General features: G+C 37.4%; 1 protein-coding gene across 1 annotated transcript; it reads left to right on the top strand.

Annotated features, from left to right (window-relative positions):
• Positions 1–151,274: 151,274 nt before the first annotated feature.
• TTC29 (tetratricopeptide repeat domain 29) lies at positions 151,275–285,294 on the top strand. The gene is made up of 10 exons (XM_067297115.1): positions 151,275–151,366; positions 155,260–155,343; positions 170,733–170,956; positions 182,364–182,549; positions 201,413–201,625; positions 205,291–205,376; positions 221,523–221,614; positions 228,920–229,043; positions 232,779–233,010; positions 285,244–285,294. The coding sequence occupies exons 1-10, from the start codon at positions 151,275–151,277 to the stop codon at positions 285,279–285,281; spliced, it is 1,371 nt and encodes a 456-aa protein (XP_067153216.1). The 3' UTR covers positions 285,282–285,294.
• The last annotated feature ends 3,064 nt before the right edge of the window (positions 285,295–288,358 follow it).

Raw genomic sequence — 288,358 nt, 5'->3', positions numbered from 1 at the left:
TACAACATAACCCTGTTAAGTCAGATCGCAGGAGGCACAGCAGAATGGTATCATGCTCTCTAGCTCGAGTTCTCCATCATACTTACCAGCATTGCATAATGACACTAAGGAACTTAGCTGCAAGCCAAAACTTACAGCCTGGTAAGATTATATAATGGAAACAAAGACCAGTAATAGCATCGCTCCAGACCTCTTTTTAAATGGATCGTATTTTGGATTATTTTTCTTTAATAAAAGTATTTTACAATAACCTAACTGCTTTCCTATCTTCAGTGGCACTCTCTAAGCATAGCCACAATAAATGTCAGTCTTCTGCTGTGAAAAATTAGAATCGAAGATAGATAGGTGTTGTATAAGAAGTGGGTTTTTCCTTTTAAGTTGTTTACCATTGTCTCCGGGAAACACAATGTTATTATGGAGAGAGCTGCAGAGAAAGCTGACACCAGGGTAGCATTGATCACTGTCATATGTTTGGGAATACTCTGGGTAAAAGAGAACTGTTAGATGCTTGTCTAATGAGAAAGCAAGCCGCAGTGAGACTGGCCAAAGTGATATTTACAGTGCTCATGAAAATTGCAAAGGTAGATTAAAAGAGCAAGTCCCAAATATAGCCAGGTTGTGGGGCTCAGGCTGAAGAGGAGGTGGGAGGGCTGGGAACTGGAGCCTTCGCCAGCCGCAAGGAAGGCAGCCTTGGCTGGGTTCATACAGTATGCATGGCACATTGCTACACTGTAACTTTTTGACTTTTAATGACTCGAAACCACCTCATCAGTTGAGGAAGGAATGTGCTGGAGTTCGCCTTCACTCAGCTTGACAAGGTGATGGGAGGGATATATCCCCCTTACATGAAAACACTTGTCAGTTGTATCAAATTTGGTAAGACAAGCACCAATGTCACCTTGAGAAAAATGTAACTCAGCTGACATTCAATGCGTATGCGTACACTACATGCTGCAACACTGCCTAATTTCATGTGATATATGCAAATACACTCTATTTTGCCTTTTTCTATTTCCATGGTGCTCTCTCAGAGCTGCATCTCGACTGATTAAAAGCAAAGTGCAGTTTCTTCTGAGTTCCTGGTTTAAATAAGCAATGAAGGCGAATTCTGTGCAATGTTGTTGTACAACTTCTTCTGAATGTTGCCTGTTTAAGTAGGTAACTGGGGAGAATTCTCTGACATGTTGTTCAGGTTAGTTAAAAAACAACAACAAAACAAGAACTCTGAATGCTGTCAGCCACATATTTTTGTGATATTTTAGGATTTGGTTTATATTCTCACAGTCAGCCAGTCTTGATTCAAAGCATTGTAATTAAATATCAACAGATTATTTGTCTTCATGAGCACGTTGTAACAACCGCATCCCTGGTATCTAACTGCTCTTTGATAGTACCCCAGTAAGGAACTTGTTCCTTTTATGTTAAATATGATTTTGGTAATAGATTCATAGTATGTGAAAACTGACCTAACCAGTGCTAATAGCAACACCTTTCATCGGTGCAACAGAGCTTCAACAAGACTGATCCTTTAACCTGTGCAGACAACTCCTATTGCACTCCTGCTTAGAATTTCCTAGAAAAAGTGGATGCAAAATTCACTTACTTAAGAAATAAATGAGATGGATGAAATCAGTTCAGCTCAAAACTAGGCCCTTCCTGAGCAGTGAAGTTAAAATGCAGTGTTCACTTCATTTTATTGTGAGGATTTTCTTTAAAATATTTTTATTAATTTTATTATTTTTACTATACTGGGATTTAATTTTTAAATTAAAATTGTGGGGGGGGGGGTTTCTGTTACCACCACTTGTCTTTTTACTTTGGAGTTTTAACTCAAATTCCATTGTGGTAGCGATGTGCTTATCACTTGTAGCCCACAATGAAAGAAACTGCAGTTGTCAGGTGCCTGATACCTGCTTGATTCCTCTCTCAGTTTGAACAAGGAAGAGATGATCAGCTGCTGGGGTTCATGGGTTAAAACTCTTGGCAGGAAAAGTATGGCTAAGTTGCCAGCTTTACAAAGAACACACTGTTTTTCATACTTCCCTCCATCTGACTATTGCAGGCTGAGAGTAGCTGTCAAATGCTGCTCTTGGCCTCTTGTCTGAGAAATCTTTTGCTTCTTTCTTACTTTCCTAAGGGAGCTAGAGCTGTTACTACTTGTGAATTCACCACCTATGATCAGAATAATTTAATTGCTTCCTAGCAGCTTGAAAATGTGACTGACTAGAGATGCCCCTTATCTTTACCTGGCCTCTTTCTTCTGAAAGCCAGTCTGAGTATTTGTGGGATTTGCTGATAGTGACCCACCAACACTGCAAAGCTCTGCGTTCTGTTCAGCTATTAATGGCTATTCAAAGACTAGAGCATAAAAATTTCCATATTAAAATGCTACTGAGAAGTGAGCGTTAACAGAAGAATTCTGCTCTTCTTTAGTACTGCTGAATAGTAATAAATTCTATATTGGTTTGAGTCTGGGCAGGAAAGTTAGTGCATGGTGATCCAGGGCGTGAATTTACAGCACAATGTACACTGTCTGAATTTGCTGTCTGCATATTTGTATTCAGTGATTATAAAAATTAGATTACTGCAACCATTCCGAGACTGGAAAATTTTACTTGGTGAGAGAAACTAAAAATGTACTGTATTTAGAATGACTGTGACAAGTCACGTCCCTGTCTAATAAACTTTAATTTGAAAACCACCATCAACATTGCCATTTACATCCTGTGGTTGCACATCATGTGGTTATGACAGCAAAAGTCATTTTAATTGGGAGCCAGTTGATTAGGTTCATAGGTTTTTAGGGGTTAGGTGTTTATTTAATAAGTATGTTATGAGAAAGTCCTAAGGTAGGGGAGGCTGTTTTGTCATCTAGGAAAGATTTCAAAAGCTACAGGCTGCACCAGAGGTTGAAAGGTCTTTATTACACTGCTACTGTCTAGCCAAACTTGAAAACGAGACATATTTGCTCACAGGGCTGGAATTTATCATGCAAAAAGAGTAATTATATTTGAATTGTGTCAGCCAGCTACCTTAAAATGAAGGGAAGTCAATGAATGTTGCTCCGAGAAAGAGGGGAATGATTAGTTATAATTACACTCAGTGTCCAAGAGAAATGCTTCACCCTGCACAAATCTGTTGCAAAGGGAAGAAAAAAACAAAACAAAACAAAGTATCTTCAATACTTCTCATAATGTTTGAAATTTCTTGAGATCATGATTCCTTATAGAAATTAGAGGGAAACAGATACTTTTGTACCATACTATTCTAAGGGCCCTCAGGAACCGCAGCCTATCAGGCTCACTTGAAAATGCACTTGTAACAAACCTGCTGGTTTTAATTTAATTTAGAAACTGTTGAACAATAGAAGACCTGAAAAGATTTGCTTTGAAACTTTGGCTTGCAGTTAGTCTAGAAGTGCCTGCATGAACCATTTGCAGAATGTCATGCTACTCGCCACAAAACAAGATGGTCCTTTGCTGAGAAAACAAAAGATAGGATGTTTATTATTGTTAAAAATTCTGGTAGTTGAAGCTGGCTGAGGTGGCTGAAGTTAAAGCTACCTAACACATTCCTTCATGAGACCTTTCTTGTAGTAGCATATAACTTAAAAAATTTGGACTTAAATTTTCCATGACTAGCATCAGCCTTAGGCTGATTCTTTTGGGAAAGTTTCAGTATGAATGGTTAAGTAGTTTCAGAGAACAAGGTTAAGGAAAAAAATATTGTTTTGCAAATGGTAAAAAAAAAATCTTACAACCATGTTATTGAGAAGTTGTAATGCCTGGGGTCAGGAATCTGCTTAAATTTGGCTGTATCACAAGCCTCTGAAAATTGCGTATTATGGGAGTTTGGCAGCAACATTCCCTGAAGACTCAGTCTGTGCAGGGCATTGTCTAGAGCTCATGGTGTCTGAGCTGAACAGGAGTTTTCCTACTGTTTCATCTCCAGATTTACCAGCGGCTCCTCTGGTTTGTCTGTGCTCCTTTCCTAGAGAACATTCATTAATTCCTAGGAAAATTAGTTAGACTTGACTGCAAAGAGAAGAAAGATAACAAGGCAGGTTGAGGACAGAGGAAAATCAGGACTGAAAGCATCTGAGGGAGGATGATCGGAGTGAAAAGCAGAGGGACAAGCTACAGGAGGAGAGTGTAAAAAACCTCTAGAGCGATGTAGCATCTGGAACCAAAGCCAGGACTTCTGAATGTTTGCATATTTCTAGTGTCTAGTGCACAGCATGTTGAAAGAAAGAACTTATTAAATAATTAAATTCTCACTGGACTGAATTTTTGTAAGGTGTGAAGAAGTAATACATAGGAGGGGAGCTGTATGAGGAAAGAATTGTTGCCTTAAGGGTCATATTGAAGAGATTATCCAAGGCAACCACAACAGAGACAAGAGCCAGAGGAAAAGGTGCAGTCAGCGAAGGGATTCCTGAATGTGGGTGAAATAAGAAGTAAAAACAATGATCTTTGTGGCTCTATTCTATTTGTACTAGAGCATGCAGCACTGGTGCTAAGGAAATTAGACAAAAGGAATTTACGTCAATGAAGCTGAAAGATCATGATACTTTGGATAAAAAGTTTTACCTACATTGATACAGGTAGGAGATCTGGAGCTTTTTAGTGGGAGAAACATCAGGATTTTGAAATGGGGCAAAATTGGGATTTGAAGAAAAAAGAAAGAAAAAGGAAAAAATGACCTCAAAGATTAAAGACCAAAGTGACTTTTTAGTGACTCTGTGACAACAGTGAAGAGCAGGGGCTGCATTAAAGTTCTGTTGAGTCTGAAGGTACGATGTCACAACAGAGACTTCAGATAAGTGAGTGGAAGAGCACAAGTGGCCGGACACAAACTGTGAAAGAAGAAGCAGATTTCTGAGTCATCAGTGTCCATAGGGTGAAACTAAAGGCAGTGTCCTCAGTCCATCAGACTTCCAGCCCTACAGACGAGGTACTATGTTGGGTCCCACATTACAAAGATTGCTGTGAACTATAGAAGTGTTCTACTAGATAAAGCAAGCAGGTAGTAGACCTGTGAGACTGCTCGTCAAAAGATGTATACCTCTTCCTTCCACAAAATGGATTTAAGGGGAGACTGAACAGGTACTTGGAAGAGCAAGCTATTGGGGTAACTAATAAGATGATTGACAAGGGGCACAGAAAATGCCCTGAACTGCTTGTACTTGGAGGCTGAGAGGTTATACTGGGCTAGTTGGACTCTTGAGCTGAAATAGTATGGCCATTCACATATTCTAAGATGTCACAGATGCCTTTTTTTGGAATGCAGGATCATTTTTATCTTGCACAGTGTTTATGTCCAGGGCCTTTAGGAGGGTGGGGGATAAGACCATTTTAAAGTTTCTAGAGTGGACTTGTATTCAATACTGTAAATGCTTTTTGAACAAAATTTGATGTTATGCAACCCATGCTGCCAAAGCTCAGCTGAGATATTTAACAGAGATTTAAAGGTGTTCTAGGGAGCTGTTGTTTGCTGACTCTCGGGTTACCTTCCTGTACAGTCTAGCATCTCTCTGTTGTACACTTAAGTTTGCTGAATGTCGCTGGTTGGATTACCTGTTTATTCCAGCAAATAACCTTCAATATAGCATATAAATTGCTTTATGTTATGCTGTCTCAATACATGCCCCAAAAGATACATTAGCTTTTTTAACTTTATAAGGCGAGTTTTCTTTCTGAAAATTAAAATGTTTTTCCAGCCATTTAAAGGCTCAGAACAGAAAACTTATGCATTATTTAGAAATGACTAGTTGCAAATAAATTATGGAAGAATGGCACAATTTGTAGATTTGTTTTGTAAAAAGACTATTGTAATTTGAAGGCAAGTTAATGTTACATGGGAATGCTAATAATTAGTTTAGGAAATAATTTATACTTGTTCCATATTTCTTTGTGATAGTGTCTCACTTTTAAAGAAAATTTATTATCTTTATACTTTCTCATTATGAGTCACTTCTTGGAGTTGTGAAATGAGGAAAAAAGAGATCAACCGTAGGCCAATGATAGAAGATTCTCCCTCCAGCTCCCTTCTTTCTTTGCAAAGAAAAAGGCAGGTGGGCAAACAACTGACCTGGTCCTACGTATTGTAAAAGATGATATAGGAAAGAAGCTTGCCTGATAGTAAGTCCAGCAAAATATGAGTAAAGTTTAGTCAAAAGCAGATTGCTAACAGTCCCCTTTTCAATAAAACGTCTGCTTCCAAAGATGTAGAAGAAAGACAGAAAGTGTCCTGAGCAGGGGATGAGAGAGTTTTCAGGCACCCTGAGTGAAATCACTGAAATCAAAAATACTTTCCTAAATGTTAACATCACTCTGGACAAAAATCAATTAGACTTTTCAGAGGTTCTGGCAGAACTTTTCTCCCATGACCACAACAGGAATTCTATATACTATTCATCTCCCCAAATTAAGCCATTTTTATTTTTGCCTAAGGATGAAGCCTAATTTAACCAGATTAATTTGAGCTGTTAATTAAAATATATGTGGAAGACTGAAAAAAGGAATCCCTGAATGTAAACATTGTTAGAAATTATATTTAGATTTTGGAAATTATTCCATATGAAGAGAAAAAAAGTATTAAAATTGTCCACCCTAATTTATAATCATTCAATGCCTAGAAGAAATTTCCATGTCTCTTTCTTTATTATAATTCCTTTATATTATTTGTAAATTTAAAATTTTTTCCAGTAAAAAAAATACATCTTAACTGTTTGATTGTGTATCTTTACATTTTAAAATGCTACTTGATTTGGAGACATTAGGAAGGAAGAAATTATAAGGGATATATTCAATTAAACTTCTATTTATTTTTCTAAATTAAAATTATAAGCAGGAGATAGCCCTAGGAAATGCTTTATTCTGGATCATCTTTATTATATCATGGCTGTAAAGTACAGGTGAGCCAGCATCCATGCTGAATGATGTGACAAAGTATTCAAAAGTAGTTTAGTTATTTTCTCCAGCTTAACTGTTTTAGATTAAGTCTAAGAGAAATAAGTTCCTCAGTGGTAACTGGTCATGTGATTTTTATTCAAAATATACAAATGAGTAGGCTTTCTAGCCAAGCAGTATGAACACAGTGTTTTACAGCTTTCAGGTATTTCAAAAGTTTTTAACCCATTGGCTAAACTGCTTCTCCAAGCAAAGATTTTCCTAGAGGATAATTTCTCTAATCCTCCTCCACTCCCATTTTTCCCCCACAGAGAAACATTTCAGTTGCCACTAGAGTCTTTTTTGAGCTCCTGCCTGGCTGCTGGCGGTGTCTCAGCTGCAGTCACTGCGTTTGAGGGACATTGCTGGCACCTGCGTTCAGAGGGGGCACGGCAGAAACCCTTTTTCCCTTGCAGAGAACTGCAAGCAACATGGTGGATGCTGTTTCTTCAACCAACCAATTTTTCTCTGTGGTATGTAATTTATGTTTAGAAGTGATTTGATAATCTAGTAGTTGTGTCATGAACTCTACAGAGACTGCACAAGAGCACATCTTCCCTCCCTAGCCCCCCCCACAAATGTTTTGGAGTTTTTTTGTCATATTTTCACTATATTCCTGAATAATTTGGGTTTAATCCTCAATACTTTGATATCTTCAGCCTGTGTTTCTTTTGGTGAGCAACATATTTAAAAGGGAAAGTGTTGCAGTTTTACTGGATATTAAATGGCCTATTCAAGCCTCATTTTGTGCCTTCCAGAAAAAAATAAGTTCTGTCTGGTGTTTATCTATTTTCCATGATTCTACTGCTAGATTTTTGTTTGACAGTGCCTATGAAATTAGATACAGGAATGTTTTCTGGATGGTAGAAAGGAAGGGAATAAAATGTTCTGTATAGTTTCTTTACTTCAAATGGTGGCAATCTTCTGTTTGTTTGATGCTGAGATGTCAGAAGAAAACAGGATTACAGCGGATCTAATTTACACTAGCGTTGCCTGTTGGGGTATGACATCCTTTCAGATGACCAATTTGCAATTGAAAGGGAGAGAAAAGAAGCTGTATGGTCTGAGAGAGAAAGGGAATAGCATTAAAAAGCTAAATTTAGAGTGGGTCTTCTCTGAAGCACTGGAAAATAAAGCTAACTTTGTTGTGTGTTATAAATAGAGGAACATATTTCTGTTGGATGGTGATTGAGCGGTTTGTACAAATAGCACTTCAGCATTCACATTGGCCGTTGCATGTGTGCCACATTAATTGATAGTACAGGCACATTGGGGACAAAATATCAACTAGCCACTTCAGGGCTAGTTCTTATTTATACCGAGTATGGGGGGTTTGTGCATGCAAATGGACATACCCATATGTTTTTCATGTCAACTGTGGCCTTCATCATCTTAGAAATATGTTTCAAAATGTTACTAAATTTCATGCAATTAGAAAGAACAAAGCATTAAAGACAATAATTTCATGCTTTGTACAGTATAAACAAAAAAACAGAACTTTCCAGGCAAAGGAAGTGTGTCAAATTAATCTATAAAAGTCAGACAAAAGGACTTTGCTTGGAAAAGAAATATGGAATGGTTTTAATTAACATTTTGCTTCAGGTCATACCATGTTGTTTCAATCAGGACTTTGGTGTAAGCGAGACTGTTTCTTCTTAAGTGTCTTCACTCCTTTAAAGGGAAAATTTTGATTGTTTTCCAGAGGGGGGGTGTCATATCTTGTTTTGTCTTTAGTTCAGGGTAATACAGTTTGTGATTTTCTTCCAATTCTGAATATAGCTGAGAGCTGCCAGGAACAACCATGTTAAACACCATTCTTTACTCTTCATTTCTCTTTCAGTTTGATTCTCTTTCAGTTTTCTTCAGAATTTTTTTCCATTGCAGAGGTCGGGAATAATAATTTCCCTCAGTGCTTTAATCACTGTTTTCCTTTAAGTTTCAGTATATTTATTTGACAGTTTGTCTGCAGCATTGTGCTGGAATGGGAATAGTTTTCTGCATGTTAGTTTGTCTTTTAGTGTATATTTCAAAGTACCTGCATCTTAGACTTTTAGAGTTTGCAAACACATTGCTCTTTTCTCATTATTTTTAACAATAGTTTGCTTCCTCTGGGTATGTGTGCTCTGCAGTGGATCCCCTTTGCTTATAGGCTCCTTATTCTGGATGGAATGATGGTTTTATTTTTAAGAGGAAAGCATGTCATGCAGATCATGTGTTGAGCCTGAGGATGTTGTCAGGGAAGTGGATTCCCTTGCTCTAACAACTCCTTGACACCCCGAGTGCACTGCGGCATGCTGCCACTGCTGCCCCAGCAGCAGTGTGAGTCCAGCTCCTTAGCACACTTAGGGCCAGCTTTTTCTTTTGGGATGTTACCAGCATTTTTCTGTGGAATGCATGTGGCAGGGGAAATTGTTGTTTACAAAGGCACTTGCAAAGGACAAGTAGAAGGCACCATTTTTGGAGCTGACTGATGTTCCTAAAACAATTTCAAATGCTTAATGAAAATAATGTTGGACCTTCTCAGACAAAGGTCAGAGGAAGCTTTTAGGACCAAAAGACTTAGCCTAAATATAGAGCTTGTTATGAGATCCCAAAATAAGTGAGAAAAGAAATTAGTCTCAATAGTTTTATGCAAAAGAACATGCCTTTGAATACATTGGTTTGTGCTTTGGTGCTGGGTGTAAAGTTTGCTAAATACTCTACCTTATTAACAATGGAAAGTGGAAAAGGTTTGTTCTTGGCAGAAAAGACACTATACACAGAAATATAAACAGTGTTAGCTTTTGAGGTTTGTTAGGTCCAACTGTCAGAGCCTGATGTAATCTAATAGGTATGTCATAATATTTTATAGTATTATGTTTACAAACCAGCATATTTATAGCAAAATAGTATGATTTTTGAAAATACTGTCTATAGACATCTGCATTATCAACAGGTAGTATCTGTTTAATGGTTGTGAGCTCCCTAATAAAGCTTGCTGCCTTGTTCATAGCCTTCAGCTACCTTTACTGTATTTGAACAGCAGTAGACAGAGCAACTTCCTTGTCATTCTCTGAGTACATAGCAGTTTACTGCCATTTGCCATCTAGGTTGGATCCTATTTAATTTTTGCCAGTCAGCTATAGAATACTGTACTTAACTGCAGATAAGACTCAGGCATCAAATCAATTTGTTGAAAATATCTTTTTGGTGGCTATTAGGAAGTGCAATAGACTGTTGGTGACATGTCTGAGCTCCGCGACTGAGCAAGTATATTAAACTAATTCCAAGAAGGAAGATGGCTGCTAACAATGCTTATTAATCCTTGAAAAAGTGCATAGTTTTATAATTTCAAATCTCTATATATTCACTCACAATCTACATTCCCCTTCCAATCCAATTCATGCTTGAGTCAGCTGGTCTGCCTAAGCTTTATGAGAAGTGATTAGGTATTCAAAGGTTTGGTGAATTAAATGTACTTTTCTAAACAGGTTGGATACCTCTAGGCCAATGCATCTATATTGAAGAACCTGTAGGATCCCCTTTAACTTCTCTAGTAAGACATCCCAAAAGAGGTGCATCTGGAAGGTGACAATTGCCTAAGGGTTTCTCGTGTTAACATGGTTGGAAAATGAAGGAGGGGGAAGACAGAAGGACATGGTTAACCTTCCATCAGGAGTGGGGTGAAAATAGCTAAAGGGGTGCAATTCTGATGTACTGCAATAGCCTCAACATCCAGTCCACAGGCTGCAGAGTATAACTCACTGGAAAGAGGTCAGATCAGGCCCATCACTGAGAACTAGTACTCTCTTGAGAGCCTGGGGGAGAGATGGCAAGCACAGCTCAACCCAAACAAGTCGCAGTCCCAGCACTGGCAGAGCCCTGCCCTGCAGGGAAGCTAATCCCTGGAGATGCTGGTGTTGCATAAAACTCTTTGAACCAAAACCCATGTGGAACTCAGTACAGAGAATTTGCACTGCTCTAATTGAAACAGCCTTTTGTCGTAATGAAAAGAGAGCAGCAGAAGGGATGTTAAATGATGAATCCTTTCCTTTTATTTAGAGCCCACCATTGACTTGCTAGTGTTACGCAAAGAACATTCTGCACTCTCAATCCGTTTGAAATTTAGTCAAACATTGCAGCAAATGATGTAATTCACTTCTGGGAGCCTCTCCAGACCTCTGCTATTTCATGTGTTTATTAGAAAGGCATATTTCATAGTGCAACTTTTCTTCGTTACAGTTTCTACATTGCTTTTCTCAAGTATTTTTGACTTTGTGCTTTTGCTTACAGCATTTCTAATCAAATGATTGGTTTACTTAATATTCTTAAATCATGGATTTAGTCCTTTTTGATGTGTAATAATTCTCTACAGTCATTAACCACAGCTCTTCACCAGCTTTAATAATTGCTTCCAGGCTCTTTAAATAAATGCTGGACTCTTCCATTTGACACATTACTGTATCCTTCATCATAAGCTGCAATCCACAGTATTCTTTCTAGTCTTTTGCTTCTACCACTCTGAATAGCGTTTGATCTCAAGTTTTATGACGCAGTAAATTAACTGAAGGTTTTATGACACAGTAAATTAACTAAAAGGTACATTGAACTGAACTTTGACCTTAGGAAGGCATTCAGTCAAATCTGTTTACAAAGACTTTCAAAAGCATTTGTGGTTTTGAAAACAATTAGGGAACTCTTTTTTTTTTTTCCCCACTTCTTCAAGTTGTGTATGAACATTTGTATGCATATGTGTGTTTCTCCATGGGTAAGCTTACCAGTTTTATGGGCGAAAAGATAACACTTTGGAAAATCTGTTCCAAATTTCTCCTTTGCTGCTACAGTTTTCTACAATATAACTTTTGTCTGAACCACAACCACAGCTCTACTTCTCTGAAATTTAGAGGAGGACAGATTTAACTTGTCCTCTTCTCTACCAGTTACTTCTACATGCACAGCTCAGTCCACTCTGTGGACTCCAAAAGGGACTCTCTGCAGCCTATTGGCCTTTTTAAGAGATCTTTTGCTCTACTGAACATTTACACTAGTGCTCAAGTTCTAGCTCTGCTTTTGAGTGCTGTGTGAATATAAAAAGTAGTCAGGCTTTAAATGACTTCTGATCATGCTTTGTTTGTGTACAAGCTTGTCCCAGCAGCCAGACTTGCATAAACAAACTACTGCAAGAACCCTGTGTCTATCTCACCCAGTTTCCCAACTTCAGAGATTTTCCAGAAACTTGCTAACTCTTTTCAGTCTCTCTGTATCTCCTGAAGACACCAAACAAGAGATAGTGAGGCTGCAGCAAGCAAATGTGGAGATAAGAAGTCAGCTCTGGTGAGAGCTTCACTTGGGAGAAAGCCAGGGTTGTGGGAGAGTTACATTTCACAACACAACCTCACCACGTGAGAACTGAACTAGCACAGGTGGGGAGATAAAAGTCTTTGCAAAGAGCCCAGCCTGGCCCAGTGGAGCTTGGTACCATGCTGCTCAGTTTCTTAGAGATGGTGAATGAAAGTGCTTAGGGATAATATAAGGTCACACCGACTGAATTCTTGTTCTGCAAGAATGTTACAAGCTATTTTTTTCTGGGGATTGGTTATTTTAAAATCTGTTAATTTTGTTGCTCAAATCCATCCCTGGAGACATAGTTGATCCTTGTGTGTTAGTAATGATATATGCATCCAAATTTCTATGCCTCTGGTTAGTTTGTGATTCTGGAAACTACCCAATCCTTCTTGTTTGATTCAACAAGGCTGCGCATCTCAGGCAGGTGGGAACAAGGTATAGACCCAACTGCAAGTTGCATTTATGCAGCCGACATACATTAAAAACTATTTCCTGTGCAAAACAAATCTGTGTGACCTGAAGCCATGTTTTTTTTGGTTTTTGGTTTTTATATATATATCCATGCCTTTTGAAAATTTGCATCAGGATATGTTTTTATAAATTTTACAAAAATATTGTGAAATTAATTTCACATAAACTTCCTTGAACTTCAAATCAAGTTCTTGGGGAGATGTCAAATTAGAATTTGTATAAAATTCTGTTTTGCAAGTATTCCAATGGACTACTATAATCTTATTTGTTCTGTGTAAGAAAGAAGTTTATGCTGTGACTTTGAAATTTTTACTTAGGAATGTACCAATTTTAATCTTTTTTACCATTTTTGGTGATCTGGGGATTTAACTAGTATACTTTAGTCTGAGCACAGAAGCTCTCTTCTGGCATTGCACTTTTGTAGCTAGCTTTTATGACTTATTTTGGATTCATTTCAAATGTGTACTATGCAAAGATTAACAATTTGAAACAGCCTTGGACAGACCAAAGAATTCTGTTCTTGCTTCTTAATGAGAACAGAAAGCAAATAATAGGCAACACATTGTATAATTGTTTGTTTTGCACAGCACTTCTATAATGGTACTGTTTTGGAATAATGTAGTTTCATATATGAAACTAGCACCTCAACTGTACTGTACCTCTTATACAGCCTAAAAATAAGTTCTTGAACAATCTCTGCTAAATGAGAAGGGGGATATGGAACGGACAAAGGGGCTTTTTGTAATTCTTGCACTACTTCAGCATGTGTATAATCTGTGCAGCTGCTCAATCATGAGTTTCTGAGATTTTTTTATAGCTAATCCAACAGTTCTGCTGTGAAGATACAGTATCTTCCAGTGTATCTGAGATCTGCAAGGTGTTGGCATCCATGTAGGTCCTCTTGACCACCATAGAATATAGTCTAACTGTGACAAATTATCTTTTTCTTCAAGCTTCATGAATTCCATGACTCCCATGAGAGCTGCAGAAATGTTTCTTTAAGAAAAAATGATGCAATTTTCAGGAGTATCTTCACCTGCCATCTGAGTTCAGGTTTTAATGTCAAAGATGCTGTAACTAGAAAAGATAGACCAGTGTTTTTGTTCTTTTTTTTTTTTTTTAAATCGCTTGGTGAGAATTTTACAAAAAATACCTGAAACTCAGTTAAAGCTCTGAAAGGTAGACAGTTAAGCTGACCTGCATAAGATCAGCATTCAGGAGGATATGGTCATGTAAAAGATGAATTGTACCTGAACATGGTGGCTCTCACATGCAAGGAAGCCTTGTCTACATTATAATACCAAGCTTTTTTTAACAACATTTGAACTTGAATAGATTACATCCAGGAGTTAAATCCCAGTGCCTGGTTGACAAAAGTTGGAAAAGTGAATATAAAGTATTTTTACTAGAGATGCCTCCTGGTAGTGTGAGAATGCAGCACCTACATGTTTGCATACATGTATCTGTGTCTGAGTTCATATGCTTTTCCTTCAGTCTGAAAAGGGCTCTGATTTATATCAGATGTTATGTTGTTGCGACTGTTACTGCAAAAAGACACTTGTCAAGCTGGGCTGTAACAACAGGAGTATAGCATGCAAGACAGGAAAAGTACTACTGATCTACTAAGTGTGGTAACATCTCAGTTGGAATAGTATGTCAGGTTTTGTGTGTTGCACTTCAATTAAAGATGGGCCAACTGAAGAGATTCCAGAAGAGGGCAACAAAACTGATCAGAAGTCTAGAAAGCACAAGCTACAAAAAAAGGCAAAGGAGTTGAAACTGCTTTGAGTGTGCTAGAGTGTGCAGGGGACTGGAATGGAGCAATTGTCCATTAGCAAAAGGCTGCTGCAAAGATGGAGTGTGACTTTTCTCCACATCTGTGTGGAATAGGACAGTAAGTCCTACAGGCTGAAACTACAGCAAGGAAGATTCAGATGAGACTTTAGGAAACCTGATAGGATGATGAAAACTTCTTCTGAAACACTGCAGCAGACAGCCTTGTAGACTGTATATGTGGGAGACCTTCAAGAACAGGTTAAGCAACTATCTATCAGGAATGACATAAGTATAACTGATCTTGCCTCAGGGAAGAAGACAGTCCAGATGACTTCTAGAGGCCCTTTTCAATCCCATAGCCCCCCTGAGGACAAGATTTCATTAAAAGGAAGGTATTTTTCCAACGTGATGCAGATTGAACACTGGGCCCTATTGTTTGTGCACTAGGTACATTTTTGGAGCATCAGGTTTTTCAGGACAGTGCAGCTTAATATTGACTAGTAGCTGGCACTGCCTCCCTCCTGGTTAGTGAGAGTAATGTTTGCCGTCAATCACATGGAGCAGCAGGTTCTCTGATTCCTTGCTTGTGTGCAGCCATAACACTCAAAGCTCCATCAGGGGCGGGGGAGTTTGAGAGCTCTGTGTTCAGACATTAAATATTGCTGCTTAATAAAAATTGACTGCAAACACGTTTCAAAGAATCCAAACTCTTAGGTTGGAAAGAGTCGTTATTAAACCATCAGTTTGGTGCTTTCCCAGTTAATATATGTCTATTTTAGCTTATCTGAATTAAAGTCTTTTCAGGGAACACTGCTTCTCTCTCAACTTCTGTAGCCTTGCTGCTTTTTTCTCCCAAATAAGGAATCTTTAACCACAGTGTGTGCCTGCCAAACTTTAGCTTTTCAGAACTGCAAATATGAGGCAGGATGCTATCTGTTTTTGAGATCTTTCTGTTATTTCTATAATCCTCAGCCAGCCAAGAACCCCGCGTTTATCCTCCTGTTTTAATCCTGCTGTATAAACAAAGGGCAGACACAGTGTTGGTTCCAACTGAAATAAAAATCAAAACAACTTAATGTATAAACATAATTTATAAACAGACTTATTTTCCAGGAACACATGTATTTTATTTTAAAGAAATTGTATTACTGTCCTGTACTGTTTGAGAAACACCTGAAGAAATGTCTTTTTTTTCCCTTTTTTTTGTTGTTGTTTATTTTACAGAACAGCCCAGTGTCCTCACTGAGGATTAGGATTTCGTTATACTAGATGTTGAGCAGTGCCTATGCTGATGAATTCATTTACTTTAAAAGCAGATGAAAAGAGCTGTCTAAGAAACATGGATTGAAAACATGACAGTGAAAAGAATATGATATTTACATACACCCTTGAAATGGAATGGTCAAAGCTGTAAGATAAAAAAAACACGCACACACACAAAAGATCTTGCCATTACTAAACTTCTGATTTGTTTTTTGCAGAGTGCTCTAGTATAACAGGCACCCCAATGTTAACTCCTTCTGAGTAGCTGAGCATGTAGTCAGGGGACTAAATGCAAATCTTTTGTTATTTTCAAATGAAACCTCCTGAATACTATTTTGATGCTTTCCTTAATTTATCAGCTTGCTTAAATATGGAGGTTTTAAAATATGTTCAGTGACTCTGTTGTGCAAGTTATAAGGCCTTTAATTTCCTTAAGGTTGTCTTTTGTAAATAAAAAGTGTCCTTGGTTCTTCCCCAGACGCAGAAATACTAGGGTGAAAATCTGACCAACTAAAGTGAGAGATAAAATTTCCATGGACCTCCATCAGTATTCAAAGTTGCAAAAGTTACGATATTTCTGATGTTATTTAAGAAAATAGATTAATTGCAAAAAGGAAAGCCTTATTTGTGAAGTACCAAGAGAATTTCTAACAAAAAAATTGTGATGAGGCAGGTGATTATTTGTCTGTTCTAAGTTTTATAGGAAGTAAAGAAATATTTCTTATGTTCTGGTTATGGATAAATAGTGCACAGTTTTAAAGTAAAACATCTTTTTGTAGATATTTAATGTAGTATAGTGCAGTGTCTGCCATAGACCACCTGATCAGGAAGAAGTAGTGGAAAAGGCCTTTTTCAGATAGTTAGAAGAAGCTTCACATTTGCAGACCTTGCTCCTCATGGAGGAATTTAACCACCACGATACCTGCTGGAGGGATAAAACAGCAGGGCACAAACAATCCAGGAGTTTTCTGGAGTGCGTTGATGGCAACTTCCTAACACAGGTGATCGAGGAGCTGACAAGGAGACAAGGAGTGGTGCTCTGCTGGACCTCATCCTTACAAACAAGGAAGGTTGGGGATGTCAAGGTCGGGAGCAGCCTTGCCTGCAGTGACCATGAGATGGTGGAGTTCGGGATCCTGTGAGGGTGGAGCAGTGCAAAAAGCAGGATACAAACTCTGCACTTAAGGAGAACAGACTTTGGCCTGTTCAGAGACTGGCTTGGAAGAATCCCATGGGATACAGCCCTGGAGGAAGAGGAGTCTAAGAGAGCTGGTTGATATTCAAGGATCACCTCCTCCAAGCTCAAGAATGGTCCATCCCAACAAGCAGAAAATCTAGTAAAGGAGGCAGGAGGCCTGCATGGATAAGCATGGAGCTCCTGAGTAAACTCAAACATAAAAAAGAAGTATACAAGAGGTGGAACCAAGGACAAGTGACCCAGGAGGAAGATAAAGATGCTGTCCAAGCCCACAGAGATGGGGTTAGGAGAACTAAAGCCCACCTGGAGCTGAAACTGGAAAGGTATGTGAAAGGCAACAAGAAAGGCTTCTATAAGCACATAAGCAATAAATAGAAGACAAGGGAAAACATAGGCCTGCTACTAAATGGCACAGGGGCCTGGGTGACAAGGGACATGGAAAAGGCAGAGGTACAGAATGCCTTCTTCATCTAAGTCTTTACTGTTAAGGCCGGCCCTCAGGAATCCCAAGCCCCTGAGACTGGAGGGAAAGTCTGGAACAATGACAACTTGCCCTTGGTGGAGGAGGATCAGATTAGGGAACACTAAGGGGACAACCCTCACGGCAAAGAAGGCCAACAGCCTGCTGGGCTGCATTAGGAAGAGCGTTGCCAGCCGGTCAAGGGAGGTGATCCTTCCCCTCAACGTAGCCCTGGTGAGGCCAGTGAAGGGCCATGAAGATGATGAAGGGACGGGAGCATCTTTCATATGAGGGGAGGCTGAAAGAGCTGGGATTGTTAAGCCTGGAGAAAAGGCTCAGGGGGATCTTACCAATGTGTATTAATGTCTGATGGGGGATAGTAAAGAAGAAGGAGCCAGACTCTTCTCAGTGGTGCTCAGTGAGAAGATGAGCGGCCATGGGCACAAACTGAAACACAGGAAATTCCGCTTGAACCTCAGAAAACACTTCTTCACTTTGAGGGTGGTTGAACATTGGAACAGGTTGCTCAGAGAGGGTGTGGAGTCTCATCCTTGGAAATATTCAAAAGCCACCTGGTTAACAGTCCTGGGCAGCCTGCAGTAGGTGACCCTGCTTGAGTAGGGCGTTGGACCAGATGATCTCCAGAGGTCCCTTCCAACCCCAACTATTCTATGATTTGGTGATAAGGTGGTTGTTGGTTTTTTTTTGGTTTTTTTGTTTTTTTTTGCCTAGCTTTAATACATTTGTAACCTACTTACCCTAAGTCAATACAAGGGAGGTTCATACTGATTTAAGAACTTTGATATTGCAAAGCACCTTGATACTGTAAATCTGGACAGTAGGTAGTGTCATAGAATTAAACAGCAAGATTGCACCAAAAATGTAAAGCAATATAGTACTTGAAATAGGTCATAAAAGTAACTGAAAATGAGACTTGTTTCTTACATCAGCAAAAGACATTTTAAGATAAACAATATCTTCGTTCTTTCAAATCAAACTAGATATAGCACTGCATGGATTGTGAAAAAAATATATAATCTGTAAAATTATCCCAAATTAATGGAAATAATCAATATATGAGAAAGTTAGAAACATTTTATGACATGATATTTTTCAGTGGTCAGTATACCCATTTAATTCTTCATATTTGAAGAGGTTCCAGGAGCTGCACAATTTCCATAGTCTCTGAAAATTTAGGGACAAATATTTTCATTGGATCTGTTTTCTGTTCTTCAGCAAAACTCTTAAATGAGTAACAATTTAGATTTTAATACATTTATCTGTCACCCCTTCTTGTTAAAGGCGAAGAAACAGATTTTTCACTGAAACAAAACAACATTACTTTGTAACTATGTTGATGCTGTGTCAATGCTAGCAAAGCATTTCAAAATTCACAGACATTAAAATGCAACAAATAAAAATAGCTTAACAAAATTGTCGAACAAGAATGCTAGGGTGAGTTCCACAAAGCCAGTAAAAATTAATTTGGAGATAGTTTTCTACCAAGCTGCTTGTCTTCAGAATTAGCAGATAATACACAGATCATGGCATGGACCTACCTAATATGAACTCTTAAAAACAAAACAAAACAAAAAAACCCCAAAACTTAAAAAAAAAAAAAACAAAAAAAAACCCTACCAACAGCAAAATCCAAGGAAACTGTAGAATTGGAAAAGAGGCTGGTTAGATAAGGCCACTGACTAAATCATTAGTATAAGAACTTGGCTTTCAAGAGCTGGACTAATTGCATCCATTCCTCAAGCAAAAGGGAATCTGACTGTGAAAATGTGAGACTGACAAAATCAGAACAAAATGAATCCAAAATATCAATAAGCCTATTAAGACCCATGTGAGAAGCCAATCAATAGGGCAGGCAGTAGGTCACAGCTGCTGAACAGTCCACTTAATACCATCAATAGCCAGGGGGGAAAGCTCAGCCTTTTGATTTTGGGGTATGAAAAAAAAATTATCTATAAAATGAAAGAAAAAGAAACAAATTTGTTGTTTTCAGGGTGAAGCATGGTACTTGCAAAAATTTCCTTTGTTTCTGATTTAATAGAAACATCTGATGATGCTTGAAGAGAAATGTTTATCATCTGCATCGTAACTGAGAAGGAGATGATGGTGATCTTAAAGTAGATCATTCAGAAGTCAGTTGGCTGAACAGTGGTCCTGTTAAGTTTGACTGGCTAAAATCTAAAAAGTGCAGTCAAAGAATAAATGGATCAACACTCATCTCTGCAGAACTTCTTGCCCTTTTTTAAAAATACAATTGTCTTGTTGTAGCAACATTCTTTGTTTCATTGCTAGAGCATTCTTAACAAATTCCAAGGGATCAGAATGCGGAGCTGTGGATTTATTTTAAAACCTTTCCAGAAATGTTTTTGGAAACAAATGCATTGAGTGGAGCAGGGGGAAGTTGTCAAATAGTATTAAACTTTTCTTTGTGGTAGGAAATGAATGCTATAAGCACAACGTGCATATGTTTCAAATGTACCTCTCTATCCTGACAGTTTCTACCAATTCCAGAGGCTCTGGTCCAAATGTGTCCTTCATGTAGCTCCACCAGAGCGCAACCCAAACCTTCCTCCCAGCTATGAACATCTACATCTTAAAGAATGCTTATGTTGATTCTGCGTTTGCCATAGTTTGATTCCCTGCTGCCTCCTACATGGAGCTGACGTTTAAAAGTCACAGATGAGCTTGAATACATATGGATTGCATTTCAAAAAGATTGCTGTACTTATTGTATCCCCTCCATGTCACAAAACAGGTATGTGAATGGAATGGCAAACACATAAATCAGTATTTTGCATGGACTATACTTGGACATATGCTTTTATTCAAAAAGTACTGGTTTGAAGAGGTTTGTCAACAAAGACTTTGGCTTTCTCTGTTGTCAGTTCTAGTAATTTTGGAGCTCTTGCAGCTGTTCCAAGGTGCAAAGCCCACCTGTGCAAACCCTGTAGACCTGAGAGTTGCTATACATGCTTGCAGCTTTCTCTAATGCTATGTTGGTGGTCATTTAAGACCTGCTTTCAGCCTCATTAATTAGCTGTTACGATATAGTAAAGTGTGACACGTTTGAATTCCCATACCGGAGCCACTGTATGGAGACTGAAGTCAACTCCCTGAAAAAAACGGTTTGTGAAAGAAAGTCTGATTCATTGCTATATTTATTGCGGTCACGTGTTGTCAGCTTCCTCAAGATCTGATTAGTCATCTGTAATAAGAGGGTAAACTGTCTATGGATTGCAGTGAAAAGGGCTTTGCTCTTTTGTTCCTTAGAATGCTGTTTGTTTTCAATTTTTGTTTTTTTCCCCGCTAAGTCCCCCACCCTCCAACTATAGCTGCTCACCACGTCTCTGATACTCTTGGTCATATCGGCTAGTATGCGCTTGGGGTGTTGGATTCTGGCCTACCGTAGCTCTGCTGTATTCTTAGGCAAAATCCTGTGGTTGCTGATTCGGGTAGTTTAACTATGCTGTCATGAAAAATTTTTTTTTATTAGTTACCATTTTTCTCTCTTATTGAGGAAGTGTTTGAGACTAGACCCATTCTGCATTGCCTGTGCAACATGTAAATTCCTATGTATGTGCTCCCATCTTGTCTTGGCATTATTCTAACCTGAAACTCACCTAAGCTTCGCAGATCATGTATTTAATAATGTGCAAAAGTAGAACAGAAGCGTTATCATCATCAAAGTGCTGTCTTCCAAGTCAGTGGTTGATTCCTAGACATACGCTTTTTTTTGTCTTGCCTTTAACCTCTGGCATAATGATTCCTGTTGCTTGACTACTGTGTGTAACCCCGTATACAGTTTCATTTTCAGACTGATTTTTTTTCTCTCCAGAACTTTGAGGCCTGTCTTTATATTTTGATTTCTCCTCAGCAATTGTATTTTGATGGGGGGAGGGTTATGATTTCCCCATACTCCTTGTGAATTGTCTGTCTGCTGCATCTCTGGTTGACACCTGGATATGAGCCTTTCTGCTGGCTTTGTTTGTATGCCTTGCTCTTAAAAGTTAATGGAGGATTGAGGGTCTCTGAGGATATTGATTCCTGCGTCGTCATCTTTTCTCTCAGGCATGATTTAATTTTAAGAATTTGTTGATTCACTTTGAGCACCACTAATAGGACTGTTTAATTTATTCTGGATTTTTCTTTTAATATTAAGCTTTCTGAATCCATATATAAGTGGGCGTCAGTATACTCTGGCACCATGTTCTTTTTATTTTTTGTTTTTTAAGCATAAAAAGACTGATCATATTTTAGCACTCTGTTTATTGTTCCTTTGCTCTATATTGTTTTTTCTTATGCCCTTGAAAGGAGGAATTGCTAAGTTCTTATGCTCCTTTTGTATTTCCCATTACTGAGAAGCAGTTTATTTCAGCAGGCAGACTTTTTTTTGTCCTACAATATACATTTTTGCTTTAAACTCTAAAATGTGACAGAGGCAAAGGTCTCAAAAATTTTGGAACCAGAATCTGGAGGAAAAAGTTGTCAAGTCACTTGACACTCTTTTAATTTTTACCAGAATTTATTTTATTTTAATAAACATAAAATAAGCTTTGTTTCAAAATCAAAAAATTAATCTCACAAAAAATCAAAACAAGTCACTTTCAAAATTCATCTAGGTCATCATAAAAAGGGATAACATTTTTTTTTTAATTTTGCATAAGTAGAATTGAATTTTCTGACCAAAAATGATTTGAAATTTTCTGGTAGCTCATGTTTCTAATCTTCAGGAAAAATAACTGCAGCAATTTTTCAGCTTATATCGTAGTTCCTATTGTTTTTCCATTAAAGTTATTGACCTTGATAATAAGATGTCAATAGCTGACAAGTCCAAAGATATCACCACTTCTGAGTGCAAATTGCATTTAACTTTCAGATTATACCTCAGTTATGTTTTTCTTCCAGTTTGCAGCTTTAAATAAGATGTGTTCCATAGGAACATCTTAGGGTGTTTTTGTTTCAAATGACTTCTTTGTATTTCTTTGACTAGTAGTGCAGAATTTACTTTTATTTCTAGGACTGCCTCTCTGTAGAGGAAGCTAGTCTGTCTGCCTTTTGCCTTTTAAGCTTGGTTTCCAGGGTTCTTCATTCTGATAAACTTCATTTCCCACAACTCGGAAACTATAAATCCCACAAGACTTTATAACAACATCAGTAAAAGCATGGATGCAGTTTCTCATTACTGAAGGACTACAGTGAGATCCAAGGCTCTGAGCTCCCTCAAACGAATGCATTGCTTAATTTGGAGTAACTTTTTAACATCCCTCCCGCCTCCTCATTTACTGAAGTTACCTAGACTTGTGTGTGCTTCTAACATGAACAGTCTGTGCAAGACCAATTAATGGTTAAAGCATTTTGTGCTGACAGGACACCCAATGTGTCAAATGGCAGCTTGGTGGTTCCGATATACAGCCTGCTGGCAAAAGCTACTAAACATAGTTAGGCTTATCACAATGCTAGCAGTGGCGAGTGTGGCATTCCTGTGACAGGAAGCCAGCGCCAGGCACTTCACACATGCCATTCATCACTCTCTCTTACAGGGATTGAACTGGCGTTCCTATGGTTATCAGCCAAAATCAGTTCTCAAAAAGCGCTTGCCGCACAAAATCCTTGTAATCGTTTGGCCCGATAGCTGCTAAATTCATCATGTCCTAGTCAGTTAGATTATGACACCCTGCAAAGAAAGAGGCAAAACAGATAGAATAACGCAGATAATTCATAGAATTAGTTCGCATGAAGCTGGACAGCTCTAATACGGCGTGTCACCGTGACCTGTTTTCGCTTGGTGAAGTCAAAATTAACCTTGAAACAAAAGGTCCTGCCACATGTTAAAAATAACATGGAGCCAGAAGCCTTGAAGGATGATAATTGTCTCCATTTCCTATTTAGATCAAAATGGAATTTGGAGGCAACTTGAACTGTAACAGAATCAGCCTCTTCTTGGTGGTTGATTTGGGCTCTGCCAAATAGAAAACTTAGCTAATGTATCGGTATATAGTCCTCTAGCATTAGGAATCTTGGTCCCACCAGGAGTCAGTTTCTGCATCTTTGTTTCAGTTCATGCGGTGCTGAATTTGTACTTTTTAATACTATAGGCTGTGTAAATGGCAACGGTCACTGTTGCTTGGGTCACACACTCAGGCCCTACAAGAACCAGTAAAGACACGGGCAGTTTTAAGCATGTGAGTGGTTCAAACGCAAGTGACATTCACAAAACGTGTAGTGTGACTTGATGTAGGGCAGCATTACCTGGTTTTGTAAGGCAGTCAAGTAAGTACAGGCTTGTGATAGCAGTTTCACAAACAGGTCTGGGTATTTGTTTGAACAAGACCTATGCAAGTCAAACCTGACCTCCTTCAATTTTAATTTTGACAGGGAAAATTCTCCTGTGTAATTTTTTTTTTTTTTTTGAGGGTGCTTCCTGCTTTCCCTGGGATCATAAATAGCACAAGAGCAACCTAGCTGAAAAACAGAAACATGCATGTTTGAATACTTATTCAATGAAAACAGTGCATATCTCATAACAAATATTATTATAGTTGTATTTTAGGGGTTAAAATGTGGAGAAAGCTCTTTTTATCTTAACCACCTCATCCTCCTGAGAGAATCAATGCTCTGCAGAAATGAGATGTAGCTTGCGATAGAAGAAATAAGGAAAAAAGAGGATTAATCAATATCTAAATTTGACTTGACTTTGTTCAGCTGCTCAGAGTGGACAGGAACTGCTATGAGGAGGTGAATGTCCTCCCCTGGGAAAGGGACTTGGCTGCCTCTCAAGCAGAGGCTGGCTCCTCTCTAGCCACAGGAGAGGTCCTGGTGCCAGCTGCAGAGGTCACTGCTCGTTTGCCCTCTGACTTGAAATGGAAAAAAGGAAGCATAGCCAGAGAAGAAGAAAAAAATACACAAAGGAGAGGAGGCAGTGCAAGGCCAAAGGCAAAAATATGGATTGTTATGGGATTACTAGAGAGAAAATGACTGGAAAAGAAATCTGAGAAATGGGGAAATGGACTGCACATCCTGGAGCAGGATTGATAATACTTGCAACCAGTGTTGACAAGGTCCCTGCATACGGAAAAGATCAGAGAGGGCAGGGAGTGGGGAATGAGAGGAAATATAAGAGGAGTAAAAATCTTGTCCTTTGATGGTTATCCATTTATGGTATTGCAATATGAACAGTGTTGCCAGTGAGGAGATATAATGTTGTTTCTGGGTCTCATATACAATACAGAGTCCATATGCTGTTCCAGCTCCAACAAAAGAAGCTGAAACTAAGTTGAGAATGGTGTGGGTTTCTTGTTTGTTTTATTGTTTATTTAAAAAGAAGCCTAAATGTGTGTTTAGTATTTCATGAATCTCAAAAAATTGTTTTTGAGGGAATAAGATCAGGCAATGCTGTGGGCTATTGAAAAGCCATTAGTATGCCTTCTGATGCTTAGCTTTGAGACTGGAGGAAAAAGAGGTTGTTCTGGGGGAGCAAATAAGTGGATTAAGAAGTAATCAGAGAGAAGAGAGAATGTGAGTGTAACAAGACAGGCAGGTTATCAGGGGACTTGAACAGTCACCACTATCAAATTCTATTATCACAAATCAGTTCACTGCGAATTTCACTCTGAATATGGAGAATAAAAGCAGGGTCTCAAATGTATGCTGATGGACTGTGTGACTTGCATGGTGCCTGTGTTATTTGTCATCAGTAGCTATAATGTCCTTTAAAACAGTAATAGGTCATCTACACATCTATATTTATGGAGGCACTGGGATAAAAGAGAAGGTAGAGAAAGATTGTAACACAGAATGTCCCTACTGAAAATCTGAAGGTGCTAGTGACCAAGAGTCAGAAGGACAGAAAAGAACTGCAGAGTATCTCCTCTAGGAGGAATTTTTTTAGTGGTGTGAAAAGGAGTTTGTAGAGACAGTGGAGGAAGATATGCTTGCTTCAAATATTAAACAGAGTTCAGAAGCCTAGCTTCATGTTACTGTCTGCCCGTGTCCAGTCCCTGAAGCCCTCTGAGTGGGCAACCTTTACATCAGCTCTATAAGCGAAGTAAATTTATTAGTATGGGCTGGATATCTACTTTGGAATGAGATGGACTGTATGTTAGCAGCACCTGTTCCTCCTAGTGACTCCAAATGGGGTCAAGATGACCAGCTCAAATGTGAATGTCTTACGCTGGGGATGTCTCAAGATAAGCAGATGAATTTCACCTGTATGTCCCAAATCCCTTCTGTAGCCTACTTGACTGGATTCAAACAAATATTTAGGCATGCAGGCAAACCACTACATATGATTAGCAATATCTGTAGGTACCTGATAAAAATGCATGTGTATAACCAGCAGTGGCCAGAAAGAAGAGTAGATTTGGAGGGTAACTTTTTAGCCAGTCTTTGCTAACAGTTGGTAAAGTGCCTGCCCATTGCATAAAGACTCAAAAATGGACACCTTATAGCTAACATTCAGGGACTACTTCTCACTTAATTTAAGTCTCTAGAGAGACTTTTTTTTTTCTTCTTCCTGAGTGAGGAAAGACCTGTAGGGCAGGCAGAGGCAATAACTTTCTTTTTTGGATGGGTGGGGAGGGACACGACACAGAGTGTTGGCTATTTGGCAGTATTGAGAAGTCAGGAAAAAGACAAGGTTTGGGGTACATCTTTCTGAAATCAGTGAGATTCAAGCAAAGTGCAGGTGGGGAACAGCTATTCTCAGACTGACTTCAGAAGACAGGGTCCTTAATTACAATACTGACAGGTGATTATTAGTGGCTTTCTCCTCTCTCCTTATCATCCTGTCGGTTCTGCCAGTGCGGCTGTGCTGTGAACCAGTCCCTGAAGCCCTCTTAGTGGGCAACCTTTAGGGAACAAAACTCATTTTAAAGTAAGATTTGTGGGGACTGGGAAGAGGGGAAATATTATGTATTTTTTTTCAAGCCAGATCAGTTCTCCAGTCTGGCTTGTAAAATGGCCACCCAAATAGCTGTGTAATGGTGAGTGGTGGTTTGGGGAGATAACTGTGAGAAGGAGAAAGGGGAATGGACAGGGCAAGAACATCTTCAGCTGATATTGCTGGCTAGGGAGTGTCTCATGAGACTCAACCTCAACTCACATGCATTCCTTTAGAGACAAGAGTGGCTTAACAAGTACTTGAGCCCATCTGGTTCCCAGATATTGTTCCTACCCCCAGACTGCCCCTGGCATGGTACCAAGAATAGATGTTTGTACAGCCACACACTGAGCAGATGGGAACTGACTGACTGAAAAATGCCCTCTCTATAACAATGAAACAAACCGAGTTCTTGGCGCTGGAGAAAAGTAGGAGCTTCTTTGTGACAGAGCTCACATGGACACATCTGCACTATAGAGAACTAAAATTGGTAAGCTGAGCTCTACCTACCACGTCTCTCACCCAGCCTGGAGAGACATGCATGCACTGTGAATGAGGGATAGACAAGGAAGAACTGTAAAACACATAGAAGAAATGGAAAGAGAGGAGTTTGCCTTTCTTACAGAAATCTCCCCAAAGAAGTTAGGCAGTCCTTGTTACTTGAAGACAGAGATGATCTTTGAGGGAGACCTGGAGCTAAGAGAGACAATACAAGACATTTGAGACATGAGATCAGCAGGAACCCCTTTTCCTCCCTCTCCCCTATGCCTCTGGTATAAATGAGAGCCAGTGGCAGCATTGACTACAGAACTGTTATATAGCTAGAACGGCTCCAGGACTTGCTTTCTGTAGCAATTTACCACTGCCTCAGACCTCAGAAAGTGACTGCATCAAATTAAGCTGCAGGGTGAAACACTAATGAGAGCTAGACTGTGTGTTTTGAAATACTAAATGAGTCTGCCTTTAAAAATTAGATGAGTTTCTTAATCCAGTAAACATCATTAAAAGATTGAGAGGAAGTTTTCATCTTTGCTCTTCTGCACTGGTTTATGTTAATGATTATAAAACATTTGAAATGCAATCAAATCTGTATTTAAAGGGACTGCTCTTTAGACAAAAAAAAAAAAGAAAAAAAAAAGACTAAAAATCTGTGAAGGACTGAACAGTTGTACAGTTCCCCAGGCCTACAGCTACAGATTTAGCTGATTGTCAGTTATGATGCATTGTTTACCTACTGCTTTACCTAGCTTGTTGCTAATCAACTTTTGTATTTTGAAAGAAATGACCTCCATAACTTAGACCAGTATCAGCCACGCAAATGGACCAATATCAGTAATGTGAATGGGTGTGAATGCATCTTTTATGACAGGCTGCCTAGTGATCACAGAGCCTTGATGCTCCCCCTCTGTAGGGTGAAGGAAAGGAAGGGACCCTCTCTCTGGCTAGGAAACAAGTACTTTGTGTAACTAACTTCACTGTAAAAAGATGCCATTTGCTATTTAGTTTCCCTAGGACTCACTGTGTGATCTCAGAATCCAATAGTTTCTGCCTTATGAAGTAATCTATTGATTCCTCTGAATTACAAAAAAATGTTTTTTCTCTGGTTTCTCAAGCTGTAGAAAACTCTGAAAATGAGTGAGCGCAGTAGCTGTTTCTACAGGGGCTCCAGAACTACAACAAGGCTCTGAGCCTTCTTTACAAGTACATAGCTGAAATGCAGGACCTGAAAAATCTTTTGCCTTCCAGCATGACTAGAGTTGTTTTGCCTGGACATTCGCATTTTTCTATACCTACACAGTTTCAAACTGAGTTTGGTCACCATATTTTTGATCAAGATAACAAATGAACATGAGTTCCCATTGCTGCTCGTTAAATAAACTTCTCTGAATTTAAGCCCCTAAACTACCACAGTAGGAAGTAAATTGCTTACCGGTGCAGAAGAGCAAACTCTGTCTGTCCTCTGAGCTACCCAGAATGATGGGGATAAGTTAGCTCAGTACTGAGCCCTGACAAACAAGCCCTAAGGGCAGAATGAGATTACATCAACTTGTAGCAAGCTCTTGTCTGTCTGCAAAATACAGTGTTTCAAGACAGGGGAGCAGGAACAATGTTTTTCTTCTAAAATGTAGTTGTGAACTTGAGAAGTAAAACACTATGCTATATTTTTTTAATATACCCTCATGGCATTCTCCCATGACTTAAATGAAATTGCTGTGCTAGCAGTTAAATCTAGATTCTTCTGCCTGTTCAGACTTTCTTGGTTAATGAAAATAATCATGTCAAATTAAGTGTTTCCATGCAATATACTTTTAACATCCCAAACTATTAATTGAATACAAGTATCCAGAAAAAAATCTATTTGAGGATTTTCTATCAATATCTTTCCTGCAGGCATACCCCAGTGTTCTTTAAGTATTAGCTTGAAGATAAATATGAAAAGGTTGTATTATATCCTCTTGTGTGATTTCCCACCACCACCATCCCCTTCATGTACTAGATTGATAATAATTGACAAATGTGTAATGTAGGATATTGAGGATTCTTCATGCAGGCATTGAAGATTACTCTTTAATACTGTTGTAGAACAGCCTCAAAAAGAGAACAAATATTTGTGCTTCCATATATTTCATTTTAATCTCTAGAAATTTCAGGAATTTTATACTCATTTAAGAGGGAATTTGAAGCTTCTGCTCTGTAATGAGGCTGTCTAGCTGGCAACTCACAGTATTCACCTGGCAGATAAATATTTCTCTAGCATATCTTCTGAGTTCCACTTCTCCACTTTGCTTACTTCTGCTTAGGATAAGCGAACAGTATTTTCCCAGAGCCTATTGACTACTCATTTTCTGAGTGTGTATTTGCTTGTTACAATGAGTCAACAGTTACTCAATGAGATATATAATTTGGGGGAAAGTAAAATCATGTGCAGATGTTTTTAAAAGCCTCCTAAATGTTCACACCCTCATGTAGTTTCTTCTATTCCATAACTGGCATCATGTTGCTTAACTCCTGTGTGTCTGAGGCCATGGTAACAAATGATTTCTCTTGCTTTGCTAGAGGAGAACTGTATTCTCATATGAAGGCTGCCTTTTCGGGGGTGGTAGTTAAGTTGTGTGTCGGTGCTTCCATTCTGACAATGTTAGAGAAGACCTGACAATGCAATAAACTGTAAAATTTTATTAGGTATGTTTCAATATTTAAAATACTTCAAATAGCAAGTTAACAAGAAAGCACCCACACACATGTTCCCCAGTTGATAGTGAAAGGCCATATATATCCTAGCTTCATCAAAATTACGTTCTAGTATAATACTTTGATAAGTAAACTGAGCAGTATTTGGAAAGAACAACTTTCCAAATGAAAAGACTGTGTGAAAGTGTCTGTTCATACAGGGAAGTTTGAGATTTTGTATTTGAATTAAAGTCTGGTAAAGTTGGAGAATGAAATGTTTCATCTGGAAGATGAAGCAAAGCCTTTACAGGGTATGGCAGTATGTTACCAATAGCATTGTAGGTGAAGGGAACACAGTAAGGTATATAAGAGAATTTTTTTTTTTTTTTTTTTTACCTCTGTGTAGTTCTAAGCTTTTTAGATTTTGAAATGTCAGTGTGCAGCCTGAATGTAGATATCAAAAACATAAATAAAAAAATAAATTGTGGGTTCCCCCAGCCCTGGGAAACCATGCATATTTGAATGTCATGTCATAAATTACAGGTGATCTTTTAAGTCAGAAATTTTGAATTTCAATAATAATAAAAACTAGAAAAAGCCTTTGCTACTTACAACCATAGCATTCCCTCATAGGAAATAAGAAAGAGCGAAGTCTGAATCTTGGACCTTCCAGGCCTCAGTTTGAGTCCCTGCTGTTTGAATTTCATGTGAAGGTTCGTGAACTTTTCTCTTATATAATATTAAGAATGGAATGCACCCTGCTATGAATAGCCCTGTTACCTATTATAAATATCACCAGAGATGAAAGCAATGAAGAGAAGAGAACCTCTTCTGAAAAAATAAAATCTTAAAAATCTGAAAGTGGCCCGAAATCCATCAGGAAAGCCACCTAGATTCAGTGGCCTTGTCTATACAAGAAAACTCATGAGAAACGCTACGGTTTTAGAATAAAATTCTCTGTATCATTGGTTTTGGCTCCAATTTCCTGGTCTTGATATTCCTAATGTTCATATAAACTATCAAAGTAAATTGAAAGTAGAATTTGCTCTCAGCTGTGGAGGTTTACAGCTTACAGATCTATAGCAAGCATTAGGCCAAAGATGAGAAATAATTTCATGATTTCTGAAGACCACATTTCGTTGCTGCTTCCAGTCAGGAAAGTTTGAACTCCACCGCACTCCCAGTATTTCTGTTTTGAAAAGGCTGTAAGTTGGTAAAGATTGAGATCACTGTATCCTCCTCTAGCTTATTTAGAAACATGCAGCTTTTTGGACAAGGATATTAAAAATCAAAGATATTTTCTGGAAGTTATTTTATAACTCTCAGAAACAGGCTATGTTTTTCTGGGTTTTAGCAAAGGTGTCAAAATTCTCAGAAGGATTATTCCTGCCTGTATTAGAGGATGCTTCCTGTATGTTCCTCCTACTGCTAACATTGTACAGTAGTAAAAGTTCTAGTGACACATACTCCATAACTGTTTCCACAATAAAAGGTAACAATAGACTCCATTCACAACCCTAATTTCTTTGCTTTTTGTGTAAGCCCTAATTTTTTGAGCTGTGCTTGCATGTGGTGTTAGAGATGTGTTGTCTCCTTACTGTACACTTGCTCACCACCTTCCCAAAGGGTCACCCTCTGTGCACATTTACCAATGCTAATGTGAGCTCAGGTATGATACAGTACATTTCTACTATTCCTCATCCAAGCATAGGAAGTGCTACGTTACCTTTATCAGCTTTATGCTGACAGAGAATCCCTTCTACAGAAGAATCTCCCTTAAAAAAACCTTGCTGAGAATGCACTGAAGTTTACTTTGAACTTAGCAGACAGGAGAATGCAAGTCTTGAAGTCTTAATGAAACACTTACTTGAAGCATTTGCCTAACTCAAGCATGTGAGCTAAATCGTTTCACTTCAGAAGGATGCTCCCTTGCTTAAAGTTAGATGCTGGGCTTTAAGTATGCTTGCTGGGTTGTTTCTCTAGCAGCCCACGTTCCAGCTGTTGCCTGTTATTTATGAGCACATGCAGTTTGATAACATTCTTTTTCCTACTTTCCTACATGACTATTTCCAAATACTTACAAAACCGAAGTGAAATGTTTTTTAAATTCTGTCCATTAAAAAAAGGTTTAAAGTAGAATGTGTTTTTGGAAATAAGGTAGTATCGTCTGTTTTTTTCTGACATGGCTAAACACGAACATCAAAGCTTTATCAAGTTCATGAACGTGATACTCTGATTATACTAAGAGAATGCTTGCAATTAACCAAATTAATTAGTGCAGTCCCTCCATCAAATTGATATGATGCATCTCTGTGAACAAAACCACTGCACTACCTAACATCCTAGTGGTTCTGATGTACTACAGCATATGCTAAGGATATACTGTTATTACTATTTTATGATGATCAGTTAAAATTCTCATCTTTTTTCATTAATTGGAAGAAAAGTGAACTAAGTTGGTTCTATCAATTGTAATATTTAAACTTTGCACCGATTTTCTCTTTTGGGACATTTGTTTAGTTTTCTTCTTTATATTTTTAGAAGAAACACTTTTTCTGTGTTATAGAAGACAGGGCCAAGGGAAGATCTTAACTGCTGTCTTCAACTACCTAATAGGAGATTATAGAGAAGACAGAGCCAGGCTCTTACTAACATTCACAGTGAAAGAACAAGAGCTATTGACATAAGGTGCATCAAGGGAAATTACAGAATCACAGAATCACAGAATCACTGAGGTTGGAAGGGACCTCTGGAGATCATCTAGTCCAACCCCCCTGCTCAAGCAGGGTCACCTAGAGCACATTGCACAGGATTGCATCCAGGCGGCTTTTGAATATCTCCAGAGAAGGAGACTCCACCACCTCTCGGGGCAACCTGTTCCAGTGCTCTGTCACCCTCACAGTGAAAAAGTTTTTCCTCATGTTAAGATGGAAGTGTCTGTGTTTCAGTTTGTGCCCATTGCCTCGCGTCCTGTCGCTCGGCACCACTGAAAAGAGTCTGGCCCCATCCTCTCGACACCCTCCCTTCAGATACTTGTACACATTGATAAGATCTCCTCTCAGCCTTCTCTTCTCCAAGCTACACAGGCCCAGCTCTCTCAGCCTTTCCTCCTAAGAGAGATGCTCCAGTCCCCTAATCATCTTTGTGGCCCTTCGCTGGACTTGCTCCAGTAGTGCCACATCCCTCTTGTACTGGGGAGCCCAGAACTGGACGCAGTACTCCAGATGTGGCCTCACCAGGGCTGAGTAGAGGGGGAGAATCACTTCCCTCGACCTGCTGGCAACACTCTTTCTGATGCAGCCCAGGATACCATTGGCCTTCTTGGCCACAAGGGCACATTGCTGCCTCATACTTAACTTGGTGTCCACCAGCACTCCCAGGTCCTTCTCAGCAGAGCTGCTTTCCAGCAGGTCAACCCCCAACCTGTACTGGTGCATGGGGTTATTCCTCCCCAGGTGCAGGACCCTGCACTTCCCTTTGTTGAATTTCATGAGGTTCCTCTCTGCCCACCTCTCCAGCCTGTCCAAGTCTCTTTGAATGGCAGCACAGCCCTCTGGCATATCGGCCACTCCTCCCAGTTTTGTATCATCAGCAAACTTGCTGAGTGTGCACTCTGTGCCTTCATCCAGGTCATTGATGAAGAAGTTGAACAAGACTGGACCCAGTACTGACCCCTGGGGGACACCGCTAGCTACAGGCCTCCAACTAGACTCTGTACCACTGATCACAACTCTCTGAGCTCTGCCATTCAGCCAGGTCTCAATCCACCTCACTGTCCACTCATCTAACCCACACTTCCTGAGCTTGTCTATGAGGATGCTATGGGAGACAGTGTCAAAAGCCTTGCTGAAGTCTAGGTAGACAACATCCACTGCTCTCCCCTCATCTACCCAGCCAGATTCTCTGAATAAATATTAGGAAAATATTTTCACAGTGAAAGTTGTCATACATTGTACAGGTTTCCCAGAGAGGTTGTGGAATCTCCATCCTTGGAGGTATTCAAAATTTACCTGGATATGATCCTCAGCAACCTGATCTAGTTTTGAAGTGAGCCATGCTTTGGAGATGTGGGGTTGATCAGATGACCTCTGAAGTTCCCCTTCCAGCCTACATTATTCTGTGATTCTCTTGTATGTTCCTAGTAAGAATTCTAACCCTAGTCCAGGGCATTTCAGATCATTGAAGAAGATACTAGTATTGAAGGTAATATTTATCGTGCTGTTTAATTCTTCCCTGAAAGAATGTATTTTGGGGCATTGCCTGCTTCTTCTGTCTCCCATAGCTGGAGATTCTGGTTTTTGAATCTGATAGCCTAAAATGAACCCAGAGTCTCATATAGATTTAGTAAATCATTTCTTTCTCTGCCCTCATGACAGGTGGGAGAAGCATTGATAGCTGCTGTGGGGAAAGAGGCCATGCTTGTTCCTGAGTTATTTCAAGGATGATGCCATTGTGGGAAATATACTCTGCTGAAAAAAACCCTGTAAGCACACAGGCCAGTAGCCACAGGAAGCAGGGCACAAGGGGAGCATGATCTGGGGGCTCTGGATCGACCAAAAGAATTTAAAAGGATCTTTCTTCAGAAACTCTGTAAATCACTTTGAATTCCTTTTTCAACCCCTTGCATCTGCTTGATCCAACTATTCATGTTCACAAGGGATTTGTAGCCTTCTCATAGTAAAGTGTTTTCACATAATCTCATTTGGCATCCATTTCTGTCAAATGGCCACTTTGCTTCCAGGAGGGATTGTCATAAGGCCCTGTAACTATGCAGCTTGTAGTCTAGAAGTTATAAATCCGTGTTTGAACATCCCAGTTTAATTGTTATATATCAACAAAAGTCTAAATCTGCATCTTAATCCAAGCTATGTGACTAACACTGACTTTAAAAAAGTGCATGTCTAAAGAAAACCATAGTTAAATCCTGGCTGTCTTGTGCATGACTGATCAATTTTAAAGTTGTTTTCATCACTCTGAAAACTGGTCTGTTCTGTCGTGACATGAAGGAATAGAAGCAAACCAGCTCAGATTCAAAAGTTAAATAAGTTATTACACTGTCAGTGTGGGCAGTGTGGATTTGCCTCTGAATATAAACAAGCTTTTTCCTTATGGCTTAATGCTCTAAGGCCAGCGTGGTTGTTTTAAATGGGAACCATGTGTACAAGGTTAAGGAGGCAGCTTCTAATCTGACAGACTGATTTGTAGGTATGTGCTGTTGTCTGATGTCAAGCCAAAGTTGCATGTATATATTGCAGGGGGTGGTTATTTTTTGTTTTTGTTTTTCCCTGGGCATGAGAAGGCAGCTTGTGTTGTTGCTTGCTGTAGAAAGGTATGTTTGGGGAACAAAAATGCTTTTTTGTACCATTCCACCTATGTCCCGGAAAAAATGGAAAAATCTTGGCCTACCCTGCCTGATACTAGCAATAGACTTCTGTGAGGTTCTTTGGCATCTAGAAAATCAGAGTTATCGGTGTTGTCTCAGTACTCTGAGGATAAATTCCTGAAGTTGCATACCTAGACTTCCCTTTGGATTTGCCTTGATTAATAGACTATACATGGTACAAAACATAACTACTAAATTCTAACCAGTGCAAGAAGGTCTGAAACTGGCCTGTAATTTGATTCCAGTAAGTGCCTTATATTTATAACTTTAAAAATTCTTCCAGACAAGAACCAAATTAGGCTAGTGAGCTGGTGACTCACAGATTTAAGCATTGCTGCCCCCAAGGAAGGATCAGCAGAGCACTCTTTCATGTAAAGGACAAAATAGGAGGAGGAAGAGGTGGGTGTTTTTTCTTCCTTGTATTTTGAAGATGTTAAAAAAAAAAAAAAAAAAGTACAGCCAGCTTCCACTTGAAGTATAAATTTAAAGTATTTGTTTTCACTGGCTATTAACTCATTCTGACTGCCGTCTATGGAAGGCTGATTAACTTCACTGCAAAGTCTTTCAAGCAAGATGCTTGAACGGAAAACACAGTTCTTAAAGCCCTGACAACAGGGATGGGGCTTCTCTCCTCAAGTCCTTGGTGAAGAAAATATCAACAGTGGCTCAGAGCATTATTGTGGGACTTCAGTGTTCCCAGGAAGAATTTCTAGTAAGATGATGGCTGTAAGTTGCAAGGCAGCCAATGAGATTGACTAATAGTGCTCTATCGCACAGACACAATTTTACAGATTTATTCTATTTGCTACAAAAAGGCAGGTTAAGGGATGGGTTTCTAAAAGTTTGTGAGTTCACACAAATGTGTATGTAATGTTATCCCAAATTTGCATGTGCAGCTAATGTGCAAATAGGTTATCAGTTTACTAATGGCACTTAGATGTCTAACTGTACCTGCAGATAAACTGGAAAACCCAAATTACAACTCAGACTCCTGAAAATATAATTGCAGATTTTAGTGCTTTTTTAGCACAAGTTTTGGACTTGGAGGCTTTTAATAGTCATCCTTAAATAGCTACTTTTGTGTGTAGTAGGAAAAAAACAAAATCTCAGAAAAACGTAGTTGACTGCATATTGAAACTACAGGGTTTTTTGAACTCATGAATGGGTCAGCAGTGTTCATGATACTCCTCAAGAAATATTAATATTTCTAGTAAAAGAATGGTAGGTTATTCACCTCAGAAATGAGTCAGGCTTAAAAGGCCAACTGAATCCCTGCACTCTGAGGATTCTTTCTCTTTTCTTAATAAAAAGTATTGTCAGAGGACCAGTTGATGTAAATGATATGTTAACACTCAGGGAGCTATGAGTTGTATGAAGACCTCTTCCTTTCAGTTGTGTTCACTACACTCATTGGTTATTTATATTGTGATAAGGCCTGGAGATGGCTAGTTGTATTAGACACGTGGAAGTATGTCCTTGCCCTTAGGATTAGGAAGGAATGAGACGCAGCAGATGTCCAAGACAAATACATATGCCAGAATGCAGAATAATCTTGCCAGGATAAGAAAAATACTATGATACACAACTTTTTATTGTGTCAAGGCAAAACGGCACAGCTCACCTCTTGCAGTGTAATGATTTTAGTTAATTGTCTTCCTAATGGAAGGGACAAGATGGGGGTTGAAAAAAAAGATATGGTGGCATCCTTGCAGAGCTGGCTCCAGGAGGAGTGTCATGGGAAAAGATATGAACGTACTTTGTAAAGGAATATAGAATCCAGCAAATACTGGTGATGACCCTTTGGTGTCACAGCATGATTTGCTAACTGGGTCTTGAAGGATATTTACCATATATTGTCTTGGTCTAGACTGCATCTAGGAAAGAAAATCCACATAGGATAACCCAAACTGTCTTTTTAAAAATGTGTTTTATTAATAAAATTTCATAACCACTTCAACAGGATATCCACTGCACACAGCTCATCTTGACAGCTTAGTGTGGTACAGGTATACAGAAAGAGAGAAAACGGGCCAAAGGGTCATAATCAATTCTTGTGCTTCTTATGAAAGAGAAAAGTACAAAAGTATCATGAATACCTACACATCAAGATGAAGGAAAAAATGGTCTCTTCTTGGCAACTGGAGTTTTGATGTGTGGGGTTTTTGTTTCTTTTTCTTTTTTGCTTCCTGACAGAGTTAACAGATCTTTTCCTCTTGTAGTTAGGATAACCATCAAGAAATGTCACTTTCAAAGGAGCCTGGTTTTATTTCTTTTAAATTCAGGTTTTGTTCTGTTTAAATAGGCTACAAAAATCACACAATCCTTTTGTCCTTCTAGTATTTCCAGTCATATTATTGAACAAGGGAAAAATATTTGTATACATGAAAAGGAGTGCCAAAAATGAAAAGCAAGCTGAAAAGAGAAATAAATCCTAGTTTCCAAAGTTTCCTTTTCAGTGGCATTTGTTTCCAGAAGGACTTGACTTATGCTGCCTTTCTTTTTGCAATTATATTGAAATTGGAATAGTGCTATGGGGAAAATAACAAACTGAATACTGCAGAAGTAGAATACTTGCATATTTAATGCACTGACATTTCCCTCTGAGCTTCCTGATTAAGGCAAGTGACCTAATAGCTTCAATATGACTGGGCAGTCTGAAGGAAATGCGTCTGCAACTGTGTGGCAAAAGCAAAACTTTGTTTTATTTCATTCAGTCCTGTCCTCTAAAACAAATAAAGCATGGTGATATCTTATATTTTTACTTGTTCCTCTGACTAGATTTCTTTTTAAGAACAGTCTTTCACTTGTGAATAAGAATCTTTGATAGCAGACTTCATGGGATGTAAGATCAGCTACAAACAGGACTGAATTTAGGATGGCCAGAGAGAGGATAGAGCTGAGGGTTCTCCTTGCATATCAGATTAAGGTAACCAGTACACTGTGGTATAATGCTTCCCTGGCATCCATGCCTACAAAAAATGCGAGATGGTAGGTGCCCCACAGGCTTCTTATACTTTGACTTACCTTCAGCAGATGCTTTCTGGGAAGTGGGAGATAAGGGTCTGAGCCATTTTAGACTGAGAGCAGCTCTGGCTAGTCTGTTCTATATGTGATGATCACACATCAGCTTTGTGAAGGGCCAGATCATGTTGATGTATATTTAGATGTGCTCTGTGCACGATGAGTGAAACGGGCCCTTTGGGGATTAAAATGCCATTCTACCTAGTCTTTGCATTAGATCATTTCTGGAAAAGTACAGAAGCAGCTGAAAGGCATCCTACAAACTCCCAAAGAGAATAGCACCTGCTGAGTACAGGAAAATACTGAGCAGGACACTGGCTTTGGTATTCAATATTTGCCCAAGTTTGATGTCCCTGCACTATGCATTGTAACCATGATCATTCTTGTTAGCAATGATATTTAGAAAGACTTCATCCACTGTATGTAACTGTTATCCACTGTGTGCACTAGTTTGTTCCGTTGGACATCACTGGGATTATAGATACGTGTAATACATATGTCTGCTTATGTCAAACTTTAATGGTAAATATATGTTCTCCTTGTTTATGCTGCTGCAATTATAGTTACTTCAGTGAGGACATCAGGAGTAAACAAAGATCGAGTTTGGCCCTAAATATACAGTGCAAACTACTCAGGCAGACTGCTTGTGTATCTTATGAATTTAGTAGATTACTCAACAGTATTAACTGACTGTAATGCAGTTAGATTTTCATGTCCAATAACTGTCAAGTGATTAAGTGTTATTCATCAGTGTAAATGTTCCTTTTTTTGCATTTGTGTCAGAGAACCTCAAACTGCTTTGAGACAGTTCATGTAGTAGTTCAGCCTCTCACACAAATCGCTTATTCCCTTTTCCCGCCTCTCCAATATACTGGTAAATGAGAATACTTTAATGCAATTGCTCCATGCGCTTGCTCTGATTCAATCCATCAATAACTTTAATTTTTGAAAGGCCACAATTCTAAGCATTTTCCCTGTGATAAAACCCAAGAAGTGAGCCTCAAGGAACTAAGAAAATCAGGATTTTTCTGTTGAGTTGAAAGCTGCCCTACTGTTTTCTTAAAGTGGAATTTACCCATTTATATGAGCAGATGTTGGGGATGCAGTGAAGAAACATCACACAATTCTATTGTACATACTGTATTACATCTTACAGAGCTATCATGAGGCTTTCAGTTGATATAAACAATATATTTGCTTCAAAGCATTGTTTTCAGACACTGAACTGCATAGTATTTGTGATTATTGTTCCTGGCAAAATGCATATGCAATCATATGGGATGCTGCATCAGGAAGCAGGATGCTAGCATGTGACTGGTTTATGCAGTGGGTAGGAAAGTGAGGATTACAGTAAAAATACATGGTAAATTTAGTGTGTGCTTCAGATATATTTGTCAATATTAAGCCAGCAAACTAAAATGGAAGATCTTAGTAATGAACAGTCAAAGGAAGGTATTGCACTGATACAAAATATCTTTCAAAATATTAACAATTTTATTCAATCTTTCTAAGGTATAGCTGATCCCCAGAGTATTTAGGCGTGTTTCCTTGAGTTTTGCATCCTCTTCAGATGCTAGCCTTCACCAGAGAGAGATGTGGGCTTTGTGACATATATTTCAATAAGCTGTTCCACAGGGGCTGCACATGAAGATGTGGTGCTGATCCATGCCTTTGTGTCCAAGATTAATGTAATTGGGACACAAAGCAGTTACTTTGCTATACTATACCTTTTAAAAGAAAGACCAGCACTTTCAGAGACTCTGCAAACTCAGATAAAGTATGAATGGAGGGAAAGTGTTTTGTTAGGAGCAATACTGCAGAAAGGGTATGTGAACTAGGGAATGCCGCATAGCTCCATCAAGGCCAGAGCAAGTTAGACCCCCTAAATGACTTTCTCCAATAAGTAGGAATGTTTCTACCTTTAATTTCCACCACTCTGAGTTAATAGTTCACAGTAAATGTTCCAAATGCAATCCTACAGCCTCCTGCTGATATTAATGAAAACTTTCCTCTGAGCAGAAGTGCAAAAGCATGCCCTTGCTTACTGAATATTTATAGAAAAGTACTATTGAAAAATGAAGAAAGAAATAAAAACATTTCTGGTGAAATTTTCAGCAATGTGGTTTTGAAATCTGTGAAATTTGGCAACACTTTGGAAAACATACCATATGGGACCTCAGAGGGGATGCTCACAGGGGTAAAAATATTCATGTGGTGGCTGGGCTCTCAGCCCAGAGAAAAACATTCATTTCTTTTTGCTGTGCGTTGCCAGCAGGGAAAGTAAAGAGGCATAAGACTGAGGAAGAGAGAGCGTCATTAATGTGAAGCCTGGCCGACAGATTCGATGCTTCAAGTTAATGCCAGGTTGCGCTGGTACTTCTCTGCTGCTGAGCATTGGTCTTCACAGTGTTGCCTAAAGTTGCTGCTGGGCCTGTTCCTGTGGGTGCCCCCACTGGCCTTCTGCTGAACATCCACATCCTGGCAACTGTTTGGGCCTCCATTTTAGACACTATTTTTCTAGTGGTGCAAGTTAGTAGGGTGCATTCCTGCTTTGGCCTACACCAGAAATAAGGCAACTGCAGTCTGCTTAATGTTAGAGCTTCTATTTATTCCTATTTTTAAAAAAAAAAGCAAGGGGAGGGGGGCAAATACCTACTAATGCACCAGTTTGCAACTCTGCTACAGGCTACAGCTGAGTCTGAAAGACTAAAAGGGAATGACCCCATCCAAATGTGAAGAGGAGGTACACAATGAAAGAAGTGTTATTGACCTTACCCTTTGCTTTAAATGGGGACATCAGGTTTCCTTTCTGTGTTTATGCATGTATAAACAAGAATAGGTATATGTATTTTTTCACTAATGAGGATATAATTTGCTCATTGAAAATTTCAGCATAATTGTAAGTAGTAATTTATGAGCTGAACTTCATAGAATATAAAGGGACCTCATGAATTAGTGTTTGGTTAAGTCACAAATTTCTATATTTTGAACCAGCAGGGTATCTTCTTCACATCTCTTGGCAAAGGTTCATTAGCAGAGGGACCTAGCAAAAGGCCTCGTTAAGATGGTCTTTTTTTCCCCCCACAAAACATACCCGAGTGCACACATGAGAGCATTTCAAAGCACGCTCATAAATAAAATAATGCTTTTCAAAACAAACAAACAAAATACATTTAGTTAGATATTAGTCTGGCTTTTTCTAATGTATTTGCTCAATTAAGGGCTAATTTGCAAAATTCAGTGACTCACAATAGGTCTTTGCAGTTGCTGTGTCCAGTTTGTGTCCAGTTAAAGGGTTCTCAGAAGCAATGTATCTTTCAGAGTATTTCAGAAAAGGGACATGTTGTGCCATTGATTTTTAAGCTTAAAAATCAATTGCACAATATGGCCCAGGGCTTTCAAACATTAATTTTCATCAGGTCACTTTTTTTTTCTATCATTTCTTAAGTGATGGACCTTTCCTGCCACAAAGCAAGAGTAGAATATGATGCAAATATGGAAACACGCTTATATTGTAGGATGTGTGCATTAGTGGTTTTGGAAACAAAAAATGACTTTTGAGTGATTCTTTCACTCAAGTTGAATTTGCAAATTCTGCCCCTTGGCATGAGTAGTTCACTTCCTGTACTCCAATTCTCAGAGGGCACAAAGCTGGTTTTGGACTACTTTTTTTAAGTAGGCCATAATTAGAAAAACCTCACTCATAGCAATTTTTTTTTATTAGACACTTTTCAGTGAAGAAAATTGATACCATGTGATGTGAAGACATTTCAGCATGTTAGGTATACTCAGGTCTTTTAAGCAGAGAAGGATTGAGATCAACATTTGTTTCAGCTTCCCAGCTATGCCATTACTGCTGTGTAATAGCTAAAATTGTGCAATCTATCCCATTATGAAGTTGGTTCATTTCTTGACAAGAGGACAGTAAGTACAAGGCAAACTGGGGGAAGGGAGAATCAAAACTGTGTGAAATGCTTAACCTTCCAGCACAGTTCAACAAAGTTTAAGTTTTCTGGCAAACTGCCTAGATGTTGTAAAGCTACTCTTGTTTTTTAAGCCCCCAAAGATCACAGTTTCTGGCTCAAGACTGAAATCGCACGGAGCCAAAGCTGAAGAAAATTTTCAATTGTAAAGAGTAAACAGTTTAAGAAACAACTATCTGTCATGATGCTCTTAGGTGGTCTCTGTGGGCTGGCCACCATGTCCCAGACAAAAAGGAATAGTAATCATAAATACGTTGTTGGCTTCAAAACCCTTCCTGAAATCATGGTGAGGGTCATCAGTAAGTGGAATAGGGTGTTGGTTATTTCTGTGGAAACTGGAATGTACCGGAAAAAGGAGCAAAATGCTGAATTCAGTAACTGTACAGGAATGCTCCTCAAAACTCAGCCCCGGGAATCATGATGAGAAAACTGAGGAAAAGCCTCTCCCTCTAAGAAGATTTCTGATTCTAACATCAAAGAAATGCAAGTTCGTACTTAGGAGCCTATAAAATGTCACAGCTCAAAGAAAAATGCTTTGCTCTGCAAAACAGTGCAGTGATTTGGGATTACTGGTGAATTCAACATGGAGAATGGTTAAGTGTGCAATCAGTAGTCTTCTAAACAGTTTTTTTGCTGTCTAATAACCAGAGCCATTGTCCTGTCCCCATGAGGGTTCAGGCCAAGGTCAGCACTAGAGTTTCTTAGTGTAAGCTCCAGAAAAGCTGAGGTAAAGCTTTTGGGCACAAATAAGATCTTTAATTAGACCAACCAATATCACTGGAAAAAGAATTAAAAAGCTACTGGACATCAGTACCTGGAGTTCTGTGTATTTTTTGCAACTGTATTAGTTGTGTGAGTGAAAGATACTACCCTTCCCCTTGCTGATATCTTCAGACCATCACAGTTGCAATGGTACTACATTTTATCTGATTCATTTACAAAAAATATTCATGCAATATTTAGTGCTTGAGGGTAACCAGTGACAGTGAAGACTACTTGATATTGGACCATCAGATGAGTGCTGTATCTGTTTACGTAGATATCATGGAATGGTTGTCAACGGTTTTACAAGCCATAGTGACTAACCTCAGGCTCATGTCTGCAGCAGGACAAGTAGTTGCAAGCTTAGCATTGGAAATCGGTTGCTATTTTTCCCAGTGAGCAAAAAATTCAACCCCTTATAAGAACAGGAGTTGCCAGCTCTTTATTTTTTTAATGAAACCTGAAGTTAGCCCAGCATACTAAAATCTCCAGTCTTGGATCATAGCCCACTTTTAGTAGTATCCCTATCCTTGCTCTACTTTCAAGATGGAAATTTTTATAAATGGATACATCCTCTGCGCTTTGGAAATCACTGGAAATCTCTAAAGATGCAGCAGCTCTACAGCACACTCCTTAACTGGAAATATACCACCTTTTCCACATGGTAAGAACTTTATGTCATATAAAATCAAGAAGCGTGGGGATTTGTTAACTTTTCGAACTTTTTAAAAAGTTCATGCTTAGTTCATATTTCAGGATAATATTTGAGATGGCTCATGTTCAACCCAATCTTTTATGAAGCTAGAATATTACAGACCCATTCCTTTATATTTTGCACAGGGAATACAAGGGCATAACACTGAGGCAAATAATAATGAGCAAGAGGAGAAGGGGATGAGAGTATCCTGCTTAGAAATAAAGTGCCTATTTAAATGTTTTCATTACTATGCTGACTTTCTTTTTAATTTTACTGAGGGGTTAGATTTTTTGATAGATTTGCTGTGACTGGGAGTAAAACTGTGAGATTTGTTTCCCTATAGCAGTAGTGTAAGGTCTTTTGTTATACTGCCATGCACTTCAAATAATAATCTGACATGTTTAGGTTCAAACAGCCAGTTTACTCACATGACAAAGGGTATGAATGTGTAAAAGGAGGTTCTATCAGTTATACTTGGTTGAATACAGAAGAGAGAGTTTACATAAGTGAACTTTAAAAAAAACTTACAAAACTTGAAAATTTTCATCATATGGAAAGTATGCTGATTATACATATGTGCACATCCACATTATGTACACACACACACACACTATATATGCATACTGTATACACACACGCACACACACATATATGGAAGTGAGGTATTTGACCGAATAACGGCTACATATTTTGGGTACCGGAAGTATTTGGCCTTCAGACTTGCTCATCAAAATGCTCCTGAATCCTGCCGCTATAACATTGTAACTCATACCTTGTCATGTGCTGTTACTTACAATACATGTCACAGGACAAATGTTTGTTATTAGCAAAAGTTTCACAGACCAGTTTTACCAACCATTTTCTGGTCTGCTCCAATTTAACAACAATTTTATATTTTGCCTGCAGGCTAGAAAGCTAAGCTTGTGCTGGAGACATTTCTATTCTAGCTGTCATGGCCCAAAATGAACATTTTATTTTAAAAAGAACCTAGAAAAATTAATGCAAAAAGGAAAATGTAATTTTTTGACATTTTAAAAAATAACTCCAATAAATAAATAGCTGATTTATACTACTCAGTAAGTATTCAGTAAGTCTTCAGTTTCATAGCAAATAGCTGAAGATGAGCTCAACAAAGCATTGATTTTATAATAAGTTATTTTGGTGGTCACATCAGCATCAAAGTTCTCTGCTAGAAGTTAACCTTTCCATGGAGTGCAGTCCAAGTTTGTCTGTCCGTTTTCATGGATAATCTCTGCATCTGTTGCAACTGCGGGAAATAATTCTGACACCCAATGATTAGACATTATTGGAGAATGAGTATAAGATGACTAGTCGCACATAAAATATGTTGCCAAAGGTATCTACTGGTTCAGTCATTTTTACATGGTGTTTGCAGTTAGATAAAATATTTTGTCTGTAAATAAATATTGCAATGTTTCAGCTTCACATGTAAATAGTGACAAAACTGAACTTTGAGGTGTGCAACCTTTTCTGTCCTAAGTGGTATACATGAAAACTACTGATATATGTACTCAAAAGAGGTGTAGAGTTTATCATCATATATCAGTAAGTTTTGATTGCTAGTGATTTACATATGTACATGGTTAAAATTCAGGGCAGGTGCATGTAATTAATCTGTGTATGTTAATGTAGCTGATGCACATTGGGAGCCCTTTTAAACTCGCTCTGTTTTCATTCCCATAACAATCTCTTACACTTTTCAGAATTTCTCCTTTTGGGCTGAAGCTTCCTATTTCATTTGAACTCTTTTGGATGGAGGAAATGGAGCAGAGGGGAATGTAAGTGGGTTAGCAAATGTTTATGTTTCTCCCCCACACACCCTCTTTTTTGTGCATGTGTAGGACGAATGAAGAAAAAGCTATGATATCCATTACCTGCTACAGTTCTCATTTCCTTTCCCAATCTGGAGGCAGATAATAATAATAATAAAAAAAAATCAGCATTGTTTGTTGGGATTTTATGTTAAAATTTTAGAGTTTTTTTTTTCCAGAAAACAAGTCATGAAATATTGGCTCTGTAGGAAACATGCACCTAAATCCATCCTTACTCATCAAAGTCTTATGGAAGAATGTGTCTCTAACATTAGAAACAGGCTTAAACGTTTAGCTGAATGAGAATGTTTGCTGAATTGCAGTTTGTAAGAATTTTGATACAAACCTTGTTGTGTGTTAGGTCAGCCAGGCAGACAGTTTTATTTTCTTCTTGCTCTTCATTCACCTCAAGATACAAAATATTAAAAAGAAGTATTTACTGAAAAATAGGCTAGGAGGAGACCTTGTGAGATCACAGCCAAGGCAGGCAGTGCTATACCTGCATCATTCCTGGGGACATTTCTCTCATCTGTTCTTGAAGGCTTCCAATGTCAGAAACTCTACAGCTTTTTAGGCAGACTGTTTCAGAGCATTGCATATCATGCCATTAAGGGGGTTGGGGGGGGGGTTGGGGGGGGGAATAATGTCAGTGCAAGTCCGTAAGTCCACTATTGCTTGTCCTGTCTGCCATGGGCATGGTGAGCAAATTAGTCTTTTCTCCTTTGCAGCAGATCTTCTATTTTGTTGAAGATTGTTATCCTGTCCTTGCTCAGTCCTTTTTTTAAAATTTATTTTCTAAACCCTGTTTTTGTCATTGCTTGTCATCTGCGCAGGCCCCAGTTGGTACGCATCTGTACTGAAATGAGGCCTTAACGAGGCTGAGAGAGCAGGACCTCTACCAATGTCTTGCAGCCTTCACTCGTGCAGTTTGTATATTCCAATAGCAAGTCCACATGCTTGCAACAGCGCTACTCTGAGTAACTTTCAGCTCACAATTTGCTAAAAGGGCCAGCCAGCATTTTAGCAAAACTGCTCCTTAGGCAGTTGTTCCTCATGCTGTTTGTTTTGTGGTAATTATTTCTGCACTGCACCATCTCTGTTAAGTTTCATACCATTTTTTGGAACACTTTTCCAATTCAGCATGATCCTTTAAACTAAAAAAAGCCAAAGTCTGTCCTGTAATGCATAGGCACGCCTCTGAGCTGGTAGCCTTTTGAGGGCCAACACATACGTTCCTATCCAGGTAGGTAATAAAAGTACTAATATACTAAACCAAGACCTGCACTTGATATTCAAAAATTTTTCCAGGTAGTATTTTCAGTAGTCATCTCCAAAGTTTTAGGATCTCATCTTAACTTCTATCTTTGGTCCTTCAGGCAGGATGATGGCCTTCTTCCTAATAAATAAAAGCAGGAAATGGATCAAAAAGTGTTTGCAGTAGCAGAATAGAGCAGTCTGCAAAGGCATCTGCCATCCAAACACACGTGCCAGCCAGCCAGCTTTGATGGGAATGAGTTCCAGGTCCTAACCCTAGGAACAGAAATGCCAGCTGACCACTGGGAAGGCCTAAAAGTGCAAAAATAAGCTTTAGTTAACCTATGCCAGTTAAATAGAATTGCACTGTACACAAAACATTGTCATTCTTTTGCGACTGGAGTTACTTATCTTGGAAAATAAGTAAACCTTGTAATACCAAACTTAGTCAATTAAGCATGTTTTTTTTTCCTCCCATATAGTAAAGGGGACTCAAACATGTGAACTAATGCTAGGCATGAAATCCTTGACAAGGTTGCATTAGCAGGGTAGAGGCACATGCATGCAAGCTTGCAGGGCCAAAATGGCTATTTCCCATTGACTGTGTTTGAATGAATTTTTAGTATATAGTCTTAAATTCTTCGGAATAATAACCTTTCTTTTACTAATCTGGCGAGAGACTTGAGCAGATGTATAATTCCAATTTATGGCTAGACCAGCTGAAGTCAGTAGAACTATTTATGATCTATATACTGTAAAGGGAAAAATTATGGGTCTTTCAAGTTGCTTCTCTTAGGAAGAAAACATGAAAAAAGCCAGGACCTTCTTTAATACAGTTCCATATGTTCTTTATAAACAAAGATAAATGTTGTAGGAAACTGCTCTCAGTCTCAAGTCCTTTTCTAATGAAGCTTCAACCCCCTGAAAATCTTTCCTCTAGAACTGTGTGACCAGTGCTGTATTGCAGTCTTTGCTAACTCTCTTCCTGCTAGTCTTTCCTGTTTCTGACTCTGCCACACACACAATCAACAAACCCAGCTTCATCTTTTTCATTCAGCCACAAGGGAAAAACAAGACAGACTGTATCGTTTAACTCTTACCCACTTGCTAGCCTGGTTTGTGAGTACTACTTTCTGTTTCCATTATCTTTAAGCTCTGTGTGTATTTAGACATCAAATCTAATATTTTTAAATATGCAGGTCTGGATAACATCCATCTAAGAGTTTTAAAACCAGTGGCCAGTGGGCCGGCTGCTAGCAATGGTTTCTCAGCTGTGGGAGGGTTTCAACAGGCTGGAAGAGATTGTGTAGTGCCAATATTTATAAAAGAGCCAAGAGAATGACTTGCATAGTATGTTAGTCTGCTAGCTGTTCATCCTGGTGCTTGGGAACCATGCGAGGATAATATGAGTTCGAACTAATAAATCTTCATGGAATAAATATAGTTAAGGTCAATAGACATAGGTTCAGAGGAAATAGACCCCATCAAGAGTAACTTTGTGTCTTTCTCTGGTGAGATTACAGGTTGAGAGAGGCAATAATACCAATTGCAGTATTTGTCAATGTTCATTTTTTTCTGGGCCAGTTACAGAGACTACAGCTGACCAAGGAAAAACATTTAGGTGTATCCAGAGCTATCTTAGACCATTCTGTGCTGTGTTTCTATTACCAAGAAAACCATGAACATGATACAGAGACAGTTGTAAGGACCTGTACAGAGCAAGCTTGAATTTGCCATTGCCAGAACTCAAACAAGTATTAGAAGCCAACCGAAACTCATGCTGACTTCTGCAAAGGCATGAAAATTCCTCTTGGTCACTCTGGAGTCCAGGAGGAAAGCAGAGTTTCAGCTGGCCACAGTGGGAATGCCAAAAGAGCTCAGGGCCAGGGCTGCCTCCAGGGAAAAGGATCCTGTCCTAGCTCTGCTAGCTGCCTGCCCTGGGAGCACAGCCCAGAAATAACTCACTGCACTTGGCAGTCTCTACCCAGAGACAGTTCTGTGTCTCTTCCCTTCCTCCCCAGGAAATACATTATCCAGCCTTGTCTCTCATGAAGAGCCCCCCCACTGCCATATTATAATAGATAACAATGAGATAATTGATGGTACCTAGCCCTTCATAAGCCTTGGCAATGCATGATACTTGATGAGAAAGTATCATAAGAATAAGCAATGAGTAATACTGGCTATACTTCATGGTAAATGAGAAGCACTTGTAAGTCAAGAGTCTTTCTAGTGGGGCTCTGTAGGAACAGATTCTTGTTCCTCAGCTATTTAATATTTACCACTAACTAAAAGAAAACATTATTTCTTTCCCCTGCAATGGGTTTATCGGCACTTAAAAGTAAGGGAACAAGTGATGAACATTGATGAGGAAATGATCAGGGCTGTCCTCATCTAAGCAAAGTGAAAAGCATTTGAAGCAGGTAAGTCAGGCATTTAGGAGCTTTAGGAGCTAAGAGTGTTGGTCGGAGCTTGGGACAAGTGTGTATAATAAGAAGCAGAACTTCCTGCTGGAAGAGGTGATAAATATCCCCGTATTTGGTACTAGTGCAGTCACTAGTAGAACACTGTGCTGTGTTCTGGTATCCACATCTTCAGAAGGATTTCAATAAACTGGAAAGAGCTCAGGGAAAAAACACCAGTGTAATTTAAAGGATTCATAGCTTGAAGGAGAGGTTGGGATGTAACCGATCTACATGTCATGTCCCTGTGTGGACCAGGACTGGGCCGTGGGAGGTTCTTCAGCATAGCAGGGTACGGTTGCTTGTTGACAGAAATCACAATTCTTTCTCTACCTTTTTCCTCCTAATTTCTTATGTTAAAGTGTATCTCACTGGCTGCACCAGATTTGATCAAAGAAGGGGTTTTTGTTTCATTTTGTTTTTAAGGAATCCAGCTGGATGCTATCCTTCAAACAGTTCCCCCTTTTGTAAATGATTTCCAGTGGCCAAACATCCCCAAACTCACCTTTTAACACCAATCCTTAAGTTGTCATTTGATCTTGACTGTTTTGTTCTGCCTTTGTGCTCCTTTCTGAGAACTGAAATATATCCACAGAAAATTGTCAGCCTTCACTTACTTGCGCATATTCTTCACCTGACATAGTCATTTTATCCTTCCATTAACTCCCCAAGCTTCATCCAAAAAGTGGCTGGGGCTTTTTGCTTCACTTCATCATTGCTTTGATGATCAGGAAATTTCTTGTCATTTCCAGCCTATTTCTTCCAGAGTTTGTATCTGTTTGTTCTTGTACCATTTTGTTCCTTTAGCACTTTGACAACTTCTCTGTTTCTTTTATTTACTAGAGATAATGTATTGTCATAGTCTGTTTTGCAAGGTTAAAAAAATTAATTATTTTAATCTCCTTTGTTTGTTCTCACTTTGATAGCCTGGATGAAATGGAACTATTAGGCCAGCAATCAAAGACATACTTGCTGGGAAACACCCAGCTGCCACTTCATAGAACAAAGTACCAAATATATCTTTGGTGATATATTTCACACTGTGAAATCCAGTGTGTTCATGGAGAATAAGACTGACAAGCAGCTTGACGCTAGGGGAGAGATCCTCAAAAATGATAAATCCATATAACACATTTGACTTCCATGGAACTATACTGATTCATGCTCTCTGAGAAATTATTTTAGAGGGATTAACTATCAGTTAGAGAAAATAAACTAGCCTTAAAAAAAGCCATTTTTTAATAAATGGTAAATAGTTGCAGCTGCTAAGAAGTTCCTACTTACGAGGGGAAGGGGAGGAGAAAACAATGAAAAAAGTGATATTTCTCATTTAAATGTCTCTCCTTTCTGCTTAGATTCTTATGCTTATTGGGGAAAACCAGTGTTTCCAGGAATTTCTCCTTCATACTTTCCTCTTGTTTTTGGAAATGATGTTATATCAGCAGAAGTCACCAGTAACAATCCAATGCAATTCTTTCAATGTAATTTGAATTTTAAAAATGTTATTTTATCTTTGGAAATTATGTTATATGAGGGTCATAACTGATTAGGCAACTGGAAGAGGAAATGTTTCCATTACAAAATGCTAAAAGAAACTATGAAGTGAAAAATGAATTAGGATGTTCTTACAGTTGAAAACATTAAATCCATCTCACTTCAATAACAAGTCAGTCCAGCTGGAGAAGGAAATCTTCCAGGGAATGTAGTTCCATCGGCTGTGTTTCTTCATCCATTAAGCCACGGTTAACAATTATCTCTTCGTACATGAGCCCTTTCTTGGTAACATCCATGTTTGCTGGCACTGTGTCAGTTCCCGTGTGTGTATTTTAGAACTTGCAAATTTCAGTGTATCTGCAAAAGTGTGGGATCTTTTTATATGAGGGTGTAAAGCCTAGGGTAAACTATGATGTAGAAGGAGTGTTACTTGCCTCAAAGGAAAGCGTATCTGGTTAAAATTAAATTATTTCTGTAACATAAAGAAACTTAAAGAAAAATAAATCTTATGCTCTCCTCTTCCTCTTTATTGAGATGTAGATACAGCCTCATAAAGCATGTGAGGCAAATCTTCAGTTTGCTTCGATCAGCAATCTCTACAGCAATCAGTAGGAACTATGTTGATTTACTCTAGCTCAGTAACTGGCCCTTTATTTGTAATAAATAAAAATAAAAATGATTGTTTAACCTCAAAAATATCAAGAACATCAACTCATGACTTCTCTGTTTGTACTGGACATCCCTTTGGATGACTGGAAAAACTTGTTCAGAGTCAAAAAAGAATAACAGAGGGAGAAAGTCAAATTCCTGACAGAGGACCGTTTAAAACTGTTGAGGACAGAGGTTTAGAGTGTTCTTTGGGCCAGTATGGGGAAAAATACGATGCTGTGACCCATTCTGAAATTCTGTTGACATAGTTGTCTGTTCCGTTTGTGGACAAACAAAAAGCAGCAAAGCAGTTAACAACAATAGTGATATTTAAAATTTGTACATTTAGCCATGATGGTTAACCTGTGAGCAAACAGAAATTAAAAAAATGAAGCCATAGAAGCTGTATCTCTTTAAGCCAGATGAGAGAAAATCAGGGTGTTCGTAAAAGCTCTTTACCTGTACAAAGGAAGCCCCATGAGAATGTTCAAAATAATTTCCTTTTCAGATATTTTTTTAGGCCCTGCTATAGCATGGATGGGACAGGGAATGGGAAGAGTGGATGAGGAGTATGGCTTGAACAGAGAGTACCATGTGGGTAGTCCGCAGAGATTCCTGTATTTTAATTAGGTACTGAAACTGGGAATTTTCAGCCTCCAGAGCAGATTTAGGAGAGTACAAAGGGTGACTCCTGCAAGGGCAACAAGTTTTGTAATGCCCTTTGTTGATATGCAGTGCAATGTCAAATCCCATACCTTTCTTTTAATAGGTGCCAGGTATTTCTGGACTCCACTGAATCCTCTCTGAATGATGTAAAGGGGTGATTCATCAAATAATTGATGGCAGAGTAACTTAGGCATTATAGAACTAGGAAGAAGGCAGCAAGATACTTGTGTGAAAAAAGAGATTAAATGGTTCTCATTATAAAATTGATGATACATACACAGAGCAGAGGAAGGGATGTGTGGGTGGAGGTTTCAGGAGGTTTTCTAGCAGCCTAGAGGAGAATTGGCTTGAGTTCATCAAGAGGCACCTTGCAGAGTGCCAAAAATATTTGGCTGAAGTTACAGCAGCTGCAAAGAACCGTTGGGATGTCATGGTTTTCACAGAGGCTGGGAAATTGGGAGATTTAGAGCCAACAAGGATGAGAGTATTTAGAAAAGCTTCTCTGCTCCCAACAAATACTCTGGGGAGCAGCAGCTGTTGGGGAGTCAGTGAGTCATCTAGAGCTGAGTAGTCCCATTGGTGAGCTGAGTGCAGGCTGATAAAGTGATCCTGTCTGGCCTGCGGTGTCTGTATAGATTACAGGAGTGCTTAAGAAGCAAATGCGGAAACTGCCCTCCTGTATTGGGCTCTGCATGTATATAGGTTGTGGAAGCTGCATATGGTGCTAGGCAGGGCTGTCCTGATGTAACTCCTTAGTGATCAGTAACTATCCAGGCATTGGCCTGCACTTTACCTTCTTCTTCACATAGGAAGAAGTTGCCTGGAAAGTGCTACCTGGCCCAAGGTCAGACTGTAATGAATCATCATGTCAGTATTTAAAAAAAACAAAACAGTTATGCTTTGTTGACAGGGAAATGGTGACTCTGCTAGCTGGAGAGCCATCTGTGAATTACTGTTAACACAAGAAAGTATGGGTTAAAGGACAGGCCACAACTATATTTATCAAGAGAATGTATATGGATATATATGCAAATACCCATAGCCAGGAGGTGCCAAGACTCCTGCATACTAGTTTGGGAAGGGAAGGAGGATTTCCCAGTGAATGATCATCACTAATTTCTGGCCCATTTTCCCTAAAAGCGTGAAGTCCACCAGCCTCTAACTTGTAGATAACTACAGAGTACTGGTCCTTGGTTGCATCAACTATCCTGAATCCTTCCACCATGTCCTGAAAATTGCATCATTATGAAACTTTTCCTGCTGTTAGTCTTTCCATACTTATCTGAATCTACGTTCTCACTAAAAGTTCTAGGAAGGCACAGGCAGAATGGAAGTTTGAGTTTTCCTCAAAGAAATGGCTCTTTGATGAACACGTCATCTTCAAACTGAGACAAGGCACTTCCATACTATTGTTGAGTCCTGGGAGGCAAACAGCCCAGGTAAATATCTTACACCATAGGCAGTGAAATGCAGACTTTGCATTAGACTTGAAGAGCCAAGGAGACTCATTAACTTACCGATTTTACACACTGTGATGTAGTTAGCATATTTGTCCTTTAATTTGGCACTCCGGGTATTCCAAACCTTTCTTCATTTTTGTAGTTCTTGTGACATGGAGGTGCTCTTTAGAAACCTTAGTAAGAGTTTCCTGCTGACAATCCAGCACAAAATAGTTTTCCCACTAGGTGGTATTTGAATACCCAGAAGCATTTGCAGCTGTGGGAATGTTGTGGGTCTCCCTTGACTCAGTTGAACTCTAGGAAAAACACCTTGAAGGTGATTAATTTGTGTGACCTGAGACTATAGTTTAAAAAGGGTAAGACTATTCATAGCTGTGTAATTTTATTCTCTCTCACCTGTGCTCAGCAGAGTGCGTCTGGTCTGTACACCAAAGTGTATAAATAGATTTTTGTTATCACAAAGAGTGACAAACACTGCAATCATATCAGTACTGGTGTGCCCTACTCCTGAGTATGCTAGCTCAACTTGTTTTTATTATTAAACAGATATTGTCCTTAACCATTTCATTAGCAATCTTGCTTAGCACTCCTCTAAGGGACCATCTACACATTTTCATAGAAGTTTTCTAGCCTTTAATTCAGAGCTGCTGATAAATAAAGCTGTTCCCAAACTTAGAAATACTGAGAGCCAAGAATCACAGTTTATCAACTCTCTAAAATAAATAAGGCATGTTTCAAACTTGCCTATCCATTGGCGAGGGGGTGCATGAATACTAGCATCTGATTGCTGATAAGGGACTGTGAGCTTTGTGAAGTGTTGACTGATACAGCACTCATGGAATGAGTGCACACAATGGAAGAAAGAAAATTATGGAAGATACAAAAATCTGTCAGCTGATACCAGGTTTCTGTGAAGATATCCTTCTGAAGGATTGCAGGAAAGAAAAACTCTGACTTTTAGCAAAATCACAGTTTTAGGAGTTTATGCTAATAGTTTTATGGGCTTGCTGTGCGATGATGGGCAGTCTTTGTGAGTGAGGTTGTGTAAAACACCTACCAGGTTTGGGTGCCTTGGTTTGGATTTTTATAGTTACGGATGCTTTCACCTATGCAAACTTATACCCGTATTAGCTTAAATAGGACATCTAAGAGCTGATGCACCAGACTTGATAGATATTTTGGCCTTTGGCTTGCTCTTGCCTCCGTTGATTATCTGTACATGGGTATAACTGCATTCAAACTTGAGATTCTTCTCTTCTTGTTTTTGTATTGAGTATTTTTATATGCCTCTTAAGGCCTCTCTTTTCTTTTTCCTGCTTCCGCTCTAAGGATTGTACTTGTTCTCACAGGATTGTCAGCTGCTCACTCTGTTGCTAGTGAATCAGCTGGGAACATTTCCAGTAACAGAAGTGGTGTGTCACAATGCACCAGCATTGGTGTCCCACAGTTATAAATAAATTCTTGCGTGGACCTCAGAAGGGTAAGCAGTCATGCAGGAGAAGAATAACAACTCCAAAAGCTGATGCCAGGACCCAGTGTTCAGTTATTCAAAAGGGCTGGGTTTTTTTCTCTTGAAGGCTTGGCTTGTGTAATACTCTGGACATTTTGAAAAAATTTATTTAATTCATATTCCTCTGGCATGTGGACAAACTGCTGCTACCCAGCATGTGCTTTTTCGTTATTGCTGTTTTTTAAGAGGAGAGGGAAAGGTTTCACTACTATGGCTGTTTCTGGTTTTCATGTTGCTGTGTTCTTTTCACAGCATCAATCCCCACGTACGCATAGCTCTGTAATGTTGTGTATATAAGTCTTCCTGTATAAGAAATCTCCTCGTTGAGTCAAGTAGGAATCTTTTCAGTCAGAAGGACTCAGCAAATATTTGAAAATCTTTTGTTTGAGCCTCCTTGAGTGCAAATGCTTTTGGCAGTCTGTCAAGAACATGTGTGTTACTTTAAAAAAAAAACACAGTTGTGTAGTCAGAAAACTGTACTACTTGCTGTGAGCGATGTAGATGCTAAATCTGATTAAATAGTGTTAGCTGTGGACGGGCCTTGCAATATGTTCTGCAGTAGGTTTGGGGGGATGTTCAAATACATGTAGTAGTTTTCTAAAACTCTTCCCGCTCCACCACCTTCTGAAATGGAGCAATAAGGTGAGTGTCCATAAAAATCTCACTGTGTTTTGTTTTTGTTTTTGTTTTTGTTTTTTTTGACTTAGAGCTCTAACAGACAACTTCTGGTGAACCTTGATGTGGTACCTTAAGCTGTCTCCTTAAATTTCTTCAGCTGTCTGCACTGTGTCTCTGCTGCAGGTTACTGCGTCTGAAGCAGAGTAGAGGAAGGGCTTGAGTCTCAACTGTTGCAATGTGAGGCACAGCATTATAGCTTTAAACACTGATGAAAAAAATGTGCATTCCCTGCTCATAAATCAGATTTGGTTGCAATAGCTCTGGAAGGATGCAGAACAGGGCTAGCAGCAATGTGTGGTAATGGCTTATACCACCACAGCCAGATTAGCTTTTTACTAAAGCCTGAGATAGTATAAGCCTCCTAAACTTTGTTTTGGTAAAGAAAAGAAAAGAAAAGAAACAGAAGCCTTACTGTCTATGTGGATGGGAGATAAACACAGTGCTATTGTGCTCACAAAAGAGAGGTTTACTTTTAGCTACAGAAGTTTCCTGTGCAACACCTCCTGAGGACTTGATCTCATCTACTAATGGATGTATTGCACTGAATGAATTCTCAAAAGCTTCTTGGCATGCACATAGTATTTCATATTTTTTAAAGGTAGTTTAAATAGGACCACATTTTAGAGAAACATCCTTTCTTTTTACAATTTTTGGGTTAACTTAGGTGTAATAAAATGTCAGGGCTGCAAAATACAGCATATTTAATTTGGTATCCTTGTGGAGCCTGTGAAAGTTCTAGAGAGCCATAGTAAGAAGTGTCAGCATTGTCTGTGCGTGTTTGCTCCGCACTCCCACTTGTAAGGCTCTGTTTTCAACCAAGTATTATTTGCCAGGTTTTAACCATTTGGCCTTGGCATTTCCATGGCATTTTTCCATGGCAAGTGTCAGAATTAGGTTGAACAAAACTTTCCAGAAATAGAAAAAATGATTCAGATTTTTCTAAGATAGGAAGAGAAAAGTATGTTTTGCCCGTATGTCAAGAAAGTGTCTCATAGTCACTTCATTAAGAATCTCCAGTGCAGCCCTGATTTTTTTTTTTTTAACTGACGTGCGAGTTCTTGTGGTGTGGTGGGGTGGGTTTTTTTGATCTGGAAAAAAAATCAAGATTTACTTCTGCTGACAGGAGACTTGTTAGACTTTGTCATCTTAAATCAGGCATCCAGAGCCAAAATAGTGGATGCTTTAAGACCTGATGTCTCTGTATCTGAGTGTCCCCATCTCCCCTGAGATACACGAGACCACAAAAAAGGCAATCCTGACTAAGCATTCATTTGTCTAAAATATTCATCAATGGTATCTTCAAAGCAATTATGAAAAACCTGATTGTAAAATAACTTTTACTAAGAAATGTTTGCCTCCATTCATATTGTGCAATGAATTTTATATATACTAATTGTTCATTTCCAGTGTGTAAATGTGCTCAACATGCCCACTAGATGTCACTGTTGTTCTTCATCACCATCTTTTCCTTAAAGTTTTATATGCAACTACAAAGTAGAATAAAAGGAACTCTGAGCAGTCCTGGATAACTTACATCCCATTGAATACAAAAAAGGAACCACATGGTTACAAGGAATTTCAGTGCATGTAAGCATTCACATACAGAATTTTGAGGGAACAAGATATTTTAAGTAATACCAAAGGAGTAAAGGTCAAATGCATGCTACTTCCATGTCTGACAGAAAACCCACACATGCTTGTGGATTATCATCGAGATGGTAGGGTCCCAGAAGTGCTATTACAGTTAGTTTTGTCTGGATCTATAATGAAATAAGCATTTCAAAAATCCAGACATCAGCCCTGCAAATCATTTTGTCTGGAGGCAGAGTTCCTGCCTATGGATAAAACTACTAAAATTCCTGTCCTCCACTGGGTTCGGCATGCCTGAAGATCATGAATGGAAATCATGAATAAGCTTGATCCTATTCTTACTGAAATGAAGTATGACGATTTCAATGCCAGAAAAATAGCCTCTATAATTCACAAGTTAATCCTACATTTCCTTTTAGTCCAGTCCAAATCTTTGACAGAAAAACTTTGTGCTGCCATTGTCTCTAAAGTAACACGTCAGGTTACATCGTCTCTGAAACTGCAACAAAAAGGGTTGCATTTCTGTTTAACTGTGAATATTTTATAAACTTGGCCAGGTGTTTCACACTGGGCACCTAAAAAGTGAGGGACAGACAATCAGTGATCATTCCATTAGTTAAGAAGTTTTCTGTTCAGAGTCCTGTTTGTATTGCATAAAGACAGAGGCAGATATAGAATTTCATTCTTCAGGCACAATTCAACTGTCTTGATCCTAAGAGTATCTTTTTTTCTCCCTACAGTCATCTCATTAATTTGCCAGCCATCTTCTGAGTTGTTTAAAAAAAAAAACAAAGAAAGAAATGAGAGAAAGATTATAAGGACAATAGCTACCTTAACTGTGCAGCTGTGTTCACTGTAGAGCAATGTACATCATAAGGAATATGCACAAAAGGGAGTAAATTAAGAAGGCACAGGCATTTGTAATTATGTTATTTTTTGTTATCTTATGACCTTCTTTACTTGCAAGTGTAGCATTCTTTTTAATATTGTGTGTAATTCCCTAGGTTTTTAGAAAAGCAAACTGAAAACACCAACCTCTATTTTGTGGAATCATAACAACACCCACAGGGGTCATCAGCAAGATGGCAATCTTTGGATCCATCTGACAACCATCTGCTACTTGAGCTAACTGCATAATTGACAGCAGTAGCAGAGAGCTATCTTTTACATTGACTATCAGTAGAGAGGAGGAAGGGATATGCACTCACTGGATTCCATAATTCCTTGCTGGGAACAGAGAAATGTTCCCATTCCATCCAGGTTCATTCCATCCGGGTTCTGGGAAAGGAGTCTTGGTCAATTGACCAGTTCCTCAAAGGCTGAACCTTTCTGTCCATATCTGATTACTCTTCATTTCCCTGCTTCAGTAGTCCATCTCATTCTTCTCATCTGCACCATTTTCGTCCCAGTATTCTTCCTGTATTCCTTCATCTTGTCTCCTGTCATTGTTCGTAGCTATTTGTCTCAGCTTTCCTTCCGGTTTCCTAGCTCATTCTTGTCTCAGTTCTCCCTGGTTTGCTCTCTTCTGTTCCCAGTACTTTCTGGGGTTACATTAGATGAGCTGATACCACTTCAAAACCTGCAAGTTTCCTGTTACCTCCTGATTACTCTTGATATCAGACTCTTAGTTTGAATAATACCACTCTGTCCCTGTGCTCCCAGTCTTCATTTCCTCCACTTCCAGTCCTAATTTCACTCATCCCATCATGTATAGCAGGGTTCATTCTCAGTATTGGAATCCTGGACTCTAGGGACTTTTCCTAAACCTAATCCCCTGCAAGTCTTGTTCTTGTACTGCCTGTATTTAAACTAGGTAGGTTTTATCTTCGGATGGATTTTTTCCTCCTTTCTTCAGCATATTATATCCTGAAGAAGGCTCTTGGAGAAGATACCTGTGTAGCTGTGGAATGAGAAGAGAATGCAGTCAAGGACTGTCTTGCATTCCATCTCAAATTTTATAGTTACATCAGCTTCCTTGTATTACAAGGAGATAGAATGAAGACAGCTCATCTTCCAGCTCGTTCACCTCAGTAGTGGATGTCATAAAATCGTAGATTTTAAGACTAGACAGGGATGATCAGATCATCTTGTTTGAACTCTTACACATTGCAAGCCCTTATATTTCACCCCCTTAACATGTTTTGGATCTGATAGATTGAATTCTACACTGAGATGATCACAGATCCTAAACAAGGATTGGAAAGCCTGAGGAAAAACGCACGCATGCATGTACACACACACACACACGAGAAACAATGTGAATTACTGCCTTTTTCAAAATCACGATGAGCTGACATGATGGCAATATGTAATAGAATTATGAACTGAGTAAACAGGTGATGTTATAGTACACACATGATGCCTTCTGACACATTTCTTCCTGCACTATTTTCTTCCGCACTGTTCTCTTCCAGTCCATCAAGATGTAAGATATGAAAATCCTACTGCGACTTACAGCTGAGTAGTTTTCTTTTTACACCAGCAGAAATGAGGAGTAAACTTAATTCCCATTGAGCTGAATTTTATTTGACCCTGTCCATCAATATAGTTGAGTGTCATTTAAATGCTCCGTTATAAACCTACAGTAAGCAAGAAATGTTATTGAGGACATAATGTGAAGATACATGAAAGTCAAGGATTATATCATGCTATATCAAGCTTAATTGAGAACTGATTTCACTAGTGCCTCTGTTATTTGAATCTGTTAAGTACATTAGCATACACCATTAGTTCAGGAACTGGGCCGTCAAAGTATCTCGTCTTTGTAATATCCTATCGTCTATGAAATCTTTCAGTAACTTCTTCCATTATTAGAAATAATTTTCTGAAATAATTTTCAAAATAAGGAAGGAACACAGAACTTCATGTAAGTTTATAAAAATAATAAAAATTAATTCAAAATTCTATACAGGAGCAGTACTTTGGACATACAAAGTAAGGTGGTGACCGTGTTTGAATGAGTTATTATTGGTGCTCTTTTGTTGGAAGAGCACCTGGGGACCCCATTTGTGATCAGCTCCCCACTGTGTATTGTACGTACAAATAATAGCCTGTGGTTTGCAGGAAGTCAGACTAGAAGGTGTTCTAGTCCCGTCTGGCCTAAGCCTATGAATAATAGAAGACATTTCCTACCCAATGTTTACGGTGTAAATAGACCTGGCAGATGGTGAGGAAACATGGAGGTATTCTGAATTACCATTTTATAGCTGGATAACTGAGAGACTGATAGGCAACTTGCCCAGGGTCACAGAGGAAGCTGAGTTAGGACCAAGAACTAGACTGAGCACCAAACAAGTGGCTTGGCCACAAGCCTGACCTTTCTTTCACAGCCCCAAGTAGTTAACGAACTGGCCTGTGCAGGAGCTGGATACTGTTACCAGCTTCTCTTTGGCTGCTTTAGAGAAAGTGGTGCCAGCAGGCCAAAGCAGTTTGCTGTCTCTGCCTGAGAAGGATGTACCAACACCCAACCTCCGGGCAGACTGTAAACGTGCTGGGGCAGGACTTTGTGATTTCCTCCATATATGCTTACTGAGGGCAGAGAATAATCCATGCTAAGCAAATGTTTTCATTGTAAAGAAGATTCATTCTTAAGTGTATTTAGCAAGCCAAATGAGCGAGCTTAAGATTAAATAGCAGTGAAGTTTTAGGTCCAAATTCATATCAGAGGCTTATGCTTGGCCTAGGTGCCTACTGCCCTTTGGACTGCCCATGTCCAAATTTTAGATCTTCAGGAGTTGCTACTCAGCTGGACTCTGGAGTTTCCCAGTTTCTGTGTGTGCCTACATTTTTTTACATTGGAAGACCCTAGACAGCTAAAGCTCTGTTGTGGTCAGCTCCCCACTGTGAAGTGCCTCACGTGAGACAGTACTGGAGGGGCGCATCCCAAAGGAGTCTCAATAGTCATAAAATTGAGGTTTCTCTGCCTGGCCCTGTTGCCGTGCTCTGTCTTGTGGTGTTTCTAGAGTAGGCTCTGCAAAAAATGTGAGAGAGGGAAGTGATTGTGCCTGTGCTGCTTTCTTTTCAGCTGCTCAGGGGTTACAGTATTTGCCCAGGAAAGGTTGGGTTTGACTCCTTCCTCTGCTGGAATGGATTTAGGCCTACATCCCAGAAGACTGTTGTAGTCAGTAAGCTCTCTGTGCTGGGGCCATGCTCATTTCCTTTTATTTGACATAAAGTACAGTGGCTTTCCTGCTCATCATGCTGGGCTTATTTGAATCTCATTCCAAAGCATCTACATTTCTTTAGGTGTTGGCATAAGGAGCATTTCACAGGGATGACCGATTGCCACAGTGCCTACAATTGCAATGGCCTGGTCACTATTACTGTACTCCTATCAGTAACTTAACCTGCCCAGACTCCAAAAGCAGACTTCAAAGAGTTTGTGTCCACACATTAAGGTTTCTAATCTTCTTAAATTTGAGTGAAGTTCTTAAGCTGTGGCTAAAGACCAGAGTCCTGGACCAGAGTCTAGATCAGGGTCCCATCACTCTGCCTAGTCATGTGGATGGAGACACAGAACATGAGCACCAGCATTTCCTGCATCCAGAGTCCCTGAGAAGCCGCTGCCTGTCTTAAAGGGCAGCAAGAGAAATTTCTTTCAAGTAGCACAGCTTCGTACTGGCTGAATCCAAGTGGCAGAAACGAATGCCTCTTTCTTCTGCCTTTAACAGCCCGTTTGGAATACTTGTCAGCAGCTTTTGTGGAGGAAGTAAGGAAGAGAAAGGAAATGGGTTGCAAATAGTAAGGTGCAAGGTTTGGATGCAATTTGTGATGTCTGATCCTCATTCCCTAAAGGGATGTGCACAAATATATGGCCTTTGTACCCTTAATTCTTTGATTTTAATTTAGGTCAGCAAGTTTAGGTTAACTGATAAGCCAGAGCAGAGTCTTGTAACTTGAGTTAAAATGAAATGTGATTTGTCCTATTTTGGCTAAATGCAGGTAGCCAGTATTGCACAGCTTGCAGTAAAAGATGCATTTCTTTTGTACTTCCATCACTCCCTAAGTAATGAACTTTAATCTTTAAAGGTGAGATCCTGATTCCCCTTGGTTAATTTTATCTTGCAAATAGAAACCTTCGACAGCAAGCAGACTTCATATTGCTTACTCCAGAAAGGAAGTAGCAAGTGACCTCGGTAGTTCAACAAACCTTATTTTCTCCATTTCTTTGTGAGACACTGTAAAACTCAAAACCAGTGGCTTCACTTTTGCTGATTTTTCTGGAGTTTCTTATCTGAGCAGCAGATAACAGATCAGTGAGTGCTCTTAAAGAATTTCAAAGTTTAGAGAGAGAACATTAGGCGGAGTGCTGCTTCCCTGCTGGCTTCTGCAGAGAATTTGCCATGCCTGAGGTTCCTAAATGTTAACTGGAAACAACGCACTCTTACACAAGGGAAGGAGGAAAAGAGGAATATTTGTTATTCTTTGAAACATATGCAAATCCAGAAGAATCAGCTGGAGATATGAGTGCTGTTATAACAGCTACACTAAGCCCAAATGTTTTGGGTATTTCATATGCTGTTCCAATTGTGGAGGAAGAAGGCTTCTTCTCTTCCTCATTTTCAAATCCTAATCTTATGTGCTGCAGCTCAAATCCTTACCTTATAGCAAAGATTTCTGATGTAGTGAGAAGTGAAAATGATAGTCAAGTTTTCTGATGTTTAAAATCATTCCTCATTTGCTTTGTCTGGACATAGTGCATTTGTTGCTGCCTGAGTTGAGGGCAGTCCCTCCAGCTGTTTTTACTCCTGTGTACTTGTGATCTTTTTAACATTTATTTCTCAAATGCCCTGGCAATCCTGAAAAAGAGACTCAAGCTGAGAAGCAATTAGCAAGAGGTGCTTGAAGGCAAGAAGTGGGTGTTCAAATTCTGCGTGTCCCAGACCATAGAATTAACCAGGAAACTAGCCTCTTTCACAGGTTCTTTTAAAATATATGTTTTTTTTACATTTAAAATAAATCACAGAAAAAACACTCTGTCTCCATCACAGTAGCAATGGAGCTGCAGTCAGGAACCCAAATTAATAAATACCCAAATTACAGTTTTGGGTAATCTGTCTTTGGATTTTTTTTCCTGGTTTGCCCACAGCCTGAAGGTTGGATTTTTTTGCAAAGTTAGAGCAATCTCAAAGCTTTTCATCTGAGAAAAATGTGAAGAGGTTTTTTTGCACATACAAAAATGCCTTATTTTCTCAACTTGCGCATTCAACAGATACTGGTCTTAGTTGAGAATATATTTGGGAATTCATTATTTGTAAAGCAAATACTAATACTGAAAAAATAAAAATTCATGTGGAAACTCCCTTTCATTTTTCATTTACATGAAAAGTGATTAAACATTGCACTCAGCTACTTGTCATTTGATTCAGTGTTTTTTGCAATTGGCTTCAATGGAAACGAGTATCTAGAGGTTGCTTTATGCTGCTGTTACCATGAGAGTTTGCATATAAAAGTTTGTATATAAAGCTGATACTTGAGGATGTAGGCAAAAAACAGAATAGTATGAAGAAGACCCACAAAGATATAGATGCAGTAGACAAAGACTTCTTCCTCCAAGTAGCACTTAACTTACTTGGACTACATATTTTTGCTTTCTAAAAATTAGGATGCTATTCAGCACCAGACAGTGTGAGGGGTATTAATGGGAGGTTTTCAAGATTGCCTTGTTGTTCTTAAACTGTTTTGAAAAAAAGGCACAAAAACATTATTGAGCATGGATTCTGTTTCCAGGAGAGGAAGAAAAGAGGGAATCTATTATTTAAGAAAGAAATACAGCCAGCGTGATAAAAGTGCCTTCCCATGTCTTCTGGCCAGGTGCTACGTGCATATAAATGTTTCACGTTAAGCTTTAAGATCAAGGAAGAGTCTGTGGGGAACCTTGTTTCCTGGAGATCTGCTTGCTAGAGTAGCTCCCAAGTACTGACTTTCCATTTTTTATTTGGTTATTAAGGATGAAAGGCTACATCATTTTCTGGAACAGCAGTTCCTTGCATGCCATTATCTTTGTCCACAGCTATGAAACATGCATTTCCATAGATTCAGGTGGATATTTAGCCTAAATCAGTTCAGCCACTATCACTACTGCTTTATATACATTTAACTCAAAGGATCGCCTTTACGTTGTGTTGTAGAGTGAACAAAAGATATATGGTTTCATTAGTTGAGAAATTGTCTTTTTAGACACAGCTGAGCTTAATGGCTCTCCAGCTTATGTAATACAGTGTGCTGTATTGTATTGTATTGTATTGTAACTGAAAAGGAAACTTTGAATGTCTCATTTGCAGGAATCACTCACTCTGGGCTTTGTGTGTATGTATATGCAGCCTTGCATGTGCAAATCACTAGTCCGCAGTTTTGCACACTATCAAATGTATACAGAAACAGTAGAAAAAGCGTGATTGAAATCCATTTGTACTCAGTTTGCATCAGCAAATCAGAGGATTGAAAGTCAACACTTATTTATTTATCACAGCTACCTTGCATAAAATATTCCTTCCACAAAAGTCAAAGGCTTTTTTAAAAAGATTCTGGCATGATTAACATGGATGTTTGAAATATCTATGCAACAAGCTTAGCAAGGAGATTTTTTGGCTTGGAAAAGATCCTATTTTAACTACTGTATTTTGTAATTTAGCTAATTTTTATATTTCTGGTAAAATGCTACCAACACAAATGTTTCTGATGTTAGAACAAAGCACTTGCATTAAACTTTTCTTTTAAAAAATTCATATGTAGTAAACAATTTAAGCTGAAAAGTTATTGTAAAATGTTAAGTTGTTACCAATATAAATGACAGAAGTTATGCTCAATCAACTGTAACATGTAAGATGGTATATGGCAATAGCCTTTATACAGAGGTGTCGAGAAAACCACAATAGATGCAGCAATTTAGAATAAAAGAAAACCCTGCAAAACCAACCAAACCCTCATAATGTACAAAGGGGAAGAGTCAGTATAGGGTTTTTTTCTTTTATTAAGAATGAAAGATCCTGACCATCGATCTGGCTCTTCCTTTGACCTGCTTGCTTCTGTCTCACTCTTAAATGTGTTTGAAAGTACTTCTGATTCATTATGTTGCCTGAAAAGAGGTCTTGTGGAGTTGTTTGGGGAAAAGATAGTAATGGCAATCTATTGTCTGCAGAGTTTATGGTCGCACATTTTCTCTGACATGACACTCACATCAAATGTAAACTTAACAAGGACTGACCTGTATTCAGTACACTTCAGATGTTGTCATGGAATCTGTTTCCTCGAGAGTCTGGAGAAGAGAAACTGTGTTGCTCCAAACCAGGCATGTGGTTGGTATTGGGTGGAATAGGGAAGTATCTTTGTGCCTATATCCATGTTTTGTTGATGGCATCAAGTCCATATACATACATATATATATGCGTATGTTTATGTATGTGTATGTCTATATATAAAACCCATACTTCCTGAATATTCAGACATAGACACACAAGATGTATGAATGCCAGCATCTTTCTCTGAGAGGTACAAACTGATTTCTATTGTATGTGCCCCTTTTAACAGAATGTTTTAATGAAAGAAATGAACATTCAATTGCAAGTAATAGTAAATAGTAAAGCAGAAATAACATTTCCAATATTTTCCATTTTTACATTAAATTTACTTTAGCTTTGATTTTTTTTGTCTTATGTTTGCTGTTTCCAAACCTTCCTGTGACTGTTTTTTTTTTTTTTTTTTTTTATCACTAGCTTTTTGGAGAGGATAATATAAATGGAAGGTAACCTATTGCTCCATATAAATATGATTAAGAGGAGTTTCCATGCAGACATATGAAGGCAACAGGAAGAAAAGAAAGTCAGCACAGTTTTTTATAGCCATGACAAAACAAGAAAAAATAACAAGACTAAACCAGAAGGCTATGATAACTTGTCATCTGGTAGTGATATACATCATTTTGGAACACTTTTCTAAGATTTCCTACAAGAAGTTGTATACATCAGATAAAGATATCTGTTCAGACTTAATCTTGCTTTACCCTCAACATAATGGAATGTGTATGGAGAAAACGTTATCATCAGCTTTCAAAGCAAAATTAAGCATTTTTGTTTTCTTTTGTTTAAGTCGCTGTTTAAAATAAGTAACATCTGGAAATGATTCATTTTGATTCTAATTTCTGTGCTGGGAAATCTAAGGCTTAGCCAGGTAAACTGTATTAATAGTAACCTGCTTTACGAGAAGCGTTGTGTTTCTCCAGCTGCTCTTGTTTATGGCACTTTCACAGAAGAGAAAATGGGTTCCACAGGGAAGTTGTACAAGATGGAAACACAATGCAGGAAGTTTAAGTAGTAAAAGATAAAGACATGATTTAAATTTATTTAACTTAAAAGATAAACACAGCTAAAAGCAGAGTAAATAGGAGACTAATATCCTTGGCACATGAAGGAGACAGATGATCTGCTAGGTCAATTGCCCTAGCAGCTCTTCTCCTGGTACTTTGCAGGAGGTGCTGAAGTTCAAATACTGTTTTTTAAAATAGGACGGTTAAGGAGAATTACTGAAAACAGTCTAGGAGTAAGAGCTCGGAGAATCGAGACCTCTGCTCAGACAATTCTCAGTCTTGTAAGTAAATATGGTCTAGCTGATATTAACAAAAATGAACAGTGTTACTCTTATGCTTCTAATTCAGCAAAACATTTGATTATATTCTTAGATTTAGGGATGTTTTAACACTGCATTGAGGACAATATTTAAGCTTATGAATAGCATATTGGGAAGCACGTACATCCTACGAGCTGTGTTATCAAAGAAGTGTGAGTTGGAGTCTCTGTTATCCTCCACTTGCATAATCTTGTTGCCTTTGTATGGAACGTCAGGGGGTCAGAAAAGCTGGCAGCAGCAAACACTTCTCTTGCTTTCCTGTATAGCATGAAGGTACGGTTCCTGGGGTTTCTGAGAATTTTAACCTAAAAAAATCCCTCTTTTCTGGGCACCTAAGATACCTTGCTTTTTTTTGACATCACTTCTGACACATTCTATTGTTTGGATTTTTATACAGTAAATGTTTTGTTTACTTTCATGTTCTGTTAATGTTTTATGGTGTGACATTATGATCCGGATATTTGGTAGATAATTCTGATCTAAACTTGCATAACATGGCTGTCTGTGGTTATAGAGCAGTGAACTGATGACTAATGTGAAACTCTGTGTTCCTCGTTACTTAGCGTTTGTCTTTATACTTTTCATTCCCTCCACGTCTCGTTCAGGTATTCCAGTTTTCTTCAGTTTTTTCTTCAGGAAGCTTTTCTATTCACTATGGATTTTTAATATTTTCATTTTTTTTCTCAAAGCCTTCTGTTATTCTTAACAGATGCATCAAAGGGAAAGTAAACATTTTTATTTTTAGTACTTCCTCTTTGTTACTAATATTTTGTAAAATATGTTTTTCCTCTTTGGTTATTATACCCCTCTCCTCTTTTTCTTGTTTCTAATCTTTTGTTTTTGAATATTTTATCACCTGGTCTTTATTTTCCTTCCCCACTTCTCCTCCTCTTTCTTAATTTACCTTTAATTGTCTCCACAATACTTTTTTTCTCCAAAGTATGGAATAGTTCTATTTCACTCCTTCCAATTCAGTGAAGCCTGAAAAAGAATTGTTTTTCTTTTTCAGCCTCAGTAATTGTGCTCCACTGTCAGGACTGTAGAGGCATGAGGTGGAGCCCTGTACTTCTGAGAAAGGATATATAGTTGCTGTCCACCATGATGCACAAAAGCACCTGCACTCAAAAAACAAAGAAAAAAAACAACAAAAAAAGAAGAATCCTAGGGGAGCCCCTTGGAGAGTTCGAAACTGTCTTTCCTGGTACAAAAAATGTAATTTACACCGCTTTAAAAAGATTACTGTTACTCTAAGGTAAGCCTCATTTATTGATAATGCAAGTGGTTTGGTATGTTTATAAATATGAATTTCAAAGCTGTGTGCTAAAGGAAAGCTGAAGTTTTAAAAGTAGCATGCCTACCTAGAAAGTGTACTGTCACATACACTGGGCTTGTCTTCAGTCTGATATGTCCTCATGCTTTTCGTGCAGATTGAAGCTCTTGGTCATTAATACAGTGAGTCACAGTAACATGTTATGATCTGACCTGGCATTTGTAAGGAAATAGAGTGTCTAGCCTTGGTTGCCTCTCCTACAGGTCATTTGTCCTAGTGATAAAGAGAGTGGTTGCTCTCCAGAGGAAAGAAAGCCGCCCATTATGTCAGCTCACACCCTGGAAAAGGCTCCTGATTTCAGTGCTTCTGTTTGTACAGCATCTTCACTTGTGCCCTCAAAACGGGGTCAGTGTTATAACAGTGAGGAGAGAGCAGTTTCAGCCGTCAGTGAGTGCTCTGAGAACCTGGTAACTGTCAAAGACGAATATGAATTGTAGACAAGCTGGCTTGTTCGTTTTTTTTTTTTTTTTAAATACATATATAATGATTTATTTTCTGGATTATCGATTTAAATGTCAGACAGATGAAAAGCAAAATTTCTATGATGCCTTTATCGTTATTGTGACAAGGACTGCTCTTAAGTTAAAGACTGATAAAGAATGCCAACTTTTGACGATACTAGAACAGCCCTATCAGCTTTAATTTTCTTTTGTTTTCTTGTTGTCAAAGAAGGGCCATTAGAGATAAATTATGATCTCAAAGTGGTTAATCTAGCAATGTGCTTTTTTTTCCATAAATTGCCTTAGCTGGTTTGTAAAGCATTATATAATCTCATTGGGAAGTAGTCTGCAGAAAGTAAAATCTGCGAGTATCTGCCATCATCAGTCTTTATTCCAGTGGTTCTCAAACTACTGGAAGGCCACAGTGAGTTGAACTGTGGCATCATATTACACAATTAAATGTACAAACTTGTTTGTTCTGTTTGATTATACTTTTGTGTACAATTTTCCTGACGTGCTAGAGACCGCTAGAGTGTGCTCAATTCTAAGTTTGATAGGAAGCGTACATAGCTGTGCATTGCAAATGCTCGGGGTTGCTAAAAGTTTATTCTTTCCAGTAAATTAGGGAGCTAGTGCCCTTGTCATTGTAGATCAACGTTAATTGGCCTCATACCATTAGCATCAACATAGTTATAAGCACAGAGTTTACGCAGAAAGCTGGAGAGTTTTCAACTGGAAAGTTTCCTTTTGACCAGTCTGTCTGTGTGTGTATGTTGCGCTTCCACGCTTCAGGTGAGAGGGAACTGTGCAGATTCTGAAGACTGCATACAAAAGTCTGCTGCAGATCACACTCGGGCACTGATTCATTCTGTCAACCAGTCCTTGCTCCTTTCCCTCTTTCTACTCCTTTCCCTATTTTTCTTCTTCCTACCAAGTTACTAGTTTGATAAATGTTTAGCCACAGTGTTCTCAGTAAAACAAATGGACAGCTAATAATACTTGGCACCTCTTTAACCTGGCATAGCTGAGCTTTTCAAAGCTTTTATAAACATCAGCTGAATCAAGCAGCACCCAATCAAGTAGGCCACTGTTATTCATATATTTTGACAGACAGGTAAAATAAAAAAAACAAAATCAGACAGTTGCCTTACGACCACAGGAGTGTTTGTGTGAAAGCCAAGAAAAGAACGTATATCCTCTGACATCTCTTCCTATGCCTAACCATACAGTGATTTTTTTCCAGATATGTATATGATTATCATTATGATTAAAGGGAGTATGATTAACATTCTTTTGGGAATAGCTAATACGACTTCTTTATTTTTATTCTAGAAGCTTTCAAGTGTAATATATCATCCTGAGTATGTTATAATAGGGCTGACACAAACAGAGAGTACGCTAAAAAGCATCCACAGTGCAGCTCAGCAGGATGTTAGCACAGATATATAAGGTGATGTGTGAAGTGAATGAGAGAAACAAAGAATTGGAGAGAGAGGTGAGAAGATCCTGATAAAATCAGCAGAAAATACTGAGAACAATAAAAAATCAGAATAAGGAAAGACTGGGAAGAGAGAGGAGACAGGCTGGATTTATGCATCTGTACACTGAAATATTGTATATCTGAAATATTCTGTACGTTTCACTATCATGATATGATTTAAAGTGTAAATAGGATATTTAAAAATATCCTGACATATAATTATATAAATTCTGATGTATAATTATATATAATTATATCCATGATATATAGTAGCTTTCATTTCAGAATCTAAGACCCATTACTGAATTAATTAATCAAATCTCTTTAAAACAGACATTCTCACAGTTTAAATCCATAAGGAGCTATTGGAATTGTCTCATCTGATATAAACAGTGATTTTGTCCAGTATTTCAGCATCAGAAATCACCCAGTGATCTTGGGAGTTGAATTAAAACATACATTTTAGAAAGAACACAGCAAGGCCCCAGGATGTTCACACTAAAACAGCCAGGTACCTTAGAAGCCCTGGATTCCAGGTCCTCACTATAAATTTGAGAATATCTTGAGATCTAACCTCCATGATTTTGATCATTTATGTATGTATGTATGTGATTTTTCAGATCATGCAATGCACTCACCTGCAAATGTAAGTTGCTACAGAATTTTTAATAACAACCATTTGACTGCTATTTTGTATGAAAATTAAAATGCAACCTTACAGTTAAGGCAAGGAGCCAAGAAATAATAAGTTCAGAAAAAGTCAGTGACAGGACATATTGTGAGATGAATTCTTATGTTGTACTACCACAGAGAGGCACAAAACCTAGATCTGGCTAGAAAACAGGAATTCCATTTTGCTTCAGTTCTGCTGTAAGTAAAGCCAAGATCTTTACAAATAAGTATTTGTGGGAGGAAAAAAATGACTGGAAGAAAGAGATCACTAAGACTTTGAGTTCAGAACAGGTGATGGTCTACAGAAATCAACTGAGATGTATCAGTCCTATATATCACTTCCTGAACTGAGGTTCCTGATTAAGGGTCCCAGGTCTCATCCAGAAGCTCTATATTCCAGATAACTGGCAACTCTGGTTGCATTTCTTTCTGGCTTTGAGCCAAAATTTCTGGATTTGAGAAACCTTTCTGGTGAAAGCTTTACCAAAAATTAAAAACATCAATGCTGATGAACTAGCATTTTCCCATACAATTTTTCAAATATATTCTTGTGCTGCTATAATCTTATCAGAGCAAACGTTCTTATGCACTACAAACCAAAGGCTGGGCTTCTCTAACAAGCATGTTGGTTTGCCTTCTTTTTTGAAGAAATCTTTTTATTGATCCTCTTATGGTAAAGGTCTGGGGTGCTTCTCAGTAGTACTCTTGAAGTTAAATGTATGATTTATTTTACTAAGTAAATATGTTGCAGAATTGCATTGAATTATATAAAGGAGGCAACATGAGAGTCTGAGAAATGTCATTCATAAGTCTAATCCTGAATTTGTTGTTAAGGTAAAGCACAGAACATAATGAGGGTTTTCTCAAGATGTTACAAGATTGGCCCCTGTGTTCTACAGATGTATATAGCTGCTTGTATTCAGAAGAGCACATTAGGAAACTTTCAAAAGTCAGTAAGAACAAAATGTTACCCACAGTGTAAATTACACTTAATTATTAGACTTTTCCAAACAACAGTATAAAAGGATATGGATTGTGGATGAGGTAAAACGTAGAAACAAGTGCAAGAACTTTAATAATTCAGTTTAAGAGTTATCAGTTAGAATAAAATATTTGGAGAGAAACTCTTAATTTACCAGTGCATGGTAGCATTTCTGTAGGAGGACATAGAGCTCCAGAATAACAACATTTTCTAAATAAAATCACCTTTTCTCTTGGAGTGTATGTTTGCAGTATCCTCTTTCAAGACTTCTGTACCACAGAATAACTGTTAGTGTGTAGTCACTTTCTGCACCAGTTATTCTGTCTTCTGGGGATTCAATTGATTTTTCTCATCTCAGCATGTGAAGACCCAGACTCTGCCCTATTGCCTGTGAGTGTGTGGTGGCACCAGCAGCAAGGGAAGTCAAGGCAAATGCTTTTAGGACAAGTGCAACAGTGATGGAAATACCACAGAGAGCTTTAAGGTTCCATGGAGCTGCGGACATTTTCTCATCTGAGCGGTTCAAAGTATGACATGATGTGGATTTCATGTCAAGGGGCTTTGTCGTGTGGGATTGTGCCTTCTTATTAATGTTAAAAAAAATACTTTGGCTAGTTACTGCTCCTTAGTTGCAAGCAACATTTCTTTTCTTTTACATTTCGATTTGATCCTCAACTCTTTATGCATAAAATTAATTCATATTTTCTTCCTAATCCTGTTAAAAAGAAAAGATATTCCTGAGAAGAGCAGAAGGTTGAATACAGATGTGGGAGCAAGGGGATCGATGCTATGTTGGCTGAGATATCACTTTCTTAATGTGCTGTGCCATCAGGCAGTAATTGTATTATCTGCATTTAATTGCTGTCAGGGCACCTGAAACTTCTGCATAGGCTGAGAAGAGTAACAGACTCTCCCTGGGCACTTGTCTCTCGTTTGTACCTCTCTGATCTTAAAGTTTCCTGATATGAAATGGTAATAGAAAGATGCCAATGGGATTGTAGTGGCAAAATAGGTACGTAGAGGAGCACAGCCATGGCATACGAAGGCCTGTTGCAAGGCCTGTGGTTACCTTCTCTTTTTCTCCTTGTGATAAACCTACTTCCTGTGTTGCATCTATGATAAAGCATAAAGTTTGTAAACACTGCTTGCTTTTATATAGTATTCCTTTAAATCAACCCTCATTTGAAGCTCATGAGAATGTGACACAGATGTTGGTGAAGGTGGAATCGGGCCTTTTGACCTCTATATAGTGTGTCTATTTAAACCTTGGCCTTTTATTTCTGTTACTAAGATAAGCAAGTCAGGGTGTGGTGCTGTTGTGAAGATATGACAGTGTTTGGTCTCTGTGATGCATGCATGAATTAGGGTTTTTTCCTCAAAGAATGGACTCAGTTTAAATTAGAATAGCTTTCTAGGTTGAGGACTGACATGACTGGCAAAACAAGCTCTAAACTAGGAAGTTGGGGAAGAATGTTGGGAAAAAATCAGATATGCTTAAGGCTGCTACAAACAGAAAAAAGGAAAGAAGTGCAGTTGTATGAGGTTATCCAATTTTGTGAGTTTGTGGGGGGGAAAATAAGCAATAGAGAAATGTATATGCTCATGGGAGACTTTTGATCTCCTAGAATAAGACTGAAAAATAAATGTCCATTGAGAAACTGGACATTTGAATACTGACATTTTTTTTCCCAAAATTTATTTTCCAATAAAGTCAGGTCTCAGATATCCTTGGAAATGAATTTTGTTACCAAACAATGAATGAACCAGCAAAAAATGATGGTATTTATACTTAGTTTTAGTGAACAGCAAGATCTAAAAGGGCTGGACATAAAGCCTAAATTTATAGCTCGTTTGATTCTGTTCAGTTCTGTTTGTGGGAAAAGCAGAAGGTCAATCTGTACTTCTGAGACCTTAGAAAGGCAAACTGAGAAACTGAGGAGATGTAGGGAGTTGTGGGAAACTTAAACATTTGAATGTGGATGAGGCACTATATAACTTTGAATCAAGAAAACAAGTTTTATCAGCAAAAAGAGGACACTAGTACGGAGAAGTACACATCTCCTTTAAGGATAATCATCTTAAGCTGGATGTTAGAAGTAAGAAGAGAATTAATAAAGAATGCAAAAGGGATTGAATAGAAAGAAAAATTATGCCCTGAGGGTTAAAAAATATAGACTTAAAGCAAGAATGGCCAAAAGCTGTGATAAAAGAGGCTTTGATATTCATTTCAGTTGTGTGCAGAGTTCTTTAGCTTCACAAACATAAATGTTTGCAAATGGTTGCTAGTTTTAAACATAAATTTAGCAAGGAGGGAATATTCTTCTCCTGGATCTTTTCCATGGGGCATGCATACGCTAAGTGTGTGTATGTGTGTGTGTGTGTGTGGGGGGGTGATGGCATTAAACAACTGAAGAGGCAAAGCCACCTTATGCACCTGGGAGCACATTTCTTGTCCCTGAGAAGGGCTAAAAGAGCAGCTACAGTCCCAGTACTTCCTCCCTCTTCCCTCCTCCCCCCAAATCTTCACTTACGGTATATTTTGTAATGACCCCTGCTGGGGCTTGTTTTATTTGCTAGTAGACCATCAACAAACAAAGCTCAACATAAGCCCTCTGCCGAAGCTTGCCATTCACAGATTTCTCCGAGTATATCTTTCATTCCTTCATGGCCCTTCCATGCCAGAGAGGCAATTCAGGCTCGCACATGACCTGACTGAAGCTAACAAGAGTTGCCTGACCAGGACGTGTGCTAGTGTTTGCAGTTAGGAGGAGGCTAAATAGTTAGGATGCTAGTAAGAGATCTAGGTTAAATTAGAATACCATGTGGCACTACTTTTAGTACCATGGCCAAACTAAGGAGTGCTCTTGGAAAAAGGCAAGACAAAAGAACATTCTTATATATAGGATTCCTACCTCTTCTCTTGTCCCATTTGGAAAGTGTGTAATGAATAAGGGAGGAAGTTACAGGACAAGAAAAGATAGTGAATGGTCTCACGGTTAACAAAGGTGAACGTACTTCTAGAGAGTTCATTTCAATCTCACTTAGTGTTGTTAAGAAAATTAGCGGTCATTTGACATTTTGGCTTTAATCTTTCTGGCTTTTAGTTCTCTGTCCGTAAAATGGGAATAATAATATTATTTTATCCGCTGGTGAAGGTTGTGTGTGTACGTGACAAGAACATGAGTTCTTGCTGTAGAGCACCATAGAACTGGTGACACAGAAATCAATAATTTTATTCCCAGTGCAATAATGGGGATTATGTGAAAATAAATTTTGGAATGATCCACTGAATGAATATCATTTAATATGTAAATATTTGCAGAGTAAGGCACTGATTTTGTAGGAAAACTATGGGAGGCGATAATAACATTTAAGACTGTGCCATACTGTTGTTTCCTGGAGAAAATGAAGGTTGTATGAGCAGCCTTAAAACCAGTGTTTCCTTAGTTTTGTAAGTATTTTTGTAATTGATTGACTTTGCAAGCTTTATATATTTAAAAATTGTTTTTGTATCTCATATATATTATATAACATAGAACTAGAGAGCAAGAGAGAAAGTTTTATTGCATATGCATATGCCACTAAAATTTTACTGTCATTAGGACAGATACAGCCTTGTCTTACAGCCCATTACCCAAACAGGTATGGTTCAACAAAGGAGGTCTCTACTAGTGAAATAATTACAGTAAGCAATCAAAGAAACCATTTGTAGACTGAGATTAGCATCTTGCCCAAAGGAAGAAAATTATGTGTGAAACATCAAAAGTCATGAATGTTCTCTCAATGAATGCTATTAGGGTCAGCAAGTCACTGCCAGTTGAGGCTCTTGGATCCATATCCTGCCATGAAATACTGCTGGACCTCCAGCCACAGAGTTGCACACAGAGACAAGAACTGTGCCCTTCTGCGTGCACACACCTATGCTTGCCTGTTCATCCACAAACATGCTTGTGAGCGGATGTGGGAGGGAGGCCAACAGGCTGACTTCGTTGTTGACCATTAATAGCTTTTCACTTCTAAAATTCCTAATTGCTCTTTCAAGGAAAGGAGAAGTTTAGGACTGAAATGCCCTGTGTTTTATGTGATCAGTCTTGATGAAAGTACTATGTGTCAGCATGTGACAGTACGACTCCTTCCACTAAGGACAGGGGAACAACATACACTCAGAAGGCCCTCATGGATATGAACACCCCCAGCACCAAACTGTGCCATCTGGCTCTCCTAGGCATCACTTAGGCAATTGAGTCCAGCGAAAGTTTGAGTAAAGACTGACTACAGTTTGAGTGAGAGTCCATGGATTTGGCCAGAGAGAACTATTTTTGCAGTTACTCTTAAGAATCTAATAAAAACATTGCCAATAAAATTATTCATATAGAATTTTAATCTTTATTTTATACTACAGTATTCAAATAAGCTTGTTGTAATTCTAGTTGTGGGAAAACACTGAAGTTAATAGGCTACAGGATTTGATAAATGCTCTGAGCAAAATGAGAGGTTTCCACTATTTGTATAAAATATTATTTCTGTAAAGTTCTATAATGATACCTTCCTGTTTGCCTTATATATAAACTCTGCTGGGTGTATTACAGCAAGCTTACAGCTTCACAGTAAATTCTTTTAAAGAAGATGCAGTACTTCAGCAGCTCACTAGCTTGCTTTTGTGATATGAATGCAGTTTCTTCTGCATTGGTTCTTCTGTCTGTAATGTAGCTTTTGCTGCACATTGAAAAGAAATAAGGGATTACAGTGAACTCAACCTGTGAAACATGCATTGTAAGCAATGTTATTTCAGCAACGTTATTTCAGCAACATGGCTCATAATGTTAAAGCACAGAGCTAGTCTTTTTTTTTTTTTTACACAAATTATGAGCTTATGAAATATCGTGCAAATATCATAGATATTTCAATACACCTGCAGTCCAGACCTTTCCTACTTCTCATTCCTCTGTGGTTCATGTGAAATTTGACTGATTTTTTTCCCCTTTATTTTCTACCTTTAAATATTGTAAATCAAACAGTCAACACATCCAAAACATATCAGTTCTTTGAATCCTTCTGGAAGACTGCCTATTGTGCTCTCTGAATTTTTAAGCTTTTTAGCATCTCATGTGACAGCAAGTTTTCTTCCAGTGGACATGTGCAGTGTACAGCCTGCCAGCTTTTACCAACCTCTGTCACTCAGGAAGAACTTGAACATTCCTGTGTTAACTTATTTCTGATAGTTGGAAGTGATCAAGTCTTTCTCAATGAATCCTGTAACCATACCTCTTGCACTAGAAGAATAAATCCAAATTCTGGTAGCCCTTGTTTGGTCTTTCACATGTTCAGCTTTGCTTGCAGGCTGAAGTCACCAAGGCGGTATGTTTTTATTTCTCAGTATTGCTCTATGTGCTCCCTCTAGTGACCCAACCATGTATAAACATTTGTTTCCGAGGTAAGAGAACTGGAATTTCCCAGATGGCTCACAAAACGGTTAATGAAGTATGTAGCACAACCATTTCATTACAACATATTGTGTACTTTTACCTTTAATAACTGCATTCCTCATCCAAGAAGTCTCTATAGCTTTCAAAAATGAATTACAGAAGTATTATGTTTCTCAGAATATATTTTTCCATGACAAGAATATCACTTTCCTAAACTATTGTATTTATTAGCAACCTGTTACCCTCTGACATTACTGTCATTTTCATCAGCCTTGATAAAGTAAGTATCATTTAAAATCTCTTTAAAAATTATTAAACTGGTTTTATTTTATTTGTTTCCTTTTTTTTTTTTTAACTGTGCATGAAACAAGAGAATCAAAGAGACTGTAAAACATTAGAATTTTTATCCTGATTTGATGGCAGCCAGAAAATCAGGCAAGCCTCAGAGCGAGATCGTTTTCCTTAGTGGGACAGAGGGATTGTACTGTCCTGATGAAGAACAGGTTGATTTAGGAGGTGATGTTCTCCAACTCTAAGCCAAAGTATGAAGCTCCATGCTATTCCCAGGTAGCAACTGCTTCAGCAGAGCTGCTCTTTTTCCCGAAAGTTTGAAGGCACTGAATCTGTAGAATTAGAGGCCCATGCACATTTTCCTGCTTCTTTGCTGCTTGCATTAGCACATGCCTACTGTCCACTGTGTGATTTCTTTGTCCAGTTAGGATGTGAAGATATGTATCAAGACTGTTTGTAGACAGAGTGGAAGACATTGTACTTACTTTCTACATGACAGATGAATTTCACCCTGTGAGAATTCACCCATCCTATGATAATAGTATGAGGGAATTAATTACCTTGAAATACAAAAAAAAACATAATAAATACTGGCTTTTCCTATACCTTATAGTACTTCTGCTTAAATAACCATTCTTAATTTATTAAACAAGTTTTTGGCAACAGCACAGTTGCTGGTGGACAGAGCTGAGGAGTAGTTACCACTGGCACCTCTTAGCTAAGCTAAGAAATTAAGAGGCAAGGAGACTGATAGGCCTTTTGATCCAAAAGTCATCCTTCTGAAATATGCTCTTATATCTTTAGAGAAATCATGTGTGACCTAGTTGCTGTGGACAGGGATAGGATGCAAAATCCTTCCAAAGTGGTCAGTTCAGCATGGATGTTCAACCCCCTTTGATCCATGTCATTATGAAAGGCTTCATCCATTGTGTAATTCAAAGGTGTTACAAGAGTTGTGATTGAAATAATTTCATTTCTCATATATTTACATAAAACTGTTAGAACAAAGTATATTTTAAAAAACTGTAGCTTTATTTCCTGTGTCAGAATTCTGTCCTTGGAGCATTACAGAATTAGGTTTCATGTGTAACTCTTGACAGATATTTGAAAGAGAAACTTGGGCTGTATACACAGCAGTGGCAGCGGCTGCAGCTCAGCTTCTTTGTTTATAATGTGAACATCATCCTATTCATTAAGGCCAAATTCTGGCCTTCTTTGGACAAACTTCCCATGAACTTCAGCAGATGCTGGGGCTGAGTACAGCTGCACCTAATCATGTGCCAGTATCAGCATTTTAATAAGGATTTGTTTAGATACAAAGTATAAACAACATCCAGTTCTTCAGGTGTTGATCCAATGGGTACCAGACCGGACCCTTAATTTGCGAGCAACCTGGGCAATTAAATGAACTGTATGTCTTGGAGAATCAATAGCTGCTCCCAAGCCATTCTGCTCAATGTGCACAGTAACTTTGGTAGGTCCAAGACACGTTAAATCTAATGTGCTTGTGTGATTAATCCATGCATGCACAGTGAGTCCTCCTGGCCCAGACTAAAAAAGTCATATGTAATTACTTCATTAGCAACCAGAAATTCCATACTGAAAACCAATCTATAGTAAAAACAATCTGCAGTTATCCTGACAGCATCCTTTGTCCTTTGCTGTTGTATATTAATATCTTTATACTCCCTGCTAAAGTCTCTCTCATTTAATTCATTCCTGTAGTGGTGGGGGAGAGGGGGGAGGTTTCCAGGTCTACAGAAAAAATGTGAAGCTACTGAGTGGATTGTTAGCATCAGCTAGAGATGAATAGGCAAAAACTGCAGCAAGCTGCTGTTTCTCCTAACGCAGGGGTGGAGGTAACAGGGCTGAAAGACACTTCTGTAAACTTGTAAGAAAGATGACAATGTAGGTAGGATCTAAGATGTTAGCTTTTTCTAAACCTTTGCTTGGCAGCTTTCATTAAAAAAAAAAGGGGGGGGGGGTCAGGTTGCAGATACCAAATACATTTGGCCTAGCAAACAAGAAAACTGCAGTGCAGAAAACCATCTGAAGGTTGCGGAATTCACCAAGAGGGTGATGAAGGAGAGAAAACCTGATCCAGAAAGAGGGCTTACAAGCAGAACCCAAAGGCATCCAAGCCTAACTTGCCCTATTATCACAATACATCTATTCAAGGATTTTTTTTTTTAATGGACCTATATCTGTGTTCTTTCTGTCCCTGAATTATATTGGGCAACAGCTACTTTGTGTACATTGCTTGTTGAGCAGGGCAGCAGTTTGATATTTTTACTCTATTTTTAGTATCCTGAGTGCTTTGGTAAAAGTGGTTGCTGCTGTTCTACAAATCACAAGATAACACTGAATCTTCCCTCATTTGTGAGCTGAGTCCAGAGAAGTTTTAGTGGAAGCTGAATTTGTTGAGAATGCAAAGCCAATGCTGCCATGAATTTTAAAGTAAGATAAAGGCAAATTTCTGTTTTTATGTAAATGTTATCTTGCCTTCCCCACAAACACAAAAAAGAAAAAACAGGGAAGTACAATGCAATAGAGGGGTTGATCTTAAGAGTTACATCAGTCAAATGGGGCTCCAAAGCAAGGGAGCAGCTGAAATACAATTTTAGCACCTCTGGCTTTCAGAACTCAGTTGGATGTAATGTCTACATCAAGGAACTGACAGAATGAAGCTAACTGGTGTGAAAAAAACCCACTCCTTCTGAAGAAGCTTCTAAATACCGGTTGTCTAAATCTATTGATAAGCCTGGATGCATTATTAACGAAGCCTGCAGCCTGCCTGGTGCTGCTCAGATGGTTCAAGCATTTAGTAGGAAATATTTCTGTGAAGTGCTGCACAGAATAATGACAGTGTCTGTCTTAAATAGAACAAATGACTGTAGCAAGCTCTGGGGAGGCTCAGAGCAAGCAGATGCTTTCCAAGTGAAAGGCAGTGGGGTACCACCTGCTGTAGGAAGGCAGGCAGGCAGGAACAGTCCACTAAATATTGGCTTGTTAGTAATTCAAGACAACAGGAACCCCTAGCTCTTCAAGTGTGGCACTGCCCCTTCATCATGTGGCTTTTCATCACCCTAATGAGGTACTTGAAGAATCAGACACTGAAACGTCTTGCAGATATTCCCCAAAGACTGGGACTCAAGCTGCCACAATTCTGAATAAGAAGTTGTCGGCAGTACACAAAGTCAAGAAGGTTTAAAAAATGGCAGGATAAATGCTTTAACTAAATATTGCTGTTTGTTACACATTGCTGTGTAATGATTCCGTCTGCAGTTTGTAAGGCTACTGGAGTAGAAAGTATGTCTTATGACAATTCTCTGGCTAAAAATAATTGACATTCCAATTTATTACAGGCGTATTGATAGTTTTCTTTGCAACAAGAAAAAGAGCTCAGTGAAAATCTTTATGAGATTCCTTGCAGCTGGAATTCTCAACTAATATTTGCTTAAATGATCTTGGTTTTGTAATTAGTGTTTGACTGGAATCCTCCCCAAATCCCACCTTCGTCCTGCATGTTAAATCAATATTGGTACAATTGAAAATGAATAACCTTTCAAAAATTAGCAAAAGTTTCTGTGTAGACTTCTTTGACTTCTTGGTTTACTATCAGCACCAGAAGTTTGCCTTGCTTGAACACTGCAGCGTTATGAGGAACTGCAGGAGGTCCTATATTAGTAGCATATATCCTGGTGATTGTTGCTGTTGCTTCTCTTTTGAGATGCAATCTTAATAAAACTTTCACATTTGTTCACAACTTCTTTATTTAAGATATTTTCCTTCCTCAGACTTATCATTCCTCATTTATTAATGCTTAGCTAATATTCTCTTATGAGATGTTTCCTGCTTACATGACTTCCCCAGCTCTCGAACAGTTGAGATATCACAGTGAATTAACAAAGTCAGAACTCAATTTCTTTGCAGACTTCACAGGATATTTTGCTGCCCTTACTCAAGCTGACTATTGCTTTACCCTGTGAGCAGTTTTAGTAATTCTATCCTTTTTTATGATAAACCACTTGTGTCCTATCAAAATATTATTGTTAGAGGGTATCATTTCTTCTGCAGCTTAAAAGTCTCTTGATGTTGATTGCCAAAAAATAGCTCATCAGCATTTCCTCATAGCTTTTAATTTGATAGCTACAACAGCTTCGGGCCAGTTCTTAATGTTATTTGGTGGGGAAGTGCAAAGAGGTTGATGATTCTTGTTTATGCAATCTTTCCCACTCTGTAGTGGGTGGTTTTACTGCTTGCATAAAACCACAGTGAGGAGTTCAAGCATAAACACGATTGTACCTGTAGTATTGTTAGAGGAAGTTTCTCCTGGTAAATGAAGAGGGGCCTTAATGGCTGAACTAGGATGCTTATCTCACCTGAAGTTGTTCTTTCATACACTTTCCAAACTGTTAAGGAACAGAATTATATTTCATACTTCACTTGCACACAAATTAGTTCTGGGGAGGAATTAAAGTGCCAGAACATTAGCCTACCAGAGTGTCCCGCATGTTCCTTTCTCCTTTGGCTCAGTGGAGATTGCTGGTACTTCCAAAAATGGTGCATATTCCTCAGTATGACTTTAGATGAGATAAAAAATGGCAAAACTACTAATGAACAGAGAGATACTTACAAAACACAGCACCAGATGTTTATTTGTATTGCATAGATAGCTGTAAAACTTGTAGATATTGGCAGATGTTAATACTTGCACTTACCTATTCTCTTGCATGTACATTTTACCTAAGGAATTCGGGGGTCTAATTCAAATCTTTTGGAGCTGGCCACAGGTGCTTATGCTTAGCAATTTTACAATTAATTAATTTTATATTCAAGGAAAGCAAGGAATTTTAGCCAAGATCTTGGTTTAAACTATAACAGAATATAATTAGCTAGCATTAGGTCACAGACATGTGAAGGAAAACAAGCTGTGTCTGGCTGGTTGCTTTCCCAGTAGCTCGTTTCTGGGGCGAGAACAGCTCCTGCCTTCCTGTTCTCCTCATTGCTGCTCAAACACATAGGAATTATAGCCTAGCAGTAGACTCCAACATAGCTAATTTTAGTCCCATCCTCTTCCTCCCCTCTTGTCATAAGGATGAATTATCATGTAGATTCCACAGAAAAATTGCATATTTAATCGTATTGAACAACATTTTATGCAAAAGGAGAGAGAAAATAGTTTATATTGAATAAAAGTGGGGGAGGCTGAGACAAAGATTGCCTGCCTGAGAGATTCAGACAGTGACAGAGGGAAGCTCTCCGAAGGAAACTCTCTGATGTAAAAATAGCTAGTGATTACGGCCTTGCACCAGCCTTGCAGAGATAACTTACTGTATGTTGGTAAGTTGTACAGTTAAGTTGTCCCTCTGAATGTTTATCCTTTATGTTAATATACGTCTAGAATAAAAGTTTGTCTTCAGGGTGCCAAATGCTCTTGTCCTACCCTGTATCTCCTCCTGACCAAGAATGATAGCTGGGTAACAGAATAATCGTACAGCCTTTGGGACTTTGCAGGAGGACACTTCTGTGGTTCAGTGAACAAGGAATAAAGCATTTCTGCTTAAAATGTTGGGGGGAGGGAGAAGGAGTTGAATTAAATATTGACAGTAATAACCTAATCAATTGATTGTGAGCTCTTTGAGTCTGGGCTTGTTACTTTGATATACATTTGTACAGTAGAGGTCTGTTCTGGGAGAACTGCTGTGTGGTATTATGCTAATATAACTGATTATTATGCAATGGACTAAACTGTTTATTTTTACATTCAGTTCATCTTGTGCTATCCCCATGTATTTCACCAGCAGCAGAGTTTACCATCATTCTTCAAAAAAACAAACTTTCTAGCTCTCATTTTGTTAAAAAAATGGTCTCTATTCACGGTACAGGAGAAGGGGGAAATTACTGAACTACTATTTCAGAATATTCAAGGCTCCACATTTTATTTTTGACCCATTATTAGAAGCAGGAAGAAAAGAGGTTTATTTGTGCAAATCCCACCTATTTGCTTAAATATGAAATAGAAAATTAGGATTCACTGAAATCCACACCAAAACTCCTACTGATCTCAGCAGAGTTAGAATTTCTGAACAAACATAAGCCTTTTGTCTGTAGAATGTAATAAATAAAAAAGGATGTTTAGCAAGGACTGTGCTTTAAGAATGTTACAGCAAATGGATACTTTGAAATGTGACAAATCAATTTGCAAGATATTTTGGAGCTTTTGTGTGAAAACTGGACTTTCTAGGACACAAGCCTGATTCCAGTGTAGATTGACTGGACGCCATTGACATTTTGAAGCTATTAGGTTTGCTATTAGGTTATGCTTTGCTATCAATGCATAGATACCTTCATTGCAAATGCCATATTTTTCAATAAAATTTAAAGAAGAGGCCTAATTGAAAACAAGCTGTGGAACAGGATTGAGTGACACTGATAGGACTTTGAGACGTTGTCCTGCATTTGCTATATTGTCTGTGAGATAAAGGACATAGGGCTACAGAAAAGCTTACTTAGAATTCTTTTGCTTTTAAAAGTTTGCTGATTTACTTGAGCTCTCCGTTCTCCCCACCCCTCCCTACCCAAAAAAAGTACTGAGTCAAAATTAGTCCAAATTAGTCAGTTTGGATAAAGCATAGGTGAGGAGCTGCACTGTCAGTTTACCACAGACTCACCACTAATAGCATTCATTATTGGCAAAACTGCGTATGTGAGCAACGTGAAAGGGCATCTGGTTTTCTGTAATGCAAAATTTGTGTCTGTATACCCAAATGAGAAGAGATGACCATCTGGCACTGGTAACTGGTAACTGTTTGAATACACCCTACCTTTGCAGACAAGACAGCAAGAAAAAATGAGTAAGAAAATTTCAAGTCAGTGATTGAATATTTGGCCCCCAATGCTATTTTCAAATAGATGTTACTTTCAAAATGTATGACTGCAAAGTGGTAACTACATGTTTGTCTTACAATGGTACTACTAGCTGTTAAACACTTTTCTACTTTCTAAATTAAATGACAGAATAAATAGGCAATGTACTTTTCTCAAAATATCGCTGTGCATTGTCAGATCCTGAGATGTCAACAGAATATATGACATTGTTGGGGAGTGATATGCATGCACTTTGCATGTTTCAATATGTTTCACTAGCAGAAGTAAAAAATTGCCGAATTCCTCACCAACGCTGCCAAGTAGACAGGATTTAAGGAGGAGAACATAATGGTGTTATTCAAGAGTGCCTTTGATCATGGGAAGCTTAAGCTTTTGAAATACCTTGCAACTGGCTAGCTTAGAATGAAATTTTTAAAGGCTGCAAGGATCTTAGAGCCTTCAAAGGTGTGCCTTCTGTCAAAAATCACCCTGATTGCTCTGCTAGCTGAGGCTTTGCTAACAGAAGAAGTTCTTGTACATCAGCATTAGCATCTCAGACTGCCAGAAGTACTGCCAGTAAGTTAGTTTTAAATGTCCATTGAGCTCTATAGCCACTGGCCCAGTAGACCTGCCAGCCTCTCATCAGCTCAGCTACCGGTCCAGTATGCACTGGTGAACATTACAGGAGTCTGGGAGTAAACATAGCTGTCAGTGAGGACTTACTCCACAGCTGGATTTCTGTTCAGAATCAGAAATTACATAGCCAGGAGTAGCAGGAAAGTAAATAAGATTGCAACTGGCATTTCTTAAAGTGTTTCACTGTGTTTTTAACCAAGCAGAAAATAAAGCACTCATTTGCCATTAACTTTAATATAATCAGGAATACCATTCCAAAAATCCCATCTCCATCAAAACACCAGAGCAATCCCACCACACACTTCCTTGTGCTGCAAGGGAGCAAAGAATAAAGTACACCTTTTTTATTAATTCAGATTTTTTCTGTCATTACGATTGTAACTAGTTTTCCACTATAAAACCAATTGTGATGCCACCTTATGCTTCATCTGCAGTTAGTCATGTGTGTGATCCTTTGACAAAGGAGAAAAAAAAGTGGGGGGAATTTTGCAGTGTGGTAGCGCTGGAGATTGCATCTCCTCCAGAAGCAGTTGCTGCTCTATTGCAGACTACATCTATTGCTCCATTTTTTGAAAGGATTCATTGTGTCCTTCCTCACATCCCTCCTTGATCTTTTTCTCTGAGGAGAAGCTAGCACAATAGATTAGGAATGTGTATATTCAATACCACCTCTCAAGCTGATCTCAGTTTTCTTAAATTGTACATCTAGACCTGCCAACTGGGAAAACAAAAATAGTCTCAAAAGTTAGGCCATTAGACATGCAGATGCTTGTGCTGATTTTACAAGTAGCTTGACTAATTCCTTCTTAACAAGTGCAAGAACTGTAGAGGGAACTAGCTGTTGTATTAGGACAGCTGGAAGAACAGTATAACCTGTTGCTATTACTCATCTACTTCTAGCCCTACTGCTGACAATGGCCTTGGACACATCCCTTCCTCTCAGATTCCCAGGTGTAGGGCCTGATTTAAGTTATTTTCATGGAATTAACTGTATAAGCTTAAATTCACCCTAAAATCAGAATCTGACTTGCTGACTGTGAAAAAGTGAATCACTAAGTTGTATTACACTGGGCTGCCGTAAGAATTCATTAGGTGGATGTTTTGAATGTAGGATGTTCTAGAGATGCTAAGTACTATTGTATCAGGATCAGGAGTTGTTGCACCTTATAGACAAAAGTGCGCTTTCATACATCTGAATCAACACCAGCCAATCATATTTAGGGTCTATCAGAATGGTTTGGGTTTTCTCTATGTTACATTCTTCTGAGTTGCGTGCAGGAATAATTTTTAAAATGTCAATTTTCTAACTAGAAAATAAATCATCTTGTGTAGCAGCCCAATGCCCTAAGAAGCGCAATACAGTACAGCGTGCTTTGGAACGTTACACAGTAGTGTCGTAGAGCACAAAAGAGCGGCCCCTTCCCCAGGGACATTGCTTGAACAATTGCCTGTTCCCCACTAACATCTCTTAAGGCAAGAACATCTTTTTGTTGAAGCTTTTCCCAGTGTCTTTTTTCTGGTGGGAGCTCCTCAAAATTTGGTGTGATAAGACAACTAAACTTAATAATGCCTTATTTTTGCTCAGTGAGTACTCCAAGTTTCTGTTCAGTTTTTCCTTTTTTTTTTTTCTTTCTTGATATCAGAGAGGCAAAGACTGAAATTTTGTTCCAATTATTTGGACTAGCCAGATCTAGGCTATGCAGAGAATAAAAATAAAATGTCAGACCTGATTTTTTTCACCAAAAGATGTGAGTAACTACATTTTACTTTAACAGGGATTACCTCTGGCCTGGAAAATGAGATCCAGAATTCATAACCAATGCAGACAAATCAGCATAGTTGGACAGACGTGTTGTCAATTAAGTTATGATATTTTCTTTCAAATACACTCATTTTTTGTATCATCAAATAATAAGTGCTCCCGGATCTCTTTTTATTGAAATAAGCAAACTGAAACAAGGGAAAGTTATGTGGACCTAAACTCTTCGTACTTAAATGCTCTCTGTAAGAATCCTCACAGTATTGAGGTTCTTCCCTTGTGCAGCTTTACAAGTCTGTAAAATGAGAAAAAATTGTGAGAGATGCTACTGAACCCACAAAAAGATGGATCTTCAGAGTCTATCTTTATATACAGACTAGAAGGCATATATGGACTTGAATTATAAAGAGAATAAGCTAGCTCCGCACAAGCATCTGTCAGCATTTGGGGGACCAAGAGTTGAGAGCATGATGAAGTATAAGCATCATGCAGAATATGTTTGCTTCACCCGTAGATAAATTTTGTCATCAGTGGTGTCACAGCTATGATGGTCTAAAGACAGAAATGAGGCAAGGCTTGTAGGAAGAGGTAGCATCTCTTATTAGACCTCTGATACGGCTTGAAAATACAGACAGGCTTTCAGGCATATGGACCTTTTCCTCACACTTTGCTTACTTTTATAATGCACCATAGCAAGGCAGATCCACCACCCCACCAGCAAGTGCTGGAGCCCCGAGAGGGCTGCTGGCTAGCAGGAAAGATCCTCTTTAGTGAGGCCACCTTCAAAGTAACAAAGAGGAAAGACAGAACTGGATAGGGAACTTCCAAGTAAAAGCACCCTGAGGCTCTGTGCTTGGAAAGAAGATGTAAGCTGTGATGTACACTATGTTAAAAATCCCTTTTTTGACTTTAAAAAGAAGTCTTAGGAGATGTCTGTCTCTTTACAGTGACTCTAGTTTTATTGGATTTGGTTAGGGATTCTATCATCTCACATCCATTTTAGTCCATATGTTGCTTTGGGTTGGGAAATGCTCTTTTCTGCTACAAAATTACTGTCTTCTTTTTCTGTTATTAGGAAATCATTGCTTTACCATCATCTTCCCATCTGCTTTTAAACAGTGTATTAGTTGCAAATTACAGTATAATGTAGAGGGAAACTTGCTGGCTTATAAAAATACTTGAAGCACTTTTTTCATGATACAAGAGGGAAAATATTCTTATCTTGAACTCATATCAATTTTAATATATTGGAGCTGAGGTCATATTATGTTCAGTCTCTCTCTTTCTCTCTTCTTTCTCTTTTTTGTTCAGCAATGACAGTTTATTGCAGCTTTCTGAAATGACTAGATGCTTCTCTGATTAAACTATTCTTTCTAAATGGGCTATTTTTAACATTATCCTCACTTTCATTAGCAATTTTAGGTATTCATTAATACCTTTTTTAATAAGGTATTGAGGAAAAAAAGTGTTAACAGCAAAGGTAATTGGTCAATGAGAACACAGACATGGATATTTAACATGGTTCCATGTTCTATTAGAAAATATTTTTATTAAGAAAAGAGGAGTCTAAGTCCTTTTTTCCATCTTCCTTTTAAAGAAAGAACTGGTGCATTTTTAAGTATAACTTAAATAAGTTTGTAATTTTGGCATCTTAAGGTGCCAGAGCAGAGAAATGAACCATAAATGAGAAACATCAAAAGTAACTTAGAGAGAATTTTTTTTTAATATTAAAGCAATGAATCACAGGCCAAATTAACAAGTGAAGGAATCTGCCTATAATGAAATCTTTTTTTCTAACATAACACTTCATTATAAAGGGAGTTTTTCTATAATAGTAGCAAGTGTAATTACATTTTTATATATAATTAGGACATTATTATCATTTCACCATATCAAAGTTCATTATAAGACATCTCCAATGCATTTTTCATAGAGCAAAAATAAAAAGAGAACAGGGGTCCTTCAATTAGACTAGTATAAGGACATCCACAGAGACTGAAGGAAGCTGATCAAACAGCTTAGCCCAAAAGGGACCAGGTAGAAACTCATTGCCTCTTTTGCACAGGGAAGTTGTGTTTTTACATATCCTACTTGGTATTAATTATACTTTTCACCCTTCTCATATTCCGCTCTATTGTTTGGGAGACAGAAATGTTTTTAAAGTTGTAAGCTGCCCGAACTGAATACGGAAGAGATGAAATGTCTATATTCTATGAGTTTGGGTAGTGAGAACTCCTTTACATTCTTCAGTATTTGCTGTTATGTCCAGGAAGATATACCTATGTCACGAAGATGCCATGCTGATGGAATCCAGTAAGGTGATCCATTTTCTAGACTAATTTGAAAGGCTTTATTTTTTAACTCTAATTTGAAAAATGATATGACCCTTTTCTCTTTCAAAAATCCCTTTCTTCCCAAGTACTGTGATGATTAAGGAGCTATTGAGAATTGGGACAAGTACAATCAGATATAACTGATGCCGATTGTTATATTCTATATATATTCTTTTAACATTGATAAAACTATTTGTACTTTGATTATGCCCCCCCTACTCCTGAATGGGTTCATTGTCTGATGCACCCATACACGTAACTTCCTGCATGTTTTTCTGATTACCAGAAAAGGTGTTTCCCCTTCTCCCTGTTTACTGCATGCACAAAGCGTCTGTCAGAGCCCTAGGACTGAGGAGAGTGTTTAATTCTGAATTAACACTAGGCTGAATGGATTACATCTCATTTATCTATTGGTCTAGAATCAGGAGATAAGTAAGGTTAAATCACATACATAGCAGAAAATTGAGTATTTCTAGTGCCCTTAAGAAAACTGTGGTCATTTGCAAAGCTGGGAATGAGTCATAATGAAATCCTTAACATGTGGCTTTGGACTCTGCAATTGTGTATGCGTTCTGGGATTCATCCGCACATGAGGTTGGGCTGTTGTAGCAACTGTTTGTCCATGAAGACATGTTCCTTCACTGCTCCCAGAATGCCATGATCCACATACAGTACTTCACTAGCATCTGAGAACAGCTGGATGACTTATGAACCAATATAGACCTATGAAACAAGCTATCAAATAAAAATGTGCTTTAAACGACTAGAGGTAAAATATTACATTCATCAGAGAGGTGCCTAACTCAGGTGCCTAAGTTAAGAGGTTACTGTCCAGGCTGAAAGCACCTCAACTAGGTGCTTGGAGTTAGGCAATGGGAACTGCCTCCTTAAAGGCAGTCCAGAATAGTGCAAGCGATACTTTGCGCAGAAGGAATGTACACCAAAAAAAGGAGCAGCTTCCATATATTCTCTTCCAGGATGCTTCTGTACTAAGAAAAATTCAAGCCTATATTGAAAGTATTCTTAGTGAGGATGCCATTTCTATAAAACAAATAAAATCCCCCACCAAAAATCCCTCCTGTGTTTTAACTTATACACTGTGGCTGATAAAAGCAGAGTTCTGTTAGAATAGATTGTGCCTACACAAAGACCTCTGCCAAAGCCTCTCCATTAGTCAAGGGTTACACCTCACCACGCTGCACTCTGACATACCTCTGCCACAGAAGGCTATAGTGGGCAAATGTGTGGAAGTTCCACCAGCCCAGGCAACAAATGTCTCGCAATGGCTCTGTTGTAGAGATGGGCTGCATTCAATATGTTTCTAATAAAAATAAATTGTTGCATCAGGTTGATTTTTACAAGTGAGCTGAAGATAATGCCTGTCTGTATGAGTGTTGCAGTGACTCTGAGTCTGATGGGCTTTACAAAATTTGGTGATCGTAGGAACATTAACTGTTTGATTGTGTGCTGAAATGGGAGGTTACAAAGAGTTGACTTTAATGGCTGGATTTTATTTTGCTCATCTCAAATGATAATCCTGATTGTGAAACAAGATATTTCAGTCCTGTACTTCTGGAGAACCCTTCCAATTCTGTTCAGAATTGTAGACTGTATGGGATGCCTTGATGTGCTCTGGATCATGGGGCCCTGCCACATTCTACCTAGCAATATTAAAATAATGTGTTATTCTGCACTGTCTATTGCCATGTAGAATACCACTGACAATTACTGAGTTTGTCATTCCAGAAATAAGAACCACTTTCAGAACTGTGTAAAAGTTTGTTCTGCCCACCTGTGTGTCAGGGTGTAAAAGCAGTACCCAGGTACTATGTGTCAGGCATGGGGTGTTTCTTCACACTGCACAGGCAGAGGCTGCATTGGCACATGCTGCCAAACAGCCCTGGCCGCTGGCTGCTCCTTGGCTCACCTACAGCCAGCCGTCAGGCAAACACACCAGCCCCTCAGGGCTGAGAACAATCTCACTCCTTTTTTAGGAGTAACACAGGTATAACGTGACTGCATTAAATCAGACATACATACTTATGTTTCACTTGTCCATTTCTCTGTTTTCTCCTTTCTTTTCCCTCCCGGCAACTTCCATTAATTATTTGCATTTAGTTTGTGGTTCTTTCCCGTTTGCTTGTTTTCCTCTCCGCTTCTATCATTTCCTCTGGAATCTCAACCCTTCTGTATAACACATTTTCCTCATTGCCAACATCTGTCTTTTCCTCCCACACTTGGCCAGATTTTGCTTTTTTTCCTGTCAGGACAAAAATTAAACTATAGGTGCTATAAAATGGGGAAGTATTTGTTAGGGATCTGCCAGTTCTTCTGTAGGACACATGTATTGCTAAAAGATTTAAAACAGAAAACAGACTACAACTGGAGCTAAAAACTGTAATCTCAGTTCCATTACAAATACCATGGGCACAGGAGTTTCATCACAAATAATTGCATTTATTTTAATGGTTTCTGAATTGCTGAAGTCAAGGAGAGTTAACAGCAGAATTTAGGTGTATTACTTTATTTATTGTTCCCACACTGACTTTCACAGAAGTGGATTTCTGTGCCTCAGTGAAATCCTTTTGAAATCACTTGGCTCTGCTTGAACAGTTGAACATCATCTTGCCTTAGGTAGGGTCTGTGAGACAAGATATAAAACGAAGGAAGGAGAAATGATCAAGAAGGCCAGGATGGGAAAATAAATAATCTGAAGACCATCCATGTGCATAATATGTAGACAACTGCTAACTATCTGCAACTCTCTGCTAACCTCATAGTTGCTTTTTTGGCTTTCTGTAAACAATACATCAAAGATGAGTTTTAAGGCAGGTCTGGAAGGAGATGAAAGTGGTGACTTCGGCTTAAAGTTATGTTGCAACATTTAGTCTGCCAGAGGGCCTGTTCAATGCCTATGTTGAGCATTTAACGTCTTGCTGCCACCTCAAAAATGTGAAGAGACTCCCTTCCTTATTTACCAAATCAGCAGGGACAAAACCTTGAAAACATTAGCTGCTATACGATGCCACATGAATGATGTTTGGTTGATTTAGGAAATAAAAATCAGTCAAGTATACATACTGCATTTACAAAGGGACTCCTTTTAACTGCTCAAAAAAAGTAAAATATGTCACTTTACTTTCTCAGTACAAGCAAAGTGAAACATCATTTTAACCTATCATTGCATATACAGATTTCTTCTCTCTTAAAGAGAAGAAAAGGACATAAAAATGATTTGGCATAGAGTAAAAATGTTTGAAACCCACCATAAGAGGAGGAAGATGAAACTTCTGTAGCACTGTATTTCTGAGGGAGTCACGCAGCAGCTGTTGTTTAGGATTTGTCTATGAAGTCTTTGCAGTAGGATGAGAAGAGGCTGTGTCTGCAGCCTGGAGCAGCTGAAGCCCAGTAACAACACTGCTGTAACGCTGATCCTGACTGCAGGGCTCCCTGCCTCTGGCTTCATCACAGCACTAGCCGTGATTTCAGTTTGGAGTAATCTATGCTTGCTCACTTCAGAGAATTAACAAAGTACGCTTTTATCTATTTGAAAAAAAAAAAAGACTGTAGATGTCCCCATAACCCCTCATCGCTTTAGAGAGTGACTTTCAAAGTATTTCTGCAGCAGCTGTTTGCTCTTTGGCCTTTCTGTTAGAAGATTCTTTGCACTTACGTGGATGCATGGTGGCAGCACTGTGAATTCCTGGTGCGGGAGTGCTGAGACAGAGGAAATCAAAGCTCTCAGTGACCTGCCTAAGATGTTGAGAGTCCAGTTCCTTGCACTGAAGGCTTTAACGCTTGGACTTCTACTTGAAGTCATTTGAGTTTAATTTTGTGTGACATTTAGCACTGACACAACTTCTTAGTTGTAGCTGTGGGAGCCCAGCATCTTTGAGGTGAAGAAAACCACAGCAGGAGGAAATATGGGCCTGGACATCCAAAACCCAAGGTGTCTAAACTGAAGACCATTTACAAATGTTTTTTTCAAAATGTCTGTCTTGGTTTTCGCTCTCTGTAAAGTAAGGATGTTAATAGTTACATCCCTCAAAAATGGATTATGGGGATTTTATTACTCACGATTTGTTAAAACTCTAAAGAAATACTATCTGTCACTTTTAATGAAGTTCTTCGGAAGAAAGCAAATTTAGTGTTAACATGCTTCTGTCTGCCTGTCCTTGCACCTGGAGAACTATTTCTCTCCCCAGTAAATGGCCCATATTTTACTTCAAATATGGCAGGCAGAACAACAAAATGAAATTTTGCCCCTGGGAGCTTTGCTGTTTTTCTTACTGTCATTTTGCCGCAGAAGAGATATTTGCCTGTAGAGCAAAAGGAACACATTAATAGGGATGTGTTTTGTTTCATATTTAAAATTCACCTTTGTTTGCAAATGCAGGTTTCATGCCCCTGAAAAAAATGATGCCATTTCACTCAAGTAAGTGGCAATTAACTGGGTAATTGCAGCTGGCAGTGCGGACGACTGACAGCACTGTCTCCTTGGCAAACCTTCCACCTGCCCTTCTGCCAGATGGCACCGCTGGTTGGTGCCTGAGCTCCGGTGCCCCTGCCTTCATCGTACCAAGGCCTGCACAAGGCAACGTGGAGCTGTACCTGCCTCGTGACGTGGGAAGCCCCACGCTTCCAGCTCTGTGAGGTGGCTCTCTCCCCTACCCTGACCCCAGGGCCATCTCTGCACACACACACGCTGGCAGGAGATGGCTAGAGCATATGGAGCAACAGCCTGAGATTGCCTCTCCGTGAAAAGAGAGGCCTTATTCTCTAGGAGTAACAGGGGTGGTAGCTCAGACTTCCTTTCTTCCTAAGGGCAATTCTGTTCTCCTCCTGCTGGGATGGGGTTTGCTTGCCATTTAAAACAGTGCTGAGATGAATGAATCCGTTTTTCTCTCACATAAATATTAACAGAGTTCTCTGCAAACTCAGGCAGGCATCAATTATTTTATCTAATTTAAATCACATTCTGGAACTTTTCGTTACGGCTGAGAGTGTTAGAAGCATTTTATTGCAACAAAAGATGAGATTCTGCTGAAATCACAGAATTCATGAACCTCGACTGCAAGATACAGGCCTATAATTCTTAATATAGCCATAAAGCACAGTCTATCACCAGGAGCAGTTGTTTGCTGTGCAGAAATGCTTGCCTACTCACAGAGGGTAGGGTGCATATGGGCAAGGAGTGGCATAATGGACCCATCATTATTTTGTCCACTAGTTAAACCTCATTTTTGAGCCCAGTTTCAGTCAATTAAATTTCCATTCTATTCTTTTCTTTTTACTAGTCTTGATCTTTACACAGTCTCAAGGTAGTGTTAAGAGACTTTTATGCTTGGACTGGCTCAGACCTTTTTCCAGGGGAGGGGGAGGCAGTACCTTTTAAAATCAATATTAATTTATTAAGCCTCTCTAGAACTTCTTCCCCTGTTAGCAGTCTCGTTTCCTAGGATCCCATTAGCAGGCTGAATTGATGGTTTTGATGGTGACAATAATGTGTTTTTCGTGACTGTTTCTCTTCAGGCCCCTCTTCTGTCTGTTAGTGTGCGGTACCCCAATCTGTAGTGCACAGTCAATGAGGGATTTCTCAGAAAATTCTCAAGCATACTGCAAATGCACTGGTAATGATAATATTGTATGAATCCTCACCCAGTTTTTGAGCTGTTGAATCACTTGACTGCGGGGTACACTTTGCCTCAGTTATTCTAACAGGACAAACAATCCGTAAAATAGACACACAAGAAAAAATAAAATCAGCCAAAGCAAAATGTGCATCTTGGAAGAAAGCTATTAAAAGATTACTGAGGAGTACTTCAAGGACTGTAATGTCTGTCAGACATGTAGTACTAGAACTAGATAAAATGATTCAAATGAGGCATTAAATGCTTTCAGTATAAGCAAGTGGAAGAAGTCAGTTAAGAGTTGGGTAAGCAGCATGATAGGTACTGAAAAGCCTGACAAAGAGCATTTGCATAGAGCAGTTCATTTATACAAGATGGTACTGAGATGAGCTCAGTAACAAATGCCTACAACTGAGGAAATAATATCTGAGTTGGTAAAAGCATAAATTGTCTCACAACCATGGAATTTTGTATTAAGCAAGCAATTACTTACCATACTCTCCATACTAAAGAGTGGAAACAGAGGGCTGAGACAGACAATTTTGATTAAATTTGCTGTAAAAGAATATTAATGCTGCCAGCCAAATATGTTAAGAGAACTCCTTGAGATAAATGCATAGGTGTTCAGCATGCTCAGGTATATGAATCTGAAGTTAGCAAAAACTTGAGGTAGATCGTGTCTGCGATATCTTCCTTATTCCTTCTTCTACAAAAAAGCCAGGGAAGCATAACCAGAACAGGGTAAAAACAAAAGGAGCTATGACTGACTACAGAGTTATAAAGCGGCCACTTCTGTCCGCCACAGATATAGCTTGAACCTGGAAAAGCTAAAGCAGTGCAGCAGTAAGGAGGGTGAAAAGGTGAGACTAAGAGACTATTAATAAATCTAAATTATCCAAACAAAATTGCTACTGAGCATTTGAGGTGCCAGCTGAACAAAGACGCAGTGCAGATACGACTGTTTCAACTTGATGTATCAATTAAGTAAATCTAGGGGCAAGTGACCAACTACTTTATGTACAAATGCTATGTTCTGAAAGTGGAGACAAGCAAATAACATGATGTCAGTGAGGAAGTGTCTGGGCCATTGCTTCTACAAAAGGAATTCCAGGTAGTTTTCATATCAAACTTGCTGTCACCCCTGGAATGCAAATTAAGAAAGAAACTCGTGAATTGGATTTTCACATGGACAATTTGGCTCATTCAATTTTGCAATTCAGAATTGCAAATCAATTGGAAAATGAGCATGACTAGCCAGAACTTTTTTTAAAGCCACAAGGAGTGGCCTTAAAATGCTTTCAAGGCATATGACTAAAATAATATAGTTATTTTATGACACTAAAATGCCCTAATTCAGATGAACCAACAGGAAAAAGATTAGGGTATATATCAGTATATATCCAACTTTGAGAGCAGCTATATGTAACTAAAATATTGTAAAAGAATATGTGTGAAATTTGCAACCTGCAAGAAATAGAAAAAATGTGTAAAGCCTCATAATCCATCAACCGGACTAGCTATGAGACATTGTTAAGACAGAGGCTGAAAAAGTCCAGGGATGTAAGCTACAAGAAACAACCAAATGATTTTGTCATCCTGTCAGCCTGCCGAAGAATAGTGGGAGTGTAAATATGTGATGAGTTCACAGAATAAAATCCTTTGTAACAGTAACTCGTTGTAATGCCTGGACCCCTGCAAGCCAGGACTCTCTGACAAATATGCGCCAGCTCGCCAAGAGAAGCCCAAGGGCTCTGAGGAACGAGAGTTACTACGTGCTGGCCAAACGTCACCCAGGTTAGCTGTCATCTGAGCAGAGGGAGAAGATTTCCCATTAACATAACAGAAGAAAAGCTGCCAAATCTGTTTTTCTTTCTCATGTCCGGTGCCTAAGAAAAATACAAGAACAGGCTACTGCAAGCACAAACTGCATGACGTGCTGTGTAAAGAAAGGAGGTCTGGACAGATGAGCCGATAGTCTCTTGGCAGCCTTGGCTTCAGTAAGACATGTTTGGCTCTCAACTGTAAAACTGTTTTGTGTACTTTTTATTGTAACTTTAGATTTCTAATCATCATCAAGCATGGAGCTGAGCTGACATTTCCTAATTACTTTTTTTTCCAGTTACCTGAACAAGTGTGGCAGTGCTGCTTACATTAGGTTTGTTCTGTTTCACCAGGATATTTTAGAACAATGTGATTATGCATGGTTGCACCTAGCTACGACTATCATGACAAGTACAGAAGTTAAATTATGAAGCAAACGTAAGCTTTGAAGAAATTTTTATTTAATCTGTATTCTCCTGTTTCATCTGCTCATCCATCCAGCACAATCTGCATCATTATTAACCACACCATATTTCTAAAAAAAGAGTATAAAAAGTAAGACATCTGTGTTATAACATTAATATATTCAAAGGTTTTTACTTTCATCTTCCAGGCATTAACACTATGTAAGTGCAATGTAGGCACAACTTACAGCATCGATGAGCTACCACAAGAAAAATGTACTAAGTGGCAAAAAAAGAAGGAAAAAAAGATACAAGTAGACAGAGTATTATGTAAAAAGAGGACTTTTATTCATAAATAGAGCGCTTTCGCCTATTGCTCCTATATACATTTATTTCTAATTGCTACCACAATTTTTAAGGCACTGAGGCAAGCCTCCAGCAGTGTGCTGAAGGTGTGTTTGTGCTGTTATGCCCTCTGGCTTTGCTGCCAGCCTATTCCCTTAGATCAGAGCCAGAAGGCAGACTGTTTTCGAATACCGATCACCTCACCCGGACCTAATCCTTTGAGTTCTCTTTGGCATCTATTCCTTCTGCCAGTTTCCTCTTCTGTTCCTCTCTTTTCTTCTGAAGTTGACAACAAAGACATCCTCAGGGCCCTCCTTGATGTAAGACCACTCTTGATGTTGTTACAGTGTGGATTTTTTTGTACCCTAAAGTTGTGCTACTTTTATATTCAGCTAGCACAATATTTGCACACCAGAAGATAAAGAAAATGAGAATATGTTACACAGAATGATAGTTTCTTTTTTTATTTGTACACCTTGGTCCTTTCAGTGGAAACCTTTTTTTCTTTTTCTGTCATTTATCTACATACCTGATCAAGAACCTAAAGGTATCTTTTTATAGGCTGTGCTGCTTATATACCTTAAATTGGCCTGACCTGCCACTTTTAATTTTAAAAAGATGGCTGTGTGGGATGTGGATGAATATGGAATTTCTATGAAGCACAAAACTTTTGAACGGTTCCTGTCCTCTGTGATAGTGAGTTTTAAAAGGGAAATCTCCAAAGAGCTAATTAGTAGACAAGTAGAGCTCAGGCTGAACAAAGCTGAAAAGATAGCAGATAACTAAAAGGACCTGGCCATAGCTGACAAAAATCAAAGTACTGACAGAGAGCTGGCAGTAACCTTGGGCTGCTAACTGACAGGGACAATAAAAAAAGCCTCTGAATGTGGCAGAGAGTGACAGCCACAACCACAGGCTTTCTAAAGAGCTTGAAACCTCCACCAAAAAGAAGATATTATCTTCTGCCTGGCAGCACCATACACTTTTCCCTCCCATTCCAAATTGGGAAAATTTGAGCTTGTCTAAATAATTCTGTCATGTGAATGTGAACTGAGAATGGAAATGACCAAGACTGGTGCGTAAAGTTTAGTGGCAAACCTATGGTCTGAGAGAACTTGTTCACAGCTGCAAAAATATACATTTGGTTAGAGGGACAGTGAAGGTTTTCTCTGCTTACCCTGACGCTTTGGCTGGAGTAGCCACACAGCTGCTTGACTCTTCCTGTCTGTAAGCCTTCATGAGAAAAACGTAACATAAACTGTGAAAGATGTTTAGTCATAATATGCTCTCTGAAATGCAACAGAAAGTGGAAAATAAAATTAGCTTCTCTCTGGGTGGGGTGTGGGGGAGACGCTCAGTGTTGCAAGTATGCTTAATCTGATTCTAGAAGTCATTTAAGGCTCACTTAATAAACTGTGGCAATTCTTCATATTTGTATGTCCTCTCTGATAAACAACATTTGCACACTGCACTCAACAACCTGTGAAGCCCTGTTAAGCAAGTAATCACTCGTGAACTAAAATATTGTGGAAAATGTAAACACATAACAGGTAACATATTAGACCAGCAGGCATGCAAATGCAAAAAAGCCTTGGAGGTTGTTTCATAAAACAGGAGAGTTGGTAACTGCAGGGAAATTAAGGTTGCAGAATGCAAAGAGCATTTCTGAAGAGGTATTATAATTCCTGAAATCACACTGACAAGAGTTTGGGTGTTGCTATTGGGCATATACATGTTAAGACAAAGATTCTAAAGCTTGATTTTCATCTCAATGTTCTATAGCAACCAATTTATTTTCTTTTGTATAGTGAAACAGGAACTGACATTTTTCACAGGTGGCCAGTTTCTCTTATCCTACAAGCTATAGTAAGCTTATTATATACTAGCAATCCCCAGGAATTATGTGGCATGAGTCCCAGAAAGCTGTAACACAATCCCCTGGGAAATCTCTTGTGTTTTGTGGCAGGGATGGGGATGATTTTAAGTTTAAAGAAGACCTGAAATTTCCTTTACACTGTCCAGAAAATCTTGACAGCACTCAATAATCCTTAGAGGACCCAGTCCAAAATCTGTCACTATGCAGCACAGTCCTGGATATGTGTATTAACTTGATCTTTCAGCTAAATGGTCAGTTCTGAAATACTATATATGTATCTGAAGCATCAAATAAGGCTTCTGAAGTAACACCTGCCCAAGATATGCAAGAAAAATCAGTGTATCTCAGCAATATTATTTCAAGTTGCTTAAAAGCTTAAAAAAAAAGTCTAAGCCCTATTTTCAACATTAACACCAGTATTTAAGTTTCTATCTATCTGCAAGCCAGAGCCAATCCACAGTCCCAATGACTTTGAACTGGGTTTGAGCTCCTCTAAATGCCAAAGACAGTTTTAGAAATGGGCCTGCAGCTTCTAAATCACTTAAGAAAGGTAACAGTTTGCTTTATTTACATCTCTGATTTCACTTAGCAACCATTAAGACTGGAAAACTCTCTTATTTAGAAGTTTTAATTCTAAACAAGAATGCAAAAAGGCTGCTTAAGGGAGCCTATATGAATGACTGCACAGAACAGGTCATCCTGCATACAGCCCATAGTTCACACTTACAGTCAGAGCCAGGCTATATATAAAAATTTGGGTTAAAATACTATGATGGCATCCTTTGAATTTTAATATTTTTAAAAGTTCATTTAGCCTTCTTGCCACCTATTTTCTTTCTCTTTTTGGTATAACCAAAATAACCTCTTGGTATGCTCCATTCCTCCCTCTTCTAAACCGTGTCCTTCATTCCCACTCTTTGGCCTGTCCTGTCACCTAAGATTTCTTTTTCTCTCTTTGATGCTACTTGTCCTGCAGTCTCTTTTTAAGCCTTTGAGTTCCTCGTCATAGCTCCAACCTCCTTCTCCCCAGGTGTTCGTCATTCCTTGCCTACATACATTTCCCATGCATCCCCTACATGGAATATGTTTCCCTCTCCTTTCCCTCATAAAGTAACTTTACTCTTCCAAATACGTGTTCTTGTTCGCTTTACAACACACCTCTATAAAAACATATGAACCAGAATGACATAAAAGGGCCAGACAGAATCTGGCCTTTTCATGAGTTTTTTGTTTCTTCTTCTTAGATAAAATTTGCTTTGACATTTTTTCTTCTCCTTTTCCACTCAGAGTATAGTGTTCTGCTGCATTTTACTGCATTGTATTAGCAAATACCCTCACTTAAAAAAAAAAAAAAAAGATTCACAGCTTCATCCCTCGTTCCTATACTGACACAGCTGAAAAGAAAAGCTTTTAAAGTGTGCTTCTGTTAACTTTAGTGGTTTAATTCCTCACTGCCTAAAGGGTTGGTTAGAGGTTAACACAGTAACGTATATATGTATTAAAAATGGTCTTAAATTAGTTTTGGAAGATAACACTGTACTGCATTTTATTCAATGCATTCAAAATGAATACAGTTTGTATGGGTGACATTCATTTCAGGCAGTAACTGAAACAAAATTAGACCAGTTTAACTCAGATTGACATTAATATATCACTGAGCAGTTAGTTATATCACATGAATTAGATATTACAAATTCAAGAATCATTTGTTATGCTTTTAGTACAAATTTTCCTGACATAAGTGAGATAGAGATAAATAGCCAGTCACAAAGATGTCATTTGGTCTCTTGGGGCTATATTGATGATTCCTCCTGAGAAACTCTTGCAGCAGTTTACTGTGCAATAAAATGTGGAACTGGGCATCCTCATTTTCCGTAGGGGTCTTATATGATTGATTCTTCGTATTTTAATACAGATTTTTATGAGGATTTTGTGTGTGTGTGTGTGTGTGTGTGTTGGCAAAAGAAACCTCAGTGAGAAACTTTTTTGGAGTCTCCTCTATTTAACTGAAATTAGAGGAAACATTGTAAGGAAAAGATAGAGTTGTACTTTGTTACTACTACTAGTGGAAGGGGAAGAGTTGTAAGTAATGAGGCATTATTTTGAATGTTAATCAGATATGACATCTCTACTTTACTTTTCTCAGAACTACCTTGCACAGCCTTCCTGGATGTCAATATTCTCACAGTTCTAGTAATTACCTTCAAATTGTTGGTACTTTTTTTTTAATTTATAATTTATTATTTGTATTACCATATCACACAGAAGCACTAGTTGTAGGCCAAGACCCCTTTGTGCTAGACAATGCACAAATAGCTCTTAATATACAGGTTACAGAAATACACAAAAGAAATACATTTTAGCTATTTTTTACAGTGAACAGCAGTAAGTCCAGCATACAGAGACAGAAAACAACAATCTTCTTAGAAAAGCTAATGAAGGACTGAAATGAAGTATTTTGCAGGAATGCTCTTTTTTTTTTTGAAGAAAAATTAAAACAGATTATTCTAATTGATTTCACTGTGATACTATCAGCATAAATTCAGGATTTTTTGGTAAATTAGAATTATTTTGACTGTTTCATTTAAGGCTTTAATATTTTATTTTTAAAGTTTGCTCTTTTATTGTTATATTGCATTTAATTGTTCATAATCTTTTCTCCTCTGATTTGGGGGGGGGCTTTAGTAGCAAATTTTGAAATGCTGCCTTTTTGTTCTGGTTCAGAACAAAAATTCTGAAATGCCAGAATTTTTTCTTGGACAAATATCCTATCTTCTGAGGCACCTGAACGTTTACATAAGCAGGCTGTGTATTCTTTATTGAGTGCATTTTTGTGCCTCTGGATCTTGTGGACAGTACCTGTGTTCACTAAACATTTCTGCTACTTACAGCCAGTAGGCAGGAGTCTTTTATCCACAGTACTATGGCAATTAGTAGTTACTGTTATAGCATACAGACGTCCTTTTTCGAAACAGAAGTGTTCACTATTCAAAAGATGCTTGATGAACATAGTACCCATTTAGAAATGTCCAAATGGAGACATGTACTACAGATCAGCTCTTTTTATCGTACCTTTAATGGCACTAAATTAATCTTCCTGTTTTGCTTTTATTCGAGTCAGTACAGCGGAAGTATGGTGGAAAGCCCTTCTCCAGAGACCCCATTTTCTCAGAACAGCCCTCTCTGACAGCGCACGCTCTGGCTGCTGTACCAGCTTTTCCTCAGTTTGTTACAACGACTTGCAAAGAAACAGATCTGTAGTTCTGCAGAACATGCAAGATAATAGTGTAGGGCTCTGGTTTCAGGTTGGAGAATTAAAAATCCCCAAATCTTTTTTTTCTTTTTTTGCTTCGCTTTTAGAGAGACAACTACTTTATCAAACCACTTCCTCAGTTTAAGTTGTAATTTTTGTTCTCTGTGTGTCTAGAGTTTACCATTCCCAGGCAAATTCTCTGTAAGTCTTATGGGAATTTTATGTCATTTGCAGTTTGCTGTCTAAGAATGTATTAATTTCTAGGACTTGCTCATTTTTCCTCAGTAGGAGATCATTTCTGCTTTTAAGGTTTTGTGGAGTGCTGTTTATGCTGATCATGCAGTAGGATTTCTCAAGTACTTGTCTGTTTACCTGTGCATCTGATTGCAACTAACTGCAGGTTGACTGCAGGATCACGTATGTGGTGGGAGATGTATCGTGCTTTCATTTTATGACTCAAAGTACGTTGCTTAGAGCAGTCCCTTTGTTTTCCCAGATAGACTCTTTTACAGTCTCAGCATTCTTTTCATTCCTGTTAATGATGGTGATAAAACTGAACAGTAGTGTCGGAGGGATGCCTCACAAAGTGCATCACCCCTCCACGCGTGTCCCTCAGTCAGGATGAGGTCCCCTCTGCGCCTCTCTGTGCACAGAGCCCTTTGCACTGGTGAATAACTAGAGGTGGCTGTGAGCCTGCAAGGAATCGGGCTTCATCTTACTCTTCTGAAATTAGTTCTTAATTTCAGGGATGTAAATGAGGGTAGCCCTTATACTGTAGCAAGAAGCAATAGTAGCTGTGTGCTTGAAGTGCTTTTTTTAAATTTGTGCATTCTTTGAATGTTGTCTCAAATGACCAATGAATCTACTGAGCAAATGACCAGCAGAATTTAAAAATGAAAGCTGAAGTTTTTCTGTTGATACAATCCCAAATCATCTGATATAGTAGCACTGACTATTTACTGAAGGAAAATAATCACAAAATTAAATTAATATGAACACTGCCAACAGAGCCTCACAGAGAAAACATGGAAAAAAATCTAAAAATCTTTTTCCTCCTCAGTCATACTATACTGCACATCCTTCTGTAGTTTCTTTGCTTTTTTAGTACAATAAAGCTACCAGACACTGAATGCATACTTTTGTCCAGTATACAGAGAATCTTCAGAGCCAGGGGTATCATTAAACAATAGCAAGAAAAGATTATTTTGTATATATCTTGTTTGTAGGAAATGTGCCTGAAAAATGAACAGAAAGTTTTTCTTCTTTTATTGTTTTAATTTTGAAGTTATCGTTTGTGCTGCATGACTTGAATGGGATCTCTGTTTCAATCTTTAACAGAATTTGCTTTTTTCTTCATCAAAAATTTTATTTAAAATGATAATTGGATCTTTTATTTAAACAAAAATCAATAAAAGCTATGTTGAAGCCTCTATTGCTAAGAAGCACAGTGTAGAGAGGCATCATACATTCCAATGGTTGCTAGAGTTTTTGCTTTTAACTATGAGGAAATGGTTTCTGGTAAAATATACAAGATGGAAAAGTAGTTGAAGCTGTATTTTTGCTGGAAATGTGTTAAACTATGATTTTGACTATTGTTGACAGACAAATAATATTATCAGGAGCCAAGAGTGCTTTCTTCATACATATATTTGGCAAAAAAAAATACAAATATTCCTCTCAGAGATTCAACTCCACCCTGTAATGCATTCAAGCTAAGCTAAGTCTGATGTCTCGTCATGTAGTACAGGCTGTGCTTGCTGTGGTGGGATCGCTTCACAGGAAAACCTGCAGTGGCTTCCGGATTGTTTCCAAATACAAGGATTTTATGGTTTGGGTTCCTGATTAAAGGTTACTTCTCTATTTGTATTCTACTTTGACACTTCAGATCAGATGAAATTCTTGAATTATAAAGCTATTTAGGCAGCCATGAATTGTGCTGAGCAGTGAGAGCTCAGAGTTCAGCTCCCTGCTGACTAAAAAAGCCCAGATTGTTCCCCCAGAAGCCTCAGGGCTGATCCTTCTGAGGAGACTTTGTTAAGCCCTTAAACTGCATTTTTGGAGGAGTCTTTTAATTGACAATGGCTCAATTTGTCTAATGTATTTTAATACTGTACATATTTTTAGTCTCATAAGCATATTTTATAAATCAAAAGGGAGATGTGCTATTGTATATGATGCAGTCAGAGAGAATATTAACACTGTTTAAAAGAACAAAACATACAGCATATAGCAGTAAGGATGAAATAAAAATGGGATTACACATAACCTCTTCACACTAAAAATGTTACCATTCAAAGAAGTGTTAATTGCATTAAAGTGTAAACTGTAATTATCAGAACTCACCCTTCCTGTCTGTTCACTGACTGCAGCAGAATGAGTCCAGAAGTGAATTTGGCCTAGTGACACTCACATACCTCTGTCTGGTGATTTTAAATGACATTTGTGATCTCGGGTTGCAGCAGCCTCACTGGGCAGGGAGCTGGGTGACTGCAGGGCTGCCAGAACCCCACTGTGCTGGGCTGGTATCTCTTTATGCAGTCCACCTTCTTGTCTTCCCCAAGCATTCATTGGGTGAAAATTCCTGTGAGGGCGACAAACAGCCTACACAAAATGATCTTCAAATCACATACTTTAAATTCTTTTGGCTTGTTTTCATTACAAAGCTTCATTCAAGTTCTTAAATATTGTCCCAGCACAAGTTCCCATCACATATTTCATTTGAAAAAAATGGCAGTTAGATACCCTTTTCACTCCAAGTGCTTGTCTCAAGAAGAGTATGTGCTAGAATTGCAGTGAGCACAGCAGTTGTTAAAGTAACTATTTAATGGTGTGGTTGCAGATTAGCTATATTCAATTCTAGTTGCCTTCTTGCACTTCCCAAAATGACCCCACGTGCATAAAAAAAGAGACAGGAGAATTCTCACACAGCTGGGAAATAATTCATGCAAGGACTTGGTTTACTCCAGTGCAAGGGAGACAAAAATATACCTTTAAGAGACTAATTCTACACTTGTGTGATATTATAGCTTGTGCATGCAGAAGCCAGAAATGCTAAATTGACCCTGTTGCTGTACAACGCAAAAACATTAAATGTTGATTCTGCACAGAGAATTTCTAGTGTGCTTAGTCTCATGACAATGAACACTCCAGTAAAATCTTTTAAATACTCTATTAGAGATACAGAAAAAGGAAAATAGTTAAAGCTCCAAAACTGTATGGTATTACATATGGCTTTTAACTGTTACTTATTGCCTTTCCTTCCAAATGTAAAGTGTATTGTAAGGAAAATGTATTAGTTGACAGTAGTTACCTGATGCTAAAGAAAACAGCTCCATTTTAGTGGGTAAAGAAAAGAAACTATTGTTGCTGCAGCTTTTTAGTCATCTCCTGATACTTCAAAGACAAGAGAAAAATGTGTTTAGTTGCAGTAAGAAGGGAACAGGAAAGAGAGGAGATGCAGCTTCTGTCCCTGCTGGTGGCTCTGACTGGCACATGCAGGGGGACTTGGGCATACCAATCTTAATAGCCTCTTTGAGTCATGGCAAGCTTGTACCAGCTTTCGGCTGTTGAAGGCATTGCTTTTAGTTTTCTCTCTGGTCACAGGCTCACAGCAGTGCTGCAGAAGAGGCAAGTGAGAGGATTCTTATTGGGGAGAAGCAAAAAAAAAAAAGAGAGAGAGAAAGGAGAAAAAGAGGAAACAAAATGACAGTGAAAAAAGATATGTGAATCAGGGATTGATAGCAGGAACCAAAGTCTCCAGGTTGCATATAAGATCCCACTAGAAGAGCTCAGAAAGGGGTTGATAAGCATTACAATCACCTTCTCATTATTTTGTTGGTTTGGCCTAATTTTTCAGAAACCCACTATGGTGCATTAATTTCTGATTCCTTCTCATGTTTATTTGATAGGTATACAGTCCTGGGAAGACCAATTCAGCTAACTTATTGTCACATTTTTCTACGTTTTTGTTAACATTTATTATAACATTATAACATTTTCTGATTCTTCATGATATTCAAAATTAAGCTTAGAGTAGGGATAAGCCTACTAGATCCTGTAACAAAGACTGACCTAGAAACATTACGGGTATTTTTTGCAAAGTGGTTGTTCTATTTCAGTTAGGCTAACTCAAACAGTAATTTGAGTTAAATCTGTAATGGCACACCAGCTAGGTAGAACACTTCTCCTTCTTTAGGAGCATCTTAATTATGATGCCCTTTGGTGTGTCATATCACAGGATTTACAGCCATTGCATATTCAGTCGCTGACTGTCAACCTTGATAGAGATTAGTAAGACAAACATTAAAAACAATATATATATGCTGTTTTCAGTGGCTTTTCTCAGCTACCATCATAAATTGGCCTCATAATAAGAGCAACAGTTGGAAAAACACAAAAGAACGAAGCACAGACATCAAAAATACTTTTAGTGAGAGAAGTGTTTGCATCTTTCTAAGAATCAGACAAAAGGTTTACTCCAAGTGACCCTGTCTAACAATCGGAACATCTCATGATATAAAAAATATGCAGTATAAAAACGAGGCCACCAAAAGACGGTGGTTTGGTGCTCATCATAAGTGTGTTATGGTGCTCATCCACCTATCCATAGTGAAGCAAGAGAATTTTGCCAAGACACTCGATTTAATATGGACTTAAACATTCCACCCTCCACTAAGATTATAATAATGATATTCCGTGAATCTGACAGATACCTATATTAAATAAACTGGTGTTCATTTTCCAGTAAGACTGTTTATATTTACCAGAGGTAATGGATACCACCAGTTGTTTAATGGTCAGGATTAAAACTTGGATGAGAACTTGGAGACTTGGGACAAAAACACAGTATTAAGAAATCTGAAAAGTTGTCTGGGAAGACAACCATGCCAATGAACTAGTAAAATAAATTTACAGACATGGAGATATTATTGTAAGCTGCATGGCAACATAGTAATTCCCTAAATAATGACTTCCCAGTCAGGTCATTTTTTATTTATAGACTTACCATTTGTTTTTGAAAAATGACTACCTGTTTCTTATTTTAATTAGTCTCAGTCTCCAGAATCCAGCAAAGGGCATGAGCAACATCAGGTAGGAGAAACCTTCTTCCACCCACAAATAATCTGATACGAAGAGCCTAGCAGCTATCAAACACTACTTCACCCATTCGATCCTTCTGATATATTTACAAACTCTCAGCAATAGAGGCAAACAGACTGTGTACAGCAGAGATACACCGGCACCCATCGCTCATAACGTTGCTGAGTTGAAGAGCACTTTTTCCTCAGTTCCCGAGTATTCCAAAAATTGCTTCTCCCAAAAATCATCCCCAACACAATCTGACACCCAAAAACATGTGTGATTTAAGAGAGACTTTTAAAGACATGTAAAGCAAGAAGTAATATCAAAATAAGACAAGTTGCTTTTTTCCTCCTTAGATAATGATATAAAAGAGGCATTATTAATTCAAGTTACCAACTTTATATCCTTTCAGTTAGCAATTTTGCATGATGTATGGTTAAAGCATTTTACCAAGACCAGGGAATTCAGGTTCTGTCCTAGTTCTTTTATAACCTTTCTGTATGAGATGGAGTAAATTGTTACATTTTCCTGTGTTTCAGCTCTCCATTGATAAATGGGGATAACAATGCATTCCTACTTCGCACACATTGATGCTGGTGAAACTAAAGTTATGTAAGTTGCTAATGAGCCTGATAATCAGAGCTAAAGTATGTGCTTTAAAAACAGTCTTCCTTCTTTGGGTCAGCCAACTGTTGGAGATCCTGAGAAAGGGCTAAGTAACAGATGGTTTATTATCCATTCTTGATAGCATTGAGGTGGAAATAACCTTTTTTTTTGAGGGAGGAGCTTTAGAAGAATGTAAAGTTGAGGAAAAAAGTTCTAAGCTTTACATAAGACTTACAAAAATAATAGTTTTTAAAGAGTGTGACTGGTAAATATAACTCTGTAAAGAAAAACTGAGACCAGCTGCTTTCCTAGAGCTAATCTGTGCTCTTTAATATGAACTACACATTGGTCTTTCAGCATTTTATGCTAACTTATCTGAATTCAGAGAGGACTAGTTAATAAGAAGATTTCAATTACCAATATTACTGTTGGAGAAGATTGTTGCAATTAAACCTGCAATGCGTAAGCAATTTTTGTAGGTATTAAATACCCTTTCTCTGATACTACTCCTGGTAACCCCTGCTAGGGAAAAAAAATGATGCATGTTCCTTACAATTCTTTTCGGAGAAGTCATTTACTCTTAGTCAATAGTGAAAATAAATGCTACCTCATAGAGCCAGGTATACTGAATATCAGGTAACTGTATCTCAAAGACAACAGATACACCAGTGGAGGAAAGTTGTGAAGACATAACAACTGCCTTTTTAAGAATCACTTAATTGTTGATAAAAATAAAATTGCACAAGTAATTAAGTGTTACTTTGATCTAAATAATACTGTTGATGCAACTAAAGATAGAATTTGGGACATAGCTAAAGTGGCTCTTGGGGCTCTCTTTATTAGCAATGAAAGAGTGAAAGGAGAGGGAACTTAACAGGCTGCTGAAAGAACATCAATTCAGTAAAATGGACGTGAAGCTAATGGAGATGTCAGAGTTCCAGAGTTACTTTCAAAAAGAAAGGCTATTAAAACTGTTTTAACCAGTAAAATTAGAGGATGAACCCCCTTGTAAACCAGACGGATTACTTGCACATGTACCAAGAATGCACTGAGATAAAGATTTGCCTGGAGAAGAAAAACGGGGAGTTGGATGTTTCTCTTTTTGGACATTGCAAAGACATTTGTGTGTTATTTATAAACAATTATGTTCAACATAAGTACTTAAAATTCCCAGGTCTAAATTTCTAAAGCACAGCAGTACCAGATGTACCGTTATAGAAGGAAGAGAGAATATAAAATAAATAGATCAAGTTAATAGTCCCATTCAGATGGACTTATGAGTTCCATCTAGTCTGGTGGCCTCATTCATCTAGTGAAAGATGTTCCCAAGCCTTAGTAAGTATCTTGGGATTCAGGCAATTGATCCCATTAAAAATAATAACATCTATTTCTCTCAAGTGTTTTTATTTGTTTACAGATAAAGTGAAAGTTGTTACCCAGTCTTATAGATGAGAAAATTAGGTACTGAATATTACGTGATTAACACAAGATTGTCCTGCAAACTGGTGACAGAGTCAGGAAAAGAGCCAAATTTGATGCTCCTGCTGCTAGGTCACGTTGATTCCTTAAGTAAGGACCACATATTATGAGATAATTCAGATACAAATTTGTTTAATATATGGTATTAGCTGCTTAACAGAAATACTGTTTTATGTTTTTAATATATAGAAAATATAAACTGCTGTAGAAGATAAAAGGTTGTAACTTGTTGATATTTCTGAGAGGTTCCACAGCTAAGTATTTAGAAGGAACTTTTTAGTTTAACTTCAACTTTTTCACTGTTTACTTACTTTTCTTCAATATATTACACCAATACAGACTGAAACTGTCCTGAAAGTATTAGGGAGCATTAAGAAATAATTAGAGCTAATTCATTAGGTAATATATACGAATTTTCACATACTTCAACTGATTCAAGCAAAAGTGCTCACTGACTCAAGTAGGTCAAGATCGAGCCATATAATAATAACTGTCATATGTATAATGTATCTGAACAAACTATCCAGAACATGAGATCACAGAAATTTGCTATGGGGAAAGATTTGTTCGGTTATCTGTTGCTTCTGCCTAGACTCTTTACTACAAAATACTTCTTTTTATTTTGTTGGCCAGTCCAAAGGCTTTGTCTTCTAATTCTCAATGCTTTTCCTTCGCATCTTCCATCTCAGCCCTAATTCCATCCCTGAACCTGCAGCACTGCCTGTTCCTACCTTTATACAGATCTCCCAGAACTTTTCCCTGCACCAGATTCACAGTCCTGAGGCTTCACCTGGCCAAAAAAAGGCTTTTGCTCCATGATTCTCCTTCTTTTACTATCCAAAATACTGAAAGAGACAGCACAGTGGTACAAGAATGACACTGTTGGGGAATGAGATAGGAGTCAGAGCCTAATCCAGCCTTGAGCACCATCTCCCCCATTCTCCCATGCACAACCCACAGCTCTACTTCTGTATGCATGGAGGTTAGTGAGGCGGTCACAAAGGCACAAGGGGCATCATGGCTGTTGATTCCTCACTCTTAAATATTGGTATATGACAGAAGTAAGGAAGATCTATACAGAAGAGGTTACATCCTGTTGTTCGCTTCTCATAAACTGTAATAAGACAGGAAAATGAAAATGGAAGCATTAAAGTATATCCATAAGTATTGTTTTAATAAAAAATACAATGAATGAATGAATGTTCCAAGTACTTTTCCAGTTCCTTCTCTAAAATTATTCTATTCATGTCCGATGATGCACATATCTCAGATCTGATTAAATAAATTTTGGAATTGTAAAACAGAAAGAGATATACTTATGTGTAGGATTAAAGGCCCCATTGAAGTCAGCAGCTGTTACATGCACAGTGCTGAGCCTGCACGCTGAACAGAACAGTCAATCTGAAAACAACATGGGCAGCCCAACACATTTAGAGCACTTAGACACTTGTAGGGTTTGAATCTACAGAGCTGCTGTTTTATTCACAATACTTTCTAGTGGAAGACTGAGACATACACCTTTCCAGAAAACACTCTTACAAATTAAGCTCATAGACTGTATGCATCTTGTATTAACTTTCTTTGCTAACTTCACTGACCTTCACAATAACAACCTGTACCTCAAACTGAGGCAAAAATATTTCATATCTCTTTTTAAATTTACTGCTGGTATTGCTACAAATAATTAACTTCTACTCACTTATTCCTATCAATTAACTAATAGAAAACAGGATAAAAGAGCTGTTATATAATAGATATACTATCTAAGCAACAAAACTTGGGGCTGGAGCTACAATTTTGGTATGTTGAGATTTGAGGCTTTAGCCTACGGCATGGTAGAAAAGGCTAACTGCAAGTTTAGACCCAGAATAAAAAGTCATTTTTAACTTGGTGTAGCGTGGTTCAGGTAACTTCACATGGAAAGATGTAACAATCCACTCACATTTACAGAAAGGTATTTTACAAAATCAAATCAAATGCAAAGAATAAATAGGAGCTGGATTATTGTGTTTTTCCCCTTTCCTGTTAGTACATTTGCTTTATAAGTGCAAAAAGGGAGATTAAATTTAGAATTTTAAATGAAACAATTTTACCAATCTGTAGTCCAAATTTATTCATTAAGCATGGTCCAATTCTCTTAGGAAGGAAAGAAAACAACTCTTCCTCAGCCTTTTTTCATTCTGGAGGGAAGATGTGCTCCCTTCAACATCATCTCGTCCAGTGACTGTAGTCGATATTTCCCTTATTCACTTTTATCTAGTTATTTTATTTGAATGAATGACCCCATCTCCACAGCTCAATATCACAGAATTGTCATGGAGTTTGTATGATAAAGCAGCCTTGCTGCACTTGGAGCAAAGAAAACCCAAAAGTCTGCCAGGTCAGTCTGTCGTACAAGTGCTGGTGCAGGCAGCTGAGGCAATCTGCACCCTTTCCTCCTCTGTCCAGTTGCATGCCTGTCTGGGGCAGCAGATTCTGTAGAGCCCCTCCACAAATATTCATGGTATCTGCATGACCAAAGGATTTTCAGGGAGTGACTGATTATGTCAGTCATGTCGCTATTGGCAAAAAGAAGTTAAGTTTACCAATGAGTAAGAGAAGAGCACCACAGGTGCACCACAGTGACAATGCCTAGAGCTTTTGTTTTCAGAGAATTTTTGACTCTGAACATCTACCAAAAGACAATGCTATAAGCTAACAAGACAAGGAAGGAGAAAAAAATACCAACTGAATGACACCAAAATAAAATGATAGGATTAATTTTGAGCTCAGCAAAGGAGAATAATATGTGGAAAGATTTAATCAGGAATTAGGGGAGGTCTATGAAGAATGATGACATGTTATTACAATGATAGAAACAGAAGCAGATGATCTCTGGGATACCTGTCATTTCCAGCTGCCTGCATGACCAAGGAGAAGATGAAGGAATTATACTGAACAAGAACAAAGAGTTCTTCATATTGAGGTACTAGTAATAGGAAAAATATTCTCTGATGGAAAGAGGGGGGAACAAGTTGTGAGATCTGCCATGGTCCTTTAAGAGTATTTAGAGGCAGAGACTAGTACAGCAGAAATGAGAGGCCTCTATGTTGTATATTTATTGCTATACATTGCTCATCGTTGTAAAATTATTGTTCTTTAAAGGAAATATATCTGTAGATTGGGAAAAACATATTGCCTAAAGGTTTCACAGTTGTCTTCACATAACTCTCATGGTTCTGTTCAGAAAAAGAAGTTTAAAGGGAACACTAATTACCAGTGACACACACAAATACCTACATATAGTCAAATGTTGATGCATGTTTTGCCTTTCTTTTGCCTTGACTGCCTGTCTAGCTTGCAATCTCTTGAGATAGGAATTATTCCCTTTCTTATCTAAAGCACTTGCATACTAAATCGTTTTTCCAGTCATTCTTGTCCTGCAGATTACCTGCAAGCAATTTGTTAAAATATTTTACTGTTTTTCTATGGACATTGAGTGATATTATATGTTTACTTCACTGGATGGGAATAATTTGTAGTCAAGTTTCTGGTGTAAATGCTAACATTTAAGAGTCTATTACTTCTGTGAACATTCTTGCCAGAATACTCGTGGAACTGAATTCCTCAACTGAAGAGGGTGGGAGCAACAATTTGAAAAGCCAGATTCTCATTTTATTTTTCCAAGGACAAATGTCTTTTCAAGGTGGCTTAAACTGATTTTTTTAATTAATTAGGTAATGCCTTCCAGTGTAATCAGAAGAAAATTAACATGCCCCCTCAGCTTGGCCCTCTGAAAGGTTAGATTCATGACAGAATTGCATCTGTAGCATTTCAAGGAGGCTATACCTACTGAAGCATTGTGATTTAATTTCACTACATCTACAGTCTTACTTGCTTACTTATTTCTCTGCTTACTGCAGCCTTATAATCTTGAGCAATCTCAGAACAGCCAGGTTATCGCCAAGTAATAATTGATCATAAGTGATCAGTTAAAGAACACTATATTGAACAAGCTTGTGTGATTATCACATGGAAAATGTGCTAAACATGCATTGAAGAAACTTTCCTAAGGACAAAGAGCTTGGGGAATATGACAGTACACTGGACAAAAAATGGAAGTTCTGCTAAGATTTTCATTGTTTTCAAAAGTAATTAAGATACTCAAATGTCGAGATGCAATTACTCATTTGCAGTCCACAAGTTCACACAAAACGTTCTGCACATTGTTGGATTGGGACTTTCAAAATCTCCAGTGTTAATTTTTTTTCTAAAGCATTCCAACATATTTTTTACTCAGTGATGACTGTTCTTATAGTAACTTATATTTTCAAGATCCCTCTTTCGCCCTCCATCTGGATGACAGGATCGTGCAGAAAATACAAGAATGTTTGCTTAATGGACTGTTGTGTTTTTATTCATGTGTATCTAGAAATAATGGAACCATAGTTCCGTTTCACGTTGCAAGCTTCCCAAAAATGATTTTCATTCAACAGAGACCTAAACTAAGAAAACTTCAACCTGGCAGCCAGGAGTTTTCAGAAAATTCTAAGCTGCTGAAAATGGGGGTAGCATGGAAAACGTCACACAACCTGAACAGTAGTAGTCATTTTCTCTCCTACTGTAATATGTTACAGTATAATTTATTCATGTTCGAAAGTATATTTGATAAAACTAATAAATTCTTAGTGATAGAAGAGTTAACTCAAATCCTATATTATTCAATACAGTTGCTCGCAGGTAAGATTAAGGAGGGGCTTTTGTCTCAATTAACTGTTTTCCAGTTCCACTAAATTAGCAAGGCTCCATTTCAGGTGGAAATACAAAGTAGTTGTCAAAATGCCATTTCCTACTGAATTGCAGTTTCCTACCCTGGGAAAACAATCCCTAATAGCTTTTCTCCCCTCACTGAAGAGCTCCCTCCACATTTTCACCGCTTTTTGGAATAATTATAGCAATTCCTAAGTGTAAAAATGCTTGCTTGCACATTATGTTGTTTTGAATTAATTCTTCACATAGGAAAGCTATTCAAAAATTAGAGCTTACGGTCTTATACAGCTTGTTCTATAGTGTCTCCTCCTACCTTTTTTGTAATCCTCTCCACTCTTCTTATTGCAGTAAGTTCCTTTTGTTCATTTCACAGAATTCTGTGGCTTGTTTTTTTTTCTAAACAGAAATTAGATTTGTTCACCCATATTAAAATCTGCATAAACAGGGTCAGAATCAGGACAGAAAAAGTATTTAATTACACAGTGTATCTCATCCTTGAAATGTTAATGGATAAAGACAAAGTTTATTTTGCCATTAAGTCCCTAATGTATTTAAATCAATTTGAGTAAATAGGCTGCATTCACTGCAAAGGTTGTTTTTATGCTATCTTTTTTTCCTGAAACCATCAGAAATTTCCGTTTTCCAGTAAAGACTGCAGTCTGTTCTAAGCGGGCCTTGACTTCCAAAGCATTATTTAAATGCCTCAGCTGAATAACAGTATCCTTTCATCCCATTTCACACACTGAAGTACCAAAAGGGTAAATAACTTGCAATATCATTTTTGACTGACTTGACTTTGAAAAAGGCACAACCTACATAAACAACCGAGCAGTTGTTAGGTGCTTAACTGCATCTCTAAATGATCCCATATGCTAGTCTGCTAATGTTGGTAATGATTATAAATACCTCAGTTCAGCATATTAATGAGTTATAGCCAATAGAAAAGGACAAAATCTATAACTTTTCCACAAACTTCGTTAAATGTCAAGGTTTTTAAAGGCCTAGTTAGCAAGTATATTAGATGAGATATGTCAGTTTCCCAATTTACGACTCTGACTTGTCTCTTGTGATTCCTCATAGCCTCTAGCCATTCTCCTCTTACCTGAGGCATTCTCTGGCAAAAACCTGATGCTTCCAGTCATTCGGCATTCTTGTGTTCCTTCAAAAATAATTGGACAGGCACCTCTCCATAAACAATCATCATTAGTCACAGAAGGTACACAGATAAGAATACCATACAAATAAGTTTCAATAGAATGGCTCGAGCCAAATAATAATAATTTGGCCAGCATGCTAAAAATGTGATTGACAGGGAGTTAATGCACTTAACACTCTTCCAGCAGGCTGTTAAAATTAGTTCCTTGATGCTCAAAAAGTCCTGCTCCCAGAAAAGTGACACCGACATTGACCAGTGAGTTTGTTGCTGTTCAGTAACCTGCTCCATTTCCAGACTATATGATTAAAGTCATTATGGGAACTGTCAGTAGGAGGGAAAAAAATGAAAACTGTCATAAAAAGCAGCTGTTGGAAATTTTAGGATTTTTTATAATGTTAAACTATTTTAAAATATTGTCTGTAATTTTAATATCACAATACACAGCCACAAAATATAGATCCATACAATAAGTGGAATCCTATTAGGTTATACTATAAATGATATACACATTCTTCTTTATAGCATATATAGTAAAAAGTAAATTAATTATAAAATTCCTTTGACTTGAAAGAAAAATGAATTAGCATACAAAAAATCCATACTATTTTAAAATATATTTCCATCATATTTTAATCCCCTAGATTAAATAAATAAAAACAAAAAGTAGTGGGAGAAAAAATAAGAATTCACAACTGAAAGAGTTTTATTAAAATAAAAAGACTGTCAATAACATAATCATTTCTAACATGAATCCTAGAGAGCCAATTACTTGCTTCATATAAATGTACTAAATTAGAAGAATAAAAATGTTCTGATTTCCACTTAAAACTTGTCTGATTTTATTTTAATATTTTATGCAATTATACAGGAATAGTTTCACAGAATAGCTCACACTCTTAAATACCTGCTAAACTGTGTTTTTAATTGACCTACTGAACACAGAAGCAATGTAAATTGTTTTTTGATACATGGGAATCACAAGACTATTTTATATCATGTTTTGCTCAAACAGACAAAAATTATAGTAATTGTCTTGTATTTTAATATATTGGTGGGCTTTGCTGATTTTTTTAACAAACTCACAAATATTTAAATCTTAAGCTATTCAAAGATCTGTGTTTTTTCATATCAACATAAGGATCTGACCCTTTCTTCACTTATGTTTAAAATATTTTTATAGATCAAGAGGATGCTTAGAAGACAAGATAGCATCTTTATCTGATATAATAATACCAACACTATAATTTTCTTTATATTTATTTTCCTTTTCTCACCTGCTATGCCTAGGTTTTGACATTAAGAATATTGTGTTTGATATTTTCAGCATTAAAAACCACTTCAAGCTTTGGTTCCATTTTACTCCCAGTCAGAAAGATCAGAAAAAGCTCAACTCACACAGTGAGAAACTTTATCCACTGAATGAGACATTATCCATTCCACCCGACTACATATCAAAGAGTATCTCTTAGGCTGCTTAAAAATTCATTTTAAAATCTGATCCTGATTGTACTTTTATGGTAATTTCATACCATCAATCATCCTTTTACCTTTAGTCTCTAGGTCCACTGCTTTCCCCATAGATCTCATTCACTCTACCTCATTATAATTCTTTAGGTGAGAAAACAGGGTAAGAAACCTTAACAGAAAATGAGAGAAAGATGTAAATTTCTTGAGAAAAGTCAAGTTCACTAAGAAGCATAGCTAATGATATGTTCTGATCTATGTTTTTTTTTTTTAATTAAAAGATGGGGGTGAATAGAATAGAGTGAAAAACATGTTTCCCGTGCAAGTAACATATTTGTAATCTGTATTCTAACTCAACAATATCATTTATATAACAAAACTGTCAAAATATCTTCTTAGATGATATTAGTTCCTTCAAAAAAGAACAAAAACAAGATTTGGGGAGCTCCACAGAACTTTTCCTAATTAGAGTGCTGAACTTTCTAGGATTCTGCACTTTCCAGTATGACTAAGGCTGATCTACTCTTGTTAATACTAGAGATTATGTAAAGTGTAATAATTTGCAAATTAGCTGTACTAGCTGTAGTGTGCTAGAAACATCCTGATCAAAAACCCATTCTTGCATCTAATCTCACAATACATTGTTATATAAAATGAATAGTATAACCTTGTTTATTTTTTCAGCAAGGCTGATGCCTCCACCGAGCAACAGCTCATCACAGGAAAGGAAAGCTGCTCTGGATTGTTCTGTCAACCAGCTCTCAATGGCAGCTAAAATTCTTGGAAATAGCTAAAACCTAGTAAATGTGTGGTTTCTAGATGAATCATGCTTTCCCAGAAGTCTGTACTAGAGTTTCACTCTTTTCATTTGAATCCTGGCCATTATGAACAGCCTATTTTACAGCATTGAGAGCTATGACAAATAATGAAACCACTATGCACACACAAGACTGGAGGAAAAACTGTTGTTAATCACAAGGGAAAAGAATGATTTTTCCAGTACTGTGGGCCCATCCATGTTACAGTTCCTAATGTCTTGAACAAAATGTAGCCATAAACCACTGCATATTGGTAATAGCAATAATCCCTCCAAAATGGTTTGTTACCAGCAGTTAGTGACCAGTTTCTTAGTTAATGGCCTCAGGGGAAAGGCTTTAGAAAAGCTGTATTCACTGTTTCCTCTCAGGCAATTTAACTGGCTGCATTAAACTGTATTTTCACTGAGTTTCCTAACATTTGTACTCGGATAAAATTCTAGTCAGGGAAGGGAATGAGGCAGAGGAGGATTATGTCATTGCGGTACTTTGTAACAGAAACATTCAGAAAAAAAAAAGGTTATTGGCTGTCTTATTATTCCAAATGTTGTTAGGGTTTGGTGGTGATAATATTAATAAATTTAAAAGTCTTTAGATAGCATGTAAAGTTCAAAGTGATCTGCAGCTTCATCTGACAGAATCATCAGCTTTATGATATGATATAATGCCCTTGAAAGAATCAGGGAATACAAGAAAAAACATTATGTGCTTTCCTCAAAATCAAACTACTAGTCTGAAATGTTCATTTATTTTCACAAGCTAAGCAAAAATAGTAACTTATTTAGAAGAATATCACAGGTTAGCATGATACATGACAATATTAAAAAGTTAATAAAATATAAGCACAGGAGCGCATATAAAACAATTAATATACAGTTTTCATTTTGTATTTTACCGAGTTAATACATGGTTTCATAAGTGCTTCCGATTATGTCATTGATGCATATGCTTATGCAGGTGTTTTTTTTGGAAATATACATGCTTTATCCATATTCATAAAAATAATATTTTCAGTAGATGAAAATATTCTATGACACAGTGCTCTGTTAAAAGGTAAAGCAAGAATATTCCTTCACTGTTTTCACTGTGTAGTAAGCCATAAATCAGTCAAACACATGAACAACTTATGCTATGCTGATTCCTGTGCCTGCCTCTGCAACTCACTAGATTTAAATGGTATCTCTTAGTTTTTTGCTTGACTGCATGGGTAAAAAGATTCATTAATCAGAAACTTCTTCCTGAGCACAGCAATAAAGTCAAAGGAATGACTGGCATTACAGAACACTCTAAAACATACACACAGGAATATATGCTCTCATTAGGCACACCATATTAAAAAAAAAGAAAAAAAAAAACAAAATACTCTTCATCTTTACTTGTGCTATGTAGGATGAAGGCATGAGAGAGAAAGGAACCGTGCATAATGTGCAGAGAAATGGGAGCAACTGTCGAGAATTCGATGTTTCTGGAGTCCCTACGCGAATGGAAGGAAGCAATTCTGGGGAACTCTGACAACCTCCTTCAAAGCTTTGGTGAAAGGCTGTAGATGGCACAATCCCACATGAGTCACCTTTGCGCAGGAGGCTGATGTGAGGGTTGGTTGGGACAGAATTATTCAGTCCACACACAGCACGTGTGAGACACTCGAGCTGCTGGCACCACCACCCAGCTGCAGTACGTGCAGTAAGACTTTGATCAGCGAAGCTGGCTTCTGCATGGACCTTGCTGTTGTTAGGGTGCTCGTGGAGCGCCTCTCTTTGCTGTCTGGTCCCAGTTCAGGCCACTCTACTGCCCACCATGGGGAGAACCACGTTCCTGGCAGTTTTGGAACCACCACATCCAAAAGACTATCGTTCTACAGAATTACCAATGTTTTAAAATTGCATTCTCTTGCTGACGTGGGCTGTTCATTCTGATTGTATCATGTAACTATCAAGCTAGTTGAATTATGGTGGACAGAACAAACTGTGTCTCGCAATTAAAAAAAATAGGTATAGACAAATGGCGTAAGTTTGAAACACAGTGTGGGTGCAGTCATAGGATGAAGTCAGTCATATGATATCTTAAGTAAATAAATAGTGGTAATAAGCAGCATTTAAAATGACAGAAATTCAACAAGATTAGGCAGCAAAATTAGAATTTTAATATAATTTGGGGGAAATGTGAAGGAGATAAAGCAAGCTGCCAGGAAGTGGAGAGAAGGGCTTATGCTTTGAGAGCAGAGACAAAAGAAGTCATGGGAAGCAGAGGAGACTGACTATCCTTGAAAAAGAAGACCCTGTCACACAGACTTGATGTGAGTTTTTCTCCTAGTCAAGAAAGGTATCTATTTAAAGAGGATAGTTTATGTCACATTTCCGTCATGAATGTTAAACCAATTATTCTACTTGCCAGAAAACCCTCTTCTGCACAGTAAGAGATTTCTGATCAAAAAAAAAGTTTTAATTTTTTTGCCATAGTTTTGACAATCTGAAATGTTCTGAAAAAATCTGCTAGATGCTTTACTAAAACCTCACCCTTGCACAAGAAGAGATTTTGAAGAACCTAACTCAGTATGTGGGTGAGAAGAACACTGCCTATCTCGACTACACATAAAGGGTTAAGTCTGTCTTACACAACTCACTGTGATTAATGGTTTTGCATGAATAAAGCTAAAGAGGAATTTTGGGCCAGCCAAAACAAAAGCAAAAGGATGTACTGGTTTTTTAGTATTCGAACAAGGCAAAGTTAGCCTGACTCAGAATTGATTTTAGATTGCATGGTCTTTTACTTCTCTGGGAACAGAAGTCTGTACCAAATTCCCAAATTCTCTAGGAAAGCAAGTACACAAAGAGAATTAAATGTTTTGCACACTCATCTGCCTATATTCTTTGCAGCTAAAAGGGACATATAAACAAATACTTGGAAATCACTGTGATGAGGAAAAAAAACCCTAAATCTCAGCATCACATCATTACATCTTATACTACTTTTCCCTTCCATTTTTTTCTTTTTTTTAACACAACTGTACATTTGATTAGTCTGTAGCTCACCAAGGCAAAGATTTTGAAATTTCCGTAATTACTCAGCCCAGTTATCTACTGTTTTGTCCTCAGTTATTCAACTCTGTTATCTACTTTTTAAACTTCAACTATTACCTTTAAGAGAAATTTAAAGTCAGAAGAATTTTTCCTGGCCTTCTGCTTATGCTGTTATAGCTAATCGGGTAACCGTAAGTAGTGCCAAAAATCACTGACCACCTGGATTTAAGGTATCAAACCTTCACAGATTATCATCCACACAAGTATTATTTATACACATGAAATGAAACCATTCAAATGTTATCTGTGTATACTCAGGTATATTTGGAAATCTATAGACATTTCAAAACTACCATAAGAAAACTCAAGGACTTGATTGATAAATTCATCAGTGAAATTATACTTAATTGTACAGCTTAATTATAATTAATAGATGACTCTCAATATATAGTGTGATAGCATGCAGGATGTAAGATTCCTAATGGATATTCAAAATAGCATAATGTGTGCTCAGTGATGTAGATAGAAGTTGACGGGGGAAAGAAAAGGACAGAATTAAAGTTTCTCTGCATCCTTAATTCTGAAGTTTATATCTTTTAACTGTGTCAGTCTTTTTCTTTTTTCCAATGACTTGTTGTTTACATTTCTAAATCCTTCACATGCCTCCCCATCATTTATGAAATTCCTTTCGTAAAAAGAAAAACAAAAAAATTACAACGACCAGAAACAATTCTTTTTAATATGATGAATACTACTTGCACTTCTTTGCACACCCTGTGTGTTATACATAACAGGAGCTTGAAAACCTTTTATTTTTATGGTTTTGCTAGACTTTTTCATCCTCAAAATATCAGATGTTAATTCTGGTTTTGCTGGAGGATATCTTTGTGAATGTACCTCCTGTACCTTAATTGAACTGATAAGAGAGAAGGGACTGAACATTTAATAATACATTCTTCCTTCAAAAAATTAATGAAACAAGAGTATGAAACATTAATGGAATTACTTCATATTAAACTATCCAGAGAAGGTGCTAAACATAAAGGGCCTTGTCATTCAGGTGGCTGTATAGGTTAAGCACTCTGTTTGGATGGAAAGAGATTAGTGGAAGCCTGGGCTCCGGTGGACACTGTTTCATCTCTGGGTTAGCAATGAAACAAGGTCCAGTGGCACCCAACCTGCTGCCAGTGAGCCCACTGCAAGTGGCAGGGCTGCTTCACAGTGCGCCCACCCATCTGGCTGAGGCCAGGCAAGCTTTTGAAACATCAGACCGGAGGCGAGGTCCTTCCAGCTGAGGAACTTCTCGGATCAAAAGCAGGGCACAGGAAGGAAAAGGGGGAGTACTAAAAGCAAGAGAAAGAGATGAGAGAGAAGAAAAGTATTTTCCTGGCAACAGCGCTAAGTCAGTAGTGTCTGACTGGGCTATTTTGAAAGTAGAATTACTTCTATGCAAGTGGATCATCTCTGTTCAAAGTAAAATAATTTGTGTTCATTTTGTATAGCAGTAATTTGCCCTAGAAAGACATGAATTTGTGGCATTTCTCTTTTGGCTGTGGAAACCTTAATCACTGTAAAATTTTGATTCCACTGTGACTTGGGATGCAGCAACATTTATATTTTGTGCTAGGCTAACAAATTCTGTCAAATGCACCAGAAAACATATCTGACTTAGGAAAAGTTCTTATCTGTGATAACCTCAGTAGAAAAAGCTGGACTGGCAATAGTGCCTTGATTTCTAGACAATTCTGTTCCACTGATGGTAGAGGGAAAGCTGAGGACTGAGGTGGGAGTTTGAAGAGACGGCAGCTGGTGGATTTGGTGTAAAACACTGTTGTGACAATATACAGTGTTACATGATTTGCCAGGTATAAAAATAAACATTTTAGTTAAAGTTACTTCTTAAGAGTATTTGCCATAAGGATACCTGTATAGTCTATCAGTCGTTTCGCAGTGCTCAGGCAGACTGGCAGGCGTGTGCCCCCCCAGTGCCAAAGCAGTGATTCTTTGTTTACTTGGTTTGCTCCTTACCATCTCCAAAGAAGTCTCAACTTGTTTTGCTCCCCCAATGTTTTATTTAAACTCTCTCAGTGAGATGACGGAGCATGGGAAAAGACCTTATATTTCATGGCTGGTCCTCCTTTCAAATCTCCAGGCTCAAACAGAATTGCATAGTATTAGATGACCCTTCACACTGCCAGTTCTGTCAAAGCTCTGGCCGCATACTGCCAGCGCGGTCAGAAATGAAGTGGTCTGTACCATGATTTGTGCAATATTAGCAATGGTGTGAAATATATATCTCTTCCATTAAAAAAAGAGAAAAATACATAATAACTTGGTTTTGTTTAAATTTTTTTTTTACTTTACTCCTCATGCTAATACATTTGTGACAAATATTATTTTCCCAAATGACACTTGTACAGTAGGTCTATAGGAAATGTCAGCCAGAGAGGAGAAGCTCCTGCATTAATATGCATTCTGAAAGCCCTCTCATTATTTCTTATGCTAACTAGGAGCTTACTAAATAACAAAATAGAATGCAAATAATAAAACAACGCAATTAAGCTCATATAAAGTTGGGGTGCTCCAAAAATAGCACAGGAAAATTGCACAAAATATTTATGTACATATGATTCCCTTAAGAAGGATGGGGTACTGATTTTACACACACTTTATATTCTTATCACTCAAGCAAATCATGTGAAAAAAAATTCAGGTGATGCTGTGCTACTGTGTAACAACATACAGTGATGAGTCCAATGGAGTCTGTCAGGGTTCGTCTTGATTTGAATGTTTCATGTCTGTCTATAATTACAACTTAATCCTTTGAAAATAAATTTCTGTATGGGAACTGCAGTAGGGCCAAAAAGGAATCTTACAAAAATATCCCCAAATTTATGAGAATTTTAAAAATTAATTATGTTGGGTTTTTTATCTTTTTAAATCATAGTAAAGTTTGTAAACTAAACTAGCCACTATCAGTGTATCAGAAATTTTTTAAAAATTTTTGCTTTCCCTCCACCCTTTATAAAGAAACCTGAGCTATTATCACATGATCGCATCAGCTAAGGCTTCAAGGAAAACTTTACTGTTTGAAAATAGTACTGAATAACAGCATTATGAAAAACACCATGAAGGCAAGTGGTTTGTTTGAGGCCAAACACTATGAAATATGCAGGGGATTACATCTAGTGTTAGCAAGAAATTCTTCTTTCCCAACTTTTTGTTCTGGAAGAGACAATGAACAGTCATTCCTTGACCACCTTCTTCATACTAGTAATGATTAGACAGACCTTCAGCCTTTCTTCTTTTAGTCAACTCTTTCCCAGGCTGAATAGTTGTAATTTATGTAATCCTCCTCTTACAGAAGCTGTTCCATACCCTCAGTCATCTAGATGATCATGCACAGACCTGCAGATGGACTTCCAGGGAGAGGGCCACAGAGCACAGGATGACTACATACGTAGTGCTAGTCTCCTGATAAAAAAAAGATGAATGCCCAGTGTGTCTGTCCAATCCTTCCTGCTCTTAAGAATACAAAACTGCAAAGTTTTGTAAATGTGCTGCTCAGGGAACTAAAACAAAATGTGACACAGTGCAGAAACTCTGCATGGATTTCTTGAGCAAGACAAATTTCTGTAATTTGGTAAAAGGATTTTTCTTCAGCTATTATTTTAACACAGAAAGGTCAGAATGTTACTGATACCAAAATCAAATGAGGGTCTAAGGCAAGAAGAAACATTCTCTAAATATCTTTGAAAACAATCTAATTTAACTTAGAGCTGAGAACAGAATCAAAGATAAATCCACAAATATGGATTAAATTTAAAAGCAATACTTTGACTCTATTCACATGTATTTGTATTAATCTTCTATGAATATTCTAAAAGAGAAAAAAACTGGCAGGAGCATTTGCATAAATAATAAATACTACAATGGTCTGAAACTCTAAAATACAAATATTCACATTAGAAATCCAGTTCAAAAGATTAGACTGATCCTCTCAGGGAACAAAAAGATGTGTGACCTTGGTGGCCAGTTAGAGGTAAGAGTCCTTACATTTAAAAACTTTAAAGAAAATAATTACAGAGCAATTACTGACAAAACATTATCAAGAAATCTGGTGTAAACAATTTCAAATGGATTAGAAAATGTCTGTGTGGTCAGGTGGCCATAGCTACTTGTGTGAATGACTATAGCTACGAAGGAAAATCTCCTTTTCTTCTGTGATAATGATCTCACCAATAACTGTTTCCCTTAAAACTATGAAATTCTTAAGCAAAAGAAAGGGTTGAGTACCCAACTGATATACACACACGTGTTATGAAATTAATGTCACAAACAACAGAAATAAATACTGAACCTCTATGAATTCAATAAAATTATTATCTCCCCTGTTGGAGCTTTCTTTCAGGAAAAATTCCCTCTCTTTCAAAAGCACAGTATCATAAATCTAAGCAGTAAAGAAATCAATTAAAGCTATGATTATGTACACATATATATACATACACACACACACACACACACACACACACACACAATTACAGCCTCTTAATATTTGTCTTTTTGTTTCTTTAGGAAGCTGTCCACTAAATTTTTCAAGGGTGTTGTTTTGGAAAGCATGAAGTTAGAGATCCTTCCTTAATTAAAGTTGTAAAGCTCATAGAGTTACAGAGCTCAAAGGGATCAGGGAAAAAAATCCTTCATATAGGTAAGAATTTTTAAATTAAATTATTTATTTTATAGTTAAAGTAATAAAATGTAAACATTAAATCATCCATGTTTAATCGTTAGTATATTTAACAAGTAAACATAAATAAGACTCAATAGAATTATGGGAATTGGCAACAGAATATGTTTAAGGAATAAAAAATAAGCTCCTTCTCTAACATGCTACAAATGATGAGCAAGAGTAATAATTTTAAATAATTTGGAGGATTGTAGATGCTACAGTGGGGAACAATTAAGTAATAATATACTTAATAATTTTCTCTGCCTTCCAAAAAGTCCCCTCTTTACGTATCCTTTTCAGATGTGCTTGTCAAAGCTGACTATAGTATTTTAAATATGGACATATTATTTCTTTTAAAAAAGCAGGATTATATTTTCAACTCTTTACATTCTGTTGCTTTTGACCAACTTAGAGTATTTTTATTCTAGCCTATCAATAAGGATTTTAGAGAAGGCATTTTAGAAGTTGTACTAAATTGTAACTTGTTTCTTCATCATCTGTTATTTTATTAAAAGATTGCTAGAAATTATTGACAGGCCTGTATAAAATGAACTGCTTATACTTAAAAAATACAAGTTGGCATTAGTAGGTACGAAAACCCTTCACGCATCGAATCATGGGCAGCATGCCCGGATGTTTTTAGACAGCTCAGAAAAGCACTCCAGATGTCTATGTTCCACATACCATGCGAGTCTAAAATAAAGAGTGATCTCTGCTGAGAGCAGGAACAAAAGTGCTGGTTGTAATTGTGAGGGGCAACTTTGCTCATAAAGCCCAAAGCACAAAACAAGTACAGCAGAGGACACCACCCGCTACTTACATGAAGCTATCAAAGGTCGCCACATGTGTGATGCAGTCCAACAGTAGCTCTTTGGCTTCAGCACAGTGTCAGTGTGTAAGACAGGCAGTCCAAGGTGTCTGAGAAGCCACAAAACAGAAAGTTATGAGAAGTGTTGACTAGCAGCGCCTGGGGAGTTGCTTGCTTTCAAGAGGCTGACTGTATTCTGTGTGCTTTTGGCAGCATCACTAACAAACTGCATTCTTGGATCCAAATTTTGTTTTCTATTGTTGAAAATGATGTCTGAAGCCAAAAGAATACAGTTTTGCATCTGTTAGACAGGATCTACTGTGCTGAAATGATCAAAACCCTGTTTTGACTGGTAAACTGAGCAAACACAGCGTGGAATTTGTACAGAAAATGTATCTGTGCAAGCTACACTGTTAGATGTGAAATTTTTGAGAGAGTGGTTGTAGGTGTTGGTGCAGAAGGAATTTAACAGACTTTTCCATTAAGTTTTATTAATGATTTTGAAATATTTTGTGTATATTTTGGGCTAAATTCAAAATGTATGTCATACTTGAAAAATGTAAGTCTGAACCAGGCTGTTTCTGTAATATAATGTCTCCTCCCACCCCCTTTCTCCCTTTTTTGGCTTTTTATCTGCTTTTCTGGTTCTATTGACAACAACTCAACTACTTTCAATATGCTGTTTTTCTAGTGTCTCAAACGTGACCTTGATCACCCCTTTTTCTGTAAGTGTTTAGAACACTCTTGTCAATGACAGACGTGTTTTTCCAGAAAGATACTAAACAGCTTGAGAATTTCTTCAGTCTTCATCTCTAACTATATCTTTTCCTGATCCCTCTGATCAATCTGTCTTGAGTGCTGCTTTACCCTGGTGTATTAATGTTTTCTTTCCTGCCCTTATTTCTGAAAGATTCTATTTAGATAGTCTGTTTCATCAATTTTAACATCAAACTCTATCATTACCTGTTTTGCCTTAAAAAAATAAACTTCCTGGAATCCCGTAACATTTGAACTTCAGAGCTGCTGTCTACCCAGCAAAATGAAGACAGAAGTGTAGCGTGTGCCAGCATCCCTGGTGAGCAATACCCAGCTGGCACTGGAAACCATAGCCGGGAAGCCAGGGTGCAGCCTGCCCTCTCACCACGCTAGAATCCGCACGATCCTTTCCCCGGGGTCCCTGGAAAGACTGCACTCTGGTTTTATATGGCCAACACGGCCCCTGATCCGACCACATCAAGCAGGGGAACTACTCTTCCATGAACGCCTTATTCAGTAGTCTAGTCGGAAAAGTGGCTCCTTCTTAATTAGATTTAATGCCTGTACTGTCTTTGCTACTGGGAATCCCACTTTCCTGAAACAAAAGCAGGAGTTGTGAGTATGGTCGAATATTTTGTTAATAATTTTTGTACTAAAAATACCACAATATAATATCATCATTTTTGACTAAAGCATTTTCTGCACCTTCTGTGTAATATAGCTTATTTATCCTCATAAGAATATAACATAACAGCTGCCAAATCAGGCTGAAACAGATATGTTTTGTTTGTGTAATCTGTCTCTGACCAGTAAAAGGGCAGAAGACATCTCACAGTGCAGAATTGTGACATATTTTTCCATTTAGGTGTTTCTCTCTCACACTTCCACTTCCTACTGGCTTATACTCTGAAGCAGTTATAATAAAGTCTCTACCCCTTTTCAAAGCAAAATATAGTTCTCCAGCTGAATACTAAGCTAATTTATTAGTTGTTGTGAACCATATAAAAATGTTTATTCCCTTTAAAATTCTGTTAAAATCTGGAACACAGTAACACACTACAGTGATGAGCTGTCAGTCTCATTATGTGCATGTAAAAATGCCTTTATTTTATATATATATTTACACACATGTACATACATATCTATATATACATACACACACACACACACACAGAGACTAATCCGTTTAGAACACTCCTTATTTAAGAAGTATATTATTAAGCAGGACTTCCATAATTACAGAACAACTAAAAGGGAATGCAGTGTGAACTGTTCTGATACTAAAAGCATTGTATCTCATGAGAACGTTCTTTAACAGTCATAAACTCTGAAACATTTGTTTTTCTGACTTTATTTATTTAGAGATTAAATCTGAAAATCTAATTAATTTCAGTTTGTTGTGTGACAGAAATTCAAACAAGTAAAAGGAGGTCATATAGGCCACGTTCTCAGCTGGCAAAAAAATGGCATAGCTAACAGAGTACTATTTTATGCTAGCTGAGGATCTAGCCCCATGTATCTGAACATTACTTATTTGTTATATTAAAACATATTTTTAATTTAAAGGAAATGAGTCACTGGAATCTGGAATATATACACAGAAAAGCACACTGCTTGTAATTACAGAAATGAATGTCAGATGAATACCTAGTATCTGCCTTTCCTATGATAACTGATGTTCTTTCTAGACAAAGGAAATGAAAAAGATTTTCTATCTGCACCTTAGAAAAGAACCTAATGCAAGGCTACACAGAAGTAACTTTTTGCAATGGAACTTGTATAAAAAAGCATATAGAAATTTACTGACGGGTAGATGATGACATAGTATTGAAAGAGAAATAGCCAGGCTACAAAGTGGCTGTATATAGAATTCCTGAAGTACTGGTGAGGGGATAAACCATTTTTAATAAAGTCAAAAATGGTCTTGGCAATTAGGAATAACTGAGTCAAAGCTGAGATGAAGTTTTAAATACAGAGAAGGATCCAAATATGCTAACAGAGGAGCAAATGACTCTGAAGGCTGGACTAATTTAAATGGCATAAAACATAAGAGTAAAAGGTAATATATTTAGGGACTAAATAAGGAGAACATTTCTGCGAGATTGAGTTAAACTGTGGGTTCAATTTCTGCAATTGTTGTTATAAAAACATTTAAAGCCTGGGAAAAGAAATTATAGTACAGGGACTCACATGTTTTAGAGACACCTTTGGAGGCACGAAGTGAGGGTGTGGGGTGCAGAAGTATGAGTTCTTTTCCCTTGGAGCGGGGTTCAGAGGGGAATCTCACTCAAGGTCTTGGACTAAAAGGGTTTCATCAATGTCACAGGACTGGTACCTTTCTAAGGCACCTTCAGCTCAGCTAATCCCACCTCTGGCTGGAAGAAATAGGCTAACTCTGCATTTGCCACACTGTCAGATTTCCTCTGATGCTCTGGCAACTGACAGTATGCTAAGAAATGAGACTTGTAGTGTTTCTTTGACTTTATTCCTGGCAAACCAGGTTTGAAGAACTGGGCTGAGCAGCCATGGCTTTGTGGCTACAAATCTGGCTATTGTGTTTGAGTGTTTACTGGAATGTTCTTTATGAATATCAGCATCTTAAATTTTCTGCTTAATTCCTCTAACAGTCATAACTGATCATATTCCATAGCAAATAGTCTACTAAAATGTACAGTAGTATGAAGCTTTTTATAAAAATATTTGTCATAGCAATATCTTGCATGGGGATTCTTAAACAAAAATCTCATTATCCTCTTTCCTCCTTTAAGTCTACCTGCTCTGCTGGAATTTCCTTCTCAGCCAGCATTTCTTCTTTCCAGCATCAGCATCTCCTTTATCTCAACTCCGGCAATGCTGCATGGGAAAGGTCAGCTCCAAGCAATACTACTTTGGGGCCCTCTCTTTACCTAGTACTGTATATCTCTTCTTATCTCTGTTGGATGCAATAGCGTTTCAATTTTTTCTAAAGTGGTGGAGGAAGAGCACTCCTCTCCATTTTGTAGTCTGCTTCTTTCCTCCATTTTCTTTTAGAAAAGGATAAAGCAGAAATATCAGCAGATTCTTTAATACAGCTCAATCTCCCTGGTACCCAAATGTACAAATCACAGCCGCTATTATTAATGCTTTCTGTGGCTGAGATGATATGCTAAAAGGAATTACTTTATGTTCTTCTCCCTTAAGAAAAATGCCAGAAAAAAATGTTTCTCTGTTTAAATGGTGCTGGATGGAAAATCTCTTTAACATGTGCAATAGATGCAGGAATAACAAGGTATACTTCATCACAGTATTCCCATCTCATAACTCAAACCTATCCTAGCAAAAATAGCTATGAATGAAAAGTCAGTTCAAAACTGCCAGATGCTGTACTTAGCAACACTGATATCAGTCCACTGGATATTCAGTTATATTTCCCTGCATGTTCACTTTTCTTTCAGCCAATACCTGGCCTGACAATGTTTTTACTCTATTTTCTCTCCAAAAGTTATTTCAACATCTTTTAATAACTTATCATCCTCCTCTAATGTCTAGTTATACCTTGTTTTCTTCACATTCTACCTATTACCTTCATCTTTCACCTTCCTTCACAATTCTTCATCTTTTTTCAATAACCATTTATATTTCTTTGAATTACCAGTATCTGTTAGTTTTTTCTTTCTCTCCTCCTGTTTCAATCTTTGTAACTTTATCTCTGAAAAGTTATCTTCAGTTTTCATACACTTCCTTTTCTAAAGGATTTCTAATCATTTCTCTAATCCATAATGTTATATTCCTCTCTTCTTTCTGGAGATCACTCTTCATTGTTCAGTTCTTCTTACAGTCTGCATTGCACCCAGCTTGCATTGAGCCCCACGGTTAGGTATTTGCGACAGCTGTTAACCTGCCTAGGGTAAATCTACATAAATATGTTGATATGGTATCCAAGCCACACTAACGCTCCTTGCATCCACATCTAAAACATCATAGCACTTGCTAAAGTTCAAGTCTAACATGTATAAACCATGAACCAGGGCTCTAGTTCTGAGTTTCACCAGTATTCTCAGGGAGAGCAAGTAAGAGCTGTATTTGACATACGTATATGACAGAGCTGAGGTATTCCACATGATGGAGTTTGCAACTCAGCTGGGGATAAAAAACAACTAAGCGATGCTATGGATTCTCACCTTCCACATCTGGTTTATGCCAGCTTGAAACATTGCTGAATTTATACGAATTTGTATTGAAAGTGTCCACACAGTCAGTTATGGCTGAGAGGCAGATTTTGTGAATTTGCAGTCCCTTCTTGTTTAAAAAATTATTTTACTATAGTTAACTATAACATTGTGGAAAGGCTTAGCATGAACAGACAACATTAGATGTAGATGAAAATTATGAGGTAAGCCACGTGACTAGGAGTGAAATCACATACCCATACAGGTATACTATCAAAATCTGCTATTTCCTCTGGTTGGATCCGGACCCTGCAGGATATAGGAACGGCTCCCATATCCTATACAGCCCAATCCAATGTTTTGTTACAAAAAGCATTCTGGACATTTTCGTCCTACTAACAACTCCAGCAGGATCTCACCTGTATAATTAAAGAGCAATATAGCCACTTAAATTTAACCACTTAACTTTTAATTTACTAGCCACAAGAAAATATATATTTGGGGTTTTAATATTAAATTAGGTGAGTTTTATAGTTTGTGCTGTTATGATACAATGAAACTCTAGTTGAAATGCCCACAGAGTATATATATACAAGGTAAAGATACTGTATCATAGAAGAAAGAGCCTTCACCTGTATGAATAATTCATTTTGGAAACATGGAAGTGGTAGAAATCTGAGAACAATAAATAAATATAAACTTATTACAGCACAAAGCTTACGAGTGCTGAGTGGAGGTTACGCACTCAAGCTCACAGATGGAGGAAATAGTTTGGTTCTAGATGCCCTGCAGAAAAGGCCAAAACTGTTATCTACCACGTCAATATAATCAAAGCTATGATCCCGATCTTTCCAACCTCAGGTGGAAAGAAGATTTTGCAGCAGAAAAGCAGCTGTCAATTATCTCTATACCAACTGAAGAAAATAATCAAAATATGTTGCTAATCCAGGCTGATGACAAGAGTGTGCAAAATTAAGAGACCTTTGCTCCTAAAAGATCTTCAGTGGCTGGAGACAGGGAATGTAGGAAATGTACTGTAGGCTGTAATAATTGCTGTCTGCCCTGGGAAATGGCATCAAGGCCAGAGCAGTCATGGCTCCATGCAAGCACATCCTCTAATTATTGAAAAACCTGTGTAGAGTCTCAATGTTAATCAGTCTCTCAGAGACTTCAGCTTTATGTGGTTAGTGCAGATTTATGGCATTTTTCTTTTCTCATTATTAAAACTGATATTTCACAGGGAAGAAACTATCTCCAGACAACTGTTAAAATGCAAAGTTTCAGTCATAAAAGAAAACTGCAGGATTATTGTGAGGCTATTCCGCAGAGAACCCAAACAAGAAGGGTAAGAAACAAAACATCAAAGACACAGGGAAAAATGGTAAAAGAGGAGACTTTAAAATATTAACTAAAGATGCAACAGTTGGCCTATAGATTCAAGAAGTTATAGTGTAATTGATTAAGTGCTTGTTACAATTATAGATAAACACTGCATATACTAATGCAACATGAATAATATATAACTATAAAAAGTAAAACAAATTGAGAGATTTGCATGACCACATTACTGGAATTATTTGCATTACTGTTACCAAAGATGTCATTAGAAAATACACACACACAGAATTTGCACATTCTATTACATGCCACATTTTGCTTCCTTTTACTAATGTTGCAGTAATAAGTTTATTTAATGTACTATTCCTGATTATTACGCTGGGACAATTTAAATGATTTTTTGGCCCATAATGATGAATCAATTTTGAAATATTATACACACAGGTCTTTGTCAAACAATATGTTTAATCAAAAATGTTTCAAGTTTTCTACTAGCTATATCTGCAAATTTCTGGCAAACATACTGGAAAAGTTGCATGTTTGGAGATCTTTTCTCTTACTATTACATATTACATAAACCCCAACCTTCCAGAGATATCTGCCACTTCATAAATAGTAGAATCCCATGAAAGTTCACAGAAATGAAACCATAAAAATTGCAAAGTTCTATGTCAATGACAGGATTTGAGAAAGGTTGGGGGGAGGAGGGAAAGATAGATATGTTAGTCACACACATGTCATCATTTTGAAAAATATGAAATAACAGATCTTATTTGTCTACAGGTTTTAATTTACTAGTCATGGTTGACAGCTCTTCAGTGGCCTAACATTGCAAGCCTGAGAAAATTAACATCAGAATAATCTTTCCGGAAAGGCATGCTTAAATACTGCATAAAGACTGACCATAGATCCTGCTTCTAACCCAGGATTGGCATATTTACTCTGCATAGAAAAAAACTTGTCAAGATACCCAGTTTTCTATATGGCAACCGGAAGTTCAAAAGATGTAACTGGATAAAGCAATGAGAATGGCTGAATCAAAGAACAAGATTGAAATCAAAAAAGGATATGCAAAATAACACCTGACGTCAGCTCTTTATACCCCCCATCATGCTAATGCTTGAAAAAGCAAATAAGGATTGAAATACCATGGCTATATGTGCAGGGAAGATAGAGAGTATTTTAAAGTACAAAAAAATGTAAGGAAAAGCAAGCAGCAATGTGTGTTCAAGAATTCTCTTATGAACATACAAAAGTCTTAGATATGAAGACATCCTAGGACCTATCTTGGACTAACTGAAGGTCCATCAACTTAACTATGACAGTGTGATAACCTAAATCCCATGACATGCACTCAAAGGTGAATCACAGCTGTGCTTTTTACAACCTGACTTACTCTGAAGATGCAAACAATCAGGTAAGACTTAGTTGTAATCTTTAGAGAATATATGTTCTTCTGAGCATTCCACTGCTTTAATATTTCTTTATTAAGTCCAGCTCAGGGCAAGAATATGTATTTCTCATTTGAGATTTGAATTTGAACCATTTGGGGCAGAAGAACATGTAGTGGGGTCAGTATTTTAATCCTAGACTTGCTTTTGAAAAATTTATCCCCAGATGAAGCAGCTTATCCCCTTCTAACACAACTAATACTGTAATAACTGTTGTAATAGCAAATAAAAATAAAAATAACAGTGGAAGCATATAAAGCTATGCATACTAGTGTAAGCCAGCCAAAAATAATTAGGCTGATGTCCACTAATTACATGATAAAACACAGTTGTTTATCAAAGAATGAGACCATTTCTGTAATACTCTACTGGATGTCTTGCATGTAGCAGTTCAGATCCATGTACTCTTCCCTGTATACATTTCTGTTTCTCAGAATTAGCTATCACTCCCTACCTTAGTAATAAGATGTATCTCCAAAAAAATTGAGGGTTTATTACCCTTTTATATGACAGTTCATGCTGAACTGCAACTGTATACAGGTTATATATAATATACATAAATTTATAGGCATGAAAGCCTAGGTTTTCACATTTATTTCTATATCTGCATAATTGTAACTTTGAACTTGAATTTTTACATGTTAACTTTTTAGCACATTAATTTTTAAACATGAAAAACTGAGTTTTCCTGAATGAAACAGGATGTGAAGTGTCACACTTATAAAATATAACAATATTCTACAGTAATTACCCCAAATTACAGAATTGCTATTGTTGGTTATAGTGTGTCAAATCATTGCTGCAGAAATTCTGTAGTAATATTGAAAAAAAGCAAAGAAATGCTTGATATGTACAGGTAAATACAATTTGCATACCCAAAACTGAGTTTTAATGCACAGGAAAATTAACATTAGCTGGTCAATTTAACTTTTAGATCACACACAGAATTATCAGCTATATATCTCCTCTATTTATACTGTGCAACAATACAAAGGTAGAACTCTTCCCCTACCTATATTATGATAACTTTACATCAATTAGTGAAAGTATAGCAAACAGCATCCAAAATATAAAGTGATTTTTTTTTCTGAAGACTTATTTTACTGTCTGTTTTTCTAACCTGCTACTTTCTGGCCTTATAAGAATGAGATATTATACCACCTTTATAATAAACACAAGATTTTTGGATAAGAAACTACCTAACTGAAAGGAATTTTTTAAGGTTGAATGGCAGGTCTGATTAGTGCTTTTTCACTTATAAATGACGCAGGTATTCTGCAAAGACTTACAAAGTTTAAATCAAAATTGTTCCATTAAGCAATCAGTGGTGATCTGAGGAACATATGTATGATTTTCATTTTATTTCATGAAATCTCTATTTCATGAATTTTGCATCATTTTACTTTATGAGCTATCCATATGTCTATGTTGATGTCCTACCCTTGCTACTACCTGTGATAAAGACACCTGTAAGTGGTGTCTTGATGCATTTTCCGTGCATAAGTAATTCATCTGAGAGGAATGGACTTTGAATAAATCTTTCCTGGAAAGAACAAAATAAGTAACTATTGGTGCTTTGGGTTCTCCCAAGAGCAAAACACAAAAAACAAGTGTTCATGGCAGTGCTATGGAGCTCTTGATCTCACACTTCCACATGGGCATTACTGTGCCATAAGCATGACAATCTGCTTTGATAAATTGGGCTAGATTACTGAACTGCAATTTCAGCTTGTTTCAAGACAGAGATACTAAGTACTTAGCTGAAACTGATTAAATAACATCGTTCAAATAAAATCAAATAAATTATCATTAATCACCATGTAAGAATGTGTATCTGGCAACATCTAACCACAGAGCTAAAGACTGATATTGTTATGACATAAATATAACAAACTGTTATAAAGGTCTTGAATTTACAGTCATGTCCCAAGAAAAAGAGCCCTTAGTATCATCCTCTCTTCCTCTTGGGTTGGAGAGATTTAAAAATCAAAAAGCCTACATCTTTGCTCAAAATGATGGTCAGAATAGAACAAGGTAGACAATATGCCCAATTTCTGTGAGCCTGAGGAAATGCTGGTGTAAAAACGCTACATGTTTGTGTACTGGTTTCAATAGCCTGAAGTTTGTCCACAGAAGAATCAATGCCAAGAATATCCCTTTTACATAAATATTATACTCTCCTAAAGCTGAATTCAGAAGAAACTGTCTGATACAAACTCCAATTTCACATTTAGAAAGGAATTTGCCTCAACAGTTTTGGTCATGTGGCCACCACAAGCCAAAGGCATTTATGTCAAAGCCTATTGCAACTGCACTCATCCAGGTTCCTCTATTTCCATAGCAATATGTCCTTTACAGAATTTATGCTTCTAAATTGCCACTGCCAGCTGCTGTCTTCAATTTCACTCTCAAAAAGATGTTACTTTGACTAGACAAACAAGTGGAAAAAAGGCTGGACTGGACCAGCGGTACCTTGAGTTGCACTTAGATCTCCCTAAAGATTGAGGGACAACAAACAGCAACAAATGGCAGCTCCATCAGAGTACTCCCCGTGCTTGCTTTCGAGTCAGACCCACAGTGAGTGAGTGAAGCAGTTCTTCCAGGGACATGGGTTTATGCTGAGGAACCGGTGCTACGCTGTTCTGAACATACCGCGACCAATGAAAATCTTCCTCTTCTCTGTGAATCGCAGTAAAGAAGAAAATCAGGTAAATGTTACTGATTTATCCCTGGTTTGCACAGTATCATTCCAACAGTAGCTCTGTGTGTTGGCAGTATTTCACTGAACTCTGGCTTCAGCAGTTCAGTTGTTATTATTTTTGTATTATCTGGTAATTTAAATATAGCTATTGTAGGTTCTTCAGCCTGTGTTAGATATTCTCTATACTCCCCAGAGTTTTGTACTTCCCATTTTATACTACTTCTCTTATCAGTTGTCATCTATTGTGCCTGAGTATTTTACTCTTGGGTGCTTCAATTATATATGAATGTGATGTGCATCACAGCAGCTAGTTTCCATTTGCCACCTAAATATCTTTGTACATGAATGGAGTAACCTACATTTAACTTCACAGACAGTTATGCAAATTTATTGTATTTCAGCTTTGGGGTTTTTTTGTCTGATTATTTTTATTTGATAATTGATTTCTACCTCTTTTTTCCTCTGCTTTCCAAATCTAAAATAAATGTCTTTCCTAAAAGGAAAAAAAAAACAGGGAAGAAGTCACAGCCTGTCTCTAGACCTGAAGAAAAAGAGGCAACATATACAAAGAATATTGCTTTGTAACTGGCTTGGGATATGAGAGGGCCCATCTGATAAAACACATTTAGTCCTCACACTGGGTCCCTTGGTGGAGATCATGTACTTGAGCTGGGCAATTTCTTTCAAAAATGTCTATTACAAATAAGAGTAACCTGTCTGGTTTTAATGTCTTAGTAGTGACTATCTGCAAAGCTTTGGTAGTGCCCCTAAGACTGAATTTCAGAAGTGCTTTCCTCCCACAATTAAAGTAGAAGCTGTTTTCCCAGTGCTTGTAAAAATAAGACACTTTGAAAATAGAGACACAAGGTCTCTGCTCTAAGAAGAGTATTCCTCAGACAACATCCAGGTAAAGAGGAAGGCAGGCACACAGACTGGCAGTGACACTTACAGGAACCTCCTTAGTTTCTATGCTTTCATTTTGACTTATTTCCAAAAAATATTTGCAATGTCTAATGCCTGTAAGTGTTTGCACACTTGTGTAATTTCTCTTTCCTATAAATATAAATACACTGAAGCAAAATCAAGCAAACCTCACATCATGCTTCCCTGTGTTCCTTAGGCAATATCATAGGACAATGAAACAGTATTTAATGGTATATATAATATATTTGTCAAATTCTTATGGCTTTGAGGTTGGGCTATAAATCTTAAAATCATTTGAAGAAAGAAAGAGTGTTATTCTATACTAGCAAAACTATTTTTATTGGGGTAATTTTTTTCTCACCGACTTGTCAGATGTTTTTGCCTAGTTCCACATTATTCAGAAAATGCAGCAGGTAGACAACATACACTGTAGAAAAATTACCTGTCCACAAAGCTCATGCATGACCATGGATACTTTGAGAGTGTTCCTACTTCTTAAATTACTTCACAGAGCAGATTATAGTCCATTCAAACTCATGTTACGTGTGGGAGCTTTTAGGAATAATTGGGTATTAAGCCTCATACTATTTTGTTAAGCAGTCATCTTGCTGCTTACACCCGAATTGCATACTCAAACATGCATTCAATATAATGGCAGTGTTCAGAAAAACAAACATAACAATGAGCATGTGTTTTGGTAGGAAAAATAATCTCAGTTCTAGAAGAATAGAAGGAAGCTCTATAGGGACAAGAATAATTCAAAGCAAAAACCTCAAAAATATAGCTATATAACATTGCATTTGTTTTGATCTTTGCTTTTAAAAAGCTCTTGAGCACCTAATGTACCTTTGAGAATATTCTGAAATAATTTAGAAAGTAATAATTTGGTAGGACTGATGATATGACTGATGGTCTCACTAATCAGGAAAGCAGCATGAACAAATAGTAAGTAAATACAAATCAAAATGCATCAAGAAATAAATGACTGAAAAAAACCAATGCACTGGGGGATTTCCTGACTTCAAACCTGTTCAAACACAGATTGAGCTTAAGATGTGTGGTTATTGGTTAAACTATGTTTAATGAAATGTAAAGACCTATGTGCTCTTAAATGGATAATTTATGTGCAATGTTATTGTCTCTCAAGGTTTAATTAAATGTTTGCCTTGTGGCTAATCAGTTACAATTAATAAATGAAGCCAATATTCATGTCGCTTATAGGGAATGTTAAAATGGCATCCAATTAGAATTTCAGTATCATTTTTGTGGCTGGCTGAGAACAACAATCACATGTTGTTCAGAAACTTCCTTGGAATAATTTAGTTAGGAAACTAAAACAAAATTACATTAATATAATGCAGTGATTTTATCACACTACATTAAGTTCATTGTGAAGTTAAGTGGAAGTATATGTTTACATAGTGCTTTTCATCCCCAAAGTTCCCAAAGTTCTATGTAAACATCTACTGTACCTAAAAAGAGCCACACTTCTTAGCCTTATGGGTACAAAAGAGTTTACAGAGTGGAGCAAAAACATCCATTTAGCCCCAGACCTACTGTCCCCAGAGGGGACAGTGCCTATCTTTGGTGTATTAGCAAAAGAGGAAAATGCGGACAAAGTCAGTGGCACACTGTCTCGGTGAGGCACTAAATGTCCCAGTACTCTGGAATGATAACACATTAATAGATTCCTAGAAACTGCCTTTCCATGCTGTTTTCACTCCAGCTACTTTAAGTTTTGAACCTAAATAGGTAAACATTTAAAATGTAGGTGATCCATGACTGGGTGCTATTCTCCCAACTGAATATGTTACACAAATCATGGGCCAAGTGAAAGCAGGCCAAAAGCAACGCTGGTTGTCACTGACAGTGTTCTGCAAGTCAGCTGCAAAGAGCATTTCAGATCTCCAGGCCTCAGAACACATCTGTTCTAAGCAGTTAACATATTGCTGTTTATTACTTGCACTGCAGCAGTGCACAAAGGTCTCAGGACCTCAATTATGAAATGTTATCTATAAATAGTACGTAGTTACTTGTTTGTGTCACTGTTTACAACTTAATTTAAGCTGAGATAAAATGCACAGGTGTGACCAGAACTAGAAATCAATAAGAAGAGTTTAATAGAAATAAGAAACAATCTTCAGGGACCAAGTGTAAAATTTAGGACTTCCTGCTTACTGGGGGAAAAAAATGTATCCTTCAGTACAAATTAATATGAGCACCTTTTGCTAGCTTGCTTTTTAGCTATTAATCTTTCTAGTGATGTCAAATAATTTTTTCGCCATCTCCAGCATAATCTATCAAAAAAGGAAGAGAACTGTGCAGGATAACTCTACTGTCATTACTTAAGTCATTCATTTTCATTGCGTCTCCTCTGATTTACTTACATTCTGGTTCAGGCACATACCTGGAATCATGAAATTCACTCAGAGGAACCTGAAGGTCTGAAAATACTACTCCCTTCCATTAGTATAAAGAAAGACATATTTAATTAATTACAACAGTCAGGATATTGACTGTATATGTTTTAAGTAACAATGCACAGATTTATTGTAATTTGTCTCAATCTGTTGCAAATTATTTATACTTGCAGAGATAAATTAGTCTCAGGAAATGAAAACGTATTTAAGAATAACTTATTTCTCTTGGGATTGTAAAGACATCTTTATCCAGAAGTCACTGTTCTTTCACACAGGCTTCCGTTTATTACAGACTGAAGACCACATAAATTAAATGGGGATAACTGTATTAGGCAAAGCTACTTAGTCTAGTTCTCCATGAAACAAGGCATGTTGTGCCAACATAAACCAAAGTAAACAGACAATGGCACGCTGAATACACATAACAGTAAAATTTTCTAACTATGATTACAGTGACTGTATCAACTCCAAAATAAAAATTTTTTTAATGTTCTATAGAATAAATAGTCTCAACCTAAATTCTGATTACTATCTTCCATTCAGTCATGAAGGGGACCTTCAAACTGACTTGCCTGAGGCACTGAGAAGCTCCAGGTCTTTGACGCTCATGAAAGAAAGATAACAATTACTCTTCAGGGGACAGAGATCTGATTATACATACCCTGTGGGGGTTTTTTATCCTTTACCAAACTACACCTTTCTGGGCCTTTAATTTCTTAATGGGTTGTTTATCCTTTACCCCATAATTCATGATGCTAAGCTAGATGTCACACAGATATTGTTATGATGATGAAAAAGTTGTACTTATGAGCTGAGTCAGTGAGGCTATGTGATTAACTTTTTAAGTAAATCTTTCTAGACAAGTTTTCGAAACAAGCTAAAGCAAGTAAGTTGCTAATGTTACAAATGTTTCAGTAGGTGATGTATGCCTGTAGATCTGTGAGTAATAATACCTGAATTCAGGCAAACAATCACAGAAACAGGATAAATTGAAGCTGATTGTAATAAATTGTTTGGCTATGAGATTCCTGTATTTATCAAGACTTTGACTGATGTGCTTGACTTTTGTCCACTGAACACAACTTTCCAAAACAAAAGTTTTATGAGGGAGAGAGAAGTAGAGAAAGGAAGGGAGAGGCAGAGGGAAGGAGAGGGAGATTTTCTCCTCTTAGAGGTTGAGAGGATCCTATACATTGACCAACATTTTTTAAATCTAAAGCTACTTCCCTAAAATCCAGTCATTATTTAGGTTTCTTAAAATTAACTTACAACCTTTCATGTTTGTTTTTGAAGATCTTGGAGAACTGACTTCAAAGATTTTTGCAATTACATACAAAGTGTATGTTGGGTCAATTTTGTTCATTGCTGTGCTGTATATCACTAGATTCTTGATAACTAGTATGCAGAGCTTTACAGATAGATGACCATAAGAAAATGTTCAGAATAAATGTTTCTAAAACTCTTTAATTCTGGGCCATTTTTCTCTGTAATATCTGTAGAATATAGGTGTGGAAGAATGGTTAAGTGAAAAGGGGCATGATCTCTTAGAAGTGAGCAATCCTGTCTTCACGATGGAGGGAGGATCCCATGGCTATGTGAGCTGTCCTTGAACATTCCTAGACCATTACAAAAGGGGAAGGCAAGTGGTGGTAAACAAGTAAAGGAGGGGGCCGACAAACCCCTCCACGTGAACAGCAACCTTGCACCAATCATGTATTCGCTTTAGGCGCGTGAACAGAGACTGTAAACCAATCATACAGCTATTGCTAGCACATGCTCTATCGCCTGTCTATATATACTCTGTGTAAGCTCTAATAAAGGGAGAACGACCATACTCATATTGAGACTCATCGTTACTCCGGGCCCGTCCCCCCACTCCGACATATAGGGCCTACAATGGTGTGATATAAAAGACTTAAGAGGATGAGTTTTGGAAAGCAGTATTACTTGTGGTGCCATCACTCATGAGTAAGTTTCATAGGTGATCTCAAACAAATGCTAACAGAACCTTTATACTATGCCACCTCTTCATTTATTCTGTAGATGTCTCTCAGGTTAAAGAAATACTGGTCTAAACATTTCTGAGATGTGTTAGGTTACCGTGAATCCAACCAATATGGACTCAGAGAGACAAGAAAAGCCAGTTTGTTTAGAGCAGCCCAAATAATTATTTGTGAGAGGCGTAACATTGAAGTGCAGTATCTCTGGACCTTCTAGGACTACAAATAAATATTTATATCCTCTTTTTAATAACATAAAACTCAAATCTCCAGGCCTGCAGAACAATGAGCTCAGAAGAAGAGAGATTTTTGCCCATTGTAGCCCTTATTTCAATGGCAGAGGAAAGGTTATTTTTGCAAAAATAAAAAAAACCTCCTCTCATCTTTTGTTGCATGTCTTCTTCCCTAATCCCCATTATTACCATGGCACATTCCATACCTTCATAACATTAATACTAGATTGTTATTGAAATAACCATAGTTTATTTTAGTAAGCCATAATTATGTTTATCCTCTTCTTAACTGTATCAGCCCTTAGAACTATTTGTTTAGGGCTAAATTGGGAAAGGTTTACTTATGTGATTAAGTTTTCACTTGTATGAGGGGTTTCATTTGAAGCGAACAGAACAATTTATACAAATAAATGCTCACCAGCATGTTAGAGTAGCAAAACACCATCCCATTATGTTTAGTTTCCTATTATAGTGTTTAAACTGACATAAGCAAAGAGAAATGGAAAGCCTGATAGAATGAAAGCTTATCTAATCCTTTCACTCTAATATTACTGTGGAACACTTGCATCTAAATAGCAGCTGCATGCTACAGTGAGATGAAACATGACAAGAACAGTAGAAAAAAGATTCGGGAGACTTGAGTTCTCTTACAAATATTTGGCTCTTTCCTGAGCCTATTATGCCAGCAGTGGAACTTGACAACAATCTGGTATATTGATGCATAATAGGTATATAATGAATAGCAAGACTAGAGATTCTTATAGTAGTTTCCACACTGTAAGTTGTTTGATCTTCATCAGCGCTGCTGTCTCCATCTCATCATTCAAACAGAAAGCTAAAAAAGGAGATACATGAGGTAGAGACATTGCTAAGGTTAGTTAAACAGGATGCAATTCCCACATTAGAAATCTTTAGTCAGCGTGATACTGCTTTTTCAGATCTAAATAGGTATTTGCTGTAAAGAAAAAATCAGATGCAAATCAGACAGTTTAGTTATGTATTACAACTGCCTCTAAAGTTAAAAATGATGGATTTTATAGTAAAGGTTAACTTTTATATTCAAAGTACATATTACTGCTGTCAAAAAAGCAGTATCCAATCCTGTCTGGCAGATCCTTCCTTGCAATAAAACAGAAGAATTGGTGAAATGGCTAATTCCTACTTTTATCAGGACCTCTGTTTGTGATGGCTCTGTGTTTACCATGCTTGCTTCCTTAAGCGCTAGCTTCATGCTGGTACCTGATCAGCAAGTTTTACAGCATCACCAATACCTACCATCAAAGCAGCTGCTCAATAAATGGCAAAACTGGGCTCCATGCTAGCAGTTTGGCCCACAAATTCCTCATGTTCATCTCTAAAGAAAACAGAGTGGTAGCAGCACATATAGAGTGATTATGAATAAAGCACTGAAATATGATTTTGAAGAGTGTACTATGGAAGAAAAACATTGTATTGTGCTTGAGGAAGTGGTTCTATGTGTGTGTAAGGGGAAACAGTTGCTGGTGGTACCTGGCCTATGGTTAACTGCATAGAACAGTAAGTTATTCTTTCCACTAATATAGGAACATCAGAAAAATATACATGTGAGAGAGAAATAGCATTTCTAAGGAAAAGGTGCATAGGCAAAATGAATCATTTTACTGAAAGATTATTTGTTTTGAGAGATGACAGGTTTGTAGCTCTTTCGTTTTAAAGAAAGTTCACATGAAACTTTAAAATTGAGGTTAGAGGTATTGACTGCCAAACTTCCAGGATTTGTCTGCAGAAATTCTTTGGTTTTCTAAAGTTTCTGTATATTTCATTTGGTATGAAAAACAACACTAGTTACAGAGACAACTTTAAAGTTTGTCCCAAACCAATGTCTGGTTTAGTATGCCATCCAAGGTCTCACTGAGTTGCAGAATTTTCTCATTTACCTCCTTCTAAATCTGGCCCTGGTCCCGGAGGAGGAAGTTTGATGAAAGAAATCCCAGACACTCAGGAGATTATTTCTGTTCCATCATCTTGTCATGTCTCCACACGGAGCACCCCGCTGCAGCCTGCACTGGCTCTTTGTACCCATCAAGGAACAGTGATTCCTGCCCTGGTAGCATGCTCAGTGCTGCCCTGCTCCTATTTTTGTGTTGTTGACCCTCCAGCCTTTTCTCTTCTCTCCTTTTTCATTTATTGTTCTCCAGAATCACTTTAGTTTTCCCCAAGTCTCTTTCTCTGTCCTCCCTTCTACAATGGAGGAGTGGGGACATTACAGTTTTGATCTTTGTGGTGGACAGGTAACAGATAATGGGAAAAATCAAAACTATGAGGGGCCAAAGACGGAGGAGCAGAACAGGCTTGTGTAATATGATGCTCCCTCCTGTATTTTCCATTAGAAGCAGAGGGATCATTTGAAGATGAGGGGTGCCCTACACAATTTCAATTGCGTAACGATCCTACATGGATCATTACACTGTCTTTTATGAACTGTAACGCCTATTCATTTTTTATTAAATATAGTTAAAGTAATAGCTCACAGATTCTTAGCTAGTTTTATGAGCAGTATTCAAGAGTATCCAGTATGCTCTGGTAAGTTTTTGGCGTTGCTGCATCTAAATGTAGACGGTATATTAACAATCACATTTTCAGCCAACCATTAAAGTTGCACAGACACATTTCCTAAGGGTAACAGCTACATACGATGATCAATATATTGCGCTTTTTGCATCTACAGTTTAGATACTTGAATAAGACAACATCTGAACACAAAATTTTGCTTAAGCAAATGAATTTTGGAGGTACACAAGCAATTATTGCGAAGTTGATCTCCTACTAGTAATGTTCCTTGGATACTATCAGTGCTTATAGAATTGGAAGAGGACCTAACCCAGTGATAACAACAAAAAATGTTAGCAATCAAAAATATTTTTCTTCATGAATAGACACTTTTTCCCTTCAGGACTTTCAGGCCAAACATTTCTAGGCAAATTATATTGGTGCTACAACACAGCTTTGTAATAGGAGTTGGTTTCATCCTTAACCACAGAAAGACTACTGCCTCTTTATATTACTACACAGATGTAGACTGCCTTTGATTCTTTATTAAAGAGTGTCCCCTATAAGTTATATATTGTTTGGCATGCAGGATCCTTTGAACATGTAAAATGTCTCCATAAAAAAATTCTTACTTTGCTTCCAAGTCACATTAATTATATATGCTTAATGCAGAAGTCTCTTACCCATGGTGTAAAATGACTGCTTGTAAAGTATTCAGGATAATTTTTCAATATATTTTTCCAGAAAATTGCCATTAACTTTCAATCTCATGTTTTATCTTTTTCAGTTTTTATAAGTTTTCTTTGTAAGTTTAGGTATAGTACACAAATACTTGTGTCATTGTAGTGCTTCATGCAAAAAGCCGTATGATAATAATGCAAATGCTTTACTCTGGTATAATCAAATTACAGCAATATGTGAAACTTGCAATCTCATTAACAAAACAAAATCCATTTGCCAGGATCTGTTTTTTAGCAGAAGCCCATGTTAATTGGAATTATCTGTCCTCTTTTAAATTCTTAATTAACTGAATCTTATATTGGCTGTTCTGTATTTGGCTTGTGACCAATGTCATGTTCATGTGAACTACTGTTATCCCATTTATTTTTTCAAAGTTTTAGAAGACTATTAGCTTTACCCTCTTTATGTACATGTCTTAGTGTTCCAAGACCTGCTGAAAATGAACACTGATAGTGTACACAGCTTCTTGAGATGTTCATTCAAAACTCTCTGATGCCAGAGGTTTCTTTTAGTAATTGAAGCTGAACCATCCTCCTACATTATCATTTGAAAAGAAAGCTACTCTTCAATGCCATACAACATAACTACATCATCTGCCATCTTCCCAAATGCACAGAAGAAATATATATATTTTAGCATTCCAAATTTTTGACTAAAGCTGTCATTTTCAGCTGCTGATGGGTCTTATCACTGTTCAGATCATATTTCTATGCTCTGTACTGGAAAAAAATCTTTCCTTTTCCTCATTTTAACTCTGTTGACCATATATATTTTCCCTTATAACCTTTTGCTTCCCACAGTAATTTTTGACACTTCCTCAGTTCCAGTTTATATGTATAATACTACATTCCGTCTTCTATGTCATGTATGTTTTCCTTGTAAGCCACACTGGCTTTTCAACAAATGTATTCCTTCTTAGTTGTGGGATTATGGCTTTGGGGGTATTTAGGCTAGCATTCTTAAACCATTTCCAATTATCATTCTCTCATTTCAGTTTAAATTCTTTCTCCCAACTGATTTACCTTGTAATTGTTTTCACCTTTATAAAATTAGTCCTTTCAAAGCACCAAGTATATATATTACTGGTTTGGACTTAATTCTATTTGCACATAACAAATGTGATCAAATCATGATCACTTATACCTAAGCTATGACTAATCTTTAGTTCTGTGATCAATTCCTTTTTATCTGTCAAGATGAGGTCTAATATAGAATTCCCCTGTGTTGAATGCAACACTTTTTGAGTTAGGAAATTGGCATTTAAAATATTTTCAAATTCCAAGGACATTTTAACATTGGCAGCGTGAGACCTCCAGCATATGTCACTCATTTGAAGCATACCACAGTACAGCAGTGTTTTCCCTATATGTTGTAGCTGGGTAAGGCATAGGTCATGCTGTTCTCTAGTGCGATTTGATATCAGCTAAGTACCCTGTCAACTTCTGACTTATCCGTTAGAACACTGACCCATAAACACTCAAGATCATTTGCTTCCGATTGCCATCAACTCAGAAACAGGTAATGCCATTTTTGATGAAGTGCTTTCTGTCCACTTGATCCTTCCAAAATAGATTATAACCATTGATTTTGACATTCCAGTTTTCCGGCCAGTTTTAGCAATAACAACCAGGTCAAATCTGTGCTAAAAATGACCTCTTCTGCTGGTGTCAAGTTTCCAACAACGGAATACAGGCTACTGCAAAATCTCTGCTCTTTGTATTCTTTAACATCTCGATTATGGTTTCTTTTATCCTTTTGATTTGTATTTAGCAAAAGCTCATTCATTCCTTTTCCCTATTTCCATGTCTTATAAACGCCCAGACTCCCGAGCTGATCAGTCCTTTAGAAGGGTAGTTCCTCTTCTGTCACAGTAAACTGGGCAGCATGCTCTCATCAACATGAAGTGACAAAATATTCCACAAACCAAAACCTTCCACAGTATGCCACTTACCTAGAGATTAACTCCAGGATTTTCTGCCTCCTACCTTCCATTGCTCAAAAGACCCGAAGGATGCCTGAAAGGTCCTGAAAGAAAAAAGCCTGTTCTCTGTAAGCGTGCATCTACAACCAAGAGACAGCCCACCAAGCATCCTTACTGGTAGCAGTATGACATTGCCACTGATTCCTTGCTTGCCACCTTCAGAAACCTACCTGGCTTTTAGAGACGATCCCACTTGAGCTCCAAAAAAGCAGTCAAAAGCCTGCGTCTTGAAAACACACCTTTCAGTTACTTAAGTACATTGATTTCCTAACGAATGTCTTTCTACACTGGGTAGCTGAACGTTTTTTTGTGAGCGTATTTGGTTTCTCTTGCAGACGGGAGGAGTATCAGTCACAGCGCCCTCTTCCATCTCGCCAGCGAGATCTTCAGAAACGTCCTCCGCGGTTTGGACACTGAGGACGTGCCAATGCCGGAAACCTCGGGCTGTGCTGATTTCTCACCGCTTCTGCACTTTGCGTGGCCTAAACCTGACCCCGCGGCCCGCCCAGCCCGCAGGCCTCTGCCGGACACGACCCGCGGAGCCGCTCGCTCCGCTCCCCGCGGCCACCGGCGGTTCCTCCGCGCCGGCGGTAGGGACGTGCCGCAGGCGGGCGCGGCGCAGCCGCCCCCCAAGCCCCAAACCCCCGCCGCCATCGCCGCCCCGGGCCGGCTCTGCCCGCTCCTTGCGCCCGCCGCCGCTACTTTTGGCCGGAGCCTTGGCGCCGCGCCCGCCGCCCCCTCCTGCTCCGGGCCGGAGCTGCTCTCCCCGAGAAGCCCCCTGCGCCCGCACCGCGGGCGGCCCGCGGGCTGCAGGCTCCGGGGGGCGGCGGCGCCCGGCCGCGGCGGGGCGGCCCCGCGGCGCCCGCCCCCGTTGCCATGGCGAGGCCGCGGGCGTCCCGCCGAGGCGGCAGGCGGCGGCGGCGGAGCATGGCCGGGCCCCGCGGCGCCACCCCCGGCCGCGGCGCCCTGCGGGACGGTGAGGGGCGGCGGCGCCTCCGGCCCCGGAGGGGCTGGGGCGGGGGGTCCCGTCGCGGGGGGGGAGACAACGCTGCTAGTTTTTAGGGCGCAAATGGGGGAAACAGGCTGTTCCGCCGCGCGAGGCGACGGGCGTAGGGGCCCCTCCCCCGCCCGGGGGCGGCCGTTAAACGGCCGTCGGGCGCCCGGGGGCGGTGGCTTCTCAGCGAGGGCTCCGTCCTGCCCCCGGACGGGCCCCTTCCCCTCCAGCGGTCAGTTGCGTTGGGTGGGCTTTTGCAGGTGAGGCTGCCTCGCCCTACTAGAGTCGAGGGTTTAGGGTATGTAGTGTGGGTGGTTAAAAAGTGAAGGTGAAAAAATATGTTTCTCTCTCAGGTTGTAAAGCCTGGGAAACGCTTGAGGACTCTTTCCCTCTTGTGTCCAGAGGTGCGCAGCTGTAAGGCTGGCAGAAATTCAGAACAGATGGGTGGAGCACGATGAAAAATAATGCTGGTTTGGGCCATGATGTAATCCAGGTTATTTGGAATAAATTGCATCACTTCCTGACTTTGTGGATTTTTAAAATGTGTTGAGTTTTTACTCCCATCGTATCAGTGCTTTCAGAATAATGAAGGCTTGGTTATAAGTCATGCCCCGACACCCACAAAGATAGTTGGGCATAGCCATGACTAATTCTTAGGCTGTTTTTCTTCCTGGGAAATTCACAGCTTCAAGTTGGATTTATGCTTGCCCCAGAAAATGCATGGGAAGAATTGGGTTGCAAAGAATGGAATTTCTAAAATGCACCAGTTACAGTCAGTTGGCATTTTCCCACTTGCCTCTGTGGACTTTGGAGGGATTCCAGCCTGCGGAAATATTCCCACTGTTTTCCGGAGGAACTGAGGGTAGCACTTCTTTAGAGACAAACTGCGCCGTCTTGTCTTTTACTGAATTCTGTGAGTGTTGGACTTGCTGTATGTATACGTGATGCAGCTCGGACCTTAAAAAAGTAGTAAGATTTACCAGTTTTTAAATCATCATCAAAGAAACTTATGAGAATGTAATAGAGCACGTTTCTGAAGGATGCATTGCTGATATCTGCTATGTTTCTGTGGGTGTAGCTTACATGTAGATTGTCTTTTGGAAGTAAGAAAAAAACACCAGCCATTTCAATGCAGAAACAACCTCCTACCTCTGAAATTAAAATGAAGTAGATATTCAATTGAAGCAAACTTCGACGATGAAATAGAAGTCAGGGCAATAGTTTTAATCTTTGTAAAGCGTTGGTCAGGAAAACAAGTGTGTGTGTGCTTCATGCTGGCATGAGACCTGTGTGCACACCGGTCTGTCTCATGACATGCTGGATGTTTGTGGGGTGGGAACCCAGAGTGCACAGGCCAGAGAGGAGCTGCTGTATGCTCCAGCCTGGTCCGTTACGGGAGCAACCAGGAGCCTGGGACCTGGGGCATGCCACAAAGTGCACTGAGCTGTCAACAGCTTTTGATGGTTAGAGTGCCTCTAGCAGGCCTTTCTGGGCCTCCTTTCAGCGGCTGCACATACCCTCTCTACTGCTCTGCTGCAGACTGGCAGCTGTCCTGCCTGCCAGACTCAACAGCTGCTGTTAAGACATGATCTCCTTGCTTTTGGTCACTCTATGCTTTAAAAATAAGAGACCTGTAGAAGGTTTTGCATCTTGTCTGATCTTTGATACTGTTGTTCCAAACTTTTATTACTATTTCTCACTGAATAGCATCTTCCTAAAAAGAGATTTCCTTTTCTATATTGCTTCTGGATACAAACCAGCCATTTTCTATAAGACACATAATCTTCAATAGTGATTAATTACCCGTACTTTTTTATTCTAATGATTTTTTTTCCATGACACACTTGCCTAAAATCTTGACCCCAATTGTAAGTTAGTTTATTTATAGGTAATATTTTTCATTCTGTAACAAATGTTATCATTAGCACTAAATTTTAAAAGAATGACTCAAAAAGTAAATTTCATATGTTATCTTTTTAACCGGTAGTTGTCTGTTGCTATTCTATTCTAAGTAATAGAATAAAAAAAATTATTCTGCAGTAACTGCAGTGAAATATTTCAACAATGAGATGGCTTTTGTTTCTAGAAAGGCTAATTTATAAAATACTGTGCTTGCCTTTTAATGTAATTCAGTATCAAATTGATTGGTATCAATCATTTATTCCTGCAAAATAAATTTCCTTTCATAAATGTAACAAATAGTTAACCTCTCCTTCCCCTTTTTTATTCTGTTTTCCCATCCCTATTAAAAGTTTGTGCCTTGAGGCCTACCAGCAGGGCATGCAATACCTACATTAAACCAAATTTAAAAGTAAGGGTGCTCCTGCTGCTAATGTCCTCAGATCACAGACATGCAAAACGAAGGAACTGGCAGCTGAAACTCTAATGGTAGGAAGTGTAGACTGAATACTTGGGGAAAAAACACAGTAGCTCTGTATGACAAAAAAGTCCTATTAGCATTTATGTATTTCAAAATGACAAGCTAGACTATTCTACATAACTGTGGAGTTTTCTGCTTTTGTTCTAACTATAATCCTGTGATGTAAGTATAGTGCTACTTAGGATTTTTATTCAAATGGTTGTTACTATTACAATTATTTATTATTTTGAATGTTAGTATAATGCCTGTTGTTGCACCACACACCACATGATCAATCATTTCTCCACTTTATGTATTAATTTAATAAAATATTATTCCTACTTGAGACCTAAATAGCTTGGGGAAGCATAGGGAATCACATGCAAGTCTCTTGAAAGAGTTACCCCTCTGCAAATCAACAGCATCCCAATGAAATAGAGAAAGCCATTGAAAGGACTATCATAACCATTCCTGTGCATTATGTCCTAGTAAAGTAATGCTGAGGCCTGAAAAGATACTTGTGGAACTGGAGCCCAGTTTTACATAGGATGCAATGGAAGTGAAAGAGAGTTTACTGGCAATCAGCTGAAGAAGGATAAGTAGCTGGATCGCTGTGAAGACAGGGTTTCAAATAATGTGGATTTTGTTTATTTGTTTCCTTTAGTTAAAATGAATATGTTGCCTCCAGTGATCGTACAAAGGCCACATGGGCATCCCACCTTCACAGAGCAAACAGTTTGCCCAGCATTAGACTTTGCAAGGTAGGTGCCTCTTTTCTTGCAGAGTAACATTTTTACCGTGAATAGCTTCAATCAACTGTCCCAAGGCAAAAAAATATGTTTGCTTTGCTACAATATTTAAAAATGCAAAAATCAAGGCAAGGAAATTCTCTCTTAGAAAAGTTGTTTGTTTTTTTTTTAAAGAGCAAAATGGGAAATGTATTATATGCAAGATAGATAATTCACCCTAATTTTTCAAAACCTTTTCAAGAACTGTAGGAAGTTATTTCCTATTAGCAGGTATTATATTGCATAGATATGAGTATAGTTCCTTGAAAATGTACTTTTTCAGATGAAAAACAAGATTTTTCTTCTTCTTTTTTTGAGCAGAATACACTTTTGTACCTCAAAATATGATGAATAAAACTGGGCTTGGAAAAAAAAATACTGTACAAAATAACTGAGAGAATTAAGCTGAAATATAGCAGAGCCGTAGCTCTTTGAAGCCATTTTCCTCCTATGCACACCTGCATGGCTACCCAATCGGTTGCATTCAGTTCTCCTCACATTTATTTGTATCCAGACACTTTTGTCTCTCTCTGGATGAGTACTGATCTTTCAGTAACTACTCTGCCCCACTACTTAATAGAACAAGTGTATTCATTAGTTAATTGTAACCCTGAAAATTTATGCTATTTTTCCTGGAATTGCCTCCATTTCAGAGTTTTGTTTTGTTTTGAATCCTAGTGTTCCCCATAGCCCTTGGGTTCAAAGGCCCAGAGCATCTCAGAATTCAGCAGTTGCTTGTCCATGCCTAAAAGCCGCAAGGATCTAGGAACAAGGTATCCTTGGCCCCAGCCTTTCTGAGGGACTCATACTGATAGGCATCGTCTCACACACTGATAGAAAAAGGAAATGCAGTGATGTCACCTTAAAAAAAAAGGGGGGGAGTTAAAAAAAAAAAAAAAAAAAAGGGATGGCTGGAGCTGTATTTTCTAGCCATCACCTTTTCTGGTAATTACACTGCTGAAGAATTTGTCCCAGAACTAGGTTTGTTTCTTTCCTTTACTTGGGGAGTTTTATATTCCAGAAGATCATTCTCTACCACTCTTAGAGAAGTTGTACCTACCTGCAAAAAAAGGAATGTGAGATTCTGTAATGGTCTAGACCATGCTGTAGATCCCTGTTGATTAGAGCAAGACAAGTTCTGCTGTTTTCTTTTATAGGGAATGTTGAGAAAACTTGGGTCTAAGTTAATAGAGTATGGAGTGGAAATAGGAAGTTATGAGAATCAGTTTGGCTTTGTCCTTCATGCTTTGTATGATTGTTTTTATTTTGTTCTGTCCTTTGATTAAAAAGCCAGATATAATTTATCATGAAGTCTATTTCTAGTAAAAATCATTAGCTTTTTTTTTTTTGCTGTATAAGAGAAATAGTTATAAGAACAGGTGGTATAAAATGCTGTGGGCTAGTTGTCCATTGGATTAAAATGTATTTGTTTTTAATATGGAAGAGAGTGATTTAAAATTAAATAGAATCCAATTTACAGGTGAAGAAGATTTTTAGATAAACTATTTATGAAATGTAGTGTGAGTCATCGTGGGAGCACTGGAGAAGTAAGGCTGAACTAAGTTGGGAAAAGCAAGTGACAACTTCTGGAAGAAAAGAAACAATGCATCTTACACAGTGTTGTCTTTACCTTGTTTCTCTTATGTTATGAAACACTGTCCGTTCTAAGTCACAATATCAATTTTTCACATTGTCATTTTCTTGTTTTTAATTCTTATTGCATATAACAAGCAATTATAAATAATAATTGAGGTGAGGGAAATTTCTACTGTAATCTGTCTGTCTTTTCTATGTTGTTGCTGCATTAACATCACTGATAATATCAGCCAGGGCCTGCAATAAGTATTTACTATTTCAGTAATTCAGTAATTTCTGTTAAATTCTTTATGCTGGATGACTGTGTAGTCTCATGAGTCTAATGCACGGTATCGTAGATCTTATGTAAACAATAATTGGTTTGAAAGTTGTTGCTTTGGGTTTTTTTTCCCATTGACAGTAGTTGTCTTTTTTTAAGTTAGAGGGAACTTTTTCAAGTTCTCAACCAAAATTCAGTAATTTGTACCTTAACTATAAGGCAGATGACATTCTAAACTGTATATGATTCTGGGGGATTTTTTTCTGATTGCTTAGTATTGAAATATCTCTGTGGAGATAGTGCAGCAGCATCAGGCTTTTCAGTATTCCAGTTTGAGAATATTTTTAGCTGCAGTATAGATTAAATTGCAACTAGATGTCAGTGCCGCCTAGAAATTTGCTTGTTGTCATTGACTCATTGACTTCGGTTTGGGAATTTGGAACTTTTTTTGTCCTCCATATCTGGAGTGTTCTCTATATTCTTGTTATGTTAAAAAAAGCTCCTTTTTGCAGTCTTAAAGTGCAGGTCAGCTGTTTTTTTGTCTACTGGATAGTTTGTATTTATTTACTCAGAAATATTTTTTTTTCAAATATTTTTTTTCAGTTATCTAATATAAACATATAGCATCTTGGAATATATTTTGCATCATTTTAAAATATACAATAGTTGCCTTAACTTCATTATCCCAATGACATGATCTTCCTAGACTGTGACTATTTTGGTGTGAAAACTTTGATATTGATTATAACTAAATTTTACCGCAATATCTATTAGGTCTACTTTTTATAGTCAGCAGTAAGTCATATAGGTGTGTTATGTCCTACGTGAAAGTGTGAGCATTCGTTGGTGCAGCTCAGTAGTAAATTCTGAAACAAATTTAAATGCCCTATTTGTGCTGGAAGCTTTCACCATTAAATTGTTTTAAATACAGAAGTGTCAAAATATCTTGACGTTGCTTTGCTATTTGGTTTTCATTTAAATGAACTTCATGAAGTGTCTTTAGTATTCTCAGAGCAATAAGGGGCACCATGCTTATATTAGCTAACATTATGAAAAGTATTTACACTCATCCCTGTAATGAAAGGTAATACAGGTTACAGCAAGGTAATACAGACAGAGAAAGGAGAGAGATTTATGTGCAACACTAATGTTGCATTTCTTTTATCTTTGAATGATTAACCAGACGATCTTTATGCTCTCTTAAAAAAAAAAAAAAAAGTAAATTCACATTACTTATAAAAATAATGTTCTCTACTGTTGGGATATCAGAATCTATTTAAATTCACTTTATGGTCAGTAAGTGTGTGTTATACTTTAAAATGCAAGGCATTTCTTGCTTATTACAGTGGAGATGCAAAGAGATGATGGCTGAAGTGAAAGCTGAAATGACATACAGTTCAAATTTTAGGATTAGATCCATGCATCCTGAAGTTTTTAGGATTATTGTAATAATAATATTGTAATACCCTTTGGATTACCCCCTTAGTGAACCACCTTTTGGAATATGCTGCTCAAATTGTAGAAAGATGAGAACAGCTGCATTGCACAGAGGAAAATATGTATGAGTTGGGTTTGAGTGGTTTTTTTTTTTTTTTTTTTTTTTGAGAGAGAGTTAAATACAAAACAGATCAGGCCACTCTATCTGGTACATACTGAAAATGCAAAAATGTAATGGCTATAATTTAGAAAACAGTTTGAATGTATATAGCTTAATTAATATTGATTTAGCTAATACAAAATTTCCTGCAATTTGGATAGAAATCTAGGATAACCAGGTCCTTAAAAGCTGATACCAACTCTGTTTTCTTGCAGAAATAAAGATTTAAAACAGCTACAGACCAAAAATTAAAAAGATACTTGTATGTGTTTATATAGAATCTGTCTGATACATTACTTTGTCAATATTTCAGTGTTTTGCTCTACTTGGCAATGCTAATATATTACACATGCTGCAGAAGTCTATATCAGCACCTCACAGTGTTTCTTTTAATTTTTTTTCATTTAAATTTAGGGTTCATTTGATCAAAGACAAAGATGGCATAGATGATTATTTGGCGAAGAATATCAAAGGGCTGTCAAAACAAGAAGCTGCTGCGTAAGTTGGCTTTTTTTGAGGCATTTTAACATCCGCTAAGTTTATTGTTTCCTTTGTTTCTAGTCATCATAATCATTTAAATTTAAAGTTCCCTAGGCTCTACCATTTTTAGGGGAACTTGGCATTTAAAAATTAAAGTTGATATTAAATAATGATGGTTCATTTCTCCTGATCTTAAATATATCAAAACATTTAACTCCTTGGCTTTATTAACTCTTATATTTACCAATGTATTAGATCACGTTTGTAACATTATAGTTAAGATTGTGTCAGTAATTATATTTGAAATTGTGCGCTTTTTGTGTGTGTGTGTGTGTGTGTGTGTGTGTGTGAGATTCTGGTATATCTCCTCTGGGGTTGAAGCTTAGTGTACAAAAATGCATGTTCTTGTAATCTTGAATTATTATTTAGCCAAGCCCAAATCCTGACTTCTGCAGTGAAGTTTAATACTCCATTAGTTATTTAAAAACCTAATGAATGAAAGCAACCTAGATAACTTGATTTCTTACAGCTGAGGTATTTACATTGAGAAGTTACAAGAGACTACTGACTGACTTATTTTTCTGGAGTCTTTTAACAGATCCGGGTTCAGCACCATCAAAATTAATGAAAGAATTCTAACAAATCTGAATTGCTGGTAGCTTAAGTGAGATGGTTTATTTATTTCAATATTTAAATAATAAGAAGATGCATATACAAGGGCTCTAGGCACCTTAACAATTAATATTGCAACATCACCCTTGCAGCATAAAAACTTTCTATCAATCAGACAGGAATTCAACCAGCCAGTCTCTTGCAAAACATGCTTCTTTTTCACCTTCCCTAGCCTAAGAACATACCTTCAAACCTTTCTTGAAACAGTCTCTAATTAAAATACAGAAAATTATCAAATTTAAGTGGTTACTCTTAAAATGTTTAGGGATGATAACTTTAGCAATGTCCTAAACCCTACCATATAACACTCAGCCAGCAGACTCACTTTCTTTTACTGAAATACATCTGGTTCATCTTTATTTTCACAATGGTAATGTGATAAAGCTAATATGTATTTAGACTGTCAGCACAGAGCTTGTAATGTATCTGGTATGTTGGCCTAGGAGAGCAATCTATTTAAAGTATACTTATGCCCCACTTCTTTTATTTGAATTAGGATTTAGGTGGAGGGTGATGAACTAAAGATTGGTTCAGTGATGGGTAGGACCTTCTCTATATGTTTTCCTAGGGATTGCAAAGTGGAATCTGTTCCATTGTTTCTCTCTGAGAGATTCTGTCACGGTGGTCACAGCGTGTGGGAGAGAGCAGCCTGACAGTGGGGGGAAAGCGAGGCAGGAGGACAGGCAGGAAGCGCTGCATTACCATTCTGTCAGTGCATGTGGCTGTGGTGGGACAGTTACCCTTGCTGATCATGCTGTCATGCTAATCATGCTGGGTGTAAGAGCTGGTTTGGAAGACCCTGGTTAAAGAGAAGGGAGCTAAGACTGGGTTGTGACCTGGTCACAGTCTACATGAACTGGACCCCCCCGTGCAGGGGGGAGAAGTACCAAACCACAGGCAGCAAGCACAGAAATAAATGCATTCCTTCATCGTCACTCTTGTTCTGTACCAGCTATACAGTGCTGCTGCAGTCGATATGCTGCAATTGTTGCTGATTGACTTTCCTTATCAATGAGGAAAAACTGTTTCTGTCCTTAGCGCCAGTGGATCTCTACAGTGTACTCACCATGCTAGGGACAGAAGTGTTTTCTCTGTGATTATACAGGAAGTCACTGCTATTTCAGGAAGGCCTTAGGGCTTCCAAGTGCATTTTACTGCTCTGATTTGATCAGGTCAGCCTTTTACTGCTATATGTTTTAATAGCAAAAGAAAACAAAAAAACCCACCTCTTGTAAGATTTTTCTTTTTATAGCCAAACGCTGAAAGAGTGTGGAGGTTGCAGACAAGGAAACTAGCATGGAAATCCACAATGAAGAGGGAATTTTATCATCTGTTCTACAGTGCATATACAAAGAGGGGTTCCATTGTAACAGTTTTCCTCATGTTTCATAATACACTGTTTTTCAAAGTTATCAAAGCCTCTTAAGAAATTAAAACTGAAATACCATATGTGTTCTGGTTTATTTCTACCCAGATGTTTTAAGTACATCTTTTAAAAGACGATTTGCATGTTCTGTGTATTTAATCATTCTCCAAATATTTGTTATTGGTAATAACTCTGGAGCTACAAAATTTCTGTAATGTATAGTTTTCCAGTGGCTGTTCCATAAACCTGATAAAATAATTTGGGAGCAAAAAAATGATAACAAACTAGCAGCTACACAGCTATGTTAGTACTAGGCTAATCTAGTTATAAAAAACTAAATGCATCAAATGTAATTTTAAACCAATTTATAAAATAAGGCAATGCTATATCTGTAAATGATCTCATTGAAATCAATGTTATGCTTTGTATGCTTTAGCATACAACAGATGCTTTTTATTAAAAAAGTGTGAGAAATGGTTACAATCTGCTGTATGGTTTATAAATAAGAGGATGGAATATTTTTCTTATGCCACAAAAATACTTGTTATTTTGTTGAGATACTTTAAAATATGTTCCCTAAATAAATTTTGTCCAAATTTTAAATAATGCATGATCAAGGTTCCTTTCCTCCAGGAAAAATCATCATCACTGACAATGTTTTAAAATTGGAGTAGAAAGCAAACAGTTTTAACCAGTGTGATAATTTCAGAGTTGAACCAACAAATTAGGTTATCAGTATTTTTAACAGAAGTTTACTTTTTTGAACTAAAGTAAATAATATTCATTCCCATTTGTGCTGACAGCAGTTATGCACGTGCAGGTCAGTGGTAGTATATTTTTAGATACATATTTATTAGTGTTAGAATGTACTGATGCATGGTTTCTCAAATTAGGTGTCATGAGTCCTGCATCCTCTGTACTGATAATTCGTACGTCATGCTGATGGGAGAAATCTGTGGAATTTTAGGGTGGAAAAGTTGACTAGTGTACCAATAATATAGCTACTAAGATTAGATTGATTTTTGTACCATTTAAAAAGGACAATATCTTCAAGCAGTTTGTTCATATGGAGATTAATAATTGCTTTAAGTCATTATTTTGTCAGGACAAAATTCTCATAGTAATACTCCTGCTTAATGTTAAACACCCTTTGTTTTTTCAGTACATATTAGGCAGATAATATTGTATTACCATTTATAAAGAATCTTATGGTTATTAGCACATTTATGGAAACAAGCAATGTTCTTTAGAATTGTTTCCTAAAATCATATGTTAAGTGATTTTAAAATTAAGATAAGCTAATTTCTTCATATTTGAAGAAGAAAAGGAAGGTTGCAGTTATCCTTCTGTTATAAGTAGTGCATCCTATTCCAGACTTCAGCAAATGTGAAGAATTCTTTTAAAAGCACTTGTGTTATAATGTCATCTATCTGAGGAAAAATGCAGAGATATTTTTAGGTCTTTTTCTTTGTAATAATTTTTGACCCAGGCAGATATAAGAGGAAAACCATTGCTAATGAAAGATAGTACTTTATATTGAAACTAGATGTTGCTTTGTTTTTTCATTTATTCTGTTTTTTTTTCTTCTCTAAGACTGTAACTTGAAATCAGAAGTGTTGTGCAAGAAGTTGAAGATGGAAACAAAGTATAGGTTCCTATTAATGCAGAATGTGACTGCTTTCTTGCCACAGGATTAGGCTTGTATAAGCTTACAAGGAAGTTGGCTGACTTCACTGGCTTCCAGTTTGCTTTCTCTGATAGTTTCTGTTCTTGGTCTTGATTCACCAAATTATTAATGGCTCAAAATTAGGTGCAGTAAAAATTGAAAATTATTCTTATGGCTGATCTCCGAGTCACAAAGCTCGTGATAAGTGTGAAGTAAGGTGTTTTTCATTAAAAGGTTGATTCAAAAACTGAATCTTCAAATGAGATTGGAGTCTAGAATGGTATTTAGGTTAGCATTTAGAATACCAAATTACCAGAATTGGATAATGTCGTTCCTGTTTCCTAATCTTTTTTGTCAGGGCCTGAATGATCAAGCAACAATTCTCTTCTCTTCAATACAAGTGAAAACCATCCAAAGAAGACCATATCATCAAAACCTAAAGACTAGAAAGAGAGACTTGGAAATCCTTCTCATGAGAGGAACAGTTTCAGTTAGTAGTAACATAAAAAATATTTAATTGCTGATCTTACTAGGTGTATTTCTGTGAATCAAAGAATGGACTTGGAATCCTCCTACTGTCCTCTCTCTAGACTCACTTGTAGTCAGATGACATCTAAATAATATATAAAGAAAGTATGGCTGAGCTACATATGTGAAAACGATAGTATTTGTGTTTTCTGTCTTGTGAGGAGGTGGGATCAGTGTGTTATGGAAAGCTTACTGTGATAAATTTGTCAGTAAAGATATGCTCTGATCCAAGTTGTTCAGGCAGGAGACAACATCATTGTATATGTGCTGAATCAGATGTTTTTGAGATCTGGAGGTTGTTCTGCTTAGAATTCACGAGAAGACTGGTCCATTTAGAGGTTATCTTGGACACAAAGAGGCAAGGCTTTCATTCTCAGATGGGCTGTGGACCCCAGAGCAACATGCCTGCCATCTCAAATAATACTGGCAAATTCAATCATTAAACTATTTTGCAGCTTGTATAAAGGTGGGTCTCTGACTCCTCACAAGTTTCTGCAGCATTTCCTTTAGGAAGGTGAAAGGATTTCCATGTTCTGCAGCTTTTGTATCCAGAGTGTGGTCCTCTGTACAAAACAGTATCCTTCAAGTTCTGGGGTTTATTTCCAAGAAGTAGAGCCTTGAAGAGTTAAAGGTAAAAGACATTCTTTTGCTTCGCTTTTTCCAATGAATTATGATGTTGGAATTCTCCAGAAGGCTCTGTGGGGCCTTCAAATTTTGGAGTCATTCCTCAGCATCTTCATATTTTGTCAAATACCTTTGTGTTAATTTGAAAGGAAGGAAAGTAGTAAACATGTCCCTTAAATTACAGGCTTTTAGAAGAATAAAACTTGAACTTCATGATTTTCAAGGAGATAGTTCTCATCATCTGCACTGAGCCACAAGGAGTGATTTTACTGTTGGAATCTGTATTAAGTTTTTACCATTTTTGGATTGATCCAACAGCTATAGAAATTGGTGCTTCTTGATGAAGACAACCTCTAAGTATAAGAGAGCTAGAACATACTATTTTTTCTCTAGGAATGAAGACCAGTGAATATAGTAGTAATTCTTTGCTTCTATAAGCCTTTGTCCTTCTCTGCAAAAGGACCGACAGGTATTTCACCCAAGTTTAATTTAGATCCATTTGACTGATTAATCACCCTTTATAATCAATGGAAAGAAATAAGAATAAATCATTTGATTAGATGAGCCCCATCTTTTAGGATTCAGACAACTGCTTTAAAATAAGGCAAATAACGCTTTTGAAGTACCTATTTCTCTCCATTGCCTATATAGAGAGCTAAGGGTGATGAGCTCAGATGGAGACAGGTACATTTTATCTGCCAAATCCCACACTGGATAACTGTTGAATTTCAGAAGCTGTGAAAGAGATCAGAGAGAATATCTCTTGGACACTAATTCCTGATGCAGTGTTTCTACCAGAAGCTGGCAGGGCAAGAACAAAAATGACCTGGCATCTATTTTAAATCTTATGTTAGTGCCATATGGCAGAGATTATTCTTCCATTCTTCGGTGAATACAGTGTATTTTGGAGAGAATTAAAAGGGACAATTTAATAATAATAAAGAAAAGAGTGCCTGCTATTTTCAAGGTCAATCTCAGCTACACAGAGTTAGGAAAAAAAGATTTCAGATAATTAATGTGGGATTATGTGTTAGCGTTCAAGATAAGTATGAGGAAGTAACTGAGAGTTCTCTTCTACATCCTTACATGTTCTGCCAGTTGATCTCTGAATATTCAGCCCAGTCTGTCCAAGACTAAAGAGTTAGGAGCTTCCTCACCTTGTTAGAGGCCAGGGTGATCTGGAGAGTCCAGTAAGGAAGAAGAATGGAGTTTGTAGGCTGATGGAGAGGAGAGATTCCTCAACCAGCTGTCTAGTTTGAAGAGTTATTTATTCCTATTTTCATTGTAGCCGTGATGGAATAGTAAGTCATACTGTTAGACTTAGCTTCTTCTGATCTTGTTCTCTGTGTATAAGTTGTTTAAATCACAAGAGTTTCAGGCTTCAATTGTAGTCTCACTTGTTTTTCTAGAGATGTCTTAATTATATCCTTCTGTGTTGATGGACTCTTCTTTAAGGAAACTGAATACAAATACCTGAATGGGTTTGTGATTATTCCAGTTTTTTAGCTGCTGTCACCTCCATCAAGTAGATCAGTAACATCACTTCATAGATGACCTGTGGCATCTTTTCTTCAACAAATAGATTGGGACTTTTTGTCCATTAACAAGCTTATTATATTGGTAAGTTTTCTTTCTCACAACCTGAGATCTTCACAGGAGACTTACCACTTTGGACATGTATAATAATATTCATTTAGGTTTGGGAATTTTGTGTTATAAGATGGTTTTTGACCATTTGCATGTTGGGCATCCCCCACAAAATTCATTAGGAGGCAAAGCTCTATGAAGTGAAGATCCCAAGGGATAGGGATGCTGCTAAGGATAAGGGCTGGGAAAACTATGTTGTTATTGTGGGGTTAAGGCAAAGAAGGAGGAGGGGCAACTGCTATTCCAAGAAAGTTTGCAAAAGGCAATTTAAGATCCAGATCGTTGATGTGTAGGTGTATCAGGTGTTCTGCTTTCCTCTTGTATTTCAGCCCTTGATTGCACAGGACTTGACTCTAGTGATGCACAGATTTAAGCTGCTTCCACTTCTATGCGCAACAGAGGGAGAGAGGAGAGCTCCAGGGAACTAAAGAAGGACACAGCAGTAAAAGAGAGCATGAAGTCAGCTGCTCTTTTGCTTCCATATTCAGGTCCTAGAAAGATTTTGCTGTTTTTGCTGATGTCAGTCTTTGGATGTGACCTATAACAGGAACACCTTATGACCTTCTTTGGTTACATTACTGTGGTTTAGAACTGGTAGAAACTTGTGTCAACTCATTTACATTTTACAAGGATATTTTTTCATTTTTAAACATCAAAAAATATGGAAAAGGGAAATTCAAAACCAAAGAAGTATCCTTTCATAATAAAAGAAATTTTAAATTAAGGCTCTGTCCCAAACTCCCAGCTGATGTGATACTTGTGGAGAGGGAAATGGCACAAGTTACTTACTGAACAGATTGATAAATTTTAAATTTCTTTGCTATTGCTTTCACAATATTATCTAAATATGTATTTTTTCTGTCTGAATAATTCCTAACAATCTTGCTTGTCATGATCAGGATTCAATGTTTATTAAAAAAACTTTCAAAAAGGGACCTTAGTACTTAGAGGCACACAGTATTTTTGGTCAAATGAATAATCTGTGTGAATTTCAGGCCTGGTAAACATGTGATTTAGTGTAATGAGGCAGTGATCTAAAGAACAGAACTGTGTGGGAAGTGAATGGTTTGCCTTTCCTGTAGAAACTTCTCTGTGCATTTGTGTAATGTGAAAGGTTTTTCTTGAAAAGGTTAAAAAAAGTTCTAATCAACTTCTGTACATTATGTAGAACTTCATTTTCTAAACTCTGCAAAAGAAAGTTTCATATTTAATGGGAAATCATGAATTATTCCATTTATTATCTACTTCCTCCTTTCAAAGACATGATCTGGATAAAAGGCGGGGTGAATAATTTCAAAAAATACAATACATTTTTAATGGGAAGGTGCAAACTACAGATTCTCATGACTATTAGCAAGTATAGAGGAAACAGAATTTTACTTGCAAAAACTCATCAGACTCTTGCAAAGATAAAATACATGACATACTTTAATAAAGAAGAACACAGTGAGCTGAAGTTTTTCTTTTTTATGTAACTTGTTGTTTTTACTAAGTTTGGTCTTACGGTTTTCTAGTGCTTTCATTTCTCTGTAGTTCAACAATATTTAGTACTGAAGATAATGTACAAGCTGTACACAACTGACTTCTATTTTTAAAACAGTCCACAGAGGTGAAGCATCTGCAGCACAAAAAGAGTCTGAAGTAAAGAAAAACAGTCTAATTTGCCTTGGTATAATCATGACCTCCTAGTAATTCTCACAGTGAATGTTTTGGAACTGTGTAAAAACCTCTCTTTTCTTTCCCTTTTAGTTAATCTGTGTGGTCTGTTTGTCCTTAGACTATTGAGTAAGTTCTAGTGGGGACTTGAATCTGATATCACAAACAAATGCAAAAATACTGTGGGAACTGTTCATAGCAATAGCAGGATAATAAATGCATAGCCTTGTGTATAGTGCTTTATGCTAATACATAGCTTCAGCTTGAGAAGATACGAGTCAATAACTATCATTATTATTTTCTAACATAATTTTACACACCGAAAGAAACATGCAGAGAAATTTAATGACTTGTCCAATATTGTGTAAGTCAAAGGAAAAGGGTTCCAAATTGTGAAGTTCCTAGTCCATGGGATCAGCTCTGAAATAAAGGGGAAAAGTTAAGAAATACTTTGCTTTTGATAAATAATAGTCTATAAAAATGTAGGTGGAATTACTTTTTGTTAGTGAACATAATTAATTTAGAAAGGAAAGCAGAAAGATTAATGAAGATGATTTTTTTTCAATTATGCTTAAAATAGTAGGTAATGATCACAGGTGTTTGTGCACTGTTGTATAAAGAACATTTTTATGAGTGTAGCACTTTTATCTTTATTTTTAAAGCCTTCATAGCATTTATGTTTAGAGACAGAATGTGCCAAAAGTTCATTTCTAAATTTATATTTCCATTTTCTGTATTAATGAGTATTCTTAATTATTCCAATACTTACATTCATTTTAAGTGTCATCCTTTGATGTTTATAATTGATTAATTTTTCATTTTATGTAGTGTTAAAGTGGCAGTGTAGCTTTGAACAAAAGGAAGAGAGACCAAAACGTGTTCATTGCAGGATCTTACTGACAGGTTATACATCTGCTTTTGATTACGTGATTTAGGTAAATGTGTTGTTTGACTACAATCGTAGACTGTAAGATAACATGAAAAATACTGTCTTACTTATGCTGACAGTTATTGTACCTATATATTGGTAAAGTATATGGTATAAACTGCCTATATATTTTCTGATACACTTTATTTTCAGCTTTTCACTAATAGTTCTGAATAGATAGATCCATAAACAGTTTCATACTTAAAATTATCTAAATTGTTATCAAAATAATTCCAGGGAGATGTTTTTCCCTCTAATTATATGTACAAATTCAGATGCAATTTTTTTTTTTATTACTTAGAGTATGGAGTTCTTTTTATAACATTTGAGGGTTTGGTTGAAGGAAATTTATGCTTTTTGTATTAGGAAATTAGGTATTTCAAGTTTATATTTTGTAATCGGAACACATGCACCGCCCCCATCACTTAAATCTCAGCCTTAGTAATCAAGAATTCTGATATGTAAGCTATTACTACTTAATAGTGTTTACTGTACTTTCACATCTTTCATTTAATGAGATTACTATATTCTACAATTTAATATATTACTATCCAGTAAATATTTTATTAAAAGAAAAGTATTTAAGCAGACAGTCTTTAAACTAGGATTAAAGGGGGCAGTGCCCTGAATCAATTAAATAGCTTCATATCAGTTGCAGTATGTGATGAAAATATGCTGAGTGCACTGGCCCAGTGAGCGCTTGACTCACCAAACTACTTGCGTAGAAGTATATACATTTACCCACTGAACTCAGATACTCGGACTACTCAGATATGTTTTCAAGTTAGGTGTGTACCTAATTTTGGTGGTTTGTAGTCTAACACATGATCATATGGATCGTAACAGTGCAAGTACATGGTTTTATATCACTGTAACTTGGCTCGTTGCATCACTGAATGCTGAAGAGATGAAATCTTTCAGCCTTCATATATAAATACATACATCTTTAGGCAGTTAGACTGTATATTGCTATAATCCTACTTTACGGTTACATAACTAGCTTGCAGCTAAGTATTTGCGTAAGTGCTTTTCATGCTCAGCAATGCCCTGCAAAAGTGTAAACTTTATTTTAGATGCTGGTCATTAACAGTTGTACAGAATCGCTTGTTTTGGGGTTCCAGCTATAACGAAATGATAATTTTCCTCTTTTGATTCTTAGAAGAAGCACCCTGAAAGTTTTAACCCTTATAGCATGCTTGGCTTTGCAATATTCTGTGTAGTATGTTTGTTTTTACTTAATGCACATACTTCTCAAATTTTAGTGAGGCAATTCTGATGTCTCCTTGTTTATACTGTGTGTTTTTTCACACAGGTTAAGCGCAAAGTAGCTTACTGCATGTAATTTTCATTTTCTTGTAGTTTTATAAACAGGAAATATAATATTTGTTTAAATAAACTCAGGCAAAAAGTATCTTCCCCCCCCCCCTAATTTTGTGATCCTAATCTGAGGCATTTATATCAGACATTGACCTGCCAACTACAGAAGGAAATCCCAAGTGGATGAAACCTATTTCAATACAGTTTTTAAGGATTATAATATTTGGTATAGTAATTATTTTACACTGCAAGTACGCTGTAATATTTTATATTGTATCACTGCTTACTCCATGCCATTTTGAGCCTTACAGATGGGATTGTTACCATGCACTTGTAGAAAAATCAGCAGCTGGCGTTAATCTGTAGTAGTTACTAAATCTTAGAAAATCTAAAGATATGAGCCCTGATAAAAAAAAAAAAAAATCCTAGCTGAAAATAGTAACCTTTTACACTGATTTTGCGTGTAATTGCATGTAACTGTAATTGACTATACCAGGTATGTGGTATATATATTAGGCTCATGACAAGTAATTCTGTTATGATATATTGATTATTTTGGTTATTTTTAATAGCAGCATAAGTCTTTTGGCTTAATTTCTTTTTTCTTTCCTCTCTTTCAATGTAAAGGGTAGAATGCAGATAGTCTTGTTGCATAGGATTTGGAGTTAAAAGGAACGTGGGATGGTACTGCCCTGATCTCCAGGCTTTGCTGAAGATTCTCATAAAAGTACAGTACAATAGCATAGGAAGTTCCCTGGGTTTGCAACAATAGTGTGATTTCATTAGCCTCAGTAAAGATTAGTATTTCTGAGTTTTATACTGGTGAAGAAAGATTAGAATCACGTTTCTATGCTTAAGTCAGATTCCTCAATATGACTGGAGGTGTTCTTAGAATAATAATGATGATGATGAAAGAAATCTGTATAAGAAAATTATACAAGTAGCTGTATAGTGTAAGAAAAGTAAAATGCCTGTAGCAATATCCTGGTGTATTTAAAGTACCTGGTATGTTAACAATAGCAATGCTTTTTCAAGCTCACAGATCCACATTCAGTAGCTGCTTCCACCAGTGTAGTGTTAAACTCGACATGAAAATTACCTTTATGGTGCCACTAAAATGGTAACTTTAGCTTTTGGTGGTTATTTATTTTGTATTGAAAAATGTTCTGATCTCTTCCTCACACACAAGCACAAACGCACACACAGAATTTTTCTGCACCTTGTGCTATAAAATACTGTCCACTAAGTGGACCTCATTGTCACTGTTTTAGTAAGCCTGTGTAAACAAACATCTAGTAACAGCACCAGGTTCCAGTAACGACAGAGATGAGTGTGTAGTCAGATGAAGAGTAGACTCTTAGCATCACCTATGTTTGTGTTAAGGTTTATGTCCTTCATCTGTTGAATATTATGAATTAAAAAAAAAACTTAAATCCATTGTTTTAAATTAAGAACAGATGAATCAGTCTGTTTTAAGCATAACATTAAATACATAGAAATGTCCCATATTTTATTAAAAAATAATTCGTTTTGAAAAATATATCTAAAATCTTTTTCTCCTAACATGCACATATGATCACTCAAAAGGGAAAGAAGACTACGGGTTTATCTCCACATCACAGGTCAACTTTAGAATTAAGCACAGGTAGCGTTTCAAAAGGACCTGCCCCTCCTAACTGGGCTCGTACGAGTGCTCGGCCAGCGGCGCCGGCGCTGTGCGGCGCGGTGGCACCGCGCCTCGGGGGCGCTGGGCCCTGGCTGCCCGAGGGGCCGGGCCGGGCCGGGCCGGGCCGGGCCGCGGCGCGCGCGGCGGAGGGGAAGCGGCTGGTGCCGCCTTTGTTCTGCAGCCCTGTCTGGGGGCGCTGACAGCTGCCTGCTTAACCCGTTCTGACTGCAGTTTTCCAGCTTTCCGGGAGGTGCCCCCAGAGACCATTAAACCTCTTGGAAGTCGCCACTTTAACCGAATAAAAGGCCAATCTTTTCCCATTTTGCTTCTCCAAGTAACCTAATTGTTCAAAGGAAACCTAAAATTGGCGTGGACACAACGTAGAAAAATAAACTTACTAGTTTAATAATATGTCATAATTATTCTGTTAGTTAGTAAAGTTCAAAAGGTTTAGTATAAACTGGTTTATTAATGTAGTAGAAACACAGAATAAAAGCTAATGGTTTTTATAAAATAAATGATGTGCATTTAATTAAATATCAGGTCTTGATATTGATATTAGGAATAAAATAATCTTCACTTATATAAAACAGGAGTCATTCCATTTAATCTCTCTTTTTACATATTGCATGGTATTATAAAGACGCAATATGCAAAGACAAGCAATCACTTTGAGCAGTTATAGTTTATTTGAAGATATAATGTAAAGTTTACTTCTGTCACCTACACTACACCTCTTTTCAAAAGCACTGTGTGTTGGAAAAATAATGCTGGCATTTTCATCCAGAACCGCTTTGATAATAAGCAATTTCAGGATTTGTTCAGGTGTCAAGCTCTTAGGTGACACTAATATCTTTCATCCCCATAATATCATTCATTTCTATCCCTATTTTATCCTTCATGTATGATCAGTCACTTACAGCTTATATATAACAGTTACTTAAGGACACAAATGTATTATTTTACTCTTCAAGTATTTTCTATTTTTAGATATAACTTTGTAAGATAACTTTTATCTTTATTCTTTATAATCTCTAAAATTTGAATGTCTACAGTAGACAGCTTCTTTATTTATTTGTTATAAACACAGTTATCCTTGCCTGAGAAAAAGATGTTGTCTGTACTATATGATTATTTCAGCATTACTTCAATTTCTTTGTTAACTGATATGGGCTTTTATTAAAACAATGGTGAAACAAATTTTAAAAAAAATGACTTATTTTCCTGTATGTAAATGTATTGGTTTGTTTATTAACATTATTATGCTGTTTGTGGGGAAAATGTGCTTTGACCTCAGGTAAAATGCATAGATCTGCAGCAAATATGTTACATGGACACAATTTTTCTGTTTATATAAATATTGGTACCATGCTCAGCTAGTATGCAGTGTTAAAAATTAACTAAGTGACATTTTGATTAGTCACTTTTTAGCATACTTTCTTACTTGCTTCTAATAATCCACTCATCTAATACATGTACACACACATATACCACATTATATATACACCACATTATATGAATAAATAAATGTGCATCTATGTCGGCTATACAGATTGTGATTCCACTGCTTTGAGTTACATTACTGTAGGTTTCAGTCTTAGGCCTGTGCAAGTTGGTAGAAATTTTTTACCTTTATTCTTCAACTTTCTTTTAGTTGGATAGAAATGTAAAAAAGAAAAAAAGAAAGAATAGAGAATACACTGCAGTATATTAACATAATATCTGCACAGTATTTTGAAGCTGTATATCTTGAATCTGATGTATTCCAATTATAGTATATTCTGACAAATTAAATTTTAAATGTTTAAAGGTATTTCTCATTTACTTTTAGAAAAGAAATGTGGCAAATGTTTTCTGTTACAGAATTGTTATATATTTTCACTTGCATGTGTGTATAATGTGTGCTTTTCAATCTTGAAAAACACCTATTTATATATTAAAAATAAATTCAGTACTATCTAGTCTAAATCATGTCATATATCTTTTAGAATTGTATAATATTTTTCTGTTCAGCTCTGCAATTGGATTGTAAGAAAAATACATATGCAGGATTCATCTGCATCTGTGTAATAATTAATGGCTTTTATTTTAATGGTATTAAATATGAAATAAACATCACCACTTATTCACTTATTAAATCTCATATTACTGTTTATTCCATGGACGTTTAGCTAAGAAGTTGTTTACACCATTTCCATTCTTATTAGAATTGTTAAAGAATTGCAGTAGCTCTTTTTAAGCTAGTATTAGTCTCATTAGGCTATTGTTTAGTATGAGGCTCATCTGAATTTGTTATATATGCTGTAAATCTCAGTTTTCAGAATTCAGTATCTCTTTTAAAGACTCTGAGAATTTGCAGTTAAATACATTTTAATCCAAAAAGACAGTTTTGAAAACAATTTGGAAACTTAAATAGAAATTACAAAATAAAATTAGTACATCTAGGTGCTTATCGTTTTGCTGGAGCAAAGGTTTGTTTTCTCATGCTAGACACCTACTCCTGCAAACCTTTACATATGTACTTTAGGGTTGCAAGCAGTCCCACCGGACTCATAGCTTGTTCCAGGACGGGATGCAGTGATTGTTTCATGCCACATGAAAGAAATATTTGGATTATTTCTGTAAATAGTGCCTCAAAAGATCTATTACCTCTTGAGAATATTTAATCATGCATCTTTTTGATATGTATATCTCATCAGTGTTTATGAATGGTATAACTTTGATATAAATTCATCGTTGTAGCTTGATGGAAATATCATTTGATTTTTAAAATCAGGGAGAATCATCAAACTTCTCTATCAGTATACCAGTCCCAGCTGAAGTTATATGCTAAGCAGAAGCAAAATAATATGTAATGATTGTGTTTCTGGCATAGCATTTGTTTGACGTTTTAAACCAAGCCATCATAACCTCCAGCAAAACTATTTAACATATACATTGTTTTGACATGCAGAATGTGCTTCATTTTTCCCTGTACACTGTTTTAAAGCAAACTAAGAGTTTATTGTGTTTCCATGAACTAATGTAAACATCTCTTTTTTCCCATCAGTCAGCCTCTTTGGCCAGTACCAGCTGAAGAATACTGGTATATTTTTCACATGTTTGCAATATATATTTGGGTATTGATTCACTGTTGCTATATTTACTTCCCTAGGGTGGGACCTGCTTAATCATACATTAACAGAATGTTTTTTGAGTAGGGGAGAAAATATCCCTTCTCCACTGGTGAGCTGCAGAGGTCTCTTCTTGAAAACTGTTTTAGTATCTGTACTTATTTAGAAAGGTGGAGAACAGAATACAGGTTTAAAGGATTAAAATCCACCTTTCTTATTCCCAGTTGCAGAAATTCATACAAGAAGAACATCTGCATAGACATGCTGCGACAGGGTTATCACAAGTCCTTCTCTGAGCTCTTCACTCTGATACAGAAGTGGAATGCCTTGAGGGAGGCTGCAGGGCCTGGGTCAGCCATATGGCAGCAGAAGTCCCTGGAGGAGCAGCCTGATAAGCTGGATCAGCTTTACCACTTCCTGACCAGGGCTGAGGCAGCCCAGCGAGCAGGTAAATGGGGGGATTGTGGGTAGCCGAGCAGCGGGAGCTGCAGCCGCGAATGCCTGGGGGAAGCTTCCAAATTGTTTCATGTATGAATTTGAAACGTTACTGCATCTTAGCACATTTCAGCCTTAGTCAACTAAGCTGTATTTACAGAATAAATAATTAGGAACTGCAGATACCGGGAGAGGTTCTGTGAAATAAAAGGGGAAAATATCCAGAGTGCATTATGATATCATCAGAAACGCTTGATATATTTATAGTTCTGATTACATCTCAATTATTTTCTTATAGTTTCATTATTTATTATCTTTCTTTCTCTATTGATTTTGAGTAGAAAAAATTAATAGGTGAAATGTTGTTTCACACAGTAATAGTTTTATAAATCTGATTTTATTAAATATCCTGTCTGCTAACTATGTTTGGATTTGTGACTGACTTTAAAAGGATTGTGAACATGTCAAATAAAATGCAGCACACAGATGTAACATGCCACCTGTGAATTACTAGATATTAGTGAAGACAACTCCAAATTACTGTATTTTTTTCTATTGGGTACCCATTACTAAGCTCTCATATTTATCATTTCCTTTTGCTATAAATAGTAACTTAACTTATTCTGTCTTTCTCCTTTGGAATAATTGTAGGAATGGAGGCAGATAAAGCTCTTACTACAATCCTGTTTTGTAGCAGAGCTGATTTCATTATAGGTGTCTTGTTTCATGTTATATTTCAATCATGACAAGGAGGGAAATCTAAAATTAAGCTTGTGAGTTTGGGACCTGAACTTTTTGCCTGAACTTCAGAAACAGAAAACTTAATTTTAACAAAGAACAAAAAACCCTTCACCATTTAAAAATTGCTCATTTTAAATGTTTATTTTATATTCACTATGACAGCCAAAAGGTGTCCGTCTTTAATTCACTGTAATTCTAGACAGAAAGTTTAGCCAGCCCACAATAGGAAAGAATCTTTGGATTTTTCTAGGCTGCAGCTAAAACATGAATAGACACCCCTGTAATTCACAGGAGTACAAGAGAAGTTTTGCCCTTGGACTGCCCTGACATAAGCATATTTGCCAATGCTTTGACATTCCAAAAGTAGTAGATATGGCCTATCTTGATGGGCCTGCTTCCTGCAGCTGTCTGAGGAGGGTCTTTTGCCCTCCTTCCATGCCTTTGGAGAGGCAAGATCTTTTTCAGTGTTATTAACTGATATGTGACAGTAGAGTTAGTGGACATGCTCTCAGAGAGTCAAGGTGGTGCTGACTGTGAAAGGCAGAGGCCCTTGTCTCTCCCTGAGTCCAGCAGTTGTCCTGTGCTGGGCTCCAGGAGCTCTTCCTCTCTCACAGAGACGAGATACCACCAGTCAGCTGACTGATTGTACCTTACCTCTGCGAGAGTGCATCTCCCAACTTTGCCTGTTCAAGTTGGTTAAAACAAAATAAAACAATGAGACTGTGCCAATAGAATTGGCAAGTGTTCAAGCAGTGCATCTTCATTGAATTGCCTGATCGGGGTATAGTTTGAGCTTTGATTTTTTTATTTATTTTTTATTTTTTCACCAGTTTTCATGCTTGAACTACCTGCTATGTGAAGGGGTGAATGCTGCCATGTTGCTGATGTTAGAACTAGTAATGCTGTGAGGATAATGTATGAATTATACAGTTCATTAAATACTATTTCAGTAGTTCTGCTAATCCAGTTACTATCTGATTTTTAATCAAATCGCTTGGGGCTCTGGCTTATGATCTCCTGACAACTTTAGTTGACAACATTTAAGAATTGTTCAGCAGTACGCCTCACCCTTCAGCTGGAACTTCCCACCCTGTAGCAGTCTCAGCAGCAACTGACCTGCATTTGCTCCTTAGCCATCACAATGCAAGTCAAAAGTGGCTTAGAAAGCTAAAAATAATATCTGTGGCTGTGAACTGTCAGAATTTTATGGTATGGTTGGTATTACTAATCAGAAAGAGACTCTAACTGCCTCAGGTATGCTGTTCTGAGGTAATAGTTGTGGTAAAGAGATCTCGAGTATAAAACTATGGGAAAAAAACTTACAATCTGTAAGTTTTTTGACATTTAAACTTCATGAAGGAATGGGTTTTGAGCCTAAAGCGGTAAGTGGACCATCCTGGAACAGGCAAGAGAGATGGTAGAACAAAATGTAAGCATTATATCAGTTAACATATGACTTGCTGTTTAATGACCATAGCAATTCAAAGATAATCTGCAACTGAAATAAGATTTCAAAAAAGAAAAAATTACTTGCGCTAGGTCTAAGTGAAAATATTACATTTTTAAAATATAATTTCAGTACTTAAGCACAGCTGCATTTTTTACATTTTCTTTTAATGAGAGAAATAAATATATTCCATTGTGATGGCTTTTAAGTGATGACTTACCTACGAATGACCACCATTTTGACTTAAACTTTGTTGTCATATGAAGTTTATTTTAACTGGAGAGGTTTCATAAGGAGGTCTTTTCTACTTCAGCGGCTTAATTTACTATACCTTTGAAGATCCATGACCATAACCAAATAAATATCTCTTTGCTAAGCTCTAAGGAGAGAGAAGAAATCTCAGCAAAGAATAAAAAGCTGGTGTGATTAAAGAAAATTTTATTTTGCTAAGTTTTACAAGCCCTCCATTATCTGATAGTCCATATACTTGCTCCAGTATTGAGGAATATAGTATGTGCTGAGACGATGGATACATACTTTTTATCCTCTAAGTCTCGTTTACAGTGAGGGGGTATAAAAGGCTAAAGAATCCTGTCCTTTCCTGTGGCAAAGCTTATGCTTTTTGTTTGTAAATAAGCTGTTAATAATGGTTGCTTGGCATAGATAGCAGTATTTCATTACCATTGTATGATGCTTTAAATTCTTCCATATCTGGAATCTCTGTGTTCTTTTGTTTATATTATTATTCTGCTTCTCGTAAACTTTATCTATGTTTTTTCTGAACTAATATCATGATCCAGATCTCCAATTCGAGCATAAAACATTTATGTGGCTATTATACTGCCATGTCACCCGCCTAGGTTTATCTTGCCTTCGAGAGTATCATATCCTCCCAACCACACTGGTATTTTGGGGTCTTATGCTAACTGGAGCTAGAAACTTGCTTGAGAGCTTTGTTTTTGTTGCAGTCTGTGTGTTCCAATTAAGACTCTTAAATTTTCAGTATTAATACTTGATCTGAGTGTTTTCTTCCGTTACAGACTTGGTTGCAATTGGGAAGGTACAAAAGAATTACAGGCGGTTAAGCAGAGCCACCTCTGACTCAAGTGCTTGGGACATAAATGCACCAGTTGAGGAATATGTTCATAGACTGTTCATCTCACAAAACATCACTTACCATGCCAGTAAATAACTTTACCATTTGTTATTCAATTTTTCACCAGATATTTTTGTATCATAGGATGTTGCTGTCTTATAGGGAATATAACTTAGAACTGCTGCTCCTAAGTGTACAGTTTTATAGTTGTTACCATAGCACATAGAGAAAGCTAGGTATTCATTTGTCCGTTCCATGTTTATTGGTGGAATATGTTAATCTTTTCACTTTTCTGGTAGTTTGTAGTTCTAGGACATTACAATGCTGGACATAAACTGTTTGCCTGGGCAGAAGCAGCATGGTCCACCGTGATGTGGAGACTGATATTAAAGAGCAGGGTTTTTTTGGTTTTTTGTTTTTTTGCTTCTGGGTTTGAAAATCACAGTATTTTGTTTACTAGCTTTACACTGGATAGACCTTTTACCTTTACTTACACCAGCGAGTGTTCTCTCTGTTTTCATGTTTAGTGGAACATGCATTTTGACTGAACTCATACAGGAGTGTTTCTTTAAATCATCTATTACCAGTATTATATTGTGTGCAGAGAAAATCTTATTTGTCTGTCTAACCTAATCTTCTTGACATTGTATTTGAATACCTCCCAAATATTTAAAAACAGAGTTATCATTAATCCTTGCAGCTTCTCAGCAAAATAGCTGATATGCTTATTTTGTCCTAGGTGAAAACCAGCATTATCCTGAAAAAATGGCAGAAATGTTGGCAATACTTGTTGATGGCATTCATCTTTGGTCTTTTTTGATGCAAATAATGTAAATGTTGCTAACTTTAAAAGAGAGTTTTTTTTCTAATTGTTCCTTGATCTTCCTTTAGTTGTGGACTAAGCTAGTTTAGTCTCTGTAGGAGGAAAAAAAAAAAAAAAGGAGAAGAAAAAAAAAGAAGAGGCAACTTTCCTGTTAAAATCTTCACAGTAGTAGGGCTTTTTTAAAGCACAACAGAGGATAAATGCCAAAGCAATGTATGTATATAGCTCAGATTTGATATCTACAGTTATTTCTTGGTAGGTGTATGAAAATACTGTTGTCTTTTACTGAGAGAAAATTGTATCTTGAGGCTGTGGAATGGTGAGGATGAGGAATGGATTGCACTTCCCAGACTATTTTTGCTTAGAGGTATAAATGTCCTTGAAAGGTATAACAGTGCTGATACCTTGTCCTTGCTATCCTTTTGAAGAGCTCCCTAGCCCCTACTCCGGGCTGTTCTGCAGATGAGCAGGAGGGAGTTTGAAACCACAGTCCTGTCCTTCTCTGATGCTGTGGGTTGCTAACTGAGTACCTTTTGGTTGCTGACACCATGTGAACAAATGATGACATAGGTGCACCAGTTGAGTAGAATTCCTCTTGTCCATTTTGTGTGTCTGAGAGAGGCCTAGACAAAGTTTGGCTCAGTATCTGTGTGTGTTTAGGTGGGTCATAGGGAGGAAGCAGAAACAAAGGAAATTCAGCTAAGTCTTTTACTTAGCTTATATTCTGGAATTCTTGAACAGCATCCAGTTTAATGTGTGTGTGGCAGAAGAGTTCATTTTAGTGATAATTTTTTCTATTCCTTGCACAAAAAATATTTAGAAGTGAAATCAAAAACTTTAAGCTGGTATTTGCATAGGGTAAACTATGAATGTGACTCGGTCACACTCAGGCACACAGTCTCTCTTACTATTTAAAAATGTATTGCCGATATACTTGTTGGGTCTGTATGCTCGTTAGGCTAAGGTACTCCTTTGAATCGTCTCCACAAAGTACTGCATAGCTACTTTTAGTTAGTTAGCACTGAACCTACCAGAAGAATGTTTGATAGCATGCAAATTATACTGTGAAGCATCAGTCTTGTATTTTCAACTGAGGTCAGCAGCCTCTCAGTGATCATGTGCCAAATTTTGTGGTTTTCAAAGTAGAGGTCAGCTGTGCCAGTATAATTTCAGAAGGATTTGGAAAGTATTGCTCTTCAGGTTACATCTGAATTACGTATTAAGTATGGGTTTTAACCCTGACTGTGACTGTAGAAGCCTTACCTATGGTGACTCGCACACACCTTGAAGCTGTGAAGGGCTCATATGATCAGTGCTTGCTAGGGTGGGCTGGTTTTACCCCTATTGTACTAGCTGAAGGGGATGCAAGGTAAGTCACAGCTCAAGGGCAGTTAAAGAAAGAGATCTCTCAGCCAGTGGCTCGACTTTGCTAGAGCAGGAGAGCAAAAAGCAGACTGGAAAAATTCACATTTCAGTGGCTGCAATGCGTATCTGGCAGTGGGCGCAACAGTAACAGTCACTGTGTTCACTGTGCCCAAGTCAGTACCTGGACCTAATATTCAGTATGCATGCCTTCAGAGGGGCTTATTAGCTGATCACTAGGGACAGCTGGGGAAGAGTAGGAGTTCAAACCTGGAAGTTGTTGCCTTTCTCAAGTTACATCTGCTCCTAGCTCCTGATCCCATGTCACCTCTGTGGCATGCTAAATCAAAAATCTATCCATGTGCTCCAGGATGCTAACCCTTGTTCTGGAGAATGCCAAGCACAAAGACTTAGAATAAAATGCCAACTTGGCTCTTTTCTAGAGAAAACTTTTGACAATATGAGTTATCTGTTGTTGTTGTTGTAGTAAAAGATGACTTTTCAGAAGATGTATGAAGAAAGCATGAAAATTTGATGTGTTCACACTGGAAAATCTTTCTCTGTCTTTCTACCCGGATCCGAGGCACTTAAGGTTGAAAACTGAGTTTGGCATTTTACAGTAATAAGCTTTTCTGTAAGATTTCAGACTTATGCCTTAAGCTGGGCTAGAAACATTGCAGTAACCTCGTTACCCGTGCTATTTTGGAAAACAAATAAGAAAATGGAAAGAATTTGTGCGTCAAAAAAGAGATAAACATACCAAAACCTATATTAATATTTGCTTGCAGGAAGTGTAGTTTTGTTTGTTTCGGGGGGAATGGGGAAAGGAAGACTTTTATTTTCTAAGCAGGTAAGTCCTCCTCTACTTAATATTGTTTCACAGGAAAAAACAGCAGTCACTAGAGACCAATGGAAGGGTTTGTTATTTTGTAATTAGCTTACAAAAAGTGAAGTGATACTGCACTGGAAAGAAGCCAGGCCTTCTCAAAACATAGCCAATTGTGGAACTACCATTGCCTTCAACAGAAGCAGCACTTCTTAGAAAATTTAAGTAGTATGTTCTTATTCCAACAGCTTGGAGTGCCCCTTTAGTGTCCCAAATTACCATTTGAATTGCCTTATATCATTATCATTAGATATCATTATCCTTGCTCGACAAATTTATCTCATGACCATTTTCTCAGCATTTTTGTATAGATTATACTTACACTGAATATTCCTTGTATGAACCTACCAATATTTGGGGTAGAGTATTTGCGCTCTGTGTTCTTCCCTCCTCCCTCATGACATCTAGGAAACAGGGGCTGTGCCTGCCTTCCAGTCCTCCTTTATTGTTCAGGAAGTGACATGAACTGGGACAATGTCAGCATGCTGTCCTCTAACAACCTTTCTTCATCTGAATTTGTATATGTCAGCTAAGTGAGTTTGGCATTCCAATTCCAAAAACACAATGAAAATAAAGTATTTTGAAAAGTTCAAGTCAAACAAAATGAAAAAAATGCATTTTCTGTATAGAATTACAAAATAAAAAATACTGCAACAAAGTATGATCTTTTAATTTGGTTTCTGTTTGAACAAAAAGTAGTTGAAATGGAAAAAATCTTTGTGAAATGCTTTTGCTTTCAATTTGGTATTTTGAAAAAATGTTCCATTGGGTAGTTGCCTGTGAGGCCTGTTCTCAGCCCTATTTCAGATCTTCAGTTACGTCTGAAGCCAGAAACTGTCAGGCCTCGCCATCTGCTTCAACAAGGTCTATATAGCCGCCATTTTGGGTATCCATCCTCCCATTCATGTTTGCAGTGTGTTCTCTCAGTCTTGTGTCTTTAATATTCTAGAACACCTGAATTAAGTTTCCAGTCTTTTATGAAGCTAATGTAATTTTTGAGAGATTCAGAAATTTTTGAAAGATTTTTGAAGGGCAGCGTTTGAACCTTTAGCCCTGTGCTTTCTTAACTGTTTCTTGTTTAAAAACAGGAAGTTGTCTCACAGGAACTGTTTTGTAATTGCTTGTATGACTCAGACTTCTCTTTCTTCATTCAGGATCACATGCCAATGCTGTCATTCCCTCTCTGATGAGTGGTAGATATAAATGTGGGATTTTTTGTAACAGCTGATGAATAAAAATGCTGTCTGTACATTACATGTATTCTGTATCAGATGCAGAGAATTTACTTCACAAAAATCAGAGAGGTCAAAGCTTTAATGACTGAACTACCTATGGGAGATTTTATAGACAGGAGTATTTACCTGTTCTGATATTTTTCTTCTCCTGGGGAAATAAAAGTTCACTTTGATGAAATCTGATGGTCTGGCTTTACCACTGTCAAAATAATCTCAGTGAGTTTCTAGATTTGTAAATCAGAGAGGCTTTGAATCTAGAAGACAATCTGGCTTTTAAAAGTCTATCTTTTGGGGTTTGTTTTGTTGTGACACCAGCATATCTGGGCAGCCACTGTCCAAGACAATTACGGAGAAAGGGTTGTCTTTGTGCACTTCTCATTGTTATTCACTGGCAGGATAGTCATCGGAGGGTCACATTAAAGTTCATTCAATCAAAGCTGTGGCAGCAACAATAGTCAGCCTCAGGTCAGTTCCATCTCTTGAGATTTGTAGGGCACTACCTGAAGTCATTTGCATAATTTTATGTAATATTAGTGCCTTGATATCTTGTAGCAAAGATTTTCAAAGGCAACAAATCTGTATCTTGTGTTCTTTTCCCAACAGCAATCCAATTCTCTTTCACCTTACTGTCTTATGATAACCATTTGTACGTATCCTCTGGTATCTAAGTTCATTTTCACTTCGATGTAATCAGGATATAATGTGCGTTGTTATCTTACAATATATTAGTAATCACTGTAATTAGTTTTTATATTTCTCTTTGTGTTCATGGGATTATTTGTTTATGTAGTTGGAATTTTCATGGGAACCTCTGCCTTCTGCTTTTGAAATAAGCTTTAGAGCAGTGCTGTCTTGTGGCACAATAGATGTTTAACTTGGGATGAGATAAAACACAGCCAAGGATTATCAGCTTTTTTTCACTGAGTAAAGGGATCCTAGGTAACACAAGTCTATATCTAAGTTAGATTGGATGAGTCTCAACTATATGTCTTATACACACGTAGAGACACACACACACACACACACACACCCCTAACCAGTTCTGTTACTTCCCTTCCAGTATTATCTGCAGAGATTTTCATAAGGGTGTTGTACCAAAATAGTCTTAATTTCTAATGTATAAATAAGTTTTATATGGTACACACTGTTGGATATTCTGAAGAAGAGGTACTTTTTCAGCCTCAAGGGAAGCAAAAGACATGGCATTCATAGCCATGAAGAATGTTATGCTTAAGAATACATGAAGTTTGTATATTGTTAATTATTTCCCTTAAAGCCAGACTTTTTCTAAACTTCAGCTGATGTTTTGGTACTGACATTTCAAACCTTAGATACAAATGATGAGACGATCATATAGAAGTAATTTCTGGGGTATTTCTATTATGGTGATTGTAAAGAGATTGTTAGGCGCTCTCATTTCTTGGAGGGAGTGATACATTATTTAAAATACTAGAAATCTAAGTGTATATAACACAGACTGGTTCCAAATGACAATTTTACATATTTTAATGGAAGTAAATTAAGGAATCATTAAAAGTGTAGAAAAGATGAGGTGCCATTTCATAGGGGAAAAACTGTAGAGAAAGTAAATAGGAAAGCAAAATAGTAAATAAAAAAGCAAAAGTTAGATAACAAAGAAGTACTGTTTAACAAGGAGAGGAATGAGTTTATAAATCAAAAGACAAAAACAGTGAGTGTTCAAGAATGGGAAAAAAGATATTTCAGCTTGGAAAAATCAGATGACCTCGTCCAAAATGGCCAAGATCCGATCAAAACTGAAGGAGAAGTAAGAATGCTAGATAAATGTGTTGAAGACTGCAAAAATGATGAAGAGGTAATGGGATTCTTTCAGAAGTCAGAATAAAGTTCTTACTGTGTTGTGCAGTGTGCTGAAGTGCTTTATCAAGACGTTCGGCAGTTAAAAAAACTTAGTCATGACAACAGACTGCATAAGAAATTTAGATTGCTTCCTATTAGAACATGCCTAATTTTTAATTTTGAGACAAAACATACAAGAAATGAGGTTGAGGAAACACTCTCCGATTTGGTTTAAACTAAAATAGAGAGCTACGAAGAGATGCAAACAAAGTACTGTTTTGAGTAATTAATGCTGTTTTTTCCAAACAACACAGGTGACTCACATAGGAGGTAGAATTTTCAATCAAGAAATTATTTCCGTTTGAAAGTTGGCTTTTCCCCAACAGTTCCTCTGATAAAGAAGCCAAAGGAGTTTAACTCCATCCTTTGATCAAAATGTTTGACATAGCATCATAGTTTCAAAACAGTTAGAAAAGATCTGGACTTTGAATTAAATCTTGCCTGTATTGAAATCAGTTTTTTTTCTATCCCCATTGATTTCTGTGGGGCACTCTACACCCAGGGGTAAGTGTTTTTCTCTTTCTTTTCCCCTTCTTTCTTTGTTGAGCAAAGCTTACAAATTGCAGAACTCCCAAAAGTAAAGCAGGTCTGTTCACACATCTAGCTTAACCAAACATTCTTCTACCTGCTGCAAGATTTGTGGATCTTAACTCCTTTCTTACCAACTACATTAAAATTCTTTTAAGAACATGCTCTTTGGATTACATTAATTTAACAGCCACAAACACAGTAAATGAGCAACCAAAATTACAATGGAATTTAACTAATTGTTCACATTCAAATCGACATAAACAGAGTTTTGGAAAGCAAATTCATTTAGCTTTGCCAGCAGTAAATTCAGCTGTGAATCATATCGATATATGTTATACTTTATTATCTCTTAGATTCTTCACCATCTTGTAGGAAACAGATGCTTCAAATTCCCCTTAGGGAGAAGCAGTTTGATAAAAATTGTCAAGTATCTTTAAGTTTTAGGTCTCTACTCCAGATCAGTACAGCTTTGGAATAATCTCCTGAGATTTCTTTTCTTTTTTTATGTACTCTTCTGAGAAAAGTATCTCTAATTCCATAGAAGCTCTCATTCTGTAATTGTAAATTGTGAATAATGCATTTTGTAGTGCTACTTACTTATATTTGGGACCTGCAGCATTTTTTTTTTAATTTTAGAGATAGTCTGTGAAAATATACTCTGTGGGACTGCTAATTTCTGTGCAAAGTAAATCATGGCTGTTCACTAAGATGGCTAGTAAAATGATAAAAAGTGGGAACTAAATGTGTTCTTCCGATCATAAAGGAGATTTGGGACTTTGAGTCTGCTCTGCTTTCCACATCTGTTCTGAGAGCAGTACCTTGATGGACTCTTTACATCTTCACGATGTAAAATTTCAGTTTGTCCTTAATTTGTAACAGTGATAAGGTAATAAAAATAAAACAGTGCATGAAAACTCCAAGCCTTTCTTATTAGTCTTACTTTAAATGTTTAAAATGGTAGGAAAATAACAGAGTGGGTTTTTTGGTTATCCCCATCATCACAGTTGCTACCATAGACCTGTTCTGAAAGCTGTTCACGCCCTTCAAGGTCTCAGTGGCTCAGGTGCACCCTTCTCCAGTAGTGACTGTATGCTCTTTTTGCTCACACTAGCTTCTCTCTTCTGATAGGTCAGTTTCTTACCCAGGTTTTCCATGTTTTATTGAAATATATTTTTTTTTTATACAGAAATTATAGTAATTTACTTACGTTTTACTAGAGTAAGTTTTCAATTATGCTTTATTTTAGAAGATTATCTTTTCCCCTTATCTTATTTCTTCGACTGAATATTTAGGAGAATTTGGCAGTATTTGACTTGTGCATATATAAATAGCCCTTGATTTTTCATTATATGGTTATTGCTGTATAAAATTTTGAGAGCTGATGATAATCTAATGTTTTGACTATATTTTTTGTTTTAAAGGGCACTATGAAGAAGTGTACAATAACCAGCTTAACTTGGCCTACTGCTTCAATGACTCTGAGGGCAAATGGTTAAGGAATTACTTTTATGAACAATGCTTTAACACTGCTCAACTAATAAAAATTGATGGTGGGAAAAAAGAGGCACAAGCACATGCAAATATGGGCCTCATCAATGAGGAACAAGGTAAGTCACTGAGATCAAAATGCTACATTATATCAGCATTCAGACAGTCATACTTGGTATTTTGTGTTTTATAACAGGGCTCAGTACTTCAATGTAAAATTAATTTACAGCAATATCTTAAAAGAAGTTTTAAAGTTGTCATAATTTTAATTTTTAGAGCAGCAAATAGAGATGAAGACGGAGAAGACTGTAAGTATTCATAGACATTTTTCCCCTGTTGGCATTCCATCCGTAGCTTGAAAGTATTTGGTCACATGGAAACAAAACATAAGTACAAAGGAAGCATTTTTTTTAACACAGAGTTTCTTTGGGTTGGACCTTATTTCCTTTAGCTATTTACTTGTTATTCAACAAGAGACTGCTAATGCTGCCTCAGGCCACAGATGTTTGAATAGGATGACATCCGTAGTTAGACAAACTGGGTTGATTTAAAAGAGGTGTGAACACATAATGCAGTTTATTCCTGCCTCAGCAATAGAAAATTTACACTTGGCTAAAACAGCCTATATTTTTGCATTCTTTTTGAAACCTGCTTTCTATTTCTCTTACCTGAGAAGCACAGCTTGTTTGTTGGTGCGTGAGTGCCATGGTGTTTGCTTCGTACCTTACCTCAAGCTCAATTTCTTCATTCATGTGTCTGTATCCTCAACCTGTGAGCCTATGAAACTGAAAAAAGATATTAATAGAAGCAACTGTTGACCTCGTTTCCGTATTTAAAAATATATGTACCCTACATGGCAGAAGGGTTTGTATGTGTATATCAGGCTGTGTATGAAAAAGATTCTCCTATGTTTGTATAAAATTCTATTGTTTTGTGTGAAGGAAACCAATGAGTGAGCTTCAAGTAACTGGGTAAGACCTATCTCCCTGTTCTGATTCCTACATGTATTGAATTCCTTATCATTTCTTCAAATATTTGTGATTTTTAGGATCTTTTTCTTTTTTTCTTTAAGTTTTGCTTTATGGATTGAAAACATTCCAACTTTGAGCTCAGCTAGTCTACTGTGGTTCATTTCTCAGATAGAATAACTTTTCTTAGAAGAAAGAGGATTCATAGAAATTGAAACATTTTGTGGAAATAGTATAATTCTGATAATTGTTTTGAATTATGAAGTTATCCCTCAACATGCTTTCCTTTCTTTCCAGCTTGTTATCGTTTGAACCCCTAATAAGCAATCTTTCCATTCCTAACAAGCAATCTTTCCATTCCATAATCCAAATCCTTAGTGAAAATACTATATAATATACTGGACCTAGGACAGGCACCTTTGGAACCTCACTAAGTGTGTTTTCTCTTATCTGACAGTGAACTGTTGATAACCAATGTGTATGTAGGACTTCCTGCAGGTGCCAATTTGCGCTCGCCTAACAATAGTTACAGGTGGACTGTGCTTCCCTAATGTTCTACAAGAACGTTTTATGACAATGAGAAAAACTTTACTAACTTTCAGTATGTGCCCTTTCTGTCTCCCTTTTTTTTTGCCAGACCTCTTTCTGTATAATAGATAAATCTAAATAAAAAATAATAGATAATAATAGATAATCTAAATAAAAAATTGACTTGATGAAATTTTCTCTTGACATATTGGTGTTGGTTGTAACATGTTTTCATGTTTCCTCCAGATGCTTAGGAGTAGTCTGTTTGATTATTTATTCCAATATTATTCCAGGAATTGAAGTTAAGCTAAATCCAGTTTCCCAGTAGATGAGATGGTACTTGCTTAAAAATCCTGACCAAGTCATTTTCATTTTTGAGTGAAAATGCTTAATTAGGTTATCTGTGTGATCCTCAATAGAATAAAATGGTTTAAGTTGCTGGGTATTTCAACCTTTTCACCTGGTCCTTCAGATACTAAAAAATAAAGTTGTTACAGGAAGGTGCGTTAAAGTATTTCTATTTATAGCTTCAAAGGCTCGTACTGAGTGTGACTCACTAGTCACTACCTACTGGTAGTGGGTAGTCATCTACCCACTGCCTAAAACCTTTTTAACATTTCCTTCTTTTTATGATGTGTTAAGCAAAAGTTGTTGAATACTTTCATTTTTCTACTATAAAATATTTGAAATTTCCAGAAGAGAAACTTCTTGTTAACATTGGTAAGGAGAAAGAAAACAAGGTGCCTTTTCACTGCGCAGGGTAAAGCTCCATTAAATCTGTAGGGTTTGTCTTTTGCAAATATTTTATTTCCATAGAGAGAGGTGAAAAAACAAAGAAACTGAGAAAGTAAGCCTAAGATTTGCTTTGAGGGACCACTGAGAAAAAGACAGTGGATGTATTCCATTTACTTTTTACTTTCAGAGGGTAAAAAATTAAATCACAAACTGTGATAGCAGAAAAAGAGTAAAAGCAATGAGGTTGAGTTGGGATGGTATAAAATTACGTGTGGATTAATGGTATTATAAGTAAAATTATGAACACGCTTTTTAATGTTAGAAAGAGCAGATAGATATGGCTTGTAAATTCTCACATTTTTTGTTCAATTACTTTATAATGGTGTAATCTGATTGTGAACTTAGTGAGTCAGATGACTGCTTCCATATGCATGATATAGCCATATGTACAGGAATATATATGTAGAGAGAGAAGTGTATGTGTATATGAATATATACAAACATATTTAGGTATGTATATGTCTGCCTATATAAATATATAGGGATGTGTATTTGTGTGTGTACATACATGAATGATGCCTGATATTTACATGATACTTTTATCTGATTTAAATCATCATAGCTATGTTAATTCTGTTGATTAATACTGCAGTCAAAATATTTATTTTAATGGGAGTGAGAAGTAATAGTGAAAGGACCAAGACAAGAATAGATGTTACTCTTACGAAAGTTCACGTGCATCCTTTTGGATGTAAATACATTATACCAGCTCTTTTTATATCTCTCACTCAACAGTTTGGGTTTTTTATTACTTTTTAATGGAAGCTGACTATATATGCTTAGGAGTGATTGCTTAGGAGTGTAAAGTTAAACACATATTTGTTGTAAAGATTGTTATTTGCCTTAGAAGCAAATTGATAATTTGCTGGGTAATTTTTGTGTAATCAAATTTAAAGTTCTTTGACTTTCAGCCTGGTCCCTGTCCTAGGGGCTGGAAATAGATCTAATGTTTATTAATTTTTAAAGCTAAATATTTGAAGTATTGACAGTGTAGACTTCAGTCATGGTATTTGGATGCAGATGATTAGTGGCTGTCAGTACATAATGGCTGTCAGTACATAAGGGAAAGTAAACAATAATAATAGGGTAGCCTACTACAGACACAAGTGGAACATTGTGCTTGTAGCAAACATGATTTCAGTGGCAGTTTTTTGCAGAATGAGATTTTTACCTCTTCTTTAAGAAACTCTGTTTATAAAATAAAATCTCTGCTTATGAGTTACCCAGATGAGATGATTACGTAAATGAGAATGAGGATTACAGCAGAGTGTTAGATTATGACACTAGTCAGTGAGCTGTACTCACTGCATCGTTTGACTTCCCTCAGGGAGCTGATCTGGAATGGTTTTATTCATTTGGTAACTAGTTATTTCCTTATGTAACTATTAAACATGATGTCACTTTATTGTCACATTGAAAAAGCAATGTCATATTTTTCTGCCTTTTCTCACATTAAGTCCAGTATTATTTATCATCCAAGTAAGCACAGGCTTTGTGGCAGAATCTCAGTTAAGGCAAATTCTTTTCACACAGTGTTTTTATTCCTGTGCTTTGGATGGGTTTTTAGAAGTAATAAAATGATAATCAGAATCATTATTGTAAATGCATATATTTTTCTGTATATCAGAGAGTAAGAAGATTTTTTAATGGTCTGAGGACCAACTGTGATAGTTCTACTATATTAGTGTAAATTCTGCTGAAGTTAATTAGGAACTTCAGATTTACACCATTTTATCTTACAGAAGAAACAGCTTAAGTGCATTTATAAATGTGATGGCTAGTGCTAGTTTATATAGGTTCTTATACTGCCAGTGCTCCTCATTATAGTATTTGAGTGCTTTCTGTTGTGTATTAAATGGTTAACATCTACTATGCATGAAATGATGTAGATCTTAAACATATGCATCCCAAAGTTTCAGATAATTTACATGAGTAACAAAAGCAGCCCAGGGGAAATGAGGAATTTGTACTTGTAATAGGTATTTCCTTCCAGTAGGTTATAATAAAATCAGATAGAATATAGGTCTATATTATTCAAAAACATAAAGAATAAAAATAGACATCTGAAAGTGTACTTATTCTAAAAGCAGCCATCAAGGCCACTGCAAGTAATAAGGGGCAGAGTAGGTGATATGTGCACACACGCGCACACACACACACACACACACACGTACACACTTGTACACCCCTATATATGTATGTGCATGGCAGCAGTTCCAAAACCAAAAAGAATCACAGAAACCAGTATTTCAAATGCCAGAATTTCAATCTTAATGTCAAACAACTCTGCCTTTATGAGAAGCTTCAAGGTAGCCAGTTAACTTATGCGTTGTTATTTTTTTACTACAGATGCATGACTTCCTTTAAGGCACACCCTTGCAAAAAGATAGCTTAGTGGTACATGGTCTGTGGGACAGTGGAGCAGGAAGAGTGACATCCAGAACTCTGGAGGAAGCCATGAAAGGCCTCATCACTACCTTCTTATGTAAATATCCACGCTCTCCCCCAAATGATGCAAGGATCTCCGCACTTACTTTGCAGAGGTTAGCAGCAAAGATGAGCATTCCCTTTCCTGTGTTAGTAAATTAAACACTGCCTGGAGATGTCTGTGGGCACTGGAGCACAGATCAGTGCCCCAGGGGTGTTAAAATAGTCCCTTACATGCTTTTAGCTCATGCCGGTTTATATTTTCCTCCCCTCCCCTGCAGTTGTTTGTGGCACAGTTTAGCGGTTAGCGTGTTGCAGGGACTATTCCTAATAGGCAGTTTGCATGCAGCCACACTGTTTTGAAGGATAAGAGCGTTTACTAGGTAGATACACCTTCCATACCAGTTGGTTGCAGTGCTTGGAAACATTTCTGGATGCATTTAAATAACTAGTTCAGAGGAAGCATGGATAACAGTGCAGTCCAATGAATAAAACCTCCCCAACATATGCCAAATGTAAATCAGTACTGTACCAGAAATTGCATATCCCCTGATAGGAGAGCTCTGAGATGTGTGAAAATTATGCCATTAATCTCAGTGTGATGGTGACTTGGAATAAGTCTTTAGATTTATATTCTGCTAGCACATAAAGATCAACAAAAGTAGAGGCAATACTTTTTCTGAAATGCTTACAGACTAAAAAGACTAAAGGCAGAAAGAACTAGAAAGAGAAGAAGGCAGCATGCCATGCAAATAACAATGTTAGATATCTCAGTGTTGATTACTATAATATCCAGCAAATCCATAAATTTGTCTTTCCTTATCTGTTTTTAGATTGCAAAGCTTAAAGAATTCCTGATCAAGGTCTCCTTAATCACTTCTAAAGTTAGTTTAGCTATTTCAAAAAATCTGCCATATTCTGTAAATTAATTGAGAAGTTTTTTAGGTGTTCAGTTTTGATCCAATTCTGCTTTCATTATAAGGAATTTTAAACACTGGTTGTTTTTCAGTAGGAGCAATGTAATGCCAGAGCTGAATGTTTCTGAACTTCCTCTGTACTCCCTCCCACCCCCAAAGAAAAACTAATAAATTGGACTTAATTTATGAGAAAGATATGGTTGTTTTATCTGTCATCATGAATAAAATATGGTTCATTTTATATATTAGAAGTTGATGTAGACTCTTTTGGTTGGAAGAGCTACTGAACACAGGAGCTTCTAAGTTAAATTAATTTATTGTGAAAAAAAATCACATGGTCCAGATAGACTTTGGCAATCCAGATTAAGACCAAGGAGCAGGAGTTCTATGTATCATTTTACCCTCCTGTTCAAATTAATTTAAAGGTTTTAATCAAAGCTTTATAGAAGTGATGGGAAGATTCCTATTGACTTTAGTGGGCATTCAATTCAAGCTCTTGAAGTTCAAGTGTTAATTACTTTTGATCTATTTGAGAAGCCAACAACTTAAAGCCTGTTCCTAGCATAATCTTTTTGCTTTGGAACATAAAAATCTAAACTGATTGTTTTCTTGTTCCTAGTGGGTCCCATTTAATCCATTGCTAAGAAATCATTGTTTTTATATTTTGAATTGTTTATGGCTAGCATTTTTCAACTAAAAATTCTAATCATATTTATGTTGTATAAATAATTGACAGAAACTCAGCATACGTTCGTGAGTATCTATGCAGAGGAAATATGCACATGTTTAAACAGGATTTCCCCAATTGGTTTGCCTTCAGGTAGAAATAATTGATATTCAGATCTTAAAAATTATAAAAAGCATGTTAATATCACAAAGTGAAGTACTAAAAAGGTTTAAAATTGCTAGGAGATTCCTAAGTATATCCAGAATAAAATTCACTCATAGGATGGATGGCCCACATGAAGCTTCTACAGTTACAAAGCTTTATCTTGTTATCTGTGTTGCAAGTCTGCCAAGCCTACTTAAACAGCAAATCCTCATTGTGTTGTACAACGTAGAAATAAAAAGTGTTGCTTTACAATCTGATTGCAAAATTAGAAACAGCTGGTAAATACAATAAACCAGTGGGACAACACTTGTGAGCAGTGATGAATTTCTTCCTTACTACATCTGGAATACAGAACTGGTATTGATAACAATATTGTTGTATTTTATAAACCATCCAACCTGCATATTTAATGTTGTTCTATTTCCACCATAAGGTGCATAGCAAGTATCTAGAGGTCTCCATACTGTTGTATTCGCTAGTGCAGGTTTGACAGTGGGGAAAGAAATGTAAAATGTATCTCCTTCCTCAGAACTCTATTTTTAGAAACAGAATCCAAAACAGCAACTCAGATAACAACGTGACAGCTATCAAGGCCTTTTTGGTTTCATCTGCCCTTGCTTCTGTGTTAGAGCTTCTTTTTGTAAACAACTTCTTTTGTTTCAGAATAATATCCAGATAAGTTTGTGACTGGTGAAAAAAATTAATCTCGTACTTTCCTTTTTCATGCTTTCTTCATTTTTATAATGGGAATTTTCATACTGTGGAGTTCTTATGACTTGCTCAAGTTTGATTGAAATTCGCTCCAAATCTAGTTGGGGACAGACTTGTTTCCTTTGGAGACTAACCTAAAAATGTCTTTTATAGTGCTCATTAGTTGGAGAAAACATGTAGTACGTTTCATCTGAGTCTTTTATTTTTCTCTGTAATATAGCCAGGATCCAGTAGTAACAGAATACCATTGTTTTAGCATGAAATTCCCCTCTACCCTTCCCAGGTTGCATATCCCAGATTACTAATTTTTAAGGTTTATTCCTGGTTGTGATTATTTATTCCAAACTATTCTTACACTTTTTCAGAAAAAAGTGTAAGAGTAGTTCAAACCTCAAAGCTAATCCATGGGTCTCCAGATACTAAAGCTTTGGCTACATAGCCCTATTACTGAATTGTATCTTTAAGTACATGTAGAGAGGCATGTGCTTAGAAAGTCTCCACACCAGTGAACTTTAGAGACAGAAAGAAGCCTTTCCTTAATGGGAAATGGAGTATTGTATATCTGGTTTGACCATTTAAAACACTTCCAGTCATTGATTTTCATTGTATAGACTGAAGCTAGCTCTTTTTTGTTATTCTGCATTTGCAGTATTTCGTAAAGCAGTTGTACTGTTTTTCTAGTTGCTTAAGAATTGAATACATGCACTAGCTAGAAAAAGCTTGATTGGAGAGCACAATTTAAAAGGTTTAAAAAGCAGTTTTATAGGAGATAAGTCTTCAGGTGTGATGCTTTTCTCTGTCAATCAGTGGCTAGACAGAAACAACCATAAATCCAGATAGATAGATTCTTGGGGAGGACAGATTTAAAAGTTTTATTAAATAATTGAGCTCATCCACATGCAGAATATCATTCACAGATAAATGACATCTCATTATTGCAGTGGTGTTACTGGTATTGAACTGGCAGTTACTGTGTTGAACTGATATTAGAGAAATTAGGTGTGTTTTCAGTTCAAATTAATATACTCTTAACAAAGTCTGAAAGAAGCTTCTGAATATGCACCAGGAAGGCAAAAAGAGCCTGTTGAATTTATCAAAAAGTTCATATAATTCTTTTTTGTTCTTGTTTTTTTTTTTTTTAAAAAAAGTGCTGGTAGACACTGTAGATGTTTTGAACAAGAAAACTCAGTGAGAATTCTGCAGAGTTTTAGCTCTCACTTCGGAAAATAAGTACTGTGAGGATGGAAAACTTCTTTCATGCTTCTCTTTCAGTTGCTTTAAATCATGTTTTATTATTAAACACAAGAAAGTAATAATATCCTTTACACTAGGAAAAAGTAAGCAGGTTTGCCAAAAGCCTCCTTAATCCTTCCACCATTACTACTGCTTCCTTAACCTGAGGAAGATTCAAATGGAGAATCTCTCAGTTTTAATATAACATCTAGGGACAAGTCTGTATCCTTGCTTTGTAATGAAAAGCTCTTCAAAATATTCACAGCAGTACAATAGTATTAATTCTAGTCTTTGTAATTTACATTTTCCATGAAAGTTTTATGACCTATACAGAAGACATCTTTATTTAGTTTCTGTTCTTATGTCTTTGGTGATTGTAAAGTTCGTTTTCAAATAGTTCCTAAAATGACTGAAAGGTATTGCTGTTGTTTACATTGAACTCTGAAAGGCAATACATCAGAAATATTTTAGAAAAACTTTTTTTTTTAGCATTCAAGTGATTTGTTTATATATAAACTTCTATAAGAATTATATTTTGACAATTTTTTTATATCAAATATTGCTGTTTGCTTTATATGCATGTTCTTAAGACTATAGTATTTAATGAAGAGATCTTTTTAAAGTATTGATAGCTATGAGTAAATTATACCATGTTTGATCTGTGTTAAAGATTCAAAGTCCAAGGTCTTTGAATAGAACTTAGAATAAAAATGTAATTAGGTTACATCCCTGAAGTCTGATATATCTTTAAACAAGACTGCAAATGAAACTTTATTAAAACTTCAAATGAATTATTTCTTTGCTTTTTTAAATTCTTTTTCCCTCTCTTCTCTTTCATGTCTATTACTGACATTGCTGCTTGTATTTTACCTGTCTTTTTCAGGGTATTTTAATTATTTACTGCTTAATGAGTAGGACTGAGATGAAGCTTCATTCAAAGCTGCCCACTCACTAACAGATTTTTTTGCTTCAAAGCTTCACGAGGTCTTGGACTACTGCAGCTGAACTTGCAGTTGTCATCATATTAGCTAAACTTTCCTGGAGGTGGTGTTTTTCCTCTTAGTGTTTGACAGAGGAGGCACTGCTTCGAGAGGTGCCTTCTCAGTGGGTCTGAGGGTTGATGAGAGTAAAGCTATTGTCGGTGGGATTATATTTATCTGAGCCATTATCAGCAGTGTTTAGAAGTCGTATGTAAAGCAAACACCATGAAATGAAACTATTAATAAAAATGTATCTTACTTTTCTGAGAATCATAGGATAATTCGGGTTAGAAGGGACCTCAGGAGGTCATTAGTCCAATCTCCTGCTCAAAGCATCCTTTTGAAGTAGGTTATCTGCACAACAGAACAGTCCCAGTGCTGGGGCATTGCATCGGATACTAAGTTTATTCTTGAAAGCTGTGGAAAGTAAGGGACTGGGAGTGGAGGTAGAATCTGAATAAAATGTAATCACCACAAAAAAATGTATGTAACGTGAGACAAGAATTTGATATGAATTAGCAAAAAATGAAATTTACAGTGAAACTAATCTGCTTCAGTGACACTTTCCTTATTTGAAAGATAATGATCATATATTCTTTGAAATTAAATAATAATGTAACTTGTTTTCATGTAGTTATATCAAGCTAAAAAAACCCCTTAAAAATAGAACTGCAAAGCATGTGCCATACTTCATTGTTCATCACTTCATTTTCACCTCCTTCCCTTCTCTGCATTTGTAGATCTGCCTATAAACGCTGAAAAATTGTAAAATCTTAAGAGTGAGCATCCCACTGAGTGCAGACCTGTTCTTATTCAGAGGCTGGAGCCTTAGATTGTAAGCTTACTGAATATATTTAGCATTTTAGCTAGCCTCTGTTCATAGGGAACACCTTGTTGATGCTTTACAAATATGAAAGAAGAAGGCTTAAATGTTATTAGAAAGCAAGAATTCTGTTCTCTTTAAAATGAGTATGTTATCATTCAGCTGGTGTTCAATGCTGCATTTGTAATGGTCTCCTCTGGATTGAATTTAATGTTTATCAAATAGTGTTTGTTTATATATAATCAAACAAGTCAGATATAAGGCATCTGACAAATGTTACTTTCATAAAATATGTTAACTTCCAAGAGATAAAGGAATTCTAATTGTAAACCAAAATTTTCCATCTGAATTCCTTTCAGTATGGATGTGGAACAGGAGAGTTAGTGGAATTTCCATATGTGACCTATTCAGTTTTGTTTTTTTTTTCCTGGAGTTGGCTGCAGATCTTAAAAGGATACATTTTTTTATTCCAGTTTGCACATAGGTGAAATGTTGCTAAACTAGTTTGTGCAATTTTCATGTGTTAAAATTTTCAAAGATTCTAGATTGCACCTAACCTTTTACAAAAATGCCTGAAATATGAACATTATTTCCACAATTAAGTCTAATGCAAAAGGGAAAAATCAGTGATATACTGTAGTTTCATTGGCCATTATATATGTGACTGTAGTACACATAAGTGGAAACATATTTTATATGGAGGGCTAAAGCAATTCCTTAAAGATAGTAATTACTATCTAACTTTACTAACTTTAGTCATATTTCTAACTTTAAGAATTGTTCAAGGGTCACATTCGGTATGAAATCACTCTTTGATATATTATTGTCTTTCAGGTATTTCAGGCTGTCAGTCTTGTCCCCCTCTGTGTCAAGTATATGCAGGCTCTGTGTGGATATAGTATTGAGGGAATCATGTCGTTGACACCAGTTTTTCATTGCAGAGTTTCTTTGAGTAGTGGCAATAGGTCTAGGCAGTAGCTGTTTGTCTCAAAGAAAATCTGGTAAGGGTTTCCTGGAGAGCCAGAAGCAACTTGAAAAGGCCCGGAACTAACCCAGATTTTTGATGGCTCAGTGGCTGGTGTATTAACTGCAAAGAAAGTAAGAAGAGGGTATTTGTTCCTGCCTCCCCCACAACAGTGCCTGTTCTTCCTGTGCTCCTTGTTCTTTACTCTTTCTTGTGAGAACAATAATTTTTTCATAGCAGTTCCTCTTCTGGTAATGTGCCCTTCAGTTAATTATTGCTGGTCCACAGTAAATTATCCCCAAAGCAGTTGTCATCTCAGCTGCTTATGAGAGACCCTTTTTTCTTTGCAATTCTATAGTACTGGTAGCAGTGGGGAAAGAAATTATAGAGCAGACAGGGAACCAGAGAAATTAGTAAGTGTTACTATAGCTCCAGGTTGCTGTAGTTCTTACTACCTGCCTCTGAAGCTTGGTGTGTAATCAGAGCCCAACTGAGTGGCTTTACTTATGACTCAGGAATACACAAAGGCCTTCCTGGGTGAGGTGGTAGCATGTGAAATATGCAACGTTTAACAGGTTCTCCTTCCTGTTCAGCTGTCGTCTTTTAAGCGACCCCTGATCATTCGAAAAAGCTGTTCAGCTGGCCAGAAAGGGGAAAGTGCAGTAACTCCTTAGGGTGACATTAAGAGACAAGCAGTTGCCCATGTGGCTGTCACGCTGAAGCAAGAGATTATCTCTTGATCATGCATGTAGTAGGGGAGATGGCTCAGGGCAAATAATCATGTATTTCTCTCAGAACATGTAGTAGCATTTCTAGTTCCCGAGATACATTATTGTTTTGTTTGCCACTAGGTTTCTTTCGTAACTGGATTCCAGTTTATCTGTATTCCTGTATGTAAAGATGCAACTTTAGGGCATATGTGTAATCTGTTCAAAACGGAATAGTATTTGTGTGCTCGGATTCAGACAGTAGAGAAAGGTAAGTCTTCCCAGAATCCTGGAAGTCACAGTGTCGCTATGGCTCATCAGACACCTTTTATTTTAGCTGTGATACTCTTTATGGGAATGCAGTTTGTCCTTTCTGGTCCAGGCTGTGTGCCCATATTCACATTGGCCATGTATTAGCCATTCTGGCCCATTTTGCCTTTTAGAACAATATAGACCTGTGGTCAACCCAAGAAGTTCAGAGTCACCCACCTTTCCATCAAAGATTGTGTGCAACCTCCTTTATTTATTTATGGTACAGTTACTTACTTGCAAAATAAAATTGCAGCCTTATTTCCACAAATTATCCCTGCTTGTGAGGTGTCTCTTAAAGAACCCTCTAAGCAACATCTTTTAGAGCATTTTTTATAACATAATATGTTGATGTGATATATCATAATGTATTGTGACCAATCCTACTATGAATCCTGTAATATGCACTGCCCTCTAGGTGAGTATTTTGAGTATGTGAGCTTTGAGGCAAGTAATTTAGGTCCTCAGAGAATTAGATTATATATGATGATAGTTCTCATTGGACTCCTATATATATATATTTTTTTTTGGACAACAGACGCTTGCTTAACTAATATAGGCAGAAATTAAATATCATTTTTTAGACTGCAAAACCAAAGATTAGCCCAGTAGTTCCTGAACCAGCCATGAAAGCATAAAATATCATCATCCTTGCAAGCCAGTGATCTGCTTCCTGCTACTACACCTACTTGTTTTCTTTGCATACCAGTCTCCATACACCAAGGCCGTATCTCAGGTTGTGTGATGCTCAACTTTCCTTTTATCTCTTTCCTTCCAAGCCTCCAGCTTTCTACTTCTCAGGCAAGCTCTCAGTTGACCTTGAGCTTCTCAGACTCTAGGGAGAGATCTGATGGTGTATTGTCAGATTGGGGAAGCCATCAGAATATCCCCTGGTGGGCTGGCATGTTCATTACAATATCATTATGAACTGCCCGTGTCATTTTACTAAAACTCCCTGTGGAATCTTTCTAAAAAATAATGTTATCAGCCTCTGTCTAGTAAATAAAAATAACTTTTTATTCTTATTCTTAAAAATGTTCACCTTAATTATTATCTGTTAATCAGTTATGTTTTAGGGGAACCTCATAGAGTTATGAAAAGGCAAAATTTCATCTTAAATCTTTTTCACGTTTTTCATCTTGCTCTTGCAGATAGCTGTATTGACTTGGATTCTTGCATCCAAAGTCAATCCCAATGACTTCTGTACAATTCATTTTACCTCAGGAGTCCAGGGTGGCACAACTGTTTACTGAAGGAGAGCCTTGTTTTATAATTTTTGTGAGCTTTTTATTCAACCTCCCAACATATCTCTGTGAAGGACTTTAAAAAAACCTCTGTAAATAGTGGCTGACATTGAAAACTGTGACAGATTAACTATTTCAGCATGAATAGTGCTACCATAATTATCATCGCTGGATGCAGGAAACTGAAAATAATACAAATAGTTCAAGTAGTTAAAGTGAAATGTAAGTCTGTATCTGTTAAAATGGTAATAGCATTTTTTAGCATTTTTCTTTTTTTTTTTTGCTACCATTAACTATTGTTTCAAGCAGATTTTATGTATGCATTGTACAATGAGTAAGTTACTACAAAAGATGTCATCGTTCGAGATTAAAATATACTATAACATACTTAAAGCTTTATTGTTCCTTTAGGTTGTTGTTCTAAGCTAAAATGGAATATTTTCCAAAGTCCTCAACAAATGTTTACAATTTAGAACTAAATGTGCTTTCTACTTTTACTAGTGCTGCTAAAGAAATGTGCCTAACAGACCTATAACTTTTTTTTTTCGTGCAGTTATTTCTGTGGTGTTATTTTTGTTGGTAAATGTACGAGCTGATAGAAAAGGAAATCATTGGGTGCCCTCAATATTGCTGAGGCATGGAGCTAGAACAGGTCGGGCACTGCATTTTGCAGATTGTGACATTTTAAATTACCTGTACACTACTGGAAGCAATCTGTGGACCTAATTAACATCCCACCTAATTAATGTCAGGGCTGTATATAGAGAACTCTTGACAGATTTGCACTGCATTTATTTATTAAGTACCACATTATTCAAATTTGCTATCTTTAATTTCTATATTGATAACTTCAGATTTGTGTGCTGTTTGCTTAAGTGGGAGTAACTCTTCCTTTTTTTTTTTTTTTTATTTCCCCCTCCTTCAAGTAATCAATGCACTGCTGAATGAGTTCATTTTAATGCACTCAATCATGCCTCTAATGTTTGTAGCTTACGGGCGCAAGCATCAGTAATGCAGGAATGTTATATGGCTTTAGTTTGGGCCATTTCATAAAATATTCATGGAATCAAAAATGTGCATCAAAATAGCGGCTGGGAGAATTACATTTATGTGCCTGCTTTTATGGCAGCTTCACATTTAAACCCATTTGTGTTAATATCTAGTCAATCTTTCTACTTTAAAAAAAAAAAAGGCAAATAGTAGTCACCATATATGCCCTCTTTGGTTGAAATTTGTCCAAGATATCTATTATGATACAACAAATGTATACTTTTGGAGTATGTTTTAGGAAGGAGAATTATAAAGGAAGTTCTAGATAATATGAAAACATTTCTCTTTGTATTTACAAAATTACATTGAGTTCTTTTGCTTGAACGAATAGACCTAGTTTTTGTGACTTTTAAGCAACACTAATTCAGTTCAGTGAAAACTGTAGCACAAATCTTTGTACATATATATGTAGTGGCTATGAAAATAAGAATAATTTCTAAAATTTGATATTGTTAGTGGCCAAGTAATATCTTTATATTCACATAATTGTTTAAAACTGATCTTTTACTCTAAAAAGTATATTGTAACACCCATTTCCCTCCCATATTTGGGATTAAACAATTGTGGATAGGGTTTCTTTTGTTATACCCTGAGTTCCATTAAACTATAACATTTTAGTAGTGGTACTATATGTGTTGTTAGAATTACATTTCTGTTTTTTGATTCCTTATATAAAAGGGGAAGAGTTATCAGAGATTCTCAAACTCCTAGTTCAGGATATATTAGGCTAATTTCTGAATAATGTTAGGGAGAAGAAATATACAATTGTTGTTGTTAATGTGACTAACTGAATATAGCTATATTCCTTGTATAGCATTTTGCAAATAGATTTTGCAAATAGATTTCCTAGAAACACCTTCTGGATTTCCTCTTGGAATTCTTGAAGCAGTATAAAAGATAACCTCCTACAAACTATTCTAAGTGATTCTCCTACTCAATGTTCTTCTTTTCATTTTCCTTTTTTTTTCTTCTGTTCCTTCAGTTGATGATAAAAACTGTTTAAAACACTACCTTGTCACTGTTTAAATGATACAAAAATATTCTTACTCTGAGATGTTCTGTAATTGGCTTACACTTTCTCTCAGTGCTTTTCAAGGTAGCACCACCTATTTCTATGTGTGCCTAAGTTACAATAGCTCAGTATTTAAAAATTAAAATGCACTGGCCAAAGCAATTCCAGCTGAGCCAACTCATCGCAATGAATAAACTCTCCATCCCCCTGAAGACATTATTTTCCCATAAGCATTTGAGCTTCACATAAACATTATGGGTTAAGGAAATAGGTTGATACGTCAGTTGCCAATGAGGATGAGGGATTTCAGATTATTTTGGTGGAGGAATGAATTCCAAAATCTAAAATGTTTTACCTTTCATGAATTTGAGAAGTCTGCTGATTGAAAATTGTTAGTATAACTTGAAAGAGTCTTCAGTAAGCAAATTTGCAGTCATCTAAGGGCTTACAGGTCAGGAATTCCATCTTTCCCTTGTTTAGGAAACTAAGAGCTATTTTTAAATTCACTTTTCTTTTTTTTTTGCACAGCATCTTCTCTTTTGCTTTTCTGTGATCAGACTGTCAGATTATTATTTTTTACTTCACAATCTTTATTTCTTGGTAGTGCAATGGAGTCAAACCTGTTTTAATTTAGTTTCATTTGAATACTACCAAAAAGAATACACTGCTTTTGTATTTTGAAGCTTGATGCAGATGGATTGTTCTCTAAAGAGGTTTCACAGAGATCTGGCAAAAAGGATGTCAGGTCAAGGCTCTTATGGTTAGGTCAACTCTTAAGAACTATGGAGTACATGGAATATATGAGTCCAATTTCCAGCCTGACAGAAACTTTCTCAAGGGGATACTGCCAGTGAGGGAGCATGGGTAAGAATTATCATATCTGATAGTTCCAACAATCTAAACAGTAGTTCTGAGGGATGCACATATTCTTTACAGCAATGTTCTGTCCCTTTAAGAGATTATATTTCTAAGCCATAGGGAAAAAATAGATACTATATTTGGTTTCAGATTACTTATCCAGGTGATACCATTCATTTGCTGCTTTCTGTTTTTACTCGAAGTTTTTGAGTTACTCATGAATCAAAGTATACATCCACCTCTCTTATTCCAAAGAGTCCATTACACATCTAGCCAAGCTAGATCACACAGATGTGTGGCAATATCCTTTCAAAAAGGCAATCAGTTGGTTCATAGACTTTGAGGAGAATTCCAAGAAGGAAGCTGTCTGGGCTTATGAGTATCCAAGTGGATAAAATGCTGGCTGTTAGTGTTAAGCTTCAACTCTGCTTTACATCCTTTGTCACAAAGCCAACACTAGCTTCCTCACTGATATCTAAAATTTGTTTAGCAACTTGCATAACTGGAATTCTGTTGGCTTGTGAGTCAGTAAGCAGTTAATGGAGAGACAGAACCCCAAATGCTATTTGGAAGCCTCTTTAGACTGGAAAAGAGTTTTGGTTCGCGTTTAGCAAGTCTGCTTCTCTGTCTTATTTCCTGTTACATGAACTCTCAGTGGATCCTTAAACTGCTTGTACTGGTTGTGATAGTTTCACTTCACATTTCTGTCAACCTAGCATCTCTTGTTCAACCCTCCTAGGTCAAGAACATGGTATTTTGGAAAGAACATATACATACTGTCCTGTCTATTTACAGGGTCTGGTAGCTATTGTGACAATAAGATTTTTTTCCAACCCTTCGGGCCATCTCTACAATACCTTCCCCTAACTAGAGTGGAACTGAATAGTGCCTGCTGGCGGGATGTCTACCCTTTTACCTGACTTCAGTTTTTGCCGTTTCATTGCACTGTCTGAGATCTTCACATGAATCATAGGATGCAGAGGCCTAAAATGATTTGTCTGTAACACTGACTTAATTTAAATTAGTTGCTTCTTTGAAAGAGAATTTTCTTGGGCTTGTCAATTTTAATTCAGCTCCTCCTAATCATTACAGAAGCATAATATGAAAGTAAGTTTAATTCTAATAAAGCTAAGGGTTATGCTTTATACTACAAAGTTGAAAATATGGTTATAAAAGGAAAATACGTACAAAAGACTAATCTAAATTAAGCTTAATAACAGGGATCTGTCACAGCTATTCCACTGTCTGAGGTTGTCTGGAGGCCTGGGGAACTAGCTTCATGTTCTTTCAGGATGCCTAAAGTGGGTCCTTCTGTGAGCTTCTCTCCCTTCCTTTCCTACAAATGGAAAACAACAACTTTTCTCCTTTCTCCATCCTTTGTTTTTACTTCTTTCCTGGTTCTTTTTCTAATATGAATACAGCACTGTAAAACCAGTCTGCAAAACAGTAGTCATCTCTTTTAAATCATGTTTCAGAACGGACAATTGGCAGCATATCTTAACAAACTTGGTGTATGGTTTGTTTCAGCTTTTAATAGAAATAGAAACTGATATATTGATGATCCATATGACAGACTCCTCTGGCACCTAGACGCAAAGTGATGGAGGAAGTGTCACCTCATGGTTCTCCCTTACTGTGTATAACATGGTGTCTGGAACAGTGTGTGTGTTTGTTTGTTTGTTTTAATGTAAATGGTCTTAGCTTACCTGCTTCCCAGCAGTTATCCTGTACCCATTATGTATAAGGAAAACCTTTTCTGTTCTTTCAAATGGGCTTTGAATTTCCACTATCCAGATGGACAGCCTGGCAGTCACTTAGACTGAATGTATACAGGGAGATAAATTTAGCTGTGGGGGAGAGGAGAAAGGAAGGATCTACTTGCATGTTCAAGTGAATTAAACTTTATTTTCAAACTTTATTTTGCCTCAGAGGTGTTTGAGTAACTGAAGACCTTAAAGTATATTACTTCAGGCTCAATTAGTCTGTAAGGCTGCTTACTGCATTAGTAGTTCATGCTCTTCCAGTAAACTTACTATATAAATTCACCAGAGTTTGCCTAGCAATAGTTGTTGAATAAATTCCTTTGTGTATAAATTTATTTTTCTTTAATTAATTTATTTGAATAAAGAATTCTTTTCTGCAGTTTTGGTACCTCTGTTCTCCACATCTTTCAGCACAGGTTTTCATTATGGAGAAAGGAACTTGAGGAACAGTTTGAACTGTAATAATTTATGCATAGATGTGATTTTGAAATATGAGATCCACAAAGGCTATATTCATGATTCTGTAATAGATTTATTTTCTGGAAAATTCTGACTTTGCATCCTTGGGATCATACATCCCCAACACTGTGAACTACAAAGGAAAGCTAATTTCAAAACCTGCCTATGCTTGATGTTAATTGACTTGTACTTTATGTGATAAGTTTGAATTAGGATATTAGTGGTAGCTGTAAAATTTGACATTGTTTTCCAGTGATCTCTAAGTTATTTATTGAAGATTCTTGAAAAATTTGTGAAATGATTGGAATACAACTTACTTTTTAATGAGAAAATGGTTATACACTAATAGCTTTTCAAAGATTTTGTGGATTACTGGTTGTAATTATGAATGACATTTTTCAGGTAATATCATGAAAGCTGCTGAACACTATGAAGCATTTTATGAGCTAACAGTGGGTTCGACATGGAAGGATGAGACAGGACGTACTTACAATTCACTGGCATGTGAACATCTCTGGAAAATATATACAGTTCTAGCAGACAAAATGCTAGAAGTTAAAGAACACCAACAGGCCATCAAAACACTAATAAAAGCTTTAAAAATGGCAAAAGAAGGTAGGTTGAAAATAACACTTTCACAATCCTTTATTCGATGTGCATGCCATGATTTTCCCAAGAGTAAGCAAAAATTGTCAAGTGTTTGACTGGGTGATTATTTCCTATGAAATACAAAAACAAATGCTATCAATACACTTCCAAGTCTCACTAAAACAGAAATGCCTTCTTTCTGGCAACAAAGATTCCTGAAAGCTTTATCTTAAAAACAAAACAAAACAAAACAAAAAAAGTCTTGTGGAAGTAATAGTATAGAATAGTGAACCTGTAACCAGAAAGTGTGGTACTGGTGGAAGTTGAAATTGTGATTGGCTAGTTGCTGCCAATTTGGCAATTTTTGAATGATGGTACCAGCTGGATCACTACCTTTTCATTCTACATAGGTATTTAGTAATTTTGAAAACAAAACAGTTTTCTATTGTAAAAAAAAGAAAAAAAAAGATTTTTTCTTGTATCATAATACATGTAAATAGTTTTAAACCTAAACTAAACAAATGTTTTAGATGATGGCTGAATGAAGCTTTGTCCATGTGTGGATAGGTTCAAAAACTCCTGGAGAAATTAGAATGGCATTTATGCCGCATGGCACACTATATATAATGTGGGATGTTGATCAGGTAGAAAAAATTGCCCTAGAGCAGTTATTACTCTGTATTATATTGCTCTGTATTGCTCGGGAGTATTGCGCACTCCAGAGCACAGTATTACACAGGAAAGGGAACAGAAATGAGATGCAAGTCTTCCAAGTTCATTTTAACAGAATATGCATCATTGTCGAGATTTTTGAGGTAACTTAGTACTACTTGTTTGTCAGAAGATGCTGTTAGGTGCCTGCTTCTACAGACTTACTTTTCCTAGAAAAATTATTATTGCAGTGCTTTGGAGAAGTAGGATAGAAGATCTTGAATAATCATCTTTTCCAGGCACAGCAATTCAAGAGCCTTTCATAGTATTCCTAAAGGGGAATATTTTGCATATGAATTGCACATACAATTACTATGTAATATTAATTCAATATTTATCATTGGATACATTCGTTTTTGAAATTTAATAATGTATGCCCAACGTTGATCTATTAGCCAGTCTTCAAGTAGTATTTGGGATAGATAGATTTAAGCTATCAAAAAGGGCAAAAATTTGAAAATATTTTCAAATTTTAAAATGAAATTTAACACAAATAAATACATGACTACACAAGTAGAGAGTACAGCAGAGCAATATATATATAACAGTGTAAAATATATAAGCCCAGGCAAGTTTCTAAAAAAGAAATATCTTTATTAGACCAGCGGATACTATTGGAAAAATAAGCTCTTGGACATCCAAGCCTATGTGTTAACTTTGCCATTTATTACTTGAAAAAGTGCCTGTGAATTATATCTCTTTCAGGTTCTTGATTATATTATGTCTTCGATGATACTAATTTTAAAGAATGAAAATTACTCATGTTGCCTTACCCTATGAATTATTTTTTAAAAGATGATTTAAAATCTAAATACTTTTATATGGTCATTTTAAGGAATAAAGCAAACAGTACTTTGGGAACAAGGTTTCAGTTCTTTCCATTTTAAATGTTTCATTTGTGAGTTTATCTGGTTGAGTAACTAATTCTTTAAATTTAACTGCTAAATAACCTATTATGCTATTATCCACAATTTATAAGAGTAGATCTGTTTTGAGAATTGCCTGTTTAGATCTTTTGTCTTGAGTATGTACCTAAATACTGAGAATGCCAATACAATTAATCATTTGAAGAAGGACATGTGTACCCAAAAGCTTCTCCATTTTTCCAGCTGTATCTGTTGATCAAATACAAGATTTTAGCTATTCCTACAACTGTTGTCTATCTTACATGCTTAAATCATGGCTACAGTGAAATTACTGCTACTAGTTTTTACTGTACCTAGAAGAATTGTAAGCATGTGCTGCTCATGAACTTTCCCATCAAGGTCTGCCTATTGCTAGCAAGGGAAAATTTCATGGAGCTAAGAGATTGTCAAAATGAATCTGATGCCTTTCCAAAACTTACTTTGACCAGGCGGATGTCCCAGTGCCCTTACTTCAAATCAATCATTTTCTATAGCTTCCTGAGATGTTTAGTAATACAACAACGCACAGTACAATTGCCATTTAAGCTTTTAGATCTCCTTTCACAAGTCTTCCAGTCCTGATTCAAGAACTGTAGCCTCTGTCTCAGAAGCCCTTATTTAACAATTTATTTAAGCTCATACTGGCTCTGCCCGCTCATCCTTAATATCCATTATGTCCTTCTGGACCTGTATCTATGTTTATGTATTTTCTGAATTAGGATTAGATATTACCTGCTTCAGTCTCTACAGTGACTGTTCTTAGGGGAAAAGGGAACTTTTTTATACACCTGGCAACTTTTTTCATGTTATTCCTCTGTGAAACCATATTTCTCTATTCTTTTGCCTCTTTAAGCCTTTTGGGGGATTTTGAATATTGGAAAAGACCAGCAGGGTTTTGAGTCGCAGGCTTTTCATGTGTTTATGTAACACATTGAGTATTATGGATAGAGTATTTCGGTGGCGTTAGTGATTGTAGCACTCAAAGAGCTCCAGAACTATATGTAGGCATCTGTGAGTTGAAGAATATGAAGGATATATTCGACTGTGAACTCTAAGTAAATAATCTCCCTTTTCATTGCAATTATATGTATGTGTTTTATAAAATATCTTGATATTCAGTTATGTTTCCAGTTCCTTTTCTGCTTTTTATTGTGTTTGAACGTATGGATATTGAGCAATGGAAAGATGAGATTTTTGGCAATTCTTTAATATAATTTTCCATACAAATTAATTTTTTATTGATGCCCATGTTCTGGAAGGATATTTTTGATATATTGGGATACATTAAGCATTTCTAACATTAATTTATATAAATTTCAGTATTGAATGGATGGTTTTCTATTGAGGGAGCAGTGCAAAAAGACCAGCAAGCAGTGTTTGATGTTTGTTAAAACAGTAGTTAGTGAAATAAAATTTGGCATGGAAAAATGTAGTGCACATCAGTTAGCAACTGCTTCTGTGGAATTTTCTGGGACTACTACTTGCAAGTATAAGTTATCCTGGCTCTTAGCTATTCTAGCCTACAATAGCTTGCAAAATAGCCCTGAGAATAAGAAACATGAACCTGATCCACTGGTAGTTATCTCTTAGTGTCTCACTAAGATTCTGTCCAGGTTGGGAGAGTATCTGGGTCAACATATTTTGTGTTTATACATTATAATGCATTATACTTTTTAGCTACTTTATATTTAGAGAGAGAGATACTGCTCTGATTTTCTAATGTGAATTCTGGCTTTTTTAATGTGAAGACAGTACTATTAAACAATTCATGATAGAGAACCTTACAGCGCATATTAAATTGATTGTGCTGCATCACAGGCAAACATTTTCTCTAACTTTATTTGTTGAACTTTCTTATTGAACTTTAAATCCATAGCCTTTATTTCTAATTACCTCCAACTATATTTAGAAAACAGATATTTTTGGAAAGAAATAAATGGCAAGGATAAGGAAAAGGAAAAACTTACAATAATATTTAAATATCTGCATATTATTTAAAGAGCTGCAAAAACTGTCCATAATAATGTAATTTTGTTCAGACTACACTGGTAACTATAACTTTAATCCTTTCTTTAGGAGGTGATATGAAGATGGAAGGAGAAGCTGCCTATTGCTTAGGTTTAACATATCATTTTGCTGGAGAAGAACAGACAGCAATACCAGTAAGTTTATTTTAAAGTTGCTTTATTTAGCCTTTCCCAATGTCTTCCTCTAGCTGCTTGGTATCTTCATAGAAGTTTTGGATAGTGGAAAAGATATAGAGAGATTTGGCTTACAGACCTTGTATCTAGTTCCGTAGACAGGGAACCATGTGGTTTAAGAAATTATGGTTTTGAAAAGTTCCAGAACTTAGGGAGTCCAGGTTTCCGGCCTTGGATCTTTAGAAATAATATAAGTTGGAAACTTAAGCTACACATGGCTAACTTCCTTTTCCTGTATTCATACATATACACACACACACACACACATATATATGCACATATTCATACATAATGTAAACAATTGCATCATTTTTGGAAGTAAGGAAACAAGTTTGATATGGCACCTTTGTGAGCAAGTTACAAATGTATCAGTCCACATGTTGTGCTTTTCCAAACGTCAGGAATGTGGAAGAAATGTGATTTGCTTTTGGTGTCAACAAGCTGTGGTACTGATGTAATCCCTGTTGTTGATGCTTGAGTTCATGCTCCTCTTGTCTTGTTTCCCTTGAGCTTCCCATAGATGACAGTTAAGGAAGGTGAGAATTCTACATGTGATAACTCCAGAAGAGGGTTCCTCTAGTCCATCATAGGTCAGTGTGAGAGGAAAGCTTAGTATCAATTTGATTTGTCTGTACTGGTCACCAGAGTAGTAACAGTCTTCCAGAACCAATTTAAAATATTTTGGGAAAATCTAATTGTTTGAATATGTTTTGTCCATGGTTATTGCAAAGGCCATTAATCAGGTGGACAATTACTTTTTCTATTCCTGTTTGTTCCTTGAGTTAACTGTGGAGTGACTCTGAATTTTTTTAGTGAACACTTTTTATGGAGAGGGTTCTTCATGTTTTTTTTGTGTTTGTTTATCTTGTTTGGAGATAGATCAGGAGAAGTCGTACAGTGAATTGAGCCTGGGGGTTTCACTATGGCTTGCTTGTGTTCTGTGATGTAGGATGGATGCTGGATGTCTCTCCTCAAATATGCTGTTGCATACTGTTAATGATTTGTGATAAAATTTTTTCAGAAGTTCTTGACTGTCTTTATACATAGTTCTTCAATGCTATAGGCCTTTCTTCTGTGTAAATAAACTGAATTCTGGAAAGTAGAAGGTGCATGTTGTAAGATAAAGAATTTCTAGTTTCAGAAAAGCCAGAGAACCTGCTCTCACATCAGTTTCAGTTAGAGTCTGCAGCTGAATGTGAAGGTATTTCAAAATGAGAAAGCTGCATGTAATTTTATAAAACTGTATCTGATGGTTGCAACAGCAATGAAAGAGAGGATATTTGATCTCTTCCAACAATACAGTTTGACAGATTAGGCTAGAATTTCTTGTGCTGAAATTCATCTACATCTGCATTGTTTTTTGACTGACAAGCTTGAAGGCATTTTTACTGTATCAACTTTTCCTATTAAGTTTTTGAGAGTCACAATAAGCTGTGTGGGTGATGAAGAGCAGCAAGGTAAATAAATGAGCTAAGTAAAGAGTCTGCTAGCCCATCTGATCTCTGCATCACAGGAGAAAGTTTTAAACCAACAAGACTGTGTAGTCTCCATGATAAACAAAGGATCAGACCAGCCCTGCCAAAAATTTTAGATGTCCTGATAATGTTTCTTGAAGGTCCATTTTGCTTAGATTTTATTTCTACTCCTTTCCATCTTCTCCCCTCCCCCCCAAAAAAAAAGTTACAGTGATCATTTGGAAGTTCATCTTTTTTTTATCATGTGAAGAATATTTTTTTAAGGAAGAATTTGGAACCTTATATTTTGTAAGGTAATACTATTAATTTAAAATATATACATAATAGTTTGTGTCTATTTTTTTAATCTTACAAAAATACCTGGCAGGTATGGAAAGTGAAGTGCATTTTTATGAAGAAGGAAAGAAGGTCTCTATAGTACAAAACATAAATGATCTACTTTACGTTAGAGTGTAAAATGTTGTTTTAACTGTAGTGAAAATATTAATACTTTGCAGTATAAATAAGTATTCCTAAAATAGTGACATTTCAAATAGCATAACATAGGAAACCTGTGAAGTATTTTCATACAGAAAATATATTGTGCATTATGGGAGTAAGAAAAAGGGGTAGAATTTTAGTTCAGACTTTCCTTTTGTCCTTAACAGTGATCAATATGGACAGCAGTAAAATATCAGTGGTTGACAGTGCTGTTGAGCACAAGTTGTCTTCACTCTCCAATTAGAAATCATTGCTTAAAATTTACCCTTCTGTTCTCAGTTTAATGGTCTCTGTATCCAAGGGGAGCTCAGATGCTTACAGAGATGAAATCATTGCATCCTGTTCCCAGAGGACTACTGGTTATCATTACACATAACATGCAGACAATACTGGTAGGAGCCAGTTTGCCTCATGGTAATATGTAGTTCATCACCAGCTTCTGTAGCATGCTAAAGAGGTCTTGCCACACAGCTTGGGACTATTCGGGTGTAGACTCAGGGGTCTCAGCAGTTATTTTCCTGTTTTGCATCAGTTTTTTCATCTTTATCCTTTTGTGCTGTGGTCCACCTCAGGCAGTCTCCTTCTAGGGGAATCTGAAAGGAGCAGCTGCTACAGATACCATTTCCTCCAATTGTTGCCACTTGGTTCCTTTTACTGTTTCGTGTGTTACTCCCTCCCCCAACATGCACACACACTAGCATGCAGATAAACTTGTTTCTCTTTCATTCATGTCTTCTAGCAGAGTGGAGAAGCATATGTTCAAAATATTCATTATCTGATGCAGTAATTAAAGGTTGAAATGATTAAGCTGCAGCCTATTATATCAAAAATATGCAGTCATTTTGTATTGAATGGGCTATTTTTGTTGGAGAAGGTTTTTTATTTGCTAGGCACTTGGTGTATAATCTGACATAATTTGATTTGGTGTATAATCTGTATAAATTGATTTAATTTTATTTGATACATATGATTGATTTCAGTGGACCTACTCAGATGTAAAAACATAAATATGTGCAAGTCTGAAAGCCTGAGAACTAATTATGTTCAATATCAGTGTGGTATGTTCATAATATTTTTCATATCATCTGGTTTATAATCAAGCGTAACCGCTTACCCCCAAATATGACACTAATATTAATGGCTTACATAACATAGACTTTATCTTAGGCATTATAGATTTTGCCAGGGAAAGGTATCTATCTAGGTTAATATTACAGTAAGAGTTACTACTTGGTTGTTTTTCCTCAGACTTGTATAAAAAGATAAGTATTAAGTGAAACACATCTGTGTCATTAGAAGTCTTGAATAAGGTAGAGTGCTTGACGTCAGAATTTTCTTCTAAGCTGAACTTTGAAGAATACTTCAAAGAGTTGGGCATTTAGGATTTTTTGTCTTTCAATTAGAGGTGCATCCCAAATTGTCTGGAAAATCCCAATCCTCATACCTACCTTATCTAAGCATTTGTTTATTTCTGAGTCTTCCTTTATTTTGGATGTTGAATCCTGTATTTCAATAGGTTACATATCTAAGTAATAGAGGCACTGTTCATGAATACTCCGAGTCATGCCAAAATAAATGTGGTAATTTATGACATAATGCCATATGCATGAATTGGCAGAATTACAATATAAAAGCTACAGTCATAAAATTATCGAGAAAATTTATGAACTTATAAAGACATCTTCACATCCCAAATGACCCCATTAAAGTAATCAGTGGTGATTTATGACTATAAGGTTAATTTCCAAAAAAGTTTAAATCAAAACAACTGAAAATTTGACTTCAATTCCTGCAGCTAAAGAGAATGTAAGTAGATATATCTGGGATGCAGACAGTCTAACATTAGTATACACAGTATGTTTTATCCAGTTATATTTATTACATCTAATCATATAGATTAGGCCCATATTTATGCATCAGTTTGGCAGGTCAAGGAGGATCTTACCAAGTAAAAAACTCCAAAAGGTAGATTGAATTTTATGCTCTATTCTCCCATATATTTTGAAAGGTAGTTGAGCAGAAAGAGCATTATTCCTTTAAAGTTTGCTTACTTTTCTAGTGCATCGCTAGAAGACTGAACTTAAAGACATGTTTCTGCAAATGATGTCTGGATAGACCACTGAGTTTAGATTTAAGCTTTCATTACTGTCACTACAGAAAGAAACACTTAAACAGAGACTCAAGAAAGGCATCACAAGATACTATTCAATGCAAATGATTTCAGACTTGCTTTTATTTTTAACATTGTCCTTTATTCACCTATAACTGATATTTAGCCATTATTAATGAAGTGTAACATTCTCAGCTTAGCAAATGAGGTCATATGCTTGAAAAGACATCTTAGCATCCAAACTTAGACAAGGTCTCATCTTTCCTAGAGGCTTCATTTTTATTGAAGCAATTCTTAAATTGTTCTTAAAATTGTAATGGTGTAGGAAGGGGTTTTTTTGTATGTGAGGAGTAAAAAAATTGGACAAAACTGAGTCATTCTAGTGAAGGTAGGCAATTTTGATTATCTTGACACTGACAATGGATTATGTACAGAGAAAGGTAGTCTTCATGAAGGTCTGGAATTAGTGAGCCAATTTTCAAATTTTCAAACATTTCATGTTTCTGAGCAGTCCCTCTGCTTTAGGCACTAATGAAGACAGGAGGTAAAAAATTATGAGAGAACAATTAGTACTGGTAGTGAACTGGTCCTGACAAAATAGACTGACTCTAATACTGATGGAATTAAGAAATTATGAATTATTTGAGTTGAGAACCTTAAAGAAGACCTGAAACTTCAGGAAAGAGGTGAATGTTTGAACATTCAGTTACTTTTGTTGTTGTTAATTTAGCACTTAAGTCTTAAAGTGAAAGAAAGATCTAATTTTTTTTATTTGGATATAAAAGGTAACAGTCTCTCAGTGAAGGAAGAATTTCTTCTTTTGGTTTAATTTAGAGATAGTCATTTTCCTATCCTGACAGTTTCATGAAAACCTGAATAAAAACAGGGGAAAAGAACCAAGTAGCTCTGAGGTGTATTGGCGTTGTTTTCCTTTAGTACTTTTCCATATACCATGTAACTTTGCACCTTGGTGATATGGTGTCCACTTCATTTGCCTTGGAACAAGGTATTATCTTTCTTTTGAGTCCATGGTTGAACTCACTTTTTGCTTTGTTAACGGCATCAGAATAGAATAGCTCCCCTCAGTAAACTGAATTTTTGTCAGAAGAAATGTATCATAAGAATCCTCTTTGTGAAAAAACCCTCTTACATGCAGTGCTGCTGCAAAATTAGAATAATCAAGTTATGCAAAAATCATAGAGCATGAAAAATAAGAAACAAATGGAATAGATAAAAAATCTGTTACTTACTAACAAGCAAATCAGAAGATTATCAGATTATTTCCATGTTTTGCCATAACAACAATAAAAATAAATGTAATAGAACTTGTTGATATCGATCCTTACTCTTCAGGAGTCTCATGTTCCATAAGACCAGCTACCAAAACGCCATAAACACACGGACCTTCATCTTGGCTGGTATGACTTCAGATCTAATCATACATATACCCAAAGGAGCAAGTCAGTGCACTGCAGTTTTGACTGCACTTTCCGTTAGATAACTTTAAAACACCCTTTCAGGATTTTAGGGCTATCTGCCTACTGCTTTCTCAGGAATCTGAATATGAGTTGGTGACAAAAAGTTTATAACCCCAATTTGGGGGTATGGAGTGGGGAACATTTTTTGTTTGTGTGTTTGCTTTTAATCCCAAAGCAGTATGACAGTTGCTGGGTTTATGTATATTTATAAGGTTTATGTAGCTTTATTTAAAATACATATATTAAATATCTTGAATATGGAAGTCAGAATGAAATCATATTTAACATATCAAATGGGGTTTCCCAAACATATATCTATTTACTTTTCATAAGACTTTGACCCAGAGAATCTGTTATGAAACCACAAGTCGTATTATTACATTATACACACACCTATGCGCATACAAACACACAGAGTGTATGGGTTTCCATGTATGGAGGGGGCTGCACTGTGACGTTAATAATAATTATTACATACTTTATCAATAATAATAATAATAATAGCTATTATCCTAAGATCAAGAGAAATATTCATAAAGCTCCAAATCATTTCCACAAAATTTTAGCTAGCTGTTACATTTGAACTCAAAAGAAGCAAAATGTAACTTACTGGAGGTTTGCTTAGCACTAACATGCTAAGCATGTTCAACAGTTGAGGACGAAGCCGTAAAAACTCCTCAGACTGCTCTGCAAGGGAGTAAGAATATCCTTGCACCTGTTTTTTGCCAAGGTATAGAGGGCAGAGCAGTCAGCAGCCATGGAGAATGAGTGGAGCCTTGCTCTGGCCCTGCCTTTTGGTGTAGGAGATTGGATGGAGCAATATTCTGCGCTAAATGTATGGCCAGCATAGATGGTTCTTCCCTCTGTGTTCCCAGGAAAGATAGGAGCAAGGCTGTGACTACAGCTATACAATGTCCATTTTATGGCATATAAGGTTATGATCAGTCCATTTGCCCTGGTGGAGAGTTCTAAAACTAAATGCTGTCTTCTGTGAGTTAAAAGATGTGATTTAGGCAGACATTTTGTGCTTTTTGTGTTGAAACTCTTTTCTAGAGCAGCTAATAAAAAATGTTTTAAATAACTGCTGTTATACAGATTTCAATTTGTTTCATTCCCATGGATTAGGAACAAAAGAGACAAAGCTGCACAACTGTATGTTACAAAGGTTATTTACTTCTCCTGCTTTAGACTATATTGGGTTTCCAACTTAGGTGTGCCAAACCTTGTAGCCTAAATGCTGTGTATATTCAAGGGAAGGCAAAAGACACAGAGCACCAATGCTTCTATTATCTGAAAGACAACAGTGTGAAAGGTCCTCAGAACTGTCAGTACTAAGTCCATTAAAGAAATTACACATATTACACCCAGAACTACAGGAAAGGACTGCAAGACTTTATAAGAATTTTTTAATTCATTTAGATAATATACTTACAGAAGTCAGACTTTTTACATGTTTTAAAAAGTGGAGTGTTTGTACCCACACTGTACAAACTTTGGAATTTCAGTACTTAAATGCAAATATATTCATAATCTGAGGTGTTTTGTTTTCCTTTGTGTACTTCAGTTCAAATGAACAAGCTTTTAGAAAAAAAAATCTATGAAGTAAGGTTTTTTTAAATTAGATTGGTTTCTCAAATTGGTATAGTTCAAGCTACAGCAATTCACTTATTTAATATGTGTTTAAATTCCACTACAGTTATTCCCATTGACTACAAGAGGATAACTCATATATTCAGCAAATGCTTAACTTTGCTGGATCAGAACCCTCAATAGCTAGATGGGAGAGGGGGAGGTCTTGATTCAGGCATCAAATCTTAAGGAATTTAAAACTTATCCTTTGACAGATGAGTAATCTGAGAAGTTAAAACACTGAAGTGTGCCAGTTCTATAGTACAAAACCTAGAGCTTGCCTGCTTCGTTGCTAGAAGCAATTTGTTTTGCTGTTTTGCTTTCAGCTTATGTATTATTTCAGAGCTGATCAAAAGAATTGGTAGCAAAGTGTGAAATAAATTGTACTTCTAAATAAATCGATTTAACATTCCTTGGTGCTTTAAGTGATTTTAGTAATATTAATATTTAAAATATTTCTGTCTGAAATCTTTTTATGACTACATATAGCAATAATAGCCACCATTTCATTCTGCCGTTTTTCATATTAGAATATTACACAGTAAACAATGTGAAAATATTATCTTTTAGCATTGAAATGGATGCACGAGATTTCAAATGTCTATTTGCATGTAAATGACTCAAGTTTTATTCAGTCAATAAAAACAGTCTATTAATCCTTTTACTACATTTCTTACACAGGCTAAAACTTGCAGAATATCAGGTTTTCAGCCAAATGAGAACTTTTCCTTAACTTTCATACATGCATACAGAAAAATGTATTTTTAACTGATTTAAATTTTTAAATACCTTCCTAGTTTGTCTCTGAATTTTTTACCATTGTGTTATGCAAATTTGAAGTTTGGGTTTTTTGCTTTCAGCTAAGAAAATTTTTCTGGTAAAAATACCAGTTCATGGATAAACTAAAGTTATTAATAAGCTTGAAGCAGAATATTGATAGGTGCTTTGTCTAAGAAGGAATGGGCATTGAAGCATGCACATACATACACTATGATATAAGAGTCTTAGGCGGCTCTAGCAAACTGACAGCCGGGTACATTCACGTAGACACAGCAGTGTGATTAAAAGCAGTCCAGACATCTGGATCACAGTGCTGCTGTACAAAAACATTTGTGAACAATTCAGATAGTTGTACTTACCCAAATTTCCAGTCTTGTCCACCTCTTTCTCATTGTTTCTTTCTCCACCTCTGCCTGTCTTTGTCTTTTATGTACTTGAGGAATCTCATTTTTCCTTTACAAGTCACCTCCATCTGCTTATGTGTCAGAGTGGCCCTTATGCCACATCATATTGAGGAATTCTCAAGATGAAGGACTGTATTCACATCACTACTTCTGTCTCAGCACTGTTTCATGCTTGTCACTGCTCAGCACTCAGCGCCACACTGGCTTGTTTTGTCAATAACCATTTATTTGTTGCTGGAATAATAGCAACCATTACATCTGACCTCCCTGTTTCATCAATTATGGATAGATTATTGGATGTGAACATCTGCAAAAGCTTGCTGTTGAATTTACCTCCTGGCTGGGATTAGATAAAGAATTAAACTGTTGTTTGTTGTCAGGCCAAAACTCTACTGGGAAGCCAGGGAATTCCAAGACTAGCAGGCTCCCATCAGCAAGCACCAAAAATTGTTTAGTATTGCCACCGTTTCCCATAAGATCGTAGCCATTTATTATTTACACTTATTACTAGTTGTTATAACATACTTGATAAAAGCTCTTGGCAGGCGTAGTGTTTCCAGCTATTGTCACATCTGTCAGGATGGAAAGGATACATAAACTGTTTTTTCCTCTTATATTGCTGTTAAAGGGTAACAGATGAAGCTTCTTCACTCTAGACTGTTATACCATGCTTTATTTTGAAGAAATGTGTCCACAATGACTGGTTTTTAAAACATTACATTCTGGTTCTAAATAAAGATTGCAACAACCTTTGCTAGAGGAATGTCTCTTGCAGTAAAGATTTTAGATTGCACAATAATAACATACTAAAATATCTGGTTTTGAGGTTTGTGTGTGTTTCTGCACTGAAGGAACTGTCTCTTTTTGTTTTGTTTTAATAAACTGCTGTATGAGGTAAAGTACAATAACTAATAAAATGATGGCCACATTCCTACAAAGTTGTAGTTACAGAGAATCACAATTAATATTGTTGTTAGTAGCACAGAAGGCTGGTATTAAGAATAGTAATACAGAAGAAATAAGTATGAGAACAGAAGTTAACGTTTATTCAATCATCTATACATTTCATGTTTCCTATCCAGCAAAATGAAGCATACAGAGTGAAATCCTGACCTCATGGAAGCTAGTAGAAGTTTGAAATGCCTCTGGGGGAAAAAAGTTTGTTACTGAGTTGCTTGTTTTTACATATCCATTCAGATTCAAAGTAAAATATACATAGAGTGAATATTATGCAAAGTATACAAATAACACTTGGTGCAGGCAACTAAAGAGCCCTAGATCTTATCTTGATAGACATTCTGTTCACTCTGAAGAGTGAAACATTTATCTTCCTGGGGCTCTAATCCTTCAAGCAATCATAAACCCGAGTAACTTGAAGCATATATTACTGTGCATATTATAGAGCATCAAGCTAAATATTGCACTTGATAGCCAAGTATAACAAGGGAGGGAAGAGAACGTGGACTGGATAGAGCAGTTGTCTCTCCTGGAGAGTGTCCTCCAAGCAACACGTTAGTGATAACCGTGTCCTAGCAAGAACCTATTAAAGATCATGAACAAGTGTGCTCCACTTTGCCATTTGACTTGGTCAGAGTTCTGAGTGGATTCTGCTTTCTCTTCCCCCCGTCCCTGATCCCCTTACTGCCAGATGCATGCTTATGCTATGGATTGTCCAAATACCCACGTTAAACTGTCTAAAATAGCAGCTCCTGAACAGGCCAGACAAGTTCTTTTTTCCATGTAGCAACAGTAGCAAAGTTTGTACATTTCTGCTTCAATTTTTTCTGTTCATTTATCAAAACAGTGGAGTCCAGTGTAACTGGATGTGACTAAGGACAAGGAGTTAGTATTCACATTGATCTGAGTTGGTGAATTTCAGTTGTGGAAAAAGAGGGAGAATTAACAATTCTGGCAAATGAGGGACCACTTCTTTCCTCAGCATGGCACCCCATTTTAGTATCCCTTAGTTGTGAGCATACAGGCGGAATGCTGTATTTATGTTCTGGATGCTTACTATGTCTAAATACATTTAGCAGTTAACATGGTGCAGCCTGCCATTTGGTTGATAGTATCCAGTACTGGTGTCTTCTTTTCCTGGAATCAATGAGCTCTGCTATAATCAATCCATTATAAGAACAATACAATTGTCTTATTACTGTTTAACTTCTCTCCCGCTGTGTTTTCGCCAATATAAGAATACATTTTGGTTCATATCATGAAACTTCTCCTTTGACATTACTGAGGTATAGCCAAAGCCATAGAACCACTCAAATTATGGTGATAGAAGAATAAAGACAGCACTGGTGCCAAAACAAAATGTGCTTAAGTATGCTGAGGACTGCGTAAACACTGATGAAGACTCAGAAAACTTGGCTACAGTAAATTTGGAAAAAAAATCCCCCAAATTACAGTAGGAGTTTTCTTTCATAAATAAAATGACATGTAGCTCCACATGGAAAGGGTGTCTCTTGCATGGCAAGAAGACTGGCGGGTTCAGGAGAAAATACACACTCCCAACCCCAAAAAGAATACGAAGAAGAAATTAAAGCTGCATAGCTTTCCTGTAGAGTACTTTTGTGTCTTGTGGAACCCCCTTCTACATGGGCTCAGTAAAAGCGGCTGTGACAGAATGGATGCGTAGGTTCCTCTCTCTAGCACGGAGATACTTCAGGCTCCAAAAGCTTTGCAGATTGGCCCCTCCTTCTGTGGTGAATTCAGACTCAACCAAATGGACGATATGAAAGGCAGCTCTGTGACAGAATCTGTGATTAATTTTTCTTTACAATGATCTAAGCTAATGTAGAGAGACAGGTACAGCCTGAGTGGTTTAAAAGTTTTCATTGTATATTTAAATATACATTTCTTGGTGAGATACTGAAGAGAGTTCACTAAACTGCAAACTAAAATGCCTATGCATAACAGCTCTAATGTCTTTTTCTATTCCACTGGACTGCATATAAAAGATTATTCAGTGATTGTCAGAGCTATGAGGTTTCTCTGAAAGTACATAAGAGGTACTAAGTGGTATGAGACCGACAATCTCACTTGATTACATATTCTGTCTACCAGCACCTATTGTTGGCTCCAGAAAAATATTCTCAAATGCTGCTACCCAGCCTAGGCCTTAGCCTGTTACTGCAGTGCCTGTCAGAAATCATTAGCTAGTGATCTCTTTGACTGATGTTGCAGTTGATTGTCTGGTTTATGTTCAAGCTCTGTAAATGAGACAGAAGCATCTTTATTGCTCACCACCTGTGAAATGAGTAAGCACAGTTAGATTTTCAGAAATCAAAATAAATATATTTCTAATAAAGTTTGATGACAGTATCAAGTGCAAAGCTGAAAGCAAAACTATGTTTTTGTGTTTTTTAAAGTTTCAGTTCTATAAATCAGCATCACCCTATCACATTTTTGGCAGAGTAATATATTTTACCAAAATGATAAAATACTGGTAGTAGCATAAATCTTCTGCTGACTTGGATAGACATTCTTTATTCAACATAAATTCATACCATCGATTTTTACTCTTTTGTCCATTATCCCCATATGCTCACATCAAGGTTTAGCATAGCCTACTTCCTTTTGTGTGTGTGCTCAATATATGCCAAGGAGGTGTGTGTGTGTGTATTTATGTATAAAAAGAATACAGGTGTGATAACAATAAGAAATAAAGGGTGAGATCTGGGGTGGTGGAGGGGGTCAGTGTATGTGTTTTATATAAATGAGATAACCCCTGGAGGGTTGCGGTGGCATAATACTGAGATAACTGAGAAGCAAATCTAGGACTGAGATCTGACTAATATTTTTCTTGGCAAACAAGGTAAACATGACATTCACCACTACCTAGAGAATTATTCCAAGAGCTATGCACCAAATATGCTCCAGTTTGAGGATTTAAGCAGTGCTAGTTACTTTGCTTTATTTTTTAAACTTTAACAAATTGTAGCCACAGCAGACTTGCAAAGACAAAGAGAGATGGTTTTTGTAAACAGCTATGGTGTTCCCACAATAGCTATCCTCCTTCCAGATGCACCCACATCCAGCTTTTAATGCTAAAAAAACAAGGGAGCGTGTACAATGCTTCTTTAAAATTTTATATTTCCATTCCAGATGAATAAAAAGCTTCCACTTCTTTCCCCATGCACCAAGAGAAAATCGGATGATGTTTAGGACAATTATCTGTGATGTGGAAGTCAGAGTAGAAGTCTTCACCCTGCCATCCTCCCATATCCTACATGAATGAGAACAAGTGATCAAAACCCACTGTTCATTTTTGTACTTGACTTATTTTCACTTTATTTGTTTTTTAGCCAGTATTTCTACTGTGGACCTGCAAAAATAGGAAATTTCAGACAGTCAGTGTATGTACATGCAGAGCCAAAAAGTAATTTGTGACCAAAATCAGTGCAGCTTTTATAATTTATTTTAATCTTACCGCATATTTTATTTTTAGAGGTAGAAAGAACCGTACATGATTTTAATCAGTTCAATTGCATGTACTATGATCTTTTTCCACTAGTTTCTAGGAGTATCAAACTCTATTTGAGACAGTATGGAAGTTTTATAGTGGAGTCAAGCATGAACAGGATAAAACTATTTTATCAGCTTGCTCCTCAAAACTTTTGGGACATAAATTAAAAAAACAAAACATTTTGCACTTTCAGCAACTCTAAAGCTCTTAAAACTCTCTCTGTTTTTTTGAAAAGGAAATTCAATCAGATTCATAAAAATATGAAATCTACTCTTTAATGTACATTACCAGTGTAGATTATCTTATGTATTACCATTCGATATCTCCTTACACAATGTTATATAGTGTTATTTACTTTTCTTTCACATGAAGAAAATTACCAAGATCACATTTTAATGCATAGTATTTACATGGAATACTGGAACAGAAACACATTCCCTTAATAAATAGATTTTTGTTCTGTATTCTAAATCATTTCTTCCACTCTTTTGTTTATGTTATGATAGTTGTATTCTCTAAGACCACAAATGCAGCAAAAACTGCACATTCACTGTGCATGTTTGTGTAGGGGTCTTCACCATTAATTATTGATGTGTTCCACCTCTTGTCTGGGTATCCCTGTACTCTGCATATATTGCCCAAAAAATATATAAAAGACCTGTTTCTGAGCTGTACTTCTATCTAAAGGTAGAGCAACTTTCATGAGAGCATGTAAATTCATTTGATCTGACCGGAATAGGTGCTCTCAATACTTATGCACTTGTCAGAGAGCATATAGATCACTGGCCCAGCCATGCCCACTCAGATAGTACTCTCTTGACATATGTATGTCTTTTCTTATACGGTATTCAGAAGTACCCAGACAGATAGGTTGGTTGCTAATATCTCATGAAAATAAATTGGATTGTTTTCATCTCTATTTGTTGTTTTCAGGCTGCTTACAAATTCTGGCAGAGATCACTGCATCAGTTCCACTTGATTTGCAGACATGAAAGCTATATAATTTTTCATTTTAAGTGAAAAATACAGTTGTGCTGTAGTTGCAAGAGATGGGTAGAATCCTGTAATGCTGACATGTTAATCCAGCTTTTTGCCCTTCGCTACCTCTGCCTGTTTTTCCATGCTGAATGTTGAAGGTGAGGAGTAGGTAAGGAGACCCCTTTCCACATCTCCCACATAAAGGAATACTGGGCAATTGTAGCATACAGGGGCAGTACACAGCTCCTTTCCATCAAGAATGTGCCCCTTTCAGTGCCCTGAACATGGTACCCGAAACCTGAGATGCAGACATGAAGAGTGTATTTTATATTTTAATTGATCAAGATTTTCACCTTTTCATATATGTGATTTAATTATTTTTTTGTTTCACTATTGCTTAGAACGGAGCATCCAGTTTGTGTAGAGCAGTAGTAACTTGGAACCAAAATGAGTGCCATTGACCAAAATGGATAAGTGGCTGTAGCAGAGATGTAGGGACCAACCTTTTACTTCAGTTTCTCTGGCTGTGGCTTTTCTCTGGTTTTCATCTGTACTTTTTAGGCTTTGTGAAGAGAAATACAGCAGCCTAAGCCTTAGGCATCTAAGTAACCTTTCTGTGCTAGATGGTAGCCACTAGAGGCCTTGTTTCCTAATTTAATATTGCAGAGGCCGATTTAAAGTAGGAATGATTTTCAATGCAGTGCATACAATTTTCAGAACCTTTTGATGCTGTCATGGCAGGCTTTCTAATAAGGGCACAAATACTACAAAAAGTACTGTAGGTCTTCTGAGTTAAATGGAGAAGCAAGAACTGAATGGAAAACCGAGAAGTGTCTCCTGTGTATGACTGTTACCAACCTGGATTATTAGAAGGACATGCTGCAGGCCTTGACGACTTTGCATAGGCATTCAGTTTAGGGAGAGTTCTGAACTGATGTGACAAGTTCTTAACAGTAGCGTCTGCATTCTCTTTTTGTCGTATCACATGCATCGATAACTCAATTGCCAATGACCTTCAAGTATAAGATTCAGTACTGATGTACATGAAAACAAAATTCTGTCAAGGAAATACTTGAGAGAAGATAAACAGTACAGTGTGTACAATAATCACTTGCTTTTTGCACACACAGAGTTTAAATAACTCAAAAATAAGAGCATTGGCCAGAGATACTCATGTGTATAGTAAGACTCTTTCAGAAACTAAGAAATCTGAGTCATGGGAACAGTAGTAGAAATGGTGATATCAGGAGCATTAGCGCACATAAGTTGTCTCCTTTTGAACCATGCACCTTGCCAATGACGGGGGATGCAGTCTTAATTGAAAATGCTCTATCCTTTACCTCAGGATAAATAGGCATCTTGGGGCCTGCAGGGTACTGTCATGTGTCCCTACGCATTTCCCCATCCCCCTTCAAAGCTGGTAAATGACATTCACTGCTCTTTTCTTGGAAATGTGCAAAAAGGATTTCCATAGAGAGTCTTTGGAGATTTCCTGTGTTCTCATGTGTGTAATAGGTTGGGTCAAGCAACAAAGAGGGAGGGAGGAAAGAATAAGATTTAATTTTTTATGCATTCTCCCTTCATCGCCATTGGAAAAAGATGGATGAATAGAGAAATTATGCAATACAGGTGATGTCAGTGTTAAGTTAAATTAAGATCATATGTTTTTATGGAGCAGCTGTAATCCTTCAGTTATGGAAGAGGTCATGACAGTACAGTACATTCCAAACAAGTATTAACAATTGCTTGTGTGCATGAATAATTACTACTGCATATAGCAAAATTATTTACAATATTTTTAAGCCAACTCTAGTTTAAATATATAACCTATAATTTATTCACTTATTTACGCATCCAAATTGTACTAAAAGAAGAGTCTTCATAGTGACAGCTTAAAGAAAGAAAAACAACTTTACAGTGTATTTCAGTGTATCATGTTAAAATGCTATGAATGCAAGGGATACAATCTTAAGATATGAATAGATTTTCATAAAAACACATCCATCTTTTAAATAATCGCTAAGGAAATTTATATTTTGAATCAGGTAGTATCTCTTTGGTTTTTGTGAACTGCCAAAATATAGGGGTTTAAATGCATGTTATATCTTTCTTTTTAATTTGTAATTATTGAATAGTTTCAAACCGCTATAAGTAATGATCAAAAACCTAGTCCTATTGCAGCTAATTAAAAAAGAAATATACAGGTGGGAAAACTTTATTTTTGTATTTCATATGTACACAGTGATTGCAAATCAAAAATGGAAATGCTTAGTATGTTTATTGTTTTTTTCCTGTTTCACAGATTTTGAATACCTCTGTAAAAATCTTCACAGCACTGTGTGATTCAGCTGGCCTAGGCAGAGCATATGAAGCTATAGCCAAGATTCTGGTAAGGTAGGTTAGCACATCCTTGTCTTGCTGTCAGTGCACATTCAATCAACTGTGAAAGACTTAAATTGTTAGAGGTCTGTCGCTTCCCATTACTTACTGCTTAAATTTTAAGCAGTGCCCTTCTTGCAGTAAGTGACCCTTTCATCGAAAGTTATTTTAAACAGGTACCATTTTTTAAAACTGTATAATCCAATCTTTTCTTTACCTGTAAACTATAATATGTTCCTTTTGTTGATATTTTGGGGCTTTTTTCAAAAGTATGGAAGGGACCTTCCTGAAAAATAGAAATCCAGTCATATTTTCCAGGTTAAAAAAACAGAGAACCTTGAAGAATATACCATGCTTCAGTAGGTGCCTTAGTGTAACCTTTGTAGAACTCCTCTGTAAGAGAAGTTTCCATTTATTGTTCTACCTCACTTCTTCTAGGGAGGCATTTTTGTTTTGTGCCTGTACAGGTAAATAGTTTGCTCAAATAACATGTTTGTCTTCATTTTCATTTCAGCAATTGGCATTAAAATCATATTCCAGGTGAATTACTTGGAAATTACTTCAATTTCTTACACAAATAATTTTGACACAAATAATATAGTACAATTACCATATGAACTAGGTAAAAGAAAGATACTCAAACTGAGGGCTGTAGCTTCTTGAGTCATCCTCTGCTTGGGGACTTCAGTGCATATGCTGTATGTTGCAGAGTGGCAAACTGTTTATGGAGGAAGACTTGCTACCAGATCTATTTCTGTGCGGGAAGCAAATTCTCAGATCTGAGTTAGGTGCCTTGTCACGTGGCCTTTCAGATCATATAGGCACCAGTCACAATCACAGTTCTCTTTAGCTCTCTGATGTATAATTCATGGCTATTCATATTCCGTCCTTCCTAAACAAGCACACAGCGTAAAATGTGCCAAAGCCACAAAACAGACTTAGAAGACCAGGTCCCATTTTCAAAAGTGGCTTAGGTCTAAGGCCCTGAGAAAGATTCAGTTGCTGGGACACCAGCTTTTGAAATGAGTGACTATTTCATATTGGCTCCCATGGTACAGTCAAACCCTAGCACTAAGGTGTCTGAGCTCTCAGTAGCATTCATAGATTCCTTGTAGTTAACAAAAAACAGCACTCTGGGTAGAGGGTGACTTAAGATAACCAGAAGGAAACACCTAGAAAACAGTGTATCTTAATTGCCTCCCAATGGGATTTAGGCATTCTAGAATGAGAGAATATACTTTTCTCTACTCAGAACCTTCTGAACTCAGGTTTCCAATCCCTTTATCTGAAAGATCATGCAAGTGCAAATTCTTTTCTTAAAAGCACAGCTGAAGAAGGAATGGCTGGTGATTTTTTTTCTGCATCAAATCTGTATTCCACACCATCTAGGAGCATTCTCTAGCTACTTGAGATAGGGCAGTCTCACTCACTGCTTTCAGGTTGCTGCAGTTTGAAAAAGAGGAAAAGTAAGAGAGATAGGACTCTCCAGTTTAGTGTATAAGGCATTCTCCTAGGAGAGGGACGTTCTAATTGACTCAAGTGAAGGAGAGTCTCTCTCTCACATCCTGAATGAGGGTTTTGCCTGCTGATCTATTGCACAGACAAAGAGACAACCGTAAACCTTTCTTCTGGAAAATGCATGCTGTGGCATTTTTGGTGAAACCAGTCTGGTAGTTATGCCCTGAGAACATTAACCAAATTAAACACCTTACAGGTGTCTTCTTTGAAAGACTTTGAGATAGGCATAAACTGCTCACCCCTGTAAAACATCAAGATGATTTTGGGCATGTTTCAACCATTTGAGAAACTTTTATGTAGAAAAGCCTATGCACCTGTGAACTTAGGGTGCCTTTATTCTTACATTTACTTAAGCAAAAGGACCAAGATTCATAATTCTGAATTTATGTTCCAAAACCTTAATGACTGTCTCATGTAAGATATATAAATCTATTTGTGTATGCGAGTCTTATGTCTTCTTGAAATTTAGCATGACTGAGGATCGTAGACACTTGTGAAACTTTCATCCATTGTCTTCACGGAACTCTTCTGTAAGACGGTCTCACGAATGGGGAGATGCTAGTCTGTAAAACTCATCTATTAGTTGTTTTAAGGTAAATTCCACAATTACTTTCACTATATCACAAGCACCAAAAGCAGCTAAGTAGACCTTAAAGTATCTTTGCCATCAGAAAATAGCTCATGATTCATGAGCATCATTTAAAGTGCTCATGAATATGGTTAACATCTCAACATACACACACCCGCAGGACTTGATGGGGTACATTCATGGGTCCTGATCGAGCTGGCTGATGTCGTAGCGAGGCCACTCTCAGTTACCTTTGAAAAGTCATGGCAATGGAGGTTCCTGAGGACTGGAAAGAAGCAAATGTCATTTCTGTCTTCGACAAGGAGAATCCAGGGAACTACAGGGCAGTCAGCCTCACCTCAGTCCCTGGGAAGGTGGTAGAACAAATAATCCTGGAAGCAATTTCCAAACATTAAGAACAAGAAGGTGATTGGGATTGGTCAGAATGGATTTGTAAAGGGGAAATCCTGCTTCACCAACCTGATAACCTTCTACAATGCAAAGATTAGCTTGGTGGATGAGGGTAGAACAGTGGATGTTGTTTATGTTGACTTTAGCAAGGCTTCTGACACTGTCTCCCATAACATCCTCATAGATAAACTGATGAAGTACAGGCTAGATAAGTAGACAGTGAATTGGACTGAAAACTGGCTGAGCTGCCAGGCTCAAAGGTTTATGATCAGTGGCACGAAGTCTAGCTGGATGCCAGTCACTAGTGGTGTACCCCAGGGATTGATATGGGGGTCGGTACTGTTTAATCTTCATTCATTACCTGGGTGATGGGACAGAGTGCACCCTCAGCAAGTCTGCAGACAATACAAAATTGGGGGGAGTGGTTGATACACCACATGGTTGTGCTACCATTCAGAGGGACCTTGACAGGCTGGAGAAATGGGCCAACAGGAATCTCCTGAAGTTGAAGAAAGGGAAGTGCAAAGTCCTGCACGTGGGGAGGATTAACTGCTTGCACCAGAACAGGCTGGAGGATGACCAGCTGAAAAGCAGTTTTGCAGAGAAGGACCAGGGGGTCCTGGTGGACAACAAGTTGACCATGATCCAGAAACGTGCCCTTGTGGCAAAGAAGGCCAACAGCCTCCTGGGCTGCATTAGGCAGAGTGTTGCCAGTAGGTTGAGGGAGGTGATCCTTCCCCTTGATGCAGCCCTGGTGAGACACATCTGGAGTGCTGGGTCCAGGTCTGGGCTCTCCAGCACAAGACAGACATGGACATACTAGAGCGAGTCCAGCAAAGAGCCATGAAGATGATGAAGGGACTGGAGCATCTGCCTTATGAGGAGAGGCGAGAGAGCTGGGACTGTTCAGCCTGGAGAAGAGAAGGCTCAGGGGACATCTGTCAACATGCATAAATAGACATTTGGAGAGAGTAAAGAAGGAGCCAGACTCTTCCCAGTGGTGCCCAGTGAGAGGACAAGCAGCAATGGGCACAAACTGAAACACAGGAGATTCCATTTAAACATAAGAAAACATTTTTTCACTGTGAAGACAACTGAACACTGGAACAGGTTGTCTAGAGAGGTTGTGGAATCTCATCTTTCAAAAGCCATTCAAAACCCCAGTGGACATAGTCCTACTCTAGTTGGCCCTGCTTTGAGCAGGGGGTGCCAGATGGTCTCCAGAGGTCCCTTTCAACCTTAACTATTCTGTGATTCTGTGATCTTTGTCTTAAGCAGATAAATTCCTTTCTGCCATGTAATGCTCCCTAACAGAAAGCTTTCTGTAACCCACTGGGGCAGATATTTCAGACAAACTTACTTTTCAAAATTCAGTAGCAATATTTTTCTTAAATAAGATTGTGCTGGTCCAGTTTCTTTGGTTCTTCCTCAATACTTGATGGAGGAAAGGGCATAGAAAAAAGGTGTGAGATGTCTATGTAAAAGAGAGTCATTAAAAAAAAAAATTGCAAGTTTCTGTTTACTCTCACGCCAAACTTTGGGGTGTTTACTTTGCTGATGTATAGCAAACAAGTCAATTTCTGACAAGCCCATTTAGAAAATACTGGATGAATGCATGAATAATTACCATTTGTGACACAGTCTCCAGACTCAGTTTGATCACTTTTTGTTCATTTGTCTTTTAACCTGATACAGACTAAGCTAGTGCAAATCATTTTAAATTTGATGGATGGTGCCTTTACAAAAAAGAGGTTACTTTGCTCCCCTGGCTGCTAAAATAACACATTATAACCTTAACGTCTTGAGAATCTGCACTGATTGCCTTGTAACCCGTTGGAAGAAGTGATTGAACCCTCACATGATGGTTCAGAACTTGTCTATAGATTTGCAATTTTTTGTGAAGTCTTTGCTTCCACAGACCATGGGAAATGGTCCTGAAAATCCTTATCATATGCGTTTAGGCCTGTCATTTTCCAAGGAAAAATCTGACATAATAGCATCATGTTCTTGACATATTCTGCCAGTGTCCACCATGGTAATGACTTCTTGTGGACACATGATTTATACATCCAGTTCAATCATATGAGCAATCCTATAAAAGGTGCATATTTTCATAAAAGTCTAATAAGGGTAAAAATCTCATTTTAGCATGAATGTGGAAAATGAGCTGCCTTAGATAGGTAATCTCTTCTGCTGAAGCCATCGTAACTGTTCTGTGGGATCATGAATGACTATATCTTCAGGAAATTGCATTTTACGCATCTAGGAAGGTGATATCTAAGGAGACAGAAAGTGTATGGCTGTATAAAATAACATGTGGATTTTTGAAGGAATTATAAAATATTAGCTCTTTGAGTAGGAAAGACCTGTTTTTCATGTATCAGGACTTGTGCAGGATAAAGTATGTCAGTAATCTTTCTTGTATACTTTAAATATCTCAAGCTGTAGTGCTTTCTAGTACTTCCTTTGAAAAATTGTACTTCAGCAGCTGATTGCTAGTTGGCATAAGTGAAGTTCTAATGCTGAGAATTATCTTTCTGATACATATCAAATTGATTTCTTTTTGCTTGGAAGACATTACATGCCCTAGCAATTTTCATATTTTCTGTAAATGGAATGTAGGTTTTTATGTAAAATATAAAAAATGGCCAAAATACATCAAAACATTTCTATTAATTCATGAAATTAGGAAAACCTTTTTACATTTTATTCTATTGCTGATTCCATTTGCTTTATTACTTTCAGCCCCTAGCCCACAAACTTGGTGGCACAATCAACAAACCCCTTAGTGGCTGTTTCATCTCTCCTCTATTTGATTTCTCCACTCTGAGTAAATGATTAAGTTTTCATGCATTGGTTCAACCAAAATCTATGTTCACTCAACCACATCCTTTATTGATTACTTCTACTGCAAACAGTAGGCCAAGTGTGATATACATAATTGGACAGTTGTCAGGGGATGTGGGTGTTAACAGTCCTGTTTTCCCAATTGGAAACTGGAATCACCTTGATACACAAATATTCTGCACTGTTTCATTCTCATTCCTTGGACCGAGGAGTCCTTTTCCTCAGAATATATGTTTTTAACTCTCTAAGGTCTGGTTGAATGGATTTAATGATTATACGATATAATATGCTCTTCAAGTTGCACCTGTGCACTGCATATAGAAAACTAGAAAAACTGGAATTAATATTTGTCTAACACTTTAACCTTGTCCTTTAACTTATATAAATCATATGCTGTATTTCTGTGGGAAAAGATTTGATTTTCTCTCCTTAGGAAGAAAAATAGGTTTAAAAAACTATGTTTCTAATTTTGAAATTTAGAAGTCTTTTGACAGTTGGCCAATGTTTACAATACAGTACAATACACAGTCTCATGATATTAAAATACTTAAATTAGAAAATGTTACTAACTCCAGCTCTGCTCATTAACAACTAAGTCTTAAAGAAACATGTACTTGAACAATTCAGGCATGTTAATTTTCCAGTATTTTGGCATCCTTTTGTAGTAATCTAGCTCACTTCAGTCGCATAGAGATAATCACTGCAATATTGTAAATTTGCAGGGATGCTTTACTGTGTTTGCTGTTCAGTGGCAGGCTCTTCCCTGTTATGATTACTCTGATTTCATAAGACAGTTAAGGAATCGCAGCAGACTTAATCCTGACAAATTTTTAAAACATGTACCTCTAGTATAGTTTACAGTAAGAGCTATAATTTAAATAAACACATCAATCATTTGCTGCAGGAATATAACTTGAAGGTATTTTAAAATAGCAAGAAAATGAATCACAATTCTTCATCACTTATGAACTTCTATTTCTGTGATTTTCTTAATTAAGCCTGGATTTTCTGTCTTGCTTGGTGGTTTGACATTTAGCATTCTGCTCTCCTACCTTAGAGACTCAAGTTCATGGCTAATATTGAGGTCAGCTGCAGTTACACTTCAGCCTAAAAGGAAAAAAAGAGTGTAGTGCCTCACTCACAAGCAAATCCAAATGTCTATCTTATATCTTGTAACCATGCTGCAGAGATCTTATATTGTTAATATGACTGGCTTTATTAAAAAAAGGGTATGTGCAAATGTTATTGTCAAAATACATTAGCCAATTTTCAACTTGGATTCAGATGTGACCTGAGGTTGCTCCCAATCTCAGTGGGATTTGGAGGTGACACCTGCAATCCAGAGTTTATAGGTTTGACAGTGTGACTCCAGCAACCTTTGGTCTGTCCAGCCAAAGTGCAGCATTACATTCAGGAGCAGACTGTAATCCTTAGGCTTCAGAGACAGTGCCATTATATAGCTGCTGCTGTACCACCAGGATCCTGTAGCAAAAAATGGCAGCTCTAAATGATAGGAGCAGAGACAGTCTTACTGACAAACTAGCATTCTTACTTCTTTCCCTTGATTTTCTCAGGAAGTGAGGTCTAGTTGTATTGAAAAAGTTATCGGCTGCTCATTAGGAAAAATACTAAAATAATAGAAACTCAAAAAAACCCTGTAAATTCACCATCTGCATTTTCATTCTTGGTCCTAAAATATAGCACAATATTTTGAAGAAAAGTTTTGTTTTATTTCACTCAAAGGATCCAATTCTGCCCTCGGGGATTATGGCTCAGGCATTGAACTGTACAATGGCTTCAGGCATTGAACTGTTTAGGGACTGCCTAGACAACTGTATTAGAATTAGTCCAAATTTCACCACAAAACAGATTAGTCATCACAAAGTAAAGCTATATGGAATAGGATGATAGATCTTCAGCATTTGGAGAAACCATCTGAGTGAATATTTAATTTTATCCTTTGTCATTTGCTTCAGTCAGGGAAAAGTGGCTGAAACTGTTACGTACTTGGAAGAGTTTGTGAAGGCTGCTGAGAATGCTCATCTAAGCGGAAGTCTGGTGGATGCATGCGTATTACTTGGGAATCTTTGCAATGAAAGAGTGAGTACTAGTTATAATAATGATGCCAAGCAATCGGGTTTAATTCATGGTAAAAATCTGTGTTTGCATATGAGGTGACCCAGCAGAATTTGATCTAGGTATTGGATCTTACAAGAGTTAGCAAAGGAGAAAACACTGTGTGACTGACATTTCTAAATGAAATAGGTGAAATATGCCTTAAATTTTTGGGTAAGGTGAAAATATCACACCATATTTCACGCTTAGGGTATTGTTCCAGAATGGGTCAAATGAAAACTCCAAATCCAGATCATGAAAAGCTTTCAGTGTTGTGAAAAATGTGGGTCCAAATCGCAATTTGGGTCATCTGTGCACATAAAGAGTTTAACACAAATGAAATTTTGTTATAGCATATGTTGAAATTAATGCTTTTTAAAAATGGATGCGTACTATACTGCATACTAAATTAAAGTTTCTAATTTTAGCTTGATTTCCTCTCAGCATTCTCTCAGCCAGATTTATAAGTGGATTCTAGTAGCAAATAGTTTAGCAAAGGTCTGTCGGTAGCGCAAGGGCTTTCCATTCTTCACTCCTCCATCCAACTTGTTGGCTTTGATTTGGCCTGTTAAATCAGAAGATAGACAGTAATAGACAGTGTTAAGCTAGGGGTACCCAAGAAAATCCCCTTTTCATAGTCCCTAAGATCTTTTGAGGTACTTCTTTCTGACCCATGCACCAGTCTCTGAATTGTCCTTCTGGGGAAGAACCTGCAAAGGAACAGTTCTGTTTCTGGGTAACGGGTCTCATACTCCGTGCAGCTCAATGTCCAGGGACACAGCAGTTGCAGTGTATTTGCAGTTGACGTTTGAATCAAATCAGGAGGGTTAAAAACATTACTGCAAAAGCAAAAGATTTATATTGAGCCCTTTATCTTCAACAGATGTTTTAGAGTTAAAATGCTGCATGAAATTATTTAGAAATAATAAGCAATAAAAAGAAGTTGATCTGCAGCCTGGAAAATGTGGGAACTAGGAAGTACTTTAATTGTGAAGAAAAAGTAAAAAATAAAAAATTAGAAATACACTTGATGGGTATTTCCAAATTGGATCTGTCATGCTACTGGAAAAATGCCCGAGTTATCAGTGTGTGTGTATGCACACAGGCAGCAACAGAAAATTTCTAACGTCTAAGTGCTAGACTTTGTTACCTAAATCATGTTTTTTAGCAGAATTTCTTTTCTATGTGTACTATATTAAACAGGCAACTCATCCTCTTTTGCTTATGCAATGTCCAAATGCCTCTTCATCCTCAGAATTCATTTTACATGGAACTCCCAGTGCCAAAGTTACTGGCCTGTTTTTGTTGCCTAAGCAGTAGAAAAATCTCTTATGCTGTGATCTCCAAATTAGCCTGGGATCTTTGTGTTTATGTGTGTTCCTTAGCATAAACACAGGATTTTCCACTGAAAACTTAAGTTTGAAAGTCCAAGAGTTTGCTGAGGTAAACTTAAAATGGATCTGGAACTTAGAATAGATTGGATGGTGTGACACAGTGCTTAAATATTCTACTCCAAATTTGAAAATACTTAACTAAATTCTTTTTGACTATTTTTATATTTCGCTGCTTCTTGCTGCTGATGTTAGTAATCAGTTACATCAGAAGTGATATTTTAAGAATTAGCCTCTTTTTGGTTGTTCTCTGAATTCTGTTTCTTCGTTCAGAATTTGCTGTCTTGAACTGGGGCGATGGTGTAGAAGGGAAGAAATGTAGTGACTTAATCTTAGAAACTTGTGTAAAATAGCTAATTTAAATATATGAAATGACTTCTTTTAAAGTTTTGCACTTTTCTATTTTCTATACCATTTCTTCTGCAAGGTCAGCCGTATTTACCAAAACTGAGTCTACATTAACATTTCCTCTTGTGGATCACTGCCTGCTTGGTGTCGGCGTTCATACCCAGCATTATCTAAGTTAAGCCATTATTAGGGTGTTTTTATTCCACTCTATACTTCCTAAGGTGATACAATTTACAGTAGTTCTGTCCCTCTTGTCAAATTATGAATATCTCTATTTATATCCTAATCTATCCTTAGGGACCTTTAGTAAACCAGGGGCATAACTTCTAATGTCCTTTCCAAAGTGACTGACCAATTTCATTCTGCTCTGTCCATGTCATTGCTATTTCTTTTCCGTTCTGTCATCACGCTGTTCCATCACCTTCGCTGTCTTTCTTTGATAGTATACGCTAAGTTCCTGCTTTCTAGTCATGACTGTTTACCCATAGGTTTCTTGGTTCCTAAAATGCCTGTTTTCATGTTATGCACAGGTAGTTCTAATTTCTCCCAGTTGGTTAACCAGGTTCCTTAATTTAATATGCAAACTCTGATGGAGTTACTATGACAAACTGTTATTTCTCATTTCACTTTTCTTGAGTTTCTTAGCCTGATTTGCTAAGGTCCTCTCACTAATTGCATCGCTTAGCCTATTATAGTTCTTGCGAATATGGTAGGTAGAAATTTCCCCTTTCTGTCTATCATCCTACTGTTTATTGTTCTTTTATTCATTGCTGTGTCCTCATATGCATAATTTTGCTGTCCTGCTATAATAAATATTACATGATTTTCTCTCTTATTTTCTATTTCTCTATATTTTTCTCTCTGTCGCACACTGCCATTTATAATACCAGTACAAAATGCACTACCTTTCAAGCCTGGATTATACTACCTGATTTTAATGAGAGATGTAATTTATTTCCTAGCAACTCAATCACTTTGCCTTTAGGTTTCTCCAAGTCTCTTGCATATGTGCTGTTTAGGTCTGGTGGTATGCTACTTCTTAAATTAGAAACTTGCTTCTGCATCTCTTCTTTGACTTTCCATCTCTGATAGTACTTCACAGTATTGTACGTGGCAAAGAAGAAAGATGCAAAAGATGACAAACAATACCAAAAAATATTTTAGCTTTTCAGCAATATCCTTCAAACTATCATCTTTTTCTTTAGTTTTGTCTTCACTCCTTTTGGTCAAGAGTTTTTTTCTTGCATCTTACATAAAAAATAGTTCTTGTTATACTTTTTAAATTCCTTTCAGTGTCACCTGCTGTAGTTTATATTCCTTTGTATGGGATTCATGAATGTTGGATTTCTGTATTCGGAAGGATAAAGAGATAAAATCTTTGTTTTTTCTATTTACTAGCACTGGTTTATATTTCTGTTACTGTTTCTCTTTTCTCAGTTAGGAATCTGCCTGCCTGTTGATATTCATTTTTTCTCCATCAATCTGTAGATTTTTATTTGTGTCCTTTTCAATGCATTATGTTCATTATTTCACTGTTAGGGCTTAATCTTTTGTTCCTTTTTTAAGCTTTCCTTTCTAAAATTTGGTATGACCGTAGCAATTTGGGACCTTTCTCCTCATAGGGATGTAAAACTTAATGAAACAATAGTGACAATTGCTGAACGACCTGGCTGAAATCAGTATTAGTATCTAGTATTGATATAGTGATTTGCATATTCAAAGTACTACACAGACAACTAAAATACAGTTCTGTTCCTGAGAAAGATATGAGCACTGTTATCTGCAATTTAGAGATTAGGAAACTGAGTCAGAGAGGGAGAGTGATTTGCTTGATACCATGCCATGAGTGATTCTGTGGGCTGGCCTCACAGCTGCAGCTTCTGTGAGTTGTGAGAGGAGCAGGCTCTAACATCAAGGTAAAATACAGGTGAGTACAAGTAATTTTTACAATTCTCTTCTTTTTTTTTCTCTTCTTTATTAGGGGTACTATAATGAAGCTTTTGAATATTTCAGTCGAGCTTTTGAGGCAGCAAACACTTTAAGTAGTTTGCCCTTAGTGGATGAAACAAAGACTTACTATGGCATTGCAAGGGCTCATAAAATGATGGTGGCGGTTAACAACCATACAGAAGCAGCTGATCTCGTCAGCATGAAGTACCTGCTGGCATGGAAGGAGAACAGAAGTGACATGTGCACTGACCTTCTTACAGTCGGTAAGGCATTGGTTATGAAACACATTAGTGCTGTGTTGTCCTTAATGGTTAAGTCATTTTTCTTGTAAGGTTTTTTTAAATTATTTGCTGGGTTTAATCACATTGGATTAGCCTTGTAGTGAATGGAGGTTAGATTTACTTCTTTGTATGCTTATTTTAAAGACTGAATTAAATAGGTTTAACTGCAATATAGCAAGGAGAAAAAGATTGTAGTAGTCTTCTGTGGCTGGTGACTTTTTCAGTGCTATTTTTCAAAACATCAGAGTTACAGGCAAAAAGTGATGTATTGGTTTAGTCAAATAGGAGTTTAAACTTCCAAAAAAAAAAAAAAAAAAGTCATTTGCAGTTGGTTCTTCAAGTGTACCCAAAATAAGTTCCCTGTAACAAATATCTTTCAATTCTGTTTAAAACAGTGGACACAGTTCTGAATTCAGAAGAACATTCTGTTTTGTTTTTTGGCATCCTTATACCTGACATAGACATAGTATGATCAAAGGAATTTTATAAAAAAAACCTCTGTAACTTCCTCACTGTGGTTCCCTGCCTTAATTGCAGGGGGGAGGAGAACTTTTTATGGAGTGGATCTTTCACTGGTTGTTTTATGGGGGGGAGGGGGGAGGGTTCCCACTGTGATATATGTTAAAATAAGATAATCAGAACAATACATTTTCTCCAAGTAATGATAGTATTAAGCTGTATTGTACTGGGGAAGGAAGAGGCATAAGTCTACTCCTCTTAAAAAATTTTCTTTCTGCGTTCCATGGTTGGGAGAGTGTGAATCTGGAGTAGAATGGGAAGAAATTACAACTACGGCAAAATTATGATACTCATCTGCAGTAAAAATTGGGAGCTGCAAAGTTATTGTTTTTAAGTGCTGTGTCCAAATTCCCTCAGGTTTCTTGCTCCCAAATACAAAGAACTGTTTGTCTGCTATTTTGTTGCATATCTCTTCTTTTCATAGTATTTGCACAGTTAAATATAGATTCAGTTGTTACTTTTATATTAAACAAATAGTTAATATTTTGGTAATTGAAGACTTTAGCAGTTTAATAGGAACCAGCTGGACACCAGAGGCAACACTGGAAGCAACTGAGAATTGTGTTGCAAGTACATTCATTGTTTTTTTGACTCAAAGAGCTGGCAATCTGAAGGGATGACAAATGAGGTAGTGCTGTGTTTAGAGTGTCAGTGGTGGTAACAGAGCAGTTCTTTCTCAATGCTAATACATTTCTGTTACAATGAGTTTCTAGAGTTAAATGTGGAGTTTGTTACCTTATTAAGAGAAGCTCACAAACACTATGATAGTCTCTCCTTTACTTCCCATCCTTTGAGTGTATCTGCCCACTTAGCTTAACTGAGCTTTCTAGAAAATGATTCCATGCTTGAAGATCATATTCTGATTTGATTTTTTTCTGGATGAATCACTTTCAAAAGTTAGCCGGTCTTCTTCACCACAGATGAACAAAGCAATCGTGATTCTGAGGGGCAGTGTTAAGCGGATGGTTCCATTGCTATTTTCATCTCTTTATTATTCTGTGACAAAACTGTAGGATCACTCTTCCACCTCAGTCCTAGGTAGCTGATAGTAAGTTGCTAGACTTGTATTGCAGGATGTCTGAGATGCCAACGATTGCAAGAGAGATGGTCAAAGAAGAATCCAATTTCAAGCAATTCTATATACAGTTCATATGAGGGTCCTTAACTGTAGCTGCAGTAAACAGGAGGTCAACCAAAATCAACAATGGCAACACCAAAAAATGGTACCCCCAAAAAGACAGTTAGGATGACCTTTGTATCTTCAACATGCAGGAGAGTATTTTACTTCTTGCACCTAAAGAGTTTTTCCATTCAACTTTCATGCATTTTCCTCTCCAGACAGTTGTAATACTCAGATATTCTGAAATGATACGTGTTGCTTTAAGCTTAAGTTTCATGCTCCCCTTTAGCAGGGCTTCAGGGATAAAAAGAGTATGATTAGAAAAGCCTGTTATTCCCTGGCAAGCATGGTACCAAAAATAAGTTTTGCCTGCTAGGATTCTCTTCCTTGAACATTTCTGCCTCGTTTACCGTCTGTTACTTTCCGTATTAGTTTTCACTTTAGCTCCAGTTAACTCCAGGAACCCTGTGGCTACTGCATATTTATCAGCTCTTCCAGGTCAGTATCATTTTTCTCATTAGTGCTCCCAGCTTATTCTCATGATACCCAGATTACATCCAGGAAAACATAGTGTCACACTGTCAGCACAATCTGTAACATTCTTTGTGTTTTGTGTGCCAAATCTGTAGCTAGTATTGGCATTACATTTTTAATATCTTTGTCTGGCAAAACATGGCGTGGCACCAGTTCAATATTAGGATTCCCTGGCTTTCATTCTCAGGTGTAGCCTTTATCCTATCGTCTAGCAGAATGTCTGTGCGTCCTATGATGAACTCATCACTTTGGAAATTCCTGCTGCGATAATAAAACAGTATTTCTAGCACTTTCAAACAGCTCAACATTGATAATCTGCTCAATTTTTCTCAGTCTTTTTGAGGGTGAAACAGCTAAAGACAAGATTCAAAGATAGTTCTTAATCTTCAGGGAAATCTAATGAAAGGAAGAGGGAAGATACTAAGTTTTTATTTCTAACTTTTCTAACTGGGTAATTTTTCTGCAACTTAAAAAAAAAAAAAAAAATAGTTTCTGCATTCTTAGGTAAAAGAAATACTTGGCCAGTTGAGGAACCATGACATTTAAATTCAAGCACCACTAGGTACCTTCTGTCTTTCAACCAAGGCTTATTTTCTAAATCAATCATTTCAATAACCAGGCAGGAAGAACCATTAATTACTCAATTTACCTCAACATTTATTAATAAAATAGATGTATTGACCAAAGGTGTCATAGACAAAAGGGACAGGATTGTCAGAAAACACTATTTGTAAATGCAAAGGAGAATGTGTTTCTCTCCACTGTATTTGACTCAGTCACCTGCCTTCCCTTCCAAGAGTTATTTATGCCATTGTGAGATGTCAGTGCAAGTACTTATATGTCTTTATTGTTTGTTTTTATATAGTTTGACAAAACTATATTAAAAAAAAATGGGGGGGGAGACAACACACCAAAAAGCTTATAACTCCATGTTAAAGCCTAAAAAGGAACCCACAGCATGACTAACATTGCCTGATGATAAAAATATATCACAGTTTTTTTTAAATAATAGTCTCCTTCTTGAAAGCAGAATAATAATTAAAGGTGCTGAAATAAAGAAAATTTTAGATCAAGCCCTATTGATTAAATGAAATGCTGCCTAGGAGCTGGTTTCTCTGCAAGTCTGGCAAATTTTGGTCTAGGTCATTGCATCTGGCAAGGCTATGCCTCAGCAGGAGACCTTGGAAGCCTGGAATTATCTAAACAATTTTAAGACTAGAGTTAAAGTTAAAATGTATTGTTTTCCTCGTACTAAAAATTATTCAACTGTTTTCTTGAGAAATACTATATGCTTTTGACCAGAAACTAGAATTTGTATGTACATTTCTTGATTTTTTTTTTTTTTTTTGGAGTATTGAATTTTGCAAAATTAACACATTTTACTGTGGGGAGGGTGGTTCTGTGTAGTTTTAAATAATAGCTACAAATGCAGCATAAATGCTTGTCTCATCTATAGCATCAATTTCAAAGTCTTACAAATTATCTTGTATCATCACCTCTTTCATTTTTCAGAATGATCAGGGCTATTTCTAGCATTCCACACCTGAGCAGGCTTCAGTGTGATTTAAAACACATAAACAAGCTAAAACTGTAGCTTGGAAAATACAATCCAATGAGCTTTTGTTCTTACTCCCAAATAGGTATTCCCTCAACATTCTTTCTTTGGCTCCCTTTTATAGATGTATGGAATGGTGCGTTCCATAATGTGAATGTGTCCTTTTTTGTTATGCAAAAAGTCCAATTGTCGTATTACCAATTCACACTTCTAAAAGATCTTTAAGATATTTTATAGTCATTTTTCTGTAAAAGATGCATCCAAAGCAAAATTGTTAGTGTGGCATAGAACAGAGATCTCGCCAGATGCATTTGAGATCGAACTCATATGTGACTTTGTCATTCGTAAGTAAAAGGATTATCCCTAAAGAAAGTTAGAAGTGAGATGTAAGATAAAGATTACACCAGACAAATTCTGAAAACACTTCTGTACTGTAAGTTTCCACAACCATGTAATTTATGTACCCTTGTGGTAATAATGTGACTAGTGTGCTTCATAATATGATTTTTTTTTTTTTTTAAACCATCTCATTTTCTCTATAGTACACTAATTCCTGGAATACTTTTAACATTACAGATCTTGGCTTTTCCTCCATTAATAAGTCATTAATTATGCATCCTAATAAAACTGTTATGCCATGGCACTGTACCCAAAATGCCTGACTGTCCTGATGAAAATTGGTTTTGATTTTTTGATTTTTTATTTTGGGGGGGGGTTGTTTTTTTAAGTACATTATCAATTGTACTTTGCCTCTGCCCAGTAGATGTTCATCAGGGTAGCATGGTTTTTTTGATCTGAGAACATGCAAGAGAAAGATGCACTCATCAAAAACAACATTCTAGTCTTTGTACCTTATGCAGGTGTGCATTCTTAAAATACATTTCTTATATCAGTGGAGAGTAGAGGCTTGTGTTAGTGGGTTCCTTTCACTGCTTGTTTCATATTTAAGCCACTGTCATAGACTTTGGTGTATCATGATACCGAGGTGGGACTGTAAGAACTGTGCACATGCATGCTCTCCCTCAAAGCCACTGTGTGTGTATGTGTGTGCGTGCGCGCGCGTGTGTGTGTGTCCCCGTGTGTGTGTGTGTCCGTCCCCTATTGTTTGGCTAGCTTATTAATAAGCTCTATTCTGTTGTTAGCATGTATAGAAGCCAAATACATAAGCTTGTATGGTGACTGAAATTAGTATGTAATCTTAATATATTCTTTTAATATGTTTCTGCTTCATAGTATATTAGTGGGCTTCAACTACCTTGCTGTTGAGTATTATTAAAGATAATAAAATGTTTACGCTGTCAGTGACAAAGTAGTTGGACTGACTTTGAACAGACCAAACCATGAAATCCTTCCCATTCACTGTTGTAAAGAAGATCAGAGTGGTTCAGGCCATTGTTTGGGAGTGCTGTGAACAGTTGTGAACGCCCGCAGTTCCTGTGCCTGGCAGCGACCTTCTGGGCCCTCTCTGCCCTCTCTGGCCTGTTTCTGTGCAAGAGCCTCAGTTAATGCCTATTATGTTCAATGGAACGAAGGCCTCTAATGGACCTGTAATGCTTCAAGGCCTATATGCTTATGACTTCATGTCAATAGAGAATTACAGAAAGGGAGAGATTATTTAAGTTTTCAAAATAGTAAATATGGCCGAAAATAATGAGAAATAGAAGGGACTTTAGAGAGATCCTCCCTGCCCCCAGAAGGTACCACTGAACATGAAAGAAGGGAATTACATATTTGTTCACTCTGTTAAATAAGAATGATGACTTAAACTATGGAAACGAAGTGTATGACTAAATACAAAATCCAAGGCTGCCCCCGTGCCGAAGTCGCAAAGGCTTGTTTCATAATATGAATTTCCAAAAGTGGCTCAAGTGCTTCAGTATCTCTTGTTGGAATTCAGAGGATGGTTTCCCCACACTTCTGTGTGGGGTTTATTAAATAGAAAAATCCAATAGTCTACTTTCTTCTGGAAGAACAGTGTGGTTAGAAATGCCAAAATATATACATTTGGAAAATGACTAGCAAAACCAAAGGTTTAGAGGTGGTTCTGTCATTAATATTTTCCTTAAAGTTATCTAGGCTTGTATTGCTTCTTCTCATTCACATCACTTAACAATCATCAGTTGCTGAATTTTATCTGATATCACTTTTTGATTTTTCAAAAATCTCAATTAATCATAGTTTTTCTATACTGCTGTACCTTTGATATTAATGCAAACTACCTTAAGTAAATGTTAAAGAAATATGACTGGCTGATATGGCAGAAAGAACTACTTCAGCAAATTCCAGTAGGAACAAAACATATGTTAAATGGTTGCTTCTTCAATTCACTGCTGTGAAATATAGAAGGATAACTCTGGATGGGAAAATATATTTAAATGCTATACTTGGGTATTTTTAGAAAGTGGAGGTGACTGTTGGTGGGACTACAGAAAGGATTAAGTGTGGGAAAAAAATTGAGAATGATGAGAAAGTTATTTGGCGTATTGTGGTCAAGGATTAGAAGTACCAGGTTCTCAGGGAAGCCTCTGAGACATAGTTTAAACATTGTTCACACCAGTTTTGCCATGGGCACAGTAGCTTGTTCTGGCTATGGCTGAAGTTTGTCTGAGGAAAACATAGTAGGAGAATACTGATATTCAGTAGTTTGGTACTTTATACATATGTGTTGTACAGTTGTTGGTTTTTTTTGTTTTTTTTCCCGTGATGTCTTTATGAGTACTGCATTAAATAATCAGGAATTGCCACACAGGATCAGATCTAGGTCAGGTCTGTGGTTCTAGCATGGCAGTACCAGATTTCAGAAGAGGGTTCATAGAATTTTTTTATGGAATAATGTGTTAGAAGTTTTTTCTTACTCTTTGCTAACAGTTGACAGTCATTTATGTCTAAGTAGTATTATAATTCTTCCAAAAGTACACTGCCATCCTAATGTGATTGTCAGTGTTCTTGTCATCTACACCTATAGGAAAATATCTTACCAGAGAAGGATTTAGATCTCTCATCTGAATTTTTCTGGCATCTGATACTTTTCTGTAGAGACTTCTAAATCTTACCATGCATTTGCTTTAGTGATGTCCTGTGCTAAATATCAGTGGCATCCAGCTGTGTTTTCTCAGACAAGCTTTCTAGATCAGCAAAAAATGTTGCCTAAATAAGTCAAATTGTTCTTTCTTGTGGGTGAAAAAAATGTTAAAAGTGTTCAAACTACAATATACTGTCAGAGCCTTTAGGACAGCTTTATGCACTGAAATAGCGTAGCTTCATGCGCTGCATTGTCAGCATTTCTATGGAAAAAAAAGAGTTCCTTACCAAACTAAAAGAAGTGAAAATTCTCGGGGCAGAATCTCAGTCCAGCTCTGATCCTGTTGGCCATTTAAATGGTGCAAAAGAAATGGAAGTTCTCTCCCAACCTCATTAGATCACTTCTGGAGAAACCCAAAACTTCAAGGTGCCTTCAAATCAAAGGTTATGTTTCATGTGCCTGCAGTCTGTAGCATAAGAAATGCAATGAAGAAGAGAGGAGTCATAAAGCAGAACAGCTGGTGGCTGCTGTGCTCTGGCAGTTCCCTGCTAGTCGTAGGTCCAAAGGAAGCATAACCAGTCGGCATACTTTGAAGTGGCCCTAGGGCTTCTCCACGTGTGCCCATCGTAGGCCCCTTTCCTTTGCCGCACACACGAGCAGAGATGTCTCTGGTGGTTTTATGCTCTTGTTCTCAAAAGAGAAAATTGATCCTCAGAAAGCACCAAAGAGCTCTTGGTTTTGTTTAATATTGAGAAGGTTGTTGTCATTTAGACTTCATAGAACAACCTTTTATTGGTGCTGTCGGCAAACATGCTACCTGAGAGAGACTGACCTCAGGCCAGCAAGAATACAGTTCTCTGCTGCAAACCCTTCCTTACCAAAAGGTCCTTGACAAACTTTGGACACAGAAAATCAAAGCCAAGACAAAGAAACTGTATTCAGCGCATGTTTTCTGTAACAGAGCTAGGTCACCTCAGGAGTCACAGTCAGGGCATCAAACACCTTCCTCCTCCTTAGTCTCCCAAGCCAGCTTTTTTTTTTTTTCCTGCATCTTTGGAGTTTTTTCTGAGATAACTTCCCTGCCTATCAATATCCTTTTATGTTCCTCTTATATTTAAGTAATAAATTGCTGTTTCTGTTAAGACTCTGTGGCCTGAAGATGGTCAAGATTCAAATGATTTATCTTCAGAATGAGCAAATCTATTTAATGAAGTGAAATATCATACTTACACAATTAATGTATCTATGAAACCATATGTCTCTTGCCCATAAAACTGCCTCTCTTCTTTTCTGAGACCATTCAGAATATTTTGTCATCTTTCTTGTTTCCCGAAACAGTTCTTTTCTTTTTGTCTCTCCTCTTTCCCTGTCTGTTCTGTACCCTGCAATATAGAAGTGAAGAATGGGGGAGAGAGAGAGAACAAGAGAAAAGTAAATTTTTCTCCCTCCTTCTTCAGGTAAGTTGATTAATATAAAATTGCTAAGTATCAAAATAGCCTTTAAAGAGATCTTAATCACCTGTGCAATGGATAAGTTTAAGTATACAGCTAGGTGATAAATTAGCTTGAAGATCCAAATGCATGCTTAAATAGATGACCATGCCCCCAGGCTCATCCACTTGTTTCTACTTACTTAGTTAAGCATTCAATATTATCTGTAATACAGAATATTCCCATTTAAGGGCTTATATATATGAGTCTTGCCACAGAGTCAAGTAATTATACAATGTTTTCTGTAGTATGCCATATAAGTACATAATTTTGAACATGGAGCTATTCTCTTGTAATACTGACATTATTAAGTATCAGGTAGAGTAAATGGTCAGGGGAGCCTGATTCAAAATGGTTCTGAAGGAAAGTTTTTTCCGTGTTAGCTACAGCACTTTGAAATTCACTTTCATAAAAATTCTAGCATATTTTTGAAAATTTGAAATATAGTTGCTATGTATGTTAGTCAAACACAGTGTAGTCAGTGTCAACACCCGTGAGGAACTAACCTCCTGCAGCTCTTTTTGAAGCAAGAATACAAGTTACCAGCACCTCTTGCAGCTAAACCTTGTGCTTTTTCTTGTGCTAAACATAGTAACTATGAAAGATGATATTCAAACTGGGTCTTTCTTTATGAAAGTGTATTTCATATTGCCTGATATTTACAAATTGTGTGAACATGGTGGGTTCTGCTTGGACATCAAGCTGCCTGATGGCATCTATAAGTCAAGTCTAGGCATCTGAGTGATAGCACTGTGCACTCAACTCATTGCAGATATAAAATTGAACCTGAAAAATGGAGGACTGGTATGCCATATAGCAGTGTTACTCAGCTCATGCTGTGCACCCAAGGAGTTTGAGGAACAGGAACTCCAGATCTTGCCCCTTTAGTTGCAAGGGAAATCAACACATTATATTCGGTATGAACCCATAAGGGAGGGGGATGCTTGCTGCACAGCATTGGTAGTTCTGGGCTGTCCATCAACTTCTTATCCTGGGTGCACACTTGCAGCCCTCTGTTTTTCTTCCACCTTTGTTATCTCAGTGGAAAATGCCACTTCAGGGTGCTGTGTAGCCCTGTCTTTTGACTCCAGAGCATTTCAGTCTGTTGAACAGCATCTTGAGTGTGTCATTCTCCAAGAGTGAGCCTGGCCTCACTGGTGCCCTTAGCAATCCCTTCGTGGCTCAATGTTGAGACTGAAACTAAAGAAAATTATATTTTATTTGATTGATAAATTCATATATGTACAGTTATATGCTGCACTCATAAGAAAATTGAGGTGAAACTGATTAATTTGAGCATTAGGAAATCAGCTGAAATAGTAGAGGATAACTTTTTGTGTTCTTGTCGTCTTTTATATAACTTGAAATGGTTCACTTTTTACGTGGGAGAAAGCAATACTCCTATTGCCCTATATTAAAACTGTTTACAGCTAATCTGTTGCAGTCATAGTTATCACCAGAAAAAGATTGTTCCAGCTATTAGCTTTGAAATTTGATTTCTATAAATTTAATTGGTTTTGGTTCAAAACTAAAAATATTCCTTTCTCTTGCATATTTTGATATGTTTATAATGATTGTACTGCAATTATGTTTGCTGTTTGGAAGGCGTGTGTGTATATATGTATATATATATATACACACATGTATATGTATACATATCTGTATATGTGTATGTATACATGTGTGTATATGTGTACATTTATATATGTACCTAGAGAGAGACTGCATGGTGAAGAGAAGGAAATGTTGCAAATACTTTAAAACTGTGGGCCAAATACTGCTTTTTGTTATGCCTTTAGAATCACGTTGATTTGGAGGGGAGTTGCACAGGTGTAACTAAGAGCAGAATTTGTCCTTTTTATCTGAGGTGCATCATCAAAAACTTTTAGGTAAGCAGATTTTGAATAATTGGGGAAGTTACTAGGTATCAGTTTCATGCTGGAGGACATAACCTAGATTCACATAAGAAGGAGGTTCAGATTAAAGGCATTATAACAAATAGATTTTATTATATTATATCTTGCATTTATAAAGAGTTTTCCTTGAGCATTTGTGTTGAGAAGCACTGGAAAATATATTACTTGCTGATCATAGTACTAGTATGTTTAAGGAATGATCAAGAAACTCTAAAATCAGGAAGATGCACATAAAGTTCTAATACACCCATGGGAAAATACGGGGTTAAAGTGGACTGTATTTTAAGCAGTGTTCAGTTGACTTGCTGTGTGGGGAGAGAATGAGCAGTCCTGGCTAATGACTTGTAGGTACTGAATCCTCAGGTCTCTCAGGTGGTTTCACTCGACCAGTTTCAGCAGAATGATGAAAAGGTTGAGATAAAATAAACTGACAGTTGCTACTCATTGCAGGCAGCAAGCTGTACCCTGGCAGATGAGACCCTGGGAGCCCTCTTTTTTAAACAAAGGCTTTCACTGCAGTGAGCAATGAACTCCACACAAAAAGGGAAAAGAGAGAGAGATTGGCAGCTGGTGACCGACAGGAGGAGGGAAAGGAGGGAAACTGAGAAACACAGCAATTGTTGGCTAATTAGAAGCCATTCCCACCTACTTAATACCAACCCATTAAGCAGAAAACACTTTTCATCTCATGCTCGCTGCTACACATGACATTATACTCCAATCAATACCCTCTCACTGGCTGCCCCGGTGCCCACAAATGAATACGTTGCAGTTCAAGAATGCAGTAATTGAGTTGGGGCAGTGAAACTGCAGCTCTCACAGTCAAGATCTTCCTCTGATGATACTAATGTAGTGTTTCTGACGCTTGGATAAAGAAATCAAATCCCTATATTGACAGCTGTCAACAATTGGCAAATGGAAGAAGTGAACAACGAATGCATTTTAACCTTTGATTGGAGAGAATAAGTGTTATTTTCAGATTATTTTATCCCACTTAAGATCTAAGAAAGTAAAAGATCTGGGCTTTTTGTACACAAGTGCTCAGACTTTTATGGGGCCTTTTCAACTCTGATCCTCAGTTGTACCTACAAATGATGTGCATGTTGTATTCTGCGTGCATGCATCAATACATCTCTGGGTACACAGGCTTCATTGTTTTCTGGAAGGTTTTGAGGTAGCCCAAACCTTTTACCTTAGGCCCGTTAACAGCTTTTTTTTTTTTTTTTTTTTTTGTAGTTTTGTAGTTTTGTAGGCTACATATACTCAGGCTGGTTTTTGTTTCATTTTAAGTCCTACTATGATTTTTAGAGATTGTATTTTAAAATGTACAGTTTGGACTGACTCAACAGGTCCACAATAGTATATTGTGCGGCAGATTCAGGATCTTATGTTTAAGTCCTACAGTTAGATTCTTGCAGCCTTTATTTTCAGATTAACTCCCTTGTTCCCTGAGCCATCTGGACTTGGTAATACTATGCACAGACTGCAGTATAAGGTAAGATGATGCACAGACTGCAATATAATTCCTTCTCCATGTCAGTTTTGTCACCGGAGAGTCAAAGCAGCAGGACACTGTTACTCTCCCAACTTGGTTAGGGTGAAGAAGACATCAGTATAGTCTGATGGAAGTACTGGAAGGAGATCCTAATACAACACAAGACATGTCTCCATCCCTTTTGATTCCTAAGTGAAATGAATATCATTATGGGAAACCCAGATTTCCTTACAGTGCCAGTTTGAAACCATCTTTTTGAGGCAGATAAATTGTTTACTGTCATATCTGATTACGTGTTTCTGCAGAAAGACTGTGATCTTGTGTGTGATTCATTGAGATAGAAATATTGTGGCATTTGCAGTAAGCGGTTTCTTCAGATTCTCTTTGCCAAAGTACTACTTCCATACACAACTGTACAGTGTGCTATTGCCTGGCTGATCCCTTAAACGCCTGAGTTAGGCTGAACTATTGGACAGATGTGATGCCTATTACTAGAGGCTCTTGTTATTTTAACTCCCAATCTATATCAGAGTAAGGACAGTTAAAACTGAGCATAGAGCAGGAGATATGGCCAAAAGTAGCAAACATTTTGCATCCTTTGAGACTGTATGTCAAGTGAGGAGACTGTGCTGCTTTGTTGTCTCTTTCCAGTTGTAATATATTTCCTTTTAAACTTATTAGTATAACTATCATTAATTTTAATGCATTTCATCTGTTGTTTTGGTCATATATTGTAAAGCACTTTTCAGCCACTTCTTTGTGTATGTTCTGGGTTTTCTTTTGATAACATGTCAATGACAATCTTAGCAAAAGATTTGTCCTCAATGTAGACTGTAAATAGGAAAGAATCATCTTCTGATAGAGAAAGCTGGAATCTTTACCACTCATGAAGATGCAAAAACCCAAAATGCAAAAAACAGAAATTGAATATGATGAGGCAGTGGGGCAGGGTTTTAGTTACCTCAAGATACTCGGATAGGACAATCAAAGATACATTCAGTTTCCACATAGGTATAGTCTGCTTTTTTAAAAATAATCTGGTTCTAAAATGTTTGTTTCTGTGGACTATGGGACTTTGCTTCATTGAAACACAGAGGTTTGTAAGTTCAGTCTGACTTCATGCCAGTTAGAAGGATCAGAGGCAGGCTAGGGAAAATGTGAAGAGCAGTTGGCAGTCTTTCCATTTCTCGGTACCAAAGCCTGTGGGGTTAATTTGAAGATACCCAAATCACCTGGCAGCAGCATCTCTAGCCTCTTCCAGAACTGTGGAATTTAATGAGCTAGAAGAATAAAAATAGTATCATGGAAAAATAGTAATAGAAAGGGTTTTAAGAAGTTATCTACTCCAGCCTCAAGGCAGGAGCAACTATGCTCTGTTCTTTATGTCATTCCTAACAGAAGCTTGTCTCGCCTATTCTTAAAGATACACAGTGATGGACCTTCCAAAGCATCTATAGAGGGACTGTTCTAAAGGGTAAAATGATGTAGCCTTAGAAAGTTGTTTTGTTTGTTTGTTTGTTTTAATGTCTAAACTGACTTTTTTTTCTATAATTCACACTCGGTATGTAACCAGTTGAAATCCACTACCTCCATCTTTGCAGTAACCTTGAAGAAAAGAATTATCTGACATGTGGTGGAACAGAGTTTAGAAGAAGATTTTGTGATACTTTCTGAAAAGAACAATTATAAGGATTACCTGGTCTAGATGTTGGATTAAATATGATGGAATCACGGAATCACTGAGGTTGGAAGGGACCTCTGGAGATCATCTAGTCCAACCCCCCTGCTCAAGCAGGGTCACCTAGAGCACATTGCACAGGATCGCATCCAGGCGGGTTTTGAATATCTCCAGAGAAGGAGACTCCACAACCTCTCTGGGCAACCTGTTCCAGTGCTCTGTCACCCCCACAGTGAAGAAGCTTTTTCTCATATTCAGATGGAACTTCCTGTGTTTCAGTTTGTGCCCGTTGCCTCGCGTCCTGTCACTGGGCACCACTGAAAAGAGTCTGGTCCCATCCTCTCGACACCCTCCCTTCAGATACTTGTACACATTGATAAGATCTCCTCTCAGCCTTCTCTTCTCCAGGCTACACAGGCCCAGCTCTCTCAGCCTTTCCTCCTAAGAGAGATGCTCCAGTCCCCTAATCATCTTTGTAGCCCTTCGCTGGACTTGCTCCAGTAGCGCCACATCCCTCTTGTACTGGGGAGCCCAGAACTGGACGCAGTACTCCAGATGCGGCCTCACCAGGGCTGAGGAGAGGGGGAGGATCACCTCCCTCAGCCTGCTGGCAATGCTCTGCCTAATGCACCCCAGGATACCATTGGCCTTCTTGGCCACAAGGGCACATTGCTGGCTCATGCTTAACTTGGTGTCCACCGGCACTCTCAGGTCCTTCTCCGCAGAGCTGCCTTCCAGCAGGTCAACCCCCGACCTGTACTGGTGCATGGGGTTGTTCCTCCCTAGGTGCAGGAACCTGTACTTGCCTTTGTTGAACTTCATGAGGTTCCTCTCCGCCCACCTCTCCAGCCTGTCCAGGTCTCTCTGAATGGCAGCACAGCCCTCTGGTGTATCAGCCACTCCTCCCAGTTTTGTATCGTCAGCAAACTTGCTGAGGGTGCACTCTGTCCCTTCATCCAGGTCATTGATGAAGAAGTTGAACAAGACTGGACCCAGTACTGACCCCTGGGGGACACTGCTAGCTACAGGCCTCCAACTAGACTCTGTGCCACTGATCACAACTCTCTGAGCTCTGCCATTCAGCCAGGTCTCAATCCACCTCACTGTCCACTCATCTAACCCACACTTCCTGAGCTTGTCTATGAGGATGCTATGGGAGACAGTGTCAAAAGCCTTGCTGAAGTCTAGGTAGACAACATCCACTGCTCTCCCCTCATCTACCCAGCCAGTCATTCCATCAGAGAAGGCTATCAGATTGGTTAGGCATGATTTCCCCTTGGTGAAGCCATGCTGACTACTCCTGATCACCTTCTTTTCCTCCACATGCGTGGAGATGGCTTCCAGGATGAGCTGCTCCATCACCTTTCCAGGGATGCAGGTGAGGCTGACTGGCCTGTAGTTCCCTGGGTCCTCCTTCTTGCCCTTTTTGAAGACTGGGGTGACATTGGCTTTCTTCCAGTCCTCGGGCACCTCTCCTGTTCTCCATGACCTTTCAAAGATGATGGAGAGTGGCTTAGCAATAACATCCGCCAGCTCCCTCAGCACTCGTGGGTGCATCCCATCAGGGCCCATGGATTTGTGGGTGTCAAGTTTGCTTAATGATCTCTAACCCACTCCTCCTCCACCAAGGGAAAGTCTTCCTCTCTCCAGACTTTCTCTCTTGCCTCCAGGGTCTGGGGTTCCTGAGGGCTGGCCTGACCAGTAAAGACTGAAGCAAAGAAGGCATTCAGTAACTCTGCCTTCTCTGCATCCTTCGTCACCAGGGCACCCACTCCATTCAGCAAAGGGCCCACACTTTCCCTAGTCTTCCTCTTGCTGCTGATGTATTTGAAGAAGCCCTTCTTGTTGTCCTTGACATCTCTAGCCAGATTTAATTCCAAACGGGCCTTAGCCTTCCTCGTCGCATCCCTGCATACTCTGACAACATTCCTATATTCCTCCCAAGTGGCCTGTCTCCCTTTCCACTTTCTGTATACTTCCTTCTTCTGGTTGAGTTTTGCCAGGAGCTCCTTGCTCATCCATGCAGGTCTCCTACCTCCTTTGCTTGACTTCCTACTCATAGGGATGCACCGCTCTTGAGCCTGGAGGAAGTGATGTTTGAATATTAACCAACTCTCTTGAACACTCCTTCCTTCCAGGGCCCTCACCCATGGGATTCCTCCAAGTAGGTCCCTGAAGAGGCCAAAGTTTGCTCTCCTCAAATCCAGGGTTGCGATCCTACTTGGTGCCCTGCTGCCTCCTTGCAGGATCCTGAACTCCACCATCTCGTGGTCACTGCAGCCAAGGCAGCCCCCGACCTTCACATCTTCCACCAGTCCTTCTTTGTTTGTTAGTACGAGGTCCAGCAGCACACCTCTCCTTGTTGGCTCCTCCACCACCTGGGTCAAGAAGTTGTCACCAATGCTCTGCAGGAATCTCCAGGACTGTTTGTGCCTAGCTGTGTTGTCTTTCCAGCAGATATCGGGGTGGTTGAAGTCCCCCATGAGAACCAGGGCCTGGGATCGTGAGGCTACTTCCAGCTGTCTGTAGAAGGCCTCATCGACTTCCTCTTCCTGCTCAGGTGGCCTGTAGTAAACACCCACAACAGTGTCACCCATGCTAGCCTGCCCTTTAATCCTTACCCACAAGCTCTCGACTCGCTCTTCATCCACCCCTAGGCACAGCTCAATACATTCCAGTTGCTTTCTCACATAAAGAGCAACTCCACCACCTCGCTTTCCTGGCCTGTCTTTCCTAAAAAGCAGGTAGCCATCCATGTAGTTCCTTCTTATGAGCATGACTGATGGAAGGAGGTAGAAAGAAAATACAGGGTTCATGTTTCCTTTTTATGTTTTTTCCAATTATATTGCTGACCAGTCTGTATCAACTGAGCACAGTAATCAGTAGACAGGTGTCCACCTCAAAGGGGAGGGAGAAGAAGGGCTTTATCAGCAAGAAAAATCAACCCATACAGAATGAAAGGTCACTGCTTATTCTTAAATGGCTTCTCTAAGTGCCGGGAAAAGTCTCTTATTCAGTCTCTTACATAATTCAGAACTCTTCCCTTTACATAAGCTTCTAAAGCAGGAAAACAGCTAGACTTCTGAATTCATCTTGTTGAGGTAATCCACTCATATTTCATCTTTTGCTAGAGGAGCAACTGAATTCAAGGGAAGTGTTTTAGATCCTCATTTATGACTGAGGACGTTCTGTGTGGTACCCCAGATCTGAGGAGGTCTGAACAGTCTTTTTATCCATTCTAGATTGTATGTTTTGATACTTCAAGAGCCAAACTCTGATTTTTGTCCAGGTTCAGAGTTCAGTAATAAAATCCATATCCTCAGTTAAATAAAATTACAGTACTTCTGTGTGGCTTCACAACTCTTGATGGTGGGGTTTTGGGTGTTTTTTTTCTGACCTTGTAATTTCTATGTACTGTGCAAAGAACTTCAGTCTAGATACTAAGGAGGCTGTTGCATTTTCCTTAGACTAGACTGAGGTTTTCTATGTGCCCAACAATCTCAGTCTTCATGGATAAAACACAGGTTTAAGAGCTTCTGAAGCAATCATTACTTGGAAGACTGAAAGATTATGTGGTACAGCACCCTGGAAACAGGTGAAAAAAGTTCTCTTCCATCAGTGTCATTTTAACTATGATTCTCTGATGTTGACAGTTGATACGTGCTTGACTGCTGCAAGAGCTGGGTGCAACTTTATTTATAATTTCATATTTTAAACAACAGTTGTCATTAAAAATTGATTACTCTTCCCCCCCCCCCCGCCCCCTTCAATAAATACATTTGGGGTTTTGGAGTAAGGGAAAGATTGTTAGGGCTAATCCAGAGTATCCTCTGTACTGGCTGATTTTGGTGCAGTTCTCCAGGCCGCACCTCAGAAAAAACTATTATCTTATATACACTGTTAATCATGCCTAGTTTCCCATCGTGAAATGGAAGATAAAGAGAAACGTGATGCCCAAAATATGCAAGTTTCGCATATGTGGGAATTTTCCTTTTTTTTTTTTTTTTTCCTCTTATCTACCTGAGACCAGTTGGGTTCTTTCATGTTTGTTTTGCTATATACAATTTTATTTCTCTAGTTTGAGATTTTAATAATCTTTTTATATGCTAAAAGTAAAATTGTCAAATCATTATTGGCAAATGTAATCACATAATCCTGTTTGTGTCTCTGAAACACCTCTTGAAACTTGTTAACGTGTGGTGCAAAGAATCTTGCTTTGTTAAACAGGATAAAAGGAATACAAATATAAGTACAAGCATATTAAAAAACCCAGCACTTAGAGCGATCTCAGATTAAGCCACAGTGGGTGCCACTGGTTTATTCTTAGTAGCTCCTCCAAAGGGTTGGGTTTGGCTGAGTGATGGTGCACTTCTCTATGTGGTGTACGGCTGATGGTGTACTTCTCTGTATGGGCGCAGTATGAGATAGAAGTGACCCTCTGTTGAGCAATGCCCCCCTGTTGCAAAGTCGCTTTTTCTTCCTCTTTTTCCTGTCGTATTAGCAGTATTGTAAGCAGAAATGCTTGAAACTACAAAGTGTGTTTTTTAAAATCTGTTTAAACTGGGACTGCAGCCACAAACGGGAATTTTTTATGTATTGTATATCCCTATGAGGAAAGTGGGAATGTTTCTGAACCCTAAACATTTATCTTGCTATGAATTTTAGTTCCTTTAAAATTCAACCTTAAACTAACTCGGAATTTCCTGGCTTTCTTATGCTTACTGGGGGGATAATTGTAATTATTTTAATGTTTTTGCACGCAGATTCCTGACACGAACTCGCCCTTGATTACACCAAGTCCAGTTTTATACATAAATAATGATTGCAAACTAGTAGCTGAAATTTGGGTCTGCATTAATAACCAGAGCAAATTATGAAACAGTTTAAGACATTACCTGCATTTAGGGCCCATCCTTGGTAACCTTTTGAATGTTGCTCCTTTTTTAAAAACAAATTAAAAAAAAAAAAGGAATCTTCAGTAAAAAGTACTTCCTAATTAACAGAGTTTTTTTTTTTTTTTTTTTTCTTAAAGAGCAAAGTAATGAGAGAATTAACATGTGACAGCATTGTTCCAAGGAGAATATTGGTACTTAAGTTGACTCTTCATGTAATTTATACAGGAAGAAAATACTTAATACTGCTCTCACTCCTAGTTAAACAAAATTCTTTGGCACAGGTGCTTCGTTTGGCAGTTGTGAGTTGTCACAGAATGTGAAGTATGGGAAAAGAAGAAAGAAATTTATTGTAAGCTGAGGAACAAGGGCCACAAGAAAGTTTAAACCTATTAGGAAAAATGGGAGTATGGGCCTTTACAAGTGCTAGCCTTGTCTTACCTCAATGATACTTACAGACTGCCAGTTCCCATTGAGAAGTGGCTCTGCATCATTACATTGGAAATATTTTATATGAAGCAATTGTCTTTGAGAAAGAACCACAGGTTACTGTATTAATATATCCACCTCTTGTCCTCAAAACTGTGGAAGCATGCATTTTGACTCTGGTTTGCTTCACCTACAGTACGTATGTTCAGGTTACATTTTACACTGAAGTTATTATGAACTTTACAATTGACTCCAACATGAGCAAAACGTGGCCTTTACTACAGGCAGAGCAAAATAAAATCTTGTTCTTCATTTATGTTTTGCTTCCATATTATCCTGGACAGCAATGCTACGCAGGATGCACTTGCAAAAGAACTTTCCATTGTAACATTTCTCATCAAGACCTCAGTGCAAAACTGATATTATTTAATACCCCTCTCATGAACATCTGTGGTCATTTTGGTGCAAGAGGTGATCTGGGGCCAAATATAACCCTCAGGCAAGGGGCTGGGGTGAGTTAGTGGCTTCTAATTGTGCCTACAGTTGCATTTTAGCCTCTAGAGGGTGCACTTTGATCCCTCTTGATCACACAACAATTTTCTGTGACAAAAGCAAATGATCCGGGGGATGTAGCCACTTATGCATGAACAGCAGTATCATGCAACAGCAGACAGTGGTGAGGCAAGCCTCTCATCTAATGCAATAAACCATTTCAGCTTATGGGTACTATTTAGAGATGGAAGCTGCTGCTTATTTCACCGAATAGGATGCTAGGTATTCCATCAGCATTCAGATTTGTGCCTTAGATGCTCTTGAAAGACGACTCTTTCATGTGTGTGCCTCAGTGATGAAGCTAGTGTGCAGTTTTTATATTTTGGGAGTTATTTTCTTAAAACATTAACATGAACATCCTGCCATGCAGACATATTTAAGGAGATGCTGACGTTTGAAGAGTTAGATATTTGCAATACAAGGCTCTGTTTTACCCTTTGACTTCCATATAAATCCCCCTTTTTTTTCTTTAATGTGAAGGGAGTCTTCAAGAAAATAGCTTATCATTTTTCTGTGATGTGTGTGCTCTGAAATGTAGTCTAAATTTGCTCAGTGAAAATCGCATTCAGGATCTAGTAATATAGTTGCATTCAAAACAGAATAGGATGCTTATATTACTACATCTGATTCAAAACAATGGCTTAATTGGCTAGCAAAATGTAGTTATCAGATGATAAAGATACGAAGTCAAGAGCAAGATATGTCTGAAAACAAGCATTTTGCTGCCTAAAATTAGGCAAAGTTAATAGGTTAAATTTTGTTTATTGAATAAGAGAACCCGATGTTGATTAATATAGTAATTTCAGTGTTTGCTATGGCAAATATTTAGCTCATTATCAGTTTTAATAGCATTTTGCAGAACAAGCCTTTTCTTGACATGCAGAAAATACTATTAAATTTCCCTGCATAGATACATTGTTATGACATGCAATAACTACTTGAATATAAAGGGGATTAATAATTTAAAAGGTGTTAACAAATTAGGGCCATCATTAAAAATAGACTTTGAACCATTTTGTAGAAAAATCAGATTGAGGTAATGCTCCGCTCTTATGATAAAGAATTACAGCATTAATTCTGCAAAGTGAACTTATTGCTCCTATTCGTCTCCAAAACCCTGGAGCATTAAAAGACAGGAAGAATGAAATGATCACTGCGTTTTTTCAGGCACAACAGCTCTAATATTTCCATCACAGTTTCACAGCTCAGCTTCCATGGTTGCTCTAGAGGAAAAAGCCCATAAACGTCATCCTTTCCTTTGTTTTGTTTTTGCTGCTCTTATGAAATCGTGTCGAATTTTTTCAGACAGTTTGTATTAATATACTGAGAATTCTGCTTGTGCAGCATCTGTGCAGAGTATAAAGCAAACATTTCTTCTGTACAGAAGCTCTTCTTCATTTTAAAATGTAATCCTTGGTTTTCTTCTGCGTTTTATTTTTCTTCTCTTGCAACAATTGATGATCGGAGGCATTTCAAGGTTGCATTCTGGTCATTTTGCATATTATTAATTTGCTTTTCTCCAACTTGAGATAAACAGAATTAATATGAGTTCTGAAGCCAGTTATTCTTTGTTTCATATTACATCCAGCAGAAGCATGCAGAAAAATGTATCCTATTTGTTTGGGCGTAAGGGTGTTAAATGCATTTGTGATTCTTAGTCATGTAAGTAATCCTTGCCCATATGAACAGGTTCACTGCAGTCAGGGCCAGGAGTGGACCCTTATACTGGAAACAGTTCTGTTGAAACATTTAAATAAGCTTTAAGAGGCTGTGCTTTTCTTTCTGCTTCATCCCTGCTTATTGTTTTCTCTCTTACGTATTTTGGAGAAGAAAAAAATAATTTCTGGGATTTAAGTAATAAACTTCACGTATTTGAAGGACAGAGATACCAGGAGCTCTTTCAGGCCCTGAGGCTAGCAAAATATTTGTCCTCTTCCCCTCTCTTATTTTCACTTGCCATGGCAGTCATCTCCCTTCATAATGTTTCCCTCTCATCCCCCTTCGTGAGTTTTCCCTCCCCTTCTCCTTGCACTTTCTGAGACCAGAGAACCCAGATGGTGCCCTCACTGTTGCCAGGCCCTGGGGGAACTGTTTCTGTTATTCCCACCTCTCAATAGCTCTACTGAGAAACATGCCAAAAGTCCATTGCTAAGATATGTTTAATTTTGATATTATTTTCCTTCCAGTGAATTTGTTTGTCAGCACCAATCTTTTATCCTTTAAACTCAAGTCTCCAGTATTGGCAATGGTACAACCTCTATTTTAAAAAAAAGCAATGACATTCGGAAGAGTTTCTAGTTATCTGGTTGTAATTTTAGCAGGGTTAAATGTTGTTATAGCACCAATCAGTAAATGGTTAAAGCACTGTTTGTACAGTATCTCCATTCTTGCTAATACTGAAAAATTCATAACAGCAGGACTTTTTCAGGCAGAAGTGCATATGGTGGTGCAGACAAAAAGAACCATCTCATTTTATTTACCAGAATCCTTTTTTATTTATTTATTTATTTTTTAATTGCATAAAATGAAGTGTGATGGAGAAAGTAGAGCACACAGAAAAGAATCAGATTCATGTTCTCATAAAGTATAAAATAAGAGCAACTGTGTTAGAGATACAGTTAGCAAGGGACATCAAGGGTAACAAACTATTAGCACATTATTAGCCAGAGGAAGATCAAGGAGAGTGTCTGCTGTGCAACAGAGGGGAGAAACTCTTAATAGATGACCTAGAGGAGGCCAATGTGTTTTAATGCTTTCTTTGCCTTAATCTTCACTGTAAAGGTCAGCTGGGATCATGCGGCAAACGGAGTTTACATCAGCCACAAAAGAGTAAGATCTAGGGCTACAGCAGGAGAAAGTAGGCTAGAGAGTACTTAGAGGAGTTAGATCTTCAAATCAGCTGGGCCTGAGAATCTTCATCCTACAACACTTAAACTGGCTGGAACAATCATGTGGCCGTTTCCTGAAAACTCATGGAGGTCAAGTCAGGTTCCAGAATAGGGGAAAAAGACAAACCTGATGCCTGTTTTCAGAAAGGGGAAGAGGAGGAGCCAAGGGATTATAGACAGGTCAGCTTAAGATCCATTCCCCCCCCCCCCCCCCCGGAAAAATACTGGAACATATAGCTAAATGATTTGTGGACACCTAGGAGAAAAACAAGAAAATGTGTAACAGCCAAAATTGACTTGTCAGGAACAAATTGTGTAGAGTCAGAATAACTAACAGGGCAACCGGACTTCTGGGTAAAGAAGTAAAAAATAAAATATACATAACATAGTTTTCCTGAGGCTTTTGACAGAATTTCATACACCATTGTTAAGGCCGTTGTTAAAATGGAATGCTGTTTAGCATGTGCTTCTGCAAGGATCTGAGTCTTTGATATCCAATATTTTCATTCTTTTTCTGGAGACTGGAGTAGAGATTATGTTTATTGCATTTCCAGATAATACAACAGAGAAGGAATATAAGTATGCTAGTTCATGGTACTGCACTTCAAAAGGGTATTGACAAACTGAGAAACATATGTTGTAATGCTCTAAGTGTTAGTATGTGTGTGTGTATGGGTGTGTATATAAAAGAATGTATGTGTGTGCAAAAATAATCAAGTGCATAGTTACAAAAAGGGAGCACTTACCAGTTCTGTAGGGAAAAAAAATCTAGACTTCCAGCAAATCAGAAGCTGAACCTGATTCAACACTGCTAAGGTGTTGTAAAAACTGCAAACATCACAGCAGGGTATCAAAACTGATGACCCATGAAGTAATCCCTCTGCTCTACTCAACACTGATAAGGTCTCAACTTAGTATCACCCCAGTTCTGGATATCAGGCTTCATGAAGTATGCAGATCAACTGGAGAAAGTGTTCAAAAAGTTGAACAGAAACTAAAAATCATGGCCAAGAGAGAAGGTTTGAGAGATTTTGAGTTGCTGTGTCTGCAGAAGAGACCAAGGGAAGACACAGCAGCAGATTTCAGAAACATAGAGTTTGCTGCTCAACATAGAGAGGAAGAAAATAAATAATAGTCTTTTCTCTTTGTCCATGGTAGGTTGAACTAGAAGCAGCAGACCAGAAAAATGCAATTACCAGAAGGATGGTTCTGATTAGCAACTAGGAAAAACCTTATAACAGTTTGGGGAATAGATTGTATGACATTTTCAGGTCTGTGTTGTAACCACATGTTTCAATGGTTTATAAGTTGTCATGAAGATGACAGTGGGTTTTTTGTTTGTTCATTCATGTCAGAGAATACAGACAGTAGCTTTCTCAACAAGCTGTAATTCTGGAGATAAGTCTGTGAAGTGCCAGTGAGAAGAGGTTGTGGCCCAGCAGAGAGAGAACAGGAGAGGAAAACTGGTTTTGGGGAATAAGAAAACATGTATTTTATTAGGAAATAAACATTGACTAGCTTGGGCAAGTCATTTCATTACTGTGTTCCTCAGTTTTTCCCATCTAGGAAATCAGCTATTCCTCACTTCCCCCAACTCATCCCCTCATCCTTGCTTCCCTGGAAGCTCTTCAGTTTCTTTTCTTATCCCTTCTCTTCTCCTCCACAGAAACAACTCTGGGGCTGCCAAAATCCTGAGCTTTGTCATCCCATAGATTCTCCACTCTCCGGCTAGAGTAGCAAACCTGCCTTTTCATCCTGCTTGAACTGCATCAGCATCACCATATTTCCTTTGTCCATTTTTCAGGCCCAGACCCATTTCTTCTCTTCCCTTTATCAGGCTCTGGGCTGCCAGGACTACAAGTAGTAAGTGGTCCTTTGTGTTTATAGCTATGTCTCAGTGTTTCCTTCCAGAGCATCATCTTTTGGGGGCTTTAGCCTTGTACGTGACTTCATGTTATGTTGCTATTAATGGCACCCTTGTGAACACACTGACTACAGAGTACAAGGTGTTGTTTTTTGATTTGTTTTGGGTTTTTTTGCTCAGGTACAGGCACTTTCAAATACAAATACTCAAGTGAAGAGAACATATGTATTCTAAATTGATGAATTTCCCTGTTGCCGTTCCCTGGGCTGCATGCCCAAAAATAAAAAGCCTGTCTTAAGGGAGCAGCAGCACACAGTGCCTTCAACATCCTTTCTGCGGAGAAGCTGAAGGCTACACAGGCAGCTTTGGCCAGAAAGGGTGGGCAGCTACCGTGTCTAGCAGTAAGTCAGTGTATTGCTCAGGGATTTTGATCAAAATGGGAGCCGTAGGTATTGCATGTATGTGTGCATGGATTGGTGAACATGTTTTTTCCTGCAAATGCTGCAAAATTCCCACCCTATGAGAAAGACAGATACAATTACTGAATCCTTTCTAAGGTACCTTTGTGCTCTATCCCAGTATTGTGAGGAATACTGGAGCTCCCAATCCTTATGTAAGAATTACTTATTTGAAATCCTGGGTATGGTATTCCTGTGTAGTTGGGATGTATGTCAAGGAGGAGCTCCAGTGCAAATCATTCTGGAGAATAACTAATGGGTAAGTGGCACACTAATCCTGTTTAATAAGCAGGACTGTTAGCATTAACAGTAGTTCTCAAGTAAGAATTTGGAGGTGGGGGTTGTTTCCTACTTTCTTGTTCTTAGTTCGTTTTATGAAACTTCCCTGCTCCTGCTGCAAGTCCATCTCACCTTCATATATTTCTATATTTATTTCAATGCACTGCATAATTGCTGTTTTAAAGCTACTTCATGGTAAAATATGCTGGTATACATATTCTTGAGTCCTAGAACCTCTGGTAATGAGCATCCAAAGATGACCACATGCTGTAACTGAAGTGTTTGTTTCCACTGGCAGATATCAGCTGAGGTGTATCTTCTGGTTTGTCATTTTATATACATTCACAAGATTTTCTCTTAACTCTAAGTCTTCTAAGAGCTTATAATTTTCATTAAAGTTTATTTTTCAATTTAAAAAGAAGATATTTATATGTTAGTATAACATGGATTTTGCTTTAGCTGGAGGTATCTAACAAGTAAGATGAGCCTGATAGAAATTCTATCAGGTCTGTGGGGTTTTCTCCCTCTACTGAATACTAAAGAATTTATAACCAAAGAAATTAATCCTGTTGAAAGTAAACTAAGCAAATCGGAAATGGATATATTTTTATGTTCTAAAATATTGTTTAACCATTTTTGAGCATTTTTGAGCATTTTTCCATATTTTTGAGCTCTAGAAATGGCAAATATTTATAGATTTGAAATTCAGACTAATATTTGAAAGATGAATTAAAATTATAATAGTTCTACTATTCTTGTTTAAAAAATATATTTCTAATTTCACCAGTTTCCTATAAGCATTTTAACTATATGATTGCTTATATTTGGGGGGAAGAAGAGAAGAGGAAAAAGGACTATAGAATGATGGAAGTTGGTTCAGAGTTTGACATAATAAATGTGACAGTCAAATATAAGGGTTTCTTTTATAAACAGAGATAAGAGATGCTAGCCTGAAGGCTGAACTTAATGTCAAAGAGGGTGTTCATGCAAAGTAAAACAGTGTATCTAGTAAAATAGGAATTATCATCTTTCAAGAAAAAGATCTCTACAGATTTTATGCCACTTTTAACAGACAACAACAAAAAAGCTCTAGCTATACCTCAGGATATGATCAGCATGTTTGAACCGAATTTGTTCAGCTTTTTTTGTTGTTGTTGTTGTTTTTGTTTTTCAGTGCTGTCTGCAAGCATTCCTTGTCTCAGTCATAAGGCTCAGAGTTTGGCAGTTTTATTTCTTTGTTGTATTTTCATCATGTGAGATAAAAAGTCGAGGATGAGTGATGTAACAGAAGCAAACGTACCTGTGTCTGAACATGAGGGGAGAAGAAAGCCCTCAGTTGCACTGAATCCATGCTCTTATTCTTTCATAAAGTTGTGTTTGAATTTTTTTTTAAATGATTGGTAATATTTTTTTTTCTCCCTGCTCTGTGCTTAGCAAACTGCAGCTCTACTAGAAGTTGAGTAGCCACCTTAGGAATAACATTTCTCCGGATAGCTAAGGTTGATCGTGTTGTAGGTATGATAGTTCAGACTCTGTAGGAGGGGATGAAGGCTGCATCACTCTCCAGTAGCCCCTGGAGGTTAGCTTAGAGCAGCAGCACAGCTTTGGAGGAAGCTGTCAGCCCTCTGGGCTACAGGGATATGCTGTTTTTAATAAGTACATTGCACAAGACAGTAGCTATGAATTAAAGTGTGTTTTCTCACAAGAAATTCTTAAAAAAAAAAAAAAAAAGATTAATAAGACCAAAGCTGCATAGTTCACTTCTGAAGTATGTTCCCTGTTCAAAATACTGATCAGTCCTAGATGTTTTAAATGTGAATACAGTCTAAATAAAATACACTCTGTAGATGAGCAGTTTGGCTCATTCCTTCTTCAGAGATCTGAATTCCAATTTTATTTGTTTTGCTGGTTGAGAAGGAGTTAGAGACATGAAGATAACTTCCTCCCATTCAGCAGTGTGCTAATCATGGCTCTTCAACTAAATGATAATTAATTTCATTAGTCAGAATATTCTTTTTTGTGGGGGGGAACTGAAAGGAGGATTAAAAATAATAAGGACTATCAATAAGCATGCATTTTCTATGTATCACAAATGATATATATATATATATTTCAATAAATTGCTGTTCTGAACATGAAGTGCAGCAAACTTTGAGGTTATCATATGTAATTTGTACTTTGATTTCTTCCTTTAGTACTTGGTGATGGCAAATAAAATAGAGGCACTTTATGTATCTCATGGTTTTTAAAATTTTGCTATTATGCTCTCAGTCAATTAGCAACTGAATAATTAGGCCTTGTATATTGGGCAAATAGTAAGTAAACACATCAAAAAGTTATTAGAAAAACAAAACTGAGCATTATGTTATCAGTGTCTTAAGCAAAACTCAAACTCATGCAATACCTTAAAAGTAAAAAAATACCTTAAAAAAATACTGTTAAAAGTGAGATGAGGTAACAAAGATTCCTGGGTATTTTCTTTTACGTAGCTTTCATGATTGTAAAATCTCATCAATCTGATGTTCATGGGCATGATTCACTGACATGTGCACCACATTTGTGCAGTCATAATCAAAAAAAGCCCTGCAGAACATCACTGACGGACTGGTCTAAAACAAGACCCCGAGATTGCCTAGCATTGCGTTTCCAAAGGAACGGATGGCAGCCAGAAATGAAGAATGAGGCTCTGGCTGTCCTGAAGTTGTTGCAAGTGGGAGATTATATGGACGTATATGGTAGTGGTGAACAGAGATCAGAGAGACCAGAACATCAAGGGGAGGGAGAAAGGGGAATTAAGAGATCAAAGATTGTAGAGAAACCGGAGAGAGAGAGCTGGCTTTGTCTTCTCTGCCAAAAAGGTGTGGTTTTTTTAGTGGAAAAAAACCTAAGTCAGTCACGTTAGTTATTTTGCTGTAAGATCTAGTAGAAGACAAGGCTCTGCAGCTTTTGCTGTGATGTAGCTGAACAAGTTCAACCACAGAAGTGAGCTATAACACCTCTGCCCCTTGTCTCCCTTTTTACATAGCAGGAAGATAATTACAGTTACAGTAAAAATAATCATCCTTACCACCATGCTTTTTGTCATCAAAAATACATTCTAAGAGTCAGACCTATGGGCATGTGAAACTGTAGATCACATGCATGCACCAGCGTTCAAGCTGCTCATGCTTCCACAAACTTATGGAGTTTCTTTTGAAGGAATGAGCAATGAAAAAAATTTCTGTGAATTTCTCTGTTTTATTACATTGTGTATTATTCAGAGAGGAATAACCTAACAAGAGAAGTCTAACCTGGGCAAAAATGGTGGAATCTGATTTTCACACTAAGCAACATCTGACAGCACAGGAAGGACTCCGACTATCAGAAAAGTATACAGACAGTATATCGGCAGAGGATAAGGCGCTGGGGGTTGTGGTACAAGATAGGAATTTTATTTCTCTCTCTGCCACTGATGTGCTTTGTAAACGCTGGCAATTCGCTTCTCTCTGTTTTTTCTACTGTTTCTTAAATAATCACAGAAAAGTACAGTTATTCATTAATTGTTCTCTTAATCTTTCATTATTCAAGAAAGGAAAAGAGCTTCCTCAAACATCAGGTCAGATCTCTTTAATGTTGGCTATTTATAATTACTCAATGAAATCCATGCCTAAATATTTAAAGCAGTTTGAGATGTTGATTACCTGTAACTCCCAGTGGAAATACACACTTTATTTATAGGAAGCCAAGGGAGAGAATGGAATCTGTGTATTTTTGAAAGTTTTTAAAGAATGTATTAGACAAATACCTGTCAAAATAGCTTAGGTACAGTTGATTCTGAGCTAAAGTATTATTCCAGTACTTTTTTTTTTTTTTTTTTTTTTTACTTCTTGGTTTAGGTCTAAGATGTGGTGTTAAATACCCAAGTATAGTACTTCAGTTTTAAAGATGCATTGTCTGTAAATCAGAACTTTTACATACTTTCTCAAATAAAATTAGCTGTGATATAAGTTGGGGAAGTTTGTCTACAATTTCCTCCATCTCATCAGCATAGGCTAGGCTTTGTCAGAAAGCTTTCTGTAAGGAAGGATCTGTGAGAGCACATTTATGCATGGTCATGTCCTAGGAGTTTCCTTTATCATACAAGTTTCAGTAGAAGGAATTTAAACAGCACAAGTATTTCTTTGCTAGTATATGCAGCAACAATGAAAATTAATAGAAACCTTTATGCACAAGTTAAATTGGAAACAATTGCTTCAGTTTTGTGAATACTATAGTTCTGTCAAAATGTGCACTGGAAGCCAACATATCTATCACGAGGTTCTCACCACTTTCTAGAGAATGTGGTATATTAATCTTCATTTTTAATTCCTGAAAATGGTTAAGAAAAGCCTTTGGAGTTTAAAAAACAATAATAATATGGCCAAATTTTAATTATTTTCTGGACCTTGGGATAAACCTTGCAGTAGTGTCCCCTGAAATTCATAGCAAAAGAATAAATTTGTTAATGGAGTAAACTCTCCTCTAGGATTATGTGTTTAACAGACATCTACTGTTTACCTTATCTAGGGAGTTGATTCTTTGTTTGGTATAAGTAGCGTTGGGATCACAGTAGAAGAGAAGGCTAGCCTCCTTGGCTGTCTGCGGAGTAGATTGCCTTAAGAGACATTGAGACCAGTAGAGAAAAAAGAAATTACGCTGATCCAATAGATATACTGCTGAGAGTTTTCTATTATATTCTTACCTCAGACATTGTTCCACCATTAAATTCACACTTTCAGGCCCTGGGAATCAGGCCAGCATGACAGAGAAATTTGGCTAAAATGAATCTGCTATATTAGTTTTTGTGAAAATGATTAAGCTCTGCAGGTTCAAGATCAGTACTATTTTTCAAGCAGTCATTGTTTTGAAGCTAGGCAAATAAACCCTAATGTAAGGGAGAAAATGAGAGGGAGTCAAAGATAAAATAGAGTAGCAGGGTAAACAAACTACCTGAATACATGGTCTCAACCAGAAAACAACACAAAGTCATTTATTTGGCATAGTTAAAAATCTGCTGGCAGGCAAATACTTTTTTCTTTTTTTTTTTAAGTATTTTAAGTAGACTGCCCATCAAATAAGACTAATTATAGTCAAAATTCTTACACGTTCACAAAATTCCTAAAGGCAGTCAGCTCCACTCAAATTAGTAACTTGGATAAATCACCATTAATTAGCTAATATAAGCCAGCAGGTGGTTTTGAGCCCAGAGAGATTCCCTGGTTATTTAAATTATGTATACTACACTACACCAAAGATAGAGTAAGTGAAAGGGGAACAACAGACACAAATCTATTTAAAAAAAAAAAAGAAGAAGAAGAAGAACTGTTTAGGGAATATGATCAGCTAAAGTCTTCTCCAACTCCCACAACCAACCCAAAGGAATACAAGGCAGCTTTGACCCCCAGCTCAAGTAATATTATCCGGGAATGTTCTGTGTAGTTCCTATTTCAACACTGATAATGTATGTGGTGAACAAAGTCTGCACTGGAAGCTTACTTGAATAGGCTTGTTCTAAAGATACTCTGATTACTAGAGAATGGACATAACATTAACTATGTTTTACAAAATGTATCACTGAAGTCACGAAAATAGCTTTGTCAGGATACATGTTAGTCACAGACAGAGATGGTGATTCTCTTTTGGGGACCTTGAGGTAGGCACTTTCTCTAAAAAATAATAATAATAATAATAATGAATTACAACATTGTAAGGGAAGAACGTCCAGCCCTTCTGGGACAAGGAGGTCGGGCTCTGCTGTGGACAGTAACTGCTGGGAACCAATCTGAGCACCTGTACATAAGTACAGCAGATGAAAATGAGTAGAATTTTTTGAAACACTGGTCCCGGTAACTTCATGAGATGCAGAGGGACTTTGAACCTTAAAAGGAAAAGTCGCACTGCGTTACTGTCTAAAAGGAGATTTAGATGTCTTTATTTAGTTTGAAAGTTAAATATTTTTGAAAACTTGGCCCAAATTTGTGTACAAAACCCTTGGTTTACAAGGATCACTACATTTATGGTGCATTATCCTAAAAATTTCAAAGATTATTGTAAAATCTTTATCATACGTTACTGCCACCCATAGGACTTATGTTTGGTGACCGTGCAAAATCAAGACTCAACAATATTTTACTGTCTTTGAGCTAAGCTAATGCCATTGTGTGTGAGGAAAGAGCAAGATCAATGTAGGTGTTTGTCCCAGTGATAGCATCTCTGAAAGTCTGGCCTGTGGTACAATAACAGTACTTAAAAGGACTAAAACTCCTGCCAGGTTTTACTGAATAATGTGCAGGTCTGGTAGCAATATTTAATCCCAAAGCGTGCTCTTGGATCATCCATGCTTTTCACATTAATCAACTCACTGTAATGGTCTATTTACAAAGCACTAAGATTGCATATCATATTGTATTACTGGCTCTGTGTCCGGCAGACTCATTGCTGGCATATACTTCATGCTGGATGATGTATTTTGATGAACTAGCTTTCCATACGTTTATGCATATTTATAGTTTGTCACTTTTTTAATGTAAATTATAAATAAATATATTATAAACATTATTTATGAATATTTAAGATTTAGCACTTCCATCTGAATACAAGCTTATATAAATTGAGAATGTTTGGTAGTAGAAAGAATAGTATAGAAGGTTTTGTTTCTTTCCCCCCCCCCATTAATGCCATTTGATAACGTGCAAATCTTGAAGTTCTTGGAGTTTTGCTTGACCAGAGACAATATGAAACCTGAAGCCAAGTGCTCCCCACTTATGCCGTGACTTAGGAATCAGTCTTCTCCCATGTGAATGAGGAGACATCTACATAAAGCAGCTATTCCCAAGTCACTGGGACAGTGTAGCATTGTCAAGCTTCAGATGCATTGCAGACTACCAGGCAGTCTTCACAACCACATTTTAGTTAAAAAAACACTTTTCTGTGGACCGTTTCTGTGGCCTCCTAGACCAGTGCTTCCCCAGTGGATCAAAGTTCCTAACAGACGAGGACACTGGATATATAATGGGCAAAAGAAGAAAAGGCGGCAAAGCGTGGAGATAGATGCACATTGTCAACTTTCCAGACGTTGATGGAGACTCTATTAAAAGATTATTCAATCTAGAGCTGTATTCATTTTCCTGCTGACTCCTTTTTACCCATCACCAGTCTCCATGGTCCTGCCACGATTGCTTTGGGTCACTCTGCCAGAAATGCAGGAGCCTGAGCTAGAGCCCTGGGCCATCCGGCCCTCCCCACACATGCTGGCTTTGCCAAATTTGAGGTCAGCTGTTTTTCCTCATTTTAAGAGAATTTCTCAGTCTTTCACCCTTTCATTGGAAAAAGGCAGTTAGGGACTAAGCAAAGATTTCAGAATGTATCCTCAGTCAAATGCAACATATGTAAAAATAATAACAGCAATTAATTTGCTAGGTGAAATTAATTCCACATATACACAAAAGTAGTATCGTCAGTTTATTAAAACTATGTCCTGTACTGTATTTTAGACTACCCTTAAAAAAATCTTCCTTCTGGGCCTAGTATTGAAGGACACAACTGTTCAGGAGGGAAAAAAAATGCAGACTTGTTGCTCAACACATGCAACAGTGCCCTTTGATATCTTTTTTTGGAGTTTGTAATAATGCTGTGACTACTGCTGTTCACAAATATTTTATTTATAAAAACTGTCCTCCCACAGGGCTGCTGCAGATGATCTACAAGCTGAAGACGAGCCTGTAAACTTCATGCAGTCTAGGAAATGGGGCTTCTGTTTTTAAATATCAGTGCTTTGGCTGGGAATTTCAGCACATAAAAAGCAGTGTGCTCCCAGTTTTAGTATGTAGAGCAAGGGCTCTTCTCTGAAATATCTCTCCCTGCTCTAGCTCTTGGGTGAACTATCTAGATAATAGTGTAATGTCCAGTCCTTCCGTGACAATGCTGTTATCTTTTATTGCAGATAATAGCTGTGGAAAAAGTCTGAATGCCCTTACGTTAGCACAACAGGTAGAACTAGTGTAATTTTTGCCAGTAGAACTAGCCACTGAATATCTTGAAAAGATCAGTGCTCACATACCATCATTTGTTAGTAGCTTTTGAATGAAAGCCAAATAGGTGTTATTGCTAAGCAAATGTCAAGTTTAATAGGCTGGATACAAACATACAGAATTGAGAGAGTGATCAAAACCCTGGGATGGAGTTTAGCAGAGGTAAAGTTAGGTCCAGTTTCATACAGTGAACAAATGGAAGAATTTCCAGGTAGGGTGTGGTTTTTTTGGTTTTCGGTGGTGCTTTTTGTTTTTTTGTTTTTTGGGGTTTTTTTAGGTTAACCCTTCTCTAATCTCCACAAATGCTCATGCTTTTCTAACAGTAACACAATATGCTGAAAAAATGACTGTAGTAGGCCAGATCAAAGGTTCATCTAGTCTGGTGTCTGTCTGGCAGTGACTAATAGGTTAGGAAAAGATGTAGGAACAGGGCAAATAGGACATAATGCTTCTATCTGGTATTCTCTCCACATTTTCAGCTACCTGCAAGTTGGGGACTTTTTGAAGCAGAGGTCGAATATAAATCCTTTTATGTTTAATAGGCCTTCTTGCATTTGTCCATGAACTTGTCCAGTGTATTTCAAACTGTTGCATACCTTTGATACCCAAGATATTTCATTGCAATGAATGTCATGTGATTGAAAAAAATGTAGCTTCCTTGAATCTGTCTTAAGCCCCTTGTTTTGCAATTTCAGTTGGTCCTCCTCAACTTTTGTTCTTTGAGAAGCAGTGAATAATCATTTCCCTCTCCCTTTCTTCATGCCACTTGTGAAAATGTGTATACCTCTTTATCAAACCATCAGTTATCTTTCTAGCAAGCTGAAGCTTGCAATCTTTCTGTGCATAAAAGTTTCCACATGTGCATTAATTTGCATTTATCAACATTGAATTTTATCTGATGCTTTATTGCCCAGTCATGAAATCCTTTTGAAGTTCTTTACAGTTTTAATTTTGACTGTCCTGTGTAATTTTGTATCAGCAGCAGATTCTGTCACTTGGCTGTTCACTAACATTTTTAATTTTTTTTAATGTTTAACAGTACAAATTTTTCCATAGATCCCTGTTGTATTTCACTACTATACTTCTCTTCACAGTGAAAATCAATCCAGTTTATTCTTAGCTTTATTTCCTCCCTTAAGCAGTTATTAATCCAGAGAAAATATCTGAAGCATTCTGGGAATCTAATCAACCAGATAATATTCCTCCAGATCCTTGCTGATTCCTCAAAAGAATGACGGTAACCTCATGAAGCCTCTGGGTTTTTTTTCCCCCCATTATAACATTTTTATTCACTATGTATCATTATTTTATGATAGATAGTCCTTTATTATAGTTACAACTAATTTGTGTAGTATGGAAGTCGGACTTTTACTGGTGTATCCTCCCATGGAACATTTTTGTTTTTAATTAATGTCATGTTTAGCATTTCATATTCTCTGGTGTTGAGGCCAGTTTAAGCAATACCTATGTTTGAGTTCTTTAAATCTCTTGAGCAAATACCATTTCCTTGCAGTGATTCATTTCTTGGTTTGTTCTAAACCTCTTCCACTGTTATTTTGGTTTGGTACCATTCCTCTGATTCGTATCTAGTAAATAAAGTTGCGGATGTAGATTTCTGCTGAAGTTCTTCCTTAGTGAACACCATTGCTAGGACTTGAGCCTTTCTGTTCTGGTCTTCTGTTTCTTGACTACTCTTTGAAATCCTTTTTTTCTTTTTTTTTTTCATGGAAACTTTAAAAGAAGTATGCAATTACACTCATTCCCACTATCTTGTTGTAAGGACATAAATAGAAATAGGAAAATAATGCAATCTGTGTTGAGACCTGGTGTCTAAATTCTGATCTCTGGCACTTTTGTGCAGTCCTCATAAAATAAAGCAATGGACAAAGACATATTTTTATGCCTACACCCTGAATTCTTTCAGCTTTTATATTTTAAGAAATTGTCTCCAATATTTTGGCATTATGAAAGTTAACATTAGAACTCAGATTAAAAACTAGTAATCATTGGCTATATATGGGTATAGTGACAGTATCAAGTTGATGTTCTCAGATGATAACAGCAAGCGGGTTTCTGTATCAGCAGCAAATGAGCAGAATACAGAATGATTGCAAGGCAGCTACATTCGACTGTGCTATTTGGGAGAATTTCTGACAGGGATATCAAACTACAGAGACCCTGATTCTGCTTTTAAATAAGAGCTATGTGTTAGAGACCTATGTCCTTTCCTTCTTTTGCATATTGGGAGGCCCAGGGGAAGCTTCCACAGTAATCAGTGGTAGAATACAACCTTTATGTGGTAACTAAGCTTCTGGTGACTTACTGTTTCTTCACTGCACTGTCTTATTCATTACTTACTGAAAAAAATTGCATTACCATTTCCACTCTTTCTTCCTTCATCCTCCTCTTCACATTTTTGTTATCTTTATGGTTTTCTTCCATCTTTTCTTCTTTCTTCACGGGGACTTCCTTCTTTTCTCACAGCACCTGTTAAATAATCAGAGACAAAGTGGTTCAACTTGATAGCAAAATGTCATTGTTGGGATTTAGAGATAACATCCTAATCAAATTAGGAGAAGAAGAAGCTTACTCCTCAAGAGACATTGCTTTAGGTTGTCTGCCGACTCAGGCAAATACCACTGCATTCATTATTGATCAGTCACTAGAGGAAAAATTTGAACCTCTTTGAGGAAACAAATGGAGGGAATTGTTGAGTGAAGCTACCCAGGGATTCTCTGGGTACTTGCAGAGAGAAAGGAAGAGCGAGAAAGAATTTGGAGTGCAGAAATGTAACAAAGCAATAGAAAGTATCAGCTTTCTAAGAAGGAACAATTTCATCTGGTCACTGAGAAGGGGGGGAAAGATTTGCAAGAAATGAAAAAAATTGGTTTGTGATTCTTTAGTCTTTTGGCTGATCTCGTGTTTATAAAAGAGTCCCGAAAGGCTCCAAGTTTGCTAATTTGTTTTGAAGATTTCAGAAGATCTAGTGCGAGCTTTGTGATATATTGTGTGAGCTTTTCAAAGTTACCTTTAAAGCTGGCATATTAATTTTTACCAAATTATGTTTTCTCGCAAGTGTATGGTATATGTTTGAATTAAGATATATCATGATTTGTTTAAAATTTTTTGAAGAACACTACTAAAATTTCCCTTCCTTTTTCAACAGCTTAGCTTTTAGTCTTTTACTTTAGTGTCCTAAGTTTGCTAGCTTTTTTTTTTGTTATTACTTTCTTTACATAGTCAAGAACTACATTTAAAAAGAACAGTGCATGAAAGCAGAGAGGTAAAAATGTAGCCTTAGATTGATATTATATAACCTTTTTATATTGATTAATACTTTGCTGATGCAAGTCCTATTTGCTTTCAAGTTAGTGCTTGTTAAGTAGCATCATAATGTATTATTAAAAACAAAATTTAAACATCCAGATGTATATATCCTTTTAAACTTGCTGGTGTAAGCACTGTGTACAACGAAATAAATACTTAGTGCATGTTGCAAATCCCACTGTAGTTAGGAGAAATGACTCTGAGCATGTGTGTGTGTGCGTTCACACACGCATACACACACACAGTTGAGTAAACACCAAGTTAGTTATTCTTTCAGATTAAAGGATAATGTTGACACAAAAACAGATATTTATGAACTGGCCCATTAATAGTTTTAGGCCAGAAATTAAAAGGAGTGAAGTTTGGAAGAAACCCTAAAAATAAAGCATGAGAGACTTGTGTTAAGATAGAACTTAATACCTTAATGAGCGAGATTATTGCATGTGAATGCTACAGTTAGTCTATGATCCTAAAAATTCAGAGGATTTTGATTCAAGGCCATTAACTGAAAAAAATGAGGTTCTCTGGCACTTCTTGATGACAGTCAAGGCATCACTGGACTGTCACCAGTTTGGGGAGACAGTCTCTCAAAGTAGCTTGTTATTTCTCTAATAGCTACCCTACATTCAGGATGCCAAGCTCTACTGTCTTTACGGGGAGCTAGTGTAGAACAGCATTTGGGTTGTCTTAATCTGCATCAACTAGAAAAGCAGCAATTGTTCTAATAAAATGACACACCAGTCATATTTGATAACTTTACTTTTTATCTAGATTGTGTCTCTCCTTATTTTTTGTAATTTACCCTCTATCTTTGGGTTATAACACAAAAAAGAGGTGTTTTAAAAATGGACCACTTTTTGCTGCAAGATCCCTAGGATTCTGCTTAAAAATCAAGATCAGTGTAAGGAATACCAAAAAAAAAAAAAAATAAGTACAGATATTTTAAGAAAAAGAGATTGGATGGTGAGAAAGTAAGAATTTTTAGGTACTTTAATTATACCAGAATGAATTCTTAGCTATAAGAGTTAAATAATTTGGGTTCAGCAGAGTAATCTTCTGCAGCTTTCAAGGAGTAGGATCATATCGATTGGTCCACTCCCCCCCTACTCTTCAACCTACCAAAGCAAGGTCATCTTATAAGATAGCAGTTCTTTTGCATGGCCTGGGTTTCCAGCCTCTAACATCCACAAGTAGTACAGATAATAATGAAGAGTGCTCAGGGCTTTTGGAAGCATTTCTCCTGTTATTCCAGCTATGAAATAGGATGATGCTCTGGCTATGAGGAAACTACAAGGGAAGTCCTTCTACTAACTTACTTCTTTATGGTCTGTTTTAAGACTATTAAGGATCTTGTTAGTGTGTTTTTCCTCCCCCCCCCCTTTTTTTTAATAACAGCTTTAGAAGAAAAGTTCAAATGTAATCTTAGCATAGCTAAGGAGAGATGGAATACAAATATACTCTTAATATTTTAAATTGCCTTGGTGGCTTGAGTGCAAGGTAAAAACCTTAACCTAAAGTTTTCCAGAGAATATCCTGCAGTACAGAAAATGTTTTATTGGAATTATCCTGTTTCAGTTGCCCCAATGGAAAAATTCAGCTCAGATTATCAAAATTATAACCATTTACTACCAACTCCTCAGTAGTTAATGAAGAAACTTATAAAGTTTTACAAAGTCAGGATTCAGTCCTTTCCTTAGTCACTAATTTGGCATTGGTGCAGCTCATGCTAAGATGTTGGTTTACCTTTGATTTGGGTGAATAGATATTTCCTTAGCAAAGATACTATATATAAAATAATTAATTAATTATTTTAATAACTTTAGTTGCCATAAAGAGATTCTGAACTCCTCAAAATAAGTCTCCCTCATTTCATAAATCAAGCTTCTTACTAAAAGTACATTTAAAATGGCAGAAGCTGTAGTTATTGTTTATTAGTAAATCTTTTTGTGTGTGTATGGAATTAAACTTCAGAATAAACTATAATAAAATATTCTGCTTTGTTACAGCATTACTTAAACTTCCAGGGAATTGAGTGGTTGCAAATGTAGCTCTCTGTGACATACAAACTTGCCTTTCCATGTAACTGTTAAAATGAAGCTCTTCTACCATTGCAAATAATGACGTGAATCTAATTATATCAAAAAGATGTATATTTCAGAAGACTCTCTAATTTTTGGATATCCTTTTAATTTGGCTGATTTGACTTAGTGATCTCAAAACTACCAGTGTCCTGGAAGATTGCAGAATGATTCCCCTTTCTGAGTTTCACTTAGACATCTGGAATAATGAATAGTAAGAAAGACTGCCCAAAATTCAGAAATGATGTAGCTTAGTGTACAGATGTCTCCACAGATGTAGTCATTCTGGTCTGAATCAGATAACATTATCGATAGCAGCATAAATAACGCGTCGAAACGAGACATTCAGTTGTGCTTCCAACTGACAAAGTCGCTTGACCTGTGCATGTCACTCGCAGACTGCTGGCATTTGATGCTGTCTAATGCGATCCTTCCCCTTCACGGCACTGCACAGGTCTTGCAAAGGACCAAAAGGAGAATTAATCCTTGTGGAGCTTTGCAAATGACAGGGCTGGTGCTGGCATTGAGTTGATCGGCAAGTGCCCACGTTCGGGAAAGATTCAAACTGTGTTAGTCTCACTGTTGACTTACACTTTATTGCAGACTTTATCCATCCTGTTGAGGTGAGACAGCAATTTTTGATAGTGTCAAACAATGAAGAGTGGTCGAAAGATTAACTTCTCTGTCTGCCTTCTATGTGTTGATAGAGAGAAATCTGACCTCACTGCCTCTAAAGTTGCTTTGGTTCCATGTCTTGGCCTGAATTTATATTGTACCAAATCTGTAATTGTAGCTTCTGATGAGAAATTCCTTGTAGTAAGTCTTTGACTGTTCCATCTTAAGCAGAGGAGGTTTGGCAGAGAATAAAGCTTGGCTAGAAATGATGTATGCAGGATAGAGATCTTTACTGTCAGTCAAAAATTGAAGAAAATATTCCTTCTTTGAAGAAGTATTGCATATTTCTTCTGCCGTGAGGAAGGGGTAAAACCATTCAGAATTAAATACCAATAATATTGGTGTAATTGGTATAAAGACCATTAAGGTGCGCAGATCAATAGACTTGGATTATTATTATTAGAAAACTAGTCATTGTAAAAGTTATTTTAATTGCCTCTTAAACAATTACATTCATGAATACTTCTGTTAAAGATCTCAAGAATTAGAAATAAAATGCTCAAAAACTAATATTGAATTTGTTTCCTATTCTTTCACGTGCACAGAAACTTGCAGGTAAGTTCAAAATATTTAATTTCATTGCTATTAAAATTGAAGTCAATGACTAAAAAAGTGCATCTAGTGAAAAAGTACTTTGCAGCTTCCCCTAAAGGAAGAAATACTGTGCTGATGAAAGCAACCTATAGAGAATGTGAAATAACAGCCAAGTGCTGGCATTTTAGGAATGTCTGTTCGTAGATGTGCAAGTTTTATTTCACATTGTCCTCACCCTTCTCAATAAGAATGACTGATAGCTTCACTTTGTGATTTCCTAGCTTTTAAGAGTCTATTTTTATTTATTTTTTATGACCAACCTTACACTTGTTAAATGTAATTTTTGCTTTATGTAACATAAAAAGAGCACATCTGCAGTATGCTGTCCCATGAATTAACAAGAATGACTGGACATAAGACAAGAAATCCTTTAAAAACATATGTTCACGTTAAAAATCTGGGCTATCTCAGTAAAGGAGGTCTTATGGGGTCATTTTTGATGCAGTGCAAGTAAACCATTTCTGCTCTCCTGAAATAGTTTCTTTCAGGTTTATATTGAGCTTGTATAAAGGCACATTACATAAATAAGGGCTTAGTTTGTACATTAGTCTTTTACATCTTGGATTCTTACTAAATCCTTGTTTTTACCAACTTGATGGTTAAGAGATATTGATTCCTGCGACACATGTTTATGGTCTTTATTTTGATATGTCTGAGATTAAAAACAAAATTAACAAGCGTAATCAATTTTCTTAGAATTAAAAAGGGTGCTTCACTACCTTTGATTACATTCTTCTGGAGAAAAAAGGAGAGTAAAAGGGATGTGATAGCAAAGGGATCGATTTATTCAATCACTGGGTATAAAAACATTAGCCCTGGGAAAGAGCATTTCTCTAAGAGCTTTAGCTGCCCAGTCTCAGTTGTGTGGCACAAAATAATTTGCATTTTTAGAGAAATTTCATGTCTTCTGTGAGCTCTAGTGAAACATGAATAAATTGCTTTCTTTTCCTCTTTTTTTGACTTTATAAAGCTGAATCCATTAGGGGCTGAATCAAACTGTAATGAAAGAAAGGCAACAACTGAGATGAGGAAACCCTGGATTAGGTTTCTTAGGAGGCCAAGCTCAGCTGTCATGGCCTATGTGTTAAGTTAGTGGTCTTTGGGGAAGCCAAACAGTACATGTGAATATTTTTTTAACTGCTGCATTACAACAGGTCTCCAAAGCAGGCAGGAATTAAACAGAGAAGCAAAGATTAAGAATTAAATAGAGCCACAGCAAGCACTTCACCGGAGAGATTTGCAGTCAGGCAAGTAAACCTTTCCAAGATTGCTAACTCACAGCCATCTGCCTACCAGGCTTGCATGTGACTCACCTTGCTCTCTTTGTGCATACTGAATTTATGTGACTGCTTAAGAGGCGCATAAAGGGGACTGTTGTTCCTATTACCGAGTGCACTGGCCTGGCTCTATGCTAGCGCAGTCTCTGACATTCAGTACAAACAAATGCACAGACCAAAGTCACTGTGAACAGTTGGCATTTTTATTCCTTTATGTTGCAAATAGTCTTCTTAGCTGGTTCATAATATATTATTAGGTACAACCTAAACAGAACCTAGAAGAAGTCAAAAGGACAGGTTTTAGTCTTATGTCTAATAAATGAATTTGCATACTAGGTTCAAACTGACCTTCTGCTATTGGAAGAAGGACAGTTTTCAAGGTTCATGCCTGTGAAATATTCCTTCTGCTGGAATGAAGCTTGGCTAGAAGACTCTTAAACTTCCAAGCAGAGCTGGCATATTCTAATATATAGGAAGAAATTTTATCTGTTTTACCTTGTGAGCTTCATGATGAGATTGGAACATGGTTTGGTCAGAACGTATAGACTCCAGCATAGATTTTAAGAGGAAAGCTGCAGGTTTATTCACTTTTTATGTTGGGGAGACCTGATTCTCTGTCAAAGCACCAAATGTTCTTTTGAGTACGATTGGTGCTAAATTACCAGATTACTATTACTCAAGGTCTTCTGCCTAATGCTTGGGATTTATCCAGCCTCAAAAAGACACTCATTTCATCCGATGAAGGTGCTAATGGTACAGCCAAGGAGTCTCCAGGTCTGTAGTAGGTTCAGATAGCTGAAATCATCTCAAGTTGCTGTTGCGAAGGAGTGATGCACTTCACTCATAAGAGGGAAGCAGCACTATGTTTATTGTGGTAAGATAGCAACTTAACAAAGTTCAATCGTAAATTAGAATGATTTAACGAGGTTCGATTGGCAAGGTTCACTCAGTTATTTACTGCATGAAGGACAGGATCAGATGCACGTGCAACAGAGACCCGCCCATTGAGTCATGAGGTTCAGACTGGACCCCCTTGCTTTCTAAACCCCTTCGGAGAGGAGCCGGGGTGCAGCCAGATCAAATCCTCATCGCAGACTTGGTCAACAGTTTATGTGTAAAGGATTACGTGCGAAGGGGACCCTCCCATTGAGTCACAAGGTTTGGAAAGGACCCCCTTGCTTTCTAAACCCCTTTGGAGAGGGGCCGGGGTGCAGCCAGATCAAATCCTCATCGCAGACTTGGTCAACAGTTTATGTGTAAAGGATTATGTGCGAAGGGGACCCTCCCATTGAGTCACAAGGTTCGGAAAGGACCCCCTTGCTTTCTAAACTCCTTCTGAGAGCAGCCTAGGTATGGCTGGATCCAATCCTAGTCTCAGACTTGGTCAACAGTTTATGTCTAAAGGATTATGTGCACAATTAATCAGAGTTATAACTCAGCAAAGTTCGCAAAAGTTCAGCATGCTATTAATCACTTACCGAGGATCTGTCGCGGGTAAGGAATCTCTCAGCCTCGAGGAGTAACCTCGAGAGGCATCTCTGCTCAAGAGGAGGTTCTGCAGTGCAGCCCACTGCCATGCAGGAGAGCTCAATGGGCTCTGGGCTGCCCCCTATTTATGGGGGGGATATGATTGACTTGTAGTCTTATTTGCATGCTAGATGGGTCTTAGTTGGCTCATGATCAATTAGCCCCTGCTTATGTTCTGTTTATAGGGAGGTCGGGTTGAGGGGGAGAGAGCACATTGAGGGGGAAAGGAGCACACTGCCACAGTCACACATTTACTTTGTTTACTTCCTGGGGAAATTATGATATTTCAAACCTGTGTTAATTTCAAACCAGATTGCCCAGATTGAGAATAGTTTAAAAAAAAAAAAAAAAACTCTTAGTATTTCCCCATGGGGAAAAATTCCTTTCTGATTTCCAAACTGGTGACCTCATACAATTTACCACCTCTTAGGAAGGCACTTCAAACTACACTGCCATCATGGAGCAAAGAGGATAAGGCAGCAGCAATAACTGAAAAAGTGTCTGCCTCCACTTCCACCAATGCCTCTGTGAGGGACCGGACTGCCAGTGAAACCTTTCAGCAACTAAGAAATATCCCCCTTCCTTTTCTCCCCTTGCATTGTCACTGGGAGAAGGGCCCAAAAGAAATCAGATCACCTGTCTCTGCTCTCCTTCCCTCAGGCCCAAGTCCTTTTTCCATGCAGCCTTGTTAAGCCACTGCCATGCTGAGACTATTCTGCAGTGGTTCTCATCTCATCCTTGTTGCCAGTCTAGGACTGGAGTGGCAGGAAACACCATGAGTACATTTATTTGCCTGGTGGATGTTTCTGAGCTCTGCTATTCCTAGAGCAAAAAAAAAAAAAAAAAAGTGATTCATATGGCATAATTCAAAGTGAATTTAAAATTGTTGAAGTCAGATATTTTTAAAAAGACCTGTTTTGAAAGCATTTGGCATAGCTGGCATAACCATGCCGACTTCAGTGAAGCCGCACTGATTGTACCACTTGAGGATCAGGCCCAGACTGGCCAGAGCATTTATTTTTTTAAATTCTGGCTCCTACTTACATGTTTTTAAAAATCTCTGTAGTTCTGTAACTTTCTAAAGTAACTCACAAGTCGTATGCTGACTGCTAATAAAACAGAAAATCCATTTCCATTTTTCAGTGTAATCTTTTTTTCATGTGAACCTGTTTCTCCTCAAAAGAACTGGATGACTGGCCTGAAAACTGGAGTTCTCTACTTATCCATAAAGAGGGAAGAAGACAAGTTGTGGCTTTTTAAGTTGTCCCATCAATGCTTAACATGTCATCTGGAAGAACAAGACCATAAATCCAAAAACTAAGAGGAAGAAACCCAAAAGTCAGTGTTGTTCTGACCAACAGCACTATTTTTCCCAATGCCTGGTGAAGAGAACTAGGCTTGATCTCACTCCATTGGGAAAATCAGCCAAGGAGATCAGCAGAATAAGCAGTGCCTCAATAACAGTTGATTGAGTACTATCAAAAAAACGTTTGGTTTGGCCTTTTAGCAAAAGAGAACGTGAAGACAATGAGGTAGCTTGATGGATATTTATGGGCATCGTGGGAGGAAGCCTGAAGGGTGCTTCTTCAAAAAATTAACAAGGAGGCACTAAATAAAGCCTTTGGGCTGGAGTAGCAAGTTGTGGACAATCCTTCCCTCTTCTTCAGCTGTCCATCAATGCCATTCTGTCTGGGTGGCTTCCACAATTAGCAGCTGCTGCAACACTCTTTCTGAGGGCATGTTCACTAGAATGGAAGTTTCTTGGAAAAATGATTCAAGTATATATTTATTTCTGCCCTTAACTTCATAAGCCTGTTCCAGAATACTGCACACTCACTGAGCTCTCCATACCCATGGTAGGTCTCTGGTGCTGTGAAAATAGTCAGTCCTTCTTTTAGAGAAAAGTAGCAACACTGTGCATCAGTCTTAGAGGAGGACTTTACCTGCTACAGAGGATGGTATTTTCCCCAGAAAACTTCAGTCACAAGAAAATTGATACTCCTTCTATGAAGGACTCTGCCTCTGCTTTGAAAAGAACATTATCTTCCAGATGCTTCCCTCACATCTCCGTAGCCTGAGCGGATTCACTCATGCTTAAGATGTGTTAGAAGATGTAAAGCTAAAGTTTGATAAGGGAGGAAAAAATCTCACTGGCATCCTTGTTTTTGTAGCAGATGCATTGCTGGATTTTCTCTGCTTCACTGGCTTCAGATACCTTTGGCTAAGCTGTTGAAAGACAGTTTCCCAGGCAAAAAAAATAGTTTATAGAGGTCTCAGATGATAAATAGTTTGTGAGCCACCAGGCAGTGTAGTCACTGGAGATGCTGAAATACAGAAGTCTTAACCATGAAAAAAGTACTCTTACGTATAATTACAGAAAAGTACGTAGGCCACTAGAGGCCAGAAAGCAACAAAGCCAAATACCAGAACATAAAGAATAAGATTTGCAGAACAAGAAACTCTCAGTTAACGTTTCGTACAGCACTCGTCAAAACAGAGATGAAAGCAAAGACAACTAAAATCACAGATATTTCTAATCAGAGCAGTCTGTTACTATATTTGAACCTCAGTATGCTAATGCCATATAATTAAGCAAGAGGAAGTGTTTAAGTAATCTGAGCTTTACAGCTTTCCCTCCTTTTAGGGCACCTTAAAGGGACCTGAATTTCAGAGGAGGGGAACTAAGCATTCTTTAACAGCCAGATCCTTTGAAGATACATCGAGCTGCTTATTCAGTAATAAATATCACATGCTACCAGTGATTGAAATACTGAGCTTCTCTGTTTAGTTACGTATTTTGCTCAATGGGTAGAAGATGGTGTGTATAAAATGCATAGTTACAAACTGTCCTTCTATCTGTCTTTTTAATTGTTAGGAAGTTGTTATAAAGGCCCAAACTTAAGGCAGTATCTTCATATGAGTCAAGGGTGAGGCACTAAAGGTTTTATGTGTAGCCATGCGAGAAAGTTCATAGTAAATGCATAAAGTAGGTTCATAAGCAAGAGTATTTAGGAGTGTTACAGCACAAGAGCAGTAGTGATTTGGAGGATAGACAGCAAGAATTTTTCAGTGTATTGACTTGGGCATGAACTGGTGTTAGAATCATTGCTCTGTCTGAAATCTGTGATTTCACATTTATTGTATTTTACTTATTTCTTGAGCATCTGATATACCTTTCTATAAAATGAATGCCATGATGGTAATTCTATAGACAAACTGAGCATGAATATGTTTTCCCTCCTATGATCATTATATTATCTAAAACATCAGTCCACTTACTGCTTCTTTGCCCTTTGTGAAAAGATTAGATTTATTCATACCTCTAAAGATGTGTGCTAAAAATGTCTGCACATCATTAATATATACATTTTTATAAAAGCATATAGGAATGTCTTTAAAAATCCTGGCAAAAGTTCTCCAGGAATATAAAATACCATTTCTGTGAGCCAGATAAGGATTTCTTTGCATAAGAATTGCTAGGTAGCTTTTGGGCTCAGTCTTTAGTGGTGGCTAACTGTCTTCAGCAGAAACAGAAGTAGTAAATGTGTTTTTATGACGCTTGTATGTTTTCTTCTCAACAAATCCTCCGAGTAGCCGAGGGTCAGTTTGGCTTCTACCACATGCTAGAGCAGCCGCCCATTTGCTCAAAAGTAATTCTTGCAGGAAGTTCCTACGGACTTATTCTGTCTTTAGGAGAGTGCAAGTAGGTTCCAGTTATGATCTTTATTCTACATTTGGGTGAGGGTGAAAGAAAATAAACCCTCCTCTGGGCTTTCTGGGACTTCTCCTTCACACTGCGGAAACCTTGATTAACCAGTTGGGCAGGCTTTCAGCCTGCTTGGAGTTGCTGGAAAACTTCGCCATAGACCAAGATAGTTTCAAACAATTGAATCTGAAACATTCTTTCCTTAATTTCTCCCAAATTTCCGTTGCAGTATAACCAGAGACAAAATACTGTGTTCAAACTTTAGAATAATAGTTTGGATTTCATGTAAAATTTAATGACAATAAGCATAAAACTATAAAGTGGCTGTGATTTTATTTAGGTTTCTTCCATGTTTGAAGTGCTCTTCTTGATGGCTGTGTTTTCCAAAGCTGTTTTTTCTGTCTTGCCAAAATCTGTGTAGATTTTTTGTGATTTTTCCCTAATTTCCAGCTACACAAAAGACACAATGTAATATTTTGGTCTTGATAAATTTCTTTTTTCTGTCTGTAGTCAACAATCTGACCCTGACAGAGCTGCTGTTTAAAGTTGATATTCAAGAAACGGTTTGTGCAAAAATGTTGCCATACCATACTGTCATAGACCAGTGTATAATTTTCACAATGAACAAGGCTGAAGAATGTAAGAGCAAGAGAGATGGCCATTGCTGTAGAGGCATCTGACCCATGCTCAGACTATGAGAGAGAGGAACATTAACTCGTCTGAGGACCATGCATGTGAATAAGTAAACCACAGACCTTATTAGGCAGGGAAAAATTTGTTTTCATATTAGGCTTTCTCATCTAAACCAGAAAAAAACTGTCCTTTCCTTACAGTCCTATAGTCTGAGTGGACTTTTTAAAAGCATATAAAATAAATTCTGCTTCTCATTCATAAACTTACCTTATAAAGCCTTTATTCAGAGAAACCTACCTGTTCAATATGCCTGCTGTAGTTCATTTAAGGCTCCCATTTGTACTCATAAAGATTCATTCATTGCTCTGTCTTATATATATGGTAAACTGAAAAGAGAACCAACTCTAGCATTTTTACAGTCTAAATTAAACAACTTTGTCTAATAAAAGAAGCACTGTCTCATTTCTAACTAGGCCTTAAGCCCTAAGGGTCTTGTATCTGTGGATTTATTTATTTATTTTTGCCAAATTGTCCTACAAGAATCTGAAAGCTAAGTGGACCGAGCTGACTAAATTGTCTCTCTTTTCCTGCCTGTTCACAAAGATTAAAGCAAGTGTAGGCACAACTGTGCTGAAGTAAATGCTCGTCAATAAACTTATTCTAAAATGCAACTGGGTAATCTCCCGTCCTTTTCTCAGTCCCACCTTCTAACCTTTCTGATATTGAGAGTTCATCTCTATTACATGTGGCTCTTACAAATGCCTATGATTAATAACTATCATGATTCATTAGCCCATGTTGTTTGTATTGTTTCCCCAATGGGATCATTTGCTGTCTAGGGATAGTCCATGATTACTCTGCCTTGTGGAGCGGTAAGATGCTTTCAATCTAATGTTCTGTCCATGTTTTAGCATAAAATAATATTAAGGTATCTACATAATGGAACTATCTGAAGATCCATTTTATTAAGCAGAGAAAGAAAATGTGTGTATGTGTGTGTGTGTGTGTGTGTGTTTGTATCTGCAAGAGAAACCTAATCAGCAAATCTTTTTCACCAGAAATGTAATTTCGGTGAATGTTCAGCTTAAAGCCAGCTGTTTTGAAGTATGGTCCTTTGGATTTGAGGTTGGAAAAATACACTTTAGCAAATATCTTACATGGTGCAATTAATTTATTTAAATTACAAAAGGCCTATTCAAAATAGGAAAAATAGGAAACAGAAATAGGTTTATTGTATTTATTCCATTTTGCAGTATTATTTTAAATGCAATCTCACTTCAGGTAGAAAGCTGTAGTGCTCTTAAAAGATTACTGCTTTGAGTTACTTCGCATACCTTAACAGAGCATGTAACCTTTTTACATTATATGATCAACTTTTTGACAGTGCGGGGCCAGCATAGCTAATGGAATAATAGCCTGCAGGGTCCAGCTAAATGATATACGAATATAATCAACCTTTGTGATGACTATTCAAAAGTAATCCCTTTAGCTTTCAACTGCAACATATATTTCAACCAGGCAAAGCCATATGAAGAAAATCTCTGCAGACTCCACTGATACAATATGGCCTTCATATCCCCACAGTGTGTTTGCTGCTCACAGTGAGTTTTAAATTTAAGGTAATGGCTACTGTATATTCATGTGAGCATAGAACAATACCTTTGATTTGTTGGAGAAATGTTACATTAGCTACCAAGGGCCCTATTCAGTAAACTTTGACGCAACCCTTATATATGGTTTACTGCTTATTCTAAATGGAATATGCCTGATAAAAATGCTTTGCATGCCCAAATTGTACAAATTCATTAATCTTTATATTCATAAAACTTCCAAGTACAACTGCCTCCATTCCTAGTGAACCACTCAGGCTCCATGGCTGAACATGTGGGCCCAATCTGCTTTTGAAAAAGCGTTACATCAATTTTCATTTATCAAGATACAAAAAATAGGAGAATCTTCTATGAGAGTGGGACGTGCGTATGTTGTTGGCAGTGATGTTATTTGCTGCTGTGTCTTCATTTCTGCCCCACTGCATCATTCTACAGATTATATAACTGAAAACAGCTGCATGACCTTTCAAAATGCAAGTAATTTTTAGATGAGAATACTGGGTTATATCTCATCGGTTGCATTAAGCCAGCATACCCTGGCAAATCAGGGATGGGGGATAAAGAATCCGGTGGGACAGTCTGTCTTTCTTTCTCTCTTTCTGTGACAAAAATGCAATACTAGTTAACAGTGAGCGTGAGTACGTGGAATTCATTGTCTCAGTGAAAACAGATGTGATGAAAATATTGTGTGTTGCCTTATATTACTATATTATTTTGTATGTACAACGTAGTTGGAGTTTACTCATGTTAAGGCCAGCTGCAAATGCATTGTTGTTTTCATATGTGTAGCTTAGTATATGTAAAAACATAGCAGTACTGTCACTGACTTTTATTTGAGGCATTATATTACAATATTTTGTGCACCTTAAGCAAGTTAGTCACAAAATCTGCCCAAACGCAAGTATCTTCTCACCTTAGCACTGTCCCAGGTCAGGCAAGTTTGGGATTTGCCATTTGTGTACTTTTATGTTTATGCTTCTTTTGTGCTTGTTCACCCATGGCAGACTTGCAATTAGTGTCCTGAAATACAGACATGGGAATAAGTGTGTGTGTAAATAAAACTAAAAACATAACATAAGAACAGATGTGCAGAGTCGAACCAAAAATCCACCTGGCCTTTTTCTGAGTGTGGCCCATAGTGGAGAAGCAGGAGAGAGTATGGACTTTTCTCCTATTCATTTCTCCTGTCACTTCTTGAACCCACAGAAACTTGTGGCATCCTCAAAATCCTGCAGCAGGGAGTCCCACAAGGTGATTTAGCAATGCACAAAAAAACCCTCCTGGTGTCTTTTTTCTGAGCCCACCGCCTGCTATTTTCGTTAGATACCACTGCATTCTTTTATTGGAAGACACAGTGAAAAATGGTTTCTGAGTCACCTTCTGCATGCTACTCACATTCTTACTTTTCTTGTCTTCCCCTCAAAATATTGCCTTCCTTTTTTTCTCTTTTTTTAAGAACTTTCACATCCCCGAAACAATAGGCCTGTTCCAGTTCTTCATCAGCTGGTGGATTTCTGTCAGTGCTGTTTTGGTTTAATAAGGGCCAACAGTCCCTGAGCAATGCAAAAGGGATTTGAATACTTTCCCATCCCATGGACATGCAGTCGAAGGAACAGAGGTGTTGCCTGCTTCATTTTCTTTATAATCTTTTGAGAGAACGGTGCCCAGATTTGTGTTCTTATTGAAGTCAGTGATCCAGTGATCGTTTTCGCTTCAGTCTTTGTAGGTGTGGCTTTCACTCTTTTCACTATTTATGCTGTACATTTAAAGGACCCAACAGCTCGGCTTTCTCCTAGGAACATAATGAAATAGTGAGATTTTTTAAAGTGTTCAGCACTCAACAATCTCTACAAAGACACATGTACACTCCGAGAACAGCAGAGATGCCAATTCTAGCTGCACTGAAAATTTGACCAGACAATTTTCATTGTATTTTATCAACAGCAATATTATGTCAGGAACATCCTATTATGATTAATTATAGTTACATACTATTAATACATATTAGTGCTTATCTCTGCATTTACACAACAGATAGAATAGAAAGAAAATGCTTGATGGTATGATTTGATGTGGTATGTATGTATTATCATTATGAATACGAGATGCTTTTATTGTTCCCAACTAGCACAGCCCAAACAAATGCCAAGAAAACATTTATAGCTCACTATTCCATCAGTTACCCTTGACAGTGCCTCTCATTTGCTGGGAGGGTGGAACTCTTAATCAGCCAGTAATAGCTTAGTGTCCAAGTGTGCAGGCAAAAGGCCAAAAGGTGCATGAGAAAAGCAATTTATGTTATAATTCCTCATTTGTTATGTGCACATCTCCACTCTTTTTTGTACGTGTCAATATATGTAAGATACATAGCTGCCAGAGACCTGCTTTTACATGTGTTTCCTTACAAATGCATATGGAACTATACATATGTAGTCACGTTTTGGGCTTAGTCACCCACCTGTCTTGCCCCCCCTTTTTCAATATCCAGGTTCCTTTGGAAACAGCAAAAATGCGATACTGACTTAAAGCTGGGAGAGTGCAATGTGCTCCAGACCCTTTGTGAGCACTTTCAAACTGCATGTGGCTCTCAGCTGCTTCACAATGTTTGAGTTCCTAAGGCAAAGAGAGAAGTCATATATTGTGTAACCATGAGCAGGCTTCCTGGTATTCAGTTAGGCTTTATTAGATTTTTTTAGATGTGGTCTGCTGATGGAGGAATTTCCATTGATGTACTTTAGGCCTGGTTTCAGAAAACATTACTTGGTATATTTTCATTGTTAAATGTAGAGTAAATCTCCAATGTACATGTTGCCCTGATGCAAGCTGAGACTTCACCTGGTAACTTAGGCTAATTCTCAGATACTCTTCATACATTTAGTATAAACAGTCCAGGTTTGGGCATCACACTGCAGAGAGTGACAGATTAGGGAAGATCCAGCCAAAGATGATACGGAGGTCAGAAACCATGGTCTCCTTCCATAGACTGAAGGAACTGCATGTGCTTAGCCTCAAAAAGAGAAGATTAGGGGAAGGAAAGTAGTGTTGCAGAATATAAAGAATTGTTATAAAAGAGAACAGTGTTCCTTTATTCTTCATGTCTAGCAAAGGTAGGACAAGAAAAAAAGTCAGCTTTTTTGCAATTAATGTTTATCTTAAGTGTTTAGGGAAGAAACTGAGCTATAAGATTGTGAAGCACTGGAACAGAGAGATCAGGGAAGTTGTGAAATGTCCTCCTCAAAAGCCTTAGAGAATAGATTTGACAAATGGTTGTCAGGAATGGACTAGATATATGTGCACTCTCTTCATTTAAGGAGGTGAACCAGATCAGTAGTTCCCAAAATAGGAACAATCCCCCAGGGGTGGTGTAGTTGTAACTAGGCAGGGGGAGGTATGCTGCTGGAAAGTCAGCGGGACGAGGGAAAGTGCAGTGGAAGGTGGGTGCTGGGGCAGCAGTGGAGTGAGGAAAGAGCACGGCCGAGCATCACAGACGGTAGGGGCAAGGCAGCACGTGGCTGGCGAAAGCTGTGGAGAAAAGCCATTGCCACCCAGCCATCTGCTGTCCTGGTCATCTCCCAGTCAGAAGAGCCTTCTGAGAGGTGGCAGCTTTGCTTGTTGAACCCCTTCTCCCTGCTCGTGCTTTCTGCACTGCTCGCTTCTTCCCCTGGATAGACTCTTCTCACTGCCGTGCCACCTTTCAGTGCGCTTTTTGCCATCATATCCTCCCAAACGCTTTCCTTCTTGGCTCCCCAGATGCTCCTACCAGGACACGTTCTGCAGAACAGGCCCCTGGTTGAGAACTACTGGGCAGGAGTGCAAGAAATAAAAATACAAGGGTGAGAATCACTCATCTCGCCCATCTCTTGAAGTCCCCGTCAATACTGTATTTCTAAGTTCTGTCACGTAGCTCATCCCTATATTGTCTAAGATTTCCTTCTCTTGTGACTTTCTACTGTATTACATGTTTTTCAAATAAACTTTCTGGGCTTCTTTTCACTAATAATAGGAATGCTGTAAATCTAAAGCATTAACACACTTTCTTGTTATAACAGAACTTAATAAAGAAACAAGCGCCTCAAACCCCCTGTGAACCTCTTCGAAAGACACCAGTTCAGGATCCTTCCAGGTACAGTATTTGCTCTTAATCCGTACACTTTTTACCAGTGCACTGATTGTTTGCAAAATATCACTGGTATCAAAATTTAACCTGATTTTGACAGGAGATTGCACATCATCTTTGTTTTACTTTGTCCAAATAACAATATTTTTCCTGCTTGTGAAATTAACAAATTCACACTTCCTTCCTGTTTTTTAGGGTTTTTTTACTGATTTTAGAATTTAATTGCCTTTGATCATGTAATTGCCTTTAACTGATGGAAATAAGCCTTTGAGAGAGAAACAAATCTATTAACCGGATGCTGAGCCCAAATTTAAAATATATAGATATCAACATGTATATATATATATTACAACATTTACTATTTGTTATTTCCTGTTTTTATTTGTAGAGAATACCTACTTACTTAAAGAAAAAAGGCTGATGAATGTAAAGAATGAGTTCAGGAAGATCCTTGAAGTCATGCAACAAAGTAAGAATTTCAGGAATTTCGGTAGGAATTTTAACTGTCATTTAAATGGGAGCGCATTGTTGCCGTATAAATATCTGACAGCCCTATGTTCTCATATGACTGGTGTGTGGCTCAGTGGGTCAAAATAGCTGGTGTCATTGAAATAGAAAAGGAAAAGTGTAATCTAGAAGAAAAAGTTTCCTGTTTTTGCCACTATTGCTTATTGTCTTCCAATGTGTCAAAACCCTCCTGTTAAGACACTAAGCATCCTTTATGCCCACTGAAGTGAATGGGAATCCAAGGTTCTCGATACTGTGTAAGATCAGGTTCTAAATGTATCTGCAAAATATTCTTTATATCCCATATTGTTGTCCTTTTCAGAAAACTCCAAGCTTGATGCCTTGTACATGGGGCTTTCAGTGATTTTACCATGTGTACTTGACAGCTAGAACTCAACTATAACATGAACAGAATAGATCCAGCCCAGGTAGCACACTAAAGTACAATTTTGATCTAATTTATAGCACAGGTTGGACCTGAAACATAAATAAGTTTGTTTAAGCTCTAGTTGAGCACACTGGTGAAACTATGGAAAGCCTGTACAGTCAAAGCTTTTGAAGTGCCACTGACTGTCTCAAGTGAAACATCAATCTATAGACACTACTGAAACGAGTAGGTTTAACAGTGAAAGTGCATCCAATAGAATACCTGTATGTCACATTTTCAAAACTGTATCCAAAATTGCCCCTTTAGTGAAGCCTGTGTTCATTCACACAATCAGGTAAACCAAAAATCTCCTTAGACTGTTCCTGACAAATAATCTGAAGCCCTGATTCCTATTTTGGAGTCTGTGTGGAGAAGTCTCTCCTGTTTCAAGCTGATGAAATTCTCAGCAGTGGGTTCCCCTCATGACCCTCAGCAGTCTGACTCCTGTGGTCTTCACCACCCTCAGAGGGCCTTTTCCAGCTACTGTCACCCTTGCCCTGAAGAACAGTTAAAGGACAGACAGTGGCAGTTGTCACTTTGCAAAATATATGTCAGAGCAGGATTCAGGACCCTTTGAATTTAATTTAGGAAAATTGATGCTGGCTTTCATATTTCCTATGTTCTTTCAAACTACATAAACAAAGCTTTATGAATCCAAATAATTGACCTCTCCTGTCTATAAAGGAAGGTTTCCAGATTCAGAGTTTGAAGCAGGCTCCATTAGAGCTGTAATCAGTTTTTATTACAGTCTTTGAGCAAGAAATAGCTTTTGCCATAGTAATAACTCAATCCACTGGTTTTCTTCAGGGTTGCAATTTGAGTAACTGGTTGACATGTGACAGTAGGATTTCTGCCTATTAAGACATGGTAAAAATACAGCATTAACATGTTCTCATTATCCCCAATCTCAATGTTCATTTAGAATGTTTTTAAAAGGCTGAAAAGTTGTATAGGAATGTTCCTGTATACAACCATTCACACACATAAGCATATAGATCTCCTTACTGAGTGTTACACCAAGGTAAAAAATTAAAGAAGGCAAAGAAGGGAAACAGGACCATAAATTAAATATAAACATTAACGTTAGCTAGCTTTCCCCTTATATTTCAATGTTATCAATATGAAATACCAAAAGTATTATAAAAACAATACAATGACTTTGCAGTTAACATATGAAAATCACATTAACCTGAAAACTCTTCTAATCTTGATAAGTATAGCAAGACTGCTTGTAAGAGGTTGCTACTTTTAGATATTTGTAATTCCTCTTTTACCAGAAAATTATAAAAAGAAATGGAGTGTTTGAATTTATCCTTTTTAGTTAAAAAAATGCAAAAAAAAACCCAATTCACATTTTAGAAAAGCTGATTATCTTTTTTAAGGGCAAGTTGCTAAATTCTTAATGGTTTTGAACCTCATTTACATTTCTGCAGCAACTGAACATGGCATGTCTTTGTGTCACAAAAGTTATTATACAGTTACGTTAAATACCATCTGTGATGACTATTTTTTGCCCGTCTACACTAGGTACTAAGTGTTAACTTTTGTACGTTTATGAAAAAATGGTCACAAATGCATCCTCTAGAAGATTAGCTCTCCCATACATTTTGACAATATTTTTTTTTAGTCAGAAAGCTTTTAATAAGGGGACTTTTATTATCTTATAATGATGCAGGTGTAAGTCTTGATATTCACATCCAGGAAGTCCCAGTAGAGAGTGATGTTTACTGAGTACCTCCCTGCTGTCCCTGTAACTCTTCGTCTGCCCAGGCACTACCTGCCGGGCAGAAGGCAGCCACAGCTCTGCTCCTCGCAGAGTTTTTAGCAGGAAAACGAAAGCTCTGCTTTCCCATTCAAACTGATGGGGCAAGGTGGTTAGGCAGAGTCTAGTTCCATACGTTATAACTTGGACAGGATCCTGGACCCCTTCCCTACTCTTGGAAACAGGCAGAGCTCCAGCGATAATGGAGAGGCCTCGGTGTAATGTCTCAAGCGATGCAGCTGAAAGCACAAAGCTCACTGTTACTTGGCTGCCATACTGATTCAGTATTTCTTTAGAAGAAAAATCACCACTTACTGAATTACCAGCACTTCTTCCAGCATCAGTTTTCTT

The sequence above is a fragment of the Apteryx mantelli genome, chromosome 5, assembly GCF_036417845.1.
Source record: "Apteryx mantelli isolate bAptMan1 chromosome 5, bAptMan1.hap1, whole genome shotgun sequence".
Lineage (NCBI taxonomy): Eukaryota > Metazoa > Chordata > Aves > Apterygiformes > Apterygidae > Apteryx > Apteryx mantelli.
Note: the sequence above shows the minus strand (reverse complement) of the source record. Positions and strands in the feature narration are given on the sequence as shown.

Coding starts and splice junctions, on each gene's coding strand:
- TTC29 (XM_067297115.1), top strand. CDS start 151,275: ATGAATATGTTGCCTCCAGTGATCGTACAAAGGCCACATGGGCATCCC. Junction 170,957..182,363: donor TGAGGCAGCCCAGCGAGCAG/GTAAATGGGGGG, acceptor TTTGTTTTAAAG/GGCACTATGAAGAAGTGTAC. Junction 205,377..221,522: donor AAGAACAGACAGCAATACCA/GTAAGTTTATTT, acceptor CCTGTTTCACAG/ATTTTGAATACCTCTGTAAA.